We start from the raw sequence: 232,223 nt of genomic DNA on the forward strand, positions 1-232,223 counted from the left end.
TTCACAAGCAATTGAAAATGACGAAGAAAGTAATGCTGTCAAGTTGTTTGCTATTTCCTAAGTATAAATACAAGATAATATAAGTAATAAGTCAACTTCTGGAGATAAGAGTTTACCTGTCATGACATCTTATGTAACAACTTATAACTTCCCAGGTTTTCAATAACAGACAAGGACACAGCAATTAAAGAAGAGTTTGGGAACACATTAACTCAATACAAGCAATAAAATTAAGGACATAAATTCATTTGCCTACCACCTCTTGCATATTTATTTGTCACAAATGGTTTAATACAGATAGGGAGGGCAGTCTACCTAGCATCCCCATATTCCATGATTAGCTGGGAGGTGGCAATTATCCGTGGCAATTAACACAGAGAGAAGGTAGAGGAGAGCAATTAACATCACAATTTCTGTGCTTTATGCAAGTCCAAATTGCCACCGATTTTTTAGTGGTAGTTTTATACAATTAGAACCTTCTGCCATTTGATGAGACCAAATCATTGGAATTTATTTTGAGAGCAATCTCACCTAGTGGGAACATCTCAAAAGCATCAACCAAAATAATGGACATGTATTTAACAGAGGAAAACCTAAGACAGCAAAGTATGGAAAATTAACTCACTATGTAAAGCAGTTTTACCGAAATAACTTTGAAATTGTAGGTTTACAGTGATCTACCAAATATTGGTGGCTCTTCTGAAAGCACCATCAACAGATAGATCTGGTATGTGCTTCAGAACATCACTACTCCAAGCCCCACTCTTGTCAGTAATGATCTTTTGCTCACATAGGTTGGGAACAGACTCACTTGCAAAGGTGAAGACAAAGGTTAAATGATGCTGAAAAAAATTTTAAGACGAATTCCCCATTTTACACGTTAGTTCTGGGTTTACAGAATCATAAAATTCCATCTGGCAGGGACCTTGAAGATCATCCAGCAATCCCTTCATTTTCCAGGTGAGGAAGCTGAAACCCAGAGGAGGTAGAGGCTAGTTCAAGATCATAGTCCTGGTTTGTTACTTAACTATTGGGTATATCAGCAGTGCTCCAGCTTATGAGAGAGAGAGAGAGACAGATTTCCCCCTTACATTCTACCAACTGGAAATTCCTTGAGATTAACAACTATCTCTTTTTTTTTTTTTTTTTTTTTTTTGAGACAGAGTCTCACTCTGTCGCCAGGCTGGAGTGCAGTGACACGATCTCGGCTCACTGCAATCTCCGCCTCCCAGGTTCAAGCGATTCCCCTGCCTCAGCCTCCCAAGTAGCTGGGACTAAAGGCGTGAGCCACCATGCCCATCTAATTTTTTGTATTTTAGTAGAGATTGGGTTTCACCATGTTGGCCAGGATGCTCTCAATCTCCTGACCTCGTGATCCACCTGTCTTGGCCTCCCAAAGTGCTGGGATTACAGGCGTGAACCACCGCACCCGCCTTTTTTTTTTTTTTTTGAAGGTGCTAAACCCATTGGTTATTTCCATATTAATGCCTTGAGTGCTTTTGACGGGCGATATCCAGATGCTTCTGTGAATGTGTAAAAGGGAGGTTTGTCTGAATCTATGTATGTGGAGAGAAGCAGAGAGACTCTATCTTGCAGGCATATAGGAGGCCTGCTGAACTTGCCATTGCATCTTGCCAGGTCGTAACTTACTTCTTGCATGACCTTAAGCAAGTTATTCGATGTCTCTGAACTTCAACTTCTTCATCTATATAACCGGGATCATAACAATTGCTTCTAGGGTTGTTGTAACTTAAATTTTAGGTTGTTAAACAAATTATGAAAATAACCAAGCAAAATGCCTGGCATTTAGCGGGTGCTCAATAAATTGAGTCATCTTTCTTTTCGTTGTCATTCACCACTCCTCCTACCAGAAACTTCTATTAAAACCAAAGTAGTTTTTCGACCTCTGCGTCTAAATTTTTTCATCCATAAATACAGATAAGATAACCTACTTCATACAATCATTGCTAAGATTCAATGTGACAAAATCTGCGAAAGTGCTTTGTGAAGTGTATGCTGCTACACACAAAAGGAGTGAATGCTATTAACCACATGTCAATATTCCAGACCCAACTTTCTGTTTTCTAATCTGCTTGAAATACCTTCATCTTTCCTCTCCAAGTACCTGATACTCTTCTTTAATCACCAACTTGTATTCTTCTCCAGTAAAATTAACAAACAGATCTCAGGTATTTGATGTGTACTGGGGTGCTGTGTTGCTGCATAATGAAGCCCAGTCTCTCCGCTCTACCCAGGGTGACCTCTCCCTCCATCCAACCCCCTTATAGTGATTGTTTATTATCTCATTTGTCACTTACCACATATTGTTAGCCACAGCCACCTTTTTGCTCTTACGTATTTGTTTTGTTCTACTAGACTACTGGACTCTTCGAGGACAGAATATTCTTTGGTTTTGCTTTTGCTTGTTTTTTGTTGCAAACTCCACAAGTCTAGCAGAGTACTTTGATCAGAGCAGGCTCATAATACCTAACTGTTGAATAGTCGACTGATTACAGTATTGAACTTGGCCAATAGTTTTGTTTTAGTTACTCTGCTGACATTAAAAATTACCAGAAAACTTAGTAGTTTGAAACAACTATTTATTATGCTCATAGATCTGTAGGTCAGAAATTTGGACAGGCACAGAAAGAATGGTTTGTATTTGCTCCAAGATGTCTGATACTGAAAGAATTGAAGGCTGGAAGCTGGAATCATCTGAAGGCCTATTCACTCACAATTAATGCTAGCTGTCGGCTGGGAACTTAATAGCTGTTGACTGGAACATCTATACATGGGCCCTCCATGTGACCTTGGCTTCTTCACAATACTATGGCTGCATTCCAAAAGAGATAGCCAGGCGGAAGCCGTATCCTTTCTATGACCTAGCTTCAGAAGTCACACAGCATCACTTCTGTTATACCCTACTGGCTGGAGAAGTGACAAGCCTACTCAGGTTCAAGGAGAGGGGAAATAAACTCCATCTCTTAATGCAAAGTAGCCTGGTTCTATAAGAGCATGTAGGAGTGGAGATACTGCTTTGGCCATTTTGAACAATATAATCAGGCACAAAGATTTTATTGTCCTAATGAGACAACACCAAGTTTTTCTGTGTTTTAAATGTAAGGGAGTATCTTGCTCTTAAGTCTCTAAATATATGACCAGAAACCTAGAGGCCATTTGTTTTACAAATTGAGAGAGGCATGGAAAAGACATGGATGCAGTAAGCATGAGTCCAAGCAAGTACTTCTCTCTAGCAAATGGTCAACTAGATATTCAGAGAGACAAAAAGGCCTGCACTCCTATGACTGGCAAACCATCAGTTACTATTTAAGTAATAGGTAATTAGTTCTGCATTTGGCATTTCTTTGGAGCTTCTTTTGCTCCCACGAAGTGCCTTAACCCTGTTGACACAGCAAAACTAGCTCCCTGGTTGATTGCCCTGTTTAAGAGCTGACCCTTTCCTTAGTTCAAATAGCAATCCATTCAGGATGCTGTCATGCCAAATAGCTTATGATGATTGCATGACTAAGGGAGTATATTAGTCTGAGTTCTCCTGAGAAACAGAACCAACAGGATATATATCTATATCTATATCTGTACTGAGAGAAAGAAAGATTTACTGTAAGGAATTGGCTCATGTGATTATGGAGGTAAAGTCCAAGAGATGTAGTCAGCAAGCTGGAAACCCAGGAGAGTCAATGGTATGGTTGCAGTCCGAGTCCAAACACCTGACAATCAAAAGTGCCAATAGTGTAAGTTCCAGTTCAAGTATGAGTCCAAAGGCAGAACACCCATGTTCCAACTTAAAAACAGTCCATCAAGGAGCATTCTCTCTTACTCAGGGGAGGGTCAGGCTTTTATTCGATTCAGACCTTCAACAGATTGGATGTGGCCCACCCACACTGGGGAGGGCAATCTACTGTACCCATTTTACCAAACCAAATGTTAATCTCAGCCAGCCCAGTGGCTCATACCTGTAATCCCAGCACTTTGGGAGACTGAGGCAAGCAGACCACTTGAGCTTGGGAGTTTAAGACTAGCCTAGGCAACATGGCAAAAATCTGTCTACAAAAAAATACAAAAATTAGCCAGGCATGGTGGTGTATGCCTGTAGCCCCAGCTAGTTGGGAGGCTGAGGTGGGAGGATCATCTGAGCCCTGGAGGTCAAGGCTGCCGTGAGCCATGATCACACCCTGGACAATAGAGCAAGATCCTGTTAACACCCCCAACCCACAAAAAAACGATGTTAATCTCATCCGGTAATACCCTTATGGACACACCAAGGTTAACCAAATATCATTTCTAGCAGCAACATCAACATCTGTGCAGTTTCCCAAAGTGTGTTCTACAGAATACAAGTCCAAAGGGATGCTAATAGGTAATTATCAGTAAAAAGGTCTGTGAAAAAAAATACTGGGTTAAACCTCAAACCCAAATGAAGAATGTTTTATTATGAAGGAGAGGGAGAGCTAAATTCTTCAAAAATGTCAATGTCATAAAAGACAAAGAAAGGTCATCATAACAGTATGCTTCTCAGATCTCCTGTCAAGAAAGAACCTGCTGCAAGGAATGCAATTGACCTCTGGATGCCACATCTTTGAATTGGTCACAGAATTTCTGCTGAGACCACACCCCTGCAGCCTGCTCCTAACCAATAACTGAGCATGGAGAGGGAATTACATTTGTCATTCCTGCCCAATGAAGGGCTCCTCTAAGGAGAAATCTTTGCTTTGGAGCTCCTGGTGGACCTGGCTGAGACTGTCTCATGGCTGCTCTACAGTCTCAGCCTCTTCCCACTTAATCTTCCTTCACCCCCATCTCCCTTCACAGGTGTCAGACCTGCATCTCAGCCTGAGGCACTCTGTGCCTACTTCTACTCTCTTCCCACTTTGTCATTCACAGGCATTTTTCCCAACAAATATTTTTTACTTTTAATCCTGGCTTGACAGGATGAAATATTAACAATAGTGAATCTAGGCAAAGGATACATGGATGTTCTTGGTACTATTCTTATTGCAAGTTTTCAGTAAGTTTGAAATTATTTCCAAATTAAAAAGCTAAAGGAAAGAAAAAAGAAATATAAGGTCTAGAGAAGCGGAAAAGAAACTCTGAGTTAAAAAATAAAATAGGTTTTCTTAACACAAGACTTCTTGGAACCTTTCTACAGAGGTTATATAATGTTTACCAATACGTATTGGCCACTAAAAGCTTGTTTGTGTGTAAATCATGAGGGTCAACAGTTCCAAAGAACCCATTGGAACAGAGGTCAGTAAGCCCAACTGAGGCATGAAGCCCCGAATTCAACTTCCACCCCTGCAATAATACTAGAATTCCTGGTTTCCAGAGGAAAGTAGCTTTATTTAATCAGCCCTGTTGCAATATTGTCTTTCTATTTGTGTTAAAGGTGTAAAATACAGGGGAAAAAAATCTGTGATTATAGCATATTTTCAAGGGTTCAACCACAGTTGAGGATATAACTTCATAACTATGAACAGCATAGCATGTTATATCATGAACACATAATGAGTTATGAGGACGTAACTTCCTAACAACAGACATAATCTCAGATGGTCATGAACAGCGCTAACTATAGAAAAGATAGGAAAACACTGGACAAAATCTACTCTCTCCAGGAGTGCTCTATGATGCCAAATTTTCTTCATTCTTTCTGATCAAATTGGTTGCTTATCAAGCGCTATAGTATCTTTTACAATAAGGGTTTTATTTGAAATGTTCTGCTATTTGTATGAGCATAAATCCTAACAATACATGGAATTAACAAAAGAGGCCGGGCACAGTAGTTCATGCCTATAATACCAGCACTTTGGGAGGGTGAGGCAGGAGGATCGCTTGAGACCAGGAGTTTGAGACTAGCCTGGGCAACATAGCAAGAGCTCATCTATACTAAAACAACATTTAAAAATTAGCCAGGTGCGGTGGTGCACGCCTGTAGTCTCAGTTACTTGGAAGGCTGAGGTGGGAGGACTGCTTGAGCCCAGGAGTTCGAGGTTGTAATGAGCTATGATTGCATCACTGCACTCCAGCCTCAGCAGCAGAATGAGACCCTACCTCAAATAAATAAATAAATAACTTTTAAAATTAACAAAGAAAGCCTGTGATTAGTAAATTTTAAAATTCACCTTACCTAGAAAAGCACCAGAATGGATAAAAGTAAGGATAAATATAATAGACTCTCCTTATTCTCCTGAATTTTTAAAATCATTTGACTATTGAAGCAAAGACTGTAATACCATCTGATGTGGTGCTCAATATATGTACAGGAAATACTTAAGACAATTATATTTTTCAAGTGGGGAAGACAAAGGACCTAAATGGAAGTAAGGTTTATTTCATGCCTATAACATTCCTAAAATGACAAAATTATAGAGATGGAGAACAGATTAGTGGTTGCCATGGGTTGGGGTGGTGGGTAGGCAGGGAGAGAGCTATAAAAAGTGTAGCGTGAGGGAACCTTGTGATAGGTTTTGCATCTTGTATCTTTTGTATCTTGACTATAGTGGCGGCCTTACCAATCTACTCATGATAAAATTGCATAGAGCTAAATACATACAGACACACACACACAAACACACACACATAGAGGTAAAACTGGGGAACTCTGAATAAAGTCTGCAGACTCTATCAATGTGAACTTCCTGGTTGTGATATTGTACTATGGTTATGCAAGATGAAGAAACTAGGTGAAAGGTATACAGGATCTCTTGGTATTATTTCTTCCAATTGCATGTTATCTCAAAATAAAAAGTTCATGTGCATACACACACACACACACAATTTAACTTTTTATAATGCATTAACATTTACCTTTCCTAAGGAATAGATGTGCATTTTAATGGCACCAACTGGAGACAGTGTCTTTATCCAGAAAAGCAGTTCAAATGGCTGGCTTCCTTACAGTATCTATGATAGACCCAAGGGATAGATATTTTTGTGCAGGCAAGTCTGTTGGTAATGTTCGAATCTCACGACATCAGCAGCTGCCTACTCCACCTACTCCCTTCAGTGGATTGAAAATAAAAGTTAGTTCTTATTCATGAAGAGCTGTGCTTAGCCTTGTCCAACTTGGGAACTGATTTCTGTACATTTCCCTGTGTTATAGAGTGAAACTTAAACAGACAACTGTTTTATTCTAATTTCTCTCTTTTGAAGATGAAAGAACAGGTCTATTCTTGAAATACATGTCCCAGGCCTCAAAGTATGAGAAATAAAAAAGCTGAATTGAAATGGGTGTGTAAAAGCTTCCTCCCTTCCCCTCCTCCCTGATGCTATTGGAGGAGTAAAAGCCTTTTTCTCTGTTGACAATCAATCAACAAATATTTACAACCTTTCAACAAGCTTTTTCCACCATTACTAGATCATTAGAAAGGACTTCAAACTCCCTGGCCCTTTTAAAGGCATTAAGGATTTAGCTGCAGAAAGACGAAACCACACACAGTTTAATAGAGTTCCCACTCTGCTCCCATACTGCAACCACAGGTAGCTTTTAAGAATCAATTTGTGGTTCTGGACAAATGGTCTAGACTAGAATGAGAACCCAGGACAGAAGCAACTAGAAAAGGAGGTAGGCAATTAGAAAATTCTAGCTATTCTTAGAATTTTACTCAATTATATTAAACTAAAAAAAAAAAGTATATTAAACTATAACATAAACATTCCTCACTAGTTTTGCTTCTTATTTGAATGATTAAAAGTGCTAAGCAATTAAAATATCTAGTAATTTGCCTTTATTAATAACCTATGGTCGAAAGATGACAAACGATCTACTTAAAATGCTGATTTCATTATTTCCTTGCATGTCTCAGCAGCTCTGCAGGTTAGAAATGCTGTGTTTATTCACAAGATTGTGTTTCTTCTTTCAGTAGTTCATGAGTTCCACATCTGAGTACTTAAAACCTCACTGAGTGTGGAGGAGAGGGTGTAGACAGGAACCCTCTGTACTGTCTGCTCAATTTTCTGTAACCCTAAAACTTTTCTAAAAAAACAAAGCCTATTAATTTAAAAACGAAGCAGAAAAACAAACAAAAAGAGCCTTAACTCTAGAGAGCCAGAGTTAAGGCTACAAATAGATCTAAATGACTTCCTTATTTTGTGTGCTGATATCCTGGATTCCTTTCCTTTCAAGCAGTGGAAACAAAAGTCTGCCCCCCGCTCTGCTTCTCCAACCCACACCAAAAAAATGTGCTGGTTTTATTTTGGAAGGAATCTTCTGATAGAAGTGGAAAGAAGGAGCTGGAGGAGGAGATCCTGAGAATGTCACGAAGGGTAGAAAGGAGGACAAACCAGGATGGTTCTTAAGGACCACACTGCTTCAAGAGGAGAATAAGATGGAACTGGCAGATACAGGTTGCTGAAGAAGAGACGGATCATCTGAGAAAGCTCCTGGACCCCAGGGTCAATCAGCCTCTTTGCTTTCTCTAGTAGAGAAATGGCCAAATCCACTGGAAAGAAAGAAGAAAAAAGCATTCTGCACGGGCATGTGGCACATTCAGGCCTCAGAGACAGCGCTAACAAGACTGGAAGATGGTTCTGTGGCTGGTGGCTGGGTCAGGAAACTAGTGTTGTCAGACACAGCGGTGAAGTCTGTGGGAAAGACTGCAGTTCCTGAGACCCCTACCCCTCAGGGATTCCCCTCCACTGTCTGAGCAGAGGAAAGGATTGAATTGAGATAGAAGTTCCCACAGGTCATGGGCAAGAGGAGCTGAAAAATCAATTTGCTACAGTAGGACTTCCCAGCTCTATCCCATGACTGGTGTGGCCTCAGGGAAATACCTGTTAAGTAAGTAATCACTGAAATGATTCACCAAATCATGCAGTGGTGTTAAAATGCTGCATCCTTTGTAATAAAAAATCCCCACTAATTTTTTAAAAAATAAACTTACTTTCAGAGAATCAGATGATGTAACCCATTTCAGAGAGAGGCAAAGGGGAAGACGGCCATGTTCCAGCTGCCTCACTTTCCAATACCGAAAAGACCTTTCCGGGACATCAAACCAATTGGACCTAAAATCCTGGGACTTCTGCCTCTACTATAGACCCATTTCATGGCCCTGGGCAAGAAGCTTCACTCCAAGGTCTTCTTTCCAACTGTCTGTAAAATGTGGATAATGTCTCCCCAGAAGTAACCACCACATCTATGTGCCACTGGGGACACATAATCAGCTATGCATATACATCAAACTCTTAATGCACAGGGTAGAGTTTAGGATGTGAGATGCCAACATCTAATCTGAAACCTCAGACTTTTAGAGTGGGTCACATGGACTTCTCAGAAATGTCAGTTATTCCATTTCCCCAATCCTAAAAACCTAGAAGTGTGTAACATGTTCATTTCCTATCACGGGTCAGTGTGGAAGAAGCAACATCTGGGGGTTTCCACAGTTCTTGCACAGTTCAAGGGAGTGGAGATAATATTGGGATTCCCAGCAGCAACCTCAGCAGTAGAGCTTCAGGATTATATATGGTGTGCATTCAGAATTGTCAATCAACTTTCAATGCACAAGAAGCAGTTTGCAGATCAAACCATAAGGGCTAATTGCTGCTTTCTATCCTACTTTGCCAGATAAAATTAGGATGACAGCTAATGCCAAAGTCCTAGACAAAACTCCAAGCCCACTCACCTCCAGGTTCTCTTCTGTGTCCAAAAAATGTGTTTTGACTTCCAAATATTCCCATTCTGTTGCCTTGTAAGTGAACATAGCTCACTTACGCAAATGCTGGGAGCATATGGAAAGCCTGCCAGCCATAGGCACTCACCTCTGGAAACTGTCTAGACTATTTCCCTTAGAGAGGTGAAGAAATCTGCCCAAGGTTACACAGCCAGTAACTGGCAAAACTGGGGTTCAAATGTAAGTTTGCCTAACTGCACAGCCTGAGTGAGGATGATTGCATTAACTGGCTCCTAAGTGATCCTGTAAAGGGAAAACAATTCTGCCAATTTGGTTTGGCAGGTGACCTGGTCCAGGCTAAGAGCCCCAGTGCTCAAGAGGCTAATAATAAAACACACAAAGAATCTTAGGCCCAGATTGCTCTCAAAATGTCAAGAGTTGTCATTATTTTACCTGCCAGAACATATCTCGTCTGCCCATATTCTACAGTGTTCAGGTCGCTAGTTACTAAATAGTATTTTATTAATTTTTTTCTTAAGATGGAGTTTTGCTTTTGTTACCCAGGCTGGAGTGTAATGGCGTGGTCTCGGCTCACGGCAACCTCCGCGTCCTGGGTTCAAGTGATTGTCCTGCCTTAGCCTCCCAAGTAGCTGGGATTACAGGCACCTGCCACCAAGCCAGGCTAATTTTTGTATTTTTAGTAGACACGGGGTTTCACCATGTTGGCCAGGCTGATCTCAAACTCCTGACCTCAGGTGATCTGCCCGCCTCGGCATCCCAAAGTGCTGGGATTAGGCATGAGCCACCATGCCTGGCACTAAATCGTATTAGCCAGTTTATGCGTATTTTGCATTTGCTATGTTCACTGCAGTTTATTGAGTATCATATGGTATTAAAAGAGTAATAAAACATATTTCTTGCCCTCTGGCAACATAAGTCTAAGGGGCTGGAGGTGGGAGTGCAGATATGAAAAGTAAAGTAGAAACACAAATATTTATTCAGCCCAGAGTAAGATAAATGTCATGAGAAAAAAAGAAGTCCTGTGGAAGGATAGGTACTACCAAAATGATTTTTCCTAAAGTCCCTTAAGTTCTTTGCCATCAAGTCAACCCAAATTTATCTCATAGTAACTTATAAATCAGTCACTTTACCTGAGTAGAAGTCGCCTGCAAACAGTCTTGACTTGCTATTCCAATAAGCCCCTCTTTCTTCTGTTTTCATAACAGAGAAGTAAAATTCTCCACTGGTACTTTTTTTTATCCTTTTTCCTGAGCATTCTTAACATGTTAAGACTTAGTTCAGATATTTTGAAGAACAACATAATTGGCAGGAATGTGATCAAGAGCCCTGTTCACTAGGAATGTACGCACAATTTATGTGGCCAACTTATGTTGCTTTCAGTGGCATATTCTCAAGTCACGTAGAGGTAGCTTGAAGATTAGTGCACACACACACACACACAAATATTCTTTTTTTTGCTCAGATTGTTACAGCAATATAGTAAGACCATTCCTCTGCTGAGCTCATGTCAGCATTTCCAATGTAACCCTATTTTGTCAAGTCTTTCAGACTTGGCTGTGAATCTGCCCTGTGGGTATGAAATTAAGGAGACAGGACTATAAGACCATTTTGATCAGATTTTTGTAAGTTTCCCTGTCTGTGAGCTATCTGCTCATTACATGATACCCACCGAAGGCTGCACAATTCTTAAGCTATTGTGTTTCTAAAATGAAATGGAATCATGAAATTATCTACCTGATAACCAAGAGAGGGTTTAGTATTGCTACTTAGGAATCAATTAGGAAACAGTTGCTCTGATTCTTTATAATTATATCTAAAACACCCTTAAGTTGCATAAAAATAGAACATGAGATTTAATCTCAATTTTTTATGAAATATAACCGTGTTATATTTTCTTCCCTTCATGAGATCAAACATTTTACGCTCTAAAATCTGGGGATAACAAAAATTCTGTACACACTTATTCTCACCTTCAAGTGATATGATTCACTCTGTTACTCAATTATTCAGAGGCAATAGGTTCCATAATCTCCAGACAATTACTCTAAGATTGGTTCCGTCGAAAGTACAGAGATAGCTTTCTCATTTCTCTTAGTAGTGTCAGGATTGGATGTGCTTTTAGAGATGAGACAATATGAGAAGCCCACAGATAGGAGTTTTGCCTTTGGTTTCTGTAGGTGCAGAGAAAAACAGATTGGTGTTGAGGAAAGTGCATGGACTCTGGGTCAACCAACCTAGGGTTAAGTGTCAATTTTGCCACGATGTGACCAAGGGCATATATATCAACCTTGGCTTCCTTAACCTCTAGCCAATGAAAATAACACTTCACTTATAAGGGGTTCAAATGGTTAGGATTCACTCAATTATTTACTTACTAAGTATTTGGAAGAAGTTTTACTACGTGCCAAGCACATAAGCCTTGGAACCACAGGTACAATCCCTGCATTGGTGGAGCTTCCAGTCAGCTGGGGAGACAAATTTGAATCAAATAGTGACCCAAATAAAAGTAAAAAGGTAGAATTACAAAATGGCATGTGCTACAAAGGTGCGTGCTGTTTTGAGAACATATCAACTTCACACCAAAACCAAGGAGACTTTAAGTGAGTGATATTTGAGGTAAATCTGAAGGATGAGGAAGTACTGGCTAGATAGAGTGGGGGATGCTTGGGTGGGAGGGGCAATATTCCAGGCAGAGAGATTAGCATGTGCAAAGGCCCAGCAGCAGGAAGAAGCATGGCACTTAAACAAAGTGAGTGGAGGGGAATGTGGAGCTAGAGGAGGTAAGGGTCAGAACTGACAGAATCTTATAGATACAGGGATCCTATTAACAGCACTCCTCTTAACTCTCAAAAGTGTTCCCATTTGGATAATTACATGATCATGCTACTCATAGGCCACATTAATCATTTTGACCCTTTTTCTTGAAGGCAGTAAAGAGTTTTAAGCACATGAACAACACAATAAGATTACGGATTTAGAAAGCCAAGTTGTGGAGAATAAATCACTATACCTGAGGTCTCTCCTATGACTGCATGTTTCTTATCAGCCTCATGTGGAACCACAGCCTGAAAAGTGTTGTATTGCCAACTTATTCAAGTAGAATACAAATAGCTGTCTTCCACAAATAGACTTCTGATCAAGTTTTAAGAACCAATTTTAAGGTATGGTCAATGCCGTATTAGCCAGGGTTCTCAAGGGAAACGGAACTGGATGTATGCATATATGTGTATAGAGAGAGGTGGTTGGGGGAGGGTGGGGAGGGAGAGACTGACCGATTTTAAGGAATTGGCTCACATGATTGTGGAGCTGATTGAGGAAGTTGGCAAATCCAAAATCTGCAGGCTACCCAGGGAAGAGCTGCAGTTGAGTCTGAAGGCAGTGTGCTGGCAGAATTCCCTCTTCTTTGGAGATCAGTCTTTTTTTCTAGGGCCTTCAGTTGATCGGATGAGGCCCACCCATATTATGAAGGGTAATCTGCTTTATTCAATGTCTACAGACTGAATGTTGATCTCATCTAAAAAGCACCTCACAGAAACATCTAGAATACAGCCTGGCCAACATGGTGAAACCCCATCTCTACTAAAAATACAAAAATTAGCTGGGTACAGTGGCATGTGCCTGTGATCCCAGTTACTCAGGAGGCTGAGGCAAAACAATTGCTTGAACCCAGGAGGCAGAGGTTGCAGTGAGCCAAGACGGGACCACTGCTCTCCAGCCCAGATGACAGAGTGAGACTCCATCTCAAAAAAAAAGAAAAAGAAAGAAAGGAAAAAAAGAAACATCTAGAATAATGTTTGACCAAATATCTGAGTGCTGTAGCCTAGCTAAGTTGACTCGTAATATTAACCATCACAAGTGTCTATTGGCACAGGTGAATGAGTGAGGTTTTTGTCCTTCAGGCTTGGGGACAATACATTGACCAATCCCAAGGATAGAGTAGCTACTCCCATAGATTCTCATGGCATCTCTGTGCTGAGACACCAGCTCAATCCAGACAGTTTCTGAACAGACAAAGCAAAGTTTTAGAAGAGGGACAACTGGGCTTTGTGTTCCACAGGTTTCCCACCTGCCACAGGCCCCATAGGCCCCACATTCCAGAGTGGAGTGGGGAGATGTTCCAGGAAGAGCTGTGGCTGAGAGACCTCCCTCCTTGAATGTTTCCCACCTTGGAAGAATAAGGCAAGAACTGTTTGCTTGTCAAGGAAATTCCCTGAGGGAAACATTAACTTTGGAACTTCACAATTTCAACAAGGAAGTTATAAAGGCCAACATCTAAGAGCTGAAACTCTTCCCCCACACTCACTAAAAAAGAGAAGGAAAAACTAGGGAAAGAGAGAAAAGCCTTCTCACATAAGTAGTTCCCTGTGATACCACTATGCTTATGTAAAGAGACAGGAGTTCTGTTTTATAGTTTAAACATAGTAGGAGAGGCTGCACAAACACTGACTGCGTTTGTGATACCAAGTCATAATTTTTCCATGGCATTAGCATTTGAGTTTTTAATTCACAAAACCCCTCCCTTCTGCTCATGAAGAAAAGAATGACATGCTCTGGTTATGTGTTCATATCACCCTCGATTCCAGAATATAAGAGGTAAAAATCAGAAAATCCAGGGCGTGTGAGGAACTTTCTGAAGATATTCACTCTAATGACACATCCATTTTGTTGCTTTCTTTTTTCCTTGGTCTTTTTATAACTCAGAGAGGAACAATGCATTTAATAAAGGCAAGAGAAAGTTTTCAAGGACAAGAATCATTATGCAGACTCACTGACATTTAGCTTTACTGTAGTTAGAACAAAAGACAGTAGGCTTACACTTAGCATAAGTGATTGGAGTTACTTATAGAGAACTGTTGGACATAATAGCACTACAGACTAAAAGAGTGCCTGGGAAAGACTGTGGACTTTGCTTCCTGAAAAGATCAGAGTAATAACAGGGATGGATTTTCTACACTAGTACTATTAAGACACACCAGAGTATTAAACCTCCTATCACTGCGTCTCAGCAAGTTCTACCTCACGTATCCCAGGAGCCAGGTGCTCCAGACCTGTAACTGTCCAGAGACCCCATGCTCTTTTTTTGTGTTACTCTCTCAGTTCAAAACACCCACAGGACTTTGGAGAAACACAAGTGGCTTGGGCTACCTAATCTGAGGTATGTCCCCAACCCAACAGCCAGTACCACTGGTGCTGTTAGATTCCCTTGCTATAGCATGCACTGTAACAAAACAAAACACGAAGATTTGTCTATGTTGACATACTCCATATATCTACACATGCCAAGTTAAAAATATATACCAATGGCAAATCATTTCCAATAATGTTCTATTACATTTTTCTCCATGTATAAAATAATACTGGCTTTCTTTTTCTAATCAAAGTGATAAATTGCTCCTCTGGAGAGCTATGGTACTTCTACCAGATTAGCCAGATTCTTGGAAGTTAAAATAACCTAATGTGTGAAGATTCTTCATTATCAAGTGCCAGATTTACTTTAGGAACTAGCTAACTGGAACTAGTCCACTATAGATAGTCCCTATCTTCTTCTCCAGAGGTACAACTGAGCAGAAACAAATAAACTTGTCAGATTTATGAGAATGAAGAGTAGAAGTAGGAAAGGAAGGTAAACAGCTTCCATGACCACTTTTTTAATCCTGTAATTTTTCACAGAAAACACATTTGCCAAAGGATAAAATATTTCATCCATCCCCTTCTCTTCACCCTCAAAGCTTTTTTCTTTTCTTCTCTTCTCTTAATTAAACACCTCCAAGTATGTTTTTATCTATGACTGGCAGCTCTCCTCTCCACACCCTTCTCATGCTGTACAAATAAATCCTGTCTACTTCAGAAACGTGTAAGTTCACACAGAATATTAAATATGACATAGACCGCATCTTACTAGGATGACATAATGTTGCTCTGTCTGAAGTTAGAATGGGATGCCTTAAAAATAAATATTCTGTTAATCAAGGTCCTCATATATGTACAGTTTAACGTAATATTTCCAAATGCTTTTGAAAAAATTCACTCATTTATAAGAATTTAGAAAAAAAATCACTTGTTTATAAGAATTTAGAAAGATTCCTACCTTGTAGGTGTGAGGGGGAGGGAATTTTTTTTCCTACCCTAGAGGATCTGATTTTTGTTTTTGACCATGATGACTCAGGAATCAATGCTAAGTCTGGGTTCCTAAAGAGGTACTGTATGGACTGAATTGTGTTCCCACAGTGTCCCATATGTTGAAGCCTTAACCACCAATGTGAATATTTGGAGACAGGGCCTCTAAGAAGGTAATAAAGGTTAAATGAAATCGTAAGGATGGAGCCCTAATCTGATAGAACTGGTGTCTAAGAAGAGTAACAGCCACCAGAGAACTCTCCTCATGTGCACAAAGACAACCTTATGTACACACACACACACACACACACACACACACACACACACACACACAGAGCAACTGGCCTCAGAGAGAATGTCCTCAGAATGAAACCTAGAATTCTAGTACCTTGATATTGGACTTCCAGCCTCCAGAACCATGAGTAATAAATTCTATTGTTTAAGCCCCCCAGGAGTATTTTTTATGGCAGTTTTAGCAAACTAAAACAGAGATCAAGCTCCAGATTGGGAGGAACAGGAGATGGGCCAGGACTAGAAGCCTAGTGAGCAGTTTGAATAGCTAAGATACCCCATGGTTTAGAAAACACAAGGGAAGCACCAATGTATGTAGAAACATGGCATGTAATGATAGTGAGTTCTGAGATCTAAGCCAGAGGATCAGCTGGCACAGAGGTTTGCAGTTTAGAGCAGAACAGAATTTGAATGCCTGCTCTTCCTAGCTGTGTAACTTTCACTAGCTTTTTCTGCACCTCAGTTTTCTCATTTGTGACCTATGGACAAACATAGTACCTATTTATTGAGATGATTTAATAAAATATATAAGTAAAAAGCTCAGCACAGTACCTGACTCATAGGAAGCACTTACTTAAATTATCCAAAGCAAGAAAGAGTCAGAGCAGATAGGCCAAGGTTGTCACTTAACAGCTAATATGGCCAGAGGATAGAGGTAAAACACAGCAGAAGTGACCATTTGTAATGGGAGCCTGTGAACAACATTTCCAAAGGTAAAACAACTACCAGAAACCCACAACACTGTAAAGTATGTTGTTGGATCCAGATAAGGGACTGGCTGCTTGCTTTCTGTTCTTAGTAGCTGTGCTGATATGGATGGATATCCACGTCATAATTCTAGCAGAAAACAGATAGCTCATTCAAAGAGTAAGACTGGTTAAGGAAAGCCAAGGAAGGATGGTGAAACATCTCTGGGCTAGCAAAAGAGAGAAGACACTAGCAATCCTAGGCCTGACAGCTAAGGGAAAGGGGTGGTTGTTGGATCCCAGGGAGACCTGAACAGTGGGAAAGGATCCTGACAGGAGCTGTGGCCTTTTCTAAGGAACACAGCCACTAATAAACAGAGGCCTGGCAGCAAGGGCAGTGGGGAAAAAGTTGATCCATCTCTCTTTCCTGCCGCCCTCTGACTTTTTGCCAGCCACTTCCATTAGCCAAACCCAAAGAAAAGCCAGAGGCAAGGGAGCCCAGGTGATGTAGGCCATAGACATCAGCCTCATAGGGTCCAGAGTGGAAAAGGGTGGGGTATAAATCTGTAGGGGACACAGAATACACAGTATAACTTACAAAGGAAAATAGGAGTGTATTATCCCCAGAATAAAATGGAGGTCTGGAAGCACTGGTTTTAGAATTGAGACTAAGTCTTCTTAGGAGCCCCTCTTAGTCTAACTACAGTGTCATCAACTCATCAAGGCAGAAACAAGCTAAGGAATCTCTCTGTTCCCTCAGAGGCATGGAGGCCTCTCTCTAGCTACTTTATCCAACACACATGTTTTCTTCTGATGATACTCACCCAAGTGTGTTTCAGAATCTTTAGCATCTGATTTCTGCCTGGATGGCTGCTCTTTCCCCCTCCAGCTTTCTGGAAGTTTAAATTACTTTCTAGAATTCTATTTTCAAGTGAGTTCCAATGACCCTATTTTACCATACCTAGAGACAAGTTTGACTTGAAATGTTTTTGGATCTGGTGCATATACGAACATAAATCAGAAACAAATTAAAATCTTCTGTTTCATCTCTAACCTGTGTCCTGAATGTGCTACCTTGTTTTCTCTTAGTCATTGAAGAGTAATGAGACTTTGATCATTTTCATCTTGGGATGCATTGCGAAGATGTTGACTTTGGGATCTAGTCCCTTTGCCTCCGCCCCACCGGATATGCACTCATAAGTCTTGTTGACATTAGTGAATAGTTGTATGTGCACAGCAGAAGGATAAGAGAGACAACTGAGGGGTCAGAGCAGCAATTTTTTTGCTAGGAGCAAAAGCAATACATGTTGTCCAACAAAGGAACTAGTGGAGTAGCAATACAGGCTATTATTTTTTCTTTATTCCATAGGGAGACATTATAAGTTCTTCTAATTAATAGAATCCTTTGTGCATCACTTTCAGAAGAGCTTTTCCCTTTCAAGAAGGAATCTAACAGCACAGCAAACATATGCATTTTTGGCTGTGTTTCAAGACATATTTATTAAGTAAGTGCTAGGGTGGAGGATGGTTTTCTTGCCAACAGGATTCATAGGACACAGCACTTGAAAGCACATCAAGGAATGAACCATTTCTATGACAAGCACAATCACTGCCTGTAACTCCAACTTAGCTGGTGCTGTCAGCACTAACCACATAAACCACAAACTAACTGAAGAACTTCAGGCACCTAAGATTAAACACTGTCTCCCAGTATTACGAGGTGCTGGGGCCGATCCCCAGAGCCACTTGAGTTTACAGAAAATAGCAGCTGGTCATACAGAGACCATTTCCGACTTCTTTCCACCATTTTGGGCACAGAGATCTTCCTGGAGCTGAACCCTTCCATATCCTGTTGTTAGGAAGGGATGTCCTATTCACCAGCAGGTCTGCTTACTCCACACACCCTTTGCAAAACAACATTTCTGGAAGAAATCTAATGACCTATGAAATCCAAGCAGGGAATATTCCAGGTAATTAGGACACAGGCAGGGTTTTTTTTTTTTTTTGGTGCCTCCCCCTTCACTGCCCACGTTCCCTCCCACCTCTCCCTACTCCCAAAGTCAGAAATCTTCTTCCCTTGGAAGCAGCAGTTCCCTCCTATTCCCCCCTCCCACCTACCACTTCTTGGTAGCCTATGAAGATGAGATTGGAATAAAAGGTAGCTACAGGGTTCATGTAAGGTGACAAATCTGGCACATGCTAAACACTTAGCATTATACAGCCGCCCCTTAAGAGTGCTCCAAATCCATCAGTCATCATGGAAAAATTAGAAGCTTTGCTGGATTCCTGCCTCTCCAAACAGATCTTCTGAACTCCTTAATGGACGCTATAATTCAGCACTTGAGAATAGAGCCTCAGACCAGCAGGACTGTCTTTGGAACACACTGTCAGGCAACTTGAAACAGGCAGAGAGGAGCAAGTCAAAACAATCAGCAATTTCATTAAGAGGATAAGATTAATTCTGAATGAGGCCCAACTCTGACTCACATTGTCAATTATTATATATGATCTCTATGAGCAGGCCATTTTCCCAATTCACTAAAACATCTGTGCATTTCAATGGGCTAAGCTTTACCCTGCCCACTGCCCTCTAGCTGTTTTTGTTGTGGATTATGTAATTTGGTGAGTGATGCAATAAGAAGAATGCTTTCTACCTGTGCTTTTTACAAGATATTGTCCAATGATGAGTGCAACAGGCTTGATGGCTCAGAATGTTGGATTTCAACACTCTAATTTGTTCTATGACCTTGGGCCTATTACTTCCTCTCTCCTGGCATCTGCTATAAAAATAAGAAGGAGCAAATATTCTTGCCTCTTTTTATCACCTGATCTGAAAACCCATTGTAACTGCCATGAAAATAAGCACTGGTCCATGAGACCAATGCCCAGAAAATTCAGGCTAAGATTCCTGGAAAGTGGGCTGTGGGCATTATTTAAAACACACACACAAAATTTACCTTTTGTATTTGCTTTTGCCTTTAGCTGTGTGGGAAGCTGTAGTTAAAGGGATTTAGATTTTCATTTAGTGATGTGAAGAAGAGAAAGAGGAGTTACTGAAGTCTGAGAGGCAAAAAGTTTGCTTTGAGGGCTGGGGGTGGTGGCTCATGCCTGTAATCCCAGCACTTTGGGAGGCCAAGGTGGGAGGATTGCTTGAGCTTGGCAAGTCAAGACCAGCCTGAGCAAAATAGTGAGACTCTATCTCTCCAAAAAATAAAAAAATTAGTTGAATTCGTTGGTATGCACCTACACTCCCAGCTACTAAGGAAGCTGAGGCAGGAGGATCATCTAAGCACAGGAGTTTGAGGCTGCAGCGAGCTATGATCACACCATTGTACTCCACCCGGGGCAGCAGAGAGAGAACCTATCTCTAAAATAAATAAATAAATAAATAAATAAATAGTCAATTAAAAATTATTTTAAAATGAAAAATAAGTAAAAATAAATGTAAAAGTTTGCTTTGTTAGATAAAAATAAGCTCACACTTTACCCTAAAATATATTCCATAAAGATCAATAACTTAAATGTAAAAAAAAATGATGCCATTGAAACACTAGAAGAAAATGGGGGAATATTTTCATAACCTAAGGATATCATAAAATCCAGAGGCCACAAATGCATAGTGATGAATTTACTGCATTAAACTGTAAAACTTCTTTGGAGAAGAGAAATAAAAGATACACACAAAGCCAATGTATCAAACAAGAACTGGAGACGATGTTTGCATTTCATGTATCAGAAAATGGCTAATGTCCTTAATGTGGGGTGCTCTTTAAAAATCAATATGAAAATCATGAGTACAAAAACTTGCAAAGGATGTGAAAAGGCAACTTGGAACAAAAGATATCAAAGACCAAGCGACATATGGAAAGATGTTCAGCCATGTTTACAGTTGAACACAAACTAAAATAAGGTAGAGATTTTTTTTACCTATCACATTGAAAAACATTTCAATGCTTTTGGTGGAAGTATGGAGAAATGGGTATCCTATACCTCAATGGTGACAGCGAAAACTGATAGAAAACTGGCAAATTGGCAAGACATATTAAAGTCCTACTTATGAATTCAAAGTTGTTCTCTTTGTAGAAATTTATTCTACAGATACGCTTTCAAAAGTGTACAAAGATTATTCATTTTAACACTGTTTGTAATAATGGAAACCTGAAAATGGACATACAGTGCATAGACCATTAGAAAGATACAGTAATCTGTACATATGGACAATGTAAGATGTCTAAGATATGTTCTTGAGTGAAGAAAACAAGTTTCAAAACAGTAAGAATAGTATACTCCCATTTGAAGTTAAGAAAAGGATATACAATATTTAGAAGTGTGTGTACTTTTCCTGTTGTCTCTGAATTTGGGCTGAGGTTTCAAAATTGATAACAGTAAGTAACATGTTCCCCCATGTTCTAAATAGAGGTGCTATCTTATCCATTTAGGACTTGCTAAATGGTGAACAAAACCCTATACTGTGACCCTTAGCCCATCACCTACCATCAATCTCTGTGTAAGAGGATACTAGAGGTTGATCAGAGTGAGGAAGAAGAGGAGAACCTGGATAAGAGTTGTTGGCCCAATAGTGTTAGAGCTCCAGGGGATTGCCCGCCTCATGAGAGAAGCTGCACAGGGTGCCAAGTTAGAGGAAAAGAGAGAACTTTGGAGAGAATGGGGGGCTCACTAGAGGGAGAAAAGGCATCCCACCCCCAGCTTGACTGTTGCCAATCTTCAAAAACTCAGAAGGCTTCCTCCTCTTGTAAGAGTGTAGTGAGAGAACCCTTGGGTGAGCTTGACCTTTGTTCCCTAGAACTCAGGGGTACAGAACGAAGTGCCTGCCTGTTGCCTGGAAAAGGCTGAAGGGTGGCCAGAATGACCTGCTAGGATAAAGCAAAGAAAGAGGGCTCTGGTTGGAATAGGCTGTTCCTCCATGCTTCTGTGGGGCAATGATGCCAAGCTCTCCCATGGGCTAAGTGATCCTCCTGGAAGATTGCCAGGCTAGTGCTATCTCGAAAAGAACTTGCCCCCAGAGAGCTGGCTTCCAGGCCAAGATAACCCCAGCTGAAACATTCTGTGGAAGGAAGGGAACCATTCTGCTAAGCTGAGAGAGCATCTCTCAAAACAAATGATTCATTGAACAGAGAACAAAAGTGCTGCTTCAGCAGAGGGCATTCTCTGAAAAACCTACAAAACCATCCATAAAGGAAAAAGCCAGCATGAGGTATGCACTATCCAGAGGGCACTGATCTGATTACAAAGCACCTGTTGAGCAAGACCTTGTTCTGTTACCTCTCCTCCTGCCCCTCAGCCCGGTCCTGGAGTAGCCAGGTTCAGCAGGGGATCCAGAGGAGTGGGAAAGCAAGGCAGAGTGGACAGACAAGCCAAATTCCACCTTCCTCCTCCTCACTGCAGATTTCTGAGCCAAGGCCAGGCCTAAGCTAAGGAGAGGGTAGAAGTTTAAAGTCAGATATGAGAAGGAACTTTTGATTTTGATCAGATTGACCTTTTAAATACATTTTAAAATAAAAGAATGTTTTAACATCTAGACATGTTTGGAAAACCCATAGGATCTGCTCAAAATACTGTCCAAGGTCTATGGAGGGAGACTGGTAGAATGGGTTTGAAGGGCTTGGGTTAAAGAAAAAAATAAAGCTACTCTTCTGATTTCACCTTATTTAGTCTTAGCCCCTTCACTATACCGGTTATACATGCACTAAACACTCCTGGGAAGATAAACAAGACACTGTTAGCTGTGCTTACTCAAATTGTAGGATTAGGGTATCACCACACAGGAGGGAGACTTTTTTTTTTTTTTTTTTTTTTTTTTTTTGAGACGGAGTCTCGCTCTTTTGCCCAGGCCGGACTGCAGTGGCGCCATCTCGGCTCACTACAAACTCTGCCTCCCGGGTTCAGGCCATTCTCCTGCCTCAGCCTCCTGAGTAGCTGGGACTACAGGCACCCGAAAACACGCCCGGCTAATTTTTTGTATTTTTAGTAGAGACGGGGTTTCACCATGTTAGCCAGGATGGTCTCCACCTCCTGACCTCGTGATCCGCCCGCCTCGGCCTCCCAAAGTGCTGGGATCACAGGCATGAGCCACCGCGCCCGGCCGGAGGGGGACTTTTTACCTTATATTCATCTACGCTTTTTTCATTTGTTAAATGACAAACATAAATTACTCTTAAAATTTAAGATATTTTAAATATGGAGCTAGTATACACTCTGTGGCCAGATGAATTTATGAAAACTCATTGCCGAGGGCATTTACAGTATCTTTCCCAGAATCCTCTCCTTCACCTTTCACACAGTTAACTACTGCCTACTTGGCCTAATCAGCTTGGATTGGGTGGAGTTCCCTGACCGTCTAGTTGGCCCCACAAGGCACCAGAACCTTCTGGCATCTATCCATCAAAGTGTGCTAGAGAACAAATAGACCAGGGAGGCAGGCTCCAGACAGCCAGTGCTGTGGCCAATCAGTCTCACCTAACCAGGAGCATCTGCAGCTGCATTCCTTAAGACTTGAAAGCTGCTGTCAGGGCTCCTGAGGTATATGTGATGTTTCAGAAGGTGTTCCCAGTATGAATAAGCCCAGGTCTGGAGAGTTCCATATTTTAAACTGGGATGCCCTTTCATCACCCAACAATCCTTCATTGAATACATACTGACAACCTAGTATACTGTATTATGCCTGATACCTATTTAGCATGTCATGAAAAAGAAAACAAATTGCTGACAATGCTGAGAAAAGGAAAGAGGAAAGCTCTTCAATGGCCCTTTTTCCTATGAATTATTTTGTTTATATTCTGTTGTCTTTTCATGTCAAGCCAAAGGCATAGATGGTCTACATCCTTATAAACATCTATGACTGTGGTAAGCTAGTTGCTCACCTTCAGGGTAAATGGTCTGAGAGTGGGCTGCTGACCTGATAGCTCCGTCAAAAGGTTAGAAGGAATCCAAGAAAGGCTAAGCTCAAAGGACTCCATCACAGCCAAAGGCCTCATGCCTTTATTTATTATTATTATTATTATTATTTAGAGAAAGAGTCTTGCTCTGTTGCCCAGGCTGCAGTGCAGTGGCGCGATCTCGGCTTACTGCAACCTCCGCTTCCCAGGCTGAAGTGATTCTCCTGCTTCAGCCTCCCAGGTAGCTGTGATCACAGGCGCCTGCCACCATGCCTGGCTAATTTTTGTATTTTTAGTAGAGACGGGTTTTCACCATGTTGGCCAGGCTGGTCTTGAACTCCTGAGCTCAGGCAATCCTCTTGCCTCGGCCTCCCAAAGTGCTGGGATTACTGGCATGAGGCACCGCACCCAGCCAGCCTCATGCCTTTAAATGACAGTAGCCAAAAAACACACCTCAGTTTGTAAATCTCTGTCCTCCTTTTCACAGAGGGAAAGTTTATGTATCTCACTATATTTACTCTTCTGAAACCTATGATTAGACAGCAATATACTCCAGCCTCAGGGGGAAACAACCAACACCTCTCTCCATTTGCTCCAGGGAATACTGAGGAGACTGTGGAGAAAAAGGCAGAAGTAGATGTTGCGCTGCTACCTTGCCCAGCCCTCAGCCAGTGGAGCCACTTTCAGGCCTTCGATTCCCAGAGTGCCTAGGCCTCCTTACATGCAAGCACCACTCTGGGGTATGTGCCAGGTTGACTCTGAGCAGCTGTCATCCAGTCCTGTGTGTTGCAGGGCCTGAATCTCTGAAATCCAAGACAAGGTGAGAACCAAGGAAAAGGAGGGCCAGACGTGGGGAACAACTGGAAGGGAGCACTGTAGAGAGACAAGGGCAAAAATCAGGCAGCGTCTCTAGCAGTAGCCCAAATCCAGACCCATGGTCAGGAGCCTGGGTAGGTGCCTGAGGCCAGTGCAAGGCAGCAGAGGAAAAAAGGTGTTGAGGGAGGGTGGAGAAAAGGATAGGTCAAGAACTAGATTGTTTTTGGAAAGTGGAGGCAAAAAAGAAACCTGAAGCACAGGCAACTTCCATTTAGGCCTGGAAGCTGGCTTCCTCTTTCAGCAGGCTCTCACTGTACTTAAGGAACATGACCTGTTGGGTCATGCCACCGACACGCAGCCCCCTCCCCGCAATGGGTAGCTAGGCTAGAGGAATGGCTAATAAAATAATTAACCTGGATTTTGGAACATGCATATGATGATAAATATAGATCCTATCTCTCTGACTAGTTAAGCACCACCACAAGACTGCTGGGAAAGGAAGGCTGAAATATAACAATTAATTAACAATGCAAAAGAACATACTCTGAAAGGTAAGGACAGGAAGCACTCCGTAATCCTATAAATTATTCCTGCTTATTGAGTGCTAAAAGCACAAGTTCCAGACATATATAAATAATATATTTGTATAAATAATTGAAAACACAGGGAAAATTACATAAGCAAGAACCAAATCTAAATTTAGCAAGGCCTCTGGCTTTTAGAACCCCTACACATTACACTTCTCACCAAGCTCCAGGATCTTATCCAGGAGAAAATCAAGATAAGAAATATTTCACAGTATCAGATGGACCTGGCCACAGCGTTTCCTTTCTCTCGTTTTCAGTTTTCGCACCTACCAAAACAAACAAAAAAGAGACAGAGAGAGAGAGAGATCTGAAATCAGTGAGCTCTGACATATTAGCTCCTTAAAAATTACTGGAATATTCATTAATTAGGATTCTGTTTATACGTCTGTTTTTCAGGAAAATAACTTGTAAGTTTGATTTTCTGTTTTTATTATGAAATCCCCGATGTAAATCTCAATGTCTCTGAGCATCCCAAACATCTCAGAATTTCAAATTTATGGCTTGACCTATCCGTAAGCAGCACTTCCTGTCATGACATTGGTAATCTTGGTTTGGTGTTATTTAAGCTAAGGGATGATTATCTTTGGCCAAAAGAGTATACTGTAACTACAACCTCAGTTCATGAATTAGCTAATTGTTTCTCCCTCCTTGGGAAATTAGCTTGTTGTCTGTTTCCTCCAGAGGAAGACTTTACATGGTGCCAAAAGCTCTGGTGTAAATTAAATAAATGGGCTTCATTTTCTAAGTTGTTTGAAATATAGGAGTGTGCATTCCACAGTCTTCTTTCCTCCAGCAATGGTCATACTTGATTTTAGAGATAAATTATCAAATAACCACCAGTAGCCTTGGTTAATGACAAAGGGAAAAGTTAAGTGCACTCAAAATTTGACATAGCTTTCTTTCTCTGTAACTGTTTGGACTCAGAGATAACAGTTAAATCACAACTACCATGTCCTGAATATGGACTATGTGACATTATCTCTAATATTACGAAAATACGGCAAAGTAGATATTACAAGGGAACTGAGTCTCAAAGATTAAGTAACTTGCCTGTGGGCACATAAGAGACAGAAATGAGATTTAATCCAGATCTCATCATACTCCAAATCAAATGCTCTTTCCAGTATTCTCACAATAATTCTAAGGTCCTTCTTAAGAAACACTCTACGCCAATTAAGCCTATAGGCCTTAGAGACAGTATATCAGTGTTTGAATCCTTGATTTAGAATTTACTAGCTCTGAGGTATTGCATAAGTTTCTTAGCTTACTTGAGCCACTGTTTTCTCATCTGTTGATAATAACAATATTTATTGCATAAGGTTAAATATGTAATACTACAATAATACAATGATGCAAATATATGCACTTAGCACATTCCTTGTATACATCCCTTGGGGTTGGAGACCCTGGCATAGTGATCTAATTTTACAAGTCTGTTCACCTTAAGTACACACCCAACTAAATCACATGCAATGGTCACGCCAATTCTTTCCACAAGTAATAGCTCTTCACTTTGGAATGATGTGGTTTAATCCTCACACAATTACTCTGTTTCAAATTGCATCACAATTCTTCAGGACTTTTTCAATGGCATTTTCAATCCTCATACAGAATTCTGGGATTCATGTTTAGGAACATTACCCAAGTACAAAAGTAACAGCAAAGGTAAGAGTAGTTCCCAACTAGAGTGTAAAATAGTTGTTTTCCACTCCCAAAGTTTTAAGTTTATGTGAGAATATTATTTCAGAATCTAGTGCTGTACTATCTCAATATTACCCTCATCCTTACCCAGTGTTATTATTTGAATGTTTGTGCCCTTCAAAAATTCATTTAATTTCCAATGCAACAATATTAAGAGGTGGGGCCTTTAGGAGGTGATTAGGTCATGAGGGCTCCTTCTTTAGACGGGTTAAGATCCTTCTAAAAGAGGCTTCACATGACCTTCTGCCATTTTTGCCCTTCCACCTTCTACTATGTGAGGACACAGAACTCAAGGCACCATCTTGGAATCAGACACCATGCCCTCACCCGATACTGAACCTACCAGCACCTTGATCTTGGACATTCAAGCCTCTAGAATGGTAAAAAATGCATTTCTATTATTTATAAATTGCCCAGTCTCGGGTATTTTGTTACAGCAGCATAAGAAGACTGAGATACTTGGTCGTACGGCAGTTGTACTCAACTACTCAACTATGCAATTAAGAATGATTTCTTTGATGTCACCAAAATATTTCTACCCTGTATTACTATATATCTGATACCATAAAAAGAGAAAAAATAAATTGTATTATAACTACCACAACTTCACACCCTTATTCATTTTTGCCTAATTTTTTACATACACCTTCCCCTTAAAGTTGATCAATAGTCACAAATCAATATAAGTATTTATTACCATTTGCCATGTACATTTATAACTATTGATAACTAGATTAATGAATATAAAACTGAAGGGTTTCATCCTTTTTAAACGCAAAACATATGTTGTGAGCTTCAAAATATTTGAAAACTTTTACCTTCAGATTTGTCTTAAAATCAATTCTGTTATCTTAACTAGAAATAATGGAATCTAGCCTGGGGTGGTTGTTAAAATCAAAGTGACTTCATAAAGTGGATCTAATTCAAGTGAGAGTAGGCATATAAGCCCTACACTTACCAAGCGTGGATCTAAGATCATTGGAAATGCTGAATGGTTGTTAGAATATTTGGAGCTTTCTCTTGATGCAGAATTACTTGTAGTGTTGAACAGAGTATTACCAGAACAATTTTTTTAAATCGCATGCAGAACTAACAGGATTAAATGTGTCTTTGATGAATGATATTTAAAGAAAAAAAAATTCTTAAAAAAAATTCCACTCATAAAACCATCCAATCCCAACTGGCCATCGTCACTGTGATTTCCTGATCTATGACTTCTTTGTCTCCAACTCCATGCTCTGATTGCAACTGTCACTGAGTCACACAGCCTGCTCTAGGCATGGAGCCAATTTGATTACAACAACTGCTTGTGTGAGAGAGAAAGGTAGTTTTCAGGCCTTAGCAAATGGTTCACCCAAGCTTCTGACTCTGGGGCATAAATTTTGACTGTCATTCACAAGATGTAAAATAAATACGCACTAACCTAGTAAACCAACAACCTGGAAAATACATATAAACACTGAGTTCTATAACTAGGACACAGAAGGAATGATTAGATTAAACACACCCTAGTCTTATAAAAAGCACCCATGAGCTCAACCACATTCCTCAAAAGCACAATTTTCATGTTCTTAACACGTTGGCAATCTTGTTCATTTTTGAAACCCAGGTGTCTAGTACAAGGTATATGAATAAAAAATATTTATTTAACTGAAGTGGAATAAAAGTAACTAAGTTACTTAGAGGCAGAAAGGTATCTGCTGGATAGCCTCTTTCATGCAAAAAGCTGCTAATTCAGGGTTTAGGGGGTAGGCGGGGTGAAGGGAAATATAACCGCTCTTTTAGGCTTTAAAATTGGACTGAGTTGTTCAATTTTAAATTGTTATTTTTGTTTCATGGCCTGCTTTTTTAAAAAACATATCAAATAATATGGTATTCTACTAAGGTAGTTAAGATAATAAAAAATTATGTATGCAAATAAGATGTCCTAACCACTATGACAACTGTACTGGATATCACTCTATTTTCATATTTCTATGTTGCCTTTTATGATTTGGATCTAAAATATAACCTATAATATTAAAATTAGTCAAATCCCTGAAAAGAAGCCTTTTGTTATGTCTTTCTCCCTGGCTAATAGTACATCCTTGTTGCATTCGTATATTATAGTTTGCTCAACAAACCTATATTAAATAGGCACTTGTGGGAGAGAGAAAAATAGACTAAAAAATAAGAATAGTAGCTACCATATAATGAACACTTCTTAGTCTCCAATTCTATGCTAGTGCTTTACATGCATTATCTCATTTTACTATCTCAACAAACCTATGTAGTTGTTACTATTCTTACTTCCACTTTACAGATAAGGACAGCTAGAGAGGTTAAGTAGTTTGCCCAAGGTCACCTGTCTACTAAGTAGCAGAGCTAAAGTTCAACTCAGAACTCTTTGACCCCAGAATCTAGTTCTTTCCTGCTTACACACAGAGATAGAACCAAAGGGGAAGATACACTTTCTTACTCTAATCTGCAATTTGGATTTCAATGAGACATGTGCCTGAAGCAACTTGAATGATTCTAAAGGAATATAAAAGGTAGTATAAGACAGCCCAAGTAAGCCAGGCACAGTGGCTCACGCCTGTAATATCAGCACTTTGGGAGGCCAAGGCGGGCAGATCACGAGGTCAGGAGATCGAGACCATCCTGGCCAACATGGTGAAACCCCGTCTCCACTAAAAATACAAAAATTAGCTGGGTGTGGTGGCATGCGCCTGTGGTAATCCCAGCTACTCCGGAGGCTGAAGCAGGAGAATCGCTTCAGCCTGGGAGTTGGAGGTTGCAGTGAGCTGAGATCACATCACTGCACTCCAGCCTGGCAACAGAGCAAGACTCCATCAAAAAAAAAAAAAAAGAAAGAAAAGACAGCCCAGGTAAAGGGCCACTCTTTAGTAAAGTAAATCAAATATATAAGCAAAGTAGAACTTCATAAATTCCAGGAAGTAAACCCCAGGCCAGAAAGAATCTGCAATTTTCAATCATCCCCATACTTCCTCCCTTTAGAATATTCATCTCCCAGCTCAGCGCACTTTTCTGTGTTTTTGTTTTGCAGCTGGGTTGTCCCCCAGGGCACTCAGCTTTCCATAGATTTCTTGGCCTCAGTAGAAACTTATCCTTCTGCCCTCTTATTTAGCTAAGTCAAAGCTAGACATTTTCAAAAAATATTCTACTAAGAAATGAAGGGAGAAATGGAATGAAGAGGAGAAAGAAGAGAAAGAGGAAGGCAGAAATTAAAAAATTAAGAGAGCAATAAAAAAGAACATTTTAAATTAATGAAAACTAATGTTTACAAATGCCAGCCGTTTTTTTAGGTTTTTGTTGTGTCACTTTGTTTTGATTTGTTTTCTAGTCCTAAGGAAAGCCTACTTAGATATCTATCTATGTAATTTAGTAAATTTAAAGATTTCAAGTTTCTTTCTTTGCATTTGATGGGGGATGGAGGTAGATGACAGCTAAGGTATTATCTCTGTGCCTATTGGGCATATATTGTTTAATTATGATAGCACGATGAAAGTGGTATTGTCAACAGCTTTTTATGGCAGGAAACTGAGGTTCTGAAAAATGAAATACCTTTACTAAGGGGCCTTAGCTAGCCAGAAGCAGAGATGAGCAGGATTTCTGTCCAGGCTCCTCTCATGGCTTCACTTTGCAACCATCAGAACTCTCCCTTTATTTTGTCTTAAGCCACTTCTTTGTGCCTCTCAGTCCTTTGCATTCTCTCCTGCACCCACAGCTCCAGCAGTCGAAGCAAAAGTCTCAGCCCTTAGGCAGTATACTTAAAATGGAGGCTTCGAGATTACATGTGAAGACTCAGAATTCTTGGGTTCAAATCTTTATGGACTGCGCATGTGTGTAACTGTCACTTTGGACAAATGCCTTAACCTTTCTGGGATTAGGTTTTCTCATCTGTAAAATGGGAGTGAATAATACTACTACGAACTTACAGAGTGAGAGCTAAACATATAAGTACTGAGATAAAGTGATCTGAGCTGTGCCTGACACAGATAAGCATTACATAATTGTAAGCTGCTGTTATTAGGGAAGTTGTTATGTGGAAAGAAATAAGACATTAAGACTTTAACACTCTCCTTAAAACATGACATATACACACTCACTGAGTCACTCTGCTGCTGATGGGTCGGCTTTATGGTTTGAGTCAATAATGGTAAACAGCAAGGAATGCCCAGAAAAAAAAACAACTTAGAATTTCCCATGTCAATACACTGTATTACATTGCTTTTTGAAGTAATGTGTCATCTGGAAGAAAGCAAATCCTGTGCTGGCCATTTTGGGGGTATGTATATTTCTTTGAGCGAAACAGGAACTATAGCTACACAGTTATTTCTCTAGAGGCTAGAATAACATTCAGAGTTTGTAGTTAAATGTTTTTACTATACACAACTACAGCCTTCCAACTACCTTTCAATCCAATACAGATGTTATAAAAACACTGCCAGAGAAGGCAGATTGAAAGATAGCCCCAAATGTGAATTATTACCCCAAATGGACTTTTCCTCTTGGAAGAAAATGTTCTTTTATTAAAGAGATGTCCATAGAAAGATGATAGAGATAATATCTATATCTAGTTCTATTATAGATCAGATAGATAGATAGATATAGTATATCTCCATCTAGTCTATCTAATCTATCTATCTAATCTATCTATCCAGAATTTATCTATCTCATCTAATCTATCCATCCAGAGAGAGAGACGATATAATTTAGCGGATGAGAGGAAAAGACTTTTTACAACGATGGCCATTTAAAGAAAACCTCATTGCATGAGATATAGCTTTAAGTCAGGCTTGCTTTCAATGACCTGAAGGATTTAATACGTCCTTTTAAAATAAACTGATTGGTTGGGAGATAGGCTGGCTAGGAAAAATCAGTAAGTCTTTGACTTAATAATATTGTAAGCATAATTAATAGTCCTGCTATACTGTATATTGAGTTCACATGAAGCCAAACTTCTCTCTTATCTCTAGAATTTATCAGTTATTCTTAGAATATTTTGGATGAGGCCTGGGCAATTTTATTTTTAATAAATTCCTCAGGAAATTCCGTTGCACACCAAAATTTGGAAACCACCGACATACCTTTTAGTGGCAGCATCTCCTTTTCTTGGATATTTAGGTTTATTTTATTTTATTTTTTTTTTGAGATGGAGTTTTGCTCTGTTACCCGGGCTGGAGTACAATGGTGCGCTCCAGGCTCACTCCAACCTCTGCCTCCTGGGTTCAAGGGACTCTCCTGCCTCAGCCTCCCAAGTAGCTGGGATTACAGGCATGCGCCACCACGCCCAGTTAATTTCTGTATTTTTAGTAGAGACAGGGTTTCTATGTTGGCCAGGCTGGTCTCTAACTCCTGACTTCAGGTGATCCACCCGCCTTGGCCTCCCAAAGTGCTGGGATTACAGCCGTGAGCCACTGTGTCAGCCCAGGTATTTAGGTTTGATTGAAGTTTTTCACCATTACAAATTACTCTGTGATGACCACCTATATAATAACAGCTTACTTTTTTTTGCATATTTCCTATGTGCCAGCCAATATGCTACATATTTCCTTAGAACAAATTCTCAAGAGATAGAATTACTGAGATAAATTTTGTGTTTTTTAAAGGTTTTCGACACCCATTGCAAAGTTGCCACTCCAGAAGGTTTCCTCTGTGGCCACTTCTGAGGTACGCTCCACACTTCTACAATGGGAAAAACATTGATGGCTGTATTACATGAAGACTAGCATTCAGCTATCAGTTCAGTAAGCACTCCCAAACAGTGGCTCATTCAAGAGACTTAGAAAAGATCTAGCACAATGCCCTGGCTGACGCATCATATCTTAGCAGCTATTGTTGCTAAAAGTAGCACTCCTGAGCGGTTGCTTCCAGGAAGGCCTATCCAAAATTCAGCCACAGGGACTGTATTCTGTTTCTGGGAACTGGCACATTTCACATGCTGTCCCTTCTAGGGCCCACCAAGGCGTAGCTATCTCCGGTAGTCAAGGGAACACAGAGTAATGTGGAGATGCTTGGTCCAAGATCATTTTTTATAGAATTCAATATGAAAATGTTCTGATATCAGACAAAAAAATATATACACTGACCTATGTGCCCAGGTCATAAAGAAATTAAAGCTAGACTAAAAAAATTTTATCACATAAGCATACTAGAGTGATCCAGTAAGCAAAAAAAGAAATGTTTTTTCTTCCATCCCTCTTTTCTTAGATTTTCAAGGAAGGAAATGTGTGGAGAACTCTGAATAATGTGTGTTACATTTTCATACGATATCTTAGCCTTCTAATGTGGGCAGGGACAGAACAAATCATTTGGAGGGGTGGGATTTTTGTATATAGGACCAGTGTGAGATGCTTTTCGGCTACCTACACAGATATTTTTAGTATGACGGTCACAACCTATTATAATGCTAGCATTAGAAAACAAAGCCACCTTGTTTTCAAAAACAAGGTTGATTTAATGAACATCACTACATGATCCAGGATCTATATACAAACAATAAAACACAGAGCTATTTACCTCTAAATAAAGCACAGTGAAACCACTTATTATCATGGAAGTGTAGAATTTTGATAATGGAATGGATTTTACATTTAATTGGCTTCTCAAATCCTTCTAAGACCATAGTAAGAGTAGGGACTATAAATAATTTCAATAGAGATTTAGTCCCTACTCTTATAAATGACGAAACTAAAGCACAGAGAAGTTAAAGTGAACTTCCGAAAGTCTCTTAGCCAGCAAATGGCAAGTGTGATGTCTCACTATAAACCATGACTGAATTTAGTGTCCATCCTTTTATTTTATTTTCTTCTTGGTTTTTCCAAATGGCTCCCAAAGAATTTGCAATCTTTACATATAAATGGTTTCCCTTGAGGCAAAGTAGTAGAAGGGGTATAATTTAAAAATAAAAGTGTATTTTTTCCTCTCCACTTACAATGTGCCTCCCATATCATGAAAATATCCGTATCCTTTCAAAAACCTTGTGTATGTTAGCCGGGTGCGGTGGCTCACGCCTATAATCCCAGCACTTTGGGAGGCCGAGGCGGGCGGATCACGAGGTCAGGAGATCGAGACCATCCTGGCTAACACAGTGAAACCCCGTCCCTACTAAAAATATAAAAAAGTAGCCAGGCGTGGTGGCGGGCAACTGTACTCCTAGCTACTCAGGTGGCTGAGGCAGGAGAATGGCGTGAACCCGGGAGGCGGAGCTTGCAGTGAGCTGAGATAGTGCCACTGCACTCCAGCCTGCTGGGCGACAGAGTGACACTCCGTCTCAAAAAAAACAAAAACAAAAACAAAACAAAACAAAAAAAAAAACCTTGTGTATGTTAAATGTGTGTCTCATGACTGTGTGTCTATCAGAGCAAGCAATCTTTATGTAGATTTGTGAAAAGATAATGTGAGAGTCAACTGGCCGATGGGAAAGCAATGAAGGGGCAGAATGAAGGGGGTATTTTCTGAAGTTTTCAATAAGGAAGGTTGGAGACAGTGAGAAAAACGAAGCTGTTTGGAAGCTGTTTAGAAGATAGATCAGAAAATAATTTGTTTGACTTGAGAAGCAGTACACTGTTTACTACTGCAGCCAACCTGAGCATCCGAAAGCAGGCCTGGCACGTAGCGAATGCTCAGTCAATGTCTGTTGAATAAAAGTACATGAGTCTGGCAGTAAGGAGACCTGGGATTTGGCTCTGGCTTTCTCCCTAGTCCTAGTCAACCCACCTTTCTGAGGCTTAGTTTCATTATTTATTATATAAAGGGCTTGGACTACATTATTTCTGTGGTAGATACAGATGCTTTCTTTCTGCCAAGCTGCAGCTTAGCGAGGGACCTGCCCCCTCCAATTTCTTTTTTTGTTGTTTTTTGAGATGGAGTTTCACCCTTGTTGCCCAGGCTGGAGTGCAGTGGTGTGATCTCGGCTCACTGCAACCTCCACCTCCTGGGTTCAAGCGATTCTCCTGCCTCAGTCTCCCAAGTAGCTGGGATTACAGGCATGTGCCACCACACCTGGCTAATTTTGTATTTTCAGTAGAGACGGAGTTTCTCCATGTTGGTCAGGCTGGTCTCGAACTCCCGACCTCAGGTTATCCGCCCCCTCCTCGGCATCCCAAAGTGCTGGGATTACAGGCGTGAGCCACTGCGCCCAACCTCCAATTTCTTTATCTATGTGGTTACAATGGGAACATGCTACAAACCACCAAACTGGTAAAATCTGACCCTGCCCAGATTGGGCAAGGTCGTGGTCATGGTCAAAGTCGATTGATCGAGGCATAGGCACTCCCAAGCTGGGCTGATATGAATCTTTTACAAGGAACTTCAGAACTGGAGCTAAAAAGTATTATCAGCTTCTTTCTGGTAGCTGAAACTGAGGATATGCAAACCTACAACTTGTTGGTGGCCACCTTCCCAGTTTGATCTATGTGGTGAAAACGATTAATAGATAATGAGAGAGAAGAAAAAAGCAGACACAAAAAATAGAACAGAAAGACAGAAACAACTTTTAAATCCATGATCCTGGTTGAATGTGATGCTCAATGTATCACTGCCCTTTATTTAATGAGAGGACTCAGAATCCATACATTAAATTTCCCACTAAAAAAATTACATTAGCCACTTAGCCAATAAATTATCTATTAGTTGAGATGAAAACAGTTATATGCAATATATTCTACTATCTCTTTTGTTTCTAAAAGTTGAAGGTTTTAAGGACTGTAAAGGCTGAAGGCATAGCCAGATAGGAACATTACACTTTGACAGAAAGCAATTTAACTGGAACTGACTTGAAAACAGAAGATGTTCTGCTGAAGGGAGATTTCCTAGAGTTAAGATCAAAGGCATATTTTTACATTGGGGAGTGAAATAAAGTATCATCTTACCTAAATGTGAAGGTAAATCATCTAGACAGAATGTATATTATTTCTACAATCCTAGAAAAACTAAGAAGCAGATAGTATCCTCTGTCAGTATTTAAAATTTTTCTGTTTTGTTCATCATGAATTTTTATGTATTAATTTGATTTTTTTTTTTTTTTTTTTTTTTTTTTGGAGACGGAGTCTTGCTCTTTCGCCCAGGCTGGAGTGCAGTGGCGTGATCTCGGCTCACTGCAAGCTCCACCTCCCGGGTTCATGCCATTCTCTGCCTCAGCCTCCCGAGTAGCTGGGACTACAGGTGCCCGCCACCATGCCCAGCTAATTTTTTTTATATTTTTAGTTGAGACAGGGTTTCACCGTGTTAGCCAGGATGGTCTCGATCTCCTGACCTCAGGTGATCCGCCCACCTCGGCTTCCCAAAGTGCTGGGATTACAGGTGTGAGCCACCGCGCCCGGCCTTAATTTGATTTTTATAAAACATTGCATTAAAGTATTATTTATCTTCACTACCGAGTTTTTTGATCACCCTTTTACATTTTTAGCTTGAAGTAAGTCCGTCACTCATTTCATCTTAATCCTGAGCATTCCATCTGTACAAAAGTTCAAGGCAAGGGTACTGGTAAGAAGTGAAACAGGAGGAAATTATAGAAGCTTTAGTACCTGTTAAGCCAAATTAAATAAAATAACTAAATGGTATATTTATAATTTGCCTTTCTGCACCTAATTCATGTCCCCAAGATTTCCTCACTCCATAGTAGAGTAGTTTTAAATTTTCAGTAGTGACCTCAGTATATATTTTGAACAATTACTGTGTAAGAAATACATGACAGGGGCCAGGCGCAGTGGCTCACGCCTGTAATCCCAACACTTTGGGAGGCTGAGGCGGGCGGATCACGAGGTCAGGAGATTGAAACCCCGTCTCTACTAAAAATACAAAAAATCAGCTGGGTGTGGTGGCGCTCGCCTGTAGTCTCAGCTACTCGGGAGGCTGAGGCAGGAGAATGGCGTGAATCCAGGAAGCAGAGGTTGCAGTGAGCCGAGATGGTGCCACTGCACTCCAGCCTGAGTGACAGAGTGAGACTCCATCTCCAAAAAAAAAAAAAAAAAAAACAGAAAGAAAGAAAAAGAAATACAGGACAGAGATTAGAAGTACATTTCCTTCGGACTCTGAGGTAAAGACTTTTGTAATGAAATACTGGAAAGCTTTCAGTCTTGTGCTGTGGGTCTGCCTTGTCACACCATATTTTTATCCTGATGGATGACGAGGGAGCAGAAGACCCCCTCCTACCATATTGTACTATACTCATGGATGGGGGCCATATTCTCCTATTACTATTGTGTCATTTAGTTTTAAGTGTGGCTATGAACTGGAACTGACATCCAATACTGATATGACAAGAAGCTATTTCTAAGAGAGTTTCTGAAGAAGCACAGATAGGCTGGATCTCCTAGTCTGATGTATACAGTGAAGAAGAACTGACTCCAGTACTCAAGTGGTCTCTGAAAGGGGTGAAAAAACCCCAGGATGTACACAAGGTGATTTTAAGAAACAGAAATAAAATTTTAGAAATTTTATTTTTACTTGTTCTTTGTTGCTTTCATTTTTGAAATTTTATTTTGGAGTGTTTATAATGAACATAATATTTTAACATAGCAATATATTTATATAACATAATCATGATTTCATTTAGGGGTATATTTTATAAATTACCAATAGAGATATAGCCCATTCTTCAATGTTGAGAACAAGGATAATGAGATTGACAGAATCGTATTATGTAAATATGCTAGATTTGGTTTGAGTCAGAAAACATGAATTAAAATCCTAGTCTGCCTTGTACTAGCCTATATAAGCTTAGGCAAATAACTTGAGTGTTTAGTTTCCATATCTGCTAGGTGGGTATACGAGGCTTAAATAAAATCATGTACATAGGATTGAGCAGAGTATGTGGTATATAAAATTTTAAATAGTATATCAACTTCAGATACAATTATTAAGCATTTTTATATTCTTAGAATGTGACATAAATATATCACATTATTATTATTAGACACATAAAAGAGTCAACATTCAAATCTGTAAAGTAAGGTTTTTTTGAGATAAGGAATATTCATCCAAGTGTCTGAGTCTAATTATTGGGTAATAATTATTCCTTAGACAGTTTCAGTGGAATAAAGGTTTTCCCTTTTTTTCTTCTATTATTATCCCAACAACACCTGCTCAGTTTCATTTTAATCCATAGCTTTATAAAGAGATACCCAAATAATATCATTCACAAAATCCTTTGGCAAAATATTCCTTGATCAGTGGTAGAAAACTCAGACAAGAAATTGCAAGCAAATATATTGGCTTGGATCTTTATAAAACTTTTATTTTGTTGTTGTTGTTTTTTTTTCAAACCAATGGCCTAGGCTTAGGCCGGACAGGAAGGAGTTGGAAGGGAAAACAAATTTTTTTTTTTTTTTTTTTTTGAGAGAGTCTTGCTCTGTCACCCAGGCTGGAATGCAGTGCTACAATCTCCACTCCCTGCAACCTCCGTCTCCCGCATTCAAGCAGTCCTCCTGCCTCAGCCTCCTGAGTAGCTGGGACTAGAGGCAAGCGTCACCAAACCCAGCTAATTTTTGTATTTTTTAGTAGAGACAGGGTTTCGCCATGTTGGCTAGGCTGGTCTCGAATTCCTGACCTCAGGTGATCTGCCCGCCTCGGCCTCCCAAAGTGTTGGGATTACAGGCGTGAGTCACTGCTCCTGGCTAAGAAGAATTTGGTTGGAAAGAAAAGTGTCACCTGTCCTTGTATCTTTGTTAGGGAACAAATTCCCATGCCACCAGAGAGGAGCTTTCACTTGAGCCTGGGTAGCGTTGCCTCATGGAACAAGGTTTTTCATCTTTAGCACTGCCAACATTTCAATCAGATAATTTGTTGTTGCGAGGGGCTGTCTTTAGCAGTAACCCTGGCCTCTATGCACTAAATGCCAGCAGCATTCCCTCCAACCTTGCCAGTAGTGACAACTAAAAATGTTTTAGACATCACCAATGTTTCATCACCCAAATTGTCCTCGGTTGAGAACCACTGTCATGGAGTGATCCTCATTACCTTCTCTACCGTGCACAAGATAAGGTGAGTCTAATGAATTAAGGAGAACTTGAAATGCAAATCAGAATTCTATAATGTTTCTGCTATAATTTTTTTTCTATCTTATCTTTGCTATAATTTTTTAAGGGCACACTTTGTACATATGCCACCGGCCTGTATTAAGCCTAAAAGCACAAATCAATGAGTATAGAGTTGATCCCATTTTGCTTTGTAAGAGTTCATCTTTTACAATTTTTGTCAGCCTTAGAAGTAAAGCAGGGGGAGATGCTAGGACAATATTCCCATATTAGAAGAAGTATGCCTATAGGTGGAGGGAAGGGGGTGGCTAGGCCAAAGACTAGGGAGGATTAGGAAGACCAAATCCAAAATGCAGTGCATTTCATTAGTGCTGATATGAGCAAGCTCGAGTTAGTTGGCCATTGTGTTGGTGGCATGAGAAGTTTGGAGGGTAGTTGTCTCCATTTCTTTTTTATTGCCTCCCTTTTGTCTACATCTCTATTTTTGTTTCTTTTTCTCTTCTCTTATCCCTTACTTCTTTCTTTTCTCCCTTGTGCATCCTTGAGCATGTTATTTTTCTAGTTCCTTCCCCCTCTGTTGCTATTTTAGTCAAGCATTGGTCATGAAAGCCCAGCATCATGGTTGTAAGTGGGGTTCCGGAACAAGATGGCCTGAGTTTGAATCAGAGCTCTGCTACTTTCTTGCTATGAAACCTTCTCAAGCATATAATTTAACCTCTATGTGTTTTCATTTCCTTACCACTAAAATGGGGATGATATTAATAGTACCTGTCTCTTGGTCAGCAGTATTAACATATGTAAAGCGCATGGAAGGGAGGCTGTGGCAGGCAGTAAGCACCCAATAGATGTTAACCATTATGATTACCTTCACATCCCCTACCCTGCAGGGAAGAATGTGACCACACACTTTTATATAAAAGCATCTAGCAACATTTGCCTGTTTGTATTTATTGAGAGAATTATTCTATATTATTGGTTTGGGAGAGGAGAAAGTTAGGCATCTGTTAACACTTTCAGGAATAAGGCTCATTTAACACCTTTGTGCTGGGGAAAGTGCTGAGGAAACACTTTGAACAAATGTACATTTTATAGTAATAGAAAAGAAGTAATTCCATTGAATTTCTCCCTATAGTATGTGTATTGTTATTGCTAGTCTGAATATAATGTATGCAATATTTCTCTGTGGCTGGAGGGAAAGCAAACTTTAAAATTACATAAATAACAATAGAATATTAAATATAGAAAATGAAATTTTGAAAAGCCTTTCTGAACAAGACTGTTATTTTTCACATATTATTTTTCTTAGAAAAGACAGTGAGCTACTGCTAATACTGTTTAATAAATGAATATTCTCTGTATTAGTCAGTTTTCACACTGCTATAAAGAACTGCCCTAGACTGGATAATTTATAAAGGAAAGAGGTTTAATTGACTCACAGTTCAGCATGGCTGGGGAGGCCTCAGGAAACTTACAATCACGGCGGAAGGTGAAGGGGAAGCAAGGCACCTTCTTCACAAGGTGGCCGGAAGGAGAAAAGCAAGCAAGAGCAGGGAAGACTACCTCATAAAACCTTCAGATCTCGTGAGAACTCACTCACTATCACAAGAACAGCATGGGGAAACCAGCACCATGATCCAATCACCTCCCACCTGGACCCACCCTCAACAGGTGGGGATTATGGGGACTACAATTCAAGATGAGATTTAGGTGGGGACACAGACCTAACCATATTAATCTCATTACAGTTACTTCACAACAACAGCTAATGGTATAGCTAAGGAAATTGAAGCAAAGAGAAATTAAGAAACAGGTAAATTAGGGAACTCACTGAAGAAGAAACATGAATAAAATTAAACCTAGTGATTAGGGAAACACAAAATAAAACAACAAGATACCATTTTGGTAGGGCATCACACTGGTAAAAAATGAAGAGATTGTTAATATCCACTTTGGGTGCACCTATAGAGTAAAAGGTACTCTTACACACTACTGGTTAAAAAATATTGGTTAAAAAAAGGAACAATGCTTTTCGGAGGGCAGTTTGGCATTATCTTTTATTATTTAAAATATTCATTCTCTTTGATGTAGCAATTTCACTTATATAAATCTTCCTGAGAGAAATCTTTGCCTTTACGTCCAAAGATAACTGTACAAGGATAATCACTGAAGAATTGTTTTTGTTTGTTTGTTTGAGACAGAGTCTTACTCTGTTACCCAGCCAGTGATCCTGGCTCACTGCAATCTCCACCTCCTGAGCGGGTTCAAGTGATTCTCCTGCCTCAGCCTCCTGAGTAGTTGGGATTACAGGTGCCCACCACCAGGCCTGGCTAATTTTTGTATTTTTAAGTAGAGATGGGGTTTCACCATGTTGGCCAGGCTGGTCTGGAACTCCCAACCTCAAGTGATCCATCCACCTTAGCCTCCCAAAGTGCAGGCATGAGCTGCTGTACCTAGCCAAAGAATTGTTTTCAATAGAAATAACAAAATCTAAAACAATGAATGATTGATGTCCATTTGTAGACAGAAACAGATAAATAGAAATAAATAACTTGTAGTATACCCACATTATGAAATACTATATAACCATTTAAAATAATGAATACTCATATAAAAATATACACAGCTTGTTAAAAAGTAGCATTATAATATGTAAAACTTGTGTTTATTATGTGTGTGTAAATATACGGAAAAGGATCTGAAATTATATACTTGTATTCTAAACAGCTAATAGTGGTCACCTTTGAGAAAAGTGGGATTGGAGTCCTCACTTTTACTCTGTACACTTTTTTATACAGTTCTAAGTTTTTAGGAGTACTTGGTTTAGTTATTAAATGAGCAAAAATGGCAATTTAGCAGTTTTGTCTTTGCACTTGGGGATTACTAGGGTTATATATGGAGAGTACATGTGGACTTTAAATTCCAATATATCTGATTTGAGCTAAGTATTGAGATTTCTTCATCTTGATATTATTTTGAGCCTTTTAAAAATTATTGTTTTGGGCCAGGTGCAGTGGCTCACACCCGTAATTCCAGCTCTTTGGAAGGCCAACGCAGAAGGATCACTTGAGCCTAGGGCTTCAGGATCACCCTGGGAAACAAAGTGAGACCCTTTCTCTACAAATATTAAAAAATTAGCCAGGCACGGTAGTGCACTCCTGTAGTCCCAGCTACTTGGGAGGCTGAGGCAGGAGGATTGTTTGAGCCCAGGAGTTTGAGGTTACGGTGAGCTGTGATTATACCACTGCACTCCAGTCTGGGTGATACAGTTAGACCCTCCCTGTTTTAATAAATCAATCAATAAATAAAATTATTCCTTTGAATTATACATGACATAGGTGCACATAAGTGTCCGTTAAATTTCTGAAAGGCAACAGGCAATTTCTACCTATCAACAATACTAGACATTTGGGGAAGATAAAAGAGATCTTAGAAAGTAAGGCTACTGTTTTCTTAATCTGATATTCAGAGCAAACACTAAGAACCAAGAACACTTTTTGGAATAAAATAAACACAACAAAAATGTGTCTAGTATAGAATTTTTACATGCATTCAGAAGAGACAAGAGAAACAGGAGGCCTAGTAAAAACTATATTGTAATGGATAAGATGAGAATCAGAACAGGTGGCCTTGGACACTTAGAATTTTTTTTTGTTTTTTTTTTGAGATACAGTCTCGCTCTTGTTACCCAGGCTGGAGTACAGTGGTGCGATCTCGGCTCACTGCAAGCTCTGCCTCCCGGATTCAAGCCATTCTTCTGCCTCAGCCTCCCAAGTAGCTGGGATTACAGGTGCCCACCACCATGCCTGGCTAATTTTTGTATATTTAGTAGAGATGGGGTTTCAGCATGTTGGCCAGGCTGGTCTCGAATTCCTGACCTCAGGTGATCCACCCACCTCAGCCTCCCAAAGTGCTGGGATTACAGGTGTGAGCCACCATGGACAGCCAGGCATTTAGAATTAATAAAAAAGACAACCACTCTCAGTTCTTGGGTTGGGACTCAAACCAAGTGCATTATGTAAAAGATAATTTTCTCAGAGTATTTAGGTACTAAATTAGGAGATTGCTGAAATAAGCCACAAAGGGCCCATGTAATAAAAAACTGCCAGAAAATATAATTGAAAACAAACAAGTCAGCTACATAAACATCCATTGGGTCACTGTGTGGTACCAAACAGATATTTTCCCAGGGAAAATGAAATAGGTGCTGGTGAAAAGGATAACATATTTAAATAGGTTAAAGGTTGGGCAATGGCTATGACAGCTTAATTCTGATGGGGTTTCCTCTTCAGCCAAGTCCTAGCCTTGCCATATAAAAGTGTACCAAAAAAAATATCCAAACACGTATCAAATCTCTCTTAGCTTCAATTGGCCCTTTGAAAGCTGAAGTTATACAAATAAGTAACAATTAGCATATTTTTTCTATTTACATTCTCCTTGAACACATGGTTAAGTCAATTTCAAGGACTGTTTTTCACTTCCTTGTTCTTGTTTATGTTTCACTATGATGCTTCACGGTAACTCATCTGCTGTTAATCCTCTACTTTGTGAAGCAAAATCAGTTTCTCCCATAGTAACTCTTATAGCACTTACCATGGTAATGGTAATTACCAATTTACACCTTTACTAGACTATAAACTTCTTGAGTTTAAGAACTGCTTTCATTTCATCTATAATAAGAGCCTGGCAAATAAAATAAGTAAGTCAATAAATTAGTGTTGCTGATATAGATATCTTCTGTGAGTTTATCAAAGATGGACCCTTTGAAAGTTGGACCTAAACACCACTCTCTAATGAATTCTAGATGGCTCTGATAGTTTTCTGAAGGTTCTTTCTATTGTTTATTGAGTACTGTTGGCTCTGTAAAATAGGATAAATATCAGGAGTGAAGGTGATAAGGAAAAGTCTAAAAAGAGCAAAACCAGGCAATAATAATGGTTAGAATTAAATGAGTTACACTTCAAGTGATTTTCAAGAAAATTTGATATTTTAGATATATGAAAAGTAAAAATAAACTGGAATTACACATAAGTAGAGTTTATGAATCTGGATGAAACCATGTCAAAATTTCCATGCCATTTAAATGGATAGGAGCTCCAGAGACATAAATTCAAAATATAAACTAAGAGTTGTCCTACTAGAGTAATAAATTACTATTACCATAATAAAATAACATATAATAAGTGCCTATCTGACATCTCACTTTACAAGTTATTATACAAAATAATTTGTGTAATGAATGATAATATGAAATTTGAGACTTCATAAAATTTGGAAAGGATGGTTAGCTAAATACAGACATTAAACAAATACATAGTTAAGGACAGAATCATGGAACTTATAAAGGATAATTGGAACTTATAAAGGATAATTACATTCCTAAGACATACTCTGGACCAAATAATTTAAGATTGCAGAAAGTAATTTTATTTTCCCAAATCAATTCCAAAAAGCTTTATGGAAAATATCGGGAGATATATAGTAACGTGTTACTTAAAGACAAGGATAAATTCTGAGAAATGCATTGTGAGGCAATTTCCTCTTTGTGTGAACATCACAGACTGTACTTAGACAAACCTAGATGGTATAGCCTGTTGCTCCTAGGCTACAAACCTGTACAGTGTGTTACTGTATTGAATACTGTGAGCAGTTGTTACACAATGGTAAGCGTCAATATTTGCATATCTAAACATAGAAATGGTACAATAAAAACGAGGTATTATAGTCTTATAGGACCAATGTCATATATGCAGTCCATCGTTGACTGAAAGTCATTATGAGGCATCTGACTGTACCTGAAATAAGCAAGAATAAGATAGGTAAAGACAGACTGTTCAAAATGCATGGCATCTTGGCAGGGGACCCAGAAGGAAGTCTGGGACGATCCAACAAAAGAAGGAAACTTGACATAAACAAAAATTGGCTAAAACCTAGGAGGCAATGAGGGTGTTAATTGTTTTAGGGCTTTTTGATAAAGAGCTTTAGAGTTGAAGGAGGCATTCTCTAGGATGAAGGAAAGCCAGTGTCTTAGGATTTTAAATCTTATGGAAAATAAAAACATCTCTTTCTGGTGATGTACGAACTGGCCAGATGTCACTGGACTGAAGCTTTTAGCATTTTTAAACCAGAAGAAGTTTTCCTTTGGGTGTGTATTCTTTATTTCTCTGTACAAAAGTACTAAAGATAATATCATAGATCTTCAAAACAGACACATTTGAGGATACTAATAAGATTAGTGTCATTGGAGAAAAACGAGTTAATTTTATTACTTTTTATGGCATTTAGTCATATTGCAATTTATAGAATCTAAATGTTTCCTTCTGGTTCTATGTCTCCCTAGCTAGACTGTAAGTTTCTGGAAAGCAGGCCTCCTCCCTGTACCTAGAGTAGTCCTGTAGATTCTACCACCTACATATGTCTATAGTCATCTTCTTTCTAGCCCCATGAGCAATGTCCTCAGTTTTCTCCTGTATAGATGATTGCAACAGCCTTTTTACTGGTCTCCAAAATCTTACAGTATAGCAAGGAGACATGGAAAACCAAATGGAAATATTTAAATAATATAAAATGTTATACAAACATATAAAAATATAATATATAAAAATAACTGCTATTTTTCCCTTGAATACTGACATTTTCTTTATAGCTCTCCTCCCACCTCTACCTATATTCTGACTTTGAATTATAACTATGAAACTGCACACACACACTGCCAACACAGAGGGCTGGAGGGGCCAATGTGGCATGAAAATGCAGGGTCTTTTGTTTTGTTTAGCTTTCTAAAATTATAGTGGACTACATGGAAGCTACAACAAAATGCAAAGTTTTAAGGTCTCCTGAGTGACTATGTAGAAACACCAGGCTTTACAGGTGCCTAATGAAGTGTGAAAAAGTCCAATTAAAGTGTGATGTTGCAGTGGGAAGAGGAGGGAACCTTCAGGTAAGCTAGAGAGTTGAGGGCGGGAAGGCGGGGGGAAGACTTTTTTTTTTTTTTTTTTTTAGAAAAGCACAGAGATTTTAGAGAAAAGAGGGAAAGCAGGGAGCAACTGTTAAGGCCACAGTCCCCTGCCAGCACTGCAGGGAGCTACGGGTGAGCAGTGGGCTTAATCCAGAGATGAACAGAGACAAGGTGCTGAGTGGTCCAAGTCACAGGCCAGGAAAAAGAGGCTAAAGTAAAACAGGAATAAAAATCCTGTTTTGGGGTGGGGAGTGCAGAAAAAGGGCTAGAAATGGTAATGGGAATCTCTGACTTTTGCATACTTGGAAGCTGGACAAGCTTGAAGAACAAGGTTAGGAAGGGACACTATTAAAGATAAAGGGATTACTGGCCAGGTGTGGTGGCTCATGCCTGTAATCCCAGTACTTTGGGAGGCGGAGGCAGGCAGATCACCCGAGGTCAGGAGTTCAAGACTAGCCTGGCCAAGATGGTGAAACCCTGTCTCTACTAAAAATACAAAAATTAGCCAGGTGTGGTGGCGCACGCCTGTAATCCCAGCTACTCGGGAGGCTGAGGCAAGAGAATTGCTTAAACCCAGGAGGCAGAGGTTGCAGTGAGCCGAGATCACGCCATTGCCCTCTAGCCTGGGCAACAGAGCGAGATTCCATCTCAAATAATAATAATAATAAAGATAAAGAGATTACTTACAATAGGGCTTCTTAAACTTTAATGCACAGATGAATCATACGGCGGTATTGTTAAAATGCAGATTCTAATTCAGGAAGACTGGAGTGGAGCCCAAGGGCCTGCATTTCTAACAAGCTTCCGGGTGAAGCTTTGCAGCTTTGAGTGGCAAGGATATGCAATATTAAACATGAACACTTAAAACATTTTTTTGTGTGTGACGGAGTCTCACTCTGTTGCCCAGGCTGGAGTGCAGTGGTGCGATCTTGGCTCACTGCAATTTCCACCTACTGGGTTCACGCCATTCTCCTGCTTCAGCCTCCCGAGTGGCTGGGTCTACAGGCACCCGCCACCATGCCCGGCCAATTTTTTGTGTTTTTAGTAGAGACAGAGTTTCACCATGTTAACCGGGATGGTCTCGATCTCCTGACCTCGTGATCCGCCTGCCTTGCCTCCCAAAGTGCTGGGATTACAGGCGTGAGCCACAGCGCCTGGCCAAAACATTTTTATATGCGGGGTGTGGTGGCTGACGCCTGTAATCCCAGCACTTTGGGAGGCCGAGACAGATGGATTGCTTGAGCTCAGGAGTTTGAGGCCAGTCTGGGCAACATGGCGAAACCCCCTCTCTACAAAATACAAAAATTAGCTGGGCATGGTGATGGGTGCCTGTAGTCCCACCTACTTGGAGGCTGAGGTGGGAGGATTGCTTGACTCTGGGAAGTGGAGATTGCAATGAGCTGAGATTGTGCCACTGCACTCCAGCCTGGGCAACAGAGGAAGAAAAAAAAAAAACCCAAACTAAACAAACAAAAACCATTTTTTAACAAAATAAACCAGTCAATGAATTTATGCTTCCCAGTATAGATATGTTCTGTAGGTTTATCAAAGACTTATACATCAAAGATAATTATGAAATTATCCTCCCTTTTACCCTTAGTTAATGGCAATGAAGAGATGATCTACAGTGCCCCAGTTCACACTAATAATGTATTTGAGAGCATAATCCTTGTTACATGTCTACTTTAATAACAAGATAACTACTTTTGTTATTTACAGCAACACATTTGCACATTCATGTGTCTAAGAAAACAACCCGTGATGACAGAAATGTTTTATATCTAGATTGTTCAATATGATAGCGACTAACCACTTGTGGCTATTGAGCACTTGAAACATGGCTAGTATACCTGAGGAATAAACAGCCACATATGGCTAGTGGTTACCATGATCATCGATATCTGCTAGCATCACCCAAAGACAACCAGATGTTATTTGCCTTCTGATTGAAGTAGTCCTCCTATCAAGGCTCTAGATTTAGAAACCAATTTACAAAAGAGACTCCAGATGTCCCCAGACCCTACTCTAAGAACTGATGGTATAAAGGAACTTACGTACCTGAGGCCCACAAAAGGCAGCTGATAATAGCCAAGGAATTTAATTCTTTCGTTATCTAAAAGTAGGACTCTCCTGTTAAATCATTATCCAAAGTAATAATGACTTGAAAGTCTATCCCACCAAATATCCCATCTTTGAGAAATTATAATATTGAAACATACACACATACACACCCACACACACAGAATTTTGAAGGAGGGGATGAAACGGGGTTGAGCTCTAGCCATGCCTTTACTATTGTGTAACCTCTGGGACCTCTCTGATCTTCAGTTTGCAAGTCTCTTTGTAACCTGGAGTTAATAATAATACCTACTGGGGAAGGGTGTTAGGAAGGTAAGTTCCTGAAGGGCAATGTGTATTTCAAATGTAATCCTGTTGTAATCCTATACCATGGTTAATTAGTACTCATTAAAAGGGAAAGCAATGCCATATTTAAAGCAAAATCCAAGGAACCAACCTAGAATCTTTTGTCATACTAAATTTGTGTTGCACGTGGCCTTGGATTATTTTATGATGGGTATTTCAGTCCTTCATATTTGTTGTAGTGGGACATAACCGTTAAAGAATGAGCATGCTAAAGCCATTTGGGAGAATAATGGTAAGTGCTTTATTTAGTAGTGTGGGGTCTGGTAAGCATCCTCCCTGCTAAGATTATACAGAAAATAAAGGAAATTGCAGACTGCTCATTTCCCTTGTACTCATCCTAATCTTGTGGAAACTTCCTGTAAAAGGCAGTTATAGCATTAAAAGTAAACTGATTACACACTCACCGGATACTGCCAAACCAACAATTGCCGTCCTTAGGGAAAAAAGGAAAACAGCATACTTATCCTTTATACTTTGCATTAGTTTGGAAGAACATGGGAATCCTAGTGATGGGGAAGCAGACTCATGCCAGAGGCAAGGAAACTATTTAGAAACATGGTTACCACTTAGTAATTCCACTGAGAGGCAGGGCTCATTAGCCAAGAGACTGGTTAAACTAAAGAAAAAAAATCATTTATTAAACAAAGTACATGATGAAAATAGGAAGTTCCGATTGATCAAGGCACACATTAACTACAGTTTTAAAAAACAAAATTTTAATAACATCTGCTAAGGAGTAATGTTAAGGGTAATTTTAGAAATGGAAATATGCACTTGTATTTTATGTACTTTTAGAACCTCATATGTTGGCATGGCTGTCTCCTCTTTTGGCTTCTCAAGAATACAAATATCTGATGAGAGCTTCTGGTGCAAGGCACAGTGTATGTGAAATGCTAAACTGCAATAGTATTAAGTCCCAATAGTAAGCCAGAGGGGATTCCTGATTTCAACTCCAGTGCCAGTCAGTATAGCTTCATTTTTATATATAGTCAAGGCTCTGGTATAGTATTTTACCTAAAAAGCCTCTATTACTTACGACCACTGCTAAAAAGGATGCCAAAAAATATAAAGGGCAGCCCCTACCTTCAAGTCACTAAAATTTAATTGGGAAAACAAATATAAACTCATAAAAAATGAATCAGCAAAAATAATAATTATCAACACAAGTATAAACAGCAAAGGCAAAAATAAAAGAATCTGAGAAGACCAATTCTGAACTCATAAGAAAGATGATTACTATGGGCTGAGCAATGTGAAAAAAAGAAAAGAAACTTTGAATAGGAAAATAGCATGCCATCTGCCAGTGTCTCAGTGAGGACAGCCTACTTTTTGCTGTCCTTGTGAATAAACCCTGGCCTGATACCTACATGGAACTCAGAATCCACTTGTACCTTCTTAACTTGGATCATATCCTATACTGGCAATTACTTGGCAATTGTTCTCTTGTTCCTCCCTCTTTGGCCCATGGATCCTATTGATAATTAATTACCTCGAACAGGTCATTAAATGGTTGTGGCTAATTCCTAAAGCTGAGGACAATAATACAGATAGTCACTTGTGATAACCAGCTATTGTGACTAGCTTCCTTCCCACAGGGCTACCTAGAAAACACAACTGAGCAAATATAAGTATCTCCTTTCTTGCTGAGCCCGAATGTGGCCATAGAATTCTTCTTGATTAGTACCAACTGAATGGAGTTGGAGCTTAAGACAAAACTGTGATCTGTATTTAGCTTCTCACATCTGGCTGGATCCCCTTTCCTAACTGAACTATCCCTCTGGCCTTGACCAGTGTCTATCTAAGCTTATGATATACCACTGGCCACCCTTTTTTGTGTTTAGCTGGAACACAGCTTTCAATCACGGATGTGCTGGGAGACAGGATGACAAAAATGGTTTTAAGGAAAGGGGGAGTAGATGATGAAGGACTAAAAAGGGCCAAGCACCTGGCATACTTACAAAAGCATGGCCCCATCATAGACCTAGTGATCACAATTTCTGAGCTGGGGTCTAGGAATCTGCATTTTAAGTACTTGCAGTGTATTTTAAAAAAATTATTATAGAACATTTTAAATTATAAAATAGTAAAGAGAATGTATTCATCATTAATCTATAACCAATCTTGTTTCATCTATATCCTTACCCATTCTTCCTACTCCTCACCCCAGTGGATTATTCTGAAGCATAACGTTTCATCTGTAAATATTTTAGTACATATCTCTGAAAGGTAAGGACTTGAAGAAAATGTTGCCATAAACCAATACTTAAAAAAAATTCCTTGTTTTCATCAAATCTCCAGTTAATGTTCAAATCTCTCCAGTTGTCCCAAATTTAAAAATATTTAAGTCACGATCCAAATAAGATCTCACACATTGTCTTTGGTTGGTACGTCTCTTTACTCTTAAGGTCCAGACACCCGGATAGATAAGTCGAGGCCTCCTGAGTATAGAGCAGCCAGTGATTGACAGTCAGACTAGAAGATCCCTTGGCTCTGAGCAGTAGCACCATTTCTGACTGCTTCAGAGTAGAAGACTCTGAGCTCTGCTAAACCAAAGCAAATTTTTAAAAAGTTGGTGAGATCTTTAACAACTGGGTGAGAGAACTACAAATGCGTTGTTGAAAAAAGGGCACAAAAGTGTTCTAGAAATGGCATAGGACCACCAAAGGCTGTGGATGGTTTGCTGACTATGTCTTGGTCGTGGAGTTGAGAGCAATCTTTAAAGCATTAATTTGGGCTATTGATCACATCTTGCTCCCTTTATGTAAGCAGTGTGTGGTGTATGTGGAATGTGGAAATAGCCAGCACAGTGCCTGGCTCATGACAACCAAGATTCTTCCAAAGACTATACTGACAATTTCCTTGATACACTAGAACCTCAAACAGATGCAAATCTTCAAAAGATAAAGGCCTTTGCAAATGACCGACTTTCCTTCTATTTACTTAATCATAATAACTGTGATAGTTTCATTTATTAATGGCTTACTAAGGACCAGGCCATGTGTCTAGCAACTGATAGTTATTTGTTGAATGCATGAACAAGAATATTGAATGCTTTACATTTAATCCTCAGAGCATCTGCCACTATTTTGCCATGAAGTTTATTACTATCTCTGACAAAACAGTAGTAAGAACTAGGACTTATTCTTACTGTGAATTCTTAATCTGTTCTAAGTAACTCTGTATATTATTATCTCGTTCATCAGCACAACAGCTGTGTAAGTTAAGTACTATTATCCCCATTTTATGCAGGCCCAGAGTTTCAGTAACTTGGATAAGAACACAGATTATAACTGATGGTACTTGACTGAAACTTGAGCAGCCTAACTGGTTAACAGTAGTCCTGGAAGGGGAAGAGGCCAGTATCAACACTCCCATGTATAAGTTCTTGGCAAGAATAAGTTCAAAAAGGCAGGTTTAGAGGTCATGTCTAGCACAGACCATCATCAACATTGCCCCTCTCTTTCTCAAGAGTAAGGACAATGCTGCTGCTGAGGCAGGAATCAAGTTACATAAAGAGACCTCAGAAATCAATGGGATGGTTTTTTGGGTACATTGACTGGTTTAGCGCCTCTGTTCATTCGTCAAACATTTATTAAGCACCTGCTACGTGCAAAACACTGTTAACAGTGCACTACTGTGCACGCTCATTCTCAGAACAACAATCCTGCGATTCCTGGAGAGGGATGGTAGAAGAGGAGTGCTGCCTTGTTAACGAGGTTCTCCCAACTTCTTTTTTTCCTCGGGAATTGTTCTCTTTAATGTGGCACCAGCGGCAACCTTCATTCTTAGGTCGCACAAATCTGAGAAGGAAGAGAAAAACATTGCACGCAGGGCGAGACTTATATCTGGGAAGATGCGTCAGGAACTTGGGAGCACTTGGGATTCAGTCCCCTAAGGTGGTTCATGTACAGGCTGGTTTTCTAAGTGGAGAACAGATAATAGAATTTGCAGAGCCAGGAGCTCTGACTCCTGTGGCTGGGCTGACCTTAGGCTCCAGCCCGCAACCCCAGTAGGTTTCTGTGCAAAAATCTTTTGAGATGAATGCATACTTTGTCTTCTAACAATGCATTCGTGACAGCTGTCTATCCAATCGGTCCGCCTCCGTTCAGAGCAGTTCGTGCCACAGAAGCATCTCCTGCGCTATAGTTATGCAACCTCACTCGCAGCGGGAGTTATTTCCTCCGTTCTGGCTGCGCCAGATTCATGTAACACGCCTACCCTGGGCTTCAATGGAAGTCGTTCTCCATTAACAATCACTCCAGCTTTCCGAGATGAATGCCCTGATAGCATACCCCTTGCGCAGTAAGAATCCAGGCAGCGAGGCGAGGTGTTAAAACACACATACATTCTCATATTCTCTCTCTCTCTCTCTCACACACACACACACACACACACACACACACATACACTTCGTGCATGCAGCTAGGGGACTGCAGCAGTGCAACCAGGGGGACAGCAGGAGGAGCTCTCTTTGCAGTCCCTGCTTCTAACCCCCACTAACTAAAGATGAACTCATGCCAGTTCCATTCTTTGCTCTGCAAAGAAAACACACACACACACACACACACACACACACACACACACACACACACGGCAGAAGAGAGTAGCCTCCAGATTTCCCCTCTGAGCACACTGTCTTTCTAGCCTCTTCGTTCAAGCAACCCGGATATTCCAAGCAGAGTAACGGGGAGTAACGCGCCACAACAATGCAACCTCCCTAGCAGCTCCCCTCGCAGCTCCCACCCCCGCCCCCTTTCGCGGCGTGCCAAGAGTTTGGAGCGCGCGCACGCACACCGAGCACGGTGCAGGGAGGATATCCCTCCGCCTCCCTCCCCCTTTCTCCGCTAAGTGGCTCGACAACGATTTGGGAAATGAAGGGAGGAGGGAACTACTTTCCTGAAACTTGCTATGCTGCACATGACTTCGAGTTGCAGTGATTCGCCCGGAGGCCGCGGCTTTTAGTCCTACCCACACACCCTCACAGCCTGGGCACCCCGCTCGGCAGCCCCACCCCGCGCCCGCTCTGGCCTCCGGGGAAAGCGGGCGGCCGGGAGAAGTCGCGAGGGACTACTTCGCCTCCTTCTCTCGCGGGCGCCCCCGGTTCGGGCAGCGGCTGCGGCGGCGGAAGGAGCGGGCGGCGTGAGCGCTTCCGCCGCCCCCCTCGCGGCTCCCCTCTCTCGGGCGTGAGGAGCTGGCCCGCTGAGCTGCTGGTGGGCACTGGCTGGCGGGGAACCTGCAGCCGCTCTTGTCCTCTCCCGCCGCTTCTCGGGATCCTGCCCCCCGGACCCGGGCCCGCCCGCTCTTCTCCGGCCGGGTGGGAACGATCGGTTTGCCTGCCCCTCGCCTCACACGCTCCCCGCCGCCCCCTCCACCCCCCTGAGGAGGAGTCCCGGCTGGAGCGTGTCTGGAGGAATCCGCCGCCGCGGGGCCCCTAGCCCTGCTCTGCCGGCGCCTGAGGACCGACCCAGACGCCGCCGGGGGTTGAGGGGCAGCCGGCGGCGAGGCGGGAGATGGTGGGGTGGGCTCCGGCAGGACCGCGCCGCCGCTGCCCGGAGCCTGGGCTCGGCACCCCCCCGCCGGCCCCCACCGAGCGGAGCTCTGCTTCCTCCTCGCCGCATCCCTGAGGGAAGCGCCGCCTCTGCTCCCGGGTTCTCCGCCCGCCGACTCCTTCCTGGCCGGACCCCGCTGCGCTCCACCCCAGTGGCTGGAGGAGCAGCTCTCCAGTCAGCCTTTGCAGCCCCTCTCTTTTTCCCTTTCCACCGGGCCTCCTCGGATCCCTTGGCTGGGCACTGAGGCGGGGGAAGAGGCTGGGGTCGCCACGGCGGAGGTTGCTGCCGCCACCCCCCTGCGGGGGTGGCCGGGGTTCCCGGCTGGGGGGGTACCGTTCTGGGTGAGGCATCCACCATGGTGAGGCCCCTGTGCCGCTGCCCCCGCGCCCCCCCGGCCGCCGCTGCCTCCTGCCCCTCGGTGCTGCTGTTGCTCCCCCGCCTGCTGTTGCTCCTCCATCTCCAGATCGGATCACGGTGAGGGAAAGATGAGCGAGGAGACGGCGACTTCTGACAACGAGTAAGCGCCTCATTGATCTCGATTGCTAATCCCCCTCCCCCTATCCGCCCTCGGCTCTCCCCCAGACCCATCCGAAACTTGGGTGCCGGAAAGCTTGCGACCCTGGAGAGTTCGGTGCATCTTCTGGAGATAGCTGATTTCTTTAGCCATTTTTAGTGGCAGCACCCCTCCCCATCCTCCCACATTTAGCTGCTTTCTTTTGGGGTAGGGGATTAAGTGTTGGGAGAGGATGGCAATTGTACGTCTATGAGAGGGAATAATGTGGATGGATGGAAGTGGAGTAGAAACTACCCCTTTGCCTGTGAGACCCCTGTCCCGTCCTTTTTCACTCACATACCAGTCACCATACCTTCAGTATCCATCCTACTTCCTTTATAGCTGTTTCACTTGGAAACTAATGTGTGGGAGCACCTCCTGCAGCAAACTGCTCTTGAATCTTAATTCGATGAGTCAGTGACTCTTAAATACCGATTAAGCCTTCACCCTCTCCCCCCTCCCCCTTTTAAACTTATGACCTGTAAGATTCTTGTAAAAAATAGGGTTAGGGAAACATTTTTAGAATTTAATAGGATTAAGGACACCTGGAGTGTGGGCGATGTTGAGCTAGAGTTTACCTTTGTGAATATTGGACGTGTCTTCAGGAACGGAGAAGAATTTTGAATGCTAATTTTTACCTTTCAGCTATGTGAAAACACATGATTTACGTTGATGTAACCGAATTTACATTGCTGAATATGTTGGTGATTTCATTAACTTTTAGAGCATTCCGGTTTAAGTTTTAGCTTATTTGGGCTTTCTCCTTGCTTTCCAAACGAAATACTTCGTCTTTTAAATGTTTTGCTTTAACGTGACAGCTGCGTGGAGAAATAATGGTTGGCAACACTTTTCTATTGAGAAGGGATTTAATTCCAAGCAGAATATTAGCATCCGTTTTCTTGTAATTAAGTTCAACTTTTGTTTATCTTCGGAGGGTTGGAAAGAGTTAAGTGAGTTAGGACTTAGTCATTTGGATGCATTCCTTTAAATACAGTGCATTACTAAAGTCAGACCTTTTTGAAATAACTTTTTAAAGTCTGTACCGAGTCCTGTTTAACGTAAAATAGCTAGAGAAAGGCCAAACAACATTTCCTCCTCCCTTACTCCCTCCCCACCCCAAAACACACGCTTCTGCTGAGCGGGTGTAGAAGGAGGTACATTGCTGCAGTGTCAGTGCAGTGTAGAAGCAGAAGTGGCAGCCATGTTCTGTCTCTTTTTGTGAATCGCCCTCATTTGCATAGCACACTCTTCATTCATAAAAAAAATAATTAAACATCCATCACCTTGGACATCTTGAAAGGATTTCCCAAGAAAAAAAATTCGCGGCTTATTTGTCTGTGTGTAGATTTTTGAGTTCAGAAGGTAAGAAGAATGTGAAATTTTAGGTTAAATTTAAAAACATACGCACACACAAACAACTACCCCTGTTCTGAGAATGTTGACACAGTTATGTGGGAAATATCAGTTCGGGGAGGTGCTGGGATCACGTGATCGCCTCCATTCATAAAATACCTGGCTGTCCATTCAGAGTGCAGTACAGTCTCTCCCTGCCTTCTGCAGATTAGACCTACTTTGAGGGAGATCAAGAAGTCTATCTCAGATAATGGTTATTTAGGAGAAGAACTGCTAAAAATGCTGAACCGAATGACGGTAACTTTTATTGGTATCTTTCAAAAAGTTTGGATTAAAAATGTTAAGTTTTCTTTTAGAGATGGGAAAAGACTTCTTACCAGTTTAATTTTTTTCTTAAAGCAGTGAATATCTCCTTGTTTCCTTCTGGTTGCAGCTAATAAAAAAAGCAGATGATGGAATGTGAATTAACACAAGTAAAATATATTTTTTCTAAATGGCCATTTTTTTAAATACTTGCCATAAATAAATTGAGACAACAGGTTTTTTTGTATAGTGATAGTGCGTTCCACTGCTATTACAGTAAATTGAGAAAATACTCCCAGTGATTTAATCCCCAAGATGTTGATATTTGAAACACCGATGGCAATCTTCAGTGAGAGGATTGCTTTAAATATTTTTTTTTCATCTAAATGTACTTAGTATGGGACAACTTGGAAATTATCTCACTCACCCAGACTTTTAAAATCGTTTTTTCACAAATTTATCCTGCTTTATTAATAAATTATTCCCTAGGAGCTTTGTAATACTTTTTAAGTTTGGGCAGGGCGATAATAATATTTAGCATAATATTTTGGTAAACTCTTCATGGGAACAAAATCTTGGGGGTTTTACTTTAAAAAACTCTATTATATTAGAAAATAATGTGTTCATCTGATAATCAGTTTTACTAGAGCCAGCATTGTTTGCTTGTGCATTAGATAAACCACAGAGTGAACTTATTTGGAATGTAGCTTTTAATATAGTAATTTATGTCTCATCTTTAATAGGTGAACCGTTTTGAAATGGAAATTTATTATTTATAGTCATTATGAAGAAAGATACGTATCATGGCAGAAGCCATTAAGGCCTTAGCACAGTTTAAAACTGCCCTGTAACATGGATTTTATTTGGGCCTTACATTTTTTTCCCTTTTCTCTTTTTTAAAGCCATTGCTCATAGGGATTTAATTACAGTAGGGACTATTTTTAACATTCTTTAGTTTCTTTTTCACCTGATTTCAACCTTCAAGAAAAGTGAAAATCACCAGTTTCCTGGGAAACCATTAACCCTTTCTAGATAGCCATTGTGGTAAAATCCAGTAGGGCCTCATTCTGAAATCCTCGAGTACATGCTTATTATTTGAAATTAAAGTTTTATGTAGAGAAATGGATAACTCCTAGGCTGACTGTGAGAATATATTTAATCAAGAATTAGTGGGGGATCTGTTATGTGTAGGGCTTTGCTTTAATGCCAAACCAAGTAAGGAAGAAATAAATTAGAATAAAGCATTTCTTAGATTGTTTCACATTTATGTTTAAAAATCTTACTTTTCAAAAATAGTAAACATACTCTAGAGCAAAAGAATTTGTGTTATAAATAGTAGAGGAAATAGCCACATACATGTTTGTTTTGTAGGTAATTTGCACAGAGACTGTTTAATACTCCAGTCAAATGTTTCCGATAGATATAACTGTACCATATTTTACATTATTGAATTAGCCTTCTAAATAGAGTTTTAAACATTTAAAGGCATATTATATAATACTTAAGAGTCTTTGTCCTTTGGTATTGAGTGTATATAGCACTGCATGTCCTTTTGTCAATTTGGCCAAAACATTTGGAGAAGTGAAGTAGCTGAAATAATAAGCATTTGGCTTATTAGGTTCACGTTAGCCAGAAACACTTCCTGTGTCAGTATTAGGCTTTCTAATAGCAAGTTGGGATTATATTAGATTTTGGAATTAGGTTAACTAGAATTAGACCATGTATGATAAACGTACTATGTTGTAATCTGAGTTTGAACTGTTTTTCCGTAAATAGAAAGCAAATTTTTATGGTTATATCATTTAGTGCCTCATAAAAAATATACCCAGTGGTGAGTTATTTTTGATAAGTGTAAATAAACATATGTTCACCCCATACATTTTACGTATGTATATGTATGTACACACACACACATATATATATATATAAAATTGGAAAACATTCTAGAAATAAATGGAAGCACTGGAAAGCTGTGTAATATTAAGCCATCTAATGTTTGTTTATATAGATGTGGTGTATACATAATATAAAAATTTGCTTATTATTCAGTTGGCCTGTGTAAAAATCAGCTAAATGACTGCATACTTGCTTCAACTTAATTTCCCTCTGCTTTCTCACTTAAAACTTTATGATCCTGAATTATATATTTTAAACACATTATGATACCATACCTAGAATTCCTCTCCTTACAAACTTTTGTAAATTTGTCATTTTTCCCCAAAAGACCTTCTCTCTTCCCCTCTTTCAACACTCTGTCCCTCTATGTTGCCTCTGTACTTCGTACATATGTATATTAGTTTTAAAATCATATAATATTGTGATTATTTACTTATTTCTATGACCGCTATTCTGTAATTCCCTACTTTTGTTTGTATGCCTAGCACAGTGCTTGATGGCAAATGCTCTACAAATGTGGTTGAATTAATGGAGCCTCATTACCTCATTTTTTTGTTTTCTCTGAATTTATGCATTTGAGATCATTAGCTGTATTAGAAAAAAAGGCCGAAAAAGAGTATGGGAAAAGTAAATTATTACCCGTTTAAGAAGGCTTACCTTTTTTTTTAAGAAAAGACAAAAATTGGCCTCATTTTTGACATGTTTTGTTTCTGCAAGTTTGAGAAATAACTTAGATCAGGCTTAAAAACTGTCCTAAAGTGCTGTTGGGATGTTTGGATGTGCTTGGCCTCTGAGTTATGTGGTGTATCTGAAGACCCGTGTTATATCCACAAGAAGGTAGACATTTGTGTGTCTGTCTTTTTTGGCATAGGAAGCTCAAAATTTAGGAATATGTATCTCCAGCTGTTTATCAGTTTTAAGTCTTTAAATTGCTCTCCCTTTCCCCCATGGTTCCACATTAGTGCCAAGGGTGAGGAACTGACTAGGGATAAAGAAGTGAAATTGATCAGGAAAGGGTAAACAGCAGCAGATTCCGTGATTTTATACTGCAGCTGTTGGTGACTGAGAACTGCCTAAGGGGAAAGTGTAACAATTTAGCCTTTTCTCTGGTGTTGTATAACTTGAACTTGACTAGTCTTACCCAGTTTGGGGAAATGATTGGTAAAGACAAGCCTGCTTTTCTTCTCCATCTTTCAGTAGGAACAGGAACGACATTAAAAATGCCAATTTAAAAAATGCTTCACCCCATGTAAGAGTAGTAGTTTATTTCAGATAATGTACAAAATGATCTCTAAAGTGAGTAATAATTTATTTGCAATTCTGCCATTAAATAACAGCTGCTAAAATTTTGGTCTACATGGAAACCTTTCTTATGATGTTGGTGATGAAACATATTCATTTATTAGATTTTTACTGTATGCCAAGCACTGTTATAAATGCTTTATGAAAGCATTATGTAGTTTATATATATACATGTGTTTCTTCTCAGTGGAATGGAATTGCACAGTGGGTACAATTGTAGCTTAATGTGAATATTTTCTTAAGTCGTTAAATATTCTAGAATATAATTTTTAGTGGCTACATTATGTTCAGTGTATGATATACATTAGTTGTAATCAGTCTCCTATTGTTGGATATTTTAGTTATTTTTAAACAATGTTGCATACCATCCTGAGTTCTGTCTCCATCCAGATCTCTTACTTTTCCCTTGAGATAGTCTAAGAATGGAGTTAAAAGAGAGGAAAATATTTAATTTTATTCTTTCTGTTAAATTGCCCTCTAGAAAAGAAGTATTTAGTATATGAGAGTGCTTAAACTTTGAAATGTCTGTACAGTTGTCTGAATTTTTCTTTGCCAATTTTGAAGGTAGAAAATGAAGTCTTATTTTTTAAATGCTTTATGGTAAAATAAAATTGATTTAAAAACTTATTAGGTTGTTTTGCGGTAACTAGAATGTTTTTAAATGCTATATTATAAATAGAATTTAAGTGCTCATGTAAAAGCCATTTGTACATCATTTATTTAACTCTTACCATCTTCTGTGCAGTATGGTATAGTCTAAAGAACACTGGACTTGAAATTGGGAGATGGATTTCTTTTGTAGCTATTTTTAATTTATTCTCTAATCCTGGGCTCTGTAGGCCTCAGTTTGCTGATTTATAAATTAAAGAATTTGGACTAAGCATCATATGTGCCCTTCCTTTGTTGATGGTGTATGATTTAGACTTTGTTAATTTTATTATATTGTTATTTTTGACATACTTAAACAAAAGACTTAAGAGTAGAAGTGGTAGGAAGATTAGGTAAAAGCATGCATTTTGAACAATTAAGATACAAAATTTGGAAACAATTGGTATATTAATAGTCTTTTAAGACTTACTTTGGGCTTAATAGCCATGTATCTTTGATGACACAAAATTTTGTACTACTCAATTTTGTTTTTTATGTATTTATTTATTTTAAAGAGGCAGGGTCTTGCAGTGTTGTCCAGGCTGGAGGGCAGTACAGTGGTATGATCATAGCTCACTGCAGCCTTGAACTCCTGGGTTCAAGTGATCTCCCACCTGTGCCTCTTAAGTAGCTAGGACGACAGGTGTGCCACCACACCTGGCTAATTTTAAAATTTTTTGTGGTGATCGGGTCCTGCCCAGGCTGGTCTCAAATTCCTTGGCTCAAGTGATCCTCTTGCCTTGGCCTCCCAAAGGGCTGGGATTACTGGCATGAGCCACCATGCACAGCCCTCATTTTAAAAAAGAGAAAAAAAGTATGGCCTCCATCTGTGGATGAATAAGTAAACAAAGGCTATTGGGCTTAAACACCAACTTGATTAGTTCTACAAGGAATATGCTAACAAGATACCAGTCTTTATGCTTTACTTACAGAAGTAAGTTTTTTACTAGGTCACTTATACAAATCAGTAATGTAACACTAGGGGATAACTGTATATTAGTTTAAGAAGTTAACTCAGGTAATGAATTTTGTTATTCTTTAATGTTTAGATTTATGATAAGTATTATGTCATAGCTGCATCTCAGAATCCAGAACCAAAATTATTACATATCTGTGAGATTGTGTTTTTGCGATACTCAGAATGAAAAACAGTTCATTAATAATGGATTTCACGCTAAGGTATTATGTTGCTGTAGACAAAGCATTCTTAAAATTCAGAGTGTTTGCGGGCTTGAAGGAAAATGTGACGTTCTTACTAATCTCAACCTGAACATTCATAATTAAAGGAAGTGTTAACAAGCTATGACAGTATTAGAGGTACTTGTGACAGCAAATGTGTTAGTTTTTATTGCTGCTTTAACAACGTACTACAAATTGGGTGGCTTAAAAAGCAACAACAAGTTTATTGTCTCACAATTACTAAAGGTCCAAAATCAAAAAGTTGGCAGGGCCATGTTCCCTCTAAAACCAGTAGGGGAATCCTTTCTTTTGTCTTCCTTGCTTCTGGTGGTTGTTGGGAACCTTTCACATTCCTGAGCTTGGAGCTGCATAATTCCATGTCTTCATCATCACATGGCGGTGTTCTCCCTGTGTGTTTCTATCTTCATTTGAGTGATACCAGTCATTGGATTAGGAGCCTACCCTACTGCAGTATGACCTCATCTTAACTAATAAGGTCATGGGGCTAGGACTTCTACATGTATTTTGGGGGAGACACAGTTCAACCCATAACACCAATAGAAACTACGGATTTTTTTTTTCTTATAGCACAATTGCTGTTAGCTGTTACAGCTATCTTGAAATACCATTTATAGTCATCACTAATTTGAAATTATTATAGTTATTAAAGCTATTGCTAGAGCATATATTTTAAAGTGTTAATAAAGAACCGCATTATTACCATATCAAAATGAAAAATATTTCAATAACTATGTCAATATAATTAATTTCTTTTGTAATACTGTGTATGTTGTTTTAGGCCCCTAATATTGTTCTGAGAAAGGGGTCATAAGCTTTACCAGGCTGCCAAAAACATCCATGACACAAAAGGCTAAAATCTTCTGCAATGGACAGAAGCCCAGAAGCCTGAACCCAAAGATAGAGATATAAAATAGGAAGAGTAAGAAACATGAGGATAAGATGAGTAACTCCAACATACAGCTAACAGTTCCAAAAGAAGAGAATAGAGGAGACGAAATATTACAAATAGTGGCTGCAAATTTTTAAGAACTAGCAAATCAAACCTCACTCAGCGAACTAGAACAAAACAAAGCCTCACAGTCAAATGGGGTTTATCTTGAGGATGTAAGAATGGATCAACATGAGAAAAGCAGTGCATTTTATCACATTTGAAGATTAATGGAGAGAAATGATACGATCTTAATAAATGCCAGAAATGTCATTTAATCTCTGCCCATAATAAAGTAAATGTTCATAAATATAGAGACAAATTATTTTTCTGCTCTCTAGAATTTCAGATTTTTAATTTTTCTGATTTAAAACGAGGGTGTGGGATTTACTTAACTTTGGGATTTTAGTCCAAGAGTTCTAGAATCATAACTGATTTTTTTGTACTTCTGAATTAATATATCATTTCTGTTACTCAGATGTAGGATTGACTGGTGGAAATTGCCTTGTGTCTGAAATTTCTGAATTACCTTGCAAGGCATTTCTTTCTGTGTTTGGAGAGCAAAGAATAACCTTTAGTAAATTCAAGAGTAATTGGAATTAAATTTCAGCCTAATATCAGTTTAATAATTTTATGTCTAAATTTAATCTGTATGACAGGAGTTATAATTTGTTTTTGTTTTTGTTTTTGTTTTTTTAATTTATTTTTTAGACGGAGTCTTGCTCTGTCTCCCAGGCTGGAGTGCAGTGGCGCCATCTCGGCTCACTGCAAGCTCCGCCTCCTGGGTTCACGCCTTTCTAACAGGAGTTATAATTTGGATAAAGGCCATTATGAACTTGGAATGTGGAATGTAATTCTTTTTCCTGGTAGTATTTAGTGATACTATTGCATGTGATTAAACACATTTTGCTTGAGCTGTTCATGTAGTTAGGAATTACATTCACAAATACAGTGTTTTTTAATGACTTCTATATATTAGCATCCCGTGGCAGGATTGCCAAAAATTTAGATAAAATTTAGTGAGTTGTGTCTTTTCTGATGCCACTTTTTCAAAGTTACTGTAACTTTTACCACTTCAGAGTGTTTTTATTCACTTCAGCACAGTCACCAAACTCTTTTTTTTTTTTTTTTACTGTTTTATTGTGTTATTTTTATACTGTGAGATTGGGGAGTTCTGGGGTTTCCCCCCTTAATATGTAAAAGCAGTATTAAACATTTCAGAATTTTAGTTGCTGGATTATATATATTGACTTTTTACACTTTCAGGATAGATTTGAACAGGGACCATTAATAACTTTTTCCTAAAGAAATTCAGTTCAGTGGCATTTGAATGAGTGCTTACTAGGCACTTGACTTTTGCCTTAGCTTTGGAGATACAAAGATAATTAAAACTTTAAAATCGCTATCACAGTCCACAAGGGAAATAGATACTTCTGAAATGTGATGGGTGTTCTGGTTATAAAGTTCTTCAAGGCTCAAGGAGAAAGTGATTCTACCTGGGAGTTGGTGGCAGGATGGTGACTGTGTGAAGGAAGGCTTCAGGAAAGAAGTGGCATTTTAAGAGTCAGCCATGAATGAGAGCATGGAATGGGGGAAGGGTATTCCAACCAGGAAGAGAGGGGGCAGAAGACAAGCACAGAAAGAAGAAAAAGTTGGAGGAAAGGCAATACCTTTTTGGATACAGTTGTTTGGAGGAGTTGTTAAGGAAAGTGTTGAGGGACCAGATTGTGAGTAGTGTAGATTTGTGCTTACCTGTATATCACCAACTGTGGGGCAAGGGATGGTGGCTAGGCCTAAAATATGAGACACAATATGAGCATGGCAGAAGCCCCTGGAAATCAGTTTTTCTTGAAAAGTTGAATATTTATCTGACTGGTTAGTAATAAGATGAATTTTGAACAGAGTTCCCATTAATTTTATAGATGAAACACCGAAGAGTTGAAAGAAAATTTGTTCTTTGAGCTACCTTCCCTCCTCACCACAACTATCTTTAGTCAGTAAGGATACTTAATGAGAGACACCAGGTGAAGTTTTCATCATGTAGACAGTGGCGACTCAGTATTTTAAGTGAGGGAATGATAATCCAATTTGTGTAAAGCAGGGCTTCTTAGGACAGTTGACTGGAGGGAGAAGAAAATGAACTTCAGTTGATGAGGAAGAATGTAGTAAGACAACAAAACAGAGCTGGGAATAGAGCATTTGGAACTATTGGGGACTCATATGAGAAGAAATTCAAATGTCCAACGATTATTTGACTGAATGTGAAGGAAGGAGTAGGAAGGTTGTGGGATGACTTGAACATTTTAAATTTAGGCCGCTGTAATGCTTTTAAATGAAGGTGGGAATAGAGATGAACCCGGTTTTTTAAATGGGAAAATAACCCAGTTTTGATCTTTTTTAGTCTGGGTGCTTACTGGATGTCAAGGTAGAAAGTGTCCAACAAGGTGCTTTAACTATAGGTTGAGTTCTCAAAAAGGTTAAGAGGGTAGAGTTATAGTGACATCTTCAGCATATATAGTAGTTGAGGCCAGTGGAAAATTTCCCATTGAGAATATTAAGTAATAATGGAAAGATGACAAGTGAGAAACAGCAGTGTTTTTAAGGGAGAGTAGAAGAAAGAAGAGACGCCAAAAGACGGAAGTGGCTTAAGTGGTAGGAGAGCTCTGAGAGGAAAGTATTTTAGAAGCCAAGGGAAAAAGGAGTATTGAGAAAGCGTTAGATATCACAGAAAAATTAGATTGGTGATTTCTAAGACAAGGATATAACCGTTAGGATGTCATTGACCTTTGTGGGAGTAATAATGGGGACAGAAGTCAGGTTTTGCTATAGGTTGAGGGTGTCCAATCTTTTGGCTTCCCTGGTCTACTTTGGAAGAATTGTCTTGGGCCACCTATAAAATACACTAACACTAAAGGTAGCGGATGCGCTAAAAAAAACGAATCACAAAAAAAATCTCATAATGTTATAAGAAAGTGTACAAATTTGGGTTGGGCTGCATTCAAAGCCGTCCTGCCACATGCAGCCCATGGGCCGCGGGTTGGATGAGCTTGCTGTAGATTAAAGAGAAAATAAGAAGTGCTGAAGCAGAGAAGTCATAGAGTAGATGCTAGTCATTTAGGGCGAAGTTAGTAGTTGAAGTTTATTTGTTGGCTCATGTCAGTAGTGGAGAAGAAGAGAAAGAAAGACTTAAGGAATGGCATAATGGATGGAGCAAGGCCTAGGACAGTCTATCAAATTGTTTTACTGGTTGTCACACACTGTTAGATTTAATCCTTCTAAAGATCATGTGAGCTAAGTATCCATAGTTTACAGATGAGATAACTGAGACTCATGAAAGGTTTAGTAACTTGCCATGGCCACGCAAGAGAGTAAAGTGGTAGAACTGAGATTCAAACTGCACAGTATTTATACCACACTGTACGTCATATACTTTATTGACAGACTAGATTTTAAAGAAAAAATTAGCTTGAAGTGGTAGATTGACACATAGAACTGATAGCTGTTTTGAAGAACTGCAAGTTTTGGTAAAGTTAAAGAGCTTGTAGAGTGTAAGTGGGAAAAATGGAAAGACAAAGAGATTTTGATCATAGAACAATGGCTCCAGAGTGATGACATGTGAGGGAAGATTAAAGTAGAAACAGGGATGAAGGTTATTGGAGAAGCCAGGATCTGCTAAAATGTTTTTTTTAAAAAAGAGTGAACAGTATGGATGTTTGGATAGCTAGGGTGGTATCAGGAGTTGAGGTGGAGAGAAATCCTAAGCCAGTGCCAGTGTATTTAATGTGAGTGTGGGTTGAGTGACTTAGAGTGCTGGTATCACTGTTGCCACCTCCCTCTGCAATCAAGAGAGACAGGGGTAAGGATTTTGGAATTGGAGGTTGAAGAAAAGGGTATTGGGGAAGAGGATAAGAAAAGGGAAGGGTTTAGCTGGGAAGATTTGAGAGTATTTGCAATGATAGGATGTCATGTAATAATGGTCCTATCAGGAACGAGTGATTCTGAGAATTAGCAAGTAGAGGGGAAGAGAGACATGTAAATAAACTATCCAAATTAAGGTCTTATTAAGAACTTTACGTTTTTATGAGAGGCAAACCAAGATGTTGACTGATATTGCAGGGTTTTATCCAATACATTATATTGTCATTTATGGGATTTTGTAGCCTTTGGGTTCTCCATTCTTAATGTGGTTAGAGAAGCCCTTTCAAATAAAAATTTACTAATTTAAATTTTACAGTTAACCTGGTGTTCACAACTAACATAATCCTGGGGTTACTGCTGACTGTAGCATTAAGACATTGGCAAATAACATAACCTGTCTTTGTCCTTGCCTTTTATCTATAAAACCAGGATAATATGTCCCTACTTCAGAGGGATACAACCTCTGAATGTAACCTCTCTCCCTACAATAACATTTTTTGATTAGAGATAAAAGAATATTAAACAGAACTTTTAGTTCTTCAGAAGGAAGGTACTATGTTTATAAAATAATCAGTGCTCATTTTCATTTAGCCTGAAGGTGGGGTCGCTTTTTAAAAAGGATTATTAACCTACTAAGAAAAATTGTGTTTCATTTTAAATGTTAGAAAGCAACTTTTCAGAAAAACTTAAAATCTAAAAATTCCAACATTAGAAAAAAATTTATATTGTGAAAATTTTCTTCCATGTTCTGGGCAGACTGAAGAGGTAGATGTAACTAGTCTTGAGTAGGTTAATAAGACAAACAACTAGCTCTAAGTAGTTTTTTTTTTAATTTTTAATACAACTATTTAGTTATAAAAGGAGTATATTTCTAGAACTTATTAAAATAATTTTAATACCTGAGCACAGTTTGGAAGTCTAAGTAGATTCGGTGTCTTGCCATCATTTTTAATGGAAAAAAACATCTTACAGTTCAATCCAGGAACTTTCAAATATTGTTGTATGGCAAGCAGAAATCTATTTTCGTGGGAGAGAATGGGAGAGGAAGATTTTTCAGCTTAGGGGAATTATTAAGTTATTAAAGGTTTAGAATTTAATTTTTTTGCAGCTGTAATTAAACTAAGATTCCTATTAGATGGACGCACTATTTCTGCCAGCTAGAAATTCATTGTTCTTGATTTAGTCTGTTAACTGTAATTTGGACAGCTGATGGTCTGTATGCTCATGTTTAGTTAAGTTTTATGGTCATTAAAAGCTAAAGCAAAAATACGTTTACATTTTGCTTTAGCCTGATGTTTAGTCCTAGCATTCTGAAAAAACTGTATAATTTGTTAATTCAAAAATAATTGCCTTGGACACATAATCAGAAACTTGGTTTAGGAATGAGTTATGTATGAATCAAAATCTTAAATGAGCATAAATCAGGGACTTAAAAATATGATGAAGAATGCACATACTTTTTCTCTTGATGAAGGTTATTGGATCCAAAAATCAAACTTAATTAACTTAGTAACAGTTAAGAACATATAACAGCCTTAAATGATGTATCAAATTAGGGCCAGGCACGGTGGCTCATGCCTGTAATCCTAGCACTTTAGGAGGCCGAGGTGGGCAGGTTGCCTGTGCTCAGGAGTTGGAGACCAGCCTGGGCAACATGGCAAAACCCTTTCTCTACTAAAAATACAAAAAAATTATCCAGGCATGGTGGTGCATGCCTGTAGTCCCAGCTACTCGGGAGTCTGAGGCATGAGAAATGCCTGAACCCGGGAAGCTGAGGTTGCAGTAAGCCAAGATCGTGCACTGTGCTCCAGCCTGGGCAACAGAGTGAGACTCTGTCTCAAAAAACAAACAAACAAACAAACAAACAAACAAACAGGATATTCTTCAACTTTGTATTATCATTTTTAAAGAGAAGGAGAGTGGCGAGAGATGGATGAGACAGACTGGCTTCTAGCCACCTTAGTTTTCCTTAGCAATGTTTCCTAGTCTTGATACTTGAAGAGCAAGCAAACTGAGCTTCTAAGTGAGCCAAAAAGAAAAAAAAAAAATTATTGGATGTTGTATATAGACTCTACTGCTTTTGAGTCCGAACTGTGTTTTGTGTACTAGGCCCTAGCATATAACACATAAGAAGCATAATTTGACTTACAATTACTGGCTAATAGCAGATCATCCAATTTTTGCATTTACCCTATCTCAGATTTAGTCAGGTGGTATAAGGAAAAAAATGAAAGTAAGCTAAAATCCTTTAGGAAAACAATGAGCAATAATTACATCAAAAGAAATCAACTAAAAACCCAGCACAGCTTTCAACTGCATCTAGTTCCATACACATTTTTGCTTGTGTACATACACATATTATTTACCTGATTAAGTATATCACCTGATATACTTAATATAAAGACTTAGGCGTATATCTAGTTTTTAAATAATCATTTTAGTACTGTAATATTTCACATTGTTTTACCAAAAGTTTACCTACTTGTTATCTCTTTAAAGAACACTTTAGGTTTCCAGCTCTTTGCTATTACAAATAACATTTTTAAGGAGCATCTTTTTGCATATAAATATTTTCTTCTCTTTAGTAAAATTTCTTAAGATAAATTTACAGGAGTGGGATAAGTGTGTCAAAGAGTACAAGTGGTTTTTTAAAATTCTTAATATGAACTGCCACTTCTGAAAATTCACATTTTTTTCTATCGTGGATTATTTGTAATGAAATTTGTTCTTAAATTTCTTAGATTCCTTTTTTGTTCTTTGGTACCTTGTGGTTTTATGTAGCTCTCAGTACATAATTAAATGACAGCTCATATATGAGTAAGTAACAGCATTGGCCTAAAATCATTTCATGCATTTAGTCTTTATAATAACCATGTAAGTGTTTGTTATAATGTTACTACTCCCATTTACAAAGCCAAGGAAACTGAGGTGCAGGAAAGTTAAATGACTTGGCAAAGATTACATACTTGGTAAAGTCTTATGATTCCAAAGCCTATGCCCTAAAACAATGGCTTTCAGACTTTTTGACTGCATCACAGTAACAAACACATTCTGCATTTTGACACTTTGACATCAGCAGTGTACATACACGCACGTATGCCCATAGGATATACATATGAAAAGATTTAGTGTTTAAAAAGCTTTCCATCTTTTCCTAATACACATAATTAAAAACATTTCATATTGGGAAAACAACTGTCCTAGTGATTAGAATTCAGTGTTCACATAACTCTGAGTTAGTTTACTGGATTTACAAATAATTATATACTTATAAAAGATTAATTTGCAATACATTGCTATATCATTTGGAGCACTTCAGTGAAGACATCTGAAAAAGCAATGATGTAATAACATTTGCTGTCTCTACTCTAGCTACAGCAATTCAATTCTGAATTCTTCTGCAGTCCCTCACAGCTCAGCCTTGAAACCCACTCTTGTGAGTATCCTATGCCTTTTAGTATTATCTCTTATTTTCATGAAATAAGCTGAACATAAATGTGAATCTTCACTACCAACACGGAGGTACATCCTTAGAGGAGAACAACATCCCAAATACTTCACAGTAGTTTAGAACAGGGAATTTTTCAATGGCAATGGGTCTCCATCAGCATTATGTTTCCATGTAGAATGGAATAGAATACCAAAGTCAGCCTGTGTGTTGTCACAGTAAGTCTAAGTTGTTTTGTGAAAAGTTATGTGTGTGCGTGATACACTTACCCTTGTGACTACCAGTCATTCCCAAACAAATTCACAAGGATGTTGAGACCATGTAGGGGGTGGGGGAATAGCCTAAACATTTAAAAGTGACCAGGGTATAGTAAATGATAAATCATCATACAGGACCCATCATTTAAAAAGATATTGTTAATACTGTGTTATTTGAGCATACTTTCCTTATTGCTTTATGTTAATGAAAGTAAGGTAATTAAAAGATTTTTCACAGGTTGTGTTAAAAGTGTATGGCTTCAGTCTCTTAACCTTGTTTTCTAAGTTTTTACTGTTCATTCCTTAATAGTAACCATATCATCTTAGTTGGAGAGGGATTCCTATCTACCTCAGTACATTTTCAGTCTTTGAAATCATCAGATTATAAAGGAGTTGTAGAAACAGAAATCATATTTATAGTACTAACTTTTTTCTTTTTTTTTTTTTTTTTTGAGACAGAGTCCCGCTCCGTCGCCTAGGCTGGAGTGCAGTGGCGCGATCTCGGCTACTGCAAGCCCCGCTTCCCGGGTTCACGCTATTCCCCTGCCTCAGCCTCCTGAGTAGCTGGGACTAAGGTGCCCACCACCATGTCTGGCTAATTTTTTTGGTATTTTTAGTAGAGACGGGGTTTCACCGTGTGTTAGCCAGGGTGGTCTGGATCTCCTAACCTTGTGATCTGCCCGCCTCAGCCTCCCAAAGTGCTGGGATTCCAGGCGTGAGCCACCGCACCCAGCCAGTACTAACTTTTTTTTAAGAGACAGTGTCTCTCACTTTGTTACACAGGCTGGAGTGCAGTGGCACAATCACAGCACGCTAACCTCGAACTGTCAGGCTCAAGTGATTAATCTGTCTCAGCCTCCTGAGTAGCTTGGACTACAGGTGCCTGCCGCCATGCCCAGTAATTTTTAAATTTTTTTGTAGAGACAGGGTCTTGATTTTGTTGGCCAGCCGGGCTGGTCTCAACTCCTGAGCTCAAGTGGTCCTCCCACTTCAGCCTCCCAGAGTGCTGAGATCACAGGTGTGAGCCACCATGCCTGGCCCTTACTACTAGCATTTAATTCATTGTCTCTCACTGTTTTTTCCAAATGTTTGTTACTTTACTGAAAGATACTACCTTTGTTATCTGCTAAAATTTTTACTTCCATTTGCTGCCAGTTGGGCTTTATTAGAATTCTTTGAGAATCTAAAGCAGTGAGTACAATAGAACATTCTGTGATGATGGAAACATTCTGTTTGTGGTATCCACTATGGTAGCTACTATATAGTTATTTGGCTGTACTTGAAGTGGTTTGAGTGACTGAGGAGTTAAATTTTAAATTTTATTTAATTTATATAGCCACAAGTGGCCAGTGTTGACTGCTGTATTGGATGGCACAAATCTGGAGCATTTCTTTCTTTCTTTTTTTTTTTTTTTTTTTTGAGACAGAGTCTTGCTCTGTCTCCCAGGCTGGAGTGCAGTGGCACGATCTTAGACCACTGCAACCCCTGCCTCCCAGGTTCAAGTGATTCTCCTGCCTCAGCCTCCCGAGTAGCTGGGATTAAAGACGTGTGCCACCATGCCCGGCTAATTTTGTATTTTTAATAGAGACGGGGTTTCAACCATGTTGGCCACGCTGTCATGAACTCCCGACCTCAGGTGATCTGCCTGCCTCGGCCTCCCAAAGTACTGGGATTACAGGCATGAGCCACCATGCCCAGCCCAAATCTGGAACATTTCTATTCCTTCAAGCCCAACACCTTTTTTGAAAACTATGACATGTTCTCCATTCACTCTGCTGAAGAAAGTTTCTAATTGTTTTTTCATGGAGAGGTAACTTGAGGTAGCATAGCTTTTTCCAAAATGTGGAATTTGCCACTGGTATGTAAGATAATTTTAGTTGTTTCACAGACATGGCATTTATATTAGTCTGTTCTCACTGCTATAAAGAACCATCTGAGATGGGTAATTATTAAGAAAAGAGGTTTAATTAACTCACAGTTCTGTAGGCTATACAGGAAGCTTGGCAGGGAGGCCTCAGGAAACTTACAATCATGGTGGCAGGCAAAGGGGAAGCAAGTATTAGCAAGGCAGAGCAGGAGAGAGCCAAGTGGGAAGTGCTACACACTTCAAACAACTAGATGATCTGAGAACTCTATCACAAGAACAGCGAGGGGGTAGTCTGCCCCTCTTTCAACACATGGGGATTACATACTCGACCTGAGATTTCAGTGGGGACACAGAGCCAAACCAAATCAGCATTAAATTAAATTGAGAAGTTATTCCTTTCTTAATACTTGTTGAATTTTAAATTAAAAAAATGTATGTATGTATGTATATATACTAATTAGTATACTAATCTTCATATATCAGCTTTTGTACATATGTCTCTTGAACTGAGTGAAATGTTTTCTTTAAACATTTCTTGTTGATACCTTTGAGGTAGTGCTTTGTAAAGCTAATCATCTTTATGATCTGCTAGATGAACCATAGATTGTTGTTCATTTGTTTGTTTTGCTTTATTTTACCTTTTAGACACTGGGTTTTTAAAGATAAATATTATATAAAAATGATTCTTCTGGTGATATGAGAATTTACTTAATAATTATTGAGCGACAAAGTCATTAGACCCAATAATAAATACCTAATTATCCGTGTATCATGCCAAAGTGTGATATTATCTAAATGTCAGATGTTAAAGTGTTTAGATTCTATGAAAATAGTGTTTAGACCTGTTTCAGTAAGGAAATGTCTTTTAATTCAAAGTCATGTGTATGCTGCATATTTTAGTGGTAATTAAATGTTTCAGTGCAGCAGACCCTAAAGGATCAATCACACATGTGCATTGGAATGCTGGGCTAATAGAAACAGCCAAACAGATGGAGATCAGGATGTTGCAGCATTTCTTAGTAGTCACATTTAGTCCATCTCCTGGATTTTACATTGCTCTTAGGTTTGACAGTCATTAATGTTGATACTTAATGAAATAGAGACAGCTAACATTTATTGAGCACTTATTATATGTTAGAGAAAGGATAGAAACTAACATTTTTGAAGCTTACTCTGTTCCAGGTGTTAGGACAGTAGGCTTTAGAGATGAATAAAATCTAGATCTTTCCATCGTGCAGTTCTCAACCTAATGTTAGAAGTAAATGATTGATTGGTTCTTTGGTAAAAAAGGACTTAGAGATATTGATTCCCTGCTAGAGGAAATACATTTTTCCCAGGAGAGTGAGAAAAACTGCTGAAAATAAAAATTATTTCATTAAAAAAATTTCCATTCTTATTTTAGATTTGGGGAGTACATGTGCAGGTTTGTTACAAAGGCATATTTCATGATGCAGAGGTTTGGGGTATGACTGAACCTGTCACCCAGGTAGTAAGCATAGTACCCAATAGTTTTTCAACCCTTACTTCCCTCCCTCCTTCCTGCCATATAGTAGTCCCCAGTGTCTATTGTTCCCATCTTTATGTCCAGGAGTACCCAATATTTGGCTCCCCCTTGTAAGAACAGTGGTATTTGGTTTTCTGTTCCTGCCTGAATTCACTTAGGATAATGGCCTCCAGCTGCATACGTGTTGCTGCAAAGGACATGATTTTGTTCTTCTTTGTGGCTGCATAGTATTCCATGGTATATATGTACCACATTTCTTTAACCCACTGTTAATGGGCATCTGGGTTGATTCCATGTCTTTGCTTCAGTGATCATGAGTGCACGTGTCTTTTTGGTAGAACAATTTATTTTCTTTAGGATATATACCCAATAATGAGATTGTAGGGGTCGAATGCTAGGTTTTTTTTTTGAGATGAAGTCTTGCTCTGTTGCTGAGGCTGGAGTGCAGTGGTGCAATCTTGGCTCACTGCAACTTCTGCCTCCCAGGTTCAAGCCATTTTCCTGCCTCAGCCTCCCAAGTAGTTGGGATTACAGGCACCAACCACCACGCCCAGCTAATTTTTGTATTTTCACTAGAGACAGGGGTTTCACCATGTTGGCTAGGCTGGTCTCGAACTCCTGACCTCAGGTGATCTGCCTGCTTCAGCCTTCCAAAGTGCTGGGATTACAGGTGTGAGCCACTGTGCCCGACCTCGAATGGTAGTTTGGTTTTAAGTTATTTGAGAAATCTCCAAACTGCTCTCCACAGTGGCTGAACTAATTTACATTCCCAGCATTGTGTAAGTGTTCCTTTTTCTCTGCAACCTTGCCAGAGTCTGTTATTTTTTAACTTTATAATAATAGCCATTCTGACTAGTGTGAGATGGCATATCTCATTGTGATTTTGTTTTGTATTTCTCTGATTATTAGTGATATGGAGCATTTTTCCTTAGGTTTGTTGGCAACTTGTATGTCTTCTTTTGAGCAGTGTCTGTTTATGTCTTTTGCCCTTTTTAAAATGAGGTTATTTGTTTTTTGCTTGTTCAGTTATTTAAATTGCTTATAGATTCTGGATATTATGTCTTTGTTGGATGCATAGTTTATGAATATTTTCTCCCGTTCTGTAGGTTTACTCTGTTGATAGTTTCCTTTGCTGTGCAGAAGCTGTTAGTTTAATTAGGTCCCACTTGTCAATTTTTTTGTTACAATTGCTTTGGAGGACTTAGTCGTAAATTCTTCTCCAAGGCCCATGTCCTGAATGGTGATTTCTAGGTTTTCTTCTACGATTCTTATAGTTTGTGGTGTTACATTTAAATCTTTAATCCATCTTGAGTTAATTTTTGTATATGGCTGGGATAGCTGGCTAGCCATATGCAGAAGAATGAAACTGGACCCCTACCTTTCACCATGTGTAAATTACCTCATTTTGAAGAAACATCTTTATGTGTTATACTTAACTTTATAGTTCAGTAGTAGTCTTGTGATCTAAGTAGCTACAATCTTAACTGTTTTTGATTCACTTTGAAGTTTGTATGGCATGATAGATTGTGTAAGAAGGGTTAAAGATTTATTGTCTGTTAACAACATAGAGCTCAGGATCAAATGAATATCATGAACTAAGTTTTTTTAACCTTAGCCTTAATTTTTATTTTTATGTATTATTAATATATATATATATATATATATATATATATATATATATGAATAATAGTTTTTTTCCTATAGGATGTGTAGGACTTTAGTGTTTTTAAAAAAATTATTCCCTTCACTAGCAAGAGCTTGAAAATGGATAATTTGTAGCTAAATGATAATTTAAATTTAAATGATAATTTGTAGCTAAATGATAATTAGCCCAGTTGGGTCTGGCATGAGATGTATGAGATGTGTCATTCTAAATCATGTAAATGGCCCAAACTGCCCGGATTTCTGATTGGAAGACGAAGGGAGGATTTTAGGTGAAGAACACGGTGGTGGTTCCCGACTCCTTAAATAAGTTGTCATGAACCTACTGAACTATGTTTATTTCTCCCTTTCCCTTCAGTTATTTATACTAAAGACTTGCTAAGACAAGAAATGACAGACAAGCATGTTTAAATAATCCCGTCACTACTTCTATTTTGACAACCTAGATAATCTTGAGAACTTTTTCACTATCACATATTAAAGAGTTATTCAAAGATATGTGGCCATTATTGGTAATTATGAGCGAGTCCTCCTCATATTGCTGTGTTTATTCAGAAAATTCTTATGCTTAGAGTCTACTTTAAGATCACAGTGACAGGGAGACAGGATTCATTTTTAAATGGTCAGACTACATTTTTAGAAAAAGTTTTTCCCTTTAGAGTAGAAGTTTAAGCACCCTTGGATACCCTTGGTTTAGAACCAAAATTCTACATGTAGGACCAGTTAACAATTTTGTTTCTTCCCACAGACTGGAAGGTGTACTGGGGGGAACTGCCAACAGGAAGTGTCAGGTATCTTGCAGCACCAGAGTCGGAAATGATAATGAAAGCTGCTAACATTTGTGTATTACTTTAGAATCTACAGAGCACCTTTATGTGCATTATCTCATGTGATTCTCAAAGCAGTTGTGAGATTTATGAAACTACATATATATTTATTCTCACTTTGAAATAATTTTAGACCTACAGGAGTAAGAAAAAATATACAAAGAATGCACATATCCTTCAGGCAGCTTCCTAAAATGTTTTACATAGCCAAATCAGGAAACTAGGATCTATACAATATTATTATCAACTGGCAATATTCGTATCTATTGATATTATTGAAATTTCACCGGTTGTTCCACTAATGTCCTTTTTCCAGTTCAGGATATGATAAATGATGTTGCATTAAGTTGTCATGTCTCTTTAGTCTCCTTTAAGGTGAAACAGCTGTTCAGCCTGTCTTTTATAACCTTGACACTTTTGAAGAGTACTGGCCAGGAATTTTGTAGAATGTTCCTAAATTCAACTTACATGTTTTTGGCAACAATACTATAGAGTGATGGTATCCTTGTGCATCAGTTCAACAGGTGGATGGTGTTGATATATCCCATTACTGGTAAATTTTCATCATTTGGTTAAGAAGATGTTTGTTTTGCCAGGTTTTGTAACTGTTCACTTTGTAATAAGCATCTTTTGAAAAGATAGTTTGAGACTAATAAATATCCTATTTTCTGTCATTCACTTGTTACTATTTTTAGCATCTGCTGATGATTCTTGCCTGCAACAATTACTGTGATGTTTGCCAAATGATTTTTTTTCTACTTCCGTCATTCCTTCTGCTTTTATTAATTGGAATTTTATAGAAGAGCCTTATTTTCTCACATTTATTTAAGTATTAGTATCAATTATAATCCATCACTGTCATCATTTTTATGCTCTGTTGTCCCAGACTTGGCCATTGGGAACCCCGTGAAGTCTGTTTCTATGTCCTTTTGACATATCCCTTCATTTTTTCAGCACGTCCTTTCTGGTATCATAAGATGCTCCAGGCTCATCTCATGCTTTTCTTGCCCAGCTTTGGAACCATCCCATTACTTAAAGAAGCTCTAGTTCCTTTTATTGGAGAATTGTATTTAGAAACTACTCTATGGGTGCTAGATGTGCTAATTGGCTTTGGGATGAGGCTGGTGGTATTATTATTACTATTATTTTGAGACAGAATCTTGCTCTGTCTCCCAGGCTGGAGTGCAATGGCGTGATCTTGGCTTGCTGCAACCTTTGCCTCCCAGGTTCAATCAATTCCCGTACCTCAGCCTCCCAAGTAGCTGGGACTACAGGTGCGCACCATCATGCCCAGCTAATTTTTGTATTTTCAGTAGCGACGGGGTTTCACCATGTTCGTCAGGCTGGTCTTGAACTCCTGACCTCGTGATCCACCCACCCCGGCCTCCCAAAGTGCTGGGATTACAGGCGTGAGCCAGTGCACCCCGCCGCTGGTGGTGTTATTAACCCTCTTTACAGTTGGAGAAAACTAAGCTGAAGTTAAAAGTCTTATTCACAATACCCAGGTAAGGTGATCCAGTTGGGATGTAAACTTGGACCTTCTTATTGTGGAGTCTGGGTTCTTTCCACTTACTCTCCTGTGGTACTGTAGTATTCCTTTCTTAACATTTGCTTTTCCATTAATTTTGTCATTTGTCTTGCCGGACAAGGACAGGACACAATCTAATTAAAATAGATTCAAGAAAATTATTTATTAATAATAGATACAGTTATTTCAATGCAAAAAATAGTCATTGCAGTGCCAGAAATATTTATCATATGCTTGCTATGTGTAAGGCAGTGTGCCAAACATTGCTGGTATGTGAGTATTTGCATATGTACTAGGAGACATTGTGCTGTGAATGTTTTTTTTTTTTTTTTTTACTGTGGCTCTTTTTCCCTAGATACATATTTAAGGGGTAGAGGTAGGTGTATAACAATTGTAAATTATGTCATTATCCATTAATTCAAATGACTTAGGATTTTTATATTATATAAATATGCGGAAGTGTTATATATATAGCATTTGTTTACATGTACCTCCTTTTAGTGCACTATCATTTCATAATTAGAGTAATACTATACACCCGTTAAATGATATTGTTTCATAATTGTAACATTATACACTCATTAAATGATACATATTTGCTAACCACAGTTAAGCACTTTATGTTGTTGCGTTTAATTCTCACAGTAGCTTCATGAGTTGGTCTTATTTTTCCCATGTTTCAGGTGAGCAAACAGACTTAAATTGACTCACCCAAGGCGTAATAAATATTATAAGGTGGATTTAAATCTAATTTTTATGCTACCTACAATGTGAAATACTCTTCCTATTGTGGATGTATTTTGTTCAGGCTTTCAAGTATCATTTTAATTCTCATGTTCAGGATTTGGTGAGTAAGTCTATTCTGTTTAAACATTTTTTGACTTACACATTTTGAGCCTGTCCTTTTAAAGTTTTTGCCTGATTTATGAAACACTGTAGTTTATCCTAAAGAAGTCTTATGGCAGTATCATTTTACTAACTTATGGAACATTCTTCTGGTCTATAAAGTTGTGTTAGGTTAGTGATCAGTATCCACAAGTAAAAAGAGGTGGATATATTTTTGTGCTAGTTTATAATAGCAGGCTAATGCTTGGTGTGCATTTCTTTTCTGGGTCATCATGATAGTTTGGGGTCTATCTTTATAAAAAATGATAGTAATATTCATAAAGCTTATCTTTGCTTCTACATTAAGAGAAGTAAATTTATTAAAATTTCTTGTGTCAGTATAAGGACTTTTTAAAACTTTTAGGTTCAAGGTTACACGTGCAGGTTTGTTATATAGGTAAATTTTATGACACGGGGTTTGATGTACAGATTATTTCGTCACTGAGGTAATAAGCATAATACTCAATAGGTGGTTTTTTTGATCTGTTCCCTCCTCCCACCCTCAAGTAGGCCCTGGTGTCTGTTCCCTTCTTTGTGTCCATGTGTACTCAATGTTTAGCTCCCACTTATAAGTGAGAACATGAGATATTTGGTTTTCTATTCATTCATTAGTTAACTTAGGATACCCATGGCTTCCAGGTCCATCCATGTTGCTGCAGAGGACATGATCTCATTCCTTTTTATGGCTGTGTAGTATTCCATGGTGTACATGTACCATGTTTTCTTTATCCAGTCTGCCATTGATGGGCATTTAGGCTGATTCCATGTCTTTTCTATTGTGAATAATGCTGTGATGAACATACATGTGCATGTGTCTTTATGGTAGAATGATTTATATTCCGTTGGGTACTTACCCAGTAATGAAGTTGCTGGCTTGAATAATAATTCTAACTTCTTTCAGAAATCGCCAAACTGCTTTCTGCAGAAGCTAAACTAATTTACATTCCCATGAGCAGTGTATAAGCATTCCCTTTTCTTCATATCCTTGCCAGCATCTGTTATTTTTTGACTTTTTAAGAATAGCTATTCTGCTGGTGTGAAATGGTATCTTTTGGTTTTGATTTGGATTCTTCTAATGATTAGTGATGTTGAGCATTTTTTCATGTGTTTATGCTTGTTCATGTATGTCTTTTTTTTTTTAAGTGTCTTCATACCCTTTGCCTACTTTTTAATGGGGATATTTGTTTTTTGCTTGTTAATTTGTTTAAATTAATGTAAGGATGTATTAATGGCAAGTAATATAGGATTAATTATATCTTAGATATTTAACATCAAATTTTATAAATGAAAACAGGTAAGAAATAAGAGAAGGTAGAACTATTTGTGTGTGTGTTTATTCACTAGCAGTAATGAAAACAGAAAACTCTCAAGACAGAAATTCATGTTTGTTACTAGAGAGCTCTTAGAAATTATTACTCCTGGCTGGGAGTGGTGGCCTATACCTGTAATCCCAGCACTTTGGGAGGTCCAGGTGGGCAGATTGCTTGAGCCCAGGAGTTTGAGACCAGCCTGGGAAATAAGATGAAACCCTGTCTCTACCAAAGATTTAAAAAATTAGCCTGGTGTGGTGGTGCGAGCCTATAGTCTCAGCTACTCTGAAAGCATAGGTGGGAGGATTGCTTGATCCTGGGAGCTGGAGGTTGCAGTGAGCCATGGTTGTGCCACTGCACTCCAGCGTGGATGACACAGAGAGACCCTGTCTCCTCCTCCAAAAAAGAAAGAAATTATCACTCCTTTTTGTATACTTTTTGTGTACATTACAGATTAACACTTACTGTTATTTGTGGGAGATTGGTTTTAGGATGACCCCTGACCAAATACCAGAATCTATGGATGCTCAAGTCCATTATATAAAATGATATAGTATTTGCGTATAATCTACACACATCCTCCCATATACTTTAAATCATCTCTGGGTTTTTTATGATACCTAATACAATGCAAATGCTGTGTAAATAGTTATACGGCATTTCTAAAGGAAGAATGACAAAGAAAAAAAAGTCTGTACATGTTCAGTACAAACACAACCATTATAACCTAACTACACTGTTTTTTTTTTTTTTTGTGAAATGAAGTCTCACTCTGTCGCCTAGGCTGGAGTGCAGTGGCGGAATCTTAGCTCACTGCAACCTCTGCCTCCTGGGTTCAAGTGATTCTCCTGCCTCAGCCTCCTGAGTAGCTGGGATTACAGGCGTACACCACCATGCCTGGCTAATTTTTGTATTTTTACTAGAGACAGGGTTTCACCATGTTGGTCAGGCTGGTCTCGAACTCCTGACCTCATGACCTACCCTCCTAGGCCTCCCAAAGTGTTGGGATTACAGGCGTGAGCCACCATGCCCAGCCTCCTAACTACATTTTTGATCCAAGGTTGGTTGCATCCAAGGTTGATTGAATCTGTGGATGTGGTACCCACAAATACTACAACTATGGTACACCCACGATATGATCGTACCATATTTGAATGTTAGTCAGTGACCAAGAAGAATTCTACCACATTTTCTTATTGTTGTACTTTAAATATGGTTGAATTTTCTCTGTAGAGCAATTACCAGTATGAGTCAAAGGCCATGATTTATGTAGGCTATAGCTCTGCAATTTAGATTGTTTACTAAAATTTAGTCTTAAGAGTGGATGCAGAATATTATTTCTTGTTTTCTTAATCTTATCAGGTTGCAAATTAGCATCTCAATCAAAAGAGGATGTGTGTATGTGGTTTTGTGCCAAACAGTGCTATCCTATTCTAATCACAACCTCTGAAGTAAACTTCCATTGGTACTTTTGAGTTGCTTCTGCCCAGATCAAGGTCCAGCTCTTTTACTTACCAGTTATGTGGTTCTGGACTTCTGTAAGCCATAGTTTCCTCATCTGTAAAATGAGGATAATCATCAGGATTAAATATAATCCTTGTAAAGCATTGAACCATATCTGCACATAGCAAATACTGAAGTGTTGAGTGCGTGTTAATATTAGTGGTAGTAGTAGTAGTAATTCATTGCAAGGAGACATTAAAAGTTCCTAATGTAGAATAAGAACTAGGTAATACATGACAAACACTTATGGGGGACTATCTAGGATAATTTTAGGAGTCTTCAGTGTTTCATGGAATCAAAGAAGTTTGGATTAGGAGAGGGCTTTGATTAGCATCTTTTCTTCCTTAATTTTATAGATGAGGGTGCTACATCTTGGAATGATAAAATAACTTGCTGGAACTATTACAGTTGCATGTGTCAGTCTCAGTGGAAACTTGGTCTTCATGACTGTAAGTTCAGTGTTGTTTCCACTGAATGTTGCCTTGGTCAATTTTTTCCTATAATTTTGCCCCTGGTAACCCCAGTGTCTTTAAAGGGAAATGATTTGTTTGGGAAGTCATCTTTTTCTTTATTTTTAGGGATCATTGATATCAGTAATCAACACTGATTCTTAAAGTGTAGGTAATATAAGTTGGAAGAGAAATACCTCATTTGCCTCCTTAAAGGAACACAATAGTATAATAATGTTTTTTGTCAGAATCTCTTCATGAATCCCTCCAGCAAGTTAATGAAAATCTCCAAAAACACTATTCAGATTCTCATGATAGCCAGAAGGGTATTGGCAGTAGATTGATTATTTAGCTTATAGATGAGTTGCTTGTTTACTCTTACACATTTGAAAAATACAGAAAGGTACAGAAAAGATAACCTTATCTATATCCTTATCCAGAATTGACATGGATATCATCTTTGCGTTAGATTTTTAAAAATCCATTGTTTTTTGTGGAGATAATTATAATTGAGTTAGACCATTAAATCTATCTTATCTAAAGATAAGAGATTTTAAAAATGTGATTTTTAGCTTGGGGCTACTTAGGACATTTGGTTAGGCAGTGTACTAATAGAGATAGTAAGCGTATATGTGGATCAGCAAACTGTTTTCTTTGATAATCAAAAGCCCTTGTTTGCCAAACCACAATTTAGAATGAATGAGTAGAAATTTAACATCTCTTATAACTTAAAAATAACTACTTGTGAACTCTATAGATCTTCATTCAGAATATGTAATTGTAAAGTAGATAATACCTTAAAAGAGAAAACAGTGAATCACTTTGCTAGTGGGTGAGCCTAGCTCATCACCTAAACATCCATATCTCAAAGGTTATTATTTATTCTTTTCCAGTACATATGTAACCATTGTGATAAATTCATAACCCACCAGTGTGATGATATATTTAGAAACTACATTAAATGAGGACAAGTTGTAGGAACTGGTCAGGTTGAACTTGGAGAAGAGTTGATCACTGAAATATTAGTTATCTTCAAATAATTGAAAACCTCATATAATAATGGGAGTAAACTTAGACTCTTTTGTCCCTGAAAGTAAAACTAGAATCAGTGGATGAAAGTAAAAAAAGGTGGGGGAGTAAGTTTTGTTTCTATACAAAAGAGAACTTCCTACTGATGTGATTTGTTTGATGATGGAATGGACTATCTTGTGAAATTGGGAGCTTCCTATAGTTATTTTCAAATGGAGAGTGAAAAGATTGATCATCCATGCATCTTTGCAAAAGGAGTAAGTATTGTGTAGTGTGTCAGATTAGTCTAGATCTTTTAGGTTCCTTACAACTGCCTAAGTTCTGTTTTTTTGATTTTTTGAGACGGGAGTCTCTGTCTGTCACCCAGCATGGAGTGCAGTGGTGTGATCATAGCTCACTGCAACCTCAAACTCCTGGGCTCAAGCGATTCTCCCCACTCAGACTTTCTAGTAGCTAAGACTATAGGTGTGTGCCACCATGCCCATCTAATTTTTTTTTTTTTTTTTTTTTTTTGTAGAGACAGGGTCTTGCTATGCTTCTCAGGCTGGTCTCAAACTCCTGGCTGCAAGTGATCCTCCTCAGCCTCCCAAGGTGTTAGGATTAGGCATAAGCTACCGTGCCTGGCCTTTTGATTTTTATGCATGTCATACACTGCTCTGTTTCTTACATTTCCACCCTTTGAGAAATGTACATTTTTGTATAAAAATATATAAAATACATAGCTTTAGAGACATGCTGTAAAGTTTGGGATTTATGGATGAAGAAGAAATTTTTGACCCCAATTAATCCTTTGGAATTTACTCAGTTCATGTTCACTTACAGAAGTTCCTGAAATTTCTAGATGTAAAGTCGATACCTAGTTCAGTATGAGCTCTTACAGGGTAAAGCCGATTTTATTGCTAAAGAAGGTATGTTTTTGTGGTTATTTATCTATGGAGTGAAAAAGCTTTACTTGTTTTAAGGGATTAATTTGAAGCTTTCTGAAGTTGTCATAGTCCAGTGGACACCAGCATCACTGAGTTCATATACTGTCCATAATACTCCATGCATGTTCCATAAATACATCTTTCTGGGAATGAGTGTTGGTTGGTTTACATTCATTAAGTTAACATTTCTTATTCTGGCCAGAATCGGTGGCTCATGCCTGTAATCCCAGCACTTTGGGAGGCTGAGGCCGGTGGATCACTTGAGGTCAGGAGTTTGAGACCAGCCTGGCCAACATCCTGAAACCCCATCTCTACTAAAAATACACACACACACACACACACACACATGCACACACACAAGTTAACCTGGCGTGGTGGCAGGCACCTGTAATTCCCACCACTTGGGAGGCTGAGGCATGAGAATTGCTTGAGCCGGGGAGGCAGAGGTTGCAGTGACCAGAGATTGTGCCACTGCACTCTGGCCTGGGCAACAGAGCGAGACCCCGTCTCAAAAAAAAAAAAAAATTCTTATTTCATTCCTCATGCTACTCAAGAAGCCATGGGTGGTATGTTTGATTTACTCCACCTTTGTCTGATGTAAAAGCCACTGATGTCGATGGATAAGCAGTGGTAGGATGGTTTGAGTTTGGGGATCTTGGAAACACTTGAAAATTCTTATCTATGCCCATTTCCTAATAGCGATGGGAAATGTCTCCTGTACATCTTTGCTGTTTTTATTCAGTTTAACTTTGCAGATGAAAAGTTTATAGATTAAAATTTCTCTGCTGATAGCTGTTTTTATTTCTTCATTGTCTGTTTTTTCTTTAAGGACCATGGTTTGTAGCTTTGTAAGTCCCTCGCTGTCATGCGTTGTTTTAAACCACGGTTTTCTTGCTACTTTGAGGACTGTGACACTGATTTGAATCTAGTATTGCTTATAGTTAAAAAGCTTCTTGTAAGTTCTAGTGTATTTCCATTAGATACTGGATTGCCGAACATTTTGGGGTGTAATGAGGTATGTTAGTCCGTTCTCACACTGCTATAAAGAATACTACTTGAGACTGGGTAATTATAAAAGAAAGGGATTTAGTGACTCACGGTTCCACAGGCTTAACAGAAAGCATGGCTAGGAGGCCACGGGAAACTTACAGTCATGACAGAAGGCGAAGGGGAAGTAGGCGCCTTCCTCACAAGGCGACAGGAGGGAGACAAGAGCGTGTTAAGGGGGAACTGTCAAACACATATATAACCATCAGATCTCGTGAGAACTCACTATCACAAGAACAGCTTGGGGGAAACCACCCCCATCATCCAGTCACCTCCCACCTGGTTCCTCCCTTGACATGTGGGGATTACAATTCAAGATGAGATTTGGGTGGGGACACAGAGCCAGACCATGTCTTGAGAGGTATAGGGAATAATGTGAAGGGATATGTAGACAAGGTCAGCATGTTTATTTTGTGAAATATATTACAGATTTTGTGATTTGTTTCCTTGTAGGTGTCAGGGGCATGATGATGGAATCTGCTTTTTTCAGTAAGTGCTATGAGCTTATATTTAGACATAGAAAATTGTAGAAAATGAAAAATATAATTGATGGAGAATATTTACTTCAAATATTCTTATTTTTATATAAGTGAAGCTGAGAGTGTGATATGAGTGGCTGTTTTCCTTTCCAGTCACAGCAGAACTAGAACAGCAGGGGTTTAAATCCTTACTCAGTGATGTGATCTTGTGCGAATCACTTACCCTCTTGAAGCTTTAGTTTCCCTATCTGTAATTTGGGGATAATAACCCTTTCTAGGGTTATGTCAGAATTAAAGATAATGTCTTTAACCAAATATTCAAAATAGATTAGGTAGATAGAGCTGCCTTACTATAGTGTAACTGCCTTACTAATAGTAAAAACTAATGGTAAAAATTAGGTATTTACTATTAAATGTTTATTATTAGAGCTCAGATCACTTTATTTTAGATAGTTTTCTTTGTCCATGTGATTATAAAAGAAGAAAATAAAGATAATCTCTACTTCTGCTACTAAGAGATAGCCATTATGACATTATGTTGTAAATTTTTCCAGATTATCTTTTAAGGCATATTTGATACATTTTAAAATGTTTTTATTTCTATAAAACTGAAGTTGTACTATTTTATACTATTTGGAAGTCTTTTTATTTACTGTATCAGCCTGTGAAAATACACATCATAGTAGTGGCTGAAAATTTACTTTTAGTCAGTTTCTTAGTGGTGGGTCCTTAGGCAGTTTCAAAGGTTTTTATTTTACCATAATAAACAATGTTGATACACAGTTTTGTTCATACGCTCATGAGTGCATGTCTCAGTTTCTTTAGAATAAATATTTAGATGTTACATTTCTGGGTCTAAAGGTATAATATTTTTAACTTGCCAGATTGCTGTATAAGATGTAATTTTATATTATGATACTAATCTTTGCCATATATGATAACATGTTTTTTCCTAGTTTGTCATTTGTCTTCTAATATCTTGGTGTTTTTAGCAATACAGAGATTTTACATTTTTATGCAGTTGAATATAGCAGTCTTCTGTTATAATTTCTGACTTTAGTGGAAGTTTTAAGTGGTATTACCACACAACTATAAACATATTTCTTTTAATAATTACAGTCTTAATTTTAGTGTAATGTAGAGATTCAAGTTTTAATTTTTTTTTCCGATGGATAGACTTTTACTTCACTATTCCTTGAGTAAACCTTCTGTTTTCTACAGATTTGATGTTCCTTGTTGTTATCACCTACTAAATGTTTGTATGCATTTGGATGCTTTCTGGGCTCCACTCCTGTGGTTTTTAAACTGTGCATAAGGGGTTACTTCATCTGGGATTTTTTTTTTTTTTTAAACCTATTTGTGGGCCTTGCCTCCAGAAATTTTGATTCAAAGTTTTGGTGGGATCTAGGAATCAGTTTTATAATAAACACATTTGGTTATTAAGATGCATGTGTTTTATGAGCCACACATTGAGAAGCCTTCCTCTGTTTCACCTGTACCACACCATTTTAAATACTAGATCTATTTTTTTTAAATATATTTTTTTGCTCCCAGCTCCTCCTGCTGCCTGACTGCCCCCTCCTGCTCCCTCTCCCTCCATTCAAGTAATGTATTTTTACATTACACTTGAATAACTACTAGGAAAAGCACCACCTCCAAATTAAAATGTTTATTTATTCAGCAGATATTTTCAGTGCGTATTTTGTGCCAAGCACTCTTCTAGTTTAAGGATGTATTCAAGAACAAAACAAAGATCTTTGAGTTTTTATGTAGGTGTGAGAGAGATCACAGAAGATAACAATGAAATTATAGTAATTAAATTATAGTGCTGTGGTAGCACAGACTACATGGTATGGATGGCAAATAGAGTGGAGATGATGGCAGTAGGAGCACCCCATTGAGAAAGTGATATTTCAGTAAAGCAGCGAGTCTTTTGTGATGGAATCTGGCATACAGAATATCTGGGAAGGGGTTTAGGTGGTGAGCACAATAAGAGTAAATGTCCTGAAGCAGGTGTATGCTTGGCATGTTTGAGAAGGAGAAAGAACAGTTTGGCTGGAACAGGGAATGGGAGGGAGAATGGCTGGAGATGAAGTCACACAGATTACAAGAGCCAATTTTTGTAGGGTCTTTAGAGTTTGGACTCTTTCCGTGCGTGAAATATGTGGCTCTTGGAGGTTTCTGAGCAAGACTCACATGACCTGATTCATGTTTAAAAGATCACTCAAATGTTCCTGGCTTTAATGTATACTTAAAGCTCATGTTTTTCAAGTTACCTTTTCCCCAGAATAGCCCATCGGTATTTTAAACTCAATTTCCAATAAACGAACAGACACGTTAGAATTGTCATCCTTGAAATACTAAGCTTTGCTTCCAGAAAACATACAATATCTTCTTACTCATTCATGCCCTTTATACCCTTATTAATGTTTTCAGATCAGGCAGGTGTGGAGGCTCATGCCTATAATCCCAGCACTTTGGGAGGCCAAGGAGGGAGGTTTGCTTGAGGCCAGGAGTTCAAGGCTAGTCTGGGAAACATAGTGAGGCCCTGTCTCTACAGAAAGTGAAAAAATTTAGCCAGGTATGGTGGCAGGTGCCTATGGTCACGCCTACTGAGCTGAAAAGCTGAAATGGGGAGAATCACTTGAGCTCAGGAGTTTGAAGCTGTAGTGAGCTATGATCATGCCAACCGCACTCCAGCCTCAAAAAAAAAAAAAAAAAAAAAAGTTTTGCAGATTGCTTCAGATTAGCTCTGTACATCATTATCCTATCAATTTTATATTATTTTTATTGTGAATTGGCTCTTTTTGTATGTGTGACAATTTCTAAATCATTGGTAAATAGGACAGTTTTTAAAATTTCCTCTATCTAACCACTATATTGCATTCTTTTGTTTTTCTAATGGGAAATCTGCTTGTATCTTCTAAGTAAGCAGTCACATAATCTGCAAACAAGAATAATTTTTAAATGAAGATTTATATTTATCTTTTTCACCATCTCCTCTAATCATTACTTATGGCTTTTTTTTTTTAAGTCTGTGGTAATGTCCTATTTCTGACTTTAATAGAATGCCCAGATATTTCATTTTTAGGCATGGTACCAATTATTGAAATACATTTTTATTGTTGTACATTACATATTATTAATTGAGCCTTTACAGTATTGATGAAGTATCTCATACTGCTTTACCATGAATATTTTTAAGAATAAATGTTGAATTTTTCATTTCTTTTAAACCATCATCCAAGTAAGTGAAGTTTTTCTGAAGCAGTGTCTTTTGATTGCCAGTTTAGTCCCCTTTCCAGTATTTGAATCATGGAGTGCAGACTTTGTAAAAATAATGTTGTCCCACTTTATCAAATTTATGTTTGAGATTTTGCTCCTCTTTTCTCTTTTTATGTATTTTTATTCATACTGCACATTATTATATTGCTACTTGTATTATATCTACAATCCTATTTAGATGGTGAACTTCTTGAGGGAAGGTATAGAATCTTTTTTGTATTTGTTTCCCATCACACATGTCTTATGTAATAATGCAGCTGTTACCATGTTAAGTTGAATTGCATTACCTCCTTAATTCTTTATTTAAAATGTGTAATAAGGCCTTTATTCTAGAGACTAGAAACAATTGAAAAAACAGAAAAATGCAACAGAGGTCAGAGTTTTAGAAGCACATTGGCTAGCACAGTTTTACCTCCAGAAGACATCTTCTGTCTATGTAGTTTTCTCATTTATTTGTCTAGTTATCTCATTATTCTAGTCTGTATTTCTCACCTGGATTTCTAGCATGCCACCTTCATCTATTGCTGACTCCCTTTCCCCCACTATCTTTTCATTCAATCTGCAAAACTGTGATTTTTCTTTAAACATACATCTCTTTCATTGTTTCTTTGATCAAAATGTGTTTTTTCTTAAAATAAAGAACAAAATCCTTAATATGGCCCTGTATGAGCTGGTCCATATATCCCATTACTGCTCCCTCCCCACTTAAAAAAATGTCCATCTGAATCTTGTAGACTATCATTTTCTCTAATGCTCTTTCTTGTCTGGTGGCCTTTGCATTCATATGTATGTGTTTCACATCTGTGAATTGAGCCAGCTACAGATTGAAAATATTTGAAAAAAATTGCATCTTTACTGAACATGTACACACTTCAAAATCTTATTATTCCCTCAACAATACAGCATACCACTGTTTACAGATGATTTAAAGTATACAGGAGGATGTCCATAGGCTGTATGCAAGTATTTTGCCATTTTATATCAGGGACTTGAGCGTCAAGGATTTTGATACTCAAGCGAGGTCCTGGAACCAATTTCACACAGATACCGAGGAACAACTGTAGCCTACTATCAGGAAAACCTTTCTTCTCCTTCCTTTATTTTTTCTTGTTTTTTGATTTCCCCTTGCTTATCCTTCTGATCTCTTAGGATCCAGAGTACTCCTGGTTCCTGGAAAGACTTGAATCATGAATCACTCTGAGATATGAGGTGGTCTTCTCTGAATGATACACAACTGAGAAAAGTTCTGTATCTTACAGTTTTTGCTTGGATTGTAACAATATACCTGTTTTCACCTCTCTATCATTAAGAGTTGCTTCTGGAGTCATGTTTACCTACCTTCAGTCAAAATTACCTGATCACAAGGGTCAGGGATAAATGAATATTGGTGGAAGACGGGAGCTCAGAAGAGGAAGGTAGAGGAAGGTACTGGAAATTTTCTACTTCAGGCTTGTTTACAACTAAACTTTCATAACATATGTTATTGTCTTCATAGAGGTTCATGAATATGACATGTTAATAAATTGAGAGGAAGGTTCGGAGTTTGTAGTGAGCAAGGAAAACAAGGTTCCTACTCATGGAGCGTAAATCCTATTAATGGAGGACAGACAATAAATAAATAAATAATTTCAGATAGTCATAGGCATTATGAGGAAGATAAAACCAGAAAAAGAAATAGTGGAGAGAAGGTGGATGGATGCTGGTGCTACTCCGAGGAGGATTCTTGTTAGCTGATGGCTTAGAAAGGAGCAACCGATAGAATATCTCAGGGGAATACCCAACTAAAGGAAACAGCGTCTAGAGCCCCACGGTAGAAGAGAACTATTATACTTAAGGAGTACAAAAATACTATCATTGCAATATAGTGAGTAAGCAGTAAGAGAGGTGGTCAGAGAGGTATAGCCTTCTAAGTTATAGCCATTATAAGATTTCATATTGCCAGGCTATGCTAACTCAGTATTTTTTTGCTTTGAATATTGTGTCTTTTTTTTATTGCTTTTCTTTAGTACTCAATATTTAGGATTATTCAAAGCCCTAAACTAGAGTAACTGTTTGGTTAGGCTACATTATCTGCAGTGATATGAGATAAATTATTCTGGATAGAATTTTACAGCAACAAATTTTCAGTTAGTTTATTCAAAATTAAGATTAGTTTTCTAGTTTACCAATATTCCAAATACAACATCATAACTTCCTTCGGAATTTAAACTACAGGTTTCCTGTGCCTTAAACCTTAGGAATCAGGGAGTAGACTTGGGAATCTGTGTTTTTAGTTACCTCTAAACCAATGGAATTTTTCGCTAAAACAAGTTTTGCCATGATTCCTGATTATTAGTGTGGTCATTATTAAATGAATTTGTTGGGGTTTTACAAGTTTTGTATTCCACGTTTAAGAAAAACTGCAATCAGTGCTTTGAAATGGAAAAAAAAAAGGTAATCTCTTTAATTTGCATTCCTCTTATTCTGAATAAAATTACTTTTTCTGTATTTCATGGCATTTATGTTTTTCTTCTGTGGATTTTATTCATGAACTTAGCCTGTTTTTCCTTTGTGGTGTTTGTCTTTTCTTACTGATTTTTGGAGTTACTTTTAAGGAAGTACCTTTTTTTTTTTTCCTGTTATATGCCATTTGTGGTAGACAGAATATGTCCTGCCCCTCCCCAAAGATGGCCTTGCCCTAATCTCCAGAACCTGTGAGTATGTTAGGATTTTGCAACTGTGATTAAGTTTGTGAGCTTTGATATAGGGAGATTATCCTGGATTATCTGGATGAACCTGGGCTAATCACATGAGCACTTCAGTGGATAACCTTTCCTGACTGTATAGGACTGTAGTCAGAGAAAGATATAACTACAGAAGAAGGTTCAGAGAGAAGCAATATTCATGACTTTGAGGGTAGAAGGAGGGAGCCATGAGCCAAGGAATGTGGATGGGCTCTAGGAACTGGAAAAGGCAAGGGAAAACTGTTTTCTCTTTTAGAGCTTCTTGAAAGGAACGCAGCACTGCCAGTACCTTGATTTTAGCCCAGTGTGAAACTCTTTGGACTTCCAACTCACAGAAGTGTATAAATTTGTGTTGTTGTAAGCCGCTAAGTTTGTGGTAGTTGTTAGGACAGCAATAAAAAGCTAATACATGTGTGTTACATATTTTTTTCCCAATTTGTTATCTTTGTCTTTATTGTTCATGGTGTTTTTACCATGCAGGAATGTGTTTAATATAGTTGAATTTATCCTTTTATATTTTAATGGCCTCTGGATCTTAGGCTTTCCCAACTATAGGATGATTTTAAAGTTTTTCATATTTTACTCTAATGCTTTTATCTCATCATGAACTCTCATATTAATGTTGACTGCCTGTCTTCTATGTTTTGATCTTTTGTTGAGAATGAATACTTTTTATAGTTCTCTTCTTCTGACGTAGACCAAGAGAATTTCAGAATGAAATCATAGTATCAATGCTAGTAATTAAGGAGTCATGGGGAATGGACACTAGTAGTACCAGAAGGCAGGGGACATTCGAAGTAGTTATAGTTTGAACTGTTTTCATAGGTTGATGATACTGTCTAGCAGAACCTAAAATGATTGATTCTAAAGGTGTAGTTTGTGAAAACCTCTATTCATCTCTCATATTTTAATTTTATTTCTTCTTCTGGAAGAATTCCCAGATGTCTGCATTATATAAACAGTTTGTGGAAGACTTAGATGACTGATATTTGATACTGTGTTAGTTTGTTTTCATGCTGCTGATAAAGACATACCCAAGACTGGGAACAAAAAGAGGTTTAATTGGACTTATAGTTCCGCATGGCTGGAGAGGCCTCAGAGTCATGGCGGGAGGCGAAAGGCATTTCTTACATGGTGGCAGCAAAAGAAAAATGAGGAAGAAGCAAAAGTGGAAACCCCTCATAAACCCATCAGATCTCCTGAGACTTATTCCCTATCACAAGAATAGTATGAGAAAGACCAGCCCTAATGATTCCATTACCTCCCCCTGGGTCCCTCCTACAACATGTGGGAATTCTGAGAGATACAATTTAAGTTGAGATTTGGGTGGGGACACAGCTACCCCATATCATTCTGCCCTTGGCCCCTGCAGTTCTCATGTCCTCACTTTTCAAAACCAATCATGCCTTCCCAACAGTCCCCCAGAGTCTTAACGCGTTTTACCATTAACCCAAAAGTCCAGAGTCCAAAGTCTCATTCGAGACAAGGCAAGTCCCTCTGCTTGTGAGCCTGTAAAATCAAAAGCAAGCTAGTTACTTCCTAGATACAATGGAGATACAGGTATTGGGTAAATACAGCCATTCCAAGTGGAATAAATTGTCCAAAATAAAGGGGATACAGGGCCCATGCAAGTCTTAAATCCAGTGGGGCAGTCAAATTTTAAAGCTCCAAAATGATCTCCTTTGACCCCATGTCTCACATCCAGGTCTTGCTGATGCAAGAGGTAGGTTCCCATGGTCTTGGGCATCTCTGCCCATGTGGTTTTGTAGGGTACAGCCTCCTCCTGGCTGCTTTCACAGGCTGATGTTGAGTGTCTGTGGCTTTTCCAGACACATGGTGGAAGCTGTCAGTGAATCTACCATTCTGGGGTCTGGTAAATGGTGGCCCTCTTCTCAAAGCTTCACTAGGCAGTGCCCCAGTAGGGACTCTGTGTCGGGGCTCTGACCCCACATTTCCCTTCCACACTGCCCTAGCAGAGGTTCTCCATGAGGGCCCTGCCCCTGAAGCACTTTTGCCTGGGCATCCAGGTGTTTCCATATATCTTCTGAAATGTAGGCAGAATTTCCCAAACTTCAATTCTTGACTTCTGTGCACCCACAGGTTCAACACCATGTAGAAGCTGCCAAGGCTTGGGACTTCCACCCTCTGAAGCAACAGCTTGAGCTCTATGTTGGCCCCTTTCAGCCATGGCTGGAGTGGCTGGTACACAGGACATGAAGTCCTTAGGCTACACACAGCACAGGGACAGTGGGTCCATCCTGTGAGACCAGTTTTTCCTCCTGGGCCTCTGGGCCTGTGATGGGAGGGGCTGCTCTGAAGGTCTTTGACGTGGCCTGGAGATGTTTTCTCCATGGTCTTGGGGATTAACATTAGGCTCCTTTCTACTTAAGCAAATTTCTGCAGCTGGCTGGAATTTCTCCTCACAAAATAGTTTTTCCTTTTCCACTGCATTGTCAGGCTGCAAATTTTCTGAACTTTAATACTGTTTCCCTTTGAAAACAGCATAAAACAACACCCAAGTCACCTTTTGAATGCTTTGCTGCTTAGAAATTTCTTCCCCCAGATACCCTAAATCATCTCTTTCAAGCTCAAAGTTCCACAAATCTCTAGGGCAGAGGCAAAATGCCACCAGTTTCTTTGCTAAAACATAACAAGATTCAGCTTTGCTCCAGTTCCCAACAAGTTCCTCATCTCCATCTGAGACCACCTCATCCTGGACCTTATTGTTCATTTCACTATCAGCATTTTTGTCAAAGCCATTCTCCCACATTTTCCTGTCTTCTGAGTCTTCCAAATTGTTCCAAACTCTGCCTGTTACCCAGTTCCAAAGTCACTTCCACATTTTTGGGTATCTTTTCAGCAATACCCCACTCTACTGGTACCAATTTACTGTATTGGTCCGTTTTCACACTGCTGATAAAGACATACTCGAGACTGGGAAGAAAAAGAGGTTTAATTGGACTTAACAATTCCACAGGGCTGGGGAGGCCTCAGAATCATGGTGGGAGGCGAAAGGCATTTATATGATGGCAACAAGAGAAAAATGAAGAAGCAAAAGCAGAAGTCCCTGATAAACCCATCAGATCTCATGAGACTTATTCACTATCATGAGAATAGCACAGGAAAGACCGGCCCCCATGATTCAATTAAGACCCCTTGGGTCCCTCCCACAACACATGGGAATTCTGGGAGATACAATTCAAGTTCAGATTTGGATGGGGGACACAGCCAAACCATATCACATACTTAGCTATGATTAATAATTCTTAGCGTTAAAAGTTCTGAGAGGGAGCTGTCACCTTGGTTTTTTATACAAGATCATCATAAATAATGAGACAAATTTAGACAATTTGATAATGCGGTTGTAGTAACATAAAGTTGATTTAATATATTAAGTCATTGTAATAACATTTATTGGGCACATAACAATGAGCCAGGCAAAATGCTAAGAAATCTACATGCATAACCTCATTTATTTCTTATAGCACTGTGATAAATATTATTATTTCCATTTTATAGACCAGGAATAGGGATATAGAGAGCTTAAGTAATTTACCCAAGATTACAACTTTTTTTTTTTTTTTTTTTGAGACGGAGTCTCGCTCTCTCACCAAGCTGGAGTGCAGTGGTGTGATCTCGTCTCACTGCAACCTTTGCCTCCCAGGCTCAAGTAATTTTCCTGCCTCAGCCTCCTGAGTAGTTGGGACTACAGGCACACGCCACTACGCCCATCTAATTTTTGTATCTTTAGTAGAGACAAGGTTTCACCATCTTTGCTAGGATGGTTTCGATCTCTTGACCTCGTGATCCACCTGCCTCGGCCTCCCAAAGTGCTGGGATTGCAGGAGTGAGCCACCACACCCGGCTCCAAGATTACAACTTTTAAGAGGTGACACTGCCTTTGGAACCTAGATCTGACTTGTTATTAAACAGTGCCATGTTTAATATTTGCTCTAGTTTTTAGAGTTGCCAGTGCTAAAGGAGTAATACAGATCTTCGTCTTTCTAATCAAACTCAGCTCTTCTCTGTAAGATGAAGAAATATCTCCTTCATTAGGGTTAATGCAGTAGTGGTCTCCTACTGCTCTTAGAGCTTTTAAAATACAAATCAGAACATTCTGCTTTCTTGCTTATTATCATCCTGTGGTCTCTTTATCGTGATAAAATAGAGTACTAACCTTGAGCATAGTATGCATGGCTTAATACAGTAAGTCAACTACTATTTTCTTTCTTTCTCTCTATCGCTTATGTCTACTGTCATCTTTTGAACTTCGTATTGGTTCTTAAATATGATATACTTGTGTCATGCTCTCTCTATTGAGTGTCCTTAGCCTTTTATCTACCTGATATACTGCTATTAAAAACCTACATCAAATATGAATACTAGTAATCTCCTATATTCCCATTATGTGGTAATGTATCTTTGCCCACTAGATTATGAGCTTCTACAGGGAGAGGATCATAACTTTTCAATTTTGTTTATGTAGTATATGAATCTCATGGGTTAAGTGAATAGATTATTGAGTAGTAATGTGGTTATCTTCTGAATGTCTGCATTCTACATAGTTTAGAAAGCACGTACTTACACTGTGAAGTACTACATCATCCCAACCTACTTCTATTAAATGCTTCCCTTTTCTCTTCTACCTAGTCTCTGTAATAATGTTTAATATTTGGATGGTTAATATTTACTTAAAATATATAGAGAGCAAAGGGTGTTCTGTCACTATAAATATGCCTCAATGGATAAATAAGTTCCTGTTATACTGTACAAATCTTAAGGCATTGTAAGAACTTCCTCAATTTGGTGGTTGGTGGGGCGGAGGTCAGGATTTTGTTTTAATACTATTGTAATTAAAAATGGAAAAAGTTATCTTTTTCTCCTGTATATATATTACTGTATCTTCGAGAACGTGTTTCCTCCTTTGTAGTAGTTTCCTGTTGCTGATGTAGGCAAATTACCATAAACTTAGTGACTTAAAACAACAGAAATTTATTATATTTTAGCCTGGAGGTCAGAAATACAAATAGGTCTCACTGGGCTAATATCAAGGTATTTCTTGGGTATGTATTATAATAGAAAAGAAAGGTATAGAGAGAAGAGAAAGACAGATAATTTATTTTAGAAAAGTTAAGCTTAAGAACAGTCGACCAAAACAATATAAATGGCCAGCAGGCTGTTAGAAATGTATCCAAATTTAGGAAACTGATCTGAGCAAGAGCCAGAGCTGTACTGCTAGTCATTTTGTTTGTATAGCAGTGGTTCCTAAATTGGTGGGCCAGGGTAATCATAGATGCTATTGTGATTAAAGCTATGTACTATCTCCCCTGAAGAAAATATATATGTGGCAAAAAAACTCACATTTGATTACAATTTTGGGGATTCATAATCCTTTCCAGGAGGTTCACAAAATTAATCTTTGGTGTAAAGGGTAAAGTTGCTTTGCTACAGATTTATTGGCTCTATGAATTTTGGATTCATCGAGGTAACATTTCCTTGCACATTAGATATTTGAGTGCCAGTTGAGTGGAGTTACAGCATCTTCTGTCAAGTAAATCGTGAAATTATTTTACTTTCAAGAGAATAAAAGTATGCTAAGTAAAGCAGTCACGTGTTTTGCAATACGTATTTGCTCTGAGAAATACATTGTTGGGTTATTTCATCATTGTGCACACAAACATCATAGAGTGTACCTACACAAACCTAGATGGGAAAATACACTAACACGATAGCTGATAAACTTTAAAAAAAATCACACAAAAATTTCATAATGTTTTAAGAAATTTATGAATTTGTGTTGGGCCGCATTCAAAGCCATCCTGGGCCACAGGTTGGACAGGCTTGCTGTACAGCATGTTGTTGTACTGAAAAGTGTAGCCAGTTTTAGCACAATGGTAAGTATTTGTGTATCTAAACGTCAGAAAGGTACAATAAAGATACGGTATTGTAATCTTATGGGACTGTTGTACGTGGAGTCTGTTGTTGACGGAAACGTTATTATGCAACACAGGATTGTATTTAGAAAATGAAACCGATGTAAAATTAATGAGAATTCCATAGGAGTCAATATTGTGCTACAATGCTTGTTAATTTTGTTTTCCTGTTATTAAGTTGAATACATATTATGTTTAACATATTAACTAATAACAGTAAGAGGGATAGGGGATAGATAGAATTTTAATTTATGAACATCATGCACAATTATTTTACCTCATAATTGAACATCTGGTTAATGTAAGTATTATAAGCTTATAAATATTACAAAAACTTGCATAATACTGTACTCTAGACTCATACATGTGTCAGCCAATGAGCTAAAAAAATCACAAGTTTCATACATGCATTAGCATGTATGCATCTATAGTACAATATTATGGTCACTATCTGCCTTCTTGGTGGAGAGAAAAGGAAGAGTCGGGAACTTTTGGTTGTGACCAGGAAATGGGAAGAATGGGAATCAGTATTAAAACTGTGCAGTGTATGGTTAGAGTCTTTATGTTCTCTAAGGAGCTTGACTATCAAACACTTTAAGTGTTTTAAGCCTGGTTTTTCCTTATAATGGACACGTAAAACAAGGAGAAAACATAAAATCTCAGATCTCCAGACTATGTCTTCCTTGAGCCTTCTACTTGTCTAGCAGTTGGGTGGGGTATATAATAGGCTTGGTAATCACAAAGCAAGATAGTTCTGTAAGGGAGAAAAGAAACTAAAAAAGCAGGTCACTTTAGGTGAAGGACACTTTGCGTTTCAGACAGTTAAAACTACTAGGGCTTGTAAAAATTTCTGCAACTATTAATTTGATTGTTAATCAAATTACAAATTTTGCCAATATGTAAATTTGAAATTGCTGCCATACATTTATCCACAAAGTGCAATAAAGTATAGCTTTAGAGTTATTCTGGTTCATGTGTAATATAGTACTGTCATTTCAAACAAAACTACATGGTCCAATACAACTGAGACAAAATTTGTCTTCGTGTGTTTGGTCATCTTCTTTTGCCTTTGACTTTATTGAAATACTAGCTGAAAATTTTAGGAAATGAAGCTCATGGATTCTACTAAGAATTTTAGATGATTTGGAACACTTTACTTGTTTTGTAGTTATAATCTCATCAGCAAGTTTCCTCTTGGCTCTACCTCCAAAATATAACCAAATCTCTCTATTCATCTTCGTGTCCATTGTTATCGTCCTAGTTCAATTCAGTATTACCTCTCACCTGGATTTCTACATTAGTAGTTGCTGTGGATTTAATGTTTTTGCCCCCACAAATTTATGTTGAAATTTAAACTCCAGTGCAACAGTGTTAGGAGGTGCGGCCTTTTGGGAGGTGTTTAGCACCTACCATCATGAAAGTAAGAGTTCTACCTTCATGAATGGATTCGTATCCTAATAAAAGAACTGAGGGTGCCCATCGCTTTTTGGCTGTCCACCTTCTGCCATGTAAGGACACAGCATTCCTCCCCTCCAGAGGTCACAGCATTCAAGGTGCACCACCTTGGAAGTGGAGATTGGCCTCTTTCCAGACAATGAACCTACTGGTGCCTTGATCTTGGTTTTCCCAGCCTCTGGACTTTCAAGCCTCTAGAACTGTGAGAAATAAATTTCTCTTTATCATCTACCCAGTCTGGTATTCTGTTAAAGCAGCACAAAATGTACAGAGACAGTAGTTTAGTTCTCCTGCTGTGTATGAAAGGATATATTTGAAATTACTATTCAAATATGATCAGAGATTAGAAATTGAGTTACAGTTTAGGTTTTTAATAAAGAAGGAACATCTTACAAGATTCTCTTAATTTGCTTTAGAATAGAAGCTAGCCCACAAATGTGGTTATTATGTAGTCTGCTCCCACTGCCTCTTAAGATGCATATTGTGTTTATAGTGGTGGAGCTTGCTCCAGCCCATCTCAGGAGAATTTAATATCTACATCAACCCAACCTTCATGCACCCGCACTTCCTCTGACTGTTTCTCTGAGTTGAAGATTGGCAAGAATTGGGTCCAGATAAGAATCAGAGCCTCTGAATAACTAAATAATAAAAAGCTTCCACAAAAGAGTAAATTATGAAGCCAAACCCTTTCAGAGTTTCTATATAAAGAATTATTTTGACCCCAATAATAGATAATTATGGTTGAACATGAAAATTCAATTATTTCCCAGATCCTGATTTTGAATTACCAGGATGGTAGTGTCTTCGGTTTTCAATGCTTTGTTGTCATAATGATAATAAAAAGTAATACTCATATAGTGCTTGTTATGTGTCAGGCATGGTTTACATTTATTATAAGTGAGTGCTGTTATTTCACACGTAAGTTTGAGGCACAGAGGTTTAGTAACTTTCTCAAAGCCATACAGATAGTAAGTTTCTAAGCCAAGATCCAACTTGTGGAAATTTGACTCTAGAATTCTCACTCTTAACCACAACCCAGTGCAACTTTAAAAGTATATTCTCTAAAAAATACTTATGTCCAGAATATATTTTAAAAAACACTTCTAAAAATCATAATAAAGACAATATAATAAAAAATGGTCACAGACTTAAAAACAAGATAAACAAATGGCCAAAAAGCACATGAAAAGATGCTCAACATCATGAGTCATTATGGAAATAGAAATTTAAAACGCTGTGGGATACCACTATATACTCAATACAATGAGTAAAGTTAAGACTGAAAACACCAAGTATTGGCAAGGATGTGGTGCATCTGAAACTGTCATACATTATTGATGGGAATGTGTAACAGTACAACCACTTTGGAAGATAATGTCTTGTATAGTTAAACATGTACCTATCCTGTGACCCGTTAATTCCACTCCTAGGTAATTATTTGAGAAATGAAAAAATGTCTACAAAAAAGACATGTACAAGAATGTTTATAACAGCTTTATTCATAATTGCCAACAACTAGAAAAATCCAAATGCCTGTCCATGTAAGAAAGAATAAATTATGATAGATTTATTCAATTAGAGGACTACTTAGTTAAAAAAAATTAACTTCTGGTACACAAAACAACATGAGAGAAAGAAGTCAGACAAAAAGAGTACAAATGGTAATTCTGTTTGATTCCATTTATTTGAAGGCCCCAAACAGGCAAAATCTCTGTGTTCGGCATAAGGATTTTTGAAGTGATGAAAATGGCCTGTATTTTGATTATCATGTTGATTATACATGTGTCTTATTCTCTTTGGACTACTATAGAAAAATATAAACTGGTTAGCTAATAACAGAAATTTATTTCTTACAGTTTCTACAGACCAATTTGCTTGTTAAGTAATCTAAGCATAACACTTTTCTTTATATGATTTGTGTAAGTGATTCAGATTCCCAGTTGGTAGAATAAATTAAAAATGTAGCTAAACTAAGCATGTTTGTTTCAGCATTTGATTTATAATATTCTGGAACTGTTAGGGACTTCTAGATGCTGCAGTTTAATGTGCTGAAATACAGCAGTTTGTCCTGGTTATAATATTGTAGCAAATGGACATATATAGACAAGTTTTATGGTACCCTGTGTAGTTTGACAGTATTTGCCTCTGGGATCCTTCACAACTTGTTCCGTGGCAATCAGATGTGCTGGAACTACTGAAATGATGAATTGAGGTAGTAGTTTTGTAGTCTTTTATTACAAGAGTAGTCTTTAAAATAAAGGACAACCTTAAAGTCTGTTTTTGGTTTTTGACCTCTTTCAAGTAGGCTACTTTCTGTAGATTTTCATGGAAGTAGTAAACACCTTAGTCACCACATGTTAACTAATGTGTTCTTTGGTTTCTCAAACAAGACTGATGGCTTGGCTGTTTTTTGTTTATGGAAAAGCTAATTCCTGATCTTTGCATCTATTTTAGTAATAGTTATGCACGAGTGCGAGCTGTGGTGATGACCCGAGATGACTCAAGTGGTGGATGGTTACCACTTGGAGGGAGTGGACTAAGCAGCGTCACTGTCTTCAAAGTCCCTCATCAGGAAGAGAATGGCTGTGCTGACTTTTTTATCCGTGGAGAGCGACTCAGGGACAAAATGGTAATGAATAATGTATCTAATACTATAATTTTAGATAATGAATTATCTGTTTAAAGTTATGATTAGTATACTGTTGTGAGTTTTTTTCACCTGTGAATCAGTAATTATGTTTCTGGAGCTGTTTCTGTGTTAAAGGCAGTGAAATACAACATTTTTTTTTCAAACTGAGACTGACATTGATACACATTTGTTGGGGGATGGGGTTGCTGCTTTTCCATTTACGCTTAATGCAGGAGTTAATAAATAGTCCCCCTAGTTATTCAACCGGTAACATCCTGCCTTCCCTTCTCTCAGCTATTCCCTAGACCAGAGATTGGCAAACTAATCCACAGGCCAAATGCAAGCCCACCAATTGTTTTTATATTGTCTGTGAGCTAATAATGGTTTTTATAGTTTTACATGGTTGGAAAAAATTAAAAATAATAATTTTGTGTAACATAAGAATTATATGAAATTCCCATTTCAGTATCCACAAATTAAGTTTTATTCGAACATAGCCAAGGTGATTCCCTTATTAATTCCCTTATTTTCTAGTCTCATAAGACTATCTGGTGGCCAGCCTAATTTTTAACACTATTGTCTTCCATGCAGATGTGTGGTTTCTTACCTGTATACATTTTAAAATTTCAGTTTAACCTTTGATAATGTTATTTGCTCTTTTTTAATTAGTATGGAAAGCTCCTTCACTTTCTTTGTTTCATTTGTGGGCCAAAAACAACTGATTACATCCGAAAAGCTGAGTAATGTTAGTGTCATTTCTGTATCAAGAAAAAGAAGAGCATACACTTAGACGCAAAATAAAAATAAAGTCCCAAAATAGAGCCTTGAAAATAACGAGAATTCCCTTTAAATATATATTTGTGGATCTGTTTATTTAGCATCTTTGTTATTTCTTATGTTTTGAGCTCCAAATAATTCTTCCATGCATGAACAGTTTGAATATGACTTACTTTCAGTTTGGGGGCTTGGTTTCTTCATATTTTTTTTACATCTGAATCATTGTAGTAATTCAGAAAGTTGCTTAACTTTCACTGCCCCAATTTCTTCCCCACTTAAAGGGAGAGTTATCCTAAATCATCTCGAAAGCCTTCCTACACTAATGTTTTATGAGTTTATGATTCACCCATGCTACACATTGTATAATGTGTCTCAGCCAAAATATGTTTAAGTAGAGAACCCCGATTGAAGTCAAAAGTGAAATATGATAAATATGTCATCTTTAAAAAGTTTAAATTTTTAAAGGTGGTCTGGCCTTGGATAAAATGGGATCTGCCATATACTAATGCTTTTTTAAGCCTGGAGACATCTAAGAAGGCGCCTATGATGGTATAATGCTTCTGGTCTGAGCTAATGGTAACTGGGGAATATTGTTGGAGAAATTGTCTATTTTAGAAACCGAGTAAAATGGTGAAAATCTAAGGCATTTTTTTCTAGATAAACTTTTTCCTAAGAATACAAAGGTAGTAGAAAGTAAAATGTGGATTAAGAGAGAAAAATGCTTGCTCGAAAAATTATAAGAACAAGGAAAGGATGATCTAGATGTGAAATAGAAAAAACTCAGTGAAACAGAATATTGGATATAGTAGAGATGGACAGTTTAGGATAATAAGGGACCAAATCTGCATAACTAATTATGAGTCTGCACAGATTGATGGATTGGGTGATTGTTCAGAGTGTGGCTTTAACATAAATAAAGCTAGTAAAAATAAACCTGAGATTCAGAAAGAACAGAAACTTTTATTCCCTATGACAGCTTAAAAATCAAGAGCACTTACCCTAGTCCTAGGGTATAGAATATTGATAGACTAATAAGAAAATAGATTATTTTGCTAGAAGTAACAGGAATCAGAACACCTGATGTTTCACGTAGCCATTTTTCTTTGAGGAAGCTTGTTACTTGTGAAACGGGGATAAGAAACATCTCTCAGTATTGCCATAAAGGAGAGCTTTCAGTCAGAAATTTGCCATATTTCTTAGAGGGATTAACTATAGTATAGCATTCTAGGTAGGTTATGGGGACTTGTGTGATCAAAGGCAGAGGCGATAACTCATGGCTGTAAATTGAAAATAGCGAAGTCTTGTGAAATCTCAAGACAAATGAGACGGTGATATTGAAATGAGATTAATTTGCACCCTCTGCTGGGTAATACACTGTGATCAAGACTACTTCTGAAAAGTCCAGCAGTAGAATTGACATATACATACATTAGTTTACAATATCACTGCATTTTGAGATCACTAATGTTCATTTCTGTAGTCATTGATTTTATTCATTGGTTATTCATTGGTTTTATTTTAACCCATTTTCCTGAGTTCTAGTTTCTTGATTTTTTTTTTTAAAGAAGTATTATGTTTACTGAGTCTGTAAGTCTACAGGGTTCCTCCCAGATTAATGGTAGCTTTCCTTTAAAAGCCTTCTCGGTGAATAAACAGTGCACTTTAGTAGTAGTTCTGATGTAATAGTTATGTGAAAGACAGTTGCTGAAAACTGTTCTGTAACCATTTTGCCTGTGGATCCCATCTTAGAATCCTCTACCTTAGATGAATTCTAGAAGTGAGATTCTTGCCCCTCATATCCCATGAATTCATGCCCTTGAAGAAAGAATAAATATTCAGAAGAGGAGTATATGACCACTCGTGTGGCTAATAAATACAATATTTTAATGAGTGTTTGTAAGTCAGAATACTGATAACAATAGTGAAGAAGATGGCCCTTATCAGTTATGAGAGAACCACTTTCACAGAAGACTTTTCCAACCTTTGATTTACAATTACAGGTACTAAAAATAAGTCTTGTTACGATTCCCAGAAAGTTATATACTTTACTGTTTTATTTTTATTTTTTTATTTTTTATTTTACTTTATTTTATTTTTTTAAGAAAGGGGGCACAAATGAAGAGCAGGCTGCCTGAGACTTGTTCAAGAAGACATCATTTTGTGTAACTGAGTCAGTGTTTACTCATTCACTCATTCAGTGATCCTATGTTGCTTACCTATAAAGCATCTTTATGATGCCTACAAAAGGTGGAGTTTATTTCCTGGATTATCCTTTGATACTCTAAATTGGAGCTTTCCAACCTGTGTGCCATGAGTGTCTGGGGCCTCCAGACTGGTTGCCTTATGTTACTGTTCTATATGTGCCTGAGGAGAGAAGAGTTGGAAAGCACTGCTCTGCATAATTGGCTTTCATGCTTTATGGATGATTGAGAAAGAAAGAATTTGAAAGAAACACCAGGGGTTGGTGTTGTAGCCTAAGAAAATGAAAGTACTACCTTTCTTTGAGACACTTGGGGATGGAATGATCGTTGTTAAGGACAGATTCTGAGAAAGTCTTGGCCGGGCGTGGTGGCTCATACCTGTAATCTCAGCACTTTGGAAGGCCGAGGCAGGCGGATCACAAGGTCAGGAAATAGCGACCATCGTGGCTAACACAGTGAAACCTCATCTCTACTAAAAATACAAAACAAACAACAACAACAAAAAATAATTAGCCAGGCGTGGTGGCACGTGCCTGTAGTCCCAGCTACTCAGGAGGCTGAGGCAGGAGAATCGCTTGAACCCGGGAGGCGTAGGTGGCAGTGAGCTGAGATTGTGCCACTGCACCTCCAATGTGGGCAACAGAGCGAGACTCTGTCTCAAAAAAAAAAAGAAAAGAAAGTCTTACTTGATGTGTGTGAGCTATAGCCTCTGTTTTCTTCTAAATCTTCATAGCCTTGATTTCTTCCTTTAATTCTTTAATACAAGTTAGTATTACCTTGGAGCACATATAATTTAAATTGTTAACTAAAATTTAACTGTTCATTTGTGTACATCATAGAGTTCCACATTGCCTATTTAGTTTTCATTAGATATAATGGTTCTTCTCTGTAAGTAGGACACTTCTGTCTTACAAACATTTTATCAAAATGTTTACCATTTGTATAGGTTATGTTATTTGACCATCTTTATCTGATACATGGTATGTGACATGTAAATTTAAAATACCGAATTATAATACAGCTTAAGATTTTTTAAGTTTCTGAATTAACTAGTATCAAAAGTTTGCTAAAATATCTGTTTACTACTAAACACAGTTTTTAGTTATCATGGGGATCTAAAGTAGTTTTTCTTTAGTTTATATAATAGATAATAAAATATTATAAATTTGCTAGTATTATTAAAATTTGCTAAAGCTATGCTTTTTAAACCATATTATGGGCTAAGGTATGACAAAAGAATAGGCTGAGTAGAAAGATAGGAATCTTTTAAAATGCTTGAATTCCTGAAGATGCTCTGTGGGGACAAGAAAAAGCAAGGTTATAAGACAGTTACCATTATAAACTTAGAGTGACAAAGATAATGTGGAAATGGAGAAAGGAAAAACTAGAAATATTTCCAGTTTAAGAAGTTGCCAAAGAGATTAAGGAATTGTTTTTATGATTAATAAGTAATTAGGTTGTCGATAAAATTGTTTATAGAAGTTGAAGTGCCTTTAAGATAATGGTTCTATTGTTTAAAAAGAGCATGTTTTAAAAATAAGGTTTCTTTCCAGTTACTGTAGCCTAAAACGAAATTAGAATATTTCTTTTCTAGGAAGAAAATAATGTGGTTATAATATAGCAGTAGCTTTATTAAAAATGAGACTCACCCCTTTCTATCATGGGGGAATCTTGAAAGACCAGGGAAACATCTTTCTGCCTTGGGTTGAACTTTATCGAAGTACAGAACAAGAATTTCCTGCTAAGCTTTTCCACTGTGCCTCTGAATTATTCCTTTGTGAAACTTCAGTCCTACAGAAGTGGTCCTCCACTAAAAACCAATTGCCTTAACTAACTTTTCCTTAGGATTCAGCCTTCCTAGCAGTTTTGTTTCTTGAAAGATACTAGTTCCCCTATTCACCGTAATACCACAGTTAGGAAAAGAATGGGAGTGGGAGTAGAGATAGTGGAGTATTGTTATTGTTCCTTATTCCCCTTACAAGTTATTAGTCTATCACCCACATATATAAATCCCATTATTGAATCTGTGTAGCATTCAGATTAGCATCTATTAGCTTTCATTTTCATCTACTCATCTTAGCAATTTCTTCCCAAAGCCAGATTTTCTACATCTGAGCCTCATCATCATTCTTGGCTACTTTTCTTTGCAGTCTCGACCTTCTGGTCTTCATTTCAGCAGGCTACTTTCCTGGATCTCGTTGTTACCCAGAACTGTTCCATTTGAGGAATTTTATAATTTCCTGTCATTTCTTTTTTATTCCCCTCCTACTGCTCTTCAATTTCATGTCTTCGCTATTACATTGTGCCTCCAATTTTTTCCTTAACTAGATTCCTTCTGGCTTCAGTATTTTTTTATTGTTTTCTTTTTTAATTTAATCTAAATCTTTTCAGTCAATCTCTCAAACAACCCTTTCATTCATATTTCAGTAGACAATATGTTGCTAAGTTTTTTTTAACCTTAGTTGACAATAAAGGAACTTCATTGAATCCTACAGTATTTTCCTTCAGTACTCTTTTCTTAGGCCAAGCACGGTGGCTCACACCTGTAATCCCAGCACTTTGGGAGGCCAAGGCGGGTGGATTGCCTGAGGTCAGGAGTTCGAGACCAGCCTGGCCAACATGGTGAAACCCCACCTCTACTAAAAAAATACAAAAAATTAGCTGGGCATGGGGGCAGACACCTGTAATCCCAGCTACTTAGGAGGCTGAGGCAGGAGAATTGCTTGAATGTGGGAGGCAGAGGTTGCAGTGAGCCAAGATCACGCCATTGCACTCCAGCTTGGGTAACGAGAGTGAAACTGTCAAAAAATAAAAAACAAAAAAAAAAAACTTTTTTTTTTTTTCGTTTTAAAGGTGGGTTGTTCATTCATGCAATAAATATTGTTGAGTGGCTACTGTGTGCTAAGCACTGTTGTAGGCACTGGGAATATGTAAGTGAACAAAAATAGAAATCTCAGTTCTTGAGGTAGTATACATTCTAGTGGAAGATAAATATTACAATAAGTAAAACAGGAAAATGATATGCTAGACAGTGCTAAGGGGAAAAAACGTAGGAAAAGGGAGTATAGGGAAGTTTTTTGCTGGGTGTGGGGATTGGCTAAAATGTATATAGACACAGTGACCAAGGAAGGCCTTACCAAGAATGTAGGTAACATTCGTGTGAAGATTATTTATATGGTGATTAAGATCTTATGTTTTAGTTTGTATGTTCAGATTTTCAAATCTTCAGTATTCTTAAAGTAGAATAAATTTATCTTGTTTCAGTTCTTATGTTAAACTATATAAGATCTTGAAATTGTTTGGATTTGGTGAATGTTCTCAAAATGTGCATCAACAATAGTTATAAACTTAGGAATTATCAGTGATCCCTCCATTTATTCAAACAGATCTTCTTTATTCTTGATTCTGTTTCATTCTTTTAATCTCTACCCCTCTCATATCTTTCCTGCAAATAAGGCTACTATTTTTTTTTTCATTGCCCAGTTTTACCTGGCTCCTTCTAACTTCTGTGTTATTTACCATAATTAAATTTCTAAAACTTGGGTCTAATACTTCTTTAGGATTCCCCACTGATTTCCTAGAGACAATTTCATCTCCACATAGAAAATGTTTATAATCTGGCCCTGTCCTCCTTTGCCTTTAATCTGTCTGCCTTTTTTCTCAAAGGTAATCATTTCCATGGTATTTCCTTACTGAGTTACTTGTAGTTCATCAGAAGTACCATGTATAAGAAAATGCCCTTCCCCTTTTACATTAATAAATATGGCACTATATAGATAGCATATTGAGAGATTATGTGGAGTAGAGAATGTTGATAAACATGTTGCTAATGCTCAGAAAACAATAATGGCAGGAAACGGTTTCCTTTTTACTGTCATAGATGGAAAAATAGGAAAACTGGGTTAAAGCACCTTGGACAAACAATTTTGCTGTGAAGAATTGGAATTGAGATAAATGATAATAATAACCAGTCCAGAATCCCATTCTTTTCATTATTAACCCATTGAAAAGGTAATAAATTATGCTATTAATTACTTTCTGTACAACCATGAATTTTGTAGTTTTTCCCCAGCAGTTGTTTTGCAACAGTTAATTATTTAATATTGCTAGCATACCTTGAAGAGGGGGAAGAAGTCTGCCTATTAGCATTTCTGTTCTCTTTCCCCGGAGCCTTGTGGGAACTGGTTCCTGAAAATTAAGATTTAGAAAATGTCCCAAATTATTATACCTTCCTGGTTGCCTTTATTTTCTCATTTAGCTTAACACTTTCACCTTTCTTCAGCAAACTCTTTATTATTACATTTCCTCTTTCTTCTTTCAAACCCTGCATTTGGCATCTGACATATTTCCTCTTTACAATTTATTTTAAACTAACATCATTCCTTTCTGTAGTTACTGCTTTTCACTGGTTGATTTGGTCTGTCAGCCTCATCAATATTGTCTTGGCTTCATTGTTCTCTTTTATACCTGATTGTGGTATATTTCGTAATTTATTTCACATCCTTTCCATTATCTTCCAATTGCCATTAAACTGTAATAGCCTCTATCATAGCTAAATTAAAGCCCAAACTCTGACCTCAAATTATCGACCATACTTATTAGCTTTCCAAATGTTTCTGCACTACTTTTGTTTTATTACATTCTAAATTATAATTTGAATGTGTCATGCTTTTAATTGAGTGGTTGACTGTAGTATTCCTTTGGTTAATCAACCACTGAGTGCCTTCTATGTGCTTGACTTCCTGTATTAGTTTCCTTGGGCTGCCGTAACAAAATAACGTAGACTGAATGGTTTAAACAACAGAATTTATTTTCTCACAGTTATGGAAGGTGGGAAGTCCAAGGTATTGGCCAATTTTCTGTTTCTGGTGTGGGCTGTCTTCCTGGCTTTCAGACTGTCACTTTCTCAAGATGTCCTCACATGGTCTAGAGAAAGAGCTCTGGTGTTTCTTCCTCTTATAAAAGCACTAGCCCTATCAGATTAGGGCCCCACCTTTATGACCTCATTTAACCTTTATCATTTCCTCCCTGGCTCTATTTCCAAATGTAGTCACCATGGATATTAGGGCTTTAACATATGAATTTGAGGGGAGCACAATCCCTTCAGTCCATAGTACTTCCTATTCCATTGTACTGTTTGTCTGTTGATTGTTAGTTGAGTAGTATTCTATGATATGCATGTACACTCTCTAAATTATGGTAACTTTAATAAGAAGTTTAGTATCTGCTAGTGCTAGTTTTTCTCATTAGACTTACTTTAACTTTTGTGGGGAGGGGTATATTTTTGCTTATTCTTTCAGAACTCCAGACAGTTTATGTTTTTTCGCATGTAGGTACATTTACTTAAGTTTTTTCTTAGGGTTATAAAAATGTGGCAAGGGGCTATTGTAAATGATATATTTTAAAAATCATTTTTGGTATCTTTTGAAGCTCTTCATGCAGCTTTTAGAATAATGTTAGACAATATTGGTGATATAATATCTATTTTCTTTGGGAATTTAAAGGAATTTCTAATGTTGCACAGATAAGTATGATGTCAGCTGTTGTCTTGAGATGTCCTTTACCATGATAAGGAAGTGTTCTTATGTTCTCCACCTCCCCAGACTAGAATTTGATACTAATTTTTATGAAATCTGATTTTGCAAATGTCTCACAGACTTTTTAAATTGAAATTTTTGTTGAGATAATTGTAGATTATTAATTGCTATTGTAAGAAATAATAAATGCTGTGTACACTCTAACCTGTTTTCCCAGTGGCAACATTTTGCAAAACTATATTGTCATATCACAGCGAGGATATTTCTGTTGATACAATCTATCATATTCAGATTTCCTCAGTTACTTGTATTCATTTTTGTGTGTATTTTATTTAAGTCTGTACAGTTTTATCACGTTTTCACTACCACAGACAAGATGCAAAACAGTTTAACAACCACAAGAATCTCTTCTTTCTGTTGATTTTATCACCACATCTATTTCCGTTTTTGCCAGGCAACCACTATTTTGTTCTCTCAATTATTTCCGTAATTTTGTCTTTCAAAAAATGTTATAAAAGTGTAATAATAAGTATGTAACCTTTCAGGATTGACCTTTTTTCTTTCATGATCATTCTCCGAGGGTTGATCCAGGTTATTGAGTATCTCCAGAGTTTGTTCCTTTTATTGTTGAGTAGTAGTCTGTGATATGTATTTATATGACTTACTGAAGGACATCTTGGCTGTTTCCAGTTTGGGACTAAATATAACGTTGCTGTGAACATTCACATACATGTTTTTTCTGTGAATGTAAGTTTTATTTCTCTGGGGTAAATGACCAGGTATGCAGTGGCTGGGTTGTATGGTAGTTGCATATTTAGTTTTGTTAAGAAACTGCAAAACTTTTTTCTAGAGTGGGTTTATCATGCCACATTGCCACCAGCGGTTTATGAGCAATCCATTTTCTAAGCATCCTCACCAGCATTTCAAGTAGCCACTATTTTTTGTTTTACTCATTCTGAGAGATGTGTAGTGATAATAACTTATTGTGGTTTTAATTTGCATTTTTCTGATGACTAATGATCATCTTTTCATTTGATTATTTGTACCTTCTTTGGCGAATGTCAGTCTTTTTGCCCATTTTCTTATTGGATTGTTTGAGGGGTTTTCTTGTAGATAGCGTCTTCTTCTAGTGCAGTGGCGTGATCTTGGCTCGCTACAACCTCTGCCTCCCGGGTTCAAACGATTCTCCTGCCTCAGCCTCCCAGGTAGCTGGGACCACAGGCATGCATCACCACACCTGGCTAATTTTTGTATTTTTACTAGAGATGGGGTTTCACCATGTTGGCCAGGCTGGTCTTGAACTCCTGACCTTAAGTGATCTGCCCGCCTTAGCCTCCCAACGTGCTGGGATTACAGGCGTGAGCCACCGTACCCAGCCTTGCTTTTTTACTATTGTGTTTGGAGAGTTATTTGTATATTCTAGCTACTAAGTCCTCTGTTGGAATACGTGGTTTGAAAATGTTCTCTCCCAGTCTGTAGCTTGTCTTTTCATCTTCTGAACATGGCCTTTTGCAGACCAAAGTTTTAAATTGTGATAAGGTCCCATCTATCAAGTTTTTCTTTCATGGATCATACTTTGGTGACAAGTCCAAGAACTCTTTCCCTAGCCATAGGTCATGAAGATTTATCCTGTGTTTTTTTCCTGAAAGTTTTATATAATAGTTTCACCTTTTACATTTAAGCCCATTGTCCATTTTAAGTTAACTTTTGTGTAAATTGTGATACTTAGATCAAGGGGTTTTTTTTCCTATGAATGTCCAGTTTTTCCTGCACCATTGTTGAAAAGATTGGATTCCTCCCTTGAATTACTTTTGTTCTCATTAAAAATCAGGTAAGCATATTTGTGTTCTTTATTATGTTCCATTTCTCTATTTGTCCATCCCTCCACCAGTATCACACACTGTATTATTGTGGCTATATAAGAAGCCCTAATACAGAGTAGAATGATTCCTAATACAGAGTAGAATGATTCCTCCCATGTTACTCTTCTTTCTCAATATTGTTTTAGCTATTCTGGGTCTGTGCTTTTCCATATAAATTTTAGACTATTCTTTGTGTGTGTGTGTGTGTGTGTGTGTGTGTGTGTGTGTGTTTGGAGACGAAGTTTCGCTCTTGTTGCCCATACTGGAGCGCAGTGGCGCGATCTCGGCTCATTGCAACCTCTGCCTCCCAGGTTCAAGCTTTTCTCCTGCCTCAGCCTCCCGAGTAGCTGGGATTACAGGCACCTGCCACCACGCTCGCTAATTTTTGTATATTTAGTAGAGACGGGGGTTTCACCATGTTGACCAGGCTTGTCTTGAACTTCTGACCTCAGGTGATCCACCCACCTCTGCCTCCCAAAGTGCTGGGATTACAGGCATGAGCCACTGTGCCCAGCCAAATTTTAGAATATTCTTGTATGTATCTACAAAAAAACCTTACTGAAACCTTACTGGGGTTTTGATAGGAATTGTATTAAACCTGTGGATCAACTTGGGGAGAATGGACATCTTTACTATGATGAACTTCTAATTCATAAATACACTGTGTCTCTGTTTAGGTCTTTGAATCCTTTCATTAACATTTTGTGATTTTCAACACATAGATCTTATATGTTTTGTTAATTGTATACCTGAATGTTTTTCTTATATGTTTTGTTAATTGTATACCTAAATGTTTTGTTTAGAGCAATTGTAAATACTATTGTGTTTTTAATTTTGGTTACTGCATGTCCATTGTATATAGACATGCTATTAATTTTCATTTGTTGTTCTTGTATCCTGTTACATAGACATATTTAATTCTTTATTTAAATTCCCTGGAATTTTTTAATGTTGACATCATGTCATCTACAAATAGGAAGGGATTTATTTCTTCCTCTTCAATCTATATGTCTTTTCTTTTTCTTCCCTTATTTCTGTGGCTAGAACCTCCAATTCTATATGGAATACAATGGTAGTAGAGTACATCCTTGCCTTGTTTCAGATATTAACCAAAACACATACACTCTTTCACTTTTAGTATATTGTTGGCTGGGGTTTCTTGCAGGCATTTTTTATCAAATTGAGATAATTCTACTCTTGCTAACTTGCTGATAATTTGTATCATGACTAGATATTGGAGTATGTTAAATTTTTTTTGTGTCAATTGATCACATTAGCCTGTTGATACGATAGATTATATTGATTGATTTTTAAATATTGAACCAGCCCTGTTTCTGCAATAAATCCCACTTGGTCATGGTGTATAATTTTTGATACGTTGTTGGACTTGGTTTGCTAATATTCAGTTGAGGAATTTTGCATTTAAGTTCATTAGAGATAATAGTCTGTAGGTCGGTGGGGGTTTTCTTGGTACTGTTTTTGTTTAATATTGGTGTCAAGGTAATACTGGCCTCATTAAAATAAGTTGGGAAGTACTCCCTCATATTCTGTTTTCTGGAAAAGACTGTAAAATTGGTGTTAGTTCGTTTTTAGATGGTAGAATTTTTCATTGAAACTATCTCAATATGAAGATCTCTTCAGAAGATTTTAAATTACAAATTCAGTTTCTTTAATTGTTATACGACTATTCAGGTTATCTATTTCATCATGGTTGAATTTTTATAATTTGTGATTTTTAAATAATCGGTCAATTTCTTTTAAGTTGTCTAACTTATGAGCATAAAGTTGTTCTTAGTACCTCAGTTATTCTTTTAAAGGCTGCAGGAACTTTAGCAGTATCCCGTTTCATTCCTGTAATGGATTTGTGGCTTTGCTCTTTTGTCAGTCTTGCTAGAGATGTATCAATTGTATTGGTTTTTAGAAAAGTAGTTTTTGTTTCACTGATTTTTCTTCTATTTTCAATTTTATTTCTGTTGTCATTTTCTTTTTGCTTGCTTTGGGTTTATTTTGCTCTCCCTTCTTTAGTCTCTGGAGGTAGGAACTTCAATTATTGATTTGAGATTTTTCCTCCTTTGTAAAGTCCAGACTTTTGAAAAGACTTCAGTTCACTATAGTATAAAGTTTTGGTTTTATAAAATTTAACATTATTTATTAAATTATTCAAATTTATACATACTTTTTTGTTTAACTTTCAAAGGTTGAATATCTCCAACTGTCATGTTTTTGGATATTTTTGTGTTTCTAAATGGTTTCTGTGTTATAATAGGGTATTGCTGTATCAATTGGTTCATAAGGTTCGTAACTGTTAAAGTCTTAGATCTTCGAGATTCATTTCATCAACATTATATGAGCCCATCTCCAAATTATAGAAATCCAGTGAGAGAAAAGAGAATTGCCTAAGCTTATTTAGTTTTATTCTGGCAGTTTAGAAATCTAGCAACCTGTGGGGACCCAAGAAAAAGCTGAGTCAGGAAGCCTGTGCCCGATTGTTTTTTGTTATTTTTTAGTGTGCCTACCAGGAGTCAGAGCCATATTAATTCCTAATTAGGAGTCAGTTTTGACAATGCCCTCCCCTTTTGTGGGTAGAATTCCCCTACAGTATCTATAAAAGGTGGTGACATTCTTGTTCTTTGACCTCTAGTCCTTGATATATTTCCAAGATGTCCTGGTGGAATCCCAGTATATCTCACCTCACATTCCCCTCATCCCATGTCGTCGTTGCTTTCTAGTCATTCACTTTCGTTAATAGTTACAGGTCTCTAATGGTTTTCTATTTTATTTTTCAGTTAGTTTGGTAAGTTACAGTTTTTTAGGAAATTGGCTTGTTTCACTTAAGTTTTCATATTCAGGGTCATAAACCTTTATATTGTATTCTTTATTAATTTTTAAATCTTTACTTTTAGTTTTGTCCCTCTTTTTCTTCCTAACATAGTTTATTTGTACTTTTTCTTTTTTTCTTGTCCATTTCACTGGTCTTTGCAAATAATCAGCTGTTGGCAAGGATACTCTCAAGCCCTCTTGTATACCTTTTACCTAAATTCTCCAATTTTTAACATTTGCCACATTGAATGTATCATTTTCTCCCTCTCCCACACGCACACACCCACATACACAAAAAACACTTTTTTTCTGAACTATGTGATGTAAGTTGCATTACAGCCTGCTTTTTACCCTAATTGTTCAGTGTATTTTTCCTAAGAACAAGGATATTCTCTTACAAAATTATAGTGTATTTATCATATTTAGGAAATTAACATAAATACAGTCTTTAATCTACAGTCCCTATTCCAGTTTTTACAACCGTCCATGTAATGTTCTTATGACAATTTTGTTTCTTCAGTATAAGATAATGTAGCATTTAACTGCCATAGCTCTTTAGTCTTCTGTAAAATGGAGCAGTGCCTCAGTCTTTAATGACATAGACATATTTAAAGAATACTGGGCAGTTATTTTATAGAATGTTTCTCAATTTGGATTTTTCTAATGTTTCCCCATGATTAGATTCATATTATTCATCCTTGCCCAGAATATCATATAACATCTTGTGCTAGAAAGTAAAGTTGTACTCAATGGGTGAAATCTTGTTGAAAAGACACAAGTCAGCATGAAGGAGTTCCCTTTATCCAATTAAAGTAGGATAAATGATTATAATTCATTGACTAAAACAGGAATTCATATTATCCGTTACATTATATTATATTATCTGTTATATTATATTCTATATTATATCATATTATATTCTAAACAAGCAAGCAAATGGTGAAAAAGTAGTTCTTCCTTTCTGTAGATATTTTTAAATGAATTCATACTCTTTATTTCTTAATACATTTTTGGGTTTATTATATTCATTTTTAACATTTTAAATTGGACATTGAGTTCATTTTATTTTCAGATTTTGATTTTCACTCTAAGCTTTTTAAACTACAAATTTCCTTTTTGGCTTCTTGTTTTGGATTGTTGCACTACACAAATTTTTATATGGAGTTAATTTCATTATCTTTTAGGTCTAAGGGTTTTCTAATTCTCATGCTGATTTATTTGATTCACTTGTCATTTAGAAGCAGGTGTAATTTCTTTCAAAAGAACAGGTATTTTAAACTAAAGTTGTATTGCATTATGTTTAGAGATGATAGCCTATGCAATAACAGTTATATTTGTCAAGATATATGTTATATTGTGGGTAAATGATTAATTTACCTAAGTGTTCCACATATTTTAGAAGAATGTATTTTTCAAGTAATTCATACAGGTTTCTGCATGTGTCCCATAGGTCAGATGTTTTAATGGTGATATTCAAATCTGCTTTATCTTTACTAATTTTGTGTCTATTTCATCTATCAATTATTGAGACATATATTCAGATATGTTACTCTGATTATAGATTTGTCAAGTTTTTCTTGTGTTTATTCTTGCCTAATAAAAATGTATGGATTATATTTCTACTAAGTGAACTTTATTCATTATACCTTTTAGCCTAAGAGTCCATTTTGCTTATTACTGTCAGCATCCACCACCTTTTCCCAATATTATAATGTCAAGTTTAATTCCAGCTGAACACTTTTTCATATCCTTGTAGTCATGTGAGCCTCCAGTTAAATTTTATTCCTCTATTGGTTGTTTGTTCTAATTTTTATTATTTGCACACATACGTGTATACTTTCTCACCTCATTTATTTAAGTAGGATCTAGGTAGAAGTGTGGGTTTATTGGAGTATGGGAACTGTAGATACTGGTGTTCCAGTTACTATCTTTTTGAGTGAAAATAAAATACCTATGTATGTCTGACTGTCAAATATTTGATCTCTTTTGTAACTTGCTGTTTTTTATATTAACTATTTAGTCATACAAAAATAATGTGTGTTAAAATAAAGTGCCATAATTATGAAAATATGATACCATTTTCTTTCCTTCTCTCCTCCTTTATTCCTTTTTTTCTCCCTCCTTCCCTTCCTTTTGTGGTAGCTGAAGGTAACGGAACTGCTATTGTGTGAGAATCACTGCCATTGCTGTTTCTGTTACTTTTATTTTTCAATGTCTAAAGTCCCACTCAGCTCAGAACACAGTGTTAAACACAAATTTATATTAATAGACAATTGTAAAAACATGTATTTGATAACATAATTCTATATAGAATGTCATAATGTATTTCTTAAAGGGTACAGGTTTTTATGTCATTCAGAAAATTAAAGTTCATTATAAGGGCAACTATTTGAGATATCAGTTATTGACTTTGGTTATCAAGTAATTTAATCTGAATTTGGAATTATTATTTTAAAAATGAAATTATTTTTCATTGGATTCAAAGGTATTTCAGAAAGTTACTAGTAAAAATTTTTATGTCTGGTTACCAAGCATACTACTTCTTAGATAACACTATTTGTGAACATATAATTATCTACTCGTAAGATAGCAACTACAATGTAGTACTTAGTAATTTAAAAGTATATATTTAATTGTACTCTCTTCTTCCAAATTATTAGTTGTTATTAGTGAAACAAAATGCACTTACACCCATTTTTGGCTTGGTCTATTTTAAATGCTTCTGGCATGCAACACAGTTATTTTACGATGGGAGTTTTGCTCTATATTTCCCAAAATAACTTGGAATAAGTCTTCAGAAGTTGTAGTTACTTAGTAATCACAGTTTCTCCCCTTTTTTCCCCCTCTGTAAATTCTCACCCTGGAACTTTTTTCAGATGAAGGAAAAGGGTTGGAGATTGAAGCATTTTTACAGCCTTTAGAATCCATTAACAAACTCTTCAGAATTTACTCACATAAGTTCTTTGAAGTGCTTAATAGTTGTATCTGTCACTCAAACACCTCTGTCTCCATACTCAAAAATCCTCTTCATAAATAATGATCTCCCATCCTCGCATAGCAAGTAACCTATTGTGGGGTAGTGGCATCACCTAGTCACCAACATCACCATCACTACTAAGATTTATTGAAGATTTACTATGTGTCGGGCAGTATTTTGAATACTTTATTAGTTCATCTAATTCTCAAAAGTCAGCTGGATGGTGAGTGGTAGAGACTGGATGGGACCCAGCAGGTCTTGGCTACAAAGCCTACAAGCTTAACTAATTACTCTACTGAATTCTTACACAGTAGTAACTGTTTTCTTCTTCCTTGGGAAGTGAATGTGTCATGTTCCTGGCCTGTTCTATTTTTCATAGCTTAATCATTTTATTTTGAACACTTTTCACTCATATAAAAATCAATTTTTGTTAAACACCTTCTTCCGCTGTCTCTTAACCTGGTGTAGTATAAGGAAACCGTTTGTTTTCCCTCTCCCTTCATCTGTATCAGATTTTAATAAATTTATGTCAACAGTATTTTCAGTTTTCTTGAAGTCCAGAGTTCACCTGTTTATCTGTTTATCTGTATTTTCGTAAATAACATCTGTTTAATGTTAACAGACAAAAACATAAAAAATAAAAATAGATTTTAAAAGTTATTTTTGTTACCACTGGATTGAAAGACTTTAAGATCTTCTTAAAATATCTGTGGTTCCAAAAATATTTACCTTGCTAGTAAAGAATTTAGACTTGTATGTCTTAAGCAACTTAGATTTGTTAAGATCTGTGTTGGAATGCAAAGTTGTGCTACCAAATACACCACATAACTGTATTTTCCTCCTTTATTATTATAGTCACTTTCCTAAAGCCGGCTCCAGCCAGTCTATTTGCAGCAATTATATTGTACTCCAACCTGGCCAGATCTGTTTGTAAAAGTCTGAATTTTTCTTCATGCAATCAGTATAAACATTTAAGTGCTTTTGAATTTGTTGCGGCTTTTTCTAGTTTACAATTTTCCATTATATGTTTTTTTTTTTTTTTTTTTTTTTTGGTTAATGTCTTTATTTCTAATCCCTGTGCATTTGTAGATGATGAAAAGTTCAAAAAGTTCTAGTACTAATAATAAAACATTAATTTGTTCTTTGTCAACCAGCCACATTTTTAATGGATCAGTGAAGGGTTATTCGTGTCATATTATTTTGGCATCATATTCTTTATAGTTATTCTTGTTGATTGAGTCCTACATTTAATATTTACTTTACAGTAGCTGTCTACACTTCTGATGTCTTTCCAGTTTATTAATATAAACTATATTTTGAGTAAAAAAGAGGGTGAGGCCACTGGTTGGCTTTTAAATTTATCTTTACTATCTATTTTATGAATGTCCTTCATTAATACGATGGGGACCTGATGAAATTCACACCCACAACTAATTAATACTAGCAAGAAGTTTATTCAGCTTTTAATTAGAATTAGGGATATATTCCAATAGACTGAATATTTTTAAGATTATGTTTTTAATAGCTTCTGGCAATGGCCTTTAGGATAGTCTTAACAAGACTTAGAATTATTTATTTCCTTTTGCACCATGTCTTGTCTTACAAAGAAGACAAGATGTTAATTGCCATTGGTAATTAGTCTAACTTCCTATTGGCCAGAAGTAATGTATCCCTTTACCTCATTTCTCCTACAAAGTAAATAATTCACTTGGTAATATGGCATTGGTTGTTTTTAATCTCTTGTCAAAGATGTAATTGCTATTTTCTACAGTTTGTTTGCTAATTATGCCAATCTCAAATATGGTAATTCAGCATTGAACTCTGCTTCCTGTATGATTGTTGTTACTAATATTACTATTATCTTAAGATACAGAATTAATACAGTGAAAACTACATTGGGCTAAAGTCAGAACTTAGTGTTCTGATATAGTTGAGAAGGGACGTGAAAATAGCCAGCAGAATTCAGTAATTTTAAGAATCCTCTAGCCCTTAAAATTATTTTTGCTTTTCAGGAATGTAGATTTAGTTCTCATCAGATGATGAGTAAACATCTTCTGAGGCATTCTTTTTTTCTGCTTTCTTTTTTTTTTTTTAACAACTTTCAACCCCATTGATTTTTTTTTTTAAGTTTGAAGTAGACAGTTGGTATCTGTCTCTGTTACTTAATCAAGGTGTACTATACATTGTGTTTAGTATGATGAAAGTACATTTTACAAAATGCTACTTAAAGTCAAAAGCAAAACAACTTTCTAATATATTGTGTCACTTAGATAAATAAGAAAATATTGTACATTGCATAGGGAACCTATGAGAATTATGTAAATGAGCAATAGACTGTTCTAGGAGGCATATCCTAAAAATTATCTACAAAGATGTTGGGTGATTGTGCCAATAGATTACCTTTTTTCTATTCCACTGCCTATTCCAAAATTCATTTTAGCAGCTACCATAGAAGTTTTTCCCTAAAGGATAATCAGTTTTATGGTACATTAAATATATAATGCCAACAGTATTTTCTCGTATTTTTATAGATAGACGTAAACAAGTTGAGATCTAGTTTATAATTAGTATGTTTTTGTACTGGTTGGTATGATATTTAAACTCAGTATTTTCATGACTTTTACGTGGAACACATTTCTGCATGGGTATTTATGTGAGTCAAAGAGCTAGTTCATTGGCCTCTTCATTTCCTCAGTGCATTTTAAAGCTCATTTTTATTGATTTATTTACAATTTCATCTTTTAGATTCAAGGGGTACATGTGCAGATTTTGTTACCTGGGTATATTGGGTAATGCTGAGGTTTGGGCAATAATGGATTTTGACACCCATGTACTCAATAGGTTTTGAACTCTTACCTCCCTCCTTCTCTTTCCCCTGTAGTAGTTCCCAGTGTCTATTATTGCCATCTTTGTGTCTATGAGTATTCATTGTTAGCTCCCTCTTATAAGTAAGAACATGTGGTGTTTGGCTTTCGGTTCCTACATTAATTTGCTTAGGATAATGGCCTCTAACTATATCCATGTTGCTGCAAAGCACATGATTTCATTCTTCTGTATGTCTGTTTAGTATCCCATGGTATATGTTTTATAAGTATATACATACCACATTTTCTTTATTTAATCCACCATTGATGGACACCTAGGTTGATTCCATGTCTTTGCTATTGTGAATAGTGCTTGAACTTATTTTTAAAACTACTTTTTCTGTGAGTGTTGGGAGGCTCTAAACAATAGATGCCATTTGAAGACAAGATTAGGGTAGATCACATTGAAATTTTATTTGAGAGTTAATAGTTGAAAATATTAATTTTGTAAAATAGAAGAGGGGGCTAATTCAGTAATATTTTCATGTATTAAAAATTAATTTGGTGTTATTATTATATATTAAAAAACTAGAATCAAACTGTTTTTATGTCTTCCCCTTTTTAACAATTCCAATTTAGCATTGTTTTACAAAATACTGCTTTTCCCACTGTTTATGAATATAGTATAAATGTTGCAGTAATTTATGACACTACCATTTACTTCCCCTTGAATTCTAGAACTTAATCGTGAATTGTTGTTGTTGTTGCAAAATGGTTGTAACAAATATTTAATAGTAAATCTGTGTAAAATGCTTTAGCAAAGTGCCGACTCAAAAAAGCTCTGGATACATGTAAATTATTTTCTTTTTTTGAGACAGAGTTTTACTCTTGCTGCCTAGGCTGGAGTGCAATGGCATGATCTCGGCTCACTGCAACCTCTGCCTCCCAGGTTGAAGTGATTCTCCTGGCTCAGCCTCTCGAGTAGCTGAGATTACAGGTTCCCACCACCACGCCCGGCTAATTTTTGTATTTTAGTGGAGACGGGTTTCACTATGTTGGTCAGGATGGTCTTGAACTCCTGACCTCAGTTGATCCACCCGCCTCAGCCTCCCACAGGGCTGGGATTACAGGCGTGAGCCACTGTGCCTGGCGGTTAATTCTTTTCTAATACACATAGAGTCATCAAAGTATAGGAAGCAAAAGTCTTGAGAGAATTTCACTGCATTGCCTATAAACGGGCAGGACTGAACCTTAGTCACATTTTTGGTTATTTCTGAATTAATAAAACTTACTACCAAGAATTATTATATTCAGTGGTATGCTGATAAAAGGTTTAACAATCAGCTTTCAAGAGGGGACACAAGTCAATGATTTATAGCATTTACATACCTCTACCATGGCTGCTTTTACTCAACATGCCATCATTGCATATAGCATTGGGAAGAAATGAGCAGCAGTGTGGCATTATATAGTATTTCCACCGTACAGATATGACAGACATAAACTACCTCAAGAACCTAGGTAATTGTAAAAATATAGTAAAATAATTAGGAACTGATGAGTTTTGTGTATTTATTATTTTATTTTTAATGCAATTTATTTCATTGTAGAGTTATATATTCTAGCTTTTAACAATGGCTTCCAAAATTCTTGAAAATTTAATATCTGGCTCTTGGGAGCCAGTATAAGCAGACTCTAGCAGACCTCCCCTCCAAAAGTATAAATTAGAGATTCCTAGTCCATGATCTGTGAATGAGTTCCTTGGGAAGTGCATAAAGCCTAAAAGATTTCTGAGGAGAAGTATTGGTTGAGTACCTAATGTTTGTCTGCCACTGTAGTTTAAGGATTTGGCAAACAGACAAAGACCAGCTCATGCAGGGCCTAGTAGGTCATAGTAAGAATTTTAGTCTTGAAAGCATTGAAAAGACATTGAAACTAGGGAGTGGTCCAGTAAAGTTGCTATTTTTTTTTAAGAAAAATTATTACTCTACCTGCAGAGTAGTGCAATTACTATTAGTAATTCACTACTACTAGTAATATCTGAGGGGATCATCAGCAGTGCATGGAAGAGATGTGCAAGTGATAATGGTGATTGGAAAAGAGTGGAGGTAATGAAAATACAACCTTTCACCAAATACCAGCTGAGCATTTATTATGTGTCATGTGCTACTATGGGTTTCATTTGAATTATTTTTAATTCTTTTCCTCCTGTTTTCTTATAGGGGATTCTTAAAATAATTAAGGTGTGTAGTTCTAGTCTTTTTATTAGATTAATTGCAAAGATCACTAATATATCCACTTTTGTTTTATTTGACAACTAACATATATTAAAAGCATACTGTGAATATGATGAAAGACAGGCCCAGGAACGAAAGACTGAAGAGACCTTATAACTGTCCTGGAATGGATCCTATACTGGAAGGATTTTTAAAATGCTCTAAAAGGTGTTATTAGTATAGTAGGCAAAAGTGGAACGTGGTCTATGGAACATGGTCTATAGATTAAAGTTCTGTGTTGGTTTTAAATTTCCTGAATGAGATCACCATACTGTGATTACATAAGAGAATAGTATTGCACTTAGGAAATATACTCAAGTGTGTATTAAAGAGCAGTAGAACATAATATATGTAACTCCTTTGAAATAGTTCATAATAAAGTAAATTAAATGTTTATACATGGATATATGTGGAGAGAATGTTAAAAATTAATGTGATAAATCTGGATAAAGGGAAAACAGGAATTTTCTGTGTTATTCTTGTTACTTTTCTACAAATTTGAAATACTTTCAAAATAAAAAATTTAAAAACCAAGGGTATATTGCTTCATGCATTGCATGAAGCTCTTAACATGAATGCACATTCGGTCATTCCACTCTAAGCTCTGGGATATTTTAGTACTGCAATTTCTGTTTTACAGATGAGTAAACTAAGGCTTCAAAAGTTAGGTAACTCACTTAAATGCATATTTTGAAAAAGTGGCCAAGTGTATTTGTTTTACTGCTGTGACCATTAAATCCTTACACAAAATATAAATACGTCTTTTAAGAAGTTTAGGAAAATGACTTTATTTTGTTTTGTTTTGTTTTTGAGACAAAGTCTCACTGTGTTGCCCAGGTTGGAGTGCAGTGACGTGATCTCAACTCACTGCAACCTCCACCTCCTGGGCTCAGACGATTCTCCTGCCTCAGCCTCCTGAGTAGCTGGGATTACAGGCATGTACCTCCACACCCAGCTAATTTTTTATATTTTTAGTAGAGATGGGGTTTCACCATGTTGGCCACGCTGGTCTCAAACTCCTGATTTCAAGTGATCCGCCCGCCTCGGCCTCCCAAAGTGCTGGGATTACAGGTGTGAGCCACTGCCCCCAGCCAAAAATGACTTTAAAAAGTTAAATTTCTATTATTACCAACCCCCTGCCTGTTTCCTGGAAGTAATTCCTGATATATTCCTCCAGAAATTTTGTATGCAATGGGAGTGTATATATGTGTGTATTCTTAAAATGGGAGTATAATAAGCATCCTGTTTATAATGTGCATTTTTTTATTCCATCTTAATCTCTTTATTGAGTGACTTTGTGAAGTAGACCACTTTATTTAAAATACTAAAAATTATTCATTAAAAAGTAATAGCGTTGTATCACCTCAGTTTGTATTTATGAGCTACATTAGATGCATTTGATATATGTATATTAATTTTTGGTATTTGGCTTTTGTCAGGTGGTTTTGGAATGTATGCTTAAAAAAGACCTCATTTATAATAAGGTCACTCCAACATTTCACCACTGGAAGATTGATGACAAGAAGTTTGGTCTTACGTTTCAAAGTCCTGCTGATGCTAGGGCTTTTGATAGAGGTATCCGAAGAGCTATAGAGGATATTTCTCAAGGTAGGTATTCTTGACTATTTTCTTAATTTATTTATCGGTTATATATAGTAGAGGTTATCTTTCTTAAAGTTGACCCAAAGTAGTTTTCACACTTTAACCATGTCAGCTTTTGTGATATGTGACCAGGCTTTGAAACCTCACAATAGATGAAGATAAAATAATAGATTCCTTAACGTGATTTGTATTTGTCACATCATAGTCTATGTCAATTGCATGTATTATCTTGAAGAGTCCATCAACAGCTGACTTCAGATAATTCAAATGTTTTAAAATAAGAGCTTGAAGGAAGAGGGAATAGAAATGTACAGCTGCGAGAATCCCAGTTGGTATTCTACTTGTGTATGTATGACACCAGTCACATCCTTTTTTTGGGTAATTATATAGAACTTGTAATATTCAAATGTATGTAGACTCTAGTTATTCCATGACAAAAGTCTTTACTTGATTGATTTCATTATTGAGGATTGGCAGAGACCACAAGCTCATCTATTCCTTTGTTATCTTGCCAGTCTATTAAAATTATTAACTCAAAAGCATACAGGTTTTGAAGGGAAGAATAATGTTTTTTCATGTAAGACTGGCTTATGCTTACTTAAACAAAAATCACATTAAAACCCATTTCTTCCCATAAAGGAAGAACTAAGACTTGATTTTTTTTTCTAATTAGGAGGAAAATTATTTCAATTTAACTAACTTTCTATATAAAGTAACTGAAAGTGTGCTAGACTACGTTGTGATTTGTGTTATTTTGAAGATGTCATTTTAATAAGAAAATCTGAAAACATAAACTGTGAGACCAGTCACAGGCAAGAACATGGAAATACATTGTACAAATCTGTTTTGATAGTGCATAAAACTGTAGTTAAGTAATTTATTTAGCTACTTTAAAAGATTAGAATTTGGTAAATGAGTAATTTTTTATTCTGATCCAGAAAAAATTACTATGAAGTAATAGTAGCCATTTTGTCTTTATTGTAAGACCCCATAAATTCTCCTTAGATCAGTGTTCTTAACCTTGGCTACACATTAAAATCACCTGGGAAGCTTTTGAAGCTTAAAATGACTAGTCTGCACTCCAGACCAATTGAATCTATCTGGGGAATAGAGTCGAGTCATCCCTTATTTTTCAAAAACTCCAAGAAAGTTCAAATATGGTGAAGAATTGTTCTCTAGTCAAGGAATTGTAATTTGAATTTGAAGAAAAAAAAATAAGAAACTTAAAAAAAAAAATACATGATGTTCTGTGCCTCATTCCACAGAGATTCTGATATATTTTGGTTTGACGCCATACTCTGGCATCAGTGTATTTTTTGACAATTCCTCAGTTGATTCTAACCTTTAGCCAGGTTTGAAGAACCAGTGCTTTAAAGAGAGAGAAAAATAGTATCCATGGCTGCTGGAATTTATATGATTTAAAGTTTTGAATTACTTTTAAGTTTATGCTCATGTACCATAACAGTATACCTCTTTCACTAGGATCAAACAGATTGGGTTTAATGTTTTAAAAAATGATTTATAAGGAGTAGCTTACAAACTTCTAGGTAGAGTAGACTACAGTACTTAGTCTGCCTTGTTATTTTTGAACATTAAAAAACATTAGCTAGCATTATTATCAGCTGCTATATAGACTTTCAACAATCTCAAATTGCTTTTACTCGACCTTCTGTGACAAAAAGATAAAATATGCTGCTCTTTCCAAAGGGCGCATTTCTTCTTATCTCATGCCTACTCCGTGCTAAGCTGTGCCTCTCAAGGGTAGCATGAACTAAGAGTACTTTGCTAGGACAAATCCTTTCTTATTAATTTATTGAAACTAAAGGTACTCTTAACAGCATGAAAATCTGTACAGAGACGTTGATGCAAAAAAGTCAGTAACAACAATTGGCCATTAACTGTCAATAGTGGATTAAAACTCATTTGTTTTCCATCTTAGCTAAAGCAACTAAAATCCTGGTTATGGGTACTAAATACTGTTTCCTGGGTCAAAGCATTTAGAAAAATTGAATAAATCACATCTTAGCATCACCAGAGCAATGTAATTATAATCTGCCTAGTAATTTTGAGTATTTGGGAGAAACTAGGGGCAGGGGTAGCTAGAGATAGTATACTTTCAGAGAAAACATCTCGTTAGTAAGCAGCTGGAAATTTACCTATAGAGGAGGGAAATAATTACATTATTCTCCATTATTCTAACAGGGGCAAATGCAAGTGGCCAGTACCTTAATTGCCAGGCAGTCCAGAAAGATCTCTGATTAGTCTTCTAAAGTATTATAATGACATAATCAATTAGTCATTAATACTGGACTCTAAGACAAAAATTCTATACTTAATTAACTTTTATCTATTTTCTTAGGATGCCCCGAATCAAAAAATGAAGCTGAAGGGGCAGATGACTTACAAGTAAGTAATGGCTTGGAAGGAATTTGTAAACATAAAGGATGTGGAAGAAATCACTAGCCTTATTCAATAAACTTATCAATTACTAAGAATATTTCTAAGACACTCTATTTGTCAGATTTCTCCAGAAGAAAAGAACCAATACAGGTTGAGCATCCCTCATCTGAAAATTTAAAATCTGAAATGTTCCAAAATCTGAAACTTTTTTTCTTTTTGAGACAAGGTCTTGCTATGTTGCTCAAGCTGGTCTCGAACTCCTGGGCTGAAGCAACCCACCCACCTCCCCACAGTGCTGGGATCATAGGCCTGAGCCACCGTGCCTGGCCCCAAAATCCGAAACTTTTTGAGTATGGACATGACACCTCAAGTAGAAAAAATTTACACTTGACCTCATGTGATGAATCACACTAAAAATGCAGTCAGAATTTTGTTTCATGCACGAAATTATTTAAAATCATGTATAAAATTACCTTCAGCCTGTGTGTTATAAGGTGTATAAACATAAATTTCATCTTTAAATTGGGTACTATCCTTAAGATGTCTTATTATGCACATACAAATATTCTGAAATTTGAAACAGTTCTGGTTCCAAGCATTTCAGATAAGAGATATCAATCTTTATATAGAAAGTAAAGTTTCTGGGGTTTTTTTTTTCTTTTTTAAGGAAGTGGTTCATAAGATTGTGGGCTGGGTTGGCAGAATGGGCAGGCACGCTGAAAATTGGCACAAGTTGATGTTGCAGTCATGAGAAGGCCGAATTCTATTTTCTTCAGAGGACCTCAATCTTTTTTCTTATGCCTTTCAACTAATTGCGTGAGGTCACCCACATTATGGAGGATGCCTAACTGCCATATTAAAAGGACATTCAAGCAACACTGTGTAGATATTCATGTGGTGAGGAACTGAAGCGTTCAGACAATAGCCATATTAGTGAACCACCTTGGAAGCAGGTTATTCAGCTCCAAGCAAGCCTTAATAGATGACCAGTTGTGGCATGTTTTCATTGCAACCTTATGAGGAACCCTGAGCCAAAACCATCTAGTTAAGCTGCTCTTGAATTCCTGGTCAACAGGAATTGTGAAATAATAAATGTTTGTTATTTTAAGCCACTAAATTTGGGAATGATTTTTGACTAATGCAGATTCTGAAGACCTGAAAATGGAGTGCTGCTGTAACAAATACTAAAACATGGGAATGACTTTGGACTCAGGACTCAGACAGTAAATAAAAGCTGGAAGGTCTTTGAGGCGAGTTTTAGTGAAGTTCCGAAGAGACTTACTGGAAGCTTGAAGATCTTTGGATAGAGCGTCAGTGAGGGCTTAAATGAAAATGAAGAAAACCATATTGGAAAATGGAAGAAAGGGAATGTTTATTTAGTGGCTGAAAGCTTAGCAACAATGTCATGGCAGTAATGTGGGAGGCAGAAAATGTACCTAATGTACTGAGTGGTTAAGCTAAGGAGTTTTCAAGCAAAAGGTTGAAGCTGTTTGCCTGATTTCTTCTTACTGCTTATGATAAACAGTAAATGAGAGAAGTAAGCTAAGGAAGGGCTCCTAAACAAAAAGAACCCAGGGCTTTGCTGGTTTTGAGAATTCTCAGTTTCTCAGTATGTCAAATGGCTAAGATTAAGAAATGGCTTCTAAGCAAAGATCAAATCCAGGGCCTTCTTAGAAAAGCATTGTCTAAGGATGTGAGTGTAAATTCCTTTGTTAAGACCTCAGGAGGATTTAAGATGAACCTCAGAGAAACTTTCGATTGAAGTAGTAGGTCCTATACGAAGTGTAAATGTATGTCACTTAGCAGAAGTTTAAGGTTGAGAAGAGTTTTTCTCATTTATGAGTGTGCTTTTTATCTAATGGAGTGGACCTCTACAAGATTCACAAAGTTTTTCAAAGCATTATATTGGCAGAAATACCACCTTTGATTGAAGAGGGGCCCTTTGGATCCCCAAAATTCCACTGGCAGGAAGCAAGTTGAAAACACTATGCAGATGCAAATTTGGCCTACCTTTCAATGAAAATAGAAGGAAATTAGAAATTAGAACCAAGATCTCAGGCCAGAGCCACGAGTTATGAAAAATTATTCCCAGGTCCTAAGTTCCACTCTAGGAACTTCTAACATTGCCACCTTGATTTCAGAATTATGTGCACCAATAACTATGTTGTTCCTCTCATTTTTTCCACTTTTGAGCAAGAAGGTCACATGGCAGTTACCCTCTGCCTGTCCTACCATTGTCTTTTGGGTATGTGTTGGGCAGGTAATTTGTCTCTTAAGTTCCAGAAACGAGATTGAGAGAAGCAATATATATTCAAGGAGCAGCATTTAAGGAACTACCTACACCCAGGAAATTTCATCTGTACCTGCACCTGTTTAGAAGACAACATCCTAGCTTTGAAGATGTTCCTGTAAAAAGATGAGACTTTTAGGGAGTCATGGGAGGGTAGAGTGTATTTTGAATATGAGAAAAATATAAATAATTGGTGTTCAAAGAGCAGTGAAGTATGGTCGTTTTAAAATACGGAAACATTATTTTATACTTCTCTCATCATTGGAGTCTAATTCCCCTCTTCCTGAGTGTAGGCTGTTCCTAGGGACTCACTTCTACCACACGGAATGTGTTGAAAATGAAGTGTGACTTCTGAGGGTAGATCCTAAGAAAATTTCTGGATTCCATCTTGCTTTCTCTCTTGGATCACTCTGGGAGAAGCCAGCCACTATACGTGAAGACACTGGAGGAGAGATGTATGAAGAGATCCATGTGAGGAATTGAGGTCATCTGCCAACAACCAGCAAGGAACTGGAGCCTTCTAGCAACAACCACATGAAGTGAACCATCCTGAAAGCAAGTCCTCCAGCCACAAACAAGCCTTCAGATAATTACAGCCACTGCTAATATCCTGACTAGAACTTCATGGGGACTATGAGCCAGAATCACCCAGCTAAATTGGTCCCACATTTCTGACTTACAGAAACTATGAGATAATAAATGTTTGTGTTTGAAGCTGCTAAGTTTTGTGGTAATTTTTAATGCATCTATAGGTAAAGAATGCACAAGCAGTAAGGGAAGTTTAACTTTTTCTTAAGACGATTAGAATGATAGCTAATTTTTTCAGAGTTACAACTGCAAAAGAAAACTCTTAAATTTACCTTAGTACCATTTATTTCATTCATGATGTTCTAAAGGTTTAGAAGGTCATTCTTCTTTTGGAATGTATGGGAAGTTGCAGTGTGTTCTGATTTATCTAGCTACTTTATTAGGAATAAAATAGATCATGTTAAGTTTCATAATTCATCTTATGGGCTTGGCATAAATGTTTTGAATACAGATTATGGTTTAAGGTGGTGTTTATATCGGGTTTACTTCATTGGCAATTGTTTGCAAAGACAACTAATATAGTTTAAAAGAATAATGCATTATCTAATTTTTTAACAGTAAAAGTAATGATAATGTTATATTTAAATAAATGTTTTGAAGGCATTAAATGTCAAGAGTGGAAATCCTCTCCCTTTTGGATGTTCATTAATTAATTCAACAAATATTTGAGTACCTATTTCTGCACCAATAACTGCTAGACATTTCCTTCATAAGCTATTGGACAACTTTCTGCTTTCAACAATTAATGTCTTCATCAATTATCATAAGTCAACAAAGAAATTTACCTTTCTATTTCATATCTGTCTTTGGAGGGTTTTATAACAGATCATCATTTGAATTTAAAATCCTATCTTTCTTATCTTTTATTCCTGATGTGTAGTATAGTGCTAATCACATACATAGTTGGCACTCAAAAGTTTTGAGGAAAAGTCTTAAAAGTTAAGATTTTTAAAAACCTAACCAATATTAAGGTGTGAATGTTCTTTTCATTTGGTTTCTTTTCTTTGACTATTTTAATGAGACAATTGAGAGCTTTTGGTTTTTTTGTTTGTTTTTGAGACAGGGTCTTACTCTGTTGCCCAGGCTGGAGTGCAGTGGCATGATCTCAGCTCACTGTAGCCTTTGCCTCCTGGGCTCAAATGGTCCTCCCGCATCAGCCTCCCGAGTAGCCATAGGCACGTACCACCACTCGCGGCTAATTTTTGTATCTTTTTGGTAGAAACGGGGTTTTGCCACGTTGCCCAGGCTGGTCTCAAACTCCTGGGCTCAAGTGATCCACCCACCCACCTTGGTCTCTCAAAGTGTTGGGATTACGGCATGAGTCACTGTGCCTGGTCTAGGTTTTTCTTGTTGTTGTTGTTTAATGCTAGCTTATGCTTGTTTTAAGATCATTTTAAGTGCTGACAGAGTTGTCACAACATTTACAGCTCTTATTGTTCAGATATGCTGGATTGAGAACAAAACCCACAAAACTTACCTCACAACAGGCTTGAGGTTGAAAGAGGAAAAGATCTTAGATATCATGTTTTTGGGCAGAAGAAAGATGAGATCTGATTGATATGAAGTAAAACATTGTCATGTTTTCTCATTTGGCCATTGAGAAGTACGTGACTAAGTTAATCTTCTTTAGAAGTAAGTAATGTCATTTCTGAGCCAAAATGATTAGAAGGCTATGATTTATGTTTGTCTAATTTTGCTTTAGGCAAGGGATATGAATTGTTCATGTAATGATTTTCAAAGGTGGTAATATTTTAATAAGGCTCTATATCTGAAAACTAAGTTAGTGGATTGGCTTTATTTAGGTAGTACAGAGTATTTAATGATACTGCAAGCTATCACAATCCTTTAGTAAGTGCTGCCTTAACAGTTTTCAGAAAGCCCTGTTGTATCTTAGGTTGAGTTTTATTTATTGCCCAATAAGAGAGCAAAAAAATTCTCTGTATAACTTTTTGCATAATGTTATTTAAAATTTTATTGACTCTTAGACTAATATGTGCATATTTCGAAAATTACAAAGACAAAATTAGGAATCATTCATTCCTACCCCAAAATAATTACTGTTTATATTTGAATATTTCTGCTTAGGTTTTTCTTTCTTCTGGCATCTTGTATACAAATGCATACTTCCTTTTAAAAGCACCATTGGGATCATACTTCTAAAATGCAGTTAGTTTAAAATCTCTTGGCCATTTTCATTGTGTCAGTCTAACTTCAGAGTCTTTGATCTTAGCTATTACATTATGTAGCTATACTACAATTTAATCATTCACGTCATTGAATATTTCCCACAGCATTTTGCATACATTTTAATTTGTATCTTTGAGTGTGACCTTAAGATAAAAATCCTAGAAATATACTTATCATTTAAAGGGTTGAAGATTTATGTGTTAGCAGGATGTGTGTAACTACTGCTTATTAACTCAAAAGTAGATCTACAGACAGTAAACAATCTCTGCAAACCTAATACCACATTAAGCCAAACTAACTCTTCATTAGAAACGTAGTTTAGTTCTTCTGTTGAATAAGCCAGGTTAGAGGACTTGTTTTCCTTTACCACTATTGCCAGACATTGTGTCTTGCTGCATTTTTTATATTCCTTCTATATTATTTCATCACAGATCACTGTGTTCAGGTTGCTTAAAGAAAATGCTATATGCTGTTAATGTTTCCAGTCAAAGCTCATAGACAAATAGAAAACTAAAAATTCAGGGGCTGGTTTATTCTTACCCTTAAGCTAATCAAACTAAAGAAAGCTAATGAACAGAATAGGAGACAGTTGTGGCCAAATTTAAAATGAATTGCAACTGGAAACACTACACCACATGTTAATAATGGTTTTGTTGGGCTTGTGGAATTAGAGTAATTTTTTTCCTTTTTTTCTATGGTTCCTAAGCTAGCATAATTTGAGCATATAATTTTAAATACCTAAAGAATTGCTTTGGTAGCATGTTTAACACATGTAATGCCAAGATATAAGGGCTCTTTACCAAAGAAAATTTTAAACCACTTCTGTCATTTAATAAACCAATGATATAATTATTTAAAAACTTATTTTAGTAGTATATGAGCCAGCCACACATTTTGCAAACCTGTAATTTGTGATTTACAATTACAAGAATGATGTTCTTGAGCAGTATGTCGACTGTGATATCCCTTTTTTTCTGCATTTGACTTATTTATTGGGAATCATACATTAACAAGGGTTTGCAAAACAGTACTAAATTTTCTCTAAGAACTAGTACCAGCAGAAGGGGTGCAAAGGGAGGAGAGAAGCAAAATCTTTTTTTGTTTTTTCTGCAGCTGTCATCTGGCCTTATGTTCTGATCAAGAGCTACAGCTGGAATTATTTTATTGCTTTACTCTGTATCCTTTTGCCTCCACACACAAAATTGCTATAGAAGTCTTTGAAAAATAAAAAGCTAGGCACTTATCAACCATAAGAGAATAATTCTTACACCAGCAGCTGAGAGTAAAACAAATTTTCATTGTGCATTAACTATTGGCATGGGTTACTTTGTAGACAATACACATTAGCCTGTGCCAGCATACAATACTAAAAGCACTGAAAGTGAGTATATATAAATGCTATAGATGTAATTTTTTTTAAGCTAGAGGTCATGCCAGTGTATTTACAGTCTTTGTGCCTATCATATATTAAACTTTTTGCTCTTGTGGAAGATTTTTGGCATTTCTCACCACCTAATTTTATGTTATGTTCATGTTTCCATAGTAATTGTCACTTTTCAGGGGTTATAACCCAGTTAAAAAAAAAATAGAAGTTTGTCTAAGTCTGAACACTTTATGCTCAATCATATCCAAATTAAGAAAGTGTTTTGGTTATTAGTACAGGTTGAGCATCCCTAATCCACAATTCAGAATGTTCCAAAATTCAGATTTTCTTAAGCACTGACATGTGGCTCAAAAGAATGCTCAGATTTTGAATTTTTTTTACTAGGGTAGGTATATTGTATTATATTATATTATATCATACGCATTTATACTTAGGTTGAACATCCCTAATATAAAAATTAGGTAAGCAGTAAGGCCCAGTGTGGGCAGAGATGTAAGGAAATGTATCCTCTGTCTTAAACAATTAAGGGGTTTTCAGTTGATAACATAAGTTTGCCAAAGGGTAGCTTGGTAATATAATTGAATATGTGTATATACTTTATTCAACAATTCCATTTATAGGAACTAATAATAAATAATACAAGTACACCAAGATATATGTAAAAAGAAGTACATTACAATGCATATAACAAAATTTTGGAAACCTAAATGCCCATAATCAGAGTATTAGCTAAGTAATATATGACATATGCAATACTGGACTTCTTTGCAGCAGTTGCAAAGTGTAACTTGTATACTGGTATGGGGAAAGGTCCATGGAATGTTAAGGAGTGAAGAAAAAGAGCACTGTGTGGATAGACTGCAATATAAATGGGATCAAATTATACATAGCATGTAAACACATGTGCATGCATTAGGAAGTTTAGGAAGATATATGTCAAATAGTAATAGTGGCTATTCCATGGGGGTAGGATTATGGAAATAATTTTTATTGTTTTTATAACTTGAACTTTGAATAACAGTTATTGAAAGATATTTTTTGCCAGGTGTGATAGCTCATGCCTGTAATCCCAGCAGTTTGGGAGGATGAGATGGAAAGACTGCTTGAGCCTAGGAGTTCAAAACCAGCCTGAGCAACATAGTAAGACTCTGTCTCTACCAAAAGCAAAAAATTAGCCAGGCATGATGGAGTCCACCTGTAGTCCCAGCTACTCAGGAGGCTGAGGTGAGAGGATCATTTGAGCCTAGAAGGTCAAGGTTACAGTGAGCTGTGATCGTGCCACTGCATTCCACCCTGGGCAACAGAGCAAGACCTTGTCTAGCTAGCTAGCTAGAGTGTTTAGATTTATTATGGCTTAAGGAGCTCTCTCTATACACTTTTTTTCTAATGTATCACATTTACTCCTGAGGTATCAATGTGATCTGATTATTGGATATTTGCATGTCACAGATTATAGAATTTTCAGTGTGTGCCAGGCATATAGTTCTATGCTCCAGGGATAAAACTTAGGCAGAGCCCTCCTTACAGGTTGTCCTAGTTCATTCTAGCTGCTACAGCAAAATGCCGTGACTGGGTAGCTTATAAACAAAAGTAATTTGTCACCATTCTTGAGTCTCAGAAGTCCACTCAAGGCACAGACTGTGCCTGGTGAGGGCCCACTTTCAGGTTCATAAGTGATACTTGGCTATATCCTCACATGGTGGAAAGAACAGGACAGCACTCTGGAGTCTCTTTTATAAGGGCACTAATCACATTCATGAGGGCTCTACCTTCCTAATTGAATCATAGCCCCACCTCCTAATACTATCATATTGGTAATTAGATTTCCACATATGAATTTTGTGGGGGACACAAACATTCGGAGTATAGCACTGGTTCACAGGAAAAACGTAAGTAAAAGAGTACTCAGAATATAGGGTGATAGATACATATAATTTTAAGGTAATTCAAAGGAGGGAGTGATTAACTTGTGACTGAATCAACAAAGACTTTTTGATGAGTTTGTAGCTGAGGTTAAGCATAAAACAGTTTTTTAGTGGAAAATTTGAAGCATGTCATTGTTGGGCAGAGGAATTGACATGTACCAGAAAATCAGAAGTATGAAACATCAGATGCTAACAGAAAGAGACAGGTACATCAATATTTGTAAAGCAAAGAAATGAGGATGAAAATCAGTAGGAACAAGCCATATTAAGAAAGTATATTGACTATTTTAAAGTAACAGACTGTGTGTTCATTTATTCTTTTGTTCATTCTTGGAGTTTCTTATTCACATAAGGAAAGCCACTATATAATTTTTAATAAGATGGATCCATTATAATAGAAATTAAATAGCAGAAATACATATAAGAGTGAACAGTGTGACAGTACCTAGTCTTGGTAAGAATATGGAGCACCGATTGTGAATACATGAATTGTTCAAACCACCTCAAAAATCATTTTCATTATGAGAACTGGAACATATGTATATCCTGTGACCCAGTATTTCTATTCTTTGTCTTCTAGAGAAACTTTTTGTCATATATACCATAAGGCCTATACACTATTATTCCTAGCAACATTTATTGAAATAGCAAAAAATTAGAACTGCCCAAACATCCATAGACAGAGAATAGATTAATAAATTGTAGTGTTCTTATCCAGACTCTGCCGCCTAGTAACATTTATTTTAGGCAAGTTGCTTAATCCCTTTGAATTTTAGTCTCTTCATACGGAGTAGGTTGATAATACTATGTACCTCAAAGGATTATTGTGAAGATTGAGTTAACCCATGTAAAGTAGTTGAGACTGTCTGATACACAGAAAATGCTCAATATATTTTAGCTATCATTGGTACACAGAGGTCAAAATGACTGATTATTGCTACACATGTCAAGGTGAATGAATTTCACTGAAAAAAAATTGAGCAAAAAATTTCAGAATGTCCCATGATATCAGTCAGTTCAAAAGCATCTATAACTAAATATTGTTCAGGGATATTTGTGTAGTAAAACTGTAAAGAAGATAAGAAAATGAAAAAAAATATGACTTCAAGATAGGGTTTATCTGCTGAGGGTCCAAGTGGTAGAGGTGGGGGGTGCTAATACAGAGAAACACAGAGGAGTAATTAGTTGTATTGGTTATGTTCACTTTCCTTAAGTTGGGTGACAAATGTACACGTTCTATTATTCTTTGTATGATTATGTGTATAGTCCTTTATACATATAAAATAACTCCTTGGAGAGAGAACCCATGAATCCCCTGGTTCTAGCCTCAACTCCACAGAACTATATTGATAGTTTCTGGTATTTTAAAAGTAAAAATATGAATCCATCAATTCATCCTTCTATCAGTTAGACAAATGGGATCATGCCATGTTGACTGTTCTGTACCTAGCTTTTTTCATTTAACAATACCTTGGGAATACTGAAAATATCATTTTAATAGCTGCACAGAATTCTGTCATATATCTTAATTTTTGACCAGTTCCCTGCTGGTAGAGCCATAAGATATTTTGATTCTTGTTTTCTTTGATATTTTGATTCTTGTTTTCTTTATTTTTGTTAAAAAATAGTGCTACTGTGATTGTGTATGTGTGTGTGTGTATCTGTATATACAGTCAATCTCTCAAAGTAGAAATGCTGGGTCAAAAAGTACGGATTTTTTTTTTTTCCAGTGCCATTATCAAATTGCACTCTCACCAACAGCGCAAAAAAGTATTTCTATTTCTCCAAACCCTTGCCAACATTGAGTATTACTACCTATTTTTTACATCTTTCCTAGTTAGTATATAAAAATGGCATTATACTTTCATGTGTCTTTAATTGAATGGTCAGTATGTTTTTATATACTTACATTCCATTTCTTTTTCATAGGAAAATAAAATTGGGCTTTATCTTGTGAGTCTCATGTTTCCCAGGAAGAGAGGGCTCATTTCTATGTACTGTGTAAATTATGTACCTTGCAAAAGAGTTCCTTAGCTAATACTTATTCTCCTCCCTGTCCTCTCCAGTACGTGCCCAGTCTTCCAACAAAGCTTTGGTAATTGGAAACCTTAAGGGGTTTTGAACAGAAAAACCAATTAGATTTGCCTGAAGAATAATGGGACAAAGGCTGGAAACAAGGAAATCAGTTAGAAACCTACTGAAATAAGACAGGCAAAAAAAGATAATGAGGGCTTTGCACTAAGACAGTGAATAGTAGGTATTGAGAAGAGGAAATGGATGTGAAAGATACTCAGAAGATTACCTTGTTTAGAAAATTATTTTATTGACATAAAGACATATTCTGCATGAATTCAGAAGGATTTGGGCAAAGGTATAGTATGTCTCAGTTAATTATTTCAGATGAAGAGGGAAAATGTATTTAAGCTAAAAAATGATTTCATTGTTACAGTATATTTGTATTATATTTTTAAATATTATGATTTATCAGGCACAATGGCCTATACCCGTCTGTAGTATCAGCTACTATTTTGAGGCCAGGAGTTTGAGGCCATCCTGGACAACATAGTAAGACCCTGTCTCTTGAAAAAGAAAGGCAAAACAGGAATAGAATTGATGCTAAACCTGCCTCATTCTAGCAATAATATTCATAAACATGTTAATTGAAAAAAAGATCAGTCTCATTGAGTTACACCTCTAATAAAGTTTAAAATAATAAAAATTTAAAATATAAAATGATTCTATATCAAAAGGGAGAAAGTATGCAGTACCTTGATTTTAAAATTATGTAAAAGCAGGCTTACAAAATTGGAAAATTAATCATACCACCAAGGAGTATTAGCCTTCATTTTATTTCCAACTTTTTATCTTTTTATGGCTATGATAATACTGTAAATAAAATTTTATGTACTGACTTTTTAACACTAAACATTTCCTACATTGTATATTATATTATTCCCAAACCTGATTTCAAATGACAACACCGTATTTCACTTTATGGGCATATCATAATTTACTTCACCTTTCCCTTATTATGCCATGTTCAAGTTGTTTCTTTTTACTATTTAAAATAGTTCTCTACCTAAAGGAAAAGAAGTCATACGAAAAAGTTTCTTGCATATGCATGCTTAGAGCACTATAATTTGCAATTACAAAAATATGGAACCAGCCCAAATGCCCATCAATCAATGAGTGGATAAAGAAAATGTGTGTGTGTGTGTGTGTGTGTGTGTATGTGTATGTGTGTGTATATATATATATAATATTATATATATGTTATATATATAATATTTTATATATATGTTATATATATTATTTGAGTCATTTTCAGAAATCTCTGGAACAAATACATTTCCTGAAGTTTTCTACTCTTCCCAATTTTGATTATATATATACACACACACACACTATGGAATACTACTCAACCATAAAAAGGAAAGAAATAATGGCATTTGCAGCAACCTGGATGGAATTGGAAACTATTCTAAGTGAAGCAACTCAGGAATGGAAAACCAAACATCATAGGTTCTCACTCGTTCTCACTCATAAGTGGGAGCTAAGCTATGAGGTCACAAAGGCATAAGAATGATATGTTGGACTTTAGGGACTCGGAAAAGGGTGGGGGTGGTGAGGGATAAAAGGCTACACATTGGGTACAGTGTACACTGTTTGGGTGATGGGTGCACCACAATCTCAGAAATCACCACTAAAGAACTTACTCATGTGACCAAACCACCTGTTCCCCAAAAAAACTAGTGAAATAAAAAACTTTAAAACAACAACAAATAATAATTCTGAGAAAAATACTTTGTGCCTAAAGCTTTTTCCATTTTAGTACTCTTTTTTTCTTTGCTAGATTCAAGAAGTGGTCAAAATGTGTGAATGTTTTAAAAGCTTTTGGTACATTTTATTAAATGCTTTTTTATTGCATTATTATTAAAATTGCTTTCCAGAAAGAGTTGTTCCAGATTTTATTTTACTTCTGTGTGTGTAGAATTAGCAATGAGTATGCCTGTTTTCCTTATCACCACTTTTTAAAAAACCTGTAAATTTAATATGCATTTAAGCATTTAACTTGCTGAAAGAGTTAATTAGGTAGTAGGAAGATACTTTTTTCTAGTTTAGGATTCTCTATAATGTTAATTTGATTCTTACAATTCATGAATAATATATACTTCATTGTAGATTGTATACTTTGCATTTTCAAACAGTCTTTTGTTTGCCATATCAGACACTTGAATGATGCTTTGGTTATTTTATTCACTGAGACCCGTTTAGGTGTGTAGCTATAAATTCACTGTGCGATATGAACTATTCCTAGTTAATAGGTTAATTCCAGCTATATTGGTAAACATTTAAAAATCATTTGTTACTTAAATATTACACACAATTTAATAATGAAGCAATAAACACTTGTGATATTTTCTTTAAAAAAGTATTATATTTAAAGTAAAATGTGTTAATGTTTAATTTACAGGATATAAATAGAATAACCCAACTCAGTACAGCAAGACACTAAGTTTGTTCATATGCAGATATTTTTAAAGTCAGCTTTATTTTAATTTATAATTTTAATATAACTTCTCAGTTATTATAATTTAGTAAAAGATAATTCAAAAAAGTCACAATTAAAAGCAATATCTTATAATTACCACTGATACTACTCCTAAAACTTATGATTGTTTATAGTTTTCAGTCTCCTGAGTATCCCAACCCTGAGATTATTGAGGCAGATATTCAATTTATAATAAAAAGAAATTGTGCGCCTGTAATCCCAGCACTTTGGGAGGCCGAGGCGGGTGGATCACTTGAAGTCAGGAGTTCGAGACCAGCCTGGCCAACATAGTGAAACCCCATTGCTACTAAAAAAAAAAAAAAAAAAAAAAAAATAGCTGGGCGTGGCGGCGGGCTCCTGTAATCTCAGCTACTCAGGAGGCTGAGGCAGAGAATTGCTTGAACCTGGGAGGTGGAGGTTGCAGTGAGCCGAGATTGCATCACTGCACTCCAGCCTGAGTGACAAGAACAAGACTCCATTTCAAAAGAAAAAAAAAAGGAAAGAAATTGTGGTTTAGAGAAGTTAGACAAGATTCTAACTTAGGTCTTTTCTCACCCATTTTTGTTTTGTTTTGTTTTTTTTCTCCCAGTATTCTATTCAGTTTGCTTATGATTTTTGACAATTATTTGAGTCATTTATTTTCAGAAATCTCTGGAACAAATAAATACGTTTCCTGAAGTTTTCTACTCTTCCCAATTTTGATTATGTATTTTGAAAGCATGTTTGCTGGGTATCAATGTTTAGCCAACATTTTTCCAATGTTTTATCAGCAACTGTCACAACACATTGGGACAGCTGTTATGAAAATTGGGTAAAAATAGCAGCCAGTTTTGACATAGTTTTAAGTGACAGTAGATTCTCAGATATATTTTTAATAGTTCAATTGCCTACTCCTTGATACAATAACAGCTTTTAGTTTCAAGAGCATTTTCAGTTATTACCATTATATCCTTATGATAACCCAGTGTCATAAAATAGCATCGGTATTACAATTATTTTCTAATTGAGAAATTGAATGCCAAAGGAATTAAATGAGACAAGGCTATTTTTTTTTCTGGAACAAATCTAGAACTTGCATTTATAAATTTAAAATATCTTAGTCATTTTTGAATTTTATTTGTTAATTTTAGAAGTAGCACCAACAAAATCTTTTAAAAAGAAAAGCTTATGAAAGGTTTGAACCCTTAAAATTGTTAGCCCTATAGTGATTACTCTGAATTATTTTAGAATAAGCTAGTGAAAGTATTTCAGCCACTTTTACTTGGATATCAGCTTTTTTCTTAAATAATTATACAGTGATGGGAAAAGTAACATCCCGTTTCTTTAAAAAATTAAATGAAACAAAGCCCTTCCAGGACTTTGTGTTTTGTAGTGTGCTAAATTTTACTTACTTAATATTTATTTTATATAAATTATTGTTTATGACATTTTAAGTGTCTTTAGTGTCATTTATTGAGCATATCTCCCAACCTAAGTCTAATAAGAGTACATGATTTAAATTCTACGTAATCAGCAAGTTGAGTCTAATTTATTCATTCACTCATTCAACACAATAGTAGACTAATGTTGTCTTCTGTCTTTTGACTCACTGTATCAACAGCAGAGTTCTTTGAACATTTTTTTAACTTGCAAAATAAAACATAGATTTGTGTTTTCTTCCTAATAATTTCTGCATTTCCTATGTACATTTATCACTTTTTATTATAGTTAAAAGCATTATTATAATTAGCTCTTCTACATGACATGGTTAGCCTTTTAGTTCTTCATGTTATTTTTAATAAGCCCATTTTTCTCGTGAAGTTGAATTTTTCTAAAAGTTCATATTATTGTATTTTGACATAGCTTTATAATCATGTACATTTGAGTTTTGGGAATTGCTATTCATAGCGATGGTAGCGATATATACTTATTGACTTGCTAAATACTTTTTAGAGTGAAAGTATCTTATTTTGTGGTGGTGGTGGTTTTTATTCTGGCAACTAATGCATTGAGGGTTGTTCCCAATAGGCAAATGAAGAGGATTCTTCCAGTTCTCTAGTGAAGGATCACCTTTTTCAGCAAGAGACAGTTGTTACCAGTGAGCCTTATAGAAGCTCAAATATAAGACCTTCTCCCTTTGAAGATCTGAATGCCAGAAGAGTCTACATGCAAAGCCAAGCCAATCAGGTAAGAAGATAAAATATTTTTTCGGCGCGTTGTTTATATGTGTAGAAATTGAATGATGTCATAGATAAGGACGTTAAAACCATCTGCCCTTTACCAGACACAGTAAACAAACAAACAAAAACCCCACAAACAAAACCAGGAGAATTTGATTTATAATGAGCCAAATCCAGAGTGAAACAATAAACATATACACCATAAAGTCCTATATGGGTGTAGCGATTGAGCAAGGGGACATCACAAGCATTCTTATTTTACCCCTTATCTCACAGGAAAGCTTTCAATATTTATCATTAATTATGATGTGTTTACTATATGTTTTTATAGATCTCTTTATTAGATTAAGAATAACCTTGTGTTCCTACAGAACTAAATTTTTATTACATGCTTTTTCTGCAGTAATTGAAGTGATTCTATTTTTTCTTCCCTTATTCTGTTTGTTAAATTGCAGTCATTGGTTTGCAACCTTGCAGTCTTGGAATAAACCCATCTTGGTTGCCGTGTGATGTATTCATTATACATATACATACATATATGTATACATTCAAGCATACATAAGATTCGATTTGTCAGTATTTCATCTTGGATTTTTAAGTCTGCGCTTATAAAAGAGATCAACATAATTTTCCTTTCTTATAATTTTTTTTTCTTTTTTTTTGAGACAGAGTCTCGCTCTGTCGCCCAGGCTGGAGTGCAGTGGCATGATCTTGGCTCACTGCAACCTCTGCCACCTGGGTTCAAGCGATTCTCCTGCCTCAGCCTCCCAAGTAGCTGGGATTACAGGCACCTGCCACCACACGTGGCTAATTTTTTTGTAGTTATTAGTAGAGATGAGGTTTCATCATCTTGGTCATGCTGGTCTTGAACTCCTGACCTATCCACCCGCCTCAGCTTCCCAAAGTGTTGGGATTACAGGCATGAGCCACTGCACCTGGCCCCTTTCTTACAATGTTTTTATTGGGTGTTGCTATCAGGGTATGCTGGCTTTATAAAATAAGTTGGACAGTATTTCTTTTTTGCATATGTGGAAGAGTTTAAGATTGGTAGTTATTTCTTTCTTAAATGTTTGGTAGAATTCCTTAGTGAAGCCACCTGGGCCTGGATTTTTTTTTTTTTTTTTTAGATGGTTTTGAATTACGGAATTAGTTTCTTTAACAGACACAGGACTATTCACCTTTCCTAATTCTTTTTGTGTCAGCTATGACAAGTTATAGTTTACAGTAACTTTGTCTGTTTCATCCAGATTTTCAAGTTCATTGGCATAAATATATCCCATTTTTCGTTGCTGATACTGAAAATAAGTGCCTTCTCTCCTTTGATTATTCTTGCTTAGGGGTTGATAAATTTTAGCCTTTTCAAAGATAACTTTTGGATTTTTTACTTTTTTAAATGTTTGTTTTCTATTTCATTTATTTCCGCTTCTAACTTCTATTTGCCTACACTATTAGGTTTTAGCTTTACCCTTCTTGGTTTTAGATTCTTGTGAAAGCATAGTTTCTTGATGTTTTTTTCAGCTTTTTTCCTTTTTTTCTCTCTTTTTCTAATGTATGTATTTAAGGCTATAAATTTTCATTTAAGTACTCCTCTATCCACATTTTACAATATTTTCTAGTTTATTCATTTTTAATGGAAAATTTTAGACATACCAGAGGTAGAATGAATAAAGAAGTGAACTACCGTATGCTACTCTGCTTCCAACACCTATCATTGGCAAAATGATGATATGCCCTATTTTTACCATTATCAGAAACGGGTTGTTTCATTTCTAAATATTTGGGGTTTTCTGGTTTTCTCTTTGATGTTACAAATAAAGATGATTTCATGTATGACTTCATTTTTTTGATATTTGTTGGAACTTGGTTGATGGCCCAGCATATATGGTCAGTGTTTTATGTGCATTAAAAAAGAATGCACATTTTTAGTAGTTGGGTATAGCAGCCTTTTTTGTTGAACTGATCCTTTTGTCATTATGAGATATCCTCTTTTATCTCTGGTAATACTTCTTGCCTAAAAATACTTTTTTGATATCTGATTACTTCAGTTTTCTTCTGGTTAGCGCTTTCACAATAGGTTTTTTTCTTTTTTCCTTCCAACATTTCAGACCTCTCTTTTAAACCATATATAGTTGGGTTTGGGTTTTTTTTTTTTTTTCCCCCAGGGTGTCTTTGTCTTTTAATTGGAGTATTTTGTTCATTTACTTTTAGCACAATTATTGATATAAATCTACCATTTTATTCATTTTTTATTTGCCCCATTTGCTGTGTTTTTTTTCCTTCACTTTGCTTATTCAAATATATTTAACTACTTGATTCTTATCCCTTTATTAGCTAATTAGTAATACAGCTGTTAAGTATTTTTAGTGGTTATCCTAGAGATTACAAATGTATCTTGCATCCTTAAAATCTATCCTGTATTAATGTTTTACATTTTCAGGGTAATGCACATATCTACAGTATCTTAACTCAGTTTACCTCCCTTTTACCTTTTATGTAACTGTCATTACAAACTTTATAAAATTTAAAACCTTGCAAAAATACTATTTTAAACAGTTAGCATTCATTTAGGTTTATTCACCTTTTTATGACTTTTGACATTCTTCAATACCTTATGTATTATACTTCCATCTAGGATCATTTGCTGTTTATTGGTGCTTGCTGAACCTCAGTTTTCATTTATCTGAAAAAAATCTTTTATTTCCTTCATTTTTGAAGGATGTTTTGCTTTTCATTGAATTCTGTTATAATTTATTTTCTTTCATCAATTTAAAAGATGTAATACCATTGAGAAGAAGTTTCTACCCTTCCTATTAAGAAATAATATCTTTATTGTTTTCAGATGTTTTATTATGCTATACCTATGTATTAGGTTATGTATTTTGTTTTGGTTGTATAAAGCTTCTGGAATCTGTGACTTGATGTCTTTGAACAGATTTAGAAATTTTCAACCAGTAGCTCTTTAAATATTGTTTGAAGCTCAGGGAGAGTTAAAGACTGGAGATAAATTTTGGAAATCATTATCAGAGAATGAAAATTGAAACTATGAGGACAGTTAGAATTATTTTGGAAGACTATATATGTTCTATTTTAAAACTATTAGCGGTAGGGAATCACTACATATTGAGACAGTGAGTTAAGAAAGAGCGGTCACATTAGGAGAACCCAGAAAAGGATGTCTCAGAAGCCCAGGGAGGACAGTGATGGAGTAAGGAAAGGAAATGATGGAGTAGTTAATATTTTACGACATAAATGCCCCAATAAAATTCAAATTCATCTCTATAAAGGTAATTGATAACCGTACCACAGTTTCAGTGGGATTAAGAGGTGTGCATGACTGGAGAGGAAACAAAGATGATGTTTGCTAGCCACTTCTCTAGAAGCTTGACTACAAAAGCCTTCCTTAACAAATAGATGGAGTTAGAGGGGTGCAGGGTCAAGAAATGAATATGGTCATAAGATGAAGAAAGTGGAGAAATTAAAAGATTCAGGACAGAGAAAAAAATTGATAGAGAAAGGCACAACGGAGACTGTAAAGACAGGAGAATTGCATGAGAAAAGATAAAATTACTTCATTTTCCAAGGTGGAAGTGAAGTTTAGGTAGAGTTACAGATTTGCTATTGAGACAGAAAGTTAACGAAATTGAAACTTGATTAATTCGGCATTGTGGGCCCTACTATTCTTGTCCTAAAGTCTTAAAAGTGAGTAGAGAGAGAACAAAAAAACTTCTAGATCATCTGGGAGCTTTTCTTCCAGCAACTCTCATACCATAGCAAATACAGTTTGAATTACTCAAGGTAGACACAGATTGTACAAGGCTCCAGGTAAGTCTCCCAGGCTCCCTATAGCTTTATTTTTCACTAATCATTATTATTAATGTTTATCATAGCTGGTACCTATTATGTGCTAGATACTGTTTTAAGTGCTTTACTTATATAACTCATTTTAATCCTCTCAACAAACTGGCAAACTACCTAATTTTAGTGATTAAAAATTATCTGTAGTTTATGTATGTTATCCAAATTTATTATGAAATTTTATAAAAAATTAAAGAAAAATTAAGATATTGGTACAAGAAGGAAAAAATTGAAAGCCAGTTTTACTTTGAGCAAAATAATTGCAACAATAAAGGCTAAAAGCAATCTGCATATTTTCGCTAGAGATTTTGAGATATTAAAAGGAACCCACCAGGAGTCATACTTGCTTATAAACTTCCAGGCATCCTGTGAGACATTTGAATCTGGAGATACTCAGTTTAACAGTTTTAAGTACAAAATGTTTTCCCACATATTGAGTGGCGGGCAGAAGAACTCATCTCAACATAGGAGAGAGTGGAAGTATGCATATCCTGAACTAAGTCACTGATTCATACAGTTGAGCAGGGAAAGAAAACACGGTGAATGTAACACAGGGATGTTATGATATACCAGTATTCCTCATCGCAGGCCCTGGGAATTTATTTGGCCTACCTTCTTTGGCTGAAAGAACTGTAAATTTAAAGGTCTTCTTTTGATTGATGGGGAAAAAGAACTGAACTCTTCTCCCAAAATAGTGATGGCGGTTATGATGGGGTGGTTGAAGAATGTAGTCATCAGGTAGAAAGTACAAAAAGTGCTGAATAACTGCAAGAGAGAGAAGTGAACAACATTTGGCAGACAGCTCTTAGCTTTGGGATTATGACATGGCCTCTAGAGCTATTCTGTTTGGGTCTGAATTCCAACTTCTTTACTTACTAGCTGTGTGGCCTTGGGCAAGCTACTTAGGTTCTTTGTAGCTTAGTATCCTCATCTGTAAATTGGAATAATATCGGTATCTACCTCCTAGAGTTGTTATGAATATTAAATAATTAATGTTGTATATAAAGCACTTAGGAAAAATGTTAAATAGAACAATAATACTCGTAAGTAATTCCTTGTAATTGATAATTTCTTATCTCCAAGATTGATGTGACTTAGAGAAACAAGGGTTATATTATATGAATTGCATAACTAGATGTTTATACATTTGCTGGTGTTATAATTGGTGAACTTCTCAATTTAACAGGAATTAGAATGGAATGGTTTACTCTTTTAAAGCTGCAGTAGACTGTAGCTATACATACAGTAAAGAAATATTGTAGAAGTTTCTTAATAGGAATAAAACACAGTTCCATTCAGCACACTGCTGTTAGGATAGTGTAGCAGTTTTCCATTTGTATGTGACCAAGAAGGCCTCACAGGATGAGTTTTTCCATGGTAGAGAATCTGGCCCTCAGCTTGCAGACCAGACACCTTATTTTCTTAGGATACTAGGACTAAAGTCGTCTTCAGAGATTCAAATAATTGAGTTTAAGAAAATGATATGTGAAAATCAGAACATAAAATTTTATTTCAACCATCATGAGGACTGTAGTTACTTGCAGTAGCCTGATTAACACATTCTCTACCTAAAATAGGTCTTTATGAGATCATCACTAAAAGCTAACTTGGTGAGTGTAAATGCTCGACAAAATAACTATGTCTTTTGAATGTTTAATTGCATTCAACTGGGGTAAGTTGATGGATCCTTTTCTACAACAGAGGAACAACCTTGCCAAAAGGACTAGACAACTGCCTTGATGAACTATAAAGATTAAGCTAGCAAGTTAACGTACTAGTTTTGTGAATCCTGCTGAAGACATGGCTGCTGGGTCAGACAAAGGACTTTATTATTATTCACAGTACAATAGTAGCATGAGCTTCATGTTTGTGTTGGTTTCCCTTGCTCCTCCAAATCCCATGGGAATGATGCTCAGGAATATGTTGTCCACTCGGTGGGTTTGCATCCCAGCATTGGAACCCTGAACTTAGGGAAGTCAAGTCTTTTGTAATGACTTTTAGTGCACTTCAGTAGCCTGCCTTACTTGCTGAGGAAGGAGATACTGTCTTTGTTATACTGGACACTAAACAAGCCTGTCTCCAAAGGGGAAACACTGTGTCTTTCAAGGGTTTCACTGTACAGACGTCCTTGAAAAGATAGTCTAAAACAAAAGGCCGATAGTGCATATGTTCACTAGATCTGCAGAGATGGGACCCATAAGGAATTGTCAACTACGCTAGTTTATGTTCCCTTAGTAATGCTTAAATAGGCATTGCCAGTATTTGTCTTTGACTCGTTTTTTAATGCTTTGAAGAGCTAGTAAATCTTTTGAGGTCAGGCATGGTTGCTCACACTTGCAGTCCCAGCACTATGGGAGGTCGAGGTAGAAGGATCACTTGAGACTAGGCATTTGAGACCACCTGGGCAACATAGCAAGATTCCATCTCATATATCATGGTGGTACGCGCCTGTAGTCTCAGCTACTCAGGAGTCTAAAGCCTGAGAATTGCTTGAGCCAGGGAGGTCCAGGCCACAGTGAGCCACGTACGCCATTGCACCCAACCTGGGTGATAGAGTGAGACCTTGTCTCAAAAAAAAAAAAAATCCTCTGGATGGATAGATACATTGTTTCAAAGTCTTATAGGCCTGGAAGCCATTATAGTTCTTTAACTCAGTTTCTCTTACTTTCACGGGTTCATTTCCCTGTAGACAAATATGACAGCATATTTCAAAGATTTATGACATGTTTAATACATAAAAAAGAATGTATTCACTGAATACTTGAGAAACCACGAAACAACTTAAAAAAGGAACACCCCCAATCTATACCTTTGCCTTCATCCTAGAGGTAACTATTACCTGGAATTGTATTTGTCTAACATTCTCATGCTTTCCTTGATAGTTCTAAAACTTGTTTCTTTTTATTCTCCCAATTGGATATTTCAGTTGTTTTCAGGTTTTTATTGTTACAGGCATACTGCTAGTACAAACTTTCTTGTCCGCAGCTATTCATGTGCATGAGTTTCTTTGGAGTGTTCAGGAGTGGACTTTTTACATTGATGTGCTACAGAAGGTTCTGGGACAAATTGGACTTTAGGATTGATGTGTACCACCTACAGGGGATATGTATTGAGTATTTGAAAGACTTCGGAAATAACTGTGATTGTTCCTTTACAAATGGATTTTAACTGCATGCTTTCATATGGCCTTGTTACTAGGTAATCAAATGTTCTGTGTTACTTCCCTGTATATTCTGGATTCAGATCTTTCTGAGTTTTATTTGTGGCTAGTATCTCCTAGTTGGTGATTATTTTTCACTCTTTGTGGTGTTTTGGTGAGCAGACATTATAAATTTTAATGCAGTTGAATTTATCATTTCTCATTATTTTTACAGACTCTTCCCTATCCTCATCTTAAAGATTTTCTTCCTAATCTAAAAGTTTTAAAGTTTTGTCTTTAATCCACTTTAATTTGATTTCTCTTCTATGGTAGGGACCAAATTTTATTTTTTCCACATAGGTTACTAATTGTCCCCGCACTGTTTATTGGAGCCTTTCCCCGCACTGATATGCAGTACCATATCTGACACATCAATTCTCTATATATGTTTGAGTCTGTTTCTGATGTCTCTAATCTAAATTAGTGTCACATTGTCATCTTTACTGTAGAAATGCTGTAGCTCTATAATAACTTAATATTTGTAGAGAAAGTGCCTAACTTTGTTTTCCCGCTTGGATCTTTTTTTTTTTTTTTTTTTTTTTTCAATTTGGCTGTTTGCCCTTTTAAAATATTTAGAATCAGCTTGTCAAATCTGATGAAGAATCCTTTTGTGGTTTATATTTGAATTGCGCTGAATGTGTGTGTTAGTTTAGGGGATAATTTATCATCTTATTCGTGAATATGATATATACCTCTGTTTAGCTCTTCTTCTGTATCTTTACATAAAACTTTGTATTTTCTTTGTGAAAAGATAATACATATTTTATAGGATTATTTCTTTGTACCATTTTTGTTGTTCTATTATAAATGGAATCCTTTTAAAATTTTAATTGTGACCAGCTTTGAAGAAGCATCTCTTATGACTTTTTCAGCTGATAAATTTTCCTGAAGATTATAGCAAAAGTACCAAATTTTGAGGGTATTAAAAAGCAGAAATTAATTGGGGTGTATCTTATCACATCTGTTTTTAGTAAGTGTGAAAAGGTCAATATTGTCCATTTATTTGTCTTTTCACTTAGAGATTGTGTGAGAGAACTAATATTCATAGACCCTGTTGACTCAGGTAGTTTTCAAAGTGTGTATGTGTTTAAGTGGTGTGTGTGACTTTTTTCTGAGACAGTGGTGAGAAAATTGACATTTTTACTCTTTAGAATAGTTCTTAGAAATGTATATTTAATATACTAGTTGAGGTCATTGTGTTCTATCAGGAAAAAAAATTGTTCTCTCTGCTTCCTTTTGTGTAATGTTCTTCTGTTTTTCTTTTTTTCACTTGACCAAATATCTAGCTTATTCTGTGTTTACTTCAAGTCGCATTTCCTTTCATGCCTTCCCAGACCATTTAATCCATAGTTATTTCCTCTTGTTAATTTCTAAATTCTTACAGATTCTACTTATAAACATAGAATGGCCTCCATATTGTATCATTAAATGCAGAGACCAAGGGCACAGTACAAAGGGTCCTATTTTAAAGATCTGTGTGTGTGTGTGTGTGTGTGTCTGTGTGTGTAAAAATTTTTGGAGGAATGCACTAAAAAATTTTTTTTATGATAGTTAACTTTTAAAACTGGGTCTGAAAGGTCTAAGATGGAAGGAAGAGTTTTACTTCATGTGCTTTTATACTATTTGAAAATTTTGCTATCTGCATGTATTACTATTTATTTTCAGGGTTATAGTGTTTATTAAGTATGTAACAGTAGGAGTTGGCTCAAAATTATCTGGAAAAATAAGAAGTAAACAAGATTGCCAAAATGTTGATGATAAGTGAAGCTAGATAATAGACCCATGGTGATTCATAACATTATTCTCTCCTTTTATGTATATTAGAATTTTTCACCATAAAATTTTAAAAATTAAACATTGATATATTCTAGCTATAATTTAGGTCTGAAATGGGCTTTGCAATTCGAAACACTTGTAAATGTATCAGGACACTAAAGATTCCTATTTTTTTATTGCTATATAATTCACCTACCACAAAATCATCCTTTAAAAAAGTATGTAATTTGGTGGTTTTTATTATATTCACAAGATTGTGCAGCCATCAGCAGTATCAAATTCCATATCACTTCCCAAAAAACCCACACTGATTATCAGTCATTGCCCCTCCTTCCCTATTCCCAGCCCCTGGCAACCATTATTGTGACATGTGTAACTACTTTATTTCTCTTTGTGGTTGAATAATATTCCACTCTATGGATTTACTACATTTTGTTTATCCGTTCATTAGTTGATGAATATTTGGGTTGTTTGTACTTTTTTGACTATGTATTCATTACTTGTTAAAGTTTAAATATGTAAGAAAAGACCTATGGTTTTTGTTTGTGTTTTAGGTGGGGGGAAATGATTCTATTTTTATTCTCAAAACCGTTTTTGAAAAACTTTACTGCTAATAAATTATGAGGTTTTGGAACATACACTGTACAGTTTCATTAAAAGTAAAATTCTTGTGTCATTTAAGTAGAAATTGTTTGTATTTTAGATAACATTTGGTCAGCCAGGCTTGGACATTCAGAGCAGAAGTATGGAATACGTACAGCGGCAAATATCCAAGGAATGTGGAAGCCTAAAGTCCCAAAATAGGGTAAGTAATGTTAGTTTATCTTGTGATATGGAATTTAACTAATTAATAGATAGGTAAAGTTTTCCAGTCTTTCTAATTCTCCATATAGTTGAATTGTACTAGAAAATTTTTCATTGTATAAATTTGCTGCCTATGTGCTTAAACGCTGTTAGTTAAAAACTCTGCAAACTTCTCATTTGAGTCTAAAAGATTGCCAGAGCTGCATTTATTAGATAGGACCAAAAGGAATTATATATTGTTAATTAAATAAACTGTATCTGTCACCCCACCTTTAGCTCAGACCTAGAATTTTCTTAGCCCTAATTCCATGTATCTAGGAAATAGAAGTTTGCCCCAAACTGAGTCAGATGCTTACTTGTAGTAGACTAGTCACTGTGTCCAGGGACTGGAGCTAAAGATACAAATTTGTCTACTTAGAAGCCTGCATTTATGGATGATGTAAGGGGTCAAAAGACTTAATTTTGTTCTTTGGCCTCAAAGAACCAACCTTCCCAGAAGGGTTGTGGAAGTAGGGGTATTTTACGTCATTGTTCAGAGACTTTTTGTGTACCCAAGCTACACACATGTGTGTCTTTGTATTAATTTGCTAGGACTCCCACAACAAAATATTACAGACTGGGTAGCTTCAACAACAGAAATTTATTTTCTCACAATTCTTAGAAGTTCAAGATCAAGGTTGTTGGTAGGTTTGGTTTCTTCTGAGGCCTTTCTTCTTGGCTTGCAGGTAGCTGCCCTCACATGGTCTTTCCTCACTTTGCCCTCACATGCTCTTTCCTCTGCCCGTACATCCCTGGTGTCTTTCTCTGTGTGTCCAAATTTCCTCATAAAGAAAACAGTCAGATTGGATTAAAGTCTCTCTTAAGGGCCACATTTTAACTTAGTCACCTCTTAAAAGGCTCTATATCCAAATACAGTCGCATTACTGGAGGTTAGGGCTTCAGCATATGAATTTGAAGAGGACATAAGTCAGACCATAACATTTTGTCCTTTGTTCCCAAAATCATGCCCTTCTCACTTGCAAAATACATTCATCCTTATCCTAACAGCCCCAAAGACATAACCCATTCCAGCATCAACTCTTAAGTCCCAAATCTCATCTAAATAACGTCTTTCAATCAAGTGTGGGTAAGTGGCTCATGCAATAGTAGAGGTACAGATCCAAAACAGGGTAGGCTGTCTGGAGACCCAAGAAATAGTTGTAGTCTGAGTCCAAAGGCACCCTGCTGGCAGAATTTCTTCTTGCTCAGGGGGAGCTCAGTCTTAGTTCTAGTAAAGCCTTCAACTGATTTTATGAGGTCCGCCTATACCACAGAAGGTACTGTGCTTTCCTCATAGTCCACCAACTGAAATGTTGATCTCATCCCAAAAACATATCATAGAAATGTCCAGAATAATATTTCAACAAATATCTGGACACTGGCCCCACCAAGGTGACACGTAAAATTAACCATCATAGCCCTCATTGCAGTTTTTATCTGTTTCTTTTTTAGGTCCCTTTGAAATCAATCAGACATGTCAGCTTTCAAGATGAGGATGAGATTGTCAGAATAAACCCTCGAGATATCTTAATACGTCGCTATGCAGACTACAGACATCCTGACATGTGGAAAAATGACTTGGAAAGAGATGATGCTGATTCCAGTATTCAGTTTTCTAAACCAGACAGTAAAAAATCAGACTATCTGTACTCTTGTGGGGATGAGACTAAGTTAAGTTCACCCAAAGACTCTGTGGTATTTAAGACGCAGCCTTCCTCATTAAAAATTAAGAAGTCAAAACGAAGAAAAGAGGATGGTGAACGTTCTCGCTGCGTATACTGCCAGGAAAGGTTTAATCATGAAGAAAATGTTAGGGGAAAATGTCAGGATGCTCCAGACCCTATTAAAAGATGCATATATCAAGTTAGTTGCATGCTCTGTGCAGAGAGCATGTTGTATCATTGTATGTCAGACTCAGAGGGAGATTTTTCTGATCCCTGTTCGTGTGACACTAGCGACGACAAGTTCTGCTTGCGATGGTTAGCCCTGGTAGCTTTGTCTTTCATTGTACCATGTATGTGCTGCTACGTCCCTTTGAGAATGTGCCATCGCTGTGGTGAGGCATGTGGTTGCTGTGGTGGGAAACATAAAGCTGCTGGATGAAATGGTCCAGTGCCAAAATGAGCTTAAAATCTTTGTTTCCAGGAATTAGCTAACTTGGATTTGTGGAAGCTTTTGGCAAGCAATATGGAATCTTGCCTGGTATCATTGAGCCCACACATGGAGGAAGCAGAACTCATCAGTTCTTGGCGTTTCACGCCATGCCTAACTTTTCCCTTGAGTGCATGGCATGTTTTGTTACAGGTTGTAGAGTATTTGCAGAAGGAAACCATTTCTGGTTATTTGGCTATAAAAAGTCAGCATAAAATATGATCCAACTAAAAGGGATTAATTTTTGGCATTTTTGTATATTTATGCATTAGGTGATGGGACTTTTAAAGGTTTGAATTTATTAGGACACGAACTAAAAATAAAAGTGCACTAGGGGACAGTTGATTTCAATCTAAGAAAAGTTAACACTTGGGAATTACAAGAAGTAAAACAAGTGCAACTAAATCATTTATTAGTTGTTTTTTGAAAGCAGTTTTATGTATAAATAACAAATGTTTATATTTAACTAAATGTAAGGTACGAATTATTACATATTAAACTTTTCTTCCCCTTCCTAGTTCTGAAGTAGATATATATATATATATATCTACTGTCACATTCCATATATTTTGAATATTTAACTCATCTAGTTAATAATGTTTTTATTCCATGCGAATGATTTGATATTTTCATCCTTATTTCTCTTTGGCTACAATTTATATTGAGTTATATCTGTACATTCTGGTAATCTAAAATCCTTAAAAATACTCTAATAGCCTTGAGTGACCAACTTTTTTTTTAAAGCACAGATGTAATTGTCTAATGTTCTGATGGGAACGTAACACTTATTTTTATATAAAAAGAGACTGAGTAAACAAACATTATAGAAAAAAAGTGAAGTTTTTTAGTTGTTTTTTGTGGTATTCAACCAGCAAGTTGTTTTCTTTCAGAGTTTCCTCCTTCAAAAAGTTATATTGCATTTACAAATGTTTTACAAGGCAGAAAGTTTGACTGGATAGTTAGTGTAAAAGCTTCATGTTGAGATCTTCACGTATCATTCTGCTAAACCAGAATATGTTCAGCTGTGTTACTAATTTTTCAGCTTAATCCTCAGTGCTTATTATTTACATAACAATAACTTTTTATCAGTTACATTTTATTTTTATTTAAACTGGCCAAAAGCAAAATTATTTTATGTTAAAATGTGTGCTAAACTATCCCAGGAAAGTATTTAATCCAACATTGTAAATGAAGTATCTTGTACATATAAATTTATTTCTTTTGCAGAGCATTATATTACTGGATGTTTAATTTACAAAATAGTTGGGTAAATGTTCCAACAAACTTTAAAGTACCTTGAAGTCAAATTGTCTGTTTTTGTTTTGTTGTTGTTGTTGTTGTTTTCTTAAGTGTTACATTAAAACTCTAACCAAGGAAAGGGTTCTTTAAGAACATTCCCTTAGAGGGATAAAGTTGAGAAGTGTGCCTTTTTTTTAATGGCTTGAAGTTTCAGAGGTGATAAAAATTAAAATCACACTACTATTTGAAGCTCATTTTCTATGCAGGTTTTTAAACGTCATTTATGTATCATTCTTTTTATATATCACACTTAAGCTTGTGTTAGCTTTTTTCTTTTGCCCCAGATCAAACTGAACAATGTATATAACACTATCTGTCTGTAAAATACTTTTTTTAAGAAAGCATTTATATTTATATGACAGCTTGAACTGACAACATTGTGTATATAGATCATCTTGAAGTATTATTTCACATTGAAAAGAAGAAAATATATTGATAACTATAGATGTTATGAAGAAGAGGGTATTTCTAGTTTTGTACTAAAAATCAATTGGATGAACTAAATCCAAAACATGACACTGTAGGCAGCAGTTTTAAGTCTTATTTTTACTGTTTATATATTTGAATGCTGCTACAACAGATGATCTTCATCCCTGAAGTTTTCAGCTAAACTTGGTTTCCTAGAATAGACTGTTAACTTTCAAAATTTTTATTGGTGAAATGGAAATACTGTTTTTCCTTGTGAATGAATTTTCATATTTGTAAGTGCTAAGTTTATAATTCAGGTTTGATCAAGGTGTGAATAACTGAAGAAAATAACTTGCTGGCTATATAGGAAAATGCTGTGGAAATGAACTGTGTATATACTTCTGGGAGGAACAAATTTAATCATTTCTTCTGTTAAGCACTAATCAGTATAGTGCAACTCCTGGTTCTGTACTGTATTTTATATGCAACATATATGCTTTAATATTTTAATGTTTGTGCATTAATATTTTCAATTTGTTTAACCACTTTGCTGCTAAGATTTTGCCGTCCCATTCCCATTTTTTCCTTTACAATTTTAAACAAGTTTCTTCATTAAAAACTATGGTGATGAAATGGTTTTTATTTTACCTTGGATCTTTATAGTTAACATACCCAGTTTCTTAATCAGTCTACAAGACTAACTGATGATATAATGTTCTCTGAATCCCTATATGGAAATTTTCTTTTGAGTAAATGAGAATTCCTTTGTGAAAGCAAATGGGTAGTTTAAATCACTGATTCTTAAACATGTGTATAGGCACCTTCAGGAACATTTTCTCATTCTCTGTACAGATTCGGCACTGCCAATTGGCTTTTCCTCTAAAACTTTTCTTTGTTTTTATCTGATATAAGCAGATGGCTCAAGACAACTGCTTGAGTAATAGTATTGAAAATGGAATCATCTAGACGGCATGACAAGCAAGACTGGTCTGATGAACTTGTTCAGAATTGATAATTCTTAAATATTTCTCTTGGCTTCAAAAGGGACATCATTTGATTTCTGAAGAAGTATGTCGTGTGGAGCTTCAGCACCACCTACTGGATGATTTCCAGGCCAGAGACATGAGATGGCAATAGGGATCTGACAGGGTTCATCACTACTACCATTAAAGGGCTATTTATGTGGTGACCACCTCTACCAGGGAAACCAGGAATAAGAACTGTCTCAAAGGAATTGTAAAATGGTTATTTACCTAATGTGTCTTGTTGGCTTGCTGAAAGATTTTAAGCACTTTTTTCTTACATATCCTGTTTTAAAATATTTGTTGATATTTGGGACTGGCAATCAAACTTAATGGATGTACTGAGGCATTTATAGAACCAGTTGCTTTAACTCTCAAAAGCCATTACCAAAATGGTATTTTTTTCCTCCTTCCGCCAGTCAGGGAGAATTTTTAAAAATAATAATCAAAACATGAAAAAACATAATCACACCTGTATTTTATCATGACAGCTTCAGAGAGTGTGTGTGTACGTTTTTCTCTCTTTTATTTGAGACGGAGTTTCACTCTTGTTGCCCAGGCTGGAGTGCAATGGTGCGATCTCAGCTCACTGCAACCTCCGCCTCCTGGGTTCAAGCGATTCTCCTGCCTCAGCCTCCCAAGTAGCTGGGATTACAGGCACCCACCACCATGCCCAGCTAAGTTTTGGTATTTTAGTAGAGATGGGGTTTCACCATGTTGGCCAGGCTGGTCTTGAACTCCTGACCTTAGGTGATCCACCCACCTCGGCCTCCCAAAGTGCTGGGATTACAGGCATGAGCTACTGCGCCCAGCCGTGTGTATGTTTCTGAAATGATGATGGGGTGGGGTTAAAATCTAAAGGGAAAAACTTGAAACTACCTATTTTCATTGGTTATTCAGCAGTGCCTAAAATGAGCTTTTGAAGTAATGTAAATGCACTTTCAATTCATGTGTATAGTGCCATCTGATATCTTGGGTAAGTCTTGCTTTTTCTTTTCTTTTTCCTCTCCCCTGCCCCCTTAATTAAATGGCACGGAAATGTTTCTTAATATGCACGTGAGTCTCCAGAGTACAGGAAATGTGCTTTCCTCTAAATGGTCAATGTAAAGAATCTTAAGGATATTTCTTGTGTTGAAATTTACATTCGATTTTGTGATTACACTTGGAAGTATGTGTTAAATTGGGTTTTTAATTGTAGCCCAAAGGTGCATTAAGCAAGTGTAACATTTTTTCCACATAAAACTTAGAAAACTTTAGTTACCTGAAAAGCAAGGATTCTTTACTAATTATTATGCTCATTCTTGATTTGACTTCCATGTTCACACTTCAAAGTGTAAGAGGAAGCACTAGAAACTGGCATTATTGTTGCACTAAAAAAGTCTATAAATCATAATAGCACCATGAGGTGTTTTGCAATGAGACAAACATGAAGAATGAATTTCTTTAAGAGAGAAACACAACCGGAGGTGATTTATATAAACCAAAAGAAAAAAAAAGGCTTTAAGGTATTAGGTACTGTTTGCCTAGCAGCCAGGTGGTTATAAAAGATTCATATGCTTTGGTACACTGATAAATGTTAGCCATTATTCCTGAAAGCTTCTTAAATTGCATCAGTTGTTTTGAAATTTTTTCAAGAATAAACTAGTTGAAAAGTCTTTGTATTAAAAATACACATAGATTTTTGTGAACATTTCCAGTGTGTAGTGTCGTTTGCTTTCTATTTCTGACCTCAAAAGTGCCTCACTTGTATATTATTTCCATTAAAAGCTTGACTGCATTCTTTCTAATGAACAATGAAAAACTGTTTAACTCATGTCATAATGTGTCTCCTCAGATATAGTTAACTAGCTTGATAGTTTTGAGTATATAATGTAAATAATACATTATAAGTTTGTAACCATTTCTGTTACTTCATACCCGTGTAATTGGACATAGCAGATGATTATCATAAGAATTTGTTTTAATGGTTTTTTTCCCTCCTGGAATTACCTGATTAAACCTGTCATGAATTATAAAAGGACTTTTTCTTATTCTCCTAGAGCTTATCAAATTATCACATAAGAGATAATTACTGGAGGAGAAAGTAAAAATGGAAGCTTTTGATAATTAGCTCTGTTCTTTAAAAGTATACTTTTAAACTGAAAGTTCACATATAGTTCATCTTAATAACATATTTATTCATCCTTAATTGTATTCAGATTTTTTTTTAAGTCTCTAAGCTAATAATGTTATATTTATTGGTTTGGTAACATGTTGCAGCTAAGCTAATGACCTTAAGTGGCAATTGTTTAACCCAGGACTACTGATTTTTTTATATTCAAGTCAGTTTCATCGTTTTACTTAACTCGCCATATAACCAAAAATAACGAATAATCTAAAGGAAAGGTTATTAGGACAGTAATAAAAAATTATAGTGTATCTCAACACTAGAATAAGTTGGATTACTATATTATAGTTTATTTGAAAAATCAAGGAGTAACTGTATCTTTACCATTAATTATGAAATGTAGTCTCATGTGCTTATTTACAGGTTTTTCAGAATTTGCTTTACATTCTTCACATCAAGTTAATACCCACAAGTAAGTAGAATAGCTTTTATAACAAGGAAATTGAAACTAGGGTTCTAGCTTGGCTATCAATATAAGTGTCATGCACATAGTGCTCCTTAAAGAAAAAGACATCGACATCAATGGTATGAAAGCTGTAGTCACTCTTTAAATTGAACTGCTCTAAGATTTGCAGTTTTAGTGAGATCTGAAATGATGGTTCAAAAAATACATTCATAATAAAAGTCTTAACAAAATCACAGTTGAAATAGTGTTTCTTTTGTCTTTATTTTTGTTACATAATGTATTTTATACATGATTACTTTTAATCCTCAAGTAACCTTGTAAGTATTATCTTCCTTATTTTTCTAAGGAAGAGATTTGGGCATCAAAAGGTCAAAATACCAGATAACACAGAGGCACCAGGTCTGAAACAAATTGACTCCAAAGCATAGGCTTTTCTTCCTGATGCAGTTTCAGCTTTCTGTTACAGGAGTCACAGATACACTTCATAAAATAATCATTCTGTTAAAATGAAATTCTATTTATTATTTTAAGCTGGAGTAATTTTGTTTTATAAAGGAATAATTTCTTAATTTCTACTCTCCCTTGTCCATTTCTGGGCCCCCTATCTCACTAAGTTGTGGTACGTGATCCACAGTATGGCATGGGAATTTTTTAAATTGGAGGATAATTGTGATAATGCTTCAAGATATGCCAGTTGTGAGTTGATCCAATGGGAAGCACTAAAAACATACATAGTTCAGTTTGTGGAATTGTTCATTTTGCTCAATTGGTGGTATTTTATTGGAGGGATTCATTTTCACCAAAGCAGCAATACTTCTCCTTGAGGCAGTAGGAAACAATGCTCTAAAATGAGCCGTGTATACAGTACTCTTCCGACCTCCCGCTCCCCCCGCCCCCCCCCCCCCAAATGATGAGCGATTCATCTGTCAGTTATTCCACAGAGCCTCTTTTGGGAACCAAAGTTGCATTTATTGTCAGGACTACTTTTTTTTTTTTTTTTTTTCTGGAGACACAGTCTCGCTCTGTGCCCAGGCTGGAGTGCAGTGAGCAATCACATTACACTGCAAACTTGACCTCCCAGGCTCAAACAACCTTTCCACCTCAGCCTCCCAAGTAGCTGGGACCACAACAATTGCCACCATACCCAGCTAATTTTTTTCTTTTTTTGTAGAGACAAGGTGATGCTGTGTTACCCAAGCTAGTTTCGAACTCCTGGGCTCAAGCAATCCTTCTACTTCGACCTCCCCAAAGTGCTGAGATGACTGGCATGAGCCACCGCACCCGGCCAGGACTACTACTGAAACATGTTTCCCACAATGAGATTAGTATTCTCTCAAAATTACTGGTTCTGTTAACCTGGAAATAATTTATAATAACCAAGATGCTATGTGCAATTAGGAAGAAAGGAGGACAAAGAATTCCAGAATATTCAGTATTGAAATGTCAAGACTATTATCTCAACAATAAAATTTAAATTAAAATTTAACTTAAACCTGTCTTTCATTTCTATCACTTAGTTTCGTATTGCCAGTTGCAAGGCACCAATTTAAGTGCTGGTTTTTTTCCTTTTAAAATGTATTGTGATACATCTCCTTGTAGATTATTTTTCTTGCCAAACAAACCCCATTTTTTTGTGCTCCACGTTTTCCTCTCCCCTTTTTTTCTATTAATTAATGTTTCTCCAACTTCTCCAAATCTATGAGAGGAAGAATTCATGGAGAAGAAATGTTCATGAGTATATTTTACATTTTCTTTAAAAATTCTTGTATTCATCCAAAGAAAGTCCAGCAAGCTTGAATATATGTCTTCCGTTGGTAGGGGAAGCAAATGATTCGCAATCCCTTAAAATTTAAGAGAAAACAAAGTTGTATGAATTCACAAGCTTCTAACTGGTTAATAGTTTTTGTTTAAAACTGCTGAACTAAAGTGCTAACAATAACATGATTCTCTAGAGTCTAAGAAGAAAATGGGGATCCAAACCAAATTATTTAAATAATAAAATGATAAAGTTGAATTCACTGAAGTTTTAGGGCTGAAAGGCACCTTAAAGATCAGTACGACACCCTCATTTTATAAATGTAGTAATGGATCCAAGAAGGTTTAGATACTACTGCAAGGTTGTCATTCACTTAACATACACAGTAACACAATCTGTACTAAACTCTATATCCAACTGCCTAAAATACATTTCTTGCAAGTACCTTAAATTCAATATGCCCAAAACTGACATATTTCCCCCATTCTTCAAACCTTTTTTCTCTCTGCCTTGAGGTGACACCACTGCCTATCCAGTGGGCTAAGCCAGAAACCAGGTCATTAGAGAAAAAAAAAATTTATTTTTAGTAGAAACAGAGTCTTGCTATGTTGCCCAAGCTGGTCTCAAACTCCTGAGCTCAAGTGATCCACCCTCCTCGGCCTCCCAAAGTGCTGGGATTACAGGCATGAGCCACTGCACCTGGCCTTCATCTTTATTTTCTCATTTCCCCTTACTTTTCACTATTGGTTCTCAATTTCCTACAGTTCTGTTTCTTAAGTATCCCTCAAGTCTGTCCATGTTCTTCTATCCCCACTGTAACTATCTTAGTAGAAGTCTTCTCACTATTGACATTAGAAGGTAGGCATTGAATGAATCACTTGGATGCCATTATTTTTAATAAGAGATAGTCTGTATTTTAAATGTGATTAAGAAGGTGAAAATACTTCATACTGTAACTAAAAAGTGATCTTCAGATTGAGATATTCCCAGATCTAGACAAAATCTAAAAATGGTTTACAGTGGGATTGCAGAATCAGATGATGGTGACTTGAAAGAACACCGCAGGACCTAGGACCAACTAGAAAATTAAGACTAAGTTGAACTATGGAGTACAAACTTATAGAAATGGTAAACTTTAAACTTCATTTTCACTTTTCCTCAAACCCATTATTTTTTCTAAGTAATTTTAAACGTATTATCTTATTTGTTGTCGTGGGTTTTTGTCTTAGAGCGTAGGTGAATGAAGAGTCCCTTACTGGAAACCATTGGAATCTTGTCGCTGGTAGCATTTTAAGTAAGTCAGTAGCTCTGTAATCATGTGAGCCTGTATTCAAAAGATTTTCTTTGCCTTTTCCAACTCACTTTTTGCCAAAGCAAGATCAGAAATAGCCTACCTAGTGTAGATTTCTTTCATAGGAAAAAGAAATCTCCAGGTAAGCTTGACTACCTAAAGGATGTGGAGGAGGTATGGTTGTTTTTTTTTTTTTCTTTTTGAGACGGAGTTTCGCTCTTGTTGCCAGGCTGGAGTGCAGTGGCGCAATCTCGGCTCACCGCAACCTCCGCCTCCCGGGTTCAAGCGATTCTCCTGCCTCAGCCTCCCAAGTAGCTGGGATTACAGGTATGAGCCACCAAGCCCGGCTAATTTTTGTATTTTTAGGAGAGATGGGGTTTCTCCGTGTTGGTCAGGCTGGTCTCGATCTCCTGACCTCAGGTGCTCTGCCCGCCTCGGCCTCCCAAAGAGGTTTCATATACAGTAGTCAGGGAAGGCTATGCACATAAGTGGGGAAGGAACCACGCAGGTTAGAGGAGAATGAATGCAAAGGCTCTTAATAGAAGGGAACTTGGCTTCTTAATGAAGAGCAAGAAGCTAGTAGGGCTGGAAGGGCTGGGTGAGGCTGCTCTTGGATGGAGGTAAGACCACAAGTGCCAGATCTTCTGGGAATCTGGAAGTCGTGGTAAAGAGTTCAGCTTTTATTCTGAGGGTAATAGGAATTCACTGGAAGGTTTTCAAGTGGGAAATTTTGCAATCTGTTATTTGGCCTTTCAAAAGGAAAGAAAACCCAATACTGGTTTCAGATTTTTTTTTTTTTTTTTTTTTTGAGACGGAGTCTCACTCTGTAGCCCAGGCTGGAGTGCAGTGGCATGATCTCGGCTCACTGCAAGCTCTGCCTCTTGGGTTCAAGTCATCCTCCTGCCTCAGCCTCCCGAGTAGCTGGGACTACAGGCACCCGCCACCACGCCTGGCTAATTTTTTGTATTTTTAGTAGAGACGGGGTTTCACCGTGTTAGCCAGGATGGTCTCGATTTCCTGATCTCGTGATCCTCCCGCCTCGGCCTCCCAAAGTGCTGGGATTACAGGCTGGTTTCAGATCTTGTTGGGGTGGTATTGTATTACCTGAGGCTTTGTCCTAAGCATTCTGCTGAAATGCTCTCTACAGGGCCCCTGACTGCCTCCACATGTCTAAATGTGATGGATGTTTTTTAGACCTCACCTCACTGAGCAACTTTTGGCACATTCTTCCTTGATGCTACACTATCCTTGTTTCCTCAAATTTCACTTGTCACTTCTCTAAGCACTACAAGCTGGAATTCTTCAGGGTGCAGCAATAAACTCTCTCTAGCAATACTCCCTGCTTAGAGAGTTAAATGCCCTATTTCTGTTTGTGGTATCCACATTTAGATCTTCTACTTGACATACCTACTGGGGGTCTCACTGGCATTTCAGTTTTAATGAGGCCAAAACAGAACTGATTTTCCCCTCCAAACCTGCTCCACCTCCAGGATGCTTTATTTTAAGAAATGATCATAATTCACCCAGTTGTTCAGAGATTTCATCTTTTTGCTTCATGCTTTAAATACAGACCAACGAGAGATTCAACTTAAAAATAAATTTCAATCCTGAATAGTCCTCACCATGGGCACCACTGCCATCTCAGTCCAAGGTTGAATGATCTCTTGCCTATACTTCTATAACAGCTTTCCTACTTCTACTCACTCACCTCAGGGTCTTTTATTTTTAGAAAGATTCATTACTTTATGTTCACTGAATATTCATCTTTTCCATTATCATAGTTTTAGGATTAATTGTTGTTTTTTCTTAATTGGACAATTATTTTCCTTATTCTCCTCCTTTCCTTCCTACTTGTATTTTGTGTACAAGTAATGAGGAAAGAGAATTTAACATTTATTGTATGCCTGTTAGGTACCAGACAATGTGTTGAACACATTCACATATATTACTTAATTACTCAATACTTTTGTAATGTAGGCATGGTTACTTCCATTTCACACATGAAACAAGGCATATAAAAATTGAGAAACTTAGCTATGTTCTTAAGTGTGAGAGCTAAAATTCAAACCCTGGTCTATCTGCTTCCCATTCTTTCCTGGCTTCCATTCTACTCCTGTGGGGTTCATCTCCATTGTCCCCTTCTTAAATCCCTGGTCTGTCTTCTTTTATTTCTATTTATTATTTTTGCTCAACCTGCATTGTCTCTTTTTTCCCTTCAAATTTCTGTCTTTGTATTTTCTCTTATTCTGCATTTTCTGGTATACTCACTGACCTATCTTACCCATAAATAACACTCAAGTATACTAAATCTTTGAAGGACTGACTGTGTGGTTACTTTCATGACGCCCATCAATATCAAAGCCACTTAAAAATGTTAAGTCTATGCTTAGAAATTTTTAGAAAGAAAATGACTAACTAGAAGGTCAGTGTGAGCCTCTGTAGCCTGTTTCTGCAATGCCTTATATTCTAACAAAGAGGCCTTTATTTGCTTCCTTGTAATGGGGCAGCATTAAGTCCATTGTGCTTAGCAAATGCTGGCACTTACCCATTACTCCCTGTAGTTTGATCGGCAGTTGATTAAAGTCATCTCCACTTCTGACGACATAGGTTTAACCTGTGTGCATCTTATTAGAAACTATTTCCTCTTAAGTATTTAAAACCCATTATTTTCAATATGAATACTTTTCTTAGTCTTTTAATTTTCTCCACTTAATTTTTAGTAAAAGCAAACTTAATAATGCGTGATGTTTTAACCAGGAATAAATTACTATCTATTTTATTTCTTTTCTTTTCTTTTTTTTTCTTTTTTTCTTTTTGAAATGGAATCTTGCTCTGTCGCCCAGGCTGGAGTGCAGTGGCGCGATCTCGGCTCATTGCAAGCTCCACCTCCCGGGTTCACGCCATTCTCCTGCCTCAGCCTCCGGAGTAGCTGGGACTACAGGCCCCTGCCACCGCGCCCGGCTAACTTTTGTATTTTTAGTAGAGACAGGGTTTCACCATGTTAGCCAGGATGGTCTCGATCTCCTGACTTCATGATCCATCCGCCTCGGCCTCCCGAAGTGCTGGGATTACAGGCGTGAGCCATCGCGTCCAACCCTATCTATTTTATTTCTATTTTTTAATTTAACTTTTAAGTTCAGGGGTACATGTGCAGGTTTGTTATGTAGGTAAATTTGTGTCATGGGGTTTTGTTGTACAGATTATTTTGTCACCCAGGTGTTAAGCTTAGTATCCATTAATTATTCTTCCTGATTCTCTTTCTCCTCCCACCCTCCACACTCTGATAGGCCCCAGTCTCTGTTGTTCACCTCTTCTTATCCCTGTGTTCTGATCATTTAGCTCCCACTTGTAAGTGAGACATGCAGCATTTGGTTTTCTGTTTCTGTGTTAGTTTGCTAAGGATAATGGCCTCCAGCTCCATTTATGTTCCTGCAAAGGAGGTGATCTCATTCTTTTTAATGGCTGTGTAGTATTCCATGGTGTATATGTACCACATTTCCTTGATCCAGTCTACCACTAGTGAGCATTTAGATTAATTCCATGTCTTTGCTGTTGTGAATAGTGCTGCAGTGTACATATGCGTGCACCTGTCTTTATAATAGAACAATTTATATTCCTTTGGGTATATATCCAGTAACAAGATTGCTGGGTTGAATGGTATTTCTGTTTTTAGGTTTTTGAGGAATCACCACACTGTTTTCCAAAATAGTTTAACTGATTTACATTCCCACTAACAGTATATGAGTATTCCTTTTTCTCTGCAACCTCACCAGCATCTGTTAGTTTTTGACTTTTTAAGAATAACTATCCTGACTGATGTGAAATGGTATCTTGTTGTGGTTTTGGTTTGCATTTCTCTAATGATAAGTGATGTAGAACTTTCTTCATATGCTTTTTGGCTGCATGTTTGTCTTCTTTTGAAAAATGTCTGTTCTCATCCTTTGCCCACTTTTAATCGGGTTGTTTTTTCTTGTAAATGTATTTAAGTTCTCTACAGATGCTGGAGATTAGACCTTTGTTAGATGCATAGTTTGCAAAATTTTCTCCCATTCTGTAAGCTATTTACTCTGTTGATAGTCTCTTTTGCTGTGCAGCTCTTTAGTTTAATTAGATCCCATTTGTCAATTTTTGCTTTTGTCGCAATTGCTTTTGGTGTCTTCATCATGAAATCCTTTGCCCAATGGACAAAGAATGGTATTGCCTAGGTTGTCTACTGTTTCTACGTCCAGCATGGTATTGCCTAGGCTGTCTTCCAAGGTTTTATAGTTTTGGGTTTTACATTTAAGTCTTTAATCCATCTTGAGTTAATTTTTGTGTATGGTGCAAAGAAGGGGTCCAGTTTCAATCTTCTGCATATGGTTAGCCAGTTATCTCAGCACCGTTTATTGAATGGAGAGTCCTTTCCCATTGCTTGTTTTTGTCAGCTTTGTCGAAGATCAGATGGTCATAGGTGTGCAGCCTTATGTCTGGGCTGTCTATTCTGTTCCATTGGTCTATGTGTTTATTTTTTTACCAGTACCATGCTGTTTTGATTACTGAAACCCTGTAGTATAAAGTCAGGCAGCATGTTATCTCCAGCTTTGTTCTTTTTCCTTGGCTATTTGAAATCATTATTTATTAACAGTAGTTTTATCTAATTTTCAAAGTTACCTTTGTCTCCCAAGAAATTGTCTGATTTAGAAGATTATAAAAGAAAGTGGAATCAAGAACAAGAACTCTGGAAAAGTGATGTTCAAGGCATAAGACCCACCCTGGACCACTAAATTTCCTCCAGTAAGAAGCAGGCTGAGAAAGCTGTACACTCTCCAAAGGCCCAGTTCAGATAGTTACTGAGGATAAGAAAAATGGAATAAGCTCCTGTAGTAGGCTGAATAATGGCCACTAAAGATAACAAGTCCTGATCTCTGGAACCGGTAAATGTTACCTTATATCAGAAAGTAGCTTTTGCAGGTGTGACCGAGGATCTTGAGTTGGAGAGATTTTCCTGGAGTATTCAGGTGGACCCTAAATATAATAATTTCATATGTTCTTATAAGGAAGAGCAGACAAACCTTACAAGCATGAGGTGACACACACAAAAAGCAATGTAAAGACAGAACAGGGAGATTTGAAGATGCTGGCCTTGAAGACAAGGGTTGTAGTCACAAACCAAGGAATGCTGGCCGCCACCAGAATGTGGAAAAGGAAAGAACAGATTCTTCCCTACCTAGAGTTTCCAGAAGGAGCACAGCCTTGCTGATACCTTAATTTCAGCCCAAGGTATTCAAGTTTCAAACTTTAAACCTCTAGAAGTGTTGTAAGTTAAAATTTTGGTAATTTGTTCCAACAGCTCCAAAAAAACTAATACATCCCTCAGAAGCCAAAGCAGTGGGCCACAGCAATGGATAAAGGAGTTTTTCGGAGCAGAATTAGGGACTAATCAAGGATTCTTTCTCATTTTCAGGGTAAGAGACCTTCCTGTTGTCTCCTGAGTGGAATTTTAGAATTGCTATGGACGATTAATTGCTTTATGTCCACCATTCTTCCTTTTTCTGAATGAGAATTTTCTATTGCAGTTATCCTGTTCTTGATTTAGCAGTGCATATGGGATATGTTGGAGAAGTGGACCAGTAAGTTGACTCTTGGCTCATAAATCTATGGAGAAGAACCATGTCTCAAAGACGACAAATACGCAGGTCCAGACTGTTAAGCTGGCTGCAACAATAGGATGGTACTTTAGGTTGTCTCCCTTGGGAATCGATCAAATATGTTCTTTGTGTGGTGTTAAAGAAAATTTCAGATGCTTGTTAAAATGATAAAGCAGACTTCATTCAGAACTATTGTGATAGAGGTAGGAACTATAGCAATGGGGATTTTGCAGTAGGGAAGAGAAATTGGACTCAAATCTGAATACATCCAGGACAAGTAGGGATTTATAGCTAAGGAGTAGCATGGGAGCCAGCGGACAGAAAAGTTCTACAAAGAAACATCAGGTGTAAGGGAGATCGTGGCTAAACCCACTTGACAAGATCCTTGCTGAAGGCAGACCAGAGAGATAAGATATCAAGGGGGGTGGTATGAGAAAATTGATCGTGTATCAGAAGGGGGAATTTCATTAAACTGTTCCAGCAGGATTCTTGCCAAAACTGAACTAAGTTGGCTAAGGACAGAGCCCAAGGTTAGGGTCTAGTCCAAGGAGACTGACTCAAGTCAAGAAGTCTTTGTTAGTAGATGGAAAGAATCAAAGGAATAGTTGATGGCCTGATTAAGGCAGAGATTGCTAGTGCTTTTCTAGTATTCATATGCTTCTCTACCTCTCCAAGCTTCCCCTAGAATATGTTGAGGCTGCATGACTACTTCTAGCCAACATAATTTAAAGAGTTGTGAGGGGTCACATTTGAGGAAAGACAGTTAAGAACTAGTATGACTTTGTCTCTTTTGCCCTTTTGCAAAATCTTAGTGGTCATGAATAGCTGGTGCAGCTACAAGATAGAGGCGGACAATCTGAATTTCATTGGACTTTTCCTGAATAAGAAATATACCCCTGTTATGTTAAGCTCATGGTACTTTGGAGTTTTGTTGTTTTTGTTTCAGCAACTCAATCTAGCCTTATCCAAATTTAAGTGATAAGCACTTAACAGAATTATTTTAGAACATTGATTTGGCTTTAGCCATGAAGGCAAATTAGAACGCGAATCTCTTTTTTTGTACATTTTGTATTAATCTGCCTCCATCCTCACTTAATAAATTCAAAAAGGATCTGTCTAAAGAAAATGGAATTTGTTGGCTCCCTTAGGTTGTTTATATGACTTTAACCCTGAGTACTGGGAAGAGAAGGATAGGATATGAAGCTGGAGATTCTACACTACTGTATCCCCAAACACCAGCCCCTGGGGATGAAATGAAAGGTAACCAGTTGTTACAAATGTGAAGATTTGTGTTTCAAGTCAGGAAGTTTAAACTTTATCCTGAAGATTATAAAAATTCATTAAGGAGAGGGACAGAGAGAGACAGAGGTAGAGAGAGAGAGAGAGAGAGCGAGAGAGGTGGGGGGAGAGAGAGAAGATGATCATATTTGCATTTCTGAGTAATTGTTTTATTAAATTATTTAACAAATACTTATTGAGAGTCTGGGGACTTCAGAGTAAGCAAAGCAAATAAGTTATCTGCTTTCATGGGGCTTACATTCTAGATGAGGGAGAGGGTATTCAATAAACAAAAAAATAATAAAACCAAATCAGAATGTTGCAAGTTATATACAGAAAATTAATACTAATTTGAAACAAAGAACACCTGGGTGGCCAATGACAGCCTGAGAAGGTGACTTCTGAGATGAGACCTGCATGTCAATCGGGAGTCAGCCATGTGAAAATTAGAGGGAAGTTCATTCCAGGAACAGGAAACCGGTCTGTGGTAGAGACTTGTACTCATATTGGACTCGGCTCTCCTTCTTGGCATACAGGAGGATTTTCCTACCTGTGGGGCTATAGGTAGTTACTTCTGGAAAATGGGTTCTGGAGAATAGGTTATGAGACAAAGTGATACAAAAATTTGCAGGCTGATGTAAGACCTGCTAGTACTTTCTTCTTCTACCACAACAATCACATACTGAGATGGTGAAATCACAAGGCTGAGGCAGCCTGAATTACCGGGTCCCCTTATGGACAGCAGTTGAGCTGGAGAGCTGCCTGGTCCCACTGGATACTTTGTGGGATTTGAGGATTGTGTATTAAAGTAGCATAACATACCCTGTTTTGTCTAATGCAGGCCTCAGGTGGAAACAAGTTTTATGGGTTACAAGAAGAGATAGAAGACTAGGATAGGAGCAGAGTGAACACAGGAGAGATTGTCAGAAGCCAGATTATGTAGGCATCGTACACCAAGGTAAGGAGTTTTTATTTTATTCTAGGTACAAGAGGAAATAATTGAAGGGTTTTAGCTAGGGGATGGCATTTATCATTTACAATTGTAAAAGATTAGTCTGGCAACTATATGGAGAATTCCTTGGGGAAGAGGGAGACAAAACAAAAAGCAGGAAGGCCAATGATGAGACTATTAAAGTAGTCTTAGGGTTTTTTGCTTTGGATCAGATGATGAAGAGAAAGGGACAGATTCTACGTATGTTTTGAAGGCCGCTTCAACAGGACTTCATAATGGAATAAATGGTGTAGGAGGTGGAAATCAGTGAAACAGTATAATCCTTGACCTTAAATCTGGAGAGATGTTGATGTAAGTGAGCCTGGGGAAGGACAAAGTCTTAGTGGGAATAGGAATGGTGAGGGCATAACACACCTGAGGGGACTATATTAGACACCCAAGTGGAGAAGCTGAATAGGAACTTCAATATGTAAACACAAAGTCTTGAGAAGCAATCAAGTTTAGAGATGTAAAATTAGTACATAAATGATTTTGCCTTCATCTTCAGTTTTCATTTTGTGGGTTCACAGGATTATTACTTTTTTAATTAATAAGCTTGATCTAATGACCACATATTATATCCCCAAATTGCAGAATATATTTTTAAACACTCTTAGAAAATTTACAAAAATTGACTATATATTGGGACATAAAACAAATTTCAATAAATTTAAAAAAATTGATTAGAGACACATCTCTGATCTGAATGATATTAGGGATCAAAAAGGGAATTTGAAAAAATATATAAGGAACATTAGAAACACACTGCTAAATAACTTGTGGTTCACAGGTGAACTTATAATAAAAATTACAGATTATTTAGATGGGAACAATAATAAAAATCACAGATATAGAATATCAAAACATGTAAGAACAATCAAAACAGTACTTAGAGAAAAAATTGTAGCTTTAAATGTTAATATTAGAAAAGTATAATGTATTGAAATTGATGAGACTCATCATGAGAAGTTAGAAAAAGAATAACATAATAAAGTCAAAGAAAATAAAGGAAGGAAATAAGATTGGAATTTAATAAACTAGAAAATAAACATAGAATGTAGAAAACCAACAGAATCAAACAGTGGTTTTGAAAAGACGAGTTAAAGTGATAAACCTCTGGCAAGACTGATTAAATAAACAAGGAAAAAATTAACAAGATCAGTGTTCTGTATCCAGCCAAAATATATTTGGAAAGCAAAGATGAAATAACAACTTGTTCAGTTATACAAAAACTGAAAGAGTCATTACCATCAGATCTTCACTGCAATAAATGTTAAAAAAAAAAAAAAAAAAAAAGTCTTTTAGCCAGAATGAAATGACACCAGGTAGAAATCTGGATCTAAACAAAGGAATGAAGAGCTCTGGAGGTAGTAGCGATATGAGCAAATAAATACTTTACTCATATTTAATTCTTTTAAAAAGAATATGGACTGTTTAAAAATAAAAACAAAGTAGTATGTGCTTTATAACATATGTAGAAATAAAATTCATGAAAATAGTAGCCCAAAGACTGGGAGGGGAGATAGGGAATTATAAAGTTCTTAGGCTATATGTGAAATGTTATAATAGCACTTGAAGATGGACTGATAAATATTCATACTACAAACTCTAAAGTAACTACAAAAATAGCAAAACAGAATTAAGCAAAGTTTTTTTCTGTCCATAAAAGAGATAGCCTCTTACATTAGACTGGGAAACCGTTCTCCTCACTTGACTTCAGGACCTAACTTTGCATAACAACAACAAAAAACCCATTAAGATGTTTTCTTAAACAAAGATGCCAACCTCTTGATCCTTGGCTATCATCACTACAAGCAAACCAGGTTTTGAAATGATGGCTTTCTTAGGCAGGGCTTCTATCCCAGCTAATCTCAGTAAAAAGAAAGAGGTCAACAGAAAATTTTGTATTCCCAATCCAGAGCAGCCTATTCATGTACATATTGAATCTTCCCTAAAAACTATAATTTTCCTTTGGGCAGGGACAGAATGTTATTTAAATATTGTTTATCTTTCAGTCCCACAGAGTACCCCTCATTTTGATTTGTGTCTCTGCTCACTAAATATTTGCGGAATAAATGAATGATTGGCTACATGTTATTTAAAGACATGTGGAAACCGTATAAATGAAACACAGAGATGGGAGGGGGCCCTATCCCTGCCACATTCCAAGGCAGTTAGACGTCCATCTTCTTAGAATGCCTCATGTGATTGGGCTGCTTTTGCCTTGCTTCTTTTGAGCTATGTCATGACACTCTGCTACTTTCATTTTTTTTTTTTTTGTCATTTTTATCCTGGGCTCAATGAACAAAATCATCTGTACTTCTAATTATCTTACTCATCAAATATTACTGCCTGTTCTGCACAGACCTATGTGTGAAGAGAACTATCGTTGCCTACCTTCAACACTGGATAAAAAGTGCATTACTGAAATTATTTACCTAGTGTCAAGGTCCCTACTCTGAAGAAGTTCAGAACAGATTTTTAAGGGACTAAAAAAGTAGAGAAAATAGGCCAGGCTCAGTGGCTCACGCCTGTAATCCCAGCACTTTGGGAGGCCGAGGCGGGCGGATCACAAGGCCAGGAGATCGAGACCATCCCGGCTAACACGGTGAAACCCCGTTTCCACCAAAAATACAAAAAATTAGCCGGGCGTGGTGGTGGGCGCCTGTAGTCCCAGCTACTCGGGAGGCTGAGGCAGGAGAATGGCGTGAACCCGGGAGGTGGAGATTGCAGTGAGCGGAGATCGCACCACTGCACTCCAGCCTGGGTGACAGAGCGATACTCTGTCTCAAAAAAAAAAAAAAGTAGAGAAAATACAGTTAAGCAACTTTTAGTCTCTTTGTGTCTCTTTCTGACGTTTATTTTCCTTCTCAGTAAGGTACAAATAATAATGTTTTCAAATGCTAACTTGTATGGTTAAATTTGTTGTTCTTTTTTCCATTTGGTAAATAATTATGACTTATAAATAAATATTATGTCAATACTCTAAGAAAATTTTTAACATGCAGTAGTGCCATTAAATCGTATTTAAATAACATATGATTTTACAAATAAAGTTATTATGGTTTTTGTATGAATCAATGGGACAGAAAGGAGTGTGAAGAATGTCTTCTCCACATTTCAAATGTGACATGCCTTGTTCTCTACCCATGACCTTGGATATAGTGTCTGAGGGTGGAAGGTTGGGGTTGGGGGACAGAGAAAGGAAGTAGAAATAAGAAGATGGAGATTATTATGGAAAAAGAAGGTGGAAGAGGCTGGGCTGTGGGCCTCCTCAGACCTTTCTTTATTGGCTCCTTATCTAGCTGCTCCTTGAATACTGGAGTCCTGAAGATTCTATCCCAGGATATCTCTGCTTTCTACTCAGTGCATGTGGGGAAATTTTCATTGGCTTTGGGGTCTTCAACCAGCACTGAAATGCGGTGACACCACCTCTATAATTCTGGCCCAGATATCTTTCATGAGCATAAAACCTATATTCCCAATTGCCAGTGGACATACCCGATCTGATTTCTCTCCAGCAGAGCAGGGGTTGGCAAACTACAGCTTATGGGCCAAATCTTGCCTGCCACCTGTTCTTATATAGCCTTCAAGCTAAGAATCGTTTTCATATTTTTAGTTGTGAAAAAAATCAAAGGAATATTTCATGACATGTGAAAATTATGTGAAATTCAAATTTCATTGTCCACAAATTAAATATTCTTGGAACACAGCCATTCTTGTTCATAGGGACTGGTGGCTGCTTTTGAGCTACAACAGCAGAGTTGAGTAGTTTCAAGTAGTTATAACAGTCCATATGGCTCACAAGGCCTAAAACGTTTACTGTCTGGGTCTCTATAGAAAAAGCTTGTCTATCCCTGCTCTAGAGTACAACTGAAGGGATGCCATGTAATTTACAAGCGTAGATCTTAAAAAGTGGATGCAGCTTCTCCCCTGTTGAGTAGAATCCTCAATGTTGAAGCCTTCAGCCACCATAGAAGCAGTCTAAATGCCTTGGGCCACCATGTTGTAAGAATGCTCAAACTGTAGAGAGTCCCTACAATGACCAGAAAGTGCTTCCCCATTCCCCTACCCCAGCCCCAGCACACCCACACTGCAAGTATGTTATAGACTCCTCAGCCAGAACTGCCCAGCTAAGCCCCTCCTGAATTCCAGACCCACAGAAACCATGGGCAACAATGAAATGAGTGTTGTTGCTTTAAGCTACTACATTTTAGGGTGATTTGTTATGCAGCAAGAGGTAAATAGAACACTGCCACTCTTTTCATCTAGGCTACTACAACACCCTCTTCCTTGCTCCCCCTTAGTTTATTTGTACATCGTATTGTCATTTCCAATCATCTTTTCCTTCCTGTGAAAGAATATTTTGCATCCCCATCCTTGCTATACCTTCCTGTAGGTGAAGTAGACTTCCTTATCCTTTTGTTTGTCTTGGCCATGCAGCTTACTTGGGCCAATGGAAATGTGAGTGGATGTAAATTCTAAGCAGGTGCTTTTTAGAGACATAGAAAATTTCCCTCATGCTCTCTGCCATGAGAATGATGCATCTCGAAGCGGGGGCTGCTCCTTCAGCCTGAGTCCGAGGATGAGGAGAAATGTCAGGCTGGTGCACAGCCTACCTGCAACCTAGAGCAGATCCTCAGCTGATCCATTGCTGACATGTAGCACCAATGAAAAATAAACTTTGTTGTTGCCAGTGACAGATTTTTGAAGTTACTTATTCCTCAGCATGACTGTAGCAAAATGAACTTCTACTACATGCCAAGAGCCTGAGCTTATATAGAATACATTGCAGTGCATTGCTTCTGTTCTTTAGCACAGCTTAGGAGCCCTTTGTGATCTGGTCTCTCATCTCCTGCCATGACCTGAAAGTCTCTTCCCAGCAGTTTCATGTTTATGTGTCCTTTGCACACAGTATTTCTTCTGCCTGGAATCTTCTTGGTTGCCTATAAAATTATGTGTAATTCTTTAACACTTCCATGAAATACCATATCTTTGGTAAAGCCTCTCCCTAGACTGCCCCTCCACCGCCCCCTCCCCCACCCTCCGCCCACCTAATGGTCTCTTCTAGTATCTTCAGCACTTGCTGACCTGCCAATGAGCACCTATCCTTATATGGTTGTATTTGTTTACCCCTGTGACTCCCCTCCTAGATTATAATCCCCTTGAGGAAGAATGTCTTTTCTTACGTTTGTTTTACATCCCTAGACCCTAGCACAAAGCCTAACATTGATGAGTACTTAAAGAATGTTTGTTGAATGGGTGACCGAGGCAGAAGGAATCTTGAGGGTGAGGGATACGATTTAAGTTTAGGGCAAATTCTGTTTAGGGTCACTGTCACTTCTTACTTCCAGCATTTTTCTGTAGAACAAATCAGATTAAAATAAACATGAAAGGCAAACTCGAAGGATAAAGGAATCACAAAAATTCATTCTGAAGACTACTATGGCCTTAGGAGTTTTGAGGTTGATTTTATGTATGTAAAGCTCAGTTGGTTGGCTGGTTGGCTGGTTGGCTGGTTGGCTGGTTGGTTGGTTGGCTGGTTGGTTGGTTGGCTGGTTGGTTGGTTGGTTGGCTGGTTGGCTGGTTGGCTGGTTGGCTGGTTGGTTGGTTGGTTGGTTGGTTGGTTGGTTGGTTGATTTATTTGGCCACCACCCATTATCTCTTCCTCTCCCTTTAGCAGTCTTCTTATTCTCAGATTTAATAACCATTAAATTCCACACAGTCACCCCATTTGCACACCTTGAAAGAACTGCCCTGGGTCCTTGCCAGGGTGGGCATTTCTGATTCACCTACTCATTTAAACCCTTTGGTTCTCTCTATCAGAGTTCTGGGTGCAACTTTCTGAGAGAAGGCAGTTCAGGGGAATGCCTAGTGATGATCAGATCCCACCCAGGAGGAGCAGAGGTGAGGGGACTGAGCCTTTTCCATCTTTTAATGCCCACAGCTCATTGTGTTGAGCCATATGCCATGTGCTGATTGATGAGGACTGCTTTTTAGGAGAACTGGCTTATCATATTAGCACCATGGGGACATGCTGAGCAACCTTAGGTGAGTCTTAAAATTTCCATTTATGTCTTTCAAAACTGTATATGAAAATAACATAGTAACCATCAGAGATTGTGAGTATTAATTGGATTCATACTTGTTTTATTTGAGTCTAATCCTGGCTCTGCCTCTAGCTAGTTCTTTGGACTTCAGCAAAATAAGTGGTTTGGAAGAAAGTGAGTGCTAATGTTCCCTTAAACCTTTGAGAGTCTAAGAGTCATAATGAATTTAGCAGCTGCAGGATTTTGATGACATGCCCAGAAATACACATCACAATTGGATCAAGATTGTGAATGCACTGATCTTTAAATAAGGATGGATGGGGGATCTGATGAAATTTTGGTGAGCATAAAATAAAATGCTAGATGTGAACAAGCTTTGAAAATGTTTATGCACTTTATGCAAAGTTCTGCTCATTATTGAAGAGTAAAACACCACATTCGGTAACTTCCTATCATCTTAACAAAATTGATGATTATTTTGTACCCATCGTAGCCAAAGGGAGAAATAGCTAAAAACAGGTTCTATTGAGAGATACTACAAAAATGTAATGTTCCTCACATTATTCATAGTCTCCCACTCCTTCATTGCTCCATAAATCAGTGATTAACCTCACCCTCTGACCAGTCTACAAGCTGCAAACCCAGAGTCCTCCCGGACACACCCTCTCCTGCACTCCCATTCCTGGACCACTGCTCAGCACCTCCCCCTTAGTCCAAGCTGCTGTCAGCTCTTGCCTGGACTTCTGCTTAATGCCCCAGCCCACTTCCCTCAGTCCTTTCTCCATACTTCAAATCTATTTTGATCTCTTTCGAGGCTCTACATTGGCCTTAGGGCAAAAGCACAACCACTTAGCACTACTGGGTGGACTCCACAGTCTCATCGGCCTTCAGAGCTCTGGCCACACTGGCCTTCTTTCAGTCTTTCCGTTCATGCTTTCTCCTGCTGCAGGGCCTTCCTTCATGCAATTTCCAAGCCTGACAGCTCCCTTAGCATCTCCCCTCCTAACTAAATCCTACTCATCTTTCAAGCAGTCCCAGCATCATTTCCTCAGGAAAGCTTTTTCCTGGACTTCCTGTCAGGTTATGACCTCTCACAACTCTATGTATGTACCTAACATTTATTTGTGTGATAAATAAATTAAAAACTATAATTTTCATGAGACCAGGCACCATGTTTATTTTTCTTTATCATTTCAATCTCTGACACCTAACAGAGTAGGATATATATATATATACACACAAACACACACGTATATATACACATATATTTTTTAAAAGAATGAATACCGTTAAGCATTGTTCTTTTCTCTAGTCCTCCCTTGATTCACAAGTGCCTTAGGACCAGAATACCCCAAGTTCTCAGATCTATTTTCCTCAGTGGAAATAACCTACAGAGACAGTGAAATCATTTGATAGCTAGAATTATAGGAAAGTCAGAGTGCAGAGTGAATACTGAGAGGGAAAATGAGAAGTGTTGATGATTAGTGATATGCATCTGCTTCCCCAGTGCCTAGGACTGGTTCTGCATCTTGGTTTATCTGATTAGAAATCCTTCTTGGAAAAAGGGCATTCTCCCACTGGTCCCTAAGCTATAAGGGCCCTTCCAGTCCTGAAAACTGAAAGGAAGAAAATTCACACAGCCATGGAATAATTAAAATAATTATCTGAGGGTGACCAGAAAAATCACGGGCCTCTCTAAATTTCACCCACGTGAGTAAGGCAAAATTAGCCCACTAAAATTGCAAGACAGGGATTACAGCTGATTTTTGTTGTGCCCTTAAGTTCTGAATAAGTCCTGCATATTCAATGAAATTGTTACATTTGTGCATGGTATTTCTTATCCTTACATCTCTGCTCAAAAGATACTCCTATTTAATCTCTTAGCTTCATTCAGGACCTGGACCAACCTTCTACCCTTTTTCTTTGAGCTCTAGGAATTCCACTTACTGGTTTTACTTCAAACTCACCGGCTGTTTTCAGATGCCTTTACTACCTCCTCCTTCTCTACTAAACTGCTAAATTATGGCCCATGGCTCAGGTCTCGGCCCTTTTATCTTCTCAGGGTGATTTCATTTGGAAACATGGCTTTAATTATCGTTTATTAACTGAATAGCTTCCAAATTTATATGTCTAATTTTGACTTCTCCCTTGACTCCCAGACTTGCATAACCAAAAGGAAAAAAAAAAGCCTTCTTAACATCTCCCCTTGGGTGTGATGCTGGATATTTTCCATTTTCCCTTCCAGGTCCACTCTCCATCCATCTCTTTCCTGTTCTGTGCTTTGGGAGGCTGGCTCACATGGGCTGCATCACCAAGCTCTCTTGTCCTCTGGCTTCCCGTTGAGTTTGCCTCATGGGATGCATTAGCAATATATGGGAAGGCAGGGGACAGTGAGATTGTGTATGCCTTCCCTTGTCTCTCTTCTTGCCTGCTCACCATGGGTTAGATGTTTCCCTCTATTGAGGTCAGCCCTCTCCAACAGCTATAGCTACTCTCTCTGGCTTCTGGTTAGCCCACCTTTTCCCCTATTGTCTCGAAAGCCTAGAGATGGTAACCGTTATGTGCTGTGGCCTGTCCCAGAGTACTTCACCACCCATGGTTGGGGTTTTGGGGGTTTTTTGGTCCATGTTCTTATAATAGTCACTTCATTAAACTCCCTCCCATTATCCAGTGTACATCTGTTTCCTGCCTGATCCTGACTGATATGGTCATCTACTAGACATCTCAAATTTAACATAGCCAAAGTAGGATTCATATTCTTCTTGAATCTCCTAGTTTTCCCCATGATAGGACATAGCATCAGCTTGTATAGCCCCTTGTTCACACCACAAACAGGCTCAAGTCTGTTATGTCAGCATTTGTCTTGGCCCTCAGTTTTTGTTTTGTTTTTGCTTTGCTTTTTTTTTGAGACAGGGTTGTCTCGCTCTGTCTCCTGGGATGGAGTGCAGTGGCACAAACACGATTCACTATAGCCTCGAACTCCTGGGCTCAAGCAATCCCCTCACTTTAGCCTCCCCAGTAGCATATGCCACCATGCCTAGCTAATTTTTAATTTTTTTGTAGAGACAACATCTTGCTATGTTGCCCAGGCTGATCTTGAACTCCTAAGCCCAAGTGATCCACTTGCCTTGGCCTCCCAAAATGTTGGAATTATGGGCATAAGCTGCCACACCCAGCTACCCTCAGGGCTTTTATACAGAGGTTGCTCATCTGTGACTCTCCATCTGTAACAATGAGAGTGTATAATTAGAAGATTGAGGCTTGTCTTGAATGCTGTTTGGCCCACCTGCAATGAGAATTTCCTAACATTTCTTACTGCCTTCAATGGCATAACCTTATTCATCTTTGTATCATTATGTAGTTTAGTATTTGAAATATAATAGATATCCCCAAAAATGTATGTCATATTTATGAATTAAGGTTTGTTAGGTATTGATCTAGTTAATTGGGACTGTTTTTGTTCTTATGCATTTAAACTTTTAATAAAAGGCTACAACTTTTATCTGATAGTGCTGCACATTTAATACAATCTTAACTTACCTAGAGGTAATTCTATCTCAGCCTTAGTATTCTACAGCTTTTAGTTTGGTTTCTTCTAAAATGCAAGGGATAAGAATTAAGTAGGAATGTTTTTGGCTTTTGAGTTGTTTCTGAGTGGAATGAAGTTTACAAAACTACTGGGAGACTTCTACACGAACAGCTGTTATGTGACCCTGTAGAAGGAAATGTGCATTTTAAAAAAGGCAAAGTATAAACAATAAACATGCTGGGAGGTCAAATTGAGAAGAGGAAGAGGAAGGCTGGGAATAGGAGAACTGAGACCAGGGAATATTTCACACTAGATCTGAAGGAGCTAAGCATTTTTCCTGATGTCTTTAAAAGAAGTTTTAGCCATTTATGGAGAAAAGATGATTGTGGCTATTTATGAACATCATGTTGCTAGGTGACACCATGGGATGAGCACCATGCTAACCTATCACTCACTGATTTCCAGAACTAGCAATGAGGGGCTATATGGGGGTGGGGGTAGAATTCAGAAAGGAACACAGTGGCATTGGGATGAGAAGTGCGAGGGTTGAATGAATCAGCTTTAGGAAAACCTTCATTTTTCTCTCTCCATTCTAGAAAAATGATCTGTTTAGAATCTTAGATCCAACCTTTCCCCTGCTCTCTCATTTGGGCCCCCTTGTTGCTAGCAGCCTTTTTTCTCTATTATGACATTTGGCCTCCTCTGGGAGAAAAGCAGATCTGCTTCCTGCAGAAGCCAAGACGGGAAGTCACCAGGGAGGAAGCCGAGAAGTCAGGCTCCCGATGCAGCAAGTCTGAGAACAGGCATTTTCTTCTAAGTCTTCCACACACAGCGTGGGAATGTGTGGGAGGCCGGGCGTCTGTGCTTGAGTGTAAGTCGGGGCATTGAGAGAATGACGCCGTGTGTGATAGGCCTGACTTCCAATCAGCTGGCCACCTGCCAGATGCCAGTTCTCTCAGCAGCTATTTAAATACATATTTAGCCATTCTGAAATAATAGTGAATTGAGGCAAAGTTAACCACCGTTTTGAAATGTATCTATTGAAAACTAGGCTCGTAATGTTCGTTTGACTAATAAGCATGGATTTAGCTTGGGAATACACAGGTTCACACAACTGGATAGAATCAGTGAATGGCCACTTGTGGGATATTAACCAGCATCCTGCAGGTATCAACAACTTTTGCATGCAGTGGGGCAGGATGGTGTGTGGGTATGTGTTATGTAGGCTATGTTTCCCCGAGGCTACTCCCACCTTAGGGACAAGAGCATGAGTATAATTAAAAGGTAGATGTTTTTTGAGCCTTGTCTAAAGCTCTCACTGGAAGTGGGAATGCCTTTTCGCCCCACTATCACTGAGGCTGCAGTGAGTCTAACGCATCTCCTAGTGGCCATGACTTTGTGCCAACCAGGTCCCTTCCTCCTGTTGCTGCTACTCCTTAAAGAATGATGCTAGTCCTGGCTGGTCTTGAACTCGACCTCAAGTGATCTGCCTGCCTAAGCCTCCCAAAGAATAATACTGGTCCTATTCTTTCTCTCCTGTCTTCACCTGACTTCTTCTTCTTCTTCTTTTTTTTTTTTTTTTTTTTGTTGGTTGTTTATTATACTTTAAGTTCTAGGGCACATGTGCACAACGTGCAGGTTTGTTTCATAGGTATACATGTGCCATGTTGGTTTGCTGCACCCATTAATTCATCATTTACATTAGGTGTATCTCCTAATGCTATCCCTTCCCCAGCCCCCCAGCCCCCGACATGCCCCAGTGTGTGATGTTCCCCTTCCTGTGTCCAAGTGTTCTCATTGTTCAATTCCCACCTGTAAGTGAGAACATGTGGTGTTTGGTTTTCTGTCCTTGTGATAGTTTGCTGAGAATGATGGTTTCCAGCTTCATCTATGTTCCTGCAAAGGACACGAACTCATCCTTTTTTGTGGCTGCATAGTATTCCATGGTGCATATGTGCCACAATTTCTTAATCCAGTCTATCATTAATGGACATTTGGGTTGGCCCCAAGTCTTTGCTATTGTGAATAGTGCCGCAATAAACATACGTGCTTTTACCTGACTTCTGCTGCTGGTGTCTCCTTCGTTCTGGTAGCTCCACTGAAATTCTCCAAATTAGAGAAGACATTGTCTTCAGGGATACTAGTTAAATACCACCCCTGTCTAGAGAACCCTCAATTTACCTTTATGTAAAACCGCAAAACAAAATGCTTCCCACCATAAAGAGCAAACAGATGGCCCTGCTGGCATGGACCACTGAGAAGAACATGTCCCTTCCTCCCACTGACATCACTGCCTACCGAGGCAAATGGCTTGGCAGAGAAACCAGAGTTGGGGTTCTGACCGTGCTCATCCCCTCAGCCTGATTGGTGCCCTGGACAAACCATATGCGATGGCCTTGTGTTTGTTTAACTGAGATTAGATGCTAGTTTTTTTTTTTTTTTAAGTTTTATTACGGAAAATGTCAAACCTATACAAAATAGATGGAATAAGAGGAATTAGATAAAGCACTCAGTATACAAATCACTCACCATCACCAATTTTCAGCTGATGGCTCATCTTACTTATGTATACCTTAACTCCACTCCCCCAAATATTCTAAGGAAGATTCTAAAACAATTGCATTCAATCTGCATCATTTCTTCTGGAAATATTTCAGTATGTATCTGTAAAAGATCAAGACTTCTATAAAAATATAAATAATACCATTATCACACTCCAAGCAAACAGTAATTCCCTAATATTCACAAATATCCAGGTTGATGTTCATGTTTTCTTGTTTGTCTCATAGTTTTTTTAACAGCTCGCTTGAGTCAAGATCTAAATAAGGTCCGTACTTTGTGATTAGTTGATATGTCTCTTATATCTCTTTTAATTTATTTTATTTTTTCCGCCTTGCAAATTTTTGTTGAAGAAACAAACTTATTTGCTCTGTTGTTTTCCATAGTCTGGATTTTGCTGATTTCATTTATGTGATGATTTAACATATTCCTGTATGTAGTTTTCTAAATTGAAAATTGGGTATACAGTCTTGGTCAATGCAGGTTTGTGTTTTCTGGATAAGATGATATCATAGGTGGAGTGTGCCGCTATCAGGAGATGCATAATGTGTGGTTGTTTTTCTTTTTGTGATATTATCAGCCATGAATATTCACTGTCAGGTTCCATTAATTCATTAAAGGCTGCAAATGACGCTTTTCTAATTCCTTCATTGTTTATGAACTGGAATGCTTCTGTAAAGGGAAAGTTCTCTCAGCAACCATTTGGTTACCCTGAGGTTTAGATCCTATAGAAAAGGCAGAATAAATGCTTGATTCTTTTCCTTCATTTACCAGTTTTCAAAATAGTGTGGTGGTTCCCTACAGTTCGTTAAAAGTAGCCAATGAGATTTGAGGTGTTTGTTTTTTTTTTTTAAATAAACTCTTGGATGAAATGCTCATATTTGATGTGTTTCAATTCATTATAGACACTGTTTTTATTGATGTTCAAAGTGTCCTATTATTGGTATCACTGGTCAGTGGAAACTCACACAATGTGGCTTTTGCAATATTGCGTTTTTGTTTTTTTTATTGTTATACTTTCATTTATTTATTCATTTATCAAAGTCATCAAACCTTCCCCTACTAGTTTTAATGTCCATTTCTACATTTATTATTTTCATTCTACAAGGTGAAGCTTTCCTTTTCCCACATTTGTTTGTCATTTCTTTTTCAAAAAACCTTCTTCACTTTGTGAGATATTATTTATTTCATTATGTAAGTGTCATGGTTTTTGAGTTATGATACATTATTACTATTATTCATCTGCTGCTCTGTTGTCCCAGATGTGGCCAGTGTGAGCTCCTTCTAACTAATTTCTTCTGTGCCTTTTGACCTGTGCCCATCATGCTTTGAGTACTCTCTTTCTTTCTGACACAACACATATTTCAGGCTCATTTGAACGTTCCCTGTCCCAACCCTGAAACCAGCCATTTTTCCAGTTAGCTCTATACCTATTTGTGGAGAATGGTATTTAGACATTAAGATCTGAGTACTAGGTGCCTCGCTGTTATTGAGATATTGTTGCTCCCTGCCTTCTCAGTGGACAGATCCAGGAATATACATGCATACACATACACACATGTTCACACATTTGCATCTCTATTTCTGTATCTCTCTCTCTCTATATATTTAGAAAACACAACTTTATTCTGATATCTCTGATTCTATTTCAACACAACAGGATTCATTCTAGCCTTCCTCCTTCCCATGTTTGTAAGTCCCTTCAACAATGAGAAAACTTAGATCCAATTATCATCAACATTTGTACTTAGTTGTTCAGTCTTCTTCCACCCAACTTACCACATATTCCTTGTCGGTCCCTTACCTGCCTCTGAGATGCCACTGCCCTCGTTGGCATAATTTTCTTGCACGGGTCCCTAGCAGCCCCAGGGATACCACATACATTGTCTTCACCCAGTTCCCTGACCTTCAAAAATCTTGGGATTAAACTAGGTAGGAAGAGAGGGAGGAAAGAGGTGGGAAGAAAAGAGGAAGAAAGGGAGGAAAGGAGATGGGAGGGAAGGAGGAAGACAGAGAGGGAGAGACAGGAAGTAAGTAAACGTTTCTGTTTTACAAAAAGGATTCCACAAAATTAAGCTCGTCAAAGAGTCCATGTCTTAAAAAGGCTAAGAGCTACTACTTATATAACTTGTAGGAGCATAGTTAAATGTTTTTGGAATTCTCAGATGAGAGAAGTATATTTTAACAGAGCAAGGTACTATTGTTTCAGATGTTCTTTGATTTTTAGAGCCATGGTTACAGTAGGGGACTAACTATCCAGGTAATAACTAAAGATTCTCTGGAATATGGTAAGAAAATGAAAAAACTTCTATGTTATGTTCATTTTTTTAATTAAAAAATTGGAGAGAAATTAAGCTTTATAAATGTTTGCTAAAACAGTGAGGTTTGTATGTTAGTCACATGACACAGATGTTAAACAAGATGACCTAAGACAAGACTGTTAATAGAAGCTCACCATTTCAGAGGCCTATCCTTTTGTTAACTAAGTGCTATTTAAAGGGACTAACAGGTAATATTAGTTTTTAGCAAATAAACTGTTATGACATGAACAAATGTCTTTAAAAGATTCCTGCACAGAAACTTAAGACTGAAGATAATACTATTTTCTTCAATATAATTAATGTAAGCCCATGTTTATATTCAGGAAATGTTATGCCTGGCACTACTGTAGATAGTACAAGCTCCTTGACAGCCACATAAGATTCAAACAATGATGTCTTAAAGTGAACCCAAAGAGTTAGAGACTGTCAAAAAGACCATTTCAAGTATAAATTTCTATCCCCTGCCCTCAATAATTACCCTCTTCTTATAATATTATTTAAGATATTAGCCAGTGAAAATGTGAAGCCATCGTGATTAGAAGATAAAAAACTGATTATCCACATGTGAAGACAAGCCTTGACCTTTTTTCCAGCAATGTTTAAATTTATGTAATACTCAATCCAGTACCAAATATAATTTCTCTAAACTCAATTGTAAATATTTAGAAGACTACTTTCTTAGCTGTTGTTAAGATATTTTTAAAAATTATTGTTGGGAAACTCTTGGTATGTTGAAATGACTGATATGATGTATAGGAACTGATAGGGCAAAGACATAAATTGCATTTTGTTGTTAGGAGATACTGTTGGAAGGCATGGAAATCATTGCTGATATATGAAGATACAAATACGTGAAAAAATTATGTAGAGTGGGAAAGTTCCTAAGCAGATAGATCAGGAGTAGGCAAACTATGGCCTACTTATCAAACTGGCTCTTTGCTTATTTCTGTAAATAAGGTGTTATTGGAACACAGCCACACTCATATGTGATGTATTGTCTATAGCTACTTTCATGCTATTATGGCAGAGTTGAGTGGTTATGACAGAGACTACAAGTGGCCTGTAAGGCCCCAAATATTTACTATCTGGCCCTTTACAAAAAAGTTTGCTGACTCCTGAATTAGAAGAAAGAAGTTGGTCCTAATCTATCAAAGTATATATTGTATTTCCTAGAACATTTTAATAATGAAATACAGTTCACCCTTGAACAACATGGGTTTGAGCTGTATGAGTCCACTTACACAAAAAATGTTGTCAATAAATATATTGGAAAAATTTTTAGAGATTTGCAACAATTTGAAAAAACTCATAAACTGCGTAGCCTAGAAATATTGAAAGAAGGAAAAAGGTATGTCATGAATTCAAAAATATATGTAGCTACTAGGATATTTTATCATCACTATCATGAAATGTACATAAAATAAATGAAATCCATTATAAAAAGTTAAAATTTATCAAAACTCACACATACATTTATAAACTGTACATGGCACTAGTCTCAGTCTAGAGAAATATAAATAAAAGATACAGTATTAAAGATGCAGTATTAAATCATAGCTATATAAAATTAACTATAGTACATACTATACTACTGTAATAATTTCATAGCTACCTCCTGTTGCTATTGCGGGGAGCTCAAGCGTTGCAAGTATCCACTTAAAATGCCCTTTGATGCTAATCAGTTCATCTCTCCAGTAAATTGTGTATCTCAGTAAAAAATAATCTCTCACAGTTCTTGAATATGTATTATTGTGTTTAGTGCAATAGAGTAAACTTTGAATAACACCATGGGACCCATACAAAGCACCACTAATGATGCTGGAAGTGTTCCCAAGAAGCAGAGAAAAGTTATGACATTACAAGAAAAAATTGAATCACTTGATATGTGTCATAGATTGATGTCTATAGCTGCAGTTGCCCACCATTTTAAGATCAATGAATCCAGCAGAAGGACCATTGTCAAAAAAGAAAAGGAAATTTGTGACATCATCACTGCAGTCATGCCAGGAGGTTTGGAACTCTTGCACTTTTTACAAAATACCTTTCTATATCATACTGAAAATGCAGCTTTTATGTGGGTGCAGGGTTGCTGTAAGAAAGACACACCTATAGACTCATGCATGATTCAAGAAAAAGTGGTCATTATACAACAACTTAAAGTAAAAGGAAGGTGAAGGATCTAAAGCTGGAGAACTTAATGTCAACAAATGAAAGTTTGATAATTTTAGAAAGAAGTTTGACTTTCAAAAAGTCAGATAACAGGAGAAGCAGCTCCTGCCAACCAAGAGGCAGCAAGTGAGTTCCCGGATGCCATTAAGAAAAATCATTGGGAGGAAAGGATATCTGCCTGAAAAAATTTTCAGGGCAGACAAAAGTGCCCTATTCTGGAAAATAATGCCACAAGGGCCATTGATTAGTAAGGAAGAGAAGCAAACACCAGGATTTAAGCCAGAAAGGGATAGGCTAACTCGACTGTTTTGTGCAAATGTAGTCATGTTTATGATCAGGACTGCCTTATTTATAAATTTGCTAACCCTCGAACTTTGAAGGAAAAAGATAAACACCAGCTGCCAGTCCTTTGGTTGTACAACAAGGATCCATGGACAAAATCCCCTTTTCTAGATTGGTTTCTTCAGTGCTTTGTCCCTGAAGTCAGGAAGTACTTTGCTACTAAGGGATTGCCTTTTAAAGTTCTTTGGATATTGGACAATGCCTCTGGCCACCCAGAACTCCCTGGGTTCAACAGTGAAGGCGTTGAGGTGGTCTACTTGCCCCTGAACACAATGTCTCTAACTTAGCCTCTGGATCAGGGGGTCATAAGGACCCAAGGCTCATTACACATGGTTCATGGTACTCTTTGGACAGATTGTCAATGCCATGGAAGAGAACCCTGAGAGAGAGCGAGCATCATGAAAGTTCGGAAGGATTATACCATTGAAGATGCCATCGTTGTTACAGAAAAAGCTGTGAAAGTCATCAAGCTCAAAACAGTAAATTCTCACTAGAGAATACTGTGTCCAGATGTTGTGTGTAACTTCTCAGGATTTATGACAGAGCCAGTCAACGAAACCATGAAAAAGATGATGGGTGTGATGAAAAGGTTGGGGGTATAGGGTTTCAAGATACGGATCTAGGAGAAATTCAAAAGCTAATAGACAACACACCAGATGAATTAACAGAAGACTACTTGGTGGAGAAGAGTGCTTTCAGACAACTGCCAGATGATGAAGAGGAAGACGCAGAATAGGCAGTGCCAGAAAACAAATTGACATGAGAAAACCTGGCAGATGGGTTCCAGTTATTCAAGACTGCTTTTGACTTCCTTTATGACATGAACCCTTCTATGATAAGGGCATTGAAACTAAAGCAAATGAAAGGATTGGTACCACATAGAAACATGGTTTAGAGAAATAAAAAACAAAAAAAGATACAAATTACTTCCAGTGTATTTTTGTAAAGTTATACCTGGGTGCCTGCCTTCCTCCCTCACCTTCCATCTCCTCTACCGACCAACCCCGCCTCATCTCCCCCTCCCCATCCTACCCAATGTGAAGATTATGAGGATGAAGACCTTTACAATGATCCACTCCCACTTAATGAATAGTAAGTACATTTTCTCTTCCTTGTAATTTTCTTGATGTTTCCTTTTCTCTATCTTACTTATATAAATAAAAGATTCTGGAGTTACAAATATAGTACCATATATGAAACTTATTCTCCACATGATTCATAGGCAAGCTATTACTCAAAAAATGGGTGAAGCCTAAAAGTTACAGAGGCCCACCAGATGCCATTAATAAGTTAATTTTATACAAACAAACTCTTTTAAAAACCACTGGTCCCTCACAGAAATTTGCTAGTTAACTGTGCCAAAGTACTAGAACCTGTAGCTTAATGCCTATCATCAGTTTTGGAAAATTCTTTTACTATCTCTTCAAATGTTTCTTCTGCTTTCTTTCCTCTGGTCTCCTTCTATGACTCTAATTATAGATCTTTTCCTTTTTTACCACACACTCTATGTCTCCTTTCTTTATTTTCTATATTTTTATCTCTTCATGCTTCAGTTTAAATATTTTCTTTTGACCTACTTCCAGCTTACAAATTTTTAATGCTGTGTATGATTTTGTGTTAAATCCATCCATTCAAGTCTCAATTTCATTTATGTTTTATCCACTTTAAAGTTTTTATTTGATTACTTACTATACTTCCCAATTTCCTGCCGACATTCCCAGACATGTCTTTTAGTTATTTGAACATACTAATCATATATATTTTAAGTTTATATTTATTTAATAACCTTATTATCTGGATTACTTGTATATTTGTGTCTGTGTTTTTTTTTCTTGATTTTCCATTACATCTTGTCTGCTTATATGCCTAATTGCCTGACTGATTTTTTTTTCTTTTTTGAGACAGGGTCTCACTCTGTTGCTCAGGCTGGAGTGCAGTGGCACCATCTCGGCTCACTGCAACCTGCATCTCAGGCTCGGGATGTCCTCCCACTTCAGCCTGCTGAGTAGCTGGGACTGCAGTGCATGCCACCATGCCTAGCTAATTTTTGTATTTTTTGTAGAGATGGTGTTTCAGCATATTGCCCAGGCTTGTATTGAACTCCTGGGCTCAAGTGATCTGCCCGCCTCAGCCTCCCAAAGTGCTGGGATTACAGGCATGAGCCACTGTGTCTGATCTGCCTGATTTTTTATTTATTTATTTATTTTTTTACTGAGATCTTGACATTGAAGAAATATTTTAAAGCTCTGGATTATATTATCTTCCTCCAAGAAGATTACTTTTGCTTAAGCAGGTATCTAGGCTAGGAGTGCTAGCAATTACAAATCATCTTAATTCAAACAAGAATTGAAATGATTTGATACTGAGCTTCAGTCTTTGAGAGGAATGATTTATTTCTAATTTGCTTTACTCTTAGGATTCATTTCCTGAAATAATTTCCAGGGCCCCTCCTCTGATTTTTCCCCGAGTCCTGTGAATCTGTTGAAAGCTTATTCAGCCTTTCAGCTATTACTTTTTAGACTGTCAATTACCTACAAAGGAAAAGCAGCTCTAAGTGCTGTGCTCACCTCTCTGCACTTTCTTGCTCTCTTGGATCTTGGGCCACAATTTCTTGGCACCTTAGTAGCTCTCTAATACCTTCAAACAAATTTAAAAGAATTTTTTTTAATTTTTCTAATTGTTTTAAATGGGAAAATACTTCTGAGACAACCTAGTCTACCAAAGCTGGAAGCAAAATTTCATTGAAAGGGAAAGATGAAACATGAGCTTTTGCTTTATGAAAGATCAAAGGGTACCAAATTTGCTGATGTTTTCTCTGATGCTATAGAGTTATTGATAGTATGCTTCCTTGCAGATTTCTTTGTAAATAATAAGCATCTTGATCTAGTCTTTTGAGGTAAATATAAAGTTTAACAGCGAGTAAGAAAGGGACTACTTTTCAAAAGAACTTTGTGCTATGGAGAGAGAATTTTGAAAGAAGCATTGGTAAAACATTTCCATCATTTTAAGATTTTGTTGTTGCACGTATCAGGTTAACACTTACAAAGTCTCATCTGCAAGACAGTTACAAATTAGGAATTACAGTTTTTTCAACTGTTTAAATCTTTCTAGCAGAAAAAATTTTATTGAGTCTGGAAGCCATTTGTTAAAAATAAAAAAAGCAACATCTTCTAATTGTTTGCCCAATAGTAGCAGAAATGAACATTAGCTAACTAAATTTTCTCCTCCCTCCAAAAAACCCTTTGCATAATTGGTAGATGGGATTTTAAAAATAACAAGTGTAGTTTAATAAACAGAACCAACAATGAACTTCTTTAATTTAGATTTATATCTTTGTGAATTTTTTCTTTTCCTTTTTTTTTCTTTTTGAGACAGTCTCACTCTGTCCCAGGCTGGAGTGCAGTGGCCTGATTGTAGCTCACTGCAGCCTCAAACTCCTGGGCTCAAGTGATCCTTCCATCTTGGGATCCTCCCTCCCAAGTAGCTGGGACCACAGGTGCATGCCACCACGCTTGGCTAATCTTTTTTTTTTTTTTTTTTTTTTTTCAGATGGAGTCTTGCTCTGTCACCCAAGCTGGAGTGCAGTGGCGTGATCTCAGCTCACTGCAACTTCTGCATCCCAGGTTCAAGCAATTCTCCTGCTTCAGCCTCCCGAGTAGCTGGGATTACAGGCATGTGCCACCACACCCGGCTAATTTTTGTATTTTTAGTAGAGACAAGGTTTCACCACGTTGGCCAGGCTGGTCTTGAACTCCTGACCTCAAGTGATCCACTCGCCTTGGCTTCCCAAAGTGCTGAGATTACAGGTATGAGCCACTGTGGCTGGCCTAATCTTTTCTTTTTTGTAGAGATGAGGTCTCCCTATGTTATCCAAGCTGGTCTTGAACTCCTGGGCTCAGGCAATCCTCTTGCCTCAGCCTCCCAGTGTAAATTTTTTCTAGTTATAGCAGCCATTCACATCAAGTATAAAAATAAGCTGAATGTAGGACCAGACATTTGAAGCATATTCAGTAACTTGCTCACATTAATAATTTGTTAATGACATAAAAAGTGATTTTGTGCCATTTTAATAAATGTATTTAAAAGTATTGTTACTTCATCATTTTTTCTTTTTTAGGTGTTAGAATTCCATGTATAAGTATTGTGGTGTATATATAATTTATAAGTAAACTTATGTATATTAGAAGTAATACTAAGAAATATTAGCTGGTGGGTATGTGATCAAAAAATTTTGGATGCTACTTCTCTAGAGAATATATCAGAGGCAGCATACACTAAAAAAGCAAACAAACAACCAAAAAAACAACAGAGTTTATACTTCAAAGATAAAATATAGTCAAGCTATTAAACAACAAACAAAACAAAACAAAACAAGACAGCTGAGTTAGCATTCCCTCAAATTGCAGAGCCAGGCGGAAGTTGGCATTTCTGCTTCCAATTACTTCTCTTCTCTGTTTTCAGACAGGCACCATGGTTTCCACAAAGCTCTCCTAAAGCCAGAGATGTTTCCAACTGACCTGTAGTAATTAGGAGCACAAGCCTTGAGTCCTGGTGAAGTTATGTGATCTCCGGGAAGTTATAGAAATCGTGCACACCTCAGTTGTCTCATCTGTAGGATGGACTAATAATAGTATTTTATTTATTTCTTTTTACCAACTGACATCTGAGCACCTCTCCCGTTTGTAGCTGTTGTCTCTCCATCTATTCTGGGACTCTCTGTGGAGCCAAAGGGTCCAGATATTCCCTACCCCTGGCAGTTGGAACACAAGTGGCTGTGGTGGAACTGAAGGCCCAGTGTTGGCAAGGCCAGTGAGGGTTCTAGCCAGAGCAGTTTCGTAGTATCACCTTTCCGGTCCTAGTTCTTTTTCCTTCTTGTCAATTCTGTGAGCCAATCAATAGTCTTCAAATAAAACACCTTTCTGCCTACGTAAGCTGGAGTCACTTCTGATACTTGCATCCAAGGACTTTGAGAAGGGCATTATCTTACTCTGGTTTTGTTGTTGTTCATTCTGTTTTTAAAATTATGTACAAATGGTTCAAATACTTTTTTGGCATACAATGTTATGAATTTTAACATCTGTATGGATTAAAACACCACTGCAATCAGGATACAGAACAGTTCCATACCTGGCAAAACTCCTTTCTGCTACCTTTATGTAGTCATGCCTGCCCACTTACACTCATGTGCACCACCCAGTGGTCAGTCTGGGTAGTGGTCTATCATGAGTTCAGTTCTCAAAGTCTTTTTGGTAGGCCAATTGCGATCAGATCCGTACATGTACAACTAAAGGGTAAGCCCAGTAGTTAACAAACAACTTTATGGGTCACTTTCCAGAGCTCATACCTCTCTGCAATTTTCCAGTAATTTCAGGTTCTCAAGCTCTCCTCTTTGGGCCTGTGGCCAGCATGCAGAGGCTTTACTTACCCCGCTCTGCCATCCATGGGACCAAGTGGTAGAAGGTTGGTGAGACAGAGAGAGAGAGAGAAAAGGCAACAGGGTTTGCTCCATCCTCTTGGGATCACAGCTTCATGGTTTGGGGAGGAAATCTCCCCTCTATCACAGTTTTGGCTCCTGTTGAATTGCAGCCTCTACCACTGTTGCCATGGGATTGTGGGGTGCAAGCAAATGGAGAGAATGAAAAAGAGTGAGGGGACTTATACATCATCTTGGAGTTTTAGGAGTTCCTTTTTCTACTCCTGAGCCAGATCTAGAGGCTTGCTCTTGGACCTCTAGAGAGAGATCATTCCAGTGCCGGCTCCCCAGTTCAACAGTGCATTAAGTTTAGGCCATGAGATACCAGAAAGGAAAAAATGATAAACTCCACCAGTTTGGTGAAACTTTGAATTCTGGTCTTCTTCCTCAATCAGTCTGCTACCAATTTCATTCCAGAGTCCTCAAATAGGCTCATACACTCTGTCCAGAATTCAGAGTTGTGTTTACTAAGAGACATTTTTGTTTTTTGCAAGGATCCAAGGTGATATTGCATGTATTATAGCAGAATGCCTGATACAAATTGAAAGATCATTAAATATTAGATATTTTAACTCATTTATTCTGCTTAAGCTATTAACCAAAATTAATTATTAACATCAAATTTATTTTAAACTATTTAAGACCAAGAGACTGACTTAAAAACAATTTAAACTAACTTTAATTTACATTTTAAACAATTTAAATGCCCAGGACCCAGTATGATATTATGTTCTTTTGAAAAGACTTTCTCTGAAACACTTTTTCTCCTCCCCTGCCCACATTTTAAACTTGATTTACAGGTCAGGTTTATTTACAGTTGTGATGTGCTATGATATTTGTGTCACAGGACAAAACGATTTGAAGATGACCCTATACCCCTATCATCTGTAGGTCAAAACTGAGAGGTGAGGAATAGATGGGGCAGGGAAGCTCTGGTTCAAGGATGGTGTTTTTCTCCCTTCTGAGTCATCACTTGTGACCACAAGTCCATTAGTGTGGAGATTTTCAGGGGATTTTTTTGTTTGTTTGTTTGTTTGTAACTTAGGCCAGTGAAAAAAGAACAGGAATTAGAGTCTGAAGAATTCAGTTCATTGACACTAGGAGATGAACCAAACAAATCTGCCCACCCACAACCTGAAAATAAAACGTACACACATAAAATAACAATGTAATACATAATGTAATTAGTAAATAAAGCTGTATTGGAACGGGGTCACACTCATTTCTTTACATATTCTCTATAGTTACTTTCCTGCTATAACAGCAGAGTTTAGTAGTTGGAACATAAACCATTTTGCAAAACCTAAAATATTTACTGTATGGCTTTTTTACAGAAAAAGTTTGTGTAGAAAATCCAAAAGAATTGACAAAAATACTCCTGGAACTAATAAGTTATTATAACAAGTTTGGAGGATACAAGGTTAATATACAAAAGACAATTGCTTTCCTATATACTAGCAATGAACAAATGGAATCTGAAATTTAAAACATAATGCCATTTACATTAACACTCAGCTATAAGTCTTAAAAGTATGTACAAGATCTATATGGGGAAAACGACAAAACTCTGATGAAAGAAATCAAAGAAGATCTAAATAAATGGAGAGATAATTCATGCTTATGAATGGGAAGACTCCATATTATCAAGATGTCAGGTCTTCGTAACTTGATTTACAGATTCAGTGCAATCCCAATCAAAATTCCATCAAGTCATTTGTGGATACTGGCAAACTGATTCTAAAGTTTATATGGAGCAGTGAAAGACCTAAAATAGCCAATACAATATTGAAGGAGAAGAACAGAGTTGGAGGAGTGACACTCGAGAACTTCAAGACTTCCTAGAAAGTTACGGTAATCAAGACTGTGTGGTATTAATGAAAGAGTAAACAAATTAATGGAACAGAATGGAGAGCCCAGAAATCGATTCATGTAAATAGAGTCGACTGATTTTTGACAAAGGAGCAAAGGCAATAAAATGAAACAATGGACATCCATATGCAAACAAATGAATTTAGACTGAGACCCTTCATCAAAATTAACTAAAAATGGATCACAGACCTAAATGTAAAAGGCTATATTATAAAACTCCTAGAAGGTAACATAGGAGAATCAAGATGACCTGGTTTGGTGATGACTTTTTTGATGCAATACCAAAGGCATGAATTATGAAAGGAAGAATTGATAAACTGGACTTTATTAAAAATTTTTAGAGAACTGCTCTGAAAAATATACTTCAAGAGAATGAAAAGACAAGCCACATACTGGGAGAAAATGTTTGCAAAAACATATCTGATAAAGGACTGTTGTCCAAAATTAAAAAAACAAAAAACAAACTTAAAACTCAACAATAAGAAAACAAACAACCCAATTAAAAAATGGGCCAGGCCAGGCACTGTGGCTCATGCCTGTAATCCCAGCACTTTGGGAGGCTGAGGTGGGCAGATCCCTTGAGTCCAGGAGTTCAGGACCAGCCTGGGTGACATGGCGAAACCTCATCTCTACAAAAATTAGTCAGATGTGATGGCACATGCCTGTAGTCCCAACTACTCAGGAGACTGAAGTGGGAGGATCAGTTGAGTCCAAGAGGCAGAAGTTGCAGTGAGCTGAGATTGTGCCACTGCACTCAAGCCTGGGTGACAGAGTGGGACCCCATCTGAAAACAAAGGGCCAAAGGTCTTAACAGATATCTCACCAAAGCAGATATACAGATGGCAAACAAGCATATGAAAAGATGCTCCACCTCATTTGTCATCAGGAAAATGCAAATTAAAATAACAATGAGATACCACTACATACATATTAGAATGGCCAAAATCCAGAGCACTGACAACAACAAGTGGTGGTGAGGTTGTGGAGCAATGGGAACTCTCATTTATTGCTGATGGAATGCAAGGCTGTACAGCCACTTTGGAAGACAGTTTGGTGGTTTCTTACAAAATTAAACATAAGCATACCCTTACCATATCATTCAGCAATCACACTCCTTGGTATTTACCTAAAGGAGGAGAAAACTTTTGTCCACACAAAAATCTGCACAAGGATGTTTATAGCAGCTCCATTCATACTTGCCAGAAGTTGGAAGCAACCAAGATGCCCCTCAGTAGGTGAATAGATAAATTATGGTACATCTAGACAAGGGAATATTATTCAGAGCTAAAAAGAAGTGAATTATTAAGTCATAAAAAGACATGGAAGAAACTTAAATGCATATTACTAAGTGGAAGAAGCCAATCTGAAAAGGCTACATATTGTATGATTCCAACTATATGACATTCCACACCCACAGATGTAAACACCAAGAATGAGCCCCAATGTACACTATGACCTTTGGATGGTAATAATGTGTCAATGTAGGTTCATCAATAGTCATAGATGTACCACTCTGCTGCTGGATGTTGATATTAGGGGAGGCTATACATGTGTCGGGGAGGGGGATATATGACATAGCTCTGTGCTTTCCTCTCTATTTTGCTGTGAACCTAAAACTGCTCTTAAAAAAACAAGTATTAAAAAAAGTTTGCCAACCCCTGTTTTGGAGCTAACTCTGATCATTTGGGCAAATAATTTTTTCTCTCTCTGGGTACGTCTGTTTCCACATTTATATAAAAAGAAAGAGCTGAACTAGATAATCTGTAAGGCCCCATCTGTGCCTCACATGCTGTCTCTCTCTGCCACTATTGTTAAAGGACAACACACTATTGGTTGATTTTAAATGTTTACTTTTGGAAAATTTCAAACCTATACAAATGCAGAGAGAATGGTATAACAAGCCCTCATGTACTCATCACCCAACTTCAACAAATACAAACTCATGGCCAATCTGGTTTCATTCATACCCTCCTAACTCCCAGGCACTACCACCTACTACCACCCCACTAGATTTTTTAAAAGCAAAACCTAGACATTATCATGTCATTCATAAATATAGTATACAGCTCTAAGAGATAAGGGTTCTTTTTTAAAACATATGAAACTATTTAAAACATTTTTTGCTGAGATAAAATTCACCATTTTATCCATTTTACAGTATATAATTAAATGGTTTTTAGTATATACACAACGTTGTCCTTCACTAGTAAAGCTGTCCTTCTCTATGGTGGGCATGGAAAATAGGAAATTCCCTTCCATCACCCCAAAAAGAAAACCCTTACACATTAGCAGCCACTTCCAAATCCTCACAACCCTTTAGACTACTTTCTGTCTCTATAGATTTGCTTATTTCGAACATTTTATATAAATGGAATCATACAATGTGTGGCTTTTTTGGTCTGGCTTCTTTCACTTAGGATAATGTTTTCAAGACTCATCAATATCATAGAGGTATCAGTACTTCATTCCTTCTTCTGGCTGAATAATATTCCACTGTATAGGTAAACCCCATTTTGTTTTCCCATTCATCAGTTGATCAACATTTGGATTATTTTCTCCACTTTTTGGCTATTATCATCAATGCTATTGTGAAAATTCACGTATCACTTCTTGTGACAGCATATGTTTTCTTTTCTCTTGGGTATATACCTAGGAGTGGAATTACTGGATCATTGGTTATTCTACATTTAACTTTTTGAGGAATTGCTAGACCGTTTTCCAAAGTGGCTGCACCGTTTTTATCTTCCCACCAGCAATGTGTGTGGTCCTGATTTCTCCACATCCTTGGTAACATGTTATTTGTCTTTTTTATTATACCCATTCTAGTGGGTGTGAAGTATCCCTTTGTTGTTTTGATTTGCATTTCCCTAATGACTAATGATGTTGAACATCTTTTCATGTCCTACTGGTTATTAATATAGATATTTTTTGGAAATTGTCTACTCAAGTCCTTTTCCCATTTTTAAATTGGGCTGTCTCTTTATTGTTGCATCTATGAGTTTTTAAGATATATTTTGGATACTCAACCCTATCAGATATATGATTTGAAAATATTTTCTCCTGTTCTGTGGATTTTCTTTTTACTTTCATGATAGTGTCCTTTGATGCACAGAAGTTTTAAATGTTGATAAAGTCCAATTTGTATGTTTTATTTGTTGCTGTGTTTTTGGTGTCATATTTAAGAAACTGTTTGCCTAATCCAAGATCACAATATTATTATTGAAACTAAAGAAATGACAACAATTTAATATATCATCAAATTTGTAGTCAATGTTCAGATTGTTTTTTGGTCTCATAAATGTCATTTTACAATTGGTTTTTGTTTGTCGGTTTGATTGATTAGGGAATTTAAACAAGGATCACAAGTTTCATCTGATAAGTCTCTTAAGCATTTTTTAAATTAAACACTCCTCTTCTTATTGTCTTTTTTCATTGTCATTCATTTGTCTGTACAATTTCTCACATTCTGGATTTTGCTGATTGAATTTCCAAGATAGCATTTAGCATGTTTCTCTGTTTCTTGGAAAGCTTGATCAGATTCAGATTCCATATTTTGGCAAGATGATTCCATAGGTAGTGCCATATAATTCCTACTGCTTTCTATCAGGAGGCACACACTGTCTGATTGTCTCTCATTTTGTGATGTTAAGATTGATTGGTGAGTTCAGATATTGTCAGCTTGACCTGCTCATTATACAGTCCCCCATCCTCTTTCATTTTACTTTATTTTTTTAGAGATGTGGTCTTGCTGTTTTACCCAGGCTGGAATGCAATGGTGTGATCATAGCTCACGGCAGCCTCGAGCTCCTGAGCTCAAGCAGTCCTCCCACTTCAGCCTCTCAAGTAGCAAAGACTATAGGTATATACCATCATGCTTGGCTAAATAAAAAAACAGTTTTTTTTAAGAGATGGGATCTCACTATGTTTCCCAGGCTGGTCTCCAACTCCTGGCCTCAAGCTGCTTCTCCGGTTTCAGCCTCCAAAGCACCAGGATTACAGGCGTGAGCCACTGCACCTGACATCCCATCCTCTTTTAACTAATGGTTTTAGCAAGTCATTGATTATTATTGCCTGGATTTATTATTTTATTAGGGGTTGCAAAATGCAACTGATTAATTTGCCCAATGGCTATTGCCTATCGAATATTGAAACTTCCAAGTGTATTATTTGTTTTCAATAATGCCGGGCAAACTGCTGATACTTCTCTGTGTTCACCCTTCTCCGTATATTCTGATTTTTAAACTCTTTACATTTTTCGAGCTAGGTTGGTGGTAAGATCATGTTGTTCATATTCCAAGGAATTGTCTTGACATTTCTTTACATTATGGTTTCAATCACTCCACCGAGTAAAGGTTCTGGACATTGTTTGCATTGACAGTCCTTGGCATAATCATAAAATATTTGAAGATGGTCTTTTAATTATCTTTTCTCTCCTTCTTTAGAATCCTCAATTTCTATACTTTCCCCATCTCTCCCCTCAATACACATATCTTTTATCTTTTAAAGACTTTTCTATAATCAGAATGAAACAGAAGAAGCTTTATACTAATGTGTAAGAGACTTGCTGTCTTGCCTCTCTATGAGTTTGCATTTTAAAGGGCGAAAACATACATTTACTTAACCTAAAGAAATGAATCCTGAGTGATGAGATGCCAAGCTCCAGTGCTGGAGCCTTTTTTTTTTTAAGCCAGAATTTTCCCTGAAAAAGATCACGAATGCCATATCATTTTTACCATGAAAACACAGAGTCTAGCCTGCATGTGTGTCACTCTTTGGGCTGGGAACCTCTGTGCTCTCGGCTGTCCTTTCTCAAAAGCTTCTTGGTTTCTTCTGTGTCTCAAGAGCCAGTGTCAAATGGCTAAATGAGGAAAAAGATTGTTGATAGGACCATGGCATCTTAACATCCAGGTTTAGGTTATAGTTACTTGAGAATTTAGACTTTGCTCTCTCAATCAAACAACACTTTTAAAATAGCTTGTTGATTAGGATTAGCTTTGGCTGTAAGCAACAAAGAAACCTAAAATAACAATGGCTTAAGCAGGATGGATGTTTATTCCTCTCATGTTCCTGAGAAGTCGAGTTTGTCAGTCCAGGACAATCTGGGCACTGCAGAGGGTCAGAGACCTAGGCTACTTCCACTGTGTGGCTTCACCATGCTGATTCCCTTCTCAAGGACCCCTTGGCCCAGACTGATGGCTAGAACATCACTCATTGTTATCTGAATTCCAACTAACAGAAAGGAAGAATGGAAAAACAAAGAGCATGCCTGTGCCTTTCAGGGAAGCGCTCATAAGTTGCACGTGCCGCTTTCTCTCTGCATTAGCAGAATTAGCCATATGACCACACCTAGCTGCAAAGGTGATACGAAATATCTTTATTCTGAGCAACCACAGGGTCCGTTAGAAATCATGCATTTTATTACCATGGAAAGAGAAAAAAGTGGATGTCAGTGGAAAACAATTAATATCAGCTGCAAATAAACATTATAATAGCAAACAAGAAGCAATGTGGTATTGAGTGTCCCTTCCCCCAAATTAAAAACAGGGCACTCTTAGACAATTTACTCACTAACTGTAAACTGTTATTAATTATTTTTGGATGGGGCTGACCTTACTTCCTAACATGACATCAAACCCATGTTCTCCCCTCCTCCTACAAAAAAAAGTTGAATCCCTTCTGGTGCCTTTTTTTGATGTAATTTGGAAGCCCACACTGGGTAAAAACCAAATTATTGTGGCCAGTTGTCTCTATTTCAGTGACTTCCCTTTTTAGGGGAAAAAAACTTCTAAAATAGTTTCATGTGTATTATATTTTTAAATTTGGAGTAAATGAGTGCTCACTGAATCCATTTAGTGCTTGGGTTTATCTGCTTGGGTTTTCGAATTGGTCATGTGGGAGAGGAATTCCTTGAAATCTTTTATTTATTTTGTACTTTATATAAAGCACACCATGTTCCCAGGCTCCAATGTTTTAAAAGAAATCCTCACTTCCAAAACAACATATTGTCCAAAGTGGTTGCCCTAGCTCACTCCTCTGGGTAATGGCGGCTGACTCATTGTGTGCTGGCCAGACTTAACCTTCCACAGACAGCTTGGATTCTGTAGACACTAGGATAAGCTTCCTGTTTGGTCAGGCAGTGGCTAAGAATCAAATCAAGGTTGTGGTTTATCTCTCTGGATATGGTATTCAAGATGGAACTCTGTGGGAGAGCTGAGGTATTATCCTGGCTAGATGACAGAGAATGGCTCAGAGATCCTCTGATCAGTCAGCCCTTGAACTTCTCCAATGGCAAAAATCCAAATTCTAATATTTTCACCAAAAGCTTTCCCCTGATCAGCTGTCATGTCCCTTTGGTTTATACCTTGACTTTCCAGGCATGTAGTCAAAAGGTGAGAATAACGATTTACAGGCTTGGCCCCCCAGGATTTAATGTCATCAGAAACTTCCTCCCAGATTTCCTCTGAGCTGCTCCTTTCCTCTTCAATAGTCTCTAGATCCCTTCATATATTCTCACACATTTCCCCCCTAAATTCTCTCCACTTTTCACCTCTTTTTTGTTATCGTCGTTAAATTTGATTTTCCCCCACTTCTGATGCTATGAACAATGGCTCCTGTTCTGCCATTGTCCTAGAATAACCTAATGCACTGCATCTACATAGTATCTCTTCCTCATTCCTAAAAGAACTGTCTAAATTCTCACCTCATTCAAAATGTAATAAATGAAGGTTCAAAAGTCGTTGTCAAAGGGAATCAAGGGATTGATGATCATTCTTTGCCATAAATCTAGAGTAAAATCATATTTTAAAGGGAATGCACATAAAATAAAAATATACCCCACCCTCAAATTCTTTCATTCAGGGAAGGTTTTCCTCTCCTTTTTCCTCTCCTACTGCTTTGGAGGATTGCGTTACAGAAGTAAGGTAGGAGTATCAAATCGGCTGCTGAATTTTTCTCTTTTTTTTGGCCACCACTTTTTAAAGATTATAGCATTAGTTTGTATCCCTATATTTCTTATTCAAGTTTACTTATTTTCAGATTATTTTTCTTAGGGTTTGAGGGATAAAATTTAATATCTGGCTTCACTCTGCCACCCTATTCTGGAAGGCTTTTATTATTCCTCAGGTTTTTTAGAGGGGAGGAGATGAACTAGTTAACTGATTAATTCTAAAAGTCAGTTTCTCAAGAAGACCTTACCAGTTCTACACTAATATTAAGGCTAGGAAATAGTGATGATAACAATAATAATAAAGACATAATAAAAGACCATGAAACACATTAGTGTTCTTATACACTCAAAATATTTCCAGGGCTTAGGTCAAAACACGATTAAACATCCCAAGGTAGATATAGATAAATTGCAAAATAATAACCTCAAGTCTAGCACCTCTTCACCTACTTCGGCTCAGCCTATTCCTTTTCTTTTTAAAAAATTGTGATAAAACACACACAACATAAAATTCACCATCTTAGCCATTTTTAGGTGACAGTGTTCAGTGACATTGAGTACATTCATATAGTGCAACCGTAACTACCATTCATCTCTCCAGAACTAGTCTTTCTATCTTGCAAACTGAACCTAACCTCTGCACCCATTAAACAGTAACTCCCCATTTCCCGCCACCCCCACCCCGCCCCAGCAACCATCAGTCAGCTTTCTGTCTCTGTGAATTTGACAACTCTAGGTACTTCATATAAATGAAGTCATACAGTATTTGTCCTTTTGTGACTGGCTTATTTCACTTGGTATTATGCTTTCAAGGTTCATCCATGTTGTAGCATGTGTCAGAATTCCCTTCCTTTTAAGGTGAACAATATCCCATTATATGTATATACAGAGGTCTTCAAATAAAGCCAATTTGGTCAATGTCATTTTGTTATAACATTCATGAGGAAAAGAAATCAATTCCTGGCAGGAACCAATGTTTGCATATTCTCCTCATGTCTGCATGGGTTTCCTCCCCTATCCCAAAGATGTGCCCCTTAGGTGAACTGGCGTGTCTACATGGTCACACTGTGAGTGTGAGTGCATGCCTGACTGTGCCCTGTGATGGGATGGAGTTCTGTTCAAGGTGGGTTCCTGTGTTGCACCCTGAGTTGCTAAGATAGGTTCTGGCCACCTGTGACCATTAACTGGGATAATTGGGTAAGTAATTATCTTATTTTTATTAATCTTTCTTAAATGTATCTATAGTTCACATTTATTTCAATGTTTAATATTAGAAGTGCTTTGGTTTCTATTTAGAAGTTTGGTGATGCCTTGGTAACCAGAAATATGTTGTAGGAACTTAACTCTTCTTTATTTCAATCAGTCTGTGGTAAAATTAATTTCGTTATATGGCGCTTAGCTTAAAGACAGTTTCCAAGGACCTATTGACAATGTTAAGTGAGGACTTACTGTATCCTGACTGTTTGTTCATTCCTTCGTCAATGGACATCGGTTTGCATCCACCTTTTGGTTACTGTGAATATTGCTGTTACGAATATTTGGTGTACAGATATCTCTTTGATATCCTGCTCTCAGTTCTTTTGGATATATATTCAGATGTGAAGTTGCTGAATCAAACGGCAATTCTATTTTTAATTTCTTGAGGAATCGTCGTACTGTTTTCTATCAACGTATTCATTTTAACTTAAAATGTAATCTCATGCAGGGAGAGATCTGCCCTGGATTTGGGTTTGCTTTTCAAATACTTGGAAACAGAGTCTAGTAATGCTAGTAATTTACTATAGCCTCAAGTTGGAAAAACTGTGTGGCAATTAAAATCAACCTAATAAACCAAAGGGGAATACAGTATATGAAATAAATGATGAATAATGGATTTGAGTAAGTACTGTTTCCCTACTTGGAAGTGTGTTATAGATAATGGCCACCACTCCCGTTTGATTTCAGGTGTCCCTGATAAGGCTCTGGGTGACTAGCCCTTGATAGAGTTTGGGGTGTTCTTCTCAGAGAAAACTTCCACAAAAGCGAGAGAGAAACAGTTTGGAGTCTATTCATCATGGTTTCGTATCCTGTGAATTTCACTGGAATGAATCACTAAATTGAACTTCCAGAATGCTACCCTGAAAAAAGTGGGCAGAGCTCTCTTTGAACTAAAAAATAAAAAACAAAGTTCTGGAATACATCTTGTGTTCCCCTGCTCGGCGGAGGGCTGTGTGGAGAGGAGGCTGAATCTGCAGCACGGTGGGCTTCTCACAGCTTGCAGTAGACTTTTCTTGGAAATGACAGGACATATTTGTTCAGACTTCAGACTTGTCACTTTTCATATGCTCATAGGTTAGGCCTGGGGTTGCCTGTTTTCAGGTTCTAGGCTTAGTTTTTATTGACAAAATATGACTTCCAGCTTCAGAAACTGGCTATGGGTGGGAGAGGATGTGCTTACAGAGGCTTGTGTTAAAAAACAAAAAAAGAAAGAAAGCACATCAGGCTTCTAGACATCAAATGGTTCTTTTAAAACTGCATATTGATGGGTTAAGTGTAAATGATCTCAAAACATGTGGGTTAAATTTTCCAAGAAGCACACATGGATTTCAGAATCAGAAGAAACGAGATCTTGGCAATGTTAGTTTTGGGATTTCCCAGACTCCAAATGCTTTGCTGTTCTTGGTGCCTGATGCGTTTCCATAATCAGACTCGGGGTTTGTTTTATTCCTTTTTTTTTTTTTTTTTTGTGATGGTGATTCAGAGGATGGTTGACTGAATAGTTGTTTTAGACATGAGGCTTTGTCAGTGGCCGAATTAAGCAACTGCGAATGAAACTCTACTTGGGCTCTAGTTATTCCATTTGTCTCTCCATATCACCAAATTTACCAATGACCCAGCCATTCTTATCCTCTTTATCTCTTGGCACATCAATGTGTAATGGTCACCAACAATTCTGCCAACAAAACCGCTTCACCAACACTCAAAGGGCAGTGCAGGTATGAAAGCACAACCACCCAAATCCTGCATCACTTGGGTGAAAGAAATGGTGAAAGAGGCATCGTGGAACGGAAAACAAGCACAGGCACTGGAGTCAAGCACGGGCCTAAATCTCAGTACCACCCCTTACTAGCATGTCTTCCTTGTACTCTGCTACCTGGATATCATAGTGTTGTGAGAACAGCGATGGTAACCCATATGAAGTGCCTGAAGGAGTTCTGGGTACGTACCTAGGAGGTGCTAAATAAAAGGTAGTTGGCTAGGCCGGGCACGGTGGCTCACACCTGTAATCCCAGCACTTTGGGAAGCCAAGGCGGGTGGATCACGAGGTCCGGAGTTCGAGACCAGCCTGGCCAACATGGTGAAACCCTGTCTCTACTAAAAATTAAAAAACTAGCCGGTCCTGGTGGTGTATGCTTGTAATCTCAGCCACTCGGGAGGCTGAGGCAGAGAATTGCTTGAACCCAGGAGGCAGAGGTGGCAGTGAGCGGAGATCGTGCCGCTGCACTCCAGCCTGGGCATCACAGCGAGACTCTGTCACAAAAAAAAAAAAAAAAAAAAAAAAAGGTAGTTGGGCGGTGGTAGGCAGCTCCTTATTGCAGTTTCTTTTTTTGTTTTTGTATGCTACTCCCTGCTTCCAGAGGCTTCCTTTGCAATCCACTGCCTTTTCCCTAGTGGTCCTCCCATCCTGCTCCATTCCCCAGGCCACAGTTAGGAAGTGCAAGGATGCATAAAAATGATCTTGGATGCTTTTTAAGAATGCAGATCCCTGGGATCCATGTTCCGTAGCTCCAGATTCTTAGGATGGAGTGGGAATCTGTAGTACACATGAATGTCTCCAGTGATGCTGATGTAGATCTGAGGCCTGAGCTTGGCAAACAGTTGTCCTCCAGACCTTCCTTTTTGCAGCCCCGTCGGAAACTATGTGTCCTGCGAACCATGCAAATGTGGTCACAGATAAGAGGCTTAAATTCATGTCCCTTCAGTATCATATTAGCACTTGATTATACAACAGGGTTGTATTATTGGAAAATAAATGAGGGATACTCCCTGCGTGAATGTCAATTTTGAAAATGGGGTCTGTGTAGAAAGGGGGCTGGCTGGAAGTCACGGTAGAGGGAATTCCTGAGTGGGTCATACCACATCAACGACTGCTCTAATTCCGGGTTCTGCTCTTCTTTATTAAATACACTTGAATTGAAGGCCACTACTCTCTGGGATTTTGAAATAATCATTTAGAGCAGTGGTTCTCAAAGTATGGTCCCAGACCAACACAACACCAAGGAACTTGTTAAAAATGCAGATTCTCAGCTTCCTACCCAGACTTGCTGAACTAGAAACTCTGGTGGTGGGACCCAGCAGTCTGTATCTTAATAAATCTTAAGGTGAGTCAGATGCATATTAAAGTTTGAGAGTCACTAATTTTATTTTTTTGTTGTTGTTTGTTTTTGTTTTTAGTTTTTTATTTCCATAGGTTATTGGGGAACAGGTGGTGTTTAGTTACATGAGTAAGTTATTTAGTGGTGATTTGTGAGATTTTGGTGCACTCATTACCTGAGCAGCATACACTGCACCCAATTTGTAGTCTTTTATCCCTCACCCCCTTCCTACCCTTTCCACCTAAGTCCAAAGTCCATTGTGTCATTCTTATGCCTTTGAATCCTCATAGCTTAGCTCCCACTTACAAGTGAGAACATATGATGTTTGGTTTTCCACTCCTGAGTTACTTCACTTAGAATAATAGTCTCCAATTTCATCCAGCTTTCTTCATCCAGGTTGCTGTGAATGCCATTAATTCATTCCTTTTTCATGGCTGAGTAGTATTCTGTTGTATATCACACAACTGTGATATTATATATTATATTATGGCTGAGTAGTATTCCATCATATATATATATATATATATATATATATATATATATATATCACAGTTTCTTTATCCACTCGTTGATTGATGGGCATTTTGGTTGGTTCCACATTTTTGCAAGTGTGGATTGTGCTGTTATAAATATGCATGTGCAAGTATCTTTTTTGTATAGTGACTTCTTTTCCTCTGGGTAGATACCCAGTAGTGAGATTGCTGGATCAAATGGTAGTTCTACTTTTAGTTCTTTAAGGAAATTCCACACTATTTTCCATAGTGGTTGTACTAGTTGACATTCCCACCAGCAGTGTAGAAGTGTTCCCTGTTCACTGCATCCACACCAACATCTATTATTTTTTTGGAGAATCATTAATTTTGAAGAACAAAAGCATATTCTTGTAAGCAAATGTCTAATAACATGTGAATACATGTATATGTTTAGTTCTGTGTCTGTCCCCAAATGTGTTAAAATAATATATATAACGTGTGTGTATGTCTGTGTGTTTACACATGCACACACACACACATTGGTCTGTGCATAAATGTATCCTGGATATAGACAGAGGAACTCATTCTAGAAATTTTGAGAAGTGAAACTGAGAGTTAGGGTAAATAGAGAGAATTTTACTTTTCACATTATACCTTTTGAACTGTTCGATATATTTTCTTTTCTTTCTTTTTTTTTTTTTTTTTTTTATTGAGACAGAGTCTCGCTCTGTCGCCCAGGCTGGAGTGCAGTAGCGCCATCTCGGCTCACTGCAAGCTCCGCCTCCTGGGTTCACGCCATTCTCCTGCCTCAGCCTCCCGAGTAGCTAGGACTACAGGCGCCCGCCACCACGACCGGCTAATTTTTTGTGTTTTTAGTAGAGACAGGGTTTCACCGTGTTAACCAGGATGGTCTTGATCTCCTGACCTCGAGATCCGCCCGCCTCAGCCTCCCAAAGTGCTGGGATTACAGGCTTGAGCCACCGCACCTGGCCGATATATTTTCTTTTAAATATGTGTATATATTATTTTTATTTAAAAAATTTAATTTATTAACCATAAAAGAAATTTTAAAAACTTAAAGAAAATACAGATACAGATTTATCTGATTTTGAGAGGGGAAAACATGCAAAGAAAATAATCACAAAAAAAGGATAGATTCACATAGCAATATAAAACGTTTATGAATCAACACACCACCAATGCAAACAAGCACATGTAAAGAAAGTAACTAAAAAAATGGATAGTCCCCTGATGAGGCTAATCAAGGAAAAAAAGAGGGATGTCACAAATGACTAACGAAGTAAAAAGAGGAACATCACTACATATCTTATAAATTAAAAAGACAAAAAGAGGATATTATACGTTTTTCTGGAAAATAATTTGAAATTTTAGATGAGATGCAAAAATTGCTTAAAAAAGTATAATTTACCCAAACTAATTTTAAAAAGTTAGAAAAATTGAAAAGTCCTGTGCTTACTGAGGAAATTGAATCCGTAATTTAAAAGGAAACTAAAGGCCAATGTACCTTCACTTGTGAATTATAGCAAACATTTAATAAATTAAAAATACCCCAATCTTACAAAAACTAAACAGCAGCAACAATAAAGCCAAAAATCTTCCTAGGAAGAGAAGAAAAGAAAATACTTCCCAATTTGTTTTAGGAGGCCAGCATAATCTTGATATTAAAACCTGACAAAGATGTTACAAAAAAGATAATCATAGGCCAAATATCTCAAAAAAATGAGAAATCATAAATAAAATATTAGTTACACAAAGGCTAATACATCACTATAAAATTGGGTTTATTTCAGGCATGCAAAATCTGCAACATTAAAAAAATCAATAAATATAATTCACCACATTAACAGAATAAAGGAGAAAAATCATATGACTGTCTCCATAGACGCAGAAAAAGCATTGATAAAAATTTAACATCCCTTCATGATAAACTTAGTAAACTCCTTGTAGAAGGGAACCTCCTCAGTCTGATCAATAGAGTCTACATTTTGAAAACTATCATCAAATATTAATTGACCACTAGATAACCCAATGCCAGAATCTGGATGAATTTTATAGTGATAAAGCTCACGAAGCTGATTTGGAAAACAATTCTTGTTCTATTGTGTGGTATGCCAACTGGAACAAAGATGGGATGATCTACCTTTTCATCTGTCATTCAGAAATGGAAGAGCTGTACCAAATGAAAAAATGGGCAGTCCTCCCTCTCCTGTGATGACATTTTCTCTTGAAGCAGCCAGTGTTGTGCCTGTCTCCCATCTGCACCTCTTTTTTCTGTATTCAGCAGAATAAAACACTTTCAAGAAACAACTGGGCAGGAAGTAAGGGAGGACTGAATTTCATCCTGGGAGGTTTGATTCCCACAAGTAAAGTGCTGTGGTGGAAGCAGTCGGGAAGCACTGGCGGCTCATGGGGACTGTCGTGCATTATGAACTCCATCTGTTCCCAGCATCCTCGAGTCATGCAGTGGGGCAGGCGAGATTCTATTTCATTCCAGCATATGCCTGTTAGATGAAATGCTGCTGGAAATGAAACCAGCTAAAAATTGTGTACACCAACTCATCATACATAGACATCAGACATGGACCTGAGAAGGTGACTCAGTCTACTCAAAGAGATCTGAAGTGACTCAAGCTACCCCACGTGAAGTGGGGCCAAAAAAGCACACATTCTATGTATGTATTACTAACATAAGATCTGGTCGGAGCTCACCTCATTCTAGGATGAGAAAACAGGGTTAAATGTTGAGTCTTACAGGGTTAAATATTGCTAAGTAAAAAGAAGAAAGCATTATTCTCAAGACTCAGAATAAGGACAGACCTCTAAAATATGGTTTACCATAAGATAAGGAGAAAGTTGGTTTGGTGTGCTCCTAGGATGCAGGAAGAAATGGCTCTATAAAATGGGTACATCTAATTTGCTCAAAATGATTTAAAGGAAAAAGAATGTGTACCAAAAATCAAAATGAGAGTGTAACTGAGATGAAACAGTGGCATCAAATGAAGAGGTACATGAGAGAAGAAAAGAGAACACACAAAAACTAAAAATCCCACAGTTTGTTCATTTATTATTTATTTGGGAAACATTTATTGAATAATATTATGCGCTAAGCACATAAGTAGAAGTGGTAAGCAACAGAGGTGAAAACTGAGACAGATGTAAAAGACAAATGAGAAGATTCTCAAAAATACAGGGAGAAAGACTGAGAGGTAGAAATGAGTGAAAATAGGATCAACATGGAGGACAGAAATTAGAGGGCTAACCCAGCAATAATAAATGCTCCTAGAGAGTAAAAAACAAGGACAATTGCAATGCAAATCATGACCAAAGACAAAGAAATATGCCTAAGCTTAAAAAGTAAAAACAAATAAGTATGCTATCTGAGTGGAGCTAGTTTACTACATTCTAGGCAAAGTCAATGAAAAAAAGAACCACCTTTGGTGATAACCTGAAATTTTTAAAAAATTAGCAATGATTTTTCAAAATGATTTTGAAAGCATTCAGGCAGGGGGAATAATTACCTGCAAAGAAATAGCACCCAGGCTGGCCCCAAACCATTCGCATGTAAAACAAAATACCATATGAAAATGTAGCAAAACTGCTGAACTTTTGAGAGTTAATGGTTATAAATAAATGCATACACAGCACAACTTTGTATAAAATGCAAAGATAATTTAAAATATGAGAGTTTGGAAAACATCTTGAAATGCCATAATAAATATTTCCACTTACTGAGGGCTTGGGATATAGTCAGTAGCATCCATCATCTCTTCCCAAGTTCTGAACCAATTGAGAAATAGTCAGAATTGGGCAGATGGGCCCAAATCCTCCCTTTATAATCTGATAAAGCTCATATTGGAGAACGTGTCTTATATCTATGAAATATTGGATTTCCTAACTGAACCCTAGGACTAGAAAGCTATCTTCAGAAATGTCTCCCCTATGTGAGTGCCTGTCCTGGTAAACATTCAGCATGCAGGGCCGAGAAGAGCAATTGTTTCCTGAAGGCAGGCTTGGTTCAGAAACGATGGTGCAATTCCAAACCTGTGTAGTTTTTTTTTAGCCCAACTTGCATCTCTGTTCCACTCCCACTGCTACCCAGGGAAGAGTTGGCGAGGGCATGGAAGAGGGACTGGGAGTGTTTCCCTGGTGCCATCAGGAAGAAGGAAGAAGCAGCCCCCTCTCCCTGTGACATCCACATACATCTCCCCTCTCTGCCTCTCCCTCCTCCCTAGTCGACCTCCCCAACCCAACCCCCGATAATGGACCTGACTGAGAAGAGAAAATGGAAAACTGAAGGTTGGGAGCGTTGTGATATAAAAGGTCTGACATTTATGCTTTCCGTTAGAATTTGTACTAAGGAAAAAACCTGAAATAAAGATAAAATTTACATTATTCATTATAGCATTATATATTATTTTAAAACAACTATGTACTATTTATAATGGCAAAAATATTGAAAACGACTTAAATGATCATATTTAGGAAATGAAAAAAATCATTCTGCTTTAATAGATGTTCTTAAAGGGATTCTAACAATGTGGGGAAATGCAGGAATTTTAATGATATATTAAAGTACAGAAATTGTAGATAGGTTTCTCTCACGTGTCAGCTAGAATTGACTGAGAGGGCTTCTTTTTTTCCCAGATGGATTTTCAGGCCACATCTGGGCCTGAAAGAATGGAACAGGAATGAATGGTATGGACAGAAGCTTATGTGGGCTGTGGTTGTTTGGGGTGAAATGGGGATCAGGATAGGGAATTCTGCGATATCTGCCAAATATTCGCCATTTACCTTGTGGCATAATTTTAACTGTGTAAGAAGAAGAATGCAAATTTTTAAAAGATGGGATAAGATATATCCAAATGTAAATAGGCGTGATCTCAGGGAGTCAGGAGCATGTATGTGTTTTCCTGCTTCATCCAAGTGTTGCTTTGAAAATCTAGAGCTGGGCTCCCGGAGATTGACCCTGCCACTTACTAGCTCATGGTGCTCAACCTCTGTGTGCCTCAGTTTCCTATTCCCAAAAAAACGATGACAATAATTGCACCTACCTGATAAGTCAGTACTCGGGCAGATGAATCAAAATTAAATATTTTAAATATTAAAATATATAATGTGCTTAGGACAGTGCCCAGAAAACTCCATTCAAGTTTCAGCCATTATTATTAGTAGTGGTAGTACAGTGAGCAAATACTATTTTAATAATGAGATAAAGGAAAACACAGGGACTACAATGCACACATGAACAAAGGTGTGATAAAATGGTAAGTGACAAAAGCCTTGATATGTGATTTTATGTTTAATTTGAATGTAACTATTCAAAACTAGGTAGTTAAAACTATCCATGTGGAAGAATACTTGAATGCAATAGAAAAAAATGAAAGACTTGAGAGATGGAAATTACAGATTTTAAAACCATTTTCTTTTATGTTTTTATTATTTAAAAATATGCAGATTTTAAAAAATCCTCCCCCCCCCCCCCCCACTCCATAGCATTACAAACAAATATCTTCTTCTATAGTAGATATCTATAATTGTGTTTGCTCAGCATCTCTCTGCCCATGTTCTGGGAAGAACCACCTCCTTTATCTGGGCTTCATACTCCTTGTTAACCGTGGGGTTTGTACAAATGCTGTTATCGTCGATTGTCCCGAGGGTGGGTACGTGACACAAGTGGAGCCAATCTGAGCCTTTCCTCGGGGAATTTTGAAAGGATGGTGCAATTCCAAACCTGTCTGGTTTTTAGCCCAACTTGCTAGTCAGGTAAGAGAGAATATGATTCAGTATCTGTGGCTGGTGGTGGGAGCCATGGTTTGAGAGCATTAGCAGCCATGTAGAGTGAGTCTTTTCTAGAGAAAGGGTGATGCTGCACACAGAGAGAAGAAAAGATGAGTGAGCGTTTTAATATATATGTATATACACACGTATGTGTATGTGTATTTATGTATGTTTGTGTATATATATCCCTCTGTGTGTGGATACATAGATAGATTGATAGATAGATAACATTTATATACTTGGTCTCAATTATTCGATCACTGCCTTTTGTGCAATTTCATTGTTTAACACTTATTTCATTTATGGAGAAATCTCAATATCATTCCAATAAGTTTCCCTTTTTGCCTAAGGTAGTTTGCGTTGGTTGCAACCAAGAACCATAACTAATTTATAATTATAGCTTCGTTAAAAAAATAGGGAGCAATCCAAAATGTATAATATTAGGTAATGGCTAAATAAATTAAGGTAGATCATGATGGGAAACTATGCAGTCATTAAAATAATTCTTTCAAAGAGTATTTGAGAAATCATTCAGAATATTACTAAGTGAAAAAAAGAGACTACATGACACTGGCAGAGGGAGGGAAATTGGACAGTCCAGGAAGAAGGACTGTCCTCAGCATGTGCAGAGGTCTTGAGGTCAGATGAACATGGATTCTCAAGGTACTGACAGGAGGCCACTTTACTGAGAATGAAGAAAGCAAGAAGGAACATGGAACAAGGAGAAGATGGGAAGATAAGCACTGAGGGCCATTGCAAAGGGTCAAAGTTCTGTCTCAGAGGAACGAAAAGTCATGGAAGGGCTTTGAAGGAGAGGAGTAACATCAACAATTTACATTCTTAGCTTCTGTGAAGATACCATATTGGAGATGGGCAAAAGCAGAAGCAGGGGAAATGGTGAGGAGGCTATTGCTAGGGGAGCCATACAATTATACTCTAAACCTGGACAATTTTGAGAGTATAATGGGGACCTTTTATTATTACACCAGGACAACAGATTCAAACCAGGACTTCCCCAGGCAAACCAGGACAGATGGCCATCCCAGCTATTATGGAAGTAGCCCAGGCAAGAAGCAATATAGACTTGAACTAGGGTGGGAGATTGGGAAGAATTCTAGCTATGGATGGTTTAAGGTTGAATCTCAGTCCTTGATTGGCTTCATTTGGCATCGTCTTCTTTCGATGTTCATTCTTGTGTTCACTATGTTTGATAGGTAGCTTTTTCTGGTGATTTTAATATTTTTGGATCAGCAAATCTTGAAATTTAACATGCATAAAAATAACCTGGCAGCCTTTTTAAAACAGATTCCTAGGCCTCACAACCTAGAGTTTATGATCCAGTAGGTCTGAAGCACAGCCTGGGAATGTGCATTTCCAGCAAGCTCCCAGGTGATGCTGGTGATGCTGGTTTGGGGACCACACTTTGAGAACCATTGCTTTAGATATATGCTGATTGTGACACCTATGCAGGTTCTCTCTGCACGGGCTTAAGTCCTGTTTCTAATGTGTATGCTTTTGTGCCTGTCTTGCGAATTCTTTGTTTTTGTTATTTACATCCGTAATGTATTTCTGTTTCTTTAAATTCATGCATTCCAGAATTGCCTGATCCATTGAGTGGGGAACACTGCTCAGGGATCTAGCCACAAAAGCTATGCCCATTCTTTTTATCTATTGTGCTTTGTTTTTAAATTACACGTTTAAAACTAAATTACAATTAGGTTTTTTTTACTTTAGAGCATTGCACCTCTAAATCATCTCTAACCCCCAATGTCCAGTACTCATTTTTAATCAGTCTGCAGTTTTTCTGTGCCAGCCAATTGCTGATTATGCTCACCTTTTGCTCTTTGTAGCAGTTCCTCAAAGCTGCACTTTTTCTTCAGCCTCAATCCCTGAGGTCTTGGACCCTCTCGTATCTCAGGAACCTCATCCTGACCTGCAAGGCTGCAAACCTAGTGACCTCTTTGGTCCTATCTTCTTGCAGATCTCTGTGGGCCACTTAGCTACACTGTCCATTAGACACCACTGACTGCAGTAAATTGTCTGTTACATCTCTCCAGCCTGCTATCATTCTTCTCTTTGTCTCAAACTTCTTCTGGTCTCTGCTGACTTTGGGTCCCACAGAACCTCTGGATTCATCACTCATCAATCCCGCTAAGACCACGTAAGAAGGCATTACTTGTAAGAACAGTGTTGTCAGGGAGACTTTAGCCTAGAAATAGCAGCCACTTTTCTCAACAGTCTTTTCCTGTTCCTGCTTTCAAAAATCTTTCCCCTTTTTCACAGCTTCAGGGTAAGAGACAAAACAGCTGTGCTTTATGTTTGAAAACTGCAACGCACATTCAAAATTCTACAATCCCAGCAGAAAGCCTGTTTTCAGCACTTTTTTTTGGAGAAGTAGGCAAAGCTTATTATTTTATTTTAATGTAACTTTGCATGTGTTTTAATTACACAAGCAATACATTTTTATTGTTGAAAATATGAAAGATATAGAAAGCAAAAATAGAAAAATAAACCATGGATGATCCGAAAGATAAAAATCACCCAGAGATAACCTATTCGGCACTTTCAAATTCTCCTAATTTGTATTTTTTTAGCAGAAAAAAACTTTCCTTCAAATAAAATCACACTGAGAGGCCCAATACATAAACAGATAAACCTGACTTGGATTGGAGGCAAGGGAGTGAGGTCCAGCTGCTCAGCTTGACCCTCACCATTCATAGCAGACCCCAGCTGCTCAACTTGACCCTCACCATTCACCACAGACCCCTCTGCTGGATGTCAGCCTTCCCCAGGGCTATGTGAAACTGCACCTCTAGGTCATTTCAGCGCGAGACTTAAATACTGCAGATGTACTGCCAAAGGCATTTTAGGCTTGACACTCTGATTGCCTAGGGGTTGGAGCAGATGTTATTTTTGTATCGGTGGTCCTTTCCACTTCCACATATTCCATCTTGTCTTAGAGTTCATGTTGCCTCCAGTCTAAAGCACAGGTGATTAACCTGGGACTTGAACACTCCCCCCAAAATATATATCTATAGCTTTAATTAGTGTAGGGTTCATGTCAGTTTTTTTCTTGATAAATATTTTTGAAGATCTCAGCAATTTCTAGTTTAGCAATATAGTTGGAAACTTTGAATTTAAATAGTTAAATTGTTGAAAAATTAAATATTTAGAAACAAAAGTGAAAATAATTTGAGCAGATATTTTCCCCATTGCTTGTAAGCTTGACTTTGATGTGTCCATCATATTTTCCTTTATAATTGATTGGTATTTTGCTCCTGCAACGCCCAACTTTAAATGGAAATGTCTTACATCTGATATTTTCACATGACTATTAGGAGAGAATCATATAACACAGAAAGCTAACTTTAGAAAAAAATTAATGATAATGGTATTCATTTCTTAGAAATATACTTTTTACCTCTGTTTTTAGAATGTCATGAGGCCATAAACATATTACCGAAAAATTATGTTTTTAAAATTTTGGTAATTTCACCTATTTTAAATGCACTAGCAGGATTTCTTTCAAATGAAATCCTGTGATAAATGCATCCTTTAAAAAAGTGGTAGTGCCATTCACAATAGCAAAGCCATGGAACTAAGTGCCCATCAATGGTTGACCGGGTTAAAAAAATGTGGTGTATATACACCATGGAATACTACATAGCCTTTAAAAAAAGGATGAAATCATCTTCTTTGCAGAAACATGGATAGAGCTGGAGGCCATTATCCTAAGTGAACTAACTCAGAAGCAGAAAATTAAATATCACATTGTTCTCATTTATAACAATGGACATAAGAAGGAAATAATACACACTGGGGACTCCAAAAATGGGAAAGGAAGGAGAGGGAGAGGGTTGAAAGATTACCTACTGGATATATTGGATAAAACGTTCAATAGTTGGGTGACAGGTATACCAGAAGCCCAATGCCCACCATTCCACAATATACCCATGTAGCAAATATTCACTTGTACCCCCTGAATCTAACTTAAAAAAAAAAAGAATTATGAGAAAAAAGGGAGAGTGCTTTTGTATTGTTAACACTTGTGTAATGTGAATAGAGCTCTGTATCGTGTTGTTTTATAGGTTCCCATCTCATATTTGGAATTTCCAGAAAGTTGGGCTCATTGTGTATTGACTGTTCTATTCTGAATGCTAGTTCTATACAGGTCTCCTTGGACTGAGAGACACACAACTAGCCTAAATTCCTCTCACTTCTGAAACATTCCCTGCCCGAGTCCATAGCATACAGTTGGCTGTGTTGAAGCCTTTTAATGGTGGGGAAGCAGAGCTGGGCTGTGAATCCGCCCCACGTTGCTGATCTCCTTTCCCTGCTAAGGCATGTTCACTTCCTAATGTTGTACAGAATAGTTTTCAGCCTCATTTATCCCTTATTTTGTGTCCATGATAAAATTTATAACAGAATTAAAAGGATAGATTGAGATATGTATGTGTAGATTTCCTAAATTTCCTGACTCTTCTTGGGGACCTCAGTTAGTTTCATTTAATATCCTTTTGTTTCTAATGATTATTCTTAATGTACCATTGTAGCACTAGGTGCTCTCCTGTTAGTGGCTATTTGGGAGAAGAGGCAGAATTCCATGGTTAAGAGTTTTAAAGAACAAAATTAAAGCCACAGGAAGCATCCATGTGGCTTTCTCTAGTGTGTCCAAAGCAGTTCTCTCTGCTCCCTGGAGCTGTGGTCCCCCCTAGTGGTTCCACAGTGATTTCTCCTCCTAGTGCCTTATTCAGTGGGGCTGCACTGCCTGCCAGCTGGTAGCTCCAGTTTGTCACAGCAAGTTCTGCATCTCTTTAAAATCAGTTGAATTCAGGGCTTTTTGTTCCATGTTGCTTGGCTTTAAATAAATTTAAAAAAAAAAAGGTCCATGAAGCATGGAAACAGTAGGTAATTAAAATTTTTCATTTTCCCTTGTTAGACGCCTGCTCTCTTCAGATGAATCCTTTCCATGTTTTGGCTGATAGAACACAAGTGAGGTCAAATGTAGAGAGGCATGGATGAGTGCTTGTTCAGGACACAGCACCTTCAATGGCTGACTCTCTGAGCAAACCTCTGTGTGTCTGCTCCAAAACTGTAATGCCAACAAGAGAACTAAGCAGTCCTTTTTTTTTTTTTTTTTTCACTTTAAGTTCTGGAATACATGTGCAGAATGTGCAGGTTTTTTACATAGGTATACATGTGCCATGGTGGTTTGCTGCACCTATCAACCTGTCATCTAGGTTTTAAGCCCCGCGTGCATTAGGTATTTGTCCTAATGTTCTCCCTCCCCTAGCCCCCAACCCCCTGACAGGCCCCAGTGTGTGATGTTCCCCTCCCTGTGTCCATGTGTTCTCATTGTTCAACTCCCACTTACAAGTGAGAACATGCGGCATTTGGTTTTCTGTTCTTGTGTTAGTTTTCTGAGAATGATGGTTTCCAGCTTCATCCATGTCCCTGAAAAGGACATGAACTCATTCTTTTTTATGGCTGCATAGTATTCCATGGTGTATGTGTGCCACATTTTCCTGATAGATGATAGATGGGCATTTGGGTTGGTTCCAAGTCTTTGCTATTGTGAACAGTGCTGCAGTAAAAATACATGTGCATGTGTCTTTATAGTAGAATGATTTATAATCCTTTGGGTATATACCTAGTAATGGGATTGCTGGGTCAAATGGTATCTCTGGTTTTATATCCTTGAGGAATCACCGCACTGTCTTCCACAATGGTTGAACTAATTTACACTCCCACCAACAGTGTAAAGGTGTCCCTATTTCTCCACAACCTCACCAGCATCTGTTGTTTCCTGACTCTTTAATGATCACCATTCTAACTGCATGAGATGGCGTCTCATTGTGATTTTGATTTGCATTTCTCTAATGACCAGTGATGATGAGATTTTTTTTTCATGTTTGTTGGCCACATAAATGTCTTCTTTCGAGAAGCGTCTGTTCCTATCCTTCACCCACTTCTTGATGGGTTTGCTTTTTTCTTGTAAATTTAAGTTCCTTGTAGATTCTGGATATTAGCCCGTTGTCAGATGGATAGATTGCAAAATTTTTCTCCCATTCTGTAGGTTGCCTGTTCACTCCAATGATAGTTTCTTTTGCTGTGCAGAAGCTCTTTAGTTTAATTAGATCCCATTTGTTAATTTTGGCTTTTGTTGCCATTGTTTTTGGTGTTTTAGTCATGAAGTCTTTGCCCATGCCTATGTGCTGAATGGTATTGCCTAGGTTTTCTTTTAGGGTTTTTGTGGTTTTGAGTTTTAAATTTAATCCATCTTGAGTTAATTTTTGTGTTAAGTGTAAGGAAGGGGTCCAGTTCCTTTTTTCTCTAAGCAGTTCTTTTAACCTCTTAACCTAATTTGGGTATATCCTTGTGATGCTCGGGCCCTAAAACTTTCTTCTATTAAATTGTAGACTAGCCTATTGAGTGCTAGACTCCTTTGTCTTAGTAACTTTTGTTCTGAGCATAAAGTCTTGAATATAGTATGTACTTAACAAACACTGATTGAATAAATTAATACATAGGTACAGGTATGTATATATGCTACTCCATTTCAATTCTGGTTTCATAAGAGAAATGTATTATTTTCCCTGGACTACCCTTCTTCCAGAATCACTGAATACTTGTGAATAGTCCTGAAAGAGATAAAAACTGTGTTTAATATCAAAGTATTCTTGACTGTTTTTCACCCCTTCTTGAGGGACAATCTGAACTTGTATGGACATAGACCATGTCTGCTCGAAGACCATAACATTGTTTTATTTTTTAAATCTAGGATGCAAATCTGTGAACAGTAATGATATGGGGACATTGAGCCCATTAACTTTGGGCTTTTAGGCTTTTATTGAGGGCCTAACAATCTGACCTGTATGCTGCAGGAATGTGGTGCCATTGAGGGGATGATGTCCAAGGAAAGGCTAGGAGAGCATCTGTCAAGGGTGGTGTAAAGAAAATTCAGCATGGAGCGTTAACACAGAATAGTTAAACTCTAACGTCCCTGTCAGCTCTAAGGTTATAGAAGTCTATAATTCTTATTCTAAATTTTAAAGTATTCTGGTCCTATGAGCAATATGTCTTAGCTTTTGTTTTAAAAATAAGAAATTTAAATGGAGGGCTATAAGGTCAGTGCAACTGAACAGTAGCCTCTGTCTCAGTCTTCACCATGGAAATTGTTCTCTTCTTGGGCCAGATTGTCTTACACATACTCCTAACACTCTAGCGTCTTCCTCCTACCCCCTTGATATCCTTTTCCTTTTCTCTTTTATCATATGGATCTCAGATCATTGCCAGGCACTGCTTTTTCTGGACAAGATGTTTCACCGTGGGTTGGCATGACTCTTCCCCAAACCCCCCTTCTGTACCTCCATCTGTTGCCCTGACATTGTCTTGATCTATTCCATGGGGTAGCTCCCCTGCCAAAGTGGGACTGGAGCGGATGAGAATAGAAAACATACCCTCTACTATCTAGTAAACTCTGTCACCAGGCTGTAACACAGTATACGCTGTGTCTTCTGACATAGTCTTTTATTTGGCTTGATATCTTGGTTTGTTGTTGCTGTTTGCAAACTAGGAAACCATCTGAACCAGAAAACAGTGGAAGGTAATGCCTTGTGTTCTCCTGAAAAGACTGAGAAAACTTTTGTGGGTTCTGACATTTTTCTTCTCAGAATGAGTTTCTTCCCCATCTTCTTGGAAGGATGGTTGATGGATGGCTGTTGTACCTTAATCACCCAAGGGTTTAAGTCCTGGGGGCCAAACATTAGTCCCAATAGAGCCAATTACTAAATCACTGGCTCTTTTCCTCAGTAAGGCTCATTAGACCTGCAGTGTGTACAGAACTCCTTTTGGACAGGCTCAACAACAAGAACAATGTGCCTATATTCTTGTGTATGTGTGTGTATGTGTGTGTATAGCTGCACTGAGACGTATATGTGTATAAGGTGAAGAAATTGTGAAAGTTACTTGGGGATATGGTTTGACTGTGTCTCCACCAAATCTCATCTTTAATTGTAGCTCCCACAATTCCCATGTGTTGTGGGAGAGACTTGGTGGGACTTAATTGAATCATAGGGGCAGACCTTTCCCATGTTGTTCTTCTTTTTTCTTTTTTTTTTTTCCCCGTGCTGTTCTTGTGATGGTGAATAAGTTGCATGAGATCTGATGATTTTATAAAGGGGAATTTCCCTGCACAAGCTCTCTTCTCTTGTTTGCTGCCATGTGAGATGTGCCTTTCACCTTCCACCATGATCATGAGGCTTCCCCAGCCACGTGGAACTGAGTCTATTAAGCCTCTTTCTTTTGTAAGGTGCCCAGTCTCCAGTATGTCTTTATCAGCAGTGTGAAAACAGACTAATACACTTGCTAACTTTGTATAGTGTGTGTGTGGGTGGTGGGGGGTGTGTGTGTGTGCGTGTGCATGTGTACCTGTTGTGGGGGACAGTGGGAGATAAGTTAGGAACCACTGAAGTTTTGCTTCTCATGTTAAGTGCCAACATTGCATCTCTTATGTTGGAGAGGCAGGGCAGCGAGTCAAAGACGAAGCCAGACAAACCACCTCCTAGCTCTGCCGCTGATTAGCCTGTGAACTTACCCAGAATTACTTAACCTCCTTGAGCCTCACAGGGCTGTTAGAAGCATTAAATTTAAAGTACTTAGTCTGGTGACTGGCCACTCAGTGAGTGCCCACAGTAATGGCTTGCCAAATTGAAGTGAATATTGGTTGTTGCAATAATTAACTATAGACCATGGAGATGCTATAAGCACTTTTTGTTCATGTAGTTTAAAATGTGTGATGCCAACTGGAGAATAACATATTAATGTAGCAGTATGCCCTATCAAAAGTTTTACTTTTTTAAGGGAAAGACTGTTCCAGTTGCTACTCAGTATTAACAAGAAATCACTTTGAAACAAATTTTTCGGTTATTTGAATGGCCTTGATTTGTTATGAAAATCTAAAGCCAAAAGGTCCCAAGTATTGGGGAAAACCTGTGCACTTTTTGAGTGGATTAGCAGAAGCTATGCCATGGCCTGAACATGCAGAACAAGCCCCGGGGGAGGAAGTGGGCATAAGGAGACCAAGTTGTCCTGGGATAGAAGGAAATGATATCCCAAGTCCTACACCCTGAAAGAGTCAGGGAGTCCTCTTGAGATGGGCCACTGAGATGGACACTGGCTAAGGGTCTTTTGAAATAAAATTGCCCTAAAGCAACAGGGAGATGGGATTAGTGGACAAGTCTCACTCTGGCTTATGGATGAGGTGGTCAGGGTCTTTGAGACGGTCCCAGCCCTTTTGGGAGTGACCATGCTGTAATCTGAAAGCGTTGGTCTCTAATAGACCAGTGAGAATCTGAAGCTCTCTCTCTGGAAAACAATGTTGGGAGGGTTGTCCTCTCTCAAAGAGCTATTATAAAATGATCAGTACCATGGCATGTACCACTGAAACCTGAATCTTTTTAATAGGTGTTTCTATAACCTAGCACATCATAGAACTAGGAATTTTTTTTGAGGCAGAGTCTCACTCTGTCACCCAGGCTAGAGTGCAGTGGCATGAAGATAGGTCACTGCAGCCTTGTACTCCTGGGCTCAAGCAATCCTCCCACCTCAGTCTCCCAAGTAGTTGGGACTGCAGGCACACGCCACCACATCTGGCTAATTTTTGTATTTTCAATAGAGACAGACTTTTGCCATGTTTACCAGGCATGATGTCTTGAACTCTTGGACTCAAGCAGTCCTCCCACCTTGACCTCCCAAAGCACTGGATTACAGGCCTGAGCCACTGTGCTCAGCCGATACTAGGATTAAAACAGATTTTTTCCACTATGCCAAGTTCCTAAACCAGCATGAATCCCAGAGCTGAATGGTGTTAGTATTCTCATAACTGACACAATGTCAAGTCAAAGAGCTGACACAGGATACCTGGTGGAGTTTCAGAAATCAGTAAGTGGTTGAGGATGATTTTGGGACTAGAATAATGGGGTCTTCCTCATGCTGCCAGATTTACATGGACAATCAGCAATTTAACATTCTGCTTATAAAAAATCAAGCTTGATACAATCTGTATACGACAAAACTGAGAAATTCCTCCAAAATTTTTCTATGATCCTATATTCAGGGTGTCTTTTCAATCCCTCTCCATTTTATTTCCAACTCCTGGTTTGCAGCAAATGCCACATTACCTCATCACTCTAATGATACCAATATCTATCTCAGCGCTTCAAGAAAACAGAATCACTGAAAATTATTACAACTTGTACAAAAAAGAGTAGACTAAGGAAACACCTACGATACATTTATGCTTTCACTCACTTCATTTATAAAGATACTTATTCTGTTTCGAGAGCGTACTTCATTTCCAGCAGTGCTAAATCTTATCTAATACCATACATTTTTCTTAGCATGTACTTTGGAATGACATGAAAATTACTTGGTCCTTAAAAAATAGCTTTAAATGATGATTTATTGGAGAAAGGAATAATTTGGTATTATGTATTTCTTTTGGGGAAGAAAAAAGTATATTTTAAAGATATCAGACTCCAGGTAAAATTAACCTACATTCAAAAATCATTATCATGCCCAATTCTAGCTTAATGATCATTAAATTTGTCTTGCAATCGTTTTGAAATAAATCACAAAACAATAATGAATAGAATTGGCTGTAATTTAGGAAAAACCTGGCATGCCAAGTTAATAATAATAGGATTTATGAGAATGCCATAAAAAATGAGTTCTGCTGTCAACAGTTTATGATTTGGGCTCCAGGGTGTTTTGAAGTTCCAGGTTGCAGCTATAAAGAATTCTGGATACAAGCTTTCTTTTCATTTAAATACATCTAAGTGTTATCTTATAGCATATAATCCAAAACTTGATATTGATTTTATTATAAATATTGTTTTAGTTAAATATGTATTGAGTGATGTTTCCATTTGCTTCTGTTAGTTGCAAGCAACAGACACTAACTTAGGCTAAAAATTAATTATTGGAAAATTGGAGGCAGCTCATGGAATTGAAGAAAAAGCCAAAAGAGTCAGTACATAAACTCCCTTTCTTATTTCTGGAATTTGGGAGCAGGTGATAGGTATACATAGGATTAATAAAAATAAAGATTTTTTAAAATTACCTTTATTGGCTGGACATGATGGCTCACACCTGTAATCCCAACATTTAGGAGGCCAAGGGAAGAGGATCACTTGAGCTCAGGAGTTTGAGACCAGCCTGCACAACATAGTAAGACCCTGTTTCTTTCTTCTTTTTTTTTTTTTTTAATAAAAAAATCACCCTTATCACCTTTAAAGCTGATTGCATGGCACAGCCTTAAATCTGTAGCCAAATAGACTCACTACTACATCACCCATAAATTAAAGCTACACATGCAGACACTGGCATAGCTGGACAGCTCTAGGCCTCCCTCAGAAAGGGAGGCTCCTTACCACATGGAGTAGAGGAAACAGAATGCACTCTCCCGGTAGGCAGGCAAAGTTGAAAAGACAAAGGAAAGTGGCTGACTGGGGCATATCAGGCTGCTTTTACAATCTCATTGATCAAATAGCTCAGTCTGGCAGAGAAGTGAGTCATGAAGAGCCCAGAAACTAATGAAAGTTCCTCCACATGGAAGCATGAGGCCAGGGAAGCACAGCACTGCCTATTGGATTGTGTGGTTTGTGCTGTGCACACCCTGAGCAGCTGTACGGTGCAGTCCTGTAAGTAGGTTCCCCTAACAAATAGCCTAACATGAGATCCTCATCTGAAAGAGCCCTTCGTCCCCTTCGCCTTTTCAAGAGGGTGCTGGCTGTGACTACTCAGTTCCTTCCACAACTCAGCCATGGGTTTATTCATCTATTTATTTTAAAATTGAATACAAATAATAATTGTATGTATTTCTGGGGTACAATGTAATGCTTTAATATATGTATATGTTGTAGGAAGATTAAATAAAGCTAATTAACATAACCATTTCCTAAGCATTTAAAAATGCAGACTTTGGTGGAGGGAGTGAACAAAGTGGCAGAAAGCCAAAAGTATGAAGGGAAATTTCAGGGTAATTTGGGGAAAGTAGAGAGAAGCTGAGAGGCATGAGATTCATGAAAGGAGCAGATGGAAGAAGAGTGGGGGATTTCTTTTTTCTTTTTTCCTTTTTTTAATTTTTTGAGACAATCTCACTCCATTACCCAGGCTGGAGTGCAGTGGCACCATCTCAGCTCACTGCAACCTCCACCCCCCGGGTTCAAGTGATTCTTGTGCCTCAGCCTCCCGAGTAGCTGGAATTACAGTCATGTGCCACCATACCTGGCTAATTTTTGTATTTTTAATAGAGATGGGGTTTCATCATGTTGGCCAGGCTAATCTTCAACTCCTGACCTCAGGTGATCCACTTGCCTTGGCCTCCCAAAGTGCTGAGATTAGAGGCAAGAGCCACCGTGCCTGGTCAGTGGGGAATTTCTAAGAGCGTTACTGAGAATTGTGTATCCCCTCCACAGTGTTTGAGAAATCCAGTAAAAAAACTTCAGTTACCTTCAAATTGTGTTTTGTTTGCTGCACTGTGTTTCTTAGCCTATGATATACCCAGAAACTGTGTTCCATTAGGTTGTATATGAAGGGTGAGCTAAGGGGAGGAACAAGGTTTACCACACGGGTTACTGAATGAATTGTGGTATCTTTCATGATAATTTTAAAAATCAGGAGGAGTGTTTAGGGAATAGAGGGTGTTGATTATCTACTCTGTTTTTGCTTTGGGTGACGCAAATTCAACATGTCTTCTTATCTTGATGAAGGGGCAGTTGACAGTTTTTTTGAGATCTATACCACAAGTATCATACAACTCACTCAAAGTGTCTCTAGTATCTTCACAGAGTTCTGCAAACATCACTACAACCAATTTTAGAAACTTTTTTTTAACCTCAAAAAGAAACCCTATATGTTTTCTGCTACCATTACCCAATCCTCTCGCATCCCCTAGTTTTAAGCAACTACTGATCTACTTTGTCTCTGTATAAATATACCCTTTTTGGACATTTCACATAAGTGGAATAATATATAGTATTTATGACTGACTTTTTTTACTTAGCATACTATTTTTGAGGTTTATCCATGTTATGGCATGTACCAGTACTTTGTTTCTCTTTATGGCCAAATAGTATTCCATTGTATGGATGTATCACATCTTGCTAATTTGTAGTCAATGTCAGTTGATAGACATATGACTTGTTTCCACCTTTTGGCTATTATAAATAATGTTGCTCTGAACATTTATGTACAAGTTTTTGTATGGACATATGTTTTCATTTCTCTTAGGTGTATAAATAGAAATGAAATTGCTGGGTCTATGTTTATCTTTCTGAGGAACTGCTAGACTAGTTTCCCCAGTGGCTGTGCCATTTTACATTCCCACTAGCAAAGTGTGAGGGTGCCAATTTCTCCACATCCTTGCCAACACTTGTGATTATCTGATGTTTTGATTATAGCCATCCTAGTGGCTGTGGTTTTGATTTACATTTCCCCGATGACTAATGATGTCCAGTGTCTTTCCATGTGCTTATTGGCCATTTGTAAATTTTTTTTGGATACATGTCTATTCAGATTTTTTGCCCATTTTTAATTGGGTTGTCTTTTTATTGTTGAGTTTTAAAAGTTCTTTATATATTCTAGATATAAGGCCCTGATCACATGTATGACTTACAAAGATTTTCTCCCACTATGTCGGCTGCCTTTTCACTTTGCTGGTAGTGTTCTTTGAAGCACAAACACTTCTAACTTTGATTAAGTCCAGTTTTTCTATTTTTTTCTTTTGTTAGCCTGTCTATTTTTAAGGATTGATTATTTATGAACAAATTATCTTATTTTTCTTGTACCTTTTTTGACATCATTACTGAAATCTTACAATCTACATATACATTCTCCACCCCAATAAAACCTCCTATTAAATATATAGTGCATTTTCTAAGCAGTGTTATATTAAAATTAAGGAAATATAGTACTGTTAAATTTTTAAAAATAATTATGACATTATTGTGTTATGATTATTATACTTTAATAATAGTTATACTGTAATCTGACCCACGTTTTAGTTGTAGAATTTGATTAGAATGTATCTTTGTAACTTGTACTAAATTCTATCAGACAATTCCCATTACTACCACAGGCTTAAAAGATTTTTTATCTAGCATGAAATAAAAAAAAAATGTCCGGCCAGGTTGGCTCGCACCTGTAATCCCAGCACTTTGGGAGGCCAAAGTGAGTGGGTCTCTTGAGCTCAGGAGTTCAAGAGCAGCGTGACCCACATAGTGAAATCCCATCTCTACCACAAATACAAAAATTAGCAGAGTGTGGTGATGCACACCTGCAGTCCCAGCTACTTGGAGGGCTTGAACGCAGGAGGTGGAGGCTGCAGTGAGCCGAGGTAGCACCACTGCACTCCAGCCTGGGTGACAAAGTGAGAGACTCTGTGTTTATATATATATTTGCAACTTTTCTCCTCTTTCTGAATGTGAAGGCTATTTCAGTTGAGGGGATCAATTTGTATATTCGTTGCTAAAGTTTTTGTTTTCTTTTACATTCTAGAAACTGAAAGCAAAATGTTTGTTTGGACATGTTAAGCTTCCAAGAAAACAAAAATCTTGTAAATGTCTTTCCAACCACAAGTTTCACTTTGCTCTAAAAAGTGTAAAACATTTTTTTTCAATGGGTATTTTCAGAAGTTACCCCTGGCTGGGCAGAATTTATGTCAGCCCATGATGGTATTTGTTTGTTTTGTTTTGTTTTTAAGCAATACTTTGAACTCAGAAACTTCTACCTTTATTGAATTTCCAGTTACAAATCCAATCAGATTAGAACAGCAGTGTCCAATCATTTTGCTTCCCCGGGCCTCACTGGAAAAGAAGAATTGTCTTGGGCCACACTGAGCTAAAAAATAAACACAAAAAAATCTCATTATGTTTTAAGAAAATTTATGAATTTGTGTTGGGCCGCATTCAAAGCCATCCTGGGTCGCATGTGGTCTTGGGGCCTCGGGTTGGACGAGCTTGGATTAGAACTATCCAATGAAATTTAAACAAAGTGCTTTCTATCAGTTTGAATTAATTTTATTTTATTCCTAACTCAGTATAGGAAATCTCATAACTTAAATCCCTTACCCACGAAACCTTCTTATTCCTTCTTTTATGAATAGGGAAATAGGTTTTACTTGATGCACTTATTCGGGACTTTGATATTGGCAGAACTTTCTTGCTCTCTGTGTGAAAAAATGTGTTTCAGCTTGTGAACTCATTTTTTGTTTTGTTGATTAGTTTCAGAGTCTTCCAAAGGAATCAGGGGTTTATCTCCTTTAGAACACAGGCTGTACCATTCACCTGGAAGGGACTCAACACTCTCAGAAGAGCTGCAGTAAGCTATTGAAAATAGCTCTTATGGAGATCACACACAAATGTTAAGAACCTTGACATGCTGAGATTTTCCTGGATTATTCAGGTGGGCCCAATGTAATCCCAAGAATGTAATCACAAGAGTTCTTATAAGAGGAAGACAAGGGAGTCAGAGTGAGAGAAGGTGAGGTAAGCAGAGCAGGGCAGGGAGAGGGAGAGAGAAAGAGGTAGGAGAAAGCGAGGGAAAAGGAGAGCAAGGGAGGGAGAGAGGAGAGAGAGGAGAAAGAGAAAGTGAAGATGCTACACTGCTGGCTCTGAAGATGTAAGAAGGGGCCATGAGCCAAGGAATGCAGGCAGCCTATAGAAGCTAAAAAGACAAGGAAATAGATTCTCCCCTCAAAGCCTCCAGAAGGCAGTAGCCCCAATAACCCCTTAACTTTAGCCTAGTGAGACTTATTTCAGACTTCTGACCTCCAGAACTGTAAAATAATAAATCTGAGGGTTTTTTAAAAATAGCATTTAGGCTGTAGTTCCCAAATCTGGCTGGTCATCAGAATCACCTGAGTAGATCTATCTTAAAGGCTATACAAAAAAAAAAAATGAAGTCATGTTATTTGCAGCAACATGGATGGAACTATAGGGAATAAGATACAGAAAGACAAATGTCATGTGTTCTCACTTATATGTGGGAGCTAAAGAAGTTGATCTCATGAAGGTAGAGAATAGAATGACTGATATCAGAGGCTAGGAAGGGTACATAAAGTGGGTTAGGGGAGATGAAGAGAGATTGGTCAATGGGCACAAACATACAGTTAGATAGAAGATATATGTCCAGGTGCGGTGGCTCACGCCTGTAATCCCAGCACTTTGGGAGGCCCAGGTGGGTGGATCGCGAAGTCAGGAGTTTGAGACCAGCCTGACCAATGTGGTGAAACCCCGTCTCTACTACAAATACAAAAATTAGCCGGATGCGGTGGCACGTGCCTGTAATCCCAGCTACTCAGGAGGCTGAGGCAGGAGAATTGCTTGAATCCAGGAGGCGGAGGTTGCAGTGAGCCAGGATCAGGCCACGGCACTCCAGCCTGGGAGACAGAGCAAGACTCTGTCTCAAAAAAAAAAAAAAAAGATATACATTCTAATGTTTGATAGCAAAGTAAGGTGACTATAGTTAGCAACAATGTATTGTATATTTCAAAATGGCTAGAAAAGAGGACTTGAAATGTTCCCAACACATAGAAATAATAAATACTCAAGGTGATGGACACCCCAGATACCCTGACTGGATCATTACACATTCTGTGCATATGAAAAAATATCACACATACTGCATAAATATGTGTAATATGTATCAGTAAAAAAACCAGGCCTGGGCAGGTGAATCACTGGCATAGGTAATAAGGATGATACCACCCAGTGAGTGGCCTGGCAGCTGGAATAGTTGTTTAGACTGGAAAATACCTAGGAGCCTAAATCTTAAAGTGCAGAGAGGATGACGTGAAAGGCATAATGAAGATCTGCACTCTAAATGGTGGCTCGGTGGCACAGTGGGTGTTGGATGCCATAAAAGGTACTTGTGATGACTCATTGGTGAGAAAAATAGATACACAGAATATTTAGAGGAGAATTGGAAAGACTGGATTGAAATTCAAGGTCCCTCACTAAGTCTCCTTGTCCTTTCCCTCCCCCATGCTTTTGGAACATGTTCTTAAAATTTATTATATTTTATTTTATTGACTGATTTATTTTTCAGAGACAAGTTCTTACTCTGTCACTCAGGCTGGAGTGCGTGGTGCAATCATGGGTTACTACAGCCTTGAACTCCTGGGCTCAAGAAATCCTCCCATCTCAGCCTCTCAAGTAGCTGAGATTATAGGCACACACCATCATGCCTTAAAATTATTATTTTAAATGTACAATTCAAAGGGGGAAGTTCTCAGATCTATGTGCTATTGCTCAGACTGAAAATATATGCAAATATTTAGTACAAGAGTTTTTTCCAAACTTTACTTTTTATTTAGTCATCTAAAGAACTTTAAAATATACAGATTCCTAGACCCCATCCCCTCCACTGGATCAGAATCTCTGAGGATGGAGCCTGGAAGTGCCTGTCTAGAAAGCCCTCCAGGTGGTTCTGACATCCCTGCTTCTGGGCCAGCTGTGAGTGAAGTCAGTCAAACCCCTGTGTTTTTGCATTCTTAATTAAATAACATGGAAAAGCTAGGACCCAAAATACAACTGGAATGATTCCTTGCAGCAGCAGTTCTCAAAAAATGATTGTTGAATGAGAAATCTTTGCTCAAAGAAATGTTAGCCTGATCTGTAAACTGTGAGGCCAACAAGAGGATCAACCTGAATTACTCCAGCAGGTGGTGGTATGGGATGTAGAGGTAGGGGTGAGGTTAGCTGCATCCTGCCTTTGGCTGAGAGGCTCACTCACACTTCTGTCACCTTTTGTGTAAAGAATAGCAGCAGGATCCAGCATTCTCCATTCTCTTCTCCAGTCAGAAACATTGAATTGCCAAATATATTTTCCTGAAAATCTCTCTCTCTCGTCTCTCTCTCTCTTCATCTCTTTTGAGACTGGCTCTAGCTATATAACCCAGGCTGGTCACAAACTTCTGGCCTCAAGCAATCCTCCCACCTCAGCCTCCTGAGTACCTGAGTAGCTGGAATTACAACCACAAGCCACCATGCCTGACTAAAAACCTCTTTTTGTCTTGATATTCCTCTAATCAGAAATCTGCATTGGCACTTTAGTTCCTACCAGATAAAATAGAAATCTGGAGGTCTGGTGTTTCAAGACTGGTCTCAATCTACATTTCCAAACTTATATTCCATTCCTCTCCCTTTTGGAGGTCTTCTCCTGGCCCGAGCTGTCCTGGTTACTCTTTCCATAATTGTTTTCAACTTCCTTACCTTAACCCCTTTCTGGAATGTCTTCTTTCTCACCCAGGTTGAAATTTTACTCTTCAGTCAAAGCCCCACTCCCTTCCTGTGCCTTGGTGGAAGAGTTTTCTCCACTGCTGCTGGTCTGTAATGGCCTCTCCTGCCTCTGAGGTGCTATTAAGACTGACTGCCTATGTTACTTTTGGCCTTGACTATAACTAGTAACTATAGCTTTGAAAACAGGATGATATTGGATTATTATTTATTTTCCCCTCAGGGTATATAGTTCAGCACCTTGTACAAAATATGCATTCAACAAACAGAAGTCAATTTATTGAATATTAGATGTTATTTATTAGTTACTTAGAAATATAACCTCATATAAATGTCAAGAGTATGGGGGTTTGAATGGTAATTCTTCTACATCAAAGCATGGCATAGTAGGTACTGTGAAATGCACCCTGCTCTCCCCCATTGAATATGTATGCACACACACACACACACACACATACAAACACACACACACACACACACACACACACACAAGCTTATCTTTGGAGTTCAGGTGAGAGCATCTTAACCTCAGAAAACGTTATCAGGCTTGTATTAGTCAAGAGTAACTCCTAAAAGTAGCTTGAACAAAGTAGCTTTAAAAAACAGGAGCGTATTAGCCTCTGTGATGGGCAATTCAAGAGATGGATTTTTTAGGCAGAGCTAGATTGAGGGGTTCCAGTGTGCCCCAGCTCTGCTTTAATCCATGTTGATTTAATTCTCAGGCAAATTCTTTCCACGCGATGATGGAATAACTCCAAGTTCAAGTCCTTACAATGGGAGATCCCAGAGAACAGAGAGCATCTCTTTCCAATACCATAGAGACCTGCTCTATGAGTGACCACTGCTTTCTTATTGATGATGTCCCTGGAACTATTCTGCTACATCCATGTATTACAGGGGACACCCCGTGGCAATCCTAATCCCTAGTTAATCCCCACTTTCCTAATCCTACTTCAGAAGCAGCCTCCAATCCAGAACCGATGTTCAGTTCCTGGATCCTGCTCAAAATCCTTCAGTGAAACACACACTGTACAGAAGACGTTTCCTGCTCCTTCTTGTTGAGTGGTCTGCCACAGTGCTTCTGCCATGTGCTCCCTCACTGAAAATCAATACATCTGATTTTGTCAGATTATACATTGTGCCCAGTGGTCTTTGGCTAATTAAGCTTTAACAGGGAAAGAGGAGAAATGAGCTGCTATATATTGCTTTTACCCTAAATTAGTCCCTAGAGGATGTTTTCTGATCATATTTTTTTCCTGTGTCCTTGACTTCCTTAAGCAGCGCCTGTTCATTTTCACTGGAAATGTTCCAAATGGATCAGAATAATTTTGACATTGTGTCACCAGGGACATCCTCCTTTTAATATCTAGCATCACACAAAAACAAACATTGCATTAGTCCTGAAAGAGTTCTGACTCTACATAATTAATTTTCAACACAAAACTAATATAAATAGGAATGTGGAAAAAATAGGTATTAAAGGTAAAATGGAGGCTGGGCACAGTGGATCATGTCTGTAATCCCAACACTTTGGGAGGCTGAGGCAGGAAGATCACTCGGGCCCATGAGTTCAAGACCAGCCTGAGCAACATGGTGAGACCTCATTTCTACAAAAACATACAAAAATTAGCCAGATGTGGTGTGTGTGCCTGTACTCCCAACTAATCAGGAGGCTGAGGTGGGAGGATCACATGAGCCTGGGACGTTGAGGCTGCAGTGAGCCATGATGTGGGTTTGAATGGTAATTCTTCTACATTAAAGCATGGCATGGTAGGTACTGTGAAATGCACCCTGCTCTCCGCCATTGAATATGTATGCACACACACACAGCCTGGGTGGTAGAGCAAGACCTTATCTCAAAAAAAAAATTTAAAGATAAGATGGAAATGGAAATATGACAGATCAAGATAGTGACTGCTTGTAGCCCAATGTAAACTTATCTGTTTGAATTTCTTCTCTTTAGAAGCTTATTTCTATACCATTAAGTTCATGTTATCTGTGCTGCTTAACAAACCTATTTGCCAACTTCAAATAACTATTTCACCAACCTCGTGGATTCTTTGGGTCAAGAATTCAGAAAGGATACAGTGGGGATGGCTTATCTCCTTTTGGTATATCTGGGACCTCAGCTGACAATGACACAAACACTGGGAGTGATGATGGCTGGGAGCAAATGTCAGCTGGAGGTTTTGTCTTTCACATGTCTGGCAGTCGATGCTTGCTGTGTGCTGGGACATCAGTTGTAGCTGTAGGCCAGAACACCTACCTAGGACCCATTCAGGGGGATTGTACTTCCCGCTAGTATCATGGCCTCAGAATTTTCTTACATGGCAGATCAGAGCACCAAAGGCCAGTGTCTCAAAAGGACCACTTGGGAAGAGTGTTGCCTTTGATACTTAGCCTGCAGTACAGCATCACTTCCACTGTGCTCTAGTGGGCTACCAGTCACATGCCTTCCCACATTTGAGGGGAAGGTACATGGGCCCTACCTGTCCATGGAGGAAGTGCCAAAGAATTTATGAACATGTTTTAAAACTGTCACAAATAATGATTCCTCCCCCTGTCTCTTTCTCTCTTTCCTTTTCCCTTTCTCTCTCTCTGTCTTTATATGTATCCAGTGATATCTATCATGTATTTATGTAGTGGTATACATTCAGGGATTCTTTCTGGAACTCATTTCTTGCTCTCAAGACATACCATACGTATTTTCAGTAATTTTACATTTGGAGTAAACTCAATTCAACTTAATTGGATTCAACTAAAGCTGAAATTTACTGAGAAAAGTATTCTGTGAAAGGGTTGAGTTCAATCCATAGTAACTTTAACTGGGGATTGAAAAATAGAAGTTTTGTCCTGTAGGGCAATCTGAGTACAGTCGTCCTTCGGTATGTGAGGAATTTGTTCTATGTCACCTACCTCACCCCACCTTGGATGCCAAATACTTAAAATTATCTCTAGATTACTTATGATACCTAATACAATGTAAATGCTGTGTAAATAGTTGTTATACTGTATTTTTATTGTGATATTGTGAATTTTTTTTTCTAATGTGTTCAATCTGAGGTTGGTTGAATCCCCAGATGTGGAACCTGAGGATATGAGTGTAATGGCATGGCTTCCATTGTGAGCCAC

General features: G+C 37.6%; 1 protein-coding gene across 5 annotated transcripts, besides 9 other annotated features; it reads left to right on the top strand.

Annotated features, from left to right (window-relative positions):
- Nucleotides 52,198–52,492: a silencer, noted in NCBI's record as "tiled region #4108; K562 Repressive DNase matched - State 4:PromP". NCBI's record gives its function as "represses a minimal TATA promoter and a strong SV40 promoter by Sharpr-MPRA in K562 cells {active_cell/tissue: K562}" and the evidence as "EXISTENCE:reporter gene assay evidence [ECO:0000049][PMID:27701403]".
- Nucleotides 52,256–52,305: a silencer, noted in NCBI's record as "silent region_6299". NCBI's record gives its function as "represses an Ori minimal core promoter by ATAC-STARR-seq in GM12878 lymphoblastoid cells {active_cell/tissue: GM12878}" and the evidence as "EXISTENCE:reporter gene assay evidence [ECO:0000049][PMID:35858748]".
- Nucleotides 53,136–53,435: a silencer, noted in NCBI's record as "silent region_6300". NCBI's record gives its function as "represses an Ori minimal core promoter by ATAC-STARR-seq in GM12878 lymphoblastoid cells {active_cell/tissue: GM12878}" and the evidence as "EXISTENCE:reporter gene assay evidence [ECO:0000049][PMID:35858748]".
- Nucleotides 53,446–53,495: a silencer, noted in NCBI's record as "silent region_6301". NCBI's record gives its function as "represses an Ori minimal core promoter by ATAC-STARR-seq in GM12878 lymphoblastoid cells {active_cell/tissue: GM12878}" and the evidence as "EXISTENCE:reporter gene assay evidence [ECO:0000049][PMID:35858748]".
- Nucleotides 53,596–53,695: a silencer, noted in NCBI's record as "silent region_6302". NCBI's record gives its function as "represses an Ori minimal core promoter by ATAC-STARR-seq in GM12878 lymphoblastoid cells {active_cell/tissue: GM12878}" and the evidence as "EXISTENCE:reporter gene assay evidence [ECO:0000049][PMID:35858748]".
- SPRED1 (sprouty related EVH1 domain containing 1) lies at nt 53,786–158,199 on the top strand. Of its 5 annotated transcripts, XM_047432199.1 has the most exons (9): nt 53,786–54,167; nt 69,124–69,187; nt 84,447–84,482; nt 100,323–100,497; nt 123,191–123,359; nt 125,713–125,759; nt 140,687–140,845; nt 150,372–150,473; nt 151,964–158,199. In XM_047432199.1, the coding sequence occupies exons 4-9, from the start codon at nt 100,354–100,356 to the stop codon at nt 152,612–152,614; spliced, it is 1,272 nt and encodes a 423-aa protein (XP_047288155.1). In that variant the 5' UTR covers nt 53,786–54,167; nt 69,124–69,187; nt 84,447–84,482; nt 100,323–100,353; the 3' UTR covers nt 152,615–158,199. The 5 variants fall into 5 exon arrangements, with proteins under 5 accessions (XP_047288155.1, XP_047288156.1, XP_005254259.1 ...); XM_047432200.1 differs by lacking the exon at nt 84,447–84,482; XM_005254202.4 differs by lacking the exon at nt 69,124–69,187.
- Nucleotides 53,876–53,935: a silencer, noted in NCBI's record as "silent region_6303". NCBI's record gives its function as "represses an Ori minimal core promoter by ATAC-STARR-seq in GM12878 lymphoblastoid cells {active_cell/tissue: GM12878}" and the evidence as "EXISTENCE:reporter gene assay evidence [ECO:0000049][PMID:35858748]".
- Nucleotides 53,946–53,995: a silencer, noted in NCBI's record as "silent region_6304". NCBI's record gives its function as "represses an Ori minimal core promoter by ATAC-STARR-seq in GM12878 lymphoblastoid cells {active_cell/tissue: GM12878}" and the evidence as "EXISTENCE:reporter gene assay evidence [ECO:0000049][PMID:35858748]".
- Nucleotides 84,115–84,315: a silencer, noted in NCBI's record as "peak2297 fragment used in MPRA reporter construct". NCBI's record gives its function as "represses an SCP1 promoter by STARR-seq MPRAs in K562 erythroleukemia cells {active_cell/tissue: K562}" and the evidence as "EXISTENCE:reporter gene assay evidence [ECO:0000049][PMID:32103011]".
- Nucleotides 187,969–188,152: a silencer, noted in NCBI's record as "fragment chr15:38679220-38679403 (GRCh37/hg19 assembly coordinates)". NCBI's record gives its function as "represses an EF-1alpha promoter that drives an FKBP-Casp9 reporter gene in an ReSE screen in K562 erythroleukemia cells {active_cell/tissue: K562}" and the evidence as "EXISTENCE:reporter gene assay evidence [ECO:0000049][PMID:32094911]".

Source organism: Homo sapiens, chromosome 15 (assembly GCF_000001405.40).
Source record: "Homo sapiens chromosome 15, GRCh38.p14 Primary Assembly".
Classification (NCBI taxonomy): domain Eukaryota; kingdom Metazoa; phylum Chordata; class Mammalia; order Primates; family Hominidae; genus Homo; species Homo sapiens.

Coding starts and splice junctions, on each gene's coding strand:
- SPRED1 (XM_005254202.4), top strand. CDS start 54,136: ATGAGCGAGGAGACGGCGACTTCTGACAACGA. Junction 123,360..125,712: donor TATAGAGGATATTTCTCAAG/GTAGGTATTCTT, acceptor CTATTTTCTTAG/GATGCCCCGAATCAAAAAAT. Junction 140,846..150,371: donor TGCAAAGCCAAGCCAATCAG/GTAAGAAGATAA, acceptor TTTGTATTTTAG/ATAACATTTGGTCAGCCAGG.